This window comes from Empidonax traillii, unplaced genomic scaffold (genome assembly GCF_003031625.1).
Source record: "Empidonax traillii isolate 1590-97213 ecotype Southwest subspecies unplaced genomic scaffold, ASM303162v1 scaffold65:size4453928, whole genome shotgun sequence".
NCBI classification, from domain to species: domain Eukaryota; kingdom Metazoa; phylum Chordata; class Aves; order Passeriformes; family Tyrannidae; genus Empidonax; species Empidonax traillii.
In genome coordinates, this window is record NW_020955258.1 from 2,734,622 (window position 1) to 2,984,756 (window position 250,135).

At 39.4% G+C, this 250,135-nt stretch overlaps 8 protein-coding genes across 17 annotated transcripts in view; 3 read left to right on the forward strand and 5 right to left on the reverse strand.

Annotated features, from left to right (window-relative positions):
• Positions 1-740, forward strand: part of LOC114055768 (alpha-aspartyl dipeptidase-like) — a 6,982-nt gene extending 6,242 nt beyond the window's left edge. Inside the window, exon 8 of the mRNA XM_027880214.1 lies at positions 242-740. Coding sequence (XP_027736015.1) covers positions 242-320 — 79 coding nt within the window. The 3' untranslated portion in view covers positions 321-740. The remainder of the gene's footprint in view (positions 1-241) is intronic.
• A 2,497-nt stretch (positions 741-3,237) lies between these two features.
• Positions 3,238-83,586, reverse strand: NBEAL1 (neurobeachin like 1). 2 transcript variants are annotated; one of them, XM_027880209.1, is made up of 56 exons: positions 83,545-83,586; positions 82,789-83,089; positions 65,527-65,618; positions 61,441-61,602; positions 60,075-60,156; positions 59,709-59,836; positions 58,798-58,880; positions 56,409-56,494; positions 55,091-55,397; positions 54,006-54,112; positions 50,456-50,542; positions 48,918-49,001; positions 47,315-47,413; positions 46,630-47,210; positions 45,887-46,019; positions 45,168-45,287; positions 43,661-43,964; positions 42,727-42,812; positions 42,226-42,315; positions 39,979-40,147; positions 38,803-38,936; positions 38,263-38,422; positions 38,064-38,166; positions 37,181-37,337; positions 36,544-36,702; positions 36,036-36,195; positions 35,691-35,779; positions 34,192-34,767; positions 33,451-33,626; positions 32,947-33,100; positions 31,384-31,512; positions 30,758-31,063; positions 30,501-30,650; positions 29,389-29,546; positions 27,812-27,936; positions 26,837-26,963; positions 25,626-25,774; positions 24,596-24,729; positions 23,791-23,892; positions 22,532-22,627; positions 22,300-22,424; positions 21,032-21,172; positions 20,805-20,935; positions 19,495-19,604; positions 18,824-18,941; positions 18,105-18,202; positions 17,701-17,817; positions 17,112-17,201; positions 15,848-15,957; positions 15,108-15,280; positions 14,562-14,656; positions 12,616-12,732; positions 11,830-11,991; positions 10,621-10,769; positions 9,864-9,999; positions 3,238-7,281 (listed from the first exon to the last, which is right to left on the reverse strand). In XM_027880209.1, exons 2-56 carry the CDS (start codon positions 82,837-82,839, stop codon positions 7,180-7,182), a joined length of 8,169 nt encoding a protein of 2,722 aa, XP_027736010.1. In that variant the 5' UTR covers positions 82,840-83,089; positions 83,545-83,586; the 3' UTR covers positions 3,238-7,179. The 2 variants fall into 2 exon arrangements, with proteins under 2 accessions (XP_027736010.1, XP_027736011.1); XM_027880210.1 differs by lacking the exon at positions 50,456-50,542.
• A 5,931-nt stretch (positions 83,587-89,517) lies between these two features.
• LOC114055690 (gamma-crystallin B-like) lies at positions 89,518-98,471 on the reverse strand. Its single transcript, XM_027880085.1, has 4 exons — positions 98,468-98,471; positions 95,402-95,518; positions 94,788-94,903; positions 89,518-89,772 (listed from the first exon to the last, which is right to left on the reverse strand). Exons 1-4 carry the CDS (start codon positions 98,469-98,471, stop codon positions 89,518-89,520), a joined length of 492 nt encoding a protein of 163 aa, XP_027735886.1.
• CUNH2orf80 (chromosome unknown C2orf80 homolog) lies at positions 95,439-107,769 on the reverse strand. Of its 7 annotated transcripts, none has more exons than XM_027880235.1 (10): positions 107,463-107,769; positions 106,794-106,870; positions 105,886-105,967; positions 105,323-105,405; positions 105,093-105,180; positions 104,577-104,654; positions 102,553-102,640; positions 101,883-102,001; positions 101,098-101,221; positions 95,439-95,704 (listed from the first exon to the last, which is right to left on the reverse strand). In XM_027880235.1, exons 2-9 carry the CDS (start codon positions 106,832-106,834, stop codon positions 101,135-101,137), a joined length of 666 nt encoding a protein of 221 aa, XP_027736036.1. In that variant the 5' UTR covers positions 106,835-106,870; positions 107,463-107,769; the 3' UTR covers positions 95,439-95,704; positions 101,098-101,134. The 7 variants fall into 7 exon arrangements, with proteins under 7 accessions (XP_027736036.1, XP_027736035.1, XP_027736034.1 ...); XM_027880234.1 differs by lacking the exon at positions 95,439-95,704 and adding an exon at positions 99,872-100,551; XM_027880233.1 differs by lacking the exon at positions 95,439-95,704 and having other exon boundaries at positions 99,872-101,221.
• Positions 107,770-110,894: 3,125 nt separating this feature from the next.
• Positions 110,895-120,287, forward strand: LOC114055770. The gene is made up of 10 exons (XM_027880218.1): positions 110,895-110,941; positions 111,089-111,232; positions 112,156-112,331; positions 112,612-112,674; positions 113,279-113,373; positions 114,154-114,419; positions 115,023-116,972; positions 117,496-117,622; positions 118,389-118,539; positions 120,125-120,287. The coding sequence occupies exons 2-10, from the start codon at positions 111,091-111,093 to the stop codon at positions 120,209-120,211; spliced, it is 3,057 nt and encodes a 1,018-aa protein (XP_027736019.1). The 5' UTR covers positions 110,895-110,941; positions 111,089-111,090; the 3' UTR covers positions 120,212-120,287.
• Positions 120,288-121,077: 790 nt separating this feature from the next.
• IDH1 (isocitrate dehydrogenase (NADP(+)) 1, cytosolic) lies at positions 121,078-136,155 on the reverse strand. The gene is made up of 9 exons (XM_027880230.1): positions 136,116-136,155; positions 133,356-133,483; positions 131,605-131,896; positions 129,734-129,839; positions 126,967-127,144; positions 126,428-126,579; positions 125,235-125,375; positions 123,648-123,810; positions 121,078-123,125 (listed from the first exon to the last, which is right to left on the reverse strand). Exons 2-9 carry the CDS (start codon positions 133,475-133,477, stop codon positions 123,032-123,034), a joined length of 1,248 nt encoding a protein of 415 aa, XP_027736031.1. The 5' UTR covers positions 133,478-133,483; positions 136,116-136,155; the 3' UTR covers positions 121,078-123,031.
• Positions 136,156-136,741: 586 nt separating this feature from the next.
• On the forward strand, positions 136,742-201,744 carry PIKFYVE (phosphoinositide kinase, FYVE-type zinc finger containing). Of its 3 annotated transcripts, XM_027880215.1 has the most exons (43): positions 136,742-136,870; positions 139,507-139,688; positions 141,188-141,367; positions 147,159-147,277; positions 149,893-150,064; positions 150,794-151,001; positions 153,394-153,483; positions 156,530-156,668; positions 158,665-158,822; positions 159,612-159,723; positions 162,190-162,337; positions 162,826-162,993; positions 168,173-168,235; positions 169,891-170,020; positions 170,373-170,553; positions 171,909-171,983; positions 172,629-172,736; positions 174,158-174,298; positions 174,875-175,001; positions 176,272-177,458; positions 178,800-178,900; positions 180,047-180,118; positions 180,902-181,073; positions 182,398-182,576; positions 183,053-183,166; positions 184,461-184,569; positions 184,682-184,836; positions 185,418-185,508; positions 186,548-186,608; positions 187,172-187,315; positions 187,473-187,593; positions 188,000-188,044; positions 188,716-188,811; positions 189,569-189,652; positions 190,133-190,224; positions 190,839-191,003; positions 191,570-191,629; positions 192,051-192,227; positions 192,952-193,055; positions 193,317-193,445; positions 194,774-195,035; positions 197,151-197,225; positions 198,256-201,744. In XM_027880215.1, exons 2-43 carry the CDS (start codon positions 139,517-139,519, stop codon positions 198,369-198,371), a joined length of 6,402 nt encoding a protein of 2,133 aa, XP_027736016.1. In that variant the 5' UTR covers positions 136,742-136,870; positions 139,507-139,516; the 3' UTR covers positions 198,372-201,744. The 3 variants fall into 3 exon arrangements, with proteins under 3 accessions (XP_027736016.1, XP_027736017.1, XP_027736018.1); XM_027880216.1 differs by lacking the exon at positions 188,000-188,044 and having other exon boundaries at positions 136,743-136,870; XM_027880217.1 differs by lacking the exons at positions 162,826-162,993; positions 188,000-188,044 and having other exon boundaries at positions 136,743-136,870.
• A 4,184-nt stretch (positions 201,745-205,928) lies between these two features.
• DNAJC10 (DnaJ heat shock protein family (Hsp40) member C10) lies at positions 205,929-229,592 on the reverse strand. The gene is made up of 22 exons (XM_027880220.1): positions 229,235-229,592; positions 227,621-227,786; positions 225,821-225,871; positions 224,411-224,493; positions 224,086-224,217; positions 223,119-223,212; positions 222,850-222,927; positions 221,570-221,613; positions 221,061-221,198; positions 219,596-219,685; positions 218,694-218,807; positions 217,790-217,904; positions 215,922-216,049; positions 215,545-215,661; positions 214,684-214,785; positions 213,642-213,797; positions 212,134-212,267; positions 210,581-210,634; positions 210,053-210,200; positions 209,497-209,616; positions 208,325-208,441; positions 205,929-207,815 (listed from the first exon to the last, which is right to left on the reverse strand). Exons 1-22 carry the CDS (start codon positions 229,433-229,435, stop codon positions 207,804-207,806), a joined length of 2,394 nt encoding a protein of 797 aa, XP_027736021.1. The 5' UTR covers positions 229,436-229,592; the 3' UTR covers positions 205,929-207,803.
• Between the last annotated feature and the right edge of the window lie 20,543 nt (positions 229,593-250,135).

Below are 250,135 nucleotides of genomic sequence, written 5' to 3' on the forward strand. Positions count from 1 at the left end.
GGGGAATGCCAGTTTGGTTCCTAATGCATGGAACTCCAGAAGAAGGAAACCCATGTCTTTATTCATATGAACATTAGTAATGTTCAAATCTAATATGTATGTGCCATGATGCGGGCAAGGAAGGGAGTCAAAACTCTGCTTGTTAAGAATAAGGGTGCCTGGTTCTATCCCCAGTAACAGATGGAAGCACAGTAGTCCCAGCTCCTGTTAAAGCTCACAGCATGGTCTGTCTTGTTTACAGGGGTAAGAAACCAACTGAACACGAGCCTGGAACAGATTTCAGTTTCCTCCTGACTGACAGTAATCCCCTGAAGCTGTAAGCCTTCCATTTCCTGCAGCAAAAGTAACTGTATGGAGAACACAATGAGGAAGAAGGAAAGAGATGCTTCCAAGTTCCTGGGTGGGTGGGAAACCTTATTTTCATTTTTAAATAAGTTTAGTGGGCTTTTATCCTCACCCCGATTCATGTCCCGGACATCTCCTTCCCAGCAAAAAGACATTTTTTATTGCAATACTTGAGTAATCAGAGCTATCTGAAGTCTGAAAGGGCCTGTACGTTCATGTATCCAGTTTGATTCCTTCCCCACAGAAAAAAAAGTTAAACAATTAAGACAGGACACCGAGTCAGCTGTTCCTGCTGCGTAGCTTTACCTGCTAAATGAAAGAATTGTTCCTTCAGTGTACTTCCACACTTCATTTCATTTTTGTGCTATTAATAAATGGAGAAGTTATGCATTCAATTACTTTTATTTACTTCAGACTCATGTTAAATATATACAATGCCAATTATGTACAAAAGTGTGCATGTTAAAAATTGTCAGGTTACAAACTTGCAAATCCTAGAAAAGTGCAAAATTTTAAAACATCTTCCACCATGCTGTACAGGAAAAAATCCATCATTAGCCAATATACACACTCTTAAAACAAACTGATCAAAACAAAGTAAGACATACAGGATACGCTTAAAGCACCCAGAGGGAAAAAGATATTGCACAGAAGACTGACAGCAAGTTCATTACAGTGCCTGAAGGCTCAATTTTGAAAGTGGCTGTTTCCAACACTCCTCAGACCTAACATTAACTCTTTAGAAAGGCATTTTTTGGCATTTAAAAATCCATTTGTAATCACATAATTGCACAATCCGTAAGAATTATCAGAAGATATGGTTAACTGTTGCTGTAAGGCCTTTGCTTCCACTCCCTCATTAGCTTTAGTAAAAATTCATCAGGCAAACTGAGTAGCATCACAGTTTCCATCAAAACACTAACCAAAGGGAGGTAAGTCTTACATGTAGCATTTCTCTAATCTTACATTAAGATGCTCGTGCATAGTAAAGGTTTGAATCAGAATACTTATTGCAAGTTTTTCTTGAATTCTTTTTTCCCCTCATGGCTTTCTTTAGGCAACAGCTCACAGCTGTGCATGAGTAAAGCAGTACTGTCAGGTGCAAGACAAATTTATTTTAAAACATTATTTCAAGGCAAAAAATATGGCTCCCTTGAGAGGAAAATACTGACTCGATAGGAAGCTAAATAAACAAGTGGCCTCTTGGTTCAGTTAGATCTATGATGTATATGGCTGGAAGATTTATATTCCAATCTCAAAACATCTTAGCAGCTTTAAACCATAACCTACACTGATAATCTTGCTTCTGAGACAGAAGACATGTTATGAAGTTGTTTCTGTGCTAACGACAGACAAAGTCTGAAAATACCTGCCAAATTTTCCAAGTCTACTGGACAAAACTAGGAATAACCGACAACTGAAGGAATTCTACTGAAAAGAAGTGAAACGTAACTGGGCCATTTAGGTAAACGGTTACTAAAAGAAAGACATACCATTCTTCTTCCACAGATGCACAGCAAAAAGGTGAATTAAAACCAAACAAAGGGCAGTTCCTCCCATGTGGGGTGTTCAAGACTGCAGTAAGGTCAATGGCGCTCAACTGAAACTGTAGAGCATGTTATGGTGCCACTCAGAGGCATTTCTGCATTCAGGCATCTGATGACTAGAATAGTGAAGAAGGGGACAATAGCATTTTATCATTTTTTAATATTTTTTTTTTAATTGCAGTAGCTTTTTAGAAAACCCTTGCTTCAAAAGTATGTGTTAACAAGGGCAACTAGTAATAAGATTGGCTCCTTGGGATAGAGGCAAAGACATATCCCAAACACTTCAGTTGACTCTAACATTGGCATACACTGAGCCCACATGTATGTGATTCCACAAAAACTTACTCTCCCCAAAAGGAGACTACTAACGAGTGTCATTTTTACAACTGAAACCAACATAGCTTTTAAGCCAAAAAGCATAAAAAGATGTAGAAGCACATGCTTGAATTTCCACCCAATTAAATATAACCCTATGTAATGCTTTATTATTACAGTATTAGATCAGGCCTTAGGTTCACATTAGGAGATGCATTTATATGTGTGTACTTCTTTTTTTTTTTAAATTCTTTGAAAGGAAAAAAAGGAAAATAGTCACAGCACTTAGGCTCGGCATTTAACCTAGCCAGCAAGGTGCCTTTAGCAGTGGAAGACAGGAATGCTTTCAGGTGACAATACAGAGCATGTGTCTACACACACTCTCAATGTAGGAGCAGAAGGACGTTGACATTTCTACACCCCTTCTAGCTCTAAAGCTCTCTACCACCCAATAATCTGTATATAGATACACGTTTTCAGCTAAATACATGTACACACTAAAAGCTTTGTGCAACATTTGACTTACATTTGCTAATTGTTTTGTTAATTAAGATTGGGAGAGACTTGCAGAGGAAACAGGGAAGAGGGAGACATGATTTAGGGAAGTGAGGTATACAGCTCCCATTGACTAAGGCAAGAGTTAAAAGACCTACCTAATATTGTACATTAAAGATAAAAATAAATTTACCATTCCTGCAGGACTACCTTAAACAAGACCAATGTTACTAGTCCCATATAGAATTTTTCCAGTGGAGAAACTTAGTTCTTTGCATTCATTTAAAGGACAAAAAGAAATACAACTTTCAAGAGGATCCTTATAAAACAGCCAGTTGACTAGGCTATTTAAAGCCTGTGAAGACTTTGATAAATCTGTTTTGTGATAATATTCATGATCTAAAATATACCAGAGGGGCAAAAAAGCTTCTTTATATCAGTGTTGCAGATTAGCAAAATAATTGTAATGTGGGTATAAGTTGATTTGGGGTTTGGGGGGAGAAGTCGTGGGTGTCTTGTTGCTTTGGGTTATTTTTTTTTTTTTAAATCAAACAGGCTTCCTAAGCCCTAATTTCCACAATGTGTATTAACTATCAGGAGAAATAAGGTTAGTTTAAGATTGGGATTATTATTTTGTGCTGGTAAGGTACATGGATGATAGAAGATGTGGTTTCTAGATATCCTGTGAGCAATTAATAGATAACAATTACATTGATACAGAAAAACTTGCATAAGTCAAATGCTAACTTGAAGAGCAAGAATTTCACTTTCTGTATGCTTGTACAGTACAAAATCAGCAAAGATTAGATGAGATTCTTCGCTATATATAAAAAGACAACTAAAAATACTATCAAGAATTCTAAGTAAATTGGTAAAGTTTAGCAAACATTTTATTTGAAATAAAGGAGACATGTCTTCTAAATACCCTTTGGTATCCAAGCTCAAAACTGCTATGGAGAAGTTACTCAATCCTGCTAACTACTTGATCTCATCTATGTACAGGTGTGAAAACTGTGCCAGTTTTCAGTTGCTTTTAGATATATATATATTTACACTCCTACTTACTCATCTTCAAAGGTAAGCACATCTTAACCACTGATAAATAATTTGAGTTTCTCCAAAAATTAAAAATAACATCACCAAGATGGTGACAAATGTAGTGCTATGAAATAAATGTCACTTAAGACTTTTTTACTTAAATTCTTAATTGGAATTCTCTCATCTCACAGCTTTACTTTTTACAGTTAAATAAATCTTTGTTCAAAACCAAAGAATAATCCTATTTTACCAATGCTACATGAAAAACAAAATGGGATCCTAAACTTTATTGACTTGAAGAAATTGAAGAACTATGGAAGTCAGTTCACTAATTCACAGTGCACTGCAGAATAGACTGCAAATCAACCGGTCTAAACAACTGATCAGAAAAATTACATTCTATTTTTAAAAAATTATTTTCTACTTTTTACACGAATAAGTTAAAACCAAAAGAAACAACATGCCAGCTAATGCTCCCACTTACAACTTTTATCATTTATTTAAAGCTGGTTTTAGATAAAGGCAAAGTGCAGACCTTCAGACCTTCTCTCCAGAAGGCCCCTGGCACCGACACCAAGCGTGTGATGGTGTGTACCTCCCATCCCTCAGGGACCAGAGAAGAGATCAAAAGGCAGTGGATGTTGCAATTCTTCCTGGAGCATAAAGCAGCTCAGCTCACGCTTCCCCCTCCTCATTCTGCAGCTGCTGCTTTGTGCTGAGCACAAACCAGCCTCAAGTTTGAGAGCCCAAGAACTGTCCACATTTAAACCTGTCCCAGGTATTTGTGAAGATCACCCAGTGCTTGTGATGCACTGAAATGATAGTATTGAAATGTCAAAGGTCTTCATCGTAAACTATTTCTTCCCCAATTACTGCAACATATTTTACTTAAACTGACACACTGTATTCAGTATTCTTTAATATTAAACTACTAAAAATGTTCATTAAACTATTGTATAAACATACCTAACCCACAGCAGGATGTTTTCCAACCATTATGCAAACCTCTCTATGCCAGTGCCAAAAAGAAAACTATGCTCTCACCAAACGCTAGGAAAGACCCATCTCCACCATTTTTCCACTTTATTCTGCTAGCCCAAAACATCACAATTTCCTGACCCCTTCCCCTGCAAATGAACACTTAGCCTCATATATGCATTTAAACACAACATATATGCATACTTATAAAAACCATCATCTCAGTGCCTCAACTGAGTTTTTTCAATTTCCCATAACACAGAAAAATCTCACATTCTGAGCTGAAAGTCCTCTAAACTACTCTCCAAAGAGCTCCCCTGAAATCCCTTCTTCATGAAATTATAATGGACAAACATACTTCACATTCTCATGTACAAACTTAATACTTCCAGAGTATCCTCAGTATTCTTACTGGATAGGTAACTGATTAAACATAGTATTTTTCACTTCTCTTATATGGGATGTGGTTTTAATTTTTTTTTTAACCTACAGGGAGTATGAAAAGAAACCACATCACTCTACTTTTGGAAATGTAATCCTCTCTTGGCAAGTGACTCGGGAACACAATTCTTACTTCCTCCTAACTTTCCAGACAATCCAGTCTGTCACAGTGATAGCTGGAATATCGCAACTATGCATAGACCCACTTGTTCACTAGTCTGATTTATTATTTCATTTACAAAAGTTAAGAAAAAGCAACACAACTTTCTTTACACAGTACACTAATCAGTCATTAAGAGGGATTTTTTTTTTTCCAGTAAGGAAATTGAGGAGGAGAAACCAGTTTTAATGGGACTAATAGAAATTGTGAAGATTATCCTTTAGCAGGGTAAGGAGGTATTACTATTTCTACAAAGTTAATAAATATTGTGCTTAAAGTTAATGAAATGAGATTATACATTATGCAGTTCCTCAGGTAGTTCAACAACTCCCCAGCCACAGGGAATATCTGATAACATTTATAAGAAATACAACACACATCCATTTCAATAAATAAATAAAAAATAACAAGAAAAGTGATGGTAGAGGGAAGAAAGGGGTAGCCAAAAGGGAACATACTATCTAACAATCACTTATAGTTCAGCCTTGTATCTATACTCCCCTTATCCCATGGCATTTTCTCTTTTAATAGACATACATACATGAATATACACATATATACACACATACACACATATATACACATACACACACCTTCACACTGATCCAAAAATTTGTATTTTTCCCTCAGCACCAGGCTTTTCTAACAGTATGGGGTTATCATTTAAATCAGTAACATTATAAAAATGTCAGAATGATAGGAAAAGGCACACCCTTCTATCATCATGTATTGGTAAACCAAGAAAAAAAAATTAAAAAAAAAAATCAGTAATGCTTTCTCCAAAACATAGCATCCAATTGGATACAGCACACATAAGGATCTAGTATTTTCTTTTACCAGGTCTTAAATGCATTTTCGAAGTGTTCATGTGTTTTTCCCTGCTTGTTTTTACAGGAAAAAAATATGGCTAACAACTGGTTTGGCGAACACCAAGCCACGAAACAAACAGTTGCTATTTTAAATTAAATTGTGCTGCAACGTTGCATAATGATTCTGCAGTGGAAATTTATCTTCTGTTTGCAGGAGTTGCCTTACTAATGAAGCAGATTGATCTCGGACCACTATAAGATAATGATTCTTCCTCTGTATTTCTACAAGATATTAAATATAGCATGGGATTTCTTGGTGTATATCTTAGTCTACTTGACAATATAAATAATTTTCAGCAGCAAGTATTTCCTACCTCCTTCAGCTCCTTCACCAGCTTCAACTTCTTTTAAATTATTCATGTCTGTACTTTAAACAATTTCTGATAATCAAGTAGTGCAACACAGATGTTCCTTGCAGAACAGCCTAAAACTGGAACTACACAAAAGAAGACAGCAACAGCCATTTATATGAACAAATTGCAATGAAATGTTCACTGGGCTAAAAAACATATTGAGAAGGTCATAACTGTCAGTTATCCCAATTCTGAATCCAACCATTGCAACTGCCAGAATTTTAATTTACTGGGGAATAACAATGCCGTCAAAGCAAAGCCAAATACCTTCTTTGTGATCAAGGAGCATCTGGCTCTACTCAGCTTTAAATCAAATGCTACTTATCTTACATTCAATTAGTAAGCTTGGGTTTGGAGACTTCAGGGTTTTTTGGTTTGGGTTTTTTTTTTCCCCTCCCAAAACACAGTTTTAGCAGCTGTTGAGAGAGGGATTCTGCTGTGACCAAGTCAACACAGTTAGGGAAAAATATGCAAGCAAGCTAACTTGCATGAGTACATGTGCTTACCACTATACCTCTAACATAGGTTCTTCGTCAATAGACTTAAGGATCAAGCCCCTGATTACATTATTTATACATTTAAAGTGACAAAAAGCTTAAATTGTTTCTGGAATCCGTGAGAGAAGGTAGAAGCAGCAATCACTTGGAATCTTGAGTGTTATATTCAGTCTCTCCTGATGAAATCTGGCTGAGCCGTTTGCTTGATCCCCACAACTTTCGGGAAAGCTGACCTGAGCGCATCTGTTTAAAAGTAATGCAGAGAAACAAAAGGAGGGGGAAGGGATAAGGTGGATAAATTAAAAAGGAATTCAGACACTGATTCTGGTGAAATGCAGACACTACAATGTACCGCATAAACAAAACTATACCAACAAAAATTGTTTGAAAACAAACCAAAAGTAACACTTAGGGATGATTCTTGGGACTGACAAAAAACAACACACAAAACACTAACCACAGTCTTCTCTGATTTTGAATAGCTAAAGGGATATTTCCAAGTAATGTGTACTTCTATGCTTAACCTACTTCAAATGGCCTAGAAACTGTGTTTAGATTGCTATTTTGATAGGAAGGGAAAAAAGAAGTGGATGTCAAGCAAGAATGAATCAAATGAGAAGAAAGGACATTTTATTTTAGAGATTTCAAATAGAAATTGCTAGAAGTGAAAAAGAAAAGATAACCAAGATGCAAGACAGTGATGACAAAATGAAGGAAGAAGAGAAAGGTTATCTCCTGGTGTCAAATTTATAGTCTTCCAAAGATCCTGGGTGAAGTGTTCAGAGTAAAATTTAAACCAGAAGTAAGTCACATTGAGTACTCCATAAGTTAAGACAGATAACAAGCAACTAGAAGCCATACTAAATCCAGCATCTGGTAGGTCTGCAATCCAACAACGATTTGTAAGAAACTATTTTACTCCTAAAGTACAAGGTCGATGACTGGCCAGTAGTGTTCAGCCTGGCAGCTGACTAGGTTATGAAATTCCTTGCAGTTCAGGAAACGAGATGCATGCCTTAACAACACAGGTCAGGGAACAGTTCCCCCCAGTTCCTACTACAAATTTAACAAGCTTAAGAACTGTACCATTACAGCAGCAGTGTTCTAGAAAAGGCACAGTGCTGACCAGGATTAACACTAACAGGTGATAATTGCCCAGACTTTGGAACATCCAAACCAGCTAAGTAATTGTTAAAAATACAAAAATGTTTAATTTACTTCATACTAAATACTGCCAATGCAGAAACACTAAAGGCCAATCTTAATATCAAGCAGCATTTCCCTTTATGCACATTAGAGAAGGTCAGTCCTAAGGATCCAATTCTCTGTCCTAAGGATCAGTATCACCACTGAAACCAGAACTACAACACTGTCTTCTGTATACAGATAAAAGTCTAGTAATTAATTCCTTCCAAATGAAAAATAAATCACTCAACAAATAAACACCCCACATACATACACTTTTCAAATATACTGATTGATGCCATTATAGAAAACTAGAAAATCTGGGACATAATGTTGTTCCTTATATTTTTGTGTTTAAAAAAAACCACATCTATTTACATGGATATTAAACCTGAAGATCATCTTAATTATAAACAGAAAATCTTGAAAAAGAATCATCGGAAAGCCTCTACAGTCATAAAAGGAATTCTGTCTTTGAAACAACAATTTCTGCATAGTTAGAAAAATAGATATGATTAAGAACTGAAAATAAGAAAACAAAAAGCCTTCAGTCTAATGATAGACACAAATTTCAGCCTAGAAAAGATCTTTCTATGGAATACGAAGCTTAGAAATGACAGTGACTTTAAAACTGCTGTTACAAACATATGTTTAACCACATCATAATCAGCTCTTTGTCAATTTTACAATAGAATAAAAGCTGTTCAACTGCAAGTCAGTGAAAATCAACCCCACTGCATCTGCTGCAAGCAAAATCAGACTACCATTGTGTGAAGCCTATTTCCAGTATTAAACTATGTATCTCCTGGTTAAACATATTGAAATGCTGACAAATAAGTTCTATTTTTTCATATTTAAAATATAAAATTAAATTAAGACACTTTTCTGGCATGTACTAAAGGTCATGCAAAAGTGATAATCACATTTTCAAATAAATACATTGCAGAACAACAGAGATCGAGTTATAAAGAGAAGCAGGTTTAAGCTAACTCAAGTACTTTGAAAGTCATGACAAGAAGTACTTAAAGCAAAACCTATGTTTTGCACAAGAAAAACTGGGCATATCTTTCTGACAGATGGATGCTCTGTATTTCATATTGCATACGTAGTACCAACAAGTTTATATTCACCATATGGAGCACTGAGCATACTGGGAACCTACAGAAGTGATTCTCTGTGCATTGCAATTAGAGACTTTTAACAGAAAGAAGTAATATTTTTTTTCCCCAATGTCAGTCAATGCATATTAAAAGATATCTGACAGAAACCATAAAAATAAACAAAGTAGCTTGTTCTCTTTTTTTCCAACTTTCTTCTGGAAAATTATTTCATCAAGAAGTGGCTGACAATACTATCCCGTTCAGAAAAGATTAGCTATTATGACTTTGCTTATTTAGATGTGAGTGATAAAGTCTGGAAGTTAGTCCAGCTGAGCCTCCCATCTGCGATCCCTATATACCTCTGATTCTTAATGAGAACTTTCAGTAGAGCAGTCTCAACAGTTATTTGTTTCCCACTGAAAACTGAAACTTGCTCTTAAATTTACCCTGCCATAGAGGAGACCTCTTGCTCAACTGGAAAGCAGAAATAAGTGAACTTCCCACTGTTCGGTAGAAAAAGTTCTTGATGGTAGGTTTTACCTCTGCTGGCTTGCCAACACCAACGATAATCAACTTGCCGTCCTCCAAGCCAACAAGGATGTGGCTGTACTCTTTGGTGACAGAAATGCAATGAATTGGAAGTCGCATGGCTAAGGGGGAGATGCTCAGACTCAGGCTGAAATGAACCAAAAAACCACAGAGAGAAAGTACATCATGTATTTGTTTGCACATACTGCAAAGAATCACACTGCAGTTAAAATGGCTGTCCGCGGGATGCACTGGAAAACAGTTTCTCGAGGATCCAGTTTGCAATTTCCATTATTGTAAACTCCTACGGAACAATGTAATCATATCCCAGAACAGAGCTACAATAACAAGTAGAGGCATTGATGGGTAAGTCAGTAAGCTAAGACTATTTCACTGAAATACAGTAACATTAGTACCACAGCTGCCCAAGTGACAAAGATCACTCCCATTCTGAGAAACAATGGAGCTCTACAGAGAGTAGCAGTAAGTGGAGCTTAGAACTCAGTGCAGAACTACATGAGACTTGATCCTGCAGTAGCTGAGCTCTCTGTCCCCAAGCAGGGGAAAATGTCAGACACAGCTCCTCCTGAATTCTGTCACTTCTAGGTGTCTAATTGGGATAAATGTCTGGGAAGAAAGAGGTCCGTTAAAACCTCTCATTTTCACAGGAATTGCCCATAGCACCAAGCAAAGTCCATATCATACAGCCATTTTTCAATAAGCCCTATATTTGTACCTCAATAATAAACTACTGACGATGGTACATTACCTGTAGAGATCCCGTATAGAGAGAAATCCCTGTAAGCTTCCCATCACGATATACTCGCCAGTCACACACATATCTGACACTTCCTCCTTCAGAGTCTCAGAACCCAGATATTTTCCATTGACAGAGTAGAGATGTAATGCATTCTTATCCTGAATAGATCAAAAATAAGTATGTCACAGAGGACTGACAGGATAAAGAGTGTAGTATTTGTATCTTCAGCTCACTAACAGGAGCAAACTTGGGCAATAACCCCCAGACAATGCTGAAAACAGTCTCCTTGTGGAATGATACAAGAGTAACGATTCAACACTCAATGAGTATGGATGCAAGGTCCTGTAGGGAAATTTTTGAAGTCACCTCTTGATGTAACATCTTAACTATCCATTTAATCAATTCCAAACCCAGAAATGGATTTAATAGATTTAATAATCCTATTTTATAAGGATTTTTCTTAAGGAAGAAGAAAGGAAGACAACACTCATCTTCAGCCTTGCTACCACCCTCCTCCCCCCCTTCCCTTCCCAAAATGAAAAGCAGAAGGAAACAAGTATACTTCTAGAGCGCTAGATCTAAAAGCATTTTCTGGACAAGGCAACAAATTCTTGATTCAAAAACTAACAAAAGTGTCTTAAGTTCTTCCAGCCTGACAATACCTTGGGTCTCTTCTCTCCCTATCTTCCCAATGTAGCTATGTAAAAAAAATTTGTCTTCCGAGAAATTTCCTATGCTCCTAGAAATCACAACAGCTTTACCCCTTACTAAAGCAACTACACAGCTCCTCCACAGGCAGAATAAGCTACACAGTGAACCTTATAGCTATGTCTCCAATCTGAAACTAAGAAACTGTAGTCACTGAGCATCTTGCACACAGGACTTACTGCTCCCCTTATAAGCCTCTGTTTCTGTGCACAGTGGAACTTGTTTCCCCCAGTTTTCCAGTTCAAAGCACCTTTCCCACGCAGATTTGTTAGCCTATGCTTGAGCATCTTCTCTGCATGTGTTCAGAGACGTTCATGAAACTCACAGGAGCACAATATGCCTATGATTTATCTTTTAATCAAATTTCATTGAAACTGGCTAGAAAAATTTTTAAAATATGGAAACAGACACTCTGTGCTCAAAAGGCCTTTCCTTAGGAAAATAAGTTAGGTATATTTACAATTAAAGTCTTCAGTGATGGAAACAAAGGCATTCCATGAACCTGAGTACCTTAAGAGTAGTCTTTCCTTCTACGCTGGTGTGGACAACTATATGTCCTTCCCAGGACACAGCCAGATTGGGAACAGTCAGCAGGAGAGAACTCTCACAAGGTGGTCGCAAAGTCCTCACGTACTGACCTTTCCGAATGGTGCGGACAATGACAGTGCCATCCTGCAGCAACCACACCGAGGCAAACTGTTACTCAGCAGGTAAGTTACCACAACACTCACAGAGAGGATACAGGGAATATTTTGAAACCACTTAAATCCTTAATGGGAGAAAAGGACGAAGAAGCCTTCCCCTCAAGACCATGCACTACAGGCAAATGAAAAAAACAAATGCAAGCAGGGCAAGAGTGGAAGGGCAGGCAGCAAATCAGCCATTTCATGCGTCACATTTATGAGTAGGCATCGTGTGCAGTACAAAGTCAGAGTTCAGCAGCCTGCCAATGTAATAGAGTAAGGCAGACCATGAGCAAGCTGCACAGGGTTAACAGAGCAGGGCAGAAACTGTCCCAGAATTATTGCTATGAGAAGCTTAAAATCTCCAAGGAAGTCCACACATGTTCAAGTTCACCACATAATAGGTGAGGTCTGTGCTGTGTACAGCAGTTTGAAACAGCCCAATGTAAGCAGGCAACAAAGAAGATGGCACAAATCTTCTTAATGTGCAAGGCTGAAGAAAAAAATTATGCAATAGTGACATTCTTTTGTATTTTTTGTTAATCAACTTCAAGTGTGCTCTATGGTTTAAGTAGGGAAGAGGCAAAAAAGGGAAAAGAAGGAAGATGCTTACCCTGGATCCTGACACTGCCATGTCGAGTTCAGTGCTGATGCCAACACTCGAAACTTCATCAGTATGCCCATAAAGGATCTGTAATGGCTTAGGTGCCAGGCCTACAGGCACTCCTCCCTGAGAGTAACAAAAAGTGCAATGACACATTCTCTTGCAGCTGAGGACAAACAAAAAATGAATTTCTGGTATCTTCAGTTGTGAGAGGTGTGTATTTGGCATAGGCCAAAACCAAAGGCATAAGTCACCCGTTCCAATTTCAATTTACTGTCTTTCATGCCAGCAGCCCTATTTACTGAAATAACTGGAATGAACAAACAAGCAGTTACTGTGTGGGTGTGAGAGAAAGAGTGTTACTTAGCTGTCTTGTTTCTATCCCTTCAGGTGTCCAGGAGTGCAAGGACCACAGTGAGCAGTCCTGACAGGAGCTGTTCACCCATCCATCCGCACATTTATTCCTTGCCTGTGTAGCTGGGCTTGTCCAGTTGTTACACTTTACTCCGGAATCAAGCACTATCTTCACAGCTAAGCTTAAAGAAGCTGAAGGCTATTTTGCTTAAAATAACAGCAACCCTTTAATTTTTTAAGGCAAAGTAAGGAAATAATCCTTCTCAGTGACCACCAGTAGTGTGATATGCAAAGGAAATCTTGCAATAATGCTCATTAAGAATAGTAATTTCCCCACAGAACTGCAGGGTATCACAACTTTTCTTCCAGTGAGTGTACTGTCAGCACTCACAGACATTCTCAACTAATTCTAAGGCAAGACCTGTACTTAGACAGAAATTACAGTAAATAGTTCTGCAGAGAACTACTTGCTCTCATTTCTGTGATAAAAATTTGACTGCCAACCAAGCCCTGAAAGCCTTCTGAAGCATGCAGGAATACAGAACAAGTGTCAAAATACAGGGCTGGGAAAGGTGACAGTGCAGAGAAGACAGGTAGAATGGAGCTGCCAGTATGCAGTCCATTGCTGCTACTTTGTAAAGATAAAACTCTCACAAGAAGAATTTATAACAGATAAACCATCATTCATATACCTATTAAATAAAAAAAAACCCATTAAAATCTTAAGAAAAAGTAATTCTAAACAAAGACAATCTCCAAAAGATGACTGTTTAACTTACACTGCAAAGACAAACTAAAAAATTTCCAACATTTATCCTCTCTTGAGACAAAAAAATACTGGTATGAGCACTAGGGTCTCACTTTTTTTTGACCATGCACCATTACTAAAAGTACTCTTGAAAGAATTGTAAATACTCCCACCGTAAAGACATCTTCCACCAAAACACATGCAGTTATGCACCACTCTGCTGCTTTAATGAGCTGACTTCATTTCAGTGATAAGAACAAGGTGACCTGCCCAAAACCTACTGTCCAAAACATGACAGCTCCCCTCTGGCAGTTAATTCTACTTGTCTATCTGGAATGCAGCAATCAGAAATGAATATTTTAAATGCATAACATTGGAAATGGTTTCACATTTTTAGTCTAAGCACACATCTGGATCACACAACCACCTTCACTGTGTGAAAGCACAAGACCAATACTAAAGAATTCTCAAATGCCAGTGTAAATGCAGGTAAACAGACTAGCTCCTATTGTAGTCATCAATACTCTCTACAGAGAAAAGGCAGTGCTAAAATGCAACCAGTGGAGTGAACAACTGCCTAGAAATGTAAAATCCCTATTTTCCTACCATGAAAAAAAAATCTAAGAAATCTTTAAAAGAGCCTCTAAAATAGTGTTCTTCAGCTATATAGCAACTAACGTGGATAGTTTTTCAAACAGAAAAGACAATGAGAGTAATATTAGTAAGCTAATCAATTTTAGTGGACTATATTCCCTCCAAACCTGAAAGGAAATGAAAAAGACATCATAGAAAAATAGAGAAGGACAAAAATACACTCAGAAACTGCTTCTCAGAGTACACCTAAGTAACATACCTGCTGAACTATTTGCCATATCATACAGGTAGTATCTCTGGAGCCTGACATTAAATGAATTCCACAGTAGTCTATTGCCAAGCAGGTCACAATATCTAGATAAACGAAAGAAAACAGAAAGTTATCACATGGGTATTTAAGACTAATTTCCCCACAGACTGATGATGTGGATACAGTTTGTCAGCAACATATCCTGATTTGCAGCAGCATGAAATCCTCCGCTGTGATAGGGGCTGATGAGACTCTTTTAAACAATGGAGTCATGGTACAGCCAAGTGTACCAACCCAACCTATCCAGCTTTGCTATCTAAAAAATCGCAGGCAAGCCTTATTTTGAAACTACATGAAACCACCACTCCAGGGGCTAAAAAGCCATGCTCAAGTATTTATGTATAATCACGGTTCAAGCATTCTTTCACTCTTATGCTGCCATTCTTTTATAACTGCTATCCTTGTTTGCCCAAGCCTGTAATTCTTTCCAAGACCACCAAATAACAAGCTACACACATAAACCCTTTTTATTTCACAATACAAAGAGTTACTAACCCATGTGCCTGATGTGCTGTCCCATCAGCTTGCCCTTCGTAAGAGATGTCACCCTGATGCTGTTGTCCCAGTGTCCTCCACTGAAGAGCAGCTTTGCATCATGGGACACAGCAAACAGCTTTGAGGTGATCTCCAGCCCTGGTGCAAAAGGACCACTCATGCTGCGTTGGGTTCTGCAGGCAAATGATGGGCAGTTAAGAGTAACCTTAGTTCAAATCCATGTATTTTGCACTTCCTCTGTCCTTAAAAATCCATTACAAATTCCATCTATAGAAGAAGCTATACCTATGGCAAAACTCTCACTGCCACCAGCAGAGTGGAAGCAAGTTACATTAGATATTTTCAGTCTTTTATGTAATTTGATAACTCATGTCCTTACCAAGTATTGTAACATCAAAAAGAAAAAGGAATATTCTAAAACCAAAAAACCCAAACCACCAGATATACTTGCACTGTTGTGTAAGAAGGTATGAAGACTGCCCATCTTGGATTCCAAGATGAGTTTCTATAACTGATAATTAAAAAAAAACTGGAAGTAGCTCTAAGAACAAAGAAGCTTGAAATGACACATAACTCTTTACTAGAATGCTGTTACAGATTAGGTGTAGTATTAATGAACATCAGAAGATGAACTCAGCTGAAATCTCAGACAATGGAAACAATCCACTGATTGTTGAACAATTGCTGTATTCCATTAGTTTAGATGTATTCATCTGCACCCCTCCTCATAATTTGCTTACTTGGGATTCGTCACTGTGGTGTCTCTGATGAACGTAAAATAGTTGGAGATATTTTTATCATAAGGTAGCCAACCATGAGTTCCAATAATGCAGTTCAGACTTGCTGTTACCTATAAAAGGTTGATTAAAAAAAAAAAAAAAACAGTGAAAGCAAGAGGTATATTTTCTAGTTGCTTTCATGTAATAGAGCTTGCACAAAATCCAGTAGAGGATTCTTGAAAATTTACCACAAAGGAAAAATCACATGTGACTCTCCCCCAACAAACAAACAAGTAAAAACGCCAGCTCAGACGAGTTAATCCACATGTGGCACATAGTACTAAGTTCGAATAGTGTATGTTCCAGATAGGTCAGAGAAGCTGGGGTAGAGGGACAGGAAGGAGACAAAAAGAAAAACCTCAGCTGGCCAGCCCCTCAAACATTTCATTACAATCCAGTCATTTACTTTAAGGTGTTGTTTCTTCTCTTCTTCGAATAGTAATTATCAGCAGTTAATACATTAACAAAGCAAGTTTTAAAAACATTATACTACAGTTCCATTTCTGAGGAAGTAACAAAAGAATCTCAACATGCAAGGTATTTGCATCAGATATTTATAAAAACCACAATGATAATTTTAGATGTTTCCTAATTCCAAATAACATATGCATGTATCACATTAAGCCAGGACAATAGTTTTGACCTACAAAATAGGAATACTGGAAAAGAATATTCCTTCCTGCAAAACATAACATTATTGCACTGGAGCCAATATCTAGGCCATATATACACACGGATGTAATTACAAAAACACTGTCCTCATTATTTGCTCATCTGCCATAGTACCAGAACCTGTATTAGTGCAAAGTTTTAGCAACAGCGCAGGTCTTTGGAGTGTGTATGCAACACATATGGTATATTATATATAGGGGTTGGAAAGCAATGATAATGACACCATTAATCACTCAATCCTGTAGTTTTGAATCTGAGCCACATAGCACTAGGAAATTGGTGGCTACAGGGAAGTGAATCAAATGGGCAATTTACAATATGCCTTGCTACAACTTACAGTCTTGTCTCATCAGCTCTTAAATGCCATTCAAGAAATCAGCCTCACTTCTCCTTGGGAAAAAAAATGTAGCTGACATTCATTATAGATTAAAGGAACATATTTTAACAGGAACAGTTAGGAAGTGTTTCTCTACATGTTGTAAGGAAAAAACCAAAAAAAACCATCCATTTGACTATCTGCAGTATAATAACAGTACTGACACATGCAACTCACCAAGATCTCTGGGCTTCCCTGAGAAATAAAGGAACGTGACTGATTCCTGGGAACAACAGCTTTGACAATAGGCACACCATCACTAATTCCCTAAAAGAAAAGACATGGTTTTGATCTGATTACATCCAAGAGCAAAAGGACAAACCTAAAAACTCTAAAGAGTCAGATTCAAAGCCTCTGGATTCTGTGTCAGACCTGTCCAGTACTCTAAGGCACTGCTACACACACACTCAGTTCATGTAGGTATGCTTTGTGCCAAACACTGGAAACGAAACTCTGGCTCTGCCCCAAATCAGTGAGTTCAGCTACCAAGTCCAGTGAGTCCTCTGACACCACCAATGACATCCTGAGCTTTCTTGGTGTGGTGATTAATTTAATATTTAAACAACACCCACACAAGCATCCAGCAGATAAACATTTAGGGCACTGAACCTGTATGAAGCTAACCAAAAAGACAGAGTCATTTTATACACATTGCATTGTAAAATATTTTCTTTAAGTAGGAAGCAAGTTTATTTTCATCTAGGTTGTGACCTTCTGTTTTGAGTACATCAACTAGACTTTAAACAATTTCAAGTATCACATCTACCTCTATGAAGAATGACTTCAGTTCAGTGAGGTGTTGGAAGAGATTCAGAGTAGAGGTATCACTTTTAGTTAGTTTTTGCACTACCTCTTCTGCTGACAGCCTTTGTGGATGGGGCTCCTAGGAAGCAATATTTAAAGGAGTAACAAATTAGACTAATTTATTAATTTGTTCAATACACAAGATATTCAAAATCTTAATGGGAAAACAGTCTTTTATGTACCTAATTTCCTTTCTTTAAGTAAATTTATTTTGACAGTGGGTTCTTTACAAATGTTAATGTGACTTAATATTCCTAAAATTACAAGCAATTATCTTACAACCCATTATATTTTCACAAGTCCTTTGTAACTCAGTTGTATTTTAACCACAAAGGTCTGGCTGAGTGGGAACAAGAAAAGCATTACCTTCAACAGCTGACAGGGAGTTTGCCCAAAATTGTTTATCATCCCTTCTAAAGCTTTCCTTTCTTTTTCATCTGTCAAAGCATCCAAATCCACAGCCCCTGTATCACAACCAGAATGAAAAAGAGTAGAAAGATGGAAAAAAGAACACATTTCAGACAACTCATTGATAACCAATATGGCCAACTGATGTTGCAAAACTTAAATTTATTTGCAGCATTATCACCCTTTACCCCAGAAAAGCTGTCCAAAATATATCTGTAAGTACAAGAATTCCAGGCTTTTTTCTTATCAAATGAATTTAATATGCTTCAGGCAAGCAACAAATAGCTCAGAAAAGCCACCCAAAATTTAGCTTTGAAATTAACAGATTAACATTTGTCTTCAATATTAGTTCTTTATAAGGAACTTGCCTTAACTCCTAAACCACAAAAAACCTCTTCCCATCAATGCTTTTAAGCAAGCAAATAAGAAAGTAACAAAAAAACCCAATAACTCTTAAAAAAAAAAAAAAGATAAGCAACTGTAACAGCCCTCCTTTAAAAAAAACTGCACTCGTTATTTGATGGCAAATTACAAATTATGCTGCCATATTTCACCTCTAAATCTGTTGCCTTACTGTATGCTACTGCATGGTATGCTCACAAATCTAATACTTCGCTGTCTAATACTGAAAACTCCCAAGTCTGATGACAATGACAAGAGAGCAAACTGCTTTGTACCTTCATAAGTACAATAATAGAACACATTAAGCGCCTCAACTGCAGCTGGTCCCCTCTGCTTGTAGCCAAAAATCAAATCTATCCATTCATGAAGATGAGCAGAAACATACTCAGATTCCTAGAAGGAAAAGATGCTCTTGTAAGAATTGGAAAAGTACTGCTCCTGTTTTGAAGTATTTACTGTTTCCTGTGGAGGAGATTTAATTACTAAACTAAGAGTATTCACACATTAGGTATTTATCAGTATAGGGCAGAAATATATGAATGTTCATGTGTTATGGGCAGTAGGTGCCAGGTAAGAGGGAAAATTAATACAGTCATGCAGCAGATCTGCACTACTGAGATGCAGCTTTGCAAGGGGAGGTAACCTGTTAGCTTCCCAATACCATACCCAATAACCTTTAAATAGCAAGGGAAGCCTAATCACCTAAAATCACATCTTTCTGCATTTTATCTCCTAGGGCAGCAAATGCCCAAAAGATTAAATGCTCTTTTGAGGATTTTCCCAACATACACAGTGCTTTTAACAGGATGTTGCAATGACACTTTTAATGTCGAATGCAACCACAAGACTAGTTTGAATGTTTTCCCAGTCATTTTACATTTAAGCCACAGTAACAATGTGCAGATGTACTTTCTTTACAATTACAGCACACAAAACATCATCTTACCAAAGCCTTCCTGTGTTTATAAATGAAGTCTTCTGGAGAGTGGGCCCATTTGGGCAGAACAACATCATTTACCATCTCTTTTGATATTTGAAGCTGGCCTAAGTTAAAACCTAGTGAATAATTCAGAAAATTTTAAGAGTTACTATAAAATATTTCAAATATCTTGATTTCTCAAAGATTAAAAATTGTTCTTTTCTCAATGTAAGGGAAAAATATTGAAAAATTCTTAATGTAAATCTCCAATAACACTATCACTGACATAGGAGGTTAAGTTCTGTTCTGAATTTAAAATTTTAAATGACAAAGGATAACAAAAAACTAAAGCATCTAAGTGATTCTGAAACTGAAGTCCTACCCATAAAAGTAGCATTCATCTTTTACACACTCATCTGTAAATGTATCTGCATTTGCTTTACTAGGATTAAGAGTCCAAAACGTTTCAATGAGGTTATTCATGAGAAGGAATTTACTTATAGGTTTAAGTGATTATAAATTCAAGGTTTTCAAGAAGTCTTAAATCCTATCAGCTATCATTGAAATAACTCTAAATACTTAAATGACTTAAAAGCAGGACTTGGGTGTTTCCAATTTTTCTAATTTAGAACTCTAGTAGATTGTACTTAGCAGACCAAATTAGCAGCAGCACAGACAAATCTATTTTTATATGTAAATAGAGAAACAATTCTTTATCCAATAAGTGTGAATTAAAAATGGCTAGGAGTCTCATGTCAGAATGCAGAATGTTGTCTTTTCAATCAGCATTCTGTATGAGGGAAACAGCCTTTCCCCCTACTTCTTCTCATGGGTGCTGAAACCTTACATGGCTCTGGAATCAGCTGACATAATATTGCACTGGAATATAAAGTGACAAGCAGAAAAAATGCTGGTTGCCTAGAACAAGTAAAAGACCTCAAATGTTTGAAGATGTCCCTACTCTATCACCCAACGAACCTAGTAAAAAGAATACTAATTAATCTCTATTAACTTTTGCTGACTACTTAATCAGTATTAGCTATTACTAAATTTTTCAAACACCCAAATAAGAATCCCTGATACTTCACATCAGGTAAACAACACTATTCTTAAGCATTCTGAAGCCCCTAGTTTGAATTTTAAACATTTATGCTACTGCTTAACACAACTGGTGTCTTCATTAAACAGTTTGGACCCGGAATGATGATTAATATCTACAATCAACTATAAAGTTTAAGTAGGAAGTGTTCCACAGCATTCACAAGTGGGTTTAACAATTCTTTTCTGAAGAATACAAGAACAGCTTTCTGTGAGAATATTCTGAGCAGTCAGTTTACCATTTTGATTCTCCAGGAACTCTGGAAAGTAGAAGAACTCTGGAATAAGTTCCTTGACATCATTGGGGTTGTCCATGAGTGCCTGCCAGGTGGCAGGAATAGAGTGGAATTGCCTGTCAGCACAGTCAAATCTGTGGATCAGGAAACTCAGGTTAGACTTGGGTCATTCCCTCAGTAAAATGACAAGGAAGAGACAGAAAGGTGCTGCTTATTTGCCCACAGCATACCTGCCACTTTGCAGCTGGATATGCAGTGTTGTGAAAGGTTCTACCCGAATGAGGTAATGCATGACACCAGCAGCATTGGAGTAATGTGTCCCATAGTGAAATTTGTCAATCATCCCAAGAGGATCCTCAAAATTGTCATATCTAAAAAAAAAAAAAACAAAAAAACTAAAAACAACTTTATAAATACAACGGAGCACTACAGTTGATTTACACATGAATTATACTTATTATAGGCAAAGATTCAAAAGAAACGATCACAGCAATCTATAACAGAAAAATACATTGGGCTCTATCAAACATGAGGATCCCAAATCTGACTTACAAAGTCCCTAATCAAAATGCTGCTGAATTATAAAAACATAGACCAGATGAAGCCTTTGCATACCTATTACATTCTTCCCTAGGCATTTGCTATCAGCTGTCAGAAACTAGAGAAAGGGCAGACAGGACTGATTCAGCATAACTTACAACAGACCACAAAACCCCATATCACTAAGCTGAATATTTACTATTGAATATACTTGTGACCATTTCCTGAAAGATTTTAGAAATGTGTGTGTCACTGTGTCAGGACACAGAAGAGAGATTTATTTAATACTCATGCCCATTTCCAAACTCACTCTACCATGCCACCATCTGGCTGATATATTCCTCAGCATCACAAGGCTAGTAAGAGAAATTATAGGTAAACATACTGCTAGAGAACCAATTTCATTACAGTCAGGATAGAGCCTAATAATTCAAAGGAAATTCTCCCTGTCCCAAGTTTTCAGAAGATTTTGGAAGATACTTGACTGCAATCTGGTATGATACCACACTCAGGACCCACCCCAGTAAAAAGAGAAACATCACAACACTGATGTGAGAGTATAAGTACCTGTTATTCCTACCCATACAGGACTTAGCAAAGGTCATCAAGACACATTTTATTTTTAAAGACAATTATCTATGTTGGAAAAAAAAAAAGAGCAGTTTTCAACCTGCTGGGCCATTAAATTTATTCTACAGCCTTTTGGTTTTTTATCTTGACATCTGAGAAAAAACTGAAGATTTATAACAGTAAGTTTTGTCCTTTCACTGCCATATAACTGAGTGCCATATAAGATAATTTGAATGCAGCAGGAAAAACCAATCAACCACCTTTGCAAATGCATCTGTGGCGTTATAAAACTGGCTCTAAAAATTTTCCTGTCATAACAATAACTGTGTTAATTAGCTTGCAGGTTCAGTAAAGACAGAGAAATATAACCAAGTCTTCAAATACGTACTTGTCTTTCACAGTCTTGGCATTCTTTTCATTTACCACACCTATGGGTTTGGACAGGTCCCTAAAGACTGCAGGATTATTCAGGTCCAGTTCTTCTGAAGTGTAATCTCGTAAAATCCAGGGAAACTAACAAAAAAAATCAAGATCAAATCGAGATTAAAACTACAACTTTTGAACCAGAAAAAAAAAAACATAGCTTTGGCAAAAATTTAAGAATTAACTTTTTAAATTACCACAGGATATTGAGCAAGGTCATTGTAAGTTCGTCCCGCCATCGTGTTCAACTGAATAAGGTAGTCAAAGTTGGATATTTCTCTATTCACCCATTTCTGAAAGATAAAGAAAGATAAAATGGAATTCACTCTATCAAAGAAACCACTAATGCAAATTACATGTCCTGTCACTATCTATCTGTCAGAGGACAGCACTGGCAAGTGAAAGGCACAAGACTACAGAAATGGTATGGAAGACCAGATTCAATTTCTCATATAACATTTACTTTCTCTGTGATTCAGTGATTGTGCTACCTATATTTCATTGAAATCAGGTCTCTGATTGATGACAATACTGTTTTCAATACAGGGCAGCAGACAACTAGGAGCCTCAGAATAAAAAAGGAAATAAAAACTAGAAATGAAAGAAACAAAAAAGAAGGCAGGTAAATGAGTTTTTCTCTGAGAAAAAGAAGAACAGAACTTTGAAATCCATTAGAATTCTAAGGTAAAAATTTATTTATAAATTGTTCTCCCATTGGTTAATGGTACAGGAATTTGTAATCTAAATTGCCCTTGCACCTTTGCTCCACTATTATATTTTAAACCAAGGAACAAATATAGTTGTATTCAGAAGGGCTCAATATTTGTCTGTAGTGGAGATGGAGACATTTCATTTGACATGATAATTTTTCTACCTAAATATATAACATGATAGCTTTTATCATTAGGAAAACAAATAAAACCCAAAGTACTTCCAATATTTTAATGCTATTTGTAAAGCTTCCTCCCTCAGAGAAAACAATAATTGTGCCATAAAGACATGGAAAATAAAAATACATTTACTACATTGAAAAATGTATCCATGTTTATGGTAATACAGACATTTTGACATTTTCCTTTTTTACTAATACTACTAATTCCTGTTTAATCTTCTTGTGGGTTTTGTTGAAAGCTCCAGCATGAAAAGGTAGCAGGGAATTTGCACATCTAGTGAAGGAAGTTCCAAAATGTGCACTCAAGATCACAGACTAAAAACAGAAGCAAGGCTGCTATATGTTCTCCATTCATGTTGGAGTGCCCGTCAATCACATCAACAGAGCCTGACTCTGTAGATTTACCTGACTGTAAACACAAAACACAACAATTCTAAGAATATGCATGTGGAAGTTCAGGGGCCAGACTGAGGGTACAGAAGTTGGCAGTTGCCATCTAAACGCTGGGGGACTCCTTCAAAAAGCAGAGAAATGCTCTAGACAATTTATGCTAAAGTCTTGTACCTGCATCAGTCCAGAAGCTTTAAAAAGTTCCTGTGGAGATCTGGTCCCAGAAATATTTGGAGAACGCAGTGACAATATTCGACTGTAAACTTTGTTTCGTACCTGTTAGAAAACAGCATTAATAAAAAGAATATTCTGGAGATTGAAGCTGAAAATTAAGTAACTTATCTGCTAATTAAAATGTGAAATAACCAGACACAATTACACTTTCAAACACTTTGACCTCTTGTTGCTTACAATGTCTGGACATGCATGGATGTGACATGCTTCACACCAAAACCAAAACACACAACATTTTATAAGAGCTGCTCAAAGTGACCTACTAGAATGTAACTGACCCTAAATTCTGATATTTGTCTAAGTCACACACACAAAGGATCACTGACACTGCCCAAAGGGGAAAAACCCCTTCAGTAATCCTAAACCATGGAATATAGAAACAGCAGTAATTTAAAATATTGTGTATAACAGGTGGTCTCCTATGTTTTGTAATTAACTTGCTCAATATTAATAAAAGGTGGGCTTTAAGACGTTTAGATTACCACTGATGTAATTTTAGTTCAATAATTGTTCTGTATGATAACAAGAGAGGGAGGGAAAAGAACAATCTTGTTTTATCCATCTTTTCACAGTTAATCAGTTTCTAGATTGCAGAGTGAGGTTTTCCATAATGGCTTTATCCAGCAAACCTTTTGCTACTAGTCTTACAGTGTTATGAAAGACACCAGGCTCAAATACAATCAGTGAACTTAAACTTGATCCTCGTGTTAATTACATAAATCCAGAACACTGAGGAAGCCCATACCTCCTTATTGAAGTTGAGGAAGTAGTTGGTTTGATCTGTAAGGAAAATCTCCAAAGCTGACCTCCTCAGGTTGTACCGACGCAAATGTATCTCTCGAATTTGAGAAAGGTGCCATTTGAAATCAAAACCTACCCCTAGGAAGAACACTTCTATTATTAACTTGGAATATACATAAAAACCTTTTCGTGTAGACATAGGGCAGTACTACTTCCAATAATCCCAGAGCTATTCCTGGAAAAGGCAAATTTTATACCTGGCTCAATTAACCATTTTTCTAAGAAAATACTAACTTCAGCTATTGCTGTGCTGAAAGAAAGGAAGCAAGAAATATCTGATGGAGTGTAGAATTTGTTTCTGCTTTCTGATTAAAAACACATTATAAATATATTCTGTTGACAAATATATTTTGTTGACAAAAAGTATGAACCAAATGTCTTGGCTTTTTTAAACAGGCTCAAATAAAAGCTCTTCTGTTTAAGTTTGCCCAGAGGCGGACATTTTAGTTTGGAAAATTTTACTTTTATCAGTCAAACATTTCAGTTCACTGTTTTCATGCTCAACTGTGTCTAACATATATAAATATATATATGTTCTATATTCAATGTGTATATTCTATTAAAGTTCACTAGATGATTAATGCTTACATACCACTACTTTTTAATCAATGCATGAGTGAAACGTTATTTGTCAGGGAGAACAGAGAGGTGTCCTTTATGGAGAAAATGAGAGGTAATAACTACTTCTTAGTCAGCAATTTTTTAAGATAAAATTAAAAATAAATTAAAAAATTTACAGAAACAATTTTTTTTAAGAAATACTAAGAATAGTAAATCAGTTTAAGAGTTTTTTAGCAAGTACTGTTCCAGATTCTTGATTCTGAAGGGATGAGCCAGCTCCTGATCATCAAGTGCAATAATACAGAAAAACTTGTCTCTACAATTAGTTTGACATTCATTCTCTAAAGATCAAACTCAGCCTACTAAAAGCAGAATCTGAACTGCACTGAAGAGGATATACTGATCATGCTCACCTTCCTCTTTTTCAGTGCTACCATCAAAGAAATAGATGTGCTGTGTAGTGATCTCCAGCCTGCCAGGTATCACATCAATTACTGTAATGAGTTCACAGTCTTCAGACAATATTAGTTTTTCTTTCTGACTTTCCTCATCCTTGTCATCCCTGCAAAAATACCACAAAGTGTTACAGGGTTGTATAGATTATACAGCTGTTTAGGTACTTGGTAAGACTACAGTGCAGAAAAGAATCAAATTTGAATGGCATTAAAAGTACAACATAAATGATTAGATAAAGCTACTTTCATCAGCAGTCTTGGTTGTTTCAGACCCAATCACGAACATTTCATAGATCACTCTTCAGGCTCAGTATTTCAGCCTCAGGTACAATGGACTTCAATGTCTTTGAAGTATGAAAATGTCAGGTCGCATTTTCCTTACTTAGTTGTTAGAGGCTTCAATTCTCTGGCCCAGAGCACAGCTGAGTTCCAGTTCACATGTCCAAAGTTACCTTCCGAGTTATTTTGCTACAGTCTATAGCAAGCATTTAGTAAACTCTGAAGTACAAGAAGATCAATGTCACTGAAAGAGGCACATCTCTACTGGACTTCAACAGCACAGACCCACAGAGATGCATGCACATCACCACATGTTCAGGTATGGAAAAAAAGCATTTGCTATCCTCCCTCAATCCCCCCTTTCCTCCACATTGCTTTTTTGTTACAGTCACAGAAATTACATGAAGGAAGCACAGCAGGCCTTCTCTCTGGAATGCTCAAATTCAAGGTATTCCCAAGCAGATTACTGTCAACCAAGCAAATGTTCATACTCTGCAGCTGATGGTAGAGTGAATGGTCACAGCAACTACGGACAAGAGCCAGTTCAAGTCTGGCCTATGTCCTTATAGGGCAGACTGCCTCTTGAGAATTACAGCCAACGCACACAGAAAAGCCTCAGCAATTCTGCAGCTTCAGCCTCAGGTCAACCATGAGTAAATCACTGATAGATCCTCACAAACCTCTGCTCTGCCTTCTTTTCCCTGAGGCTTTTCATTGTTGACAAAGATAAATCTAACAGCGACTTTTCTGCTGATCAAAACTGCCCTGGATTGGATTGTTAAGGTCAGACAGAGGGAAGCTCTGTATACTAATTAATTCCCAAATTTGTTTCTTGCTACTTATTCCTACCACAGAAACAAATTTCAACTGTTCCAGTCTGCTCTACTTACAAATTGGAGCTGGCTGCTGTGTCTTCATCTGGTAGTTCAAGAACATCATCTTCCAAGTCACTCACTTTGACCTGCTTCACCACTTCCAGAAGCAGAGACTCACTAGAGGGCTGTGTCTGGTGCACACCTATCATAAACAGACATTACAGCTCAGAACATTTTTTGCTCCAATACTTCTGGAAATCTAAATTACTAAGTAACTTGTATGGTTGAATGTTGGTTTTAACCAAGTAAGACGCAAATAGACTTCTTAAATATTTTTGGGGTTAGGCAGAAAACTGAAAACAGTCCTTGAACTACACTGAAATACATATTGAATTGTAACAGTAGAAAGGGATGTCTAAACACCTAAGAAAAATTTAAATTGAATTCTGATGGGGACATTTCCAAGAAAATATGTTGCAATGTTCTTTCAGACACGGTTAAAGCATGCAGATTTAATGGAAATACACTGCATTTATTTTTTGCTTATGTGGGCTTACAAGAAAGAGTGCTATTTATTTTTGTTTTGTTTGAGCTTTGATATCCAGTGCACCCAACTTCAGAGTTACAGCACTGACTCAGCTGTTTGGCATACTTCTGAATAAAAGAGCTTCATATCCACACATTCTAGTCATAAACACTAAAACGTTTTGAACAAATGCTGCCTGCTTACTCTGGTCTGATTGCTTCTTTTTCTTAAAAAATAATCTTACGTAAGAAAGCTTTTTGTTTTAAAATAAGTAGTCACGAGTTATTTTCTTTTGTTATTGCACAATAAAACCACACTTCCATGAAAAAGGGGAAATTATTTCTAATCAATAGGAAGATACTGTTTCAGGTCAAAACAGTACTATTATTTTATAGTTATTACTAAGTACGAAATAAAGAAAAATCAAGACTTAAGTATCTACCATTAACTTCTTCTTAAATACAAAGAGGAAAGTATGTATCTTTCTTTGGTAAAGACAAATGAAATAGCAAATACAACTTCACCTAAATTATCTCTCAGGTCACTAGCATCTTGATGAGAGTTGAAGTTGTAATTCTGTACTAGTTTTAGTCTCATACGTGAAAAGTTTTCCACGTTTGAAAGTTTCCAGTGAATAGGACGCTGTTTCCTAGGAAAACAAGAAGATTCATAAAAACAGTTAAAAGAAATCAAAGACTTAAATGCAGTAACTGATTAAAAAGAATATATATTTAGAAAAATACTGGTCATCCACTTGAACACTGTAAAACATATAAAATTAAAATGCAGTTTATTGTTTTTATTTTGTATTGCAGCTCCAATCATCAATCTTTACTTTGCAAACAAAGATCATGTAGTCCAACCATCAATCTGACACCACCATAATCACCCCTAAACTATAATCAGAAGTGCCACATCCAGATGCCTCTTCAACACTTTCAGAGTGAAGTGTGACACTGATGATGCACCATGGTGACTTCACCGCTTCCCTGGCCAATGCCTAACCACTCTTTCAGTGAAAATTTTTTGTTCTAATATCTAATCTGACCCTTCCCTGATGCAACTTGAGGTCATGACACCTGAGACACAGCAGAAAAAGCCAATCTGCACCTCAGCGACAACCTCAACAGGAAGTTCCAGAGAGGATTGAGGTCCCCCCTGAGCCTCCTCTTCTCCAGGTTAAACACCCTCAGCTCACCCAGCTGTTCCTCAAGCCATATTTTCTAGACCCCTCCCAACATTGTTGCTTTTCTTTGGACCACACTCCAGCACCTCAATGTCCTTTCTGAAGTAAGGGGCCCAGAACTGGACACAGTACTGAAGGTGTCACCTCACCAGTGCCGAGTACAGGGGGGCAATCACTTCCCTGGCCCTGCTGGCCACTCTGTTGCTGATACAGGCAGGATGCCGTAGGCCCTGGCCACCTGGGTCATGTTCTGCCAAGCAGCTCTCAAGCCACTCTTCCCTCAGTGGTGGTGCTTCTGTGATCTGGGGTTGTTGTGACCCAAGGGCAGGATCTGGCACTTCACGATGTTGAACCTTGTGCAGTTGTCCTCAGCTCACTGATCCAGCCTACTCAGAGCCCTTCACAGAACCTTCCTGCCCTCCAGCAGATCGACACTCCCACTCAACTTGGCGTCATCTGTGAACTTACTGAGGGAGCAGTCAATCCCTCTGTCCAAATCACTGATAGAGATGTTAAACTGACCAGTCTTGTTTAACAGTATTTTCTACTGAAATACATCAAATTGTTTACACTTTGAGCTAATGACTTTAAAAAAAAATCTTTATCCAGAACTTGCCCAAAATCTAAAACATGCAAAATGTACTCTTCAATTGAAATTCCTTTCATGCATAAAAACTCAAAAGTTTTCATTTGTCACTTGGCAAGAAAATCTAGTATCCAGGTAACCAGCTCAGCACAACACTTCAGGCTTTGCATTATGATAATTAAATGCAGAAAACTTATAAAAGATCCACTCAGTATTCACTTCACATCTCAAGATGGGTTATCACAGTCAGTTTGACCTGGTTCTAACTATGTGAAACAGTCATGTGAGCAAATTCCTTGTAAGCATCATATCCAGAACTTCACTCCTACCTTTCAGACCAAGGACCACGTTCAGAGAACAAGTAAAGCTGGGCTGCTCTCCACTGCCTCAGAGTAGCTGTGTGCTGGCTACTAAGCTGCTTTAGCATACTGTTGTACCGCAGATTTTCCTGTCGAGCCTTTCTGCTGAATGGTTCCACAAAGTGTTCCTGAAAGACCATTAAAAATAATCTAGCACTGAAGTAACTCTGATCTTTGAACACACAGTTTTGTGTCTTCCAAGAATTCCCATAAAATAAGAAGAAATAAAAAAAGTTTAGCAGTAAAAAATTCTTAAATTTTAAGTTAATGCTTAGGAGAGAAATTTTAAAAAGCTAAGTACTGGAAGAAATAGTGGTAGACTTTGATTTAAAGATGTGAAGAAAGCTTTATCAATGCTGAAACCATATGAAAGCAATTTTCATTGTCAGAAAAGTGGTCAGTATCTGAAATCCTACTGTAATAGATAGGATTTTTCTTTAAATTCTAATATTCTAGTATGTGACTCATACTGTATTTTTCCATTATCTACTTAAATAAAACAGACTTATTACAAGCTCCTTTATCAAGAAAACGAAGAAAACAAGAGAGACGTAACTTTACTATAATATTTCCTGTAATTACCAGTTAATTCTTACATTGAAACTGAGTCTGGACCTTATATGAGAAGGTCAGATTAGTAAGCAATTTCTCCACACAGTAAATAGGAACTGTTCACTGTTTAAAATGTTTTAATTGCATTGAAATAGGGTTAAGAAAAAAAAAAAAATCAATCAACTGACTCAGCTCATAATGGAGAACAGGTTTTAGCAATTCAATACACAAATCAGAGTAAAAGAAGATGCAGCTTATAGCTGAGCATAATTCTAGGTTGCTGTATTACAAGAAAAGTCTAAGGCACTGAAATAACCTTGCTCAAGAGATAAGACTCTTAAATACAGAGCAGAATTAAAAAGAATATCCTAGAAGTGTATATAGTCACACTTCCAGTAAAATCTTGAAACAATTAACCTGTCCACAATCACTTGAATTGGACCATCCTAGAATTCATTTCATCCATCTTTTAGAAGGCAACTCTCGAGACAGTTCTTCTAAGAGAACCTTGCACTCACTCAAAACCTTACCTGAAATTTAAGCTTACTTTCTCCTCTTTCGCGGTCTCGCTTGTGCATGTTCACCATAAATGCTTCATAACAAACTTTCCAATAAAGTGCCATCTGCTCATTATCATGTCTGAATGAGTTCTCTTCATATTGCTTCATATTTGGAATAATCTGGTTCCACCAAAGCAAAACAAAAAGTACACCATGATTTCTGAGTTAGTTCTTCTGCTTTCACAGTTAAAAAGAGGGAAGAAATGATAAAAGAATCTACTACTTACATATTTGTCAATATAAACTTGCCACTCATCAGAGCTGCAGTATTCTTGAAAGTCCTCAAAGAAAGAAGGGCTGCCATTGGTAGGAGGCAATGAAGGAAGATGCAGGTTCATGAAAAGAAGCTCATAAATCTTGGATACCAATGTCCGAACAAGAGGAATCAGAAATGAGTAAATTTCTGTCTTCTCTTCAATTGACCTACTCAGAATGCCTTCCAGCTTCCCCAGGAGGTAGCATGCCTCAGGCTGGCTCTCAATTACTTTGGTCTGAAGGAGGGTGTTTAGTTTGGCTGCTGCCATAGCACAGACCTACAGAAAAAACCAACAAAAAATGAATGCAATCCTCAAAATAGTAATTTTGAATACTTGTCTTTTTACTGCCACTAGTGCCTACAGAGTTCCAACTGCAGGCAGCTTGCCCTCTACTTCTTTGTCATGCGCCAGAGGTGTACACACTGACAGGACTGTAGAGTAAACTTTCAAAGAGTAAGAGACAGTAAAATATCTTCCCTATAGAAGGATAAAGGACTGCTGCCAGTCTCCTCACCGGTACGAGCAGCTCTCCCCACAACAGTTACATCAAACACGCCCTTAAAACTCAGTACCTCTTGCAGGAACATAGAACAAACCTGTAAGTTATCTTGTGCAATGAATCCAAGGAGCAACTGGACTTGCACCTGTGAAAGCCTAATTGCTTCTAGGCCAGCAGAGTACCAGACTGACAGGCTATCCATGAGAGTTACTAGTTCTTCCAAGAGCTATTGCAAAAACAGAAGATATGTATAAAATTAAAATAAATACATTGTAATAAAATAAACAATAACTACTCCAGCTGGAGACAGTAATTTCAAAGACCTGAAGAAAAGCCCATGTTCACACTTCTAACTTAACCAAACGCAGAAAATTATCCCAGAACACTGCAGTTAAACCAGGAATTTCAAGAAATTCCTGACCTCAAAAATCCATCTAGCCCAGTATGTTAACTCAAGTATCTTCCCTGAATAATGCCCAAATCAGCATATAGTATGCATGCTTATTGTTTTTCCTTTAATTTAATTCCAGTAAATGCCAATTTCCAAGAAAAGTTATAGACTCCACTCTAGGAGGCACTCCTTTCTGTCAGAATTTAGACACCAGAAGTGATACAAATCTTGTGAAAGGAAGTTATTCACAAGGCAAATGGCAGGTTTCACTATCCAGGCATGTTTGCTTAAAACTAATGCATCTTGATACATTCTCTAATAAATTACTCAAAAGTAAAATCATTCTGACTGAAAGCTATCCTGCTTAGGATATTATGGGCTTTAAATTCTCCCTAAGCACAGTGGAAGATAGTTTATGAAAGTATTGTAATTTTCAGTTTGTAGTTGGCAAGAAACACAACTCTGATTGCTCCAAAGTTCAAATCTCATTTCAAAGGAGGTTTCATAACAGAAGGCAAAGCTTTTACCAAGAAGAGGCTTTTTTAAAATGAGCAATTTAAAGCTTTAAGATTAGGCTATGCTTACTCATAATCAGGCATTTTGGAGAACATCTTAGGAATTACTGTGTTGATGAGTATCATTACACCTTTTCTTTTTCTCCACATAAAAGTAGCCTTAAAAAGCATTTTTGTGCGGATTTATCATGATATAACAGTGCTTTGCATATAGCATCTCTCCCCTTTCGCATAGAAAAATGGAAAAGCAATGACAACTCAGACTGGGGAGGAAGCAAGACAAGTGCCAGAGATTACATAAATGCTGAGGCAAATTATGGGTGTTGAAACTTCAATACAGGTCAAACCCCAAAAGTGACATTTCTCAGTCTGCAGCTGAGAGCAGAGTCTTGGCTGGTCTTTTATTCAGGACACATGATGAGTGTGGTGCAAATCTGCTTAGGCTACAACTGATATTGTTTTATTAGCTTCTACATTTTCCAAGTATTTCTCCAGTCTGTGAGACCTGAATTTTCAGTAAGGAGTATCACTCACAGGCCTATTTAATTCGAAAAGTTAAGCACATTCCCTGTGGTAAGTATTTACACTCTTTTATTCAATAAGGGGTACTCTAATCATTCCACAATAAATCTTTACTCTGTAATATCTATGATTTAAAAACGTATGACTAGAAGGGATGACAGTATCCAAGCTGACAACTTTTTCCTTGCTATTTCAGCCTATATGTGGTACACTCATTATTCAGTTACTGTACCTTTTCTGTCCATACACTTGAATTAACTACTCCTTCTGCCTGCAGGAAATCTTGTACAATTAGCAAGAGCTTGAAGGCATTTTCAGCATGTGTAGGGAGAGCTTTTGAATCTCTGTTATCAGTGACTGACCATTCTAACATCTTCTCCAGCAAGCTGCACAGAAAACAAAATCCCAAAGTAAGTATTATATGTTCTAAGTGTAAGTGGCTTTTAAAAATCCAATTAAGTATTTAATTGAATCTCTTAGGCTGCAGTGACATAACTGCCACCTTCTTGATAAGCCAATGAGGTAAAAGAGATTGAGAGGCTCATGAAAACAGCGATACAGTTTTAAAACCTTAAAGCCACACAACACTACTAAAGAGGTAGTGGAATATACTTCTGATAGTATGTGAAGAGAGAACAAAGAAAAGTACATCTTGTTAGGAAACACCCACCCCTTTCCAGCTTCACATGTGTCCCTCACTTTGTTTTTCCTTAAAAGGGATGGACTGTACACTCACCTGAGTTTTATTTCATCAGAAGGTCGCAGCAACTCATTAGACATCCCCAGTTTGGTCAGTGCAGAGAACACCTGTCCTCTCTCAATCCAAGCATCATCATCAGATTTTTCAACACCTTTCCACATTATACACAGTAAGACGTCTGTAAGTAACTGTATGAGTTCATTATCACTCCCCTACAAAAGAAGAGAAAGATTTAAAGCCCTTTCAGCATAGAAAACTTTTGAAATGTTTCTTGCTCATCACAGCCCCTGTGTTTGCATGTTTCAACATTTTTGAGAACTCCACAGTCTAAAGTCTAATTGCCAAATTTGTGAAAACACAAATATAATAGACTGTGGTTTGCTTGTATGTTGTAATACTGCCTTTAGCCACCCTTGATTTTCTTCCAGCAGGTCTGCTCCATGCATCCTCTGGAAGATAAAGGATGCTTAAATATAAAAGGCAGGGAGGCAGTTTGCAGTTTTTTGTTTGTAATTTCTTGTATTTGAGGTAGAGCGCATTGGGTTTATTTTTTGTTTAACATCAAAGCTATCCCAACCAGACAATCAAAAAAGACATCACAAAAGGAAGTACCCCTACTCACTATAAAAGAGCCACATTGTTTGCTTTGCTGTTGGAAGATGGGAGGGACAAAAAAAAAAAAAAAAAGGACAATAATTATTCATTAGAGAGATTAAAAGAATAAAAAGAAATTGCCAACAGTTGGAGAAATTAGGCACACAGGGAGGAATTACTTACTCCTTGGTTTTCAAATAAAGAAAGATCAGCTGTGAAGCCCCCATCGTTTATGACACCCAGCTCTTTGTCAGGCTGCCCAGAGAATGGTTTTGTGCTCTCTGTAGGTGATGGTGTGCTGGGCTGACTGTCTGTCATCTGGTTCCCAGCGTCACCCAGTTCATAAGAGTCGACACTGGAGAGATCTAAACTCAAATGTGAAGGATTACTGTGCCACAATTCTTCTCGATCCTCCGAACTAAAAGACATTTCTGCTGTGGATGCATCTTCCAGTGGCATAACAGAGAAATGAGCAGGGACATCCAGTGATTTGTTGTCTTCTAAACTCCACTGATCAAACAGACCATTAACAAAACTGCCAGCTTTTTCTCCCTCTGACTTATAGGGCTGATGTTTCTGAAGCTCCTCAGCAGAAGGCTTTTTTTCCTCTTCCCTGAAGAAATCAGTCCTGTTCTCTTTAAAGCCAACCCGGACCTCTGAGTTTTCTTTTTGGAATAGTCTGACCAAAGTGTCCTGCCAGCCCAGCTGCTGAGAAATCTGTTGTGCTGCATCCATTTGGGAATGCAAAAGGTGCAAAATCTAAGGATAGAGGATATCACATATCTACACATTAATTTTATCTTGTAAGTGCATTCATCTAGCTTTTTAAGTACATATTTTATAAACTTACAGCTTTTTGGCTTTTTCTAAAACCTTGTAACAATTAGTTAATAATAATCAAACAAGCCACAAAATAATTTTTCTCATTTTTTAGGAAAAACATTCTCAGTAGTAAGGGAGAAAAGAATCTATCAAAGCATATTGGTAAGTCCTCACACTTGTCCTGCAACAATTCTTGCAAAAGGCAGTTATCACAATAAATAATCCTATTCAGCCACTAGTCTATGAAAAGATATAACTTGGGAATAGTATATATGCTTGATTATTAAGTAGATATAATTAAGAAAAACACAGTATTAATAGCTTACTGATAGTGCACATTATAGTTTCACTTTTTTTCACTTTGCAAAACCTTAAGAGACAATACAATGCCTCACAGCTACATTCAGTAATACTAATTCCAGTGATACAAGCCAGAGAGCTCAGTTTAGGAAAAAGTCACTGCTTCTTCTCCATCTCTTCCCTGTATCCACAACTACTTTTTTTGATCCATAATATGCTCCATCAAAACAACATATTAAGAGTATAAACAAAACTTTGATCATGGTTTTAAGCATCCTCTGACAAAACTCAGTAATTCAAGGAGCCTACTACCTCAAGCCTGGAGCAAATACAAGCTATTTGCAAATCATGGTAGAGGCTTTGCTTTTGGTTTTGGTCTTTAAAAGGACTTGAATACAACAGACAGTGACAGACAGGTTTAGCTTTTAACAGGAATCAATGCTAAAGAAAACAGTAGCAACAAATAACATTACTGTGTTGTAAAGAAATAATTTAGCTATCACACTGTGCAGTTTATGGGCTTCCAGGAAAATATTCCAGTTCTAAAGAAGACAACTAACCTTTCTACAGATAACCACTCTCACATTTATATCTGATCTATGAGCCAGATGCACTACAGCTATAAGGTCTTTATAATTCACAACAGGATCTGTAGGAGAAAAAGAAAAAAGTACCATAAGCAATATCACACAAGAGAATGTAACAGCTAAATATTAAACGGTCTTGGCAAGTCATCTAGATCAACAGACAGTAAAAGGAACAAACTTCAAGAAAACAAGGAAACATTATCTGGGACTAATGGGAACTTTGAGTAGAACAGCTCTGGTTTTCCTGAACAAAACCAGGTATGTTTGCCTCTGAGCAGCAAGAGCACACTGATGTTACACACCACACTTGCCAATTACCTGCATAAAGAACTTGGTTAAGAAGGTTTTTAATAAGAGAAACAGGAACTGGTGATTCATTCAGAAGGAGCCCCAGGCCAGAGTATCCCACTTCTCTGAGTCTCATCCGGTGCTTACTGCGTTCATAAACTTTGGTACATTTCAGCATCTCTTCCACAATCTGCGAGGAAAAATAGGCACAAATGCAAAATAAACACAAAGAAACGTGTATGATCGAACTTGTGTATGATATAACTTGCTGGTCTACAGCTTTTAAAGTTTATTTTGTAGGCTAACTCAAACAACATGGACTCTTTTTTTTTTTTAATTGATCCCGATATTTTACTTCAAGAGAACACTAATTCCTTTGTGGCAATACCAGCTAGGTAATGTAAGAGATAAGAAAAAAGCTTAAAACTTGGATGATTAGCATCTTTGTAATTACATCCATTTCTGCAGTCAGACCATTGAAAAATTACAAATGTATGTTCAATTGATTAATTTAGGAACATATCATTCAATTCATTACCTTGAACACAAGCTCTCTAAGCCTGTCAGAGTATCTTTGATGCAATAACAGAGCATAAAGAATATCAGCATTCCCTGGTTCAAAAAGCAATAAGAAAAGCTGGTCTGGAGTTGGACTGGAATGAAGTAGGTTGAAGAGAACATCCAAAATTCCACAGAGCTACAAAATTAAGACAACTAAATTAATCCACAGTTCATTCAGACTTCATGTTTTGTTTTAGGAAAATGTTCTTGGCTTTTAAGCTTTACTCTTTGCTGGTTAATAGACATTTTGTTGCTCAATATTACTGCATTTGTACAATTTTTAATACATTTTTTCTCTATATGGAACACCTTATAAAATACTAAGTAGAGCTATAAAGCAAGTTCAAAATCTATTGATGTCTACAAAATAGAAACTACATCATTACAACTGATCAGGTAAAGTTCAATTCATTTGGTAAACTAAGATAACTTTTCTAATGGCATATCCTACCTCAGCTATATCTAAACAGAACCATACATCAATTAACACCTTGCTTGTGGTCTTTTTCTTTGTTCCCCATTCTTTTAAACACACAAGACAACATTTCTAAACACCAAGAAGCAAAACCAAAATGCGTACAATTTAAACTATTAATTTATGCCATGTTGGGTACCTGCTCCTCGTCACTGGTGGCAGCAATGTATCCTACAATGCTCTGTATTTCTTCATGTGTTCCACCTTTGCTCAGGAAATATTTGATCAGTCCATACAGGGATGTCCTTATTGTTCTCAGGTCATCGGGAGCCAAATCACTGTCTTTACAACCACTCCTGTGCACCAACAGATCGGAAAGGCAACCTCAGCAAGTTCTTCGTGACTCATTAATAGCAATTTTCATGATCTAGTTTTGTAATTTTTCATCTACCCTGGCATCATGCATGAGTTTTTAAATTTTACTTAAGTCAAGCAACTGAATAAGCAGATCAGACTTAGCAAGTCCATAAAAGCCCTGAAATGGAGACTTGTATTGATCTGCACACAGGTCAGGATTTCAGGTTCCCCCCTTCTCCCCTCTAAAGGAAAAAGCAGAGTCTCTAGCCAATCTTCCTCATGGACATAACTATATTCACAAGCAGAAATACATCATCAATACTGAAAGCTAAAATTTTAAATTCCTAAAGAAGTCCTACTTCAAATTCTACAAGTATATAATAGAACTTAAAGTGATAAACACCCTCACCTTTTTATAATGGCAACAATCTATGACTTAATTTGCATTGTTGAAAACAAGTTCTACAACTTTGTAATTTTAATGACTCCTACAAGCGCTTTTAGTGTCATTGACATAAATTTTCTATAATCTTAACACAAAAATTCAAGTCAAGGAAAAGTAGCAAGTCAAATGGGAAAAAAAATTTAATGTAACTTTGTGAATTAAATCAACCACTAAAAGCCAACCGGCAGTTTTATGTAATCATTCTCACTAGGATGATGGAGAATAAAAACCCAACCACATACAATAAATGAGGAGGAGTCAGAAGTAGTAAACCACATACCCATAATAAATCCTGAGTGTGTCTAGAAGAAACTGCACACCATACTTCTTTCTGAAGAGTCTCCTACTGTCTTTGATGATTGTAGAAAGATATTGTATATGTCCTACAATATAAAGTTTTCTTTTAGAACCTAGGTAAACATTTGTGTCAAGTGAAGACTACCGTGCCTTTGCACAGTTGCCCTAGTCCAACAACTCACCAATTCTGAAGGGGAAGTCACCGCTGTTCCAGATACTGAAGTCAAAAAGTAAGTGTTGATACATCTGTTGCAAAAGCTGCATATTCTTTTCTACTGAGACTTGTTCTATCAACAGCTGTACAGCCATCAGTACATTCACATCCATTAAGATGCTTGGCACCTTGCAAAATAACAACAGGTGTTAGCACTCAAAATACTGAATGTCTTAATAAGATTCTGCTTAAAAAAATCTGAAGTTTACCTCCTACAGCAATGCCTGCTTCCATTAAAGCAATACAAGAAACAAAATTAGTCTAGCTTGAATAGCCACAAAATGCAGTATCTACATCAAGAAAACCAGAAGATGAAAAAAAGACGAAACTGGATTTCATTTTGCAGATCCAAGACCAACTTCTCACACCTTTTTTCTTTCAGAAACACAAGAAAGAAAAGCATTTGCTAAGGAAACCTTTGAAGACCCTCACATCCTGGCTATGTTTCAAAGTAATCAGGATCTCATCCATAACATTCATTACTGAAGAATGTTTCAAGTTTTCTCACCTTCTGTAACAAGGCTCCTAGGGTGGCAACTCCATGGGAGTGAATGAGATTTTCTTGATTAACATGATGTCTCTGAATAAAGTGTTTTATCATCAAGATGAAAGTTGCAACTATGTTCTTCTCCAGACGTGCTTCTGCAAAAGAGAACAACGGTAGCAGAAATCTTAAGGATTATCACTGGATCACTGCATAAAAGTAGAGGGGGAAAAAGTAAAATCAAGTGTTTATATTCCTCAGTATTTCCTGAACTTCTCAAGTGCTTCTCTGTTTGTTCCTTAGCTGTGGACTGTCTTTAGATTGTTCTGGAGAGGCATTGAATGACAGTGATTCTTCACAGGAAAAAACTCATCCCAGTACTGATTTCAGTCACTTCATCCATGGCTGCACGCTACAAACTTGTTTGTTACAATCTTTTACATATGCTGAAGTTATTTTTCCTCTCTAGTTGCAAACTGACACTTTCTAGCCATGGTATGCAAAAAAATTAGACAGAGAGAAAAAGATCTATTTTTTTTACTCTACTCCACCATATCATATTTGAAACAACAACAACAACAAGTTATTTTCCCTTGCCAAGTCTGATTGCACCCTGGTTTCTGTTAAGGTCAAAGTTAAGTCTCAATATTAGCAAAGTTTAAAAAGAATCTATTCTTAAGGCTTCCTTTCAATTTCTTTTAATTTTAATACTAAAATTTGACTGTGTCAAATGGAAGAGGTAGGAACCTGAACATTTTACTAAGAAATAAGTTTGGCTAAAGGCTAAATAGTACTGTTCTGATGCTGCTATCTTCATGTGCCTGTGTGACCCAGCACTTAAGTTGTAGGAAAGCTTCTCCTACTGATTTTAGTATGTTTTACATCACACATAATTTCTCAAAATAATCAGAACAGAAATTAAAAAGCTGCATAGTTTTACAGCAATGTAATAGTAAATCATGACAAGAAAAATAATGCTATTAAATATAGCTATACTTGAAATATATTACATTAGTTTTACATAGTGCTGAATTCTTGGTTTTCAGTATCCATGTCAGATATCCAGGAACAGAAAGAGCCTTTCAGCTTTACACAGATACTGTGGGAAATCCAGCACATAATAAACAGCTTTCTGTTGTTCACAAAAAGACTTTTAAAATCAAGCTTAAGAATTATTTCAGCTCAACTGCACTTTCCTACCTGATGCCTTTGTGGATGACAACACCACCCAGTCTCCCTCCACAGGAGTTACTAGTTCTGGAGGTAAAGTTTCCCCTTCAGATTTCTCAGGCACCTGTTCACCAAGAAAGCTGATCTGCTCCAGCAATGGAAACAGCACATTTATTCCACCAATACAGTTGATCATATCCTTAATCAAGAAAAAAGGGAGAAAAAACATCACCAAAAATGAAATCTCCTAAGCTACATAGTAAAAATTTACTCCAAATACAGGAAACCTTACACAGTCGCAAATCAATCAGAATGTCTCACAGGTTAGCAACAGCGTTGCCCAGGTTTTAGCCATCACAATTACACATGGGCCTTCCTGTCAGTTCTTGTTTCGAAAGTGCATTTTCACATTTCCTTCCTCCTCCCTCCATATAAACATGGGAAACTGAAGGATACAAGTCTTAGAAAGAATCTTCTGCTAAATATATTTGAAAACCAGAAAAAACATATTTTCTGATTTCTACGTTACTTGCACTAAGAAAACCCTGTAAGATTATACACATCTGCTTTAATCATATTCCTGCAAGATTTCAACTTCAAGCAGTTAAAAAATAATAAAATTTAATTTTGTTTTTTTAAAATAAGTTTACATATATGTCAATTCTAAGCCTCTCCTTAAAATTCAAGTCTCCTAGGCCCCCCTTTTCTCCCTCCTCCTCACAAGCAGGGATAGCACAAAATTGTCCCTGGAGGTGTTCGAGCAAAGACTGGACCACTTTGTGCCACGGTCTAGTTGGCGTGGTGGTGTTTGGTCACAGGGTGGAGTTGGTCTCATATGTTTTTTCCAATCTAATTGATTCTCTGGATCAAACAATGCTTCTTGTGGTAAGGTGTAATACACTCAAATCACAACATTTCTAGAAGTGATTCATCACCAGTTCAAATCAATTCAAAATGCGGGTCTCAGCAAGCTAGTCAGACACACCTACTCCTTCAGTCCCAGCTTAGTCCAATGAAAACCACTGCAGAGTAAAGTTTTACCAGCCAAAAAACCCCAACATCCTGTTAGCCAGTTTAGTAACATGGGAGGGATTTCAGTCTCCCTTCCCAGTCAGAAATGTTGGAGACAAGTGGAGAAAATCACCCCTTTCTTCCTCATTGTTATCCACTTTTTCAGTTGTAACTCTGCTCCATGTGTCTTTATTATGTCCCTTCTCCAGTCCATATTTATTAACGTGAGGTTAAACAAATTAAACAGTGAAATTGGGATGATGTTTTTGAATCTGCAAAATTTCTCATGGATGCAAATTTCTGTGTTTGTTGTGCAAAACCAAAGGCACCACAGACCTGCGGATTTTGGAAAAAGAAATCAAAGTTGAAAAACAGAAATCTGCCTGAACCACAGGACAGCAGTAGCTGTAGCTCCTTCTAGGCTGTACCTATCTCCTCACGAGCTCATGATCAGCTCTTGTGGTTTTTCCTCTCTTGTCCTCAAGACGGTGCAAAACCCCACCATGTTTGTTAACGAATGATTCCTCTAAGACTTGTTCTCGTAATATACTTTTCCATAAAGCCAGAGATATAAACACTTCTCATCCCTCATTCCTCTCTCTACTGTGTGAAGAGGACAAATTGCAGTATTTTCAAACTATTCATATCATAGCAAAATTAATGACCAAGTGTCAGAATTTTCTTAACATTAGTCTCCACAAGTGATTGTGGAGACATTCATAGTGCATATGCATAGTGTAGCTCTAAGAGTATTTCCTTATTACTCAGTTTTCTTGTACAATTGATTGTTCAATGTCAAAAAAAAACCCCAGCTCATATTTATTTGTTTGTAATTTATTCCTCAAGATAAAAAAAATGTAGTATTCTACTGACAAGTCACAAGTGTTAACTTAACCCTACTAATCTTAATCTAATTCTGAGTTTAAGACTACAAGAAAATGATCACTGAATTCCCTAGAGATGACAAAATGCTTTCACTACACTACATGCATTCATCATGGTTATGAAGACTAAGCTATCACAAAACATCTTCATACACTATGACAGTAAAAGCAGTAACCCTTGTAAGTTCTCAATAAATGCAATTTAAATGCAATACTACTCCAGCTATAGCATTAGCTCATTAATTCTCATTACAAAAACATGCTGTATCTGCTAAATAGAATTTGCATTATGCTAATGACTTCCAGCATTTCAAAACTTTGGTGTATGCACACAACCACGGTCTTGTTTACATCAGGTTCTGCTTCTTCAGAATGCATTTACCTTGATGTCCCAGTTCACTACTTTGTTTCCAGTCAGTCTTCCATGTAAAAGATTTGCAGACAGATCAAGACAAATTGGGCTTCTGCAGGCCTGTTAAACAAACAAAGCACTATGGTATCTTTTAGGAAAGAAGTTACAGATCCTTGAACACATGACATTTAAGAATGATGCTTAATGTGCTTCAGGAAGTTAGTGCCAATGTGCTGATATTAAAGTATTTAAATAATGTGAAATCCTTAGAACATCACATACGTCATCTTAGACTTGACATTCACTGCTGTACAATTCTGTCCTTTTGCCCAACATGGACAAAATCTACTATGTCTGCACAACATTACAGTTTAAGAAAGCTCTCACTGCTCCTTATCTTTCCATAATAACCACAGAGTAAAAACTCCCCTGTTCTGTGAAACAGCAATAGCAAAACAAAGACCATCTAGAACACATTCCAAAAGTAATCCACACTGTGACATCAGGGAGAAGTTATGTACTATTTCATACCTTTGGTGTGTAATGAAGCAGCACCTTACTGGGGAGATCTGCTACTTCAGCATCTTGAGACTTCCATGGAGTTAAACAGTTTGGACCTATGAAAAATTATACATACAATTATATATTTATAACATATATATTCAAGAGTCCACTGGATATTAATGTTGCTCTTTACAAATCTTATACTGCTACAATTTGTTGCAACAACAAGTAGGACAGTCTGAACCACACTTATTTGAGACATGTTTTGAAGAAGTCCCTATGACTTAAATCATTCATTTCATAGGGTCTACTTAAAAAGAAATACATTCTTAATGAAAAGCTAAACTATACAATGAAAAAGAGGGGGGGTTATACCCTCAAACAGCTCTAATGTTTGTTTTTACAATTATCGCATATTTGTCACTAATCTCTGTCATCAAGCCCAGATGCCCAAAAATGAGTAACCCTCAAGACAGTTTTGTTTAGCACTACAAAATATTTCCTTGATATGACAGAAACATTTTAGTGCTAATCTCTAACAATCTCAAGTCATTATGGAACTTATTATGAAAAAATCCTCAAGCATAAATCATTTTTAAGTGGCCTATCATAGCAAGGGGAATACTTTAAAAAAGAGTCTGTACTGTAAATTTACATGTAGGCAAACAGCAGCAAAAATTAAGAACTTACAAGTAAAAATACTACCTAACATTCTCATTCTGGCAGGTCTGTACATATGATAAAGAGATGAGCTTATGCAAATATAACATTTTTAAATCAAACTTCATACAAAACTTATCATTAAATTAGTTGAATTTTTGTAAGGCCTCTTACTTAGGTCAGCTCTGCAGTTCTTCTGGACTGTAAATTCTTCATTATGTGTCTGGTAAAGCAAAGCTCAATGGGGTCTTGTTCATAACTCATTCCTCTTATTCCACTAAACAGTTCAATCACCACTCACCTGCTAAATATAATGCTTTCACCTGAGAAGGTTGCAGTGCTTCGTGAAAGATGATAACTGACCCAAGTTGGCCCTCGAGAGATGTTGGACACCCCCATTCACTGTCCTGAGTGCCTGCTGAGATCATCTTGGTGATGAGCTCTGGTTTTCCAAGCACCCCACCCCAACCTCCTGTCGAGAGAATGCCCCCGAGTGATGTGCGATGGGGCATAACTGGGGAGGAAAAGGGCGGATCTGGGATCTGAGACGGAGGAGGAGTTGTTGTTCTTTGCCCAGCTGAACCAATGCAGCAAGAAGTAAAAGACTGCAGAGTAACATAGGGAAGAAAGAAAATGAAGCACATACTGTAAATCTACACTTTAAATCTGAAGACTGCATCTAGCAATTCTGAACTAAATAAATCCAACCAAGAGCAACAAGTTATGGCAAGCCCTGAAAAACATTAGGAAAAAAAAAAATCCACTTTTCACAACAGCAGAGAATGCCCTTTCTCCAAGTAAGAGTAATTTGATGACTCCAGCTGTTGTGTGACCTCTGGCAGGAGCACAGACAGGAAGGACGGTGTTCCAGATATCCTGGTAAACACTCCTTTTCTGGATTATATCCAAAACACTAGCCCAGTATATCTGATACTCTACATTTCTCCTATCAGTTATTCTACTCAAATAGATGTTCTCATGGTAAGCTTAATTGTCCCACTTTTAGTTACCTTGATGTTTACAGTGATTATTCTATAGATGGGCCAAAATCCAGAGTTTTATCTTCCAATGAAAACTACATTTGCTCTCACTTTTAAGTTTTATACTGATTTTACTATTATGGCATCCAATTAACCTGGTTGCTCAACATATTTAACAAATATCAAATTAGAACTTACAATAGAGGGAAGAATGTTCATTGTTATAGCCCAGTTTAAAATAAAGTTGTTCCACAAAAAGAATGAACAATGCTTACAAAGGAAACTAAACATGACATACACTCCTTCTGATGGTTAGTGTATTTTTTAGGCTAAATGTGTGCACATTCAAAATGGTTAGATTGACTCCAAATAAACTGCTTAAGCAGTTAGCAAAGCAGGTATAAGACTAATATATAGTTAAGGAAACATTAAAAAATGCAAGTAAAAAAAGTTACCACTGAAAACAACACGGAATATTCCTCACTGAGTGCTGTTACATCAATCTTATTGGCAGAGTTCTGATTTTTTATGACTTAACCATAATGTCAATATGGTCAGGTAGTTATTTTGAGGAAAACCTCACAATTTAATCAATGTCATCTAGTGGGCCTTTTTGTTTTTAAACTGAAATAACTAAACAAGCGTTACTTACATTAGTTACACTCTGAAATGACAGACTGGACAGTGTCCCAAGTTGAACAGAAGCTTATTAGCAATAGGTTAACCCAGTAAACTCTTACACTGTTTCCACATTAAAAATGGCAGCTATATTTTCATTGATCTGTGAGAGCTCCTCAAAAAAGGGGTATGACTCAGAAGGGAACTTACTTCATTCATAGCAGGGAATCGAAGCGGGGCAGAGACCTTCTGCTGTCCATTGACGTAGATGTACACAAGGCTCTGACCAAAAGGCCTCTTTCCAGGCACATGAACAATAGTTATGTTGTGCTGGTTAAGCAATATAAAATAATTAAGTCATTATAAAAACAGTGAAACGACTATATGGAACTATTTAACTTCATCTCTACTAGGTAGGGAGGTAGGTGAGGAAACCATTTAAGAAAATAAATCAAAAGCATCAACTAGAAGATAGAACCTCTATTGGCTGCTTCCATTTAAAAGTAGCAAACATGTAAGGGAAGAGTGAGTTTTTGAAGGGAAAAGAGATACGGTTCTTCCATATTCATGTACATCAGTCTTTAAGTATGGGAATAGAAAAGGGTAAGGCGGAAACACACCAGGACAGTTTATTTATTCACATAGCATCACAGTCACCTATGTTTGTTATAATTTAATATAAAAAACTCTCTAATGCTGTAACAGCTTAATAATAAAAAAATGCCTAATAACAGGCAAAAGTTAGCTCTGTCAACAACTCACCTACATGAAAATTACTTGCATTATTTGAGATTAAATCTGTTCTTATGCAATGAATTACTGAGATATTATTAAATAGAATATTTGTAAAAGAGAAAAAAAAATCGAACTTGGACTTCTGAGCTAACAGTACTGTACTAAACACAGTGTTTGTCAGTATCAAATCTTACCCAGAGAGAGTCAAAAAAACAATGGTCAGGCAGCATCACTGTTGCATATTCCCTCTTTGTGCAAACTGCAACCACTAACACCCCAGAGCATGTAATAAAGGCTTCAAACCCCATACCACCTCCTGTAAAAAAGCTGTAGAAAGAGAAAACAACACACAATCAAGGACTTGCTTCATTAAAACTACTAGTACGTTTAAGGAGAGAACCAATTTAAGTCATTTGTTGCTGGCCCAATATTTACTATGTGACTGGCTATTACTCTTGTTACAAAAAGAAAAAAAAAAAAAAACAAACACCAGAAGACATTCCATCTGCTGCTGAATGTTAGTACCCAGAAAGTTAAATTATATCAAGAACCATTCATGTCAACAGTCACTACTTAGCACTATGAAGCTGTCCCTTTCATTGTGCTCTTATACAAAAAATAGTTCACTGGAGTGGGGTTTTTGGGGGGGTCAGTTTTTGGTTTTTAATGTTGCTTTGTTTAAGCAACAAACCTTAACACAATTTGGAGTTAGAGATATTGAACTGTAGGCAATAAAACATTATAACAGAACTACATGCTTATTTCTGTAACATAACCTGGCTCTGGCGACAGATGAAACCACTCCCTTTCACAGACTAAGCATTATGTATTGCACTCTATGCAGATAAGCAGAAGCACCACATGTCACAGGGTACCATATGCCACGGGGAACAGATGACCTAGATTTGTGCTGCTGAAGTAATTATAGTAACTGTACCTATAGAGCTGCTTCCTCTTGCCACTTTTGCCGGTCGTGCTGGGGTCCACCCGGTCCTGGTCAAGGCAGAGCCACGCGTTGAAGGAAAATGCAGAGCCCGGCCACCTATGGATTGCTGGCACAGCGATCCCGGCCATGCTGTGGTGCAAGTTGAAGTACTGCAAGGCACTGGCCATGCCCTGCTTCCGGGCCATGGCCAGCATGGCTCGCATCACTGGAACCACGTATGGGTGAGCTCCTTTGGGTTCCTCAGTCCTCAGGAGCCGTATCAGCTGGAGCAGTTCTTCTGAGCTCATGGACTGGCTCCCCAAAGAGCCCAGAAGGGCAATCAGGTTCTCTGCACAAGTACAGTGGAGCGCGGAATGGGAGCCGAGCGTCTCAATGATCCGGATGACCATGTTTGCATTGACACACGTGGCACGACTCTGTCTGTTAATACAGCAGATTCGCCTCAACCAATTCGAGATGAAAATCTGCAGCTCGTGTGATTCGAGTTCTGGAAGCCACTGGATAAGCAGCAATAAGGGCTGGACATTACTAATGCCTAGCATCCCCACAGCCATGTGGTCACCTTCAACAGCCTGCAAAACAGTAGATAACTCAGCCATGAAATAACTATAAGATAGGGCTAGAAGTAATGTTGTAAGATGTAAATGTTTTTGCATTCAAAGCAAGGACATCTCACCATATTCATGAGTTCTTCCAGCAATTCCCGTGAGGGTTGACCCAGTGATTTTAGTACCTCATATATGTGTGCATAGCCAATCCTCTCCTTGAAGACCTCCTGAGGATAAAAATCCCAGTCTCACTAACAAATAAAATGGACAAAAATTGCTCGTCTACTGCAGCAGGTTCTAATTTAACAAAATATTAGACACATAAAAATTAGAATGCTATAAAAATGTTTTACAGATTAGAAACCTCTTTTTGATAACATATCCATTGTACTGTCTCTAGAATGCTGCAGATGAGAAGAATCTCACTGTAGCACACAGATCAACAAAAGGTCAAAGTAATATTTTAATAATTAGCTATACAAGAATTTAATTGCTTTGGTATAGTCCAAATGTTAATACTATCACAAAGAACTAATAGCTTCATTTCTTAGTGCAAACTATAGCATGAAATGTTTATGTTAAAAATTAGAAGAATTCAACTATTAATCTTTCAGTGAAAGATCTTCCTAGACCAGTTGATTAAAAACCACCCACCCTAAACACTTAAAAAAATTAGAAAAGTGTTTCAAGGAAGTTCTTCTGAAAACTAATTGATTTTACATCAAGAAAAAAAAGTTAAATAATCAACCAGTGAAGTTCAAGCATCCATTTATGGTTTAATTAATAAAGAGCCAACACATCACATGGAATGGATACTCTTCTCCTGGTTGTATTCAACACTGAAATTATTTTTATTTTTTTAAAAAGAATAAATCTGTCAGCAGAAGTGAGGTGATTGCTTAGGTAACTACGGAAAGAAAAAAAATACGTACATTGCAACAGAAGTACAAGTGAAAACTCTACTGACCCTCTGTGAATCCCAGCCAGTTCTCACCTCCAACATACAACTCTTCCCAGGCTTTCCAGAGTCAGTGGAGAAATAAGCACCCTGAGTAAAGCTCTGGAGGAGCATAACTGCCCCTGCTGTTTTTCCCCCAGGCTATACTGCAAGTAGCAATGAAATCAGATGACTCTTCCTTTAGAAGACTCTTGTGTGCAGCCACATCCCTTTGCTGTGCCAAGACCAGGGAATCATTTAACCAAGGCTAGAATCTAGTGAACTCAGCAATCCAGGAATAAATACACTCTTTTTCCATGGGCTTAGCTTCCAGTCAGAATCACAAGCTAACCACAACCTATCCATTTATCAAACCACAAGAGTAACTACCAAGGAAGGGCAGGGGAATGGCAAGACTGGACAGCAATACCGTCCTGAGTTAGTTTAAAGCCATAAAACTACAACACAAACTCCTGCCTGAAAATTCCTGCAAATACCCACTAAGTCTACTCCACACAGTCATGGGACAAGTAACAATGTACTTCCTTTACAAAGTTCCAACTGCTATTACACTCTGATCTTCCAGTTTTGAAAGGAAGATGACTCAGTGTCAAACCATTAGACACATATAAAGAGATAAGAAATTCTAATCAGCTATCTGTCATGGAAGTGTGATCACAATCTGCTCATCTTCATTAGGAAGATCCATCAAGATACTGTGATAAAAACACTAACCGGAAAAAAAAAAAATCAAGAAACCAATTGCAAACAGACCTCTGCATATATACTGTTACCTTTGCAGCTGGAGACTTGTGCATTACTGCTGTGAGGGCTTGAATGGTTGATACTGCCAAGGAGTCCAAGTGTCCCTGAAACACCTGAAAGTAGCAGGCACAGAAATCATAAACAAAGGTCCAAAGACGGTTGAGTTCCAAAATGTGTACTGTGCCCTCCTGCCAGGAGGGAAACCAGAGTTTGGCAACATGCTTCAAAAATCATCTCCCCACCAGTCAAGAATTTCACAACCCCACAGCCTACAAGGAATTACACCACAGTAGACAACTAGCCACACACTTCAAGAGGAGAGAAGCATTCACAACACACGCTGCACTTCAAATATTCTGATGGACAAACAAGTTTTCCTCATGCGCCTAATGGACAACCTCAACAGGGAGGGAGGAAAACAACTGGGAAATCTCTTGCAGTATGTGTGTGTGTGCTGCTGGACAATCAGGCACCTGCAGTTCATATAAAGTGTCTTCTTTTCCATCCAAGGCCCTACACACCAATGCAGCACACAAACACACAGATTATAAGAGATAAGTCACACGAGCATAGTAAGGTGGTTGCCTCACCCAGAGTCTCATTGCATTGATCAACACCTCTCTCTCTCTCCAATTTATGCAATCCTTTGAGTTTTTTTCTGTAATTCTGGTCTATAATGATATTTCTACAGTGGTTTTAAGAACAAAAATGTTGGAGCACTATTTTGCATCCATCTGTAAACCTAATTAGCAACACTACTGTGCAAACAAATGTACTGTTTTCATCATCTCTGAAATATTATATACATCTCAGATATATTTTGAAAATGAAATGTCAAGAATTAGAAGACCATGTTAGGTGTGAAGAAACATTTAGATGCAGTTAGAGCATTGTGCTGTGTCCAAAAAAGCCAAAGTTATTAGTTAAAAAAAAAAAAAAAATCACAATTTGTAGATTACCATCCCCTGTATTTAGCATTTCTTTACATTTTTAATCAGAACAAATAATTCTAAAAAATTAGTACAACAATTTGCATTTGAATATTTCCATAATATTTGGGAAAAGTAAAACAACAGGCCATTCCTACCTCCCTAATTCAGCCTGTCCACTGTTTTGTGAACATTTGTTCTTAATGACAAGCAAAGAATCAGGACACCAAACACAATCACTGAGATTCACAAACAAAGCCCCAGAATCCAAAACACCACAGTGCTGAGACAAAGAAGCAAAAAAGAGGAAAATGAGGGGGGAAAAAAATCACCAGACTGAGAGAATTTATTTGGATTCCATTCATGTACTTCACCTTTTCCTTAAAAGAAGCATAACTGAGGCTCAGTCTATTGCAAATATCTGCAGTTTGAAGTAGATGAATAAAACATAGATTGAATTCAATCTGTTATTCCGAAAAATCATTTTCCAGAGACAGGAAATACTGATGTGTGCAGCAACACAAGTGCATCTTGCTGCAGAAGGCTTAAAGATGATGGTTAAGGTGAAGCACAGGAATCAGTTTTCCTGTGATTGTGTCTTGACTTTGATTGAAGTAAAATACAGTTTAGGTAGGTACCTGGTCCTCATTCATTTCTGTCAGTAATTTGTTGGTAAGGTCTTTCTCACTCTTGTCTGCGACTTTATTGTTAGCATTTAAAAATAGCTGTTAGAAACAGAGACAAGAATAATGGAAATAATCGCACATTAAACAGTTACCTGCAGCCAAGCCTGTGGAGGCTGCCTTGGATTTGTATTTCACATAGCAAAAGAAAAAAAGAAAAAAAAAAGAAAAAAGAAAAAAAAAAGAAAACAAAAAGTGTTCTCACACTGGTGAGACACAATCCTCCATTATTATTAGCCTTCTCTTAATTCTTAATACTGAAGATTACATTGTATTTTTGCTAAAGAGTAATTATTTTTTTTTCCCCCAAAATAAAAGAAAATATGTAATTGCTGAGACAAGAAAAAATATCTCTCTAGAATTTATATTGGTCTCTGGCTTAGCATCTCTAATTTCATTTACAACATGCAACACTGACAAGAGATTGTCAAAAATTTGCTTGTAAGAAATAAAGACAAGAGTGGGGCATTAGCAAAGAAATAGATACAGATATTTCCCCATTTTCTACTCATGTTTCATCCTAGGTGAAGGCTGAAGATACCTAGACAGAGTATTTTAATCTTCCAACAGCACAGTAGCACAATTTCTGGGACACACAGTCTTAAGGTCAGGAAGAAGGGCAAAATATCTGACATCATCCTAAGAATCAGGTAGGTTGTAAATAGCTTTAAATCCAACATACACCTATACTACATCTTCAGCTAAGGAATGCTCCGTTTTTAGTACTTAGATTTAGTACTTAGATTCCTAGCCAGTTCTTGAATTTGTAAAGTTAACACTCACCCACATTCATAATTGATTGCAGTCAACTTGTGTGCAAAGTTTAGCTGTAACCTAATCAGGACTTAAATTTACCTCCTGTTTTAAGATTCTACTGAGGTGATAAAAAAATTCCTAATCAAAATATTTTAAAAGTCCCTTAAGAAAAAAGGGAAACACCACTTTCTTTTAGTGTTTCTTAGTGGTAAAAACTAAGCATTTGTCTTTCCCTCCCCCCCCACCCCCATATTTTTTGCCATTATCTGCTATGCAGTCTCTCTGAAGAACAACAACCTGAGAAATCAACTTCCATAAATTAGGGCAAAACAAAGGACAACACTTAAGATATTGCTTTGACTTACAAAGGTGTGAAAGCACATAGTTAGAAACACAAGTCACTTTGAAAAGTACATCACAGTCAAGAGCACTTAACAATGCAGAATAACTGTAAATGCCTCAGAGAGCTCTAACATCACAAGTAAGAATAAAAACATTAAACAGAAGCAAATGTGGACGTATAAAAATACACCAAATTTTTCATGAGTTACTTAATTTCTCATATTTTATATTGTGAAAAGGAAAAAGATTATTACAATGTCTATATGGTTTTAATCCTTCCACTTAAAAGTTGTTCAAAATTTTTTTTTTAACCAGGCATACTGCTAGAGGTTGTTGTCCTTTACTCAAAGTCTGACCTCAGAGAGTTTATTAGATAAGAGAACACTGAGCATTGACAAACCAGTTTGTTAAATGACTCTCTGAACAGAATAAGCACCTTATGATACCTTTAAGTTACAGATTATCAAAACTTAACCAAGCAGTTCTGAAAGCTTTTGTGCATATGTCCAACCCTAGAGCATAGTTAAGGAAAGACAGCTGGCACAAAAGCCTTAAAACCAGCAAATATGAAAAGAAGAGATTTAAATTTTAGAAGACTGTTCTACTGCAAATGGTAGCCTTGAACACCCCAAGTTCTTTGGAACATCTATAGCAGAAATAGTGGTATGGATTTTGTTTACCCCTCCTTTCCATAGAATTTTCTTGCACTTCCAATTTGGTGAAGATTCAATATATTCCCAAGTTTCAGATGTGCGTGGACTCACACTATCTGCCAAGATGCAGAACGTGCTTTTCACACACAGCTTGCTACAGAACCCATAGCAATTTTCACAAATTAAGAAAACAAAAATCCAGAAAAAAGGATTTCCACCCCCAGTAATCAAGAGAAATCTTAATTCCACAGCTAAATTAATCTTTGCTATTTGGCTTTGAAAAAGAACTAAGATATAGTACCTCTGTATTTCCAAATATACTGTAACACTTGCCTTACCTCTGTCCTTTCCCTGCTTCTCATCCTTGGGGGTATTTTGATTGTGAAAGGTTAAAAAAAAAGTGCACTAGGCAGCAAACTGGCAGCACTGATAGCCAATCACTCCCAGTGATATGTGAGACAGGAAAAAACTAAAAGAGCGTATCTTCTGACACACCTACAGGTAGAATAAAAATAAAACCAGCAAGCTGCAAAAATAAAGTAGTTGTTCCTGCTTTCTTAAATTTCACCACTTATTTAGGAGAGCAGGAACAGAGCGGGACTCTCCATGAACGGATAAACTGTTGATGACTTTAGAAAAAACTAAAAAAGAAGTTTCTTGAAGTTTCTTGTAGAGTACAAGGTTAGCACAAAAATAGGCAGAGATTCCCAAACAGAGGAGGAAAATGGAAAGGTCAAACAATGTATTTTCAGAAGGAGAAGATAATGAAACTACAAACACTATTCAAAACACTGCAAGTCAATTGGCATTCTGCCACTGAATGTCATTACACTTAAGGCATAATCCAAACACGTTTATTTTTAATATATCACTGCACTATGTTCTAATCCAAAATCTAAATGGATTAAGAAACAAATTGCATACTGCAGCGAGCATTAAATTATCTAGCATCAAAAGAGCTCAAAACAGCTCTGTCACCAACATATCACAAAAAGAGAAACAAAATATTCCAGAGAGTTACATCATATCTATGTTCTTTTACAGGCTGAAAAAAGAAATCTACAGAGCAATCAGTGAAAGACATTAGTTTGCCAATTATGACCATCTGGGATTGACACAAAAACACTAAATCCTATGTAGGAAAAGAACAATGAAAGAATATTTTTAACAGCTTGATCTCATGTTTTATGTCAGCTACACACAAGACTCATATTTTGAAACACAATGGCACACCAGTAAGATTTTTTTTTAATGGAAAAATATGCCTCTGAAATTAGAGTTCAGACCTCCATCTGGCAGCAGCTGTGACTTCCTAGCAATCCATTGACAGAATATAAAAGAAACAAATAAATGGAAAAAAAATGGAAAAATGGAAAAAAAAACCTTCACAACATAAACCAAAACAAAAAAGCAAAGGGATTGTTTCCAATAACTACCATAATAGATTCCAGAGACTGAATAGGGTCTGTAAAGGTATTTTGCTCAGGACTCAAAATAAGGATTCACTGCTTTAACCACAAGACAGACAAGAAACACCTCTACTTCATTAGCAATGAAACACAGATTTGAGAGCAACTTGGGTCTTTGAGATCTTTCATGGCATTAGTGGCTCTAACTGATCTAAAGCTTTACTTTCAGTGTGCAGACACTTCAAAATTGCTTCTATTTCAGAAAGAAGATGAAAAGCTAATTAATATACTTGTAATATTACAAGATAGGTTTTGTTAAACATACTCTGATAAGGGAAAACTTACCTTGCAGTTCTGCAACAGGCGAATGAGATGCTCAAAGCAGTTACTGTTAAGGAAAATTGCCTGCAGAACAGGCCTATCCGTGCAGTCTAACATGGCTGTGATGGTATCTACAAAATGAAAATAGAATGGCATCAAATACAAAACCCTTGCCCAATCCATCAAGTATTTTTTTTCTGCACATTACATAATAAATATGGGCGGAAAAAAATTATACAGCAACCTGTACACTCTGCATTCTTTGATCAAGGATGACTTGTTTTAAGCGCAGATCACTAGGCCAGGAGCTGAACATTTTGATGCTGTAAAAATTACCACATAACCTACTGCATCTGGAGAAAAATTCAGCTAATGAATATCTTGGATTGCTTTGGGGGTCTGTTTGAAGCCATTGCCAGTTTTGAGTACATATGCAGCATTACTTTTTTTTTAAAGCACATGAAGACTTGCTTTACTCTGCCTTCTACAGCAGCCTTCTACTGTAGCATTCGTCACAGCCTCAGTGCTATTCTTCAGTATTTGAGGAAGTATGGGAAAAGAAGTACTTTTATTTCCCATTCTCAACATCAAAGTGGAAAAAATAAACTCCTGAATTCTTATCCAAAAATTTAAACCCAATTGTTTCAGACCATTACTTTTGGCCAATGTTTAAAACAATGCCATTTGAAAAACAAACTACTACAAAACAGCCACCACATGGGTATTTCATTACAGAACAGTCTTATTCTGCCATTACTAAGGTGCTGATGAGTGTCAGTTGTTGCCTGTCAACACTGTTCTTTTTTCATGGAGACTGGCAGTCTAGAAACCTTGACAACGGTAGCAATATGATATAATTTCTTCTGGGTTTTTTCTGGGGTGTTTTTTGTTTGTTTTGGTTTGGTTTTTGGTAGTAAATTAAACTAGATTAAACTAGAATATATGGAAAGTAACATCAAAGAAGAAATGTTAGAAAATTTTCAATTGCTTAGCCAAGTAAACATTTTTTGGTAGAACATTCAGTTATATTATTATCATGGCTCAATCATTACTTGCTACAGAGTTATTGTCAAGGAATATTTCAAGGAACTGGACAATTGGGTACTCACTCAGCATTTGGATCTGTAGGGCTATGAATCTGCTCTCCCACTGCCTGCACCGCCTCACATTTGGTAAAGCTGAATGGTCTGAATTAAGCAACTTGAAATAGTTCTCCAATATTGTACTGGTCTCCACTTGACGCTGGTCAGAACTGCTGCTTAGAAGGATATGGACAACTTCTGTCAGGCACTTCAGAGTCAGCTCTGCCTTCCTGCTCACTTCCTCGGGGTTTCTGTCATCCCAGTTGTCACAGTCTGCTAAAACACGCATCAAGACTTCCATGGTGGCAGGAGATACTGCTTGAAGAGCATTCCTCTGAAACCCATCAGACAAAAAATGTATTAAAGAAAAAATAATGAATGAATTTTAAAAAAAATTAAACCTCTTCAAACCAGCAGTGTCTACCCAAGTTATCTGAATCATGAAACATTCATTATTATGTCTATTAATGTCCTGTAGTTGTTAAATAAACATGAAACATTCTAATTGGATTATGCTGATGGCTACAGATGAAATGCATCCCATCTTGTTCACTTAAAGAGGTTTTCTTTTTTCAAAGAGAATGCTAATATGGAAAAGGAAAATAATTTAAATATATGTTACAAAATTCATAGAGAGTAGCCTTGATAAACTGCTAATTCTAGGTAAACTTTAAATTGAATTTTTATTTCAGATCATGAGATTCATGATATTTTAGAATTAGCAATAAGAACATTATAAGAACATAATAATTAGCAAACATTAGTCTGGGCCCTGAGTGCACTCCTCTCACATTTCTTGCTGGGGGCCTGACTGCATAGCTTCAGGGGCATCTTAAATCTAGGACAGGAGCCCAGGTTTGTAGAGGCTTTTGAGAAGCCCTGTTAGTGCCTCCTTGTCCTCTTTTTGATGATGATGGTCAATACCCTCTTTTCTTCATATTCTTTCGAAGATTTTAAACAGTTTCCAAGCTATAAGGGCCCCAAACCTCTTACTGAAACAGTTTACTTGTAAGTAAGCTCGATGAATTTCATGTGTTAATACAAAACTTTCATCTTCACAGGTGGAAATTTCTAATCCAGTTACCACTCTAAAATCCTACAGTAAGTTCACATGAATGTGTAGTTATTGTAAAAGGCAAACTTCTACTGTTATTTGAAAGCAGGACTCAGTTTTTAGCATTTAGATTTTATTGCACAGAATGATCCCAAAATTCGTAAGATAGAAACAATTCATAGTCAATAATAAATTCTTCTTATTTATGGGTCATGGGGTATTTAAAAGCCTTAAGCAAGGAACAGACATTTGGAGGCTTCAGCAGCTGAAAAGACTTTAGAACATCCTTACCTGACCACCAGCCACAATAGCTCCAAAGAGATGCAGTAAGCAACATTTCAGGCTTTCCTTGAGATGTTCACTTTCTTGAAAGCATTCTGATTGGAGTAAATAAAAAGGAGAAGAATTTCGTAATCTGGTTGCATAAATTTTACCAAAATTTTCTTCGCAAAAAACCCCACCAACAAATGAAATAATAAAAAACCCCTCCTATATTCCCTCTCATCACACAAATTTAAAAAAAAAAATTCTACTATATAATCTCCACTTTCTTTTACATAACTTGGACACAAACACATCAATTCCAGTATTATCAAAGTAACACAATGTGACCACATTTACCAGGAATTCACAGGGCCAGACCTTCACCTTGCATAAAACTTTCTATGCAGGCTGACAGAACTATAGACACAACCACTGTTGGTCTTGATTCATAATGGAAAATGAGCCCATCTTGTCCCTACTAATGAGAAACAGAAAGATGTGCTAACGCACAACCACTTATTGAGCATGACAAAGGTGAGAGCAATTTTGGCATGGAAAGTCTGATGCCATATACAGTGCAGATAGTTCAAAAAATAATCCCTGAGTTTGCTCCCTTTAAGCCAAACTTCCCAGCAAATCCTATGCAGGTCTGTAACCTTTCTAGCAGTAATGTCTTGAAAGACAGTTATCCTGCATCTCTTCTCCTGCCATATCTGATATAAATTAGTTACAATCAGCCTCAGGAACTCTTCTTAGCAGTACATATAACCTGGATAGTGTTGTTAAAGCAATAAAATTACACTCAAAGTAGTTGCAACAAACTACAATGGATTATTTTTTGGAATTATTGTATTTGGAATTATTGTTTTGGAACTATTGTAAAACTTCCAATAACTTTGTAAAATAAAACTGATAATTACTTGGGTTTGGAAAAACTGAGATTTTAAAGAAACCTCAGAAACTGAAAATGAAAGATTTTTATATGCATTAAAATAATAATATAACCTTTAAGACAAGTACCAGTTATTGGCAAGTAAGATTTCTGACTATATACTGAATGTATAAGCCTGTTTTAAAAGAAAATTGCAGCTAGTTTTTAAATCTGTTCTTCAAAGTAAACAAAGTTTAGATGATCACAATGTTAGGGTGTTAGTACCATCACTCCCTTAACTTATAGCCTCTGAATCTTTTGGAACATGTCAGACAAACAGCAGTACCTAGCAGATTGTGAGTAAATCATTAGGCTGGGTAGACCAAAAACCTTCAAATTAGTCCTGTCATAGCAGAATGTTTAAAGCATGGGCTCAGCAAATTCTGTCTTATCTGTCAGTTGGCCAACAAGCAGATGAGCATTTGCCTGCTAATCAGCACAACTGTGGCTCAGTCACATTCTATAATATTAAAGAGATTTAGGAGGAACCATAGTGCACTGCACTGAAGGGAGAGACCCCGCAGGTGACATTCCTCAGTAGCAGTTTTTAGAGTGGGTTTCCAGTGCTCTGGCACAAGGTAATGGCATTTTACTGGCATCAGCAACTTGGTCTTTTTGGCAGCTATCCTATTTTACGTACATAGTGATGGAATCTCAAGGAACAGGAGCCGTGACTCAAACCTAGAAAAATCAAATTCATAAATGCTACCACTTTAGGTATAGAATCTTCCTTTTTTATTTTCAATTAAAAACAGATAGCTGCAAAAAGGGCTGATTTCACTCCTTCACTCTCCATCTCTCCACCTTGTTCCTGCTGCTTCAATTCTGTTGGCACTATCACCTCAGTATGCTGAACCAGCAAACTAGCCGGGCATCCCACTGTGCTGAGATTCAAGTACAGAGTATGGACATGTAAGTCCTTCTTTTCCACACAAACAATCTATAATGGTAAGAACACATGAATCCCAAAGCAGTCATCACGATATTTAATGACTTAACCAGAGAGAAAACAGAGGAGTTTCCCAAACTGAAGCCCAAGGAGCATTTGCTAGTTGGATGGCACAGAGTTCCATTCTTTCTGGCTGTTAAATCATATTAAAGAGACAAAAATGCAGGAACACTTTCCTAAGATTATTTTTCCATGAGAGTTATCAGCACAGTTGCTACAGGGATCTTATGTGCACTATTATTTTCACTAATAAATGGAAAAGTTGGCAATTCACAGAACCAACCTTATTAAACCATGTTAGGCTCTGAAATAAAGTCTGGTAAAAAAAGAAAAAGGCTTTCAAGGATGAGAGGGGGAATGGCAAGATAATGATGCTCCAAGCAAAAAACAAGCAAACAAAGTAACCCACTTCACTCAACCTCAGAAAGCGAGGGGCTTTTACATTATCAGGCATTCTTAGGAGAAAGTTACTTAGGATGGCTAAGTTCACTCCTCTGAAGATGACTATTTTTAAAAAGGCTGGTAGAGATACTTACGGTAAAAGAAAGGGACAAACTCAACCGTGAGGGAAGCTGGTTTATACTTCTGTCTGCTCCTTTCAACTGTACTGAGGAAATGTCTGCAATTACATTAAAAAACATACATCAAAGAAATTAGATATGATACTTTGTTTATGACATACTTTTTAATTTACGACTCATATTATTAAATTATAATATGACTTAGAGTAGAAAACTGCCAAAAATCAGGAGTTATCTTTTGCCCACGGGATAACAAAGAATAGTGAAGTAGTATTTCACCCTGAAAACATGAATCACAGCTAATTCTGTATTCACTCTTGTGTACCTAGAAATAGCTTAACATTTTACAAAATTATTTTGTTTTTTATAAAAAATAAAGAAGCCAGCAATCTCTTATTTATTCCACACTTATTGTAACTAAGCCACCAGCTACACTACAAAATGTTCTAACAATGCAATTTGAAATGGGCACAAAACACTATTATGGGTTCACTGGGTGGGAGGGAACCATCAAATTAAAGGGTTTTAATTCTATTGATACATTTATAAACTTATTTTCAAAGATGCAATATATCTATATTTTGAGCTTCAATAACTTCTTTTGCCCTAATTCAACCAGGTCTGCATACTCCTTTCCTCTTAGCTTCCTTGTTCCACCCCTTTAGAAAAATGGGCCAAATTCCGAAAGGAGAAAGCAACAGAAGGACTTTCCTGATGGTCAGTTACAACCAAACACCACTTAGTATACCCTCAAATTTAATTTTAACTTCTAGACTGCCAGTGAATAGATTATAATTTTTAAAAGTTATTTAAACTCTATCCGATTTCAGAAAGCGTAACACTTCTCTGTGGTGTGATTCTATTGATTCATGGTTTAAGTTATCATAAACCACAGTATGTACAATCCTGTCCCAGTCCATGCATACCCTGCAATTCGCTGCCTCCAGTTTCGATACGGATCGTAGAGACTTTCACAAAAAGCCAAGGCATGTCTCACAAATTCTTCTATGGGGGTCTGATCTGCCACTTCTTTTTCTTTTGTTTTGCTTTTTAACTGGAAAAAAAAAAAAAAAAAAAAAAAAAAAAAAAAAAAAAAAAAAAAAAAAAAAAAAAAAAAAAAAAAAAAAAAAAAAAAAAGATCTGTGGTCAGAAAATTTCTAGACTCAATCACCTCCAGAACAGTTCAGACCCACAAACTGTTCTCCAGAGAACATTATGATTGAAAAAGCAGATCAGATAAGCAGGAAGTATCAGATGGCAAAAATAACTGATGGGAATCGTTAACCACCTACCTGTTGAATGTATAACGTCGTCATGGTGATAACATGGTTAATGTATGAACACATCCCAATCTCCTCCACATTAGCCAAATTCCTAGGAAGACAACATAAAAACCACAGAATTGTACACAGTGTACCATTTGAAGCTAGTTCAAACAATGTTTGATTATAGACAGAATGCTAAAACACACAGCATTTAAAACATACTCTCCAAAAGACTGCACGTACTTTAAGTGTTTATTTCTGTCACAGTAACAAAGCTCACAAGTTTTCATCTAACAGGAAGAAAGGCTCAAGTCACTCTGCTGTAGGCCAATTCTATCTGGAATTTGGGGTTTCAGAGGTTAAGCAGATTCCCAGGACACTCTAAATAGAAAGTTCAGAAATTGCATCTGATAAAAGACAATTACTTCCACTTCTCCCACACTACTAGTGCATACACTTTCTAAAACTTTACCAAACATATACCTAGAAACATTTATTCACTTTAAATTCTCCCGAGGAAAGCAAACACCTAATAAATTATTTTAGGACATAAATAAAGCAACAACAAAGAATTTCTCAGATGACAAGTCACAAAGATCAGATACCAAAGTAAGGAGAACTATTCTGCAAGTAAGGTCGACAACAGTTTTTAATCCAGAAACACATTACCAGCAGGTACTCAGCTTATACTTAACATCCCAGGATATTTAAACACTACCATACACAGCTCTTTGTTCTGTTTCAGAAGTAAGGAGAGCCAAAGGATTCAAAAATGCTGCTTCAAATACTCCTGAGAAAAGGGAGTTCCCTATTATATTTCATTCCCTTTTTCCCTCAATGCACTTTACAATGGAAGACTGAAGAAATAGTGAGGAATAGATCCCTAAAAGCAGTTTATTCATTGCTTCAATGCAGAAGTTTCAGAAGGAAATCAGCTGCATTAATAGTGTAATAGAAAGTTTCATAAGCTGTTTATGGAATGCTAAGCATGTTAAAAATGTGAAACAGTTCTTCCTGTACAATTCTCTCAAGTTATTTCATATCTAACACTTGTTAGAGTGTACTTTTTCTTTTAAGAGTATTTATTACACCAGTACCTTATATCTTGAATTCCCATAGATTTATCTTCTGTGATTACAGAGAATCTAGCACCTAATGCCCTTCTATTCACTTTCTCATAGTAAATATTATTGCTAAGACTATTGCATTGCTCCCCTTCTCATTTAGTCCTTATTCCTTTATTTTGAAGATTGTGAGAAGTGATATTTCTCTGTTTCTACTGGAAAACACCAAATCACTTTGTATGTGTCATTAGAATCTATATTTATAGGCTGTGTCAAGATTTCTTAAAACAAAACAACAGCATTGCTGAGGTAACAATCAGAACAAATACCTGCAAAGGATGATAAAGAATTTCACAAGTAGAAGTGACAGAGCCTGCTGCTGCTCTTCTAGGCCATCTGACATTTTCTGGACACACTGTAACAGCTGGAGCCTGAGGACCTGAAGAATGTTATCAGGAAGCAGCGATATTCCTGGAGGAATGTCATCCACTCTAATGAGAAAACACAGGCACAAAATTGTTAATACAAATGACACCGCAGGAATCAATTTTCATGTACTCATGTAGTGTTCCAATGAAGTTCCACAGGAAAGGCCACCAAACTGACAGCTCATGAACACTTTCTAATGAACCACAAGAAAATGTCTGGTGGCAATACAACAGCTTGAGCTTTCTTTTCCCCGGCAATGGACCGCATTTTAAAAAGTGGAACTACAACCTCTGGAACTACAACGAGGGTAACTCAGGTTTTGTATTTCAGATTCTGAAGGCCACAGTTTTTGACAGCTGAAATCATATATCCGAAAGTTATTTCCCTAAAATGGCCAACAAGTCTTTTTCAGTAGGATCATAAAATGCTTTACAAGATAGCAAACAGCATACCCTTCATGCCTCACATCCCAAAGAATGTTTTCTCTGCAGTAGCTGCCTGTCTGTGCTATTGCACAACCCATGAGAATTTAGTGCCTCATGCAAGGACCAGCATGAGAAATCCTAATGGAGATTACTCAAACTGAATATACTATAGAGTATATAAAACAAATAGTAGTAATCAAACTTTTTTTTCACCCCAGAGCAAATTACTGCTATACCTCCAGGAAAATCTAAAAGTTAAATTTGTTGACATGTAGTACCAATTCTCCTCAAAAAGACTGGCTGTTTAAGTATTCAAAAAAAAAGGAAGAAAAAAAAAAAGTAAAAAATCATGCCTTAAGTGACACTGTTATTTGACTGTTGGTATCCTACCTCAAAAATAGGAGAATGAAGAAAAGCAGCAATACAAACTGCTCTCTCAGGTGCCTGAAAGGAAGTTGAATTATCCCTAAATTGTATGTACCTATTACACCTCTAACTCGCACACTGAGACCGCTCCCTCACCAGTGGTAAGCACTTGGGAACAAAGTGCTGCAGAAAACCAGGCTTTACTTTTCAACAAAAAATGAAATCATGTAATCAGCATTCCTATCGGGTTTCTTGCATCATTTTTATGTGGGTTTGAAGTCAATAAGTTAACAAAATATGGTTTCTACGGTACTTGGCATGAGCTTCCTTTAAGCTCCTTTGCTGAAGATCATGTAAACCAAAAGCAGAAAAAGAACACGACAACACTCTGGAGGCCTTTGCTATTTCTCAAAGTATTAATCTGAGTGACAATTCCTCCCTTTCAATGAGGAGAAAAAATCCTCCCACCAGGTGATAAGGGTTTTATCCTTTACATGGTAAGTAGGTATGACATGAGTACATGTTTTTAGGGAAAGAACAGACAGGTGCACCGGTCTTTTGTGCTCAATGCCATCAGCATAGCTATATTCACCTTCTCAGTAAAATCATTAATAATACCATCAAGGAGCCATTTCACTGAAAAATACAGAGTAGCTGCACAAAGATACAGGTAGACTTGTAGCTGTATAAGCCTATGGGCTGCATAATTGTATAAGCTCTACTTACACAGTCAAATCATACCACTGGATACACTCATCCACTATATTTAGAGGTTTCCTAATTCTGCACTGCCATAGCATCTTTCAGATTTCCAAAGCAGATCTTGGGATATTATATATTCTAATTTATAGAAGAAATACTCTTTCGAGTTAAATCAGCAAGTGACTATGCCAATTAAGGGTCCTTCTTTCAACAACAAAAAAAAAATCCTAAACCCAAATCTCTAATAGAATCTTTACGTTTTTGAAAGTGGTATTTTCTTGGATGCTAAAAAATGCCTCATGTTTCAAACTGACACAAAGCTTCATGCCTGTCTTCCAAAAGGTTAGTTTTGTCCAGCAATCTGTACAAGCTTTCTACTCTCTGCACAGTTTCTCATTATTTGCTGGCATTAGCCCTTTGGTGCACAAGGTCTTGCAGGCATGGAGCTGTAAAATATACCAAGATTTATAGAAAGAAAAGAAAAAAAAAAAGAAAGAAAGGATAGAAAGTATTGGTTCAGTCACTTTCTCATTTTAGCTAGCATCATGTATTTTTTCAAGACCAAAAGACAGAATTAGTTGTCTAATAAGCATTTCAGTAAAAAACAACAACAACAACAACCCACACATACACACAAACAAAAAAATACAAAACAAAAAAACAAACAAAACACAACCCTGAGTCCACAGAGTCTGATGGCCCCACAAGTCACTGGAAATCAGCATTTGGTGATTCCTCACTGACCTACTTTTCTTTTTAATAGGCCTAGCATCAGTTTCACAGTGTAAATGCCTGCAATACAAACTCACAAACCCTAGAAAGATACCACTTTTCACATGCCTAATTATATCAGAAATGTAAATAAGGGCAGAAACTGAAATTCTTTGTTAATTCTAGTATCTGCTCTCAGTGTATTTTTTTTTAATCCAGCCATAAAAGCACAGGAATTATTTGCCTTCACCCCTATGTTGTTGTGATGCTTTTCCATTACATCTGTTACACAAATGAATCTAAATCCACATGGTTCTATTCTTTCAGACTAGATCACTAATCCTGTCATTAACCTCAGAAAAATCCATTATTTTTACACTCACTAAGTCATCATTTATCACAATGAAGATGCTGCTATTGTTCTGAACAAGTAAGCTTCATGTTTGTTACGTTGCTGAAAAGAAACCCAACCCAAGACCCATGAACACATAAACTGAAACACCCTTAAAACTACAAATAAACTGAAAAGCACCTATAGTTAAAGTACCAAGACATTCCTCTCTTCCTCTCTTCATATTTAATATTATATAGCATAAAGATAACCTGCGTTAAAGGATAAACTCTTTTCCTCAACTAAACACTGTAAGACGCATTTTTGACATTGCAAAGAAAACATCTTCTGAAAGAGCACACAATTTTAAGGTCTTGCTTATTGGTAATTGCATTACCTATTTTGCATTCATACAGGCACAATGAGGAAAATTTTAATACAGAGAGCTGAGAAGCCCACGTTTTATCCCCCAAGATCCAATTGCAGCATTCTTCATTTCCTTGTAACAGTAGAAGCTATCACTTACACTTCAAACAGGATCTGATCCAAAGCCCATTAAAGAATTTCCATTGATTTCAACAGGGCTTGGACTGCAGCCATCATGCAGGGAGCACCATTCTTTGCTTTCAAACATCATTGGTGGTATCAGCTATAATACTGACACCAGTTCTCATGAGCTCTGAATTCTATAACCTTTGTTTTTTCCTAAAACCCCTAGTTCATCCAAGCATCTCAAAAGCGAGAGAAAACATCCAGTGCTTAAGTTTCTGTTCCTCATTTGTAAAGTTACACATGAAAACACAGTCATGATAACACAGAACATAAATTTAAAATATTAAATATAAAACTCTGAAATAAGACTTCAGTAGCATCTCATGATGTGAGATGAGAACATTTGGTCAGCAACATGAGTGAAGTCAGCAACACTCTAACCCTGAACTGAAGGCTTCATGGATGCAAAGAAATCACTTTAAAGTCTATAATTGGCACATATTTTAAAAGGTTTCCAGCTAAGATAAGCAAATCTTTCATTAAGCATTTAATCTCATCCTTAATCTTAAAGCAAACTCTGAAATAAAATTACAAAACTCTTTACTTACAGCTTGATTCTGTTCAGCCATTGATGATACAGATAACAAGCACTAATACTATTTCACATGCAACATTTAATGAATATTTATTCAAAAAAATGCACCAGGAATAACAATTATATTTCTACGAACAAGAAAAAGGCATATTCATGCCACCTCCCAACATAATGCAAATCCCAGTATTTGCCTAGTTTCATCATTCCCAACCCAACTTGACCTTCAGATGAACGGGAGTGCCACTTGACAACTAAAAATCTTTCCTTTCTTTAAAGGCAGCTCTGCCCTTGAACAAGACTGGGCTCTCAGCCAGGTCTGTTTCAGATATCAAGGACAGATGAACAGGTCTGTAATTCTACATACCTAGTTGGCAGCTTCTCAAAGTCCACATCCAGAAACTGTTCATAGCTAGAAACAAAACTATCCAACCAGAGCTTCAGGTAGTCTGGATCTTTCTGTAAAAAAAGAAGAGAACAAACATTAGGCAATACTGCCCTCAAGGTCATCCATCAACAACTCCGTAGTACTACCTCAAATGAAGAGCTTGTATTTAATGCATTTCAATGGGAAAAGGGAAGGAATACACTTTTAGAACTAAAATAAAAAATGACCACCTGTGTCCTTTGAAATTTTCAGCCGCATTGTGCTGATCTGACATTCTTGCTCTATTGATTAGTTTGTGTCTCCTCTTCCTGATATCATTGTCAACCAAAGCATTTTAGCTTCTCCCCTCAGCAACAATCTTCACTTGCTCTCCAAAGTAATCAATACCAGCTTTACAACCTTACTACTACGTGTTCTAGTCTTGATACCATAGATACTAGTACACAATGCTCCTTATGGCTCACAAAATTAAATAAAGAACTTGAACAGCAATACTAATCAAGAAATAAATTGGTTTTGCTTCATTCATAGGTCAATATGGCAGCTAGCAGCACATTAGAGACAGATGATGTTTGAAAAGACAGTGCAGAACCGGTGACTTGTATACCAGATATCTATAAAACAGATTGCTTAAATTTAAATTCCTTTCTAGTTGAGCACACAGACTCTGTGACCAGCACTCCCTGGCACTGTATTCAGCCCTGAGGAGGGAGGACAGAGAGATCATCATAAACCTCACATGAAAATTCTGTCAATATGCATTTGATGTAGACTCCCCTTAAAAGTCAAGCTGCTTAATTTTCAAAAACAAGCTGCCAGACCATAGCTAACATATTCCTTCACAAGGACTGTACCTGCATGCAGGCCTACAATCTATATTACAAATCATTTTCAAAAAAGCTTTAAAATATTTGCCAAAAGTATTGAAGATTATAATTTATTTCTGTCTACTTCATAATTTGTAAAATTTTGCAAAAAGTTGAAAACTCTTTCGTTAATCCTTCTTTTTTCCCTTTTCTGTATCATCTCCCTTTTGCTTATTACCTTTATATTATGCCAGATGTTCCCAAATAACAGATTCTTTCCCTGTAGAGTTAAGACCAAAGAGTGAATGACTCTAAGACACACAATATTCTGGGGCAATGTCAATGCAAAAGAAAGACCCACCAAGAAAGAGTGACACCGAGTCCTGTCAGTGTAAAATAGCTGGAAGAACCCTCCAGTGGAAACAAAACAAATAATAATAATAATAAATAAAAAACCCAAAGCAAAACACAAAACAAAGCAAACAATCTCCGAACAAAATAAACGTGCAAATCCAGAATCTGAAGTGGTGCAAAGCTCTTCTCACAGCACCTTTCCACAGCAAGTACAGGAGTTACAAAGCATGAGAAGCCCCTTCCCACTCTAGACTTTACCCTTCTCTGTGCCCCCAAAGACCACTCTTAACTCAAACAAGAAGTGGCAGATACACCCAGATACAATTTACTTCAGAATGGTTATCGATTGTTTATGAAATATGTTCAGATATTGTAACAACAGGTGCCAAATAAAACCCTCAGCTAGATACAGCTCTTGTCTGATTATTTGCTTCCACTGCCTTTACTGCATTTTCTTGTTCATTTTTCTTCATTGTCTTATTTCCCCTTCTTCCCCTTAATTCTTAATCTCTCCTTCCTTCATAATCTTTCTTCACATTTTATTCACATTTAAATGATTAAAGTAATCACTCCCTTTCTTTTTCTGCTAAAAACTTGTCCAAAAAGCATTATATCCTGGAAGTGTAATGTAGCCTCGCTCTCATGTTTGATATGCACTGAACCACTGAACAGTTCGGTTATCTTAAACACACCTATTAATTGTCCTTAACGTGAAATTGCAAAACACAGAATGAAGGAAGTCGCTGAGGTAAAAAATAATTTCAAGGTTTCCAAGATACTGGCTTAAGATACAGAGGATGTCCGATTATCACAAGCAGGTGAGCACAGAACACTTATTTCTCAGGTTCAGAGATCAAATACGTTGAAAATCAAACCAAAAGTTAGGCAAGAAGTAAAACTTTCCTAAAAGAATGATTTAAAAGTAGTAGAAGATGCTGTCTTCAGACTTCATAGCTTTTCAAAAATGTTCACATATTTAAGGCTTGAACTTCCTTGTATTTCACAGCAAGTTATTTCAGCCACAAGAAAGCTATTTCACAGGGCCATAAAGACAAGGAAAACAATTTTAGTAATTACAATACAGCTCAGGCTATAAAGGACAAAGCAATAGCAACCATGGGGCAGTAACAAACAAACACTACCATGTGTTTGTAGCTGTGCCTCTAATGATAATGCCCACGCATGTACAAAAACTCAATTTATTTGACTTTTTTTCCTGTGGGATGAGTATCTTTGTTTTTGCTTGGTATGAGGAACTTATCCTTGAAATACAACTTGAAATACTAAATTGATTCTATTGATATTCACAAATTAAAATTGTTTGTTGACACAGCTGAGGCTCATTGCTAATTGCTGACAGTAAACTTGTGTAACAGAACTTTGTTTTTCTTGATCAGGTACCATGAAGGATAATGTGCAAATAACATCATTATCTGACTTGAAATTACTTTTAAAAAAAAGTTAAGGATTGAGAAAAGGGAAAGGGTAGGGCAAAACACAAAATCAGATTCAATGCCTGCTTGCTCCTTTTTACTAGTACAGCCTAAATCACAGAACATGCCAAGTTGGAAGGGACCCACAAGGGTCATGAATCCAAACCAGTTTTGAGCTTCCTTATCTCTAAACTACAATTTCCTAGCCTTTGCAAGGCTATCAGTGCAGACTAGGAACAGGAGAACATTGGCAGAAAAAAACATACAAGAGAAAGCAATTACATAGATGACAAAAGTAAGTGTCACACGTTATTAAAAGGTCAGAAGTTTTTGCCTACCTGTAGTGGACACATTGCTCAATTCACTTGGCCACTAGAAGTCCTCCCAGTTCTGGTAAAAACCAAGAACTGCAGCACTCTCTGATCATTCCCTGCAGGCACTATTTAAGCCAACTCCCATCTACTTCAATCCCCTGCCAGCCAATTAATTATGCAATATTCCAAGTTATTAAAATAATCAGTTTTGATATCAAAATACCAGGTAACACTAATGGTCTATGCCAGTAGAAAACAGCTTAGGCAATAGTTGGCTCTCAGAGTCAAATCTAGAGATTTCCATCCAAGCAATAGCACTAACCCAACACCACTTGGAGAGAAAATTTTTTAAAAATCATGAAGGCAATAAAGTAAACAGTATCACTTAGCAACATAAGAAACACCAAGAAAAAAAAATGTCCATTATAAGCCAGCTAATAGAAGTATGCCACCTTGCCAGAAATGAACAAAAATGAAGACTTGTGATCGAGGAGTACATCATTCCAGGAAAAAGTGACCCAATATTTAAGAGTTTGGCTACAATTTAAGATAAGCAAGTGATTTCAAAAATGTTAGAAAACAGCTTTCAAACTTTTAATCTGGCCCAACTTTTCCTTTTTCTTTATTAGCAGCAATCAGCCCAGATCCCACACACCAGTCACCTGTTGAAAGCTGCAAGAAATGTAAATTTCACTAAAGCAGTTCTAAGAAAGAAAATGGCAAATGTTATCCTGGGCAAAGCACACAAAAATGTCCAATCCTAAAACACTGCTAAATACATACAACCTGTCTTCAGACCTGCTTATGTGCGTCATATGCATCTTATATTTTCCCAAACCAAAAGAATGGGGGCTTAGGAGAAAACCAACCTTTTTACCGTGGTTTAAAATTCTACTTTCATAATAAAAACAAACAGTAATAACGTGCATCAGCTGTTTTCTTGCACCGGGATTCTATGTACAGTGCAATTAGCCTATATCCAGCGTGTTTATCTTGAACTGAATTAGTGTTTGAGGTCAGCTGCTGCCACTTAATCCGGAGTTTAAATGGAGTGGATTTTAGACTGTTTCTTGTTAAGTTCTCTTCCCACCCATCTTTTCAACTATTCTCTATTTTCTCATGACAGAAGTGGTAAACCACACGAACAGCAAAACACGAAGTGACTTAACTCTGGCATGAATAGCACAGTGTTCTTCAATGCCAGAACAACTTTCCAAGCCAGTAAATGTTGCAATACAACAAATATCTGTGTTACCACGTGGCAGAAGACTGCATCCCATGGGTATGGCAATACTTATATCTGTGCTGCTACTGAGGGCAACAAGTCACTGAACTGCAACCCTGGCTCCAACTGAGCCACTCTAAATTGTTGGCTACTCCATTGTATCTCAGTCCTCTTAAGTAGTGTATCCTAGCCACACCAGAGTAAAGCATCTTAAATACTCAGAATCCTTACTACCAGTAGAAGAGCAAAAACTGTGGAGCCTATTTCTAATTCTCCACGTTGATAATTACCCTTTTGTTATCATTCTGCAGACAGGTAGCTGGAGGCTGTGTGTCAGACAACAGCTCCACGTTGTTTTCTGTGGTGCTGGTTGAAGATGCACCACACTTTGAAAGCACAGCTTACAAAGCAATGCATGTTGTGATGGTACACCACAAGGCTAAAATGTGATAAACCCATTTGAGATTGGTATTCTCTCCCAACCCCACCACATACACTCTGCAGACATGCCTTATGAGATCAGCAAGAAATCAAGAAGGAAATTTTTGATTTGTACAACAGCAGTAAAAGCAGAAAGAAGCTGTGTGGGGTAATAAAACCTTTCACCCATTACAACTTTCTAATAGAAGATGTTGATCTCTGAAACTTTGAAGCTTTTTAAGTCACAAGCCTAAGCTTTTCATTTATTTACCTGAAACTAGCCTAGCTTTTGTGCAAGACAAATTTCTGTAACTTATCTATGCCTTAAAACTTCTGGAAAGTAATTTCTCCATGGTTTGAAATCCAAGAAGATAAAACTCACATCAGCCATTTCTCTTCATAGTGATAAATGGAAACAACTAGAGTTTTAACAAGGCTATCTTAAGGGTGTCATTGTGAGAGAAGTGTAAATCAAAAAAAATACTTCCTTGTTCCTTCCCTTCCTTAAATACCTCCACTTTTCTTTAAAAAGAAAAACAAATAAATAAAAAAATATAAAAAAAAACAATCCAGCGAAATGACACATCACTCTTCAGGCCTCTTTATTTTAAGATACGTTTGGCATAGTAATAATTGTTACAGTTCTTGATATTTAAAAAAAAAAGTCTGCCAGGCCTGAGCAGCATAGTGTTTCTAACAGGTACCAAAAATAACCTCAAAACACACTCAAAACCGTAACACACTAAACCTGTCTCCCGCAAAACATCCAGAAGAGTGTTGTTCCCTTTCTTATTCCTTTCCCAACAGAGTGCAATGCTAGAAAGAACAAAACACTTGCTAAGTAAACACAGTGTACAGGTCTACAGAAATGCACAGCAATACTGTGACTAAACAGTGCCAAACAATCAGTTCCCGATGGAGTAAAAGATTTTAACACTTGCAGTATAGATGTATGAACTCTAGCAAGGCCTTCCTTAGACTCGGCAAGCTGGAAAACAAGCTCTCAATGCTAACACAACACAAACAAAGCCAATAGCAGAGATGGATCTACTCTGAAACCCTTCTGACAGACAGGACATTCTCTAAAGCAATGACGTGAAAAGAAATGATAACCGAAATCTACACTAACTTGGGACAGGTTCTTGTCTTTCATAACTAAATTACCTAGAAATTACAATAGCTTTCTCTAGTCTTTATGAAGACTCATTAAATGGACAGTAAAAACCCAATCCTATTTTTTGTCAGTAATTAATTTGCCTATCAAGAAGGTCACAAGAAATGTTTGAACGGCTATAACATTTTTTAAATTCTTTAACGAGCTAAGTAGTATTGAAGTCTTAGATCCTACTCTAAATTAAATGAGAACATTTAACACGAAACTGAAAGTCTTCAACCCTCTGCCTATGGAATATTGGCACACTTATTCAGGGTTTCAAATCAACACTATTTATGTACTTATATAAAGTGTTGCTTTTAGATTTAGCAGTAACTTCCATTTCTACTAAGGCTTCAGGCAAAGAGACACAACTGGAAGGGCAAAGCTCAGTCCAATTTTATAGCTATGTTCAGGAAGTGTTAGTTGCTAAAAACAAAAGCTGGATCCACCCGAGGCTATTTGCAGTGTCACATTCCATGCTCTAAAGGCAAAAATTCCCTGCAGGGCAGTTCAGAGTCCGACCGTCAAACAAGCCCGACTTGTTTGACAAGACAGTTGTTTGAAGTCGTTAAATTTAACATGCAGGCATCAAACAGCCAGCCCGGTCTGACTCCTGTGCGGAGCAGCCCATCAACCTTCAAAGTGGATTTCAGCTTAGAAGCGCAACCATAAAATCTCACTGGCACTGGTATTATCGTAACTAATCCCTCGTCCCCAAGCATTTTATTTAAAAGAAGAACAATCCCTTGGTGTCAAGGCTGAACTAGACCTACAAAATGTAATGTTAGAAAATGAAACACTGCCTTTGGATCGCTGGTGAGTTTACCACTCTTAAAATTAATTGAAGTAGTCTGCATAAATGCAGAATTGAAGAACATTTCTTAACAGTGTTCGAAATAAACTACCCATTGGGGACTTAGAAGCTTTGGTTTAAGGGTGGTTTTTCTCTTCATGTTTTCAGGCATAAAAGGCTACACTTGCAGCATGAGCACTCCTAACAGCCTTTACTTTGAAAGTGCTTATACTTATTTTGACCCTTTCATATCTGTAAAATGTCAAAATAAAATATGAAAAGCTTTGTAAAAGCAGCAACACTACAGTTAGAATTAGTAAAAGACTTCACGATAAACCATTTTAAACTGGCTAAATTGTCTTGATAAATGCAATCTATCAACTCTAATTATCAAGGGAATCACCTTCAGGCACAACTTTTCATTTTAATCAAAACACTGATTTTCGAACCAGCTGATCCAAAGCTAGAAAAGCTCCTGACAAGTTATTATAAACCTCCTTTTTCAAAATTCACACAAGCATTCTGTTCCATTTCCAGAATTAAAAGAAAAAAAAGGATGGGGTGGTTTTATAATTGGAAATTGCAGTGAATCACGATAGAAACAATTAATTGGGGACAAGTTAAAAAATCTGTTTAGCATAGAGATTTATACCAAAATAAAACCTATGGCTGCCAATCATGATAAAATTTAGCTCACAAACATTAAAGTTAAATTTATTTCTTCTCTTCAAAACAAACAAAAAATATTTGTAATCTTCCACTATCGCCTTAAGTTAAAGAGAATCATCTGAGCACTGTTACTCATTTTCCTTTTTACGTCAAATCTCCAACAAAACTAGAAAGACAAAATGAAAGAATTTTCTTATTAAAATGGAAGTAAAGCTTCTATTTTTTTCTTTCTCTTGCCCTTTTTTTGTTGTTGTTGTTGTTTTTGTTATCGTTTTTGAATGACAATACAATTACAGCCTTCTAGCTTGGAACTGGCATGTGACTGATGCCATCCATGGGATGAATCTACTTAATCTGAACTCAGACTTTAATGTCTTTACATTGCACTGGACAGAAAGTACCACTGGGCAAGTTCCATGAACAAGCTGGCATATGCTATTTCAGCCTTCTGGAGTCTACTACACAGGGCACTTATCAGGAATTTACCATACTATAACATATTACATTCAATTAACATTTAATTTTCTCATCAAAGTTGACACAGGGAACTAACTGGAAGCTGTATTTTAAGCCTAAGGAAACAAGAAGCATTGTAAACAATTCGAAGGTAACTGAAATAACATGATGTCAAAAACCTATAGTGTCACGATTAGCCTAAATTTAATGAAAATTCAAAGTATAGCTTAGGAAAGGTTTAGACTTTTAATAGCTTTGAAACTCCAAGTTATGCCATTGTTTTACATGAGAAAAAGTCTGAGTTTTAGCCACAACACACACAAAGGCAGCTTTTGTCTCAAGTTTTTACTTTAAGTGAGACAGACAACACAAGTTTAACTCTGACAGAAAGGAAGCAGGATGGTGCTCCAACAGTAAAACACCAGCCTGCTATTTCACTACATCAACAGCTAAACATTGCTATTTCTTTAAAGGCTGAGAACTTGTGTACAGCTTATCAAAACAAAAACAAAGGTCTGTATTTGGTTCAAAGTGTCATGTGATTACTTCACTCCCAATTTAACTAAAACAAGTTTTCTGTATCTTTAGCTATGGATTTAAATGTTTAGTTTTGTCTTCTCAGTCTCATCAGCCTTACATTAACATTGTACTGCAGCTGAACTACACACTGAAGGTACATAATTTAGAACCCCCAAATCTACTTTTCAGAAGTACACTTAAAAAAACCCTCAAAAACTATGGCATAGCAGAATATGCATTACTTGTGCAACTGCTGTTTGGCATCTATTGCATTTCTGCTGCTTCAGTTTTCGAATTATTAGCACGAGTAAATAATAAGGTCAGATTGCTGCAAATAGGACCCTTGTCCTCTATACCCTGCTTTATTCCTAAGAGCTTTCCCCATCCACTGCTGTGAATGCTGCATGGTCCTGTGGAAAAAAAATTGTATGTAGTCATACCTGAGCCACTGGACTCCTTGCCATTTTTGAGACTTCTTTTTGTAATTTGGGTTATTAGACACAGTAAATACTAAAAGAGCATCCTTATCATAATTTTCTTTCCCAAATTTCAAGTTTGTCCTTTAAAAAATATGAACGCTACAGATCTAACCAAAATTGCCACTTAAAAGAAAGAAACGGGAACATCAAATAAAACCTTTTTCCTCCTTGTTTTTCGGTACATGATAACCGTTTAGCCTACAGTTCCCATGAAGCTCCAGTCATTTATCAGGAAAGCTGTTCATTCCAGCTAATCCTAAATTCAGTCACAGCTCAGGTAAACAAATACCAGGTTTTATATAATTGAATGCATTAGCCAAACATTTGACAGTCAGTAGGGCAACTCACAAGCAGCCTGCAACTACCACAGCCACTTTGTACAAAACTTGTGAGGATTACATCACTGGAAACTCTGGGCTGACACCCAACATACACTGTCGGTGAACATTTCCATCACTTCCACAGAAATCAAGCATTTTCTCATTTTGCACGATGCTTTATGAATAAGTTTCAGTAACTTTTAAAACTCTGTTCAGCTCCTAATTTCTATTTCCACATTGTAAGTGAAATTTGGCAGTAAACCAGATGAAGGTATATTTTCCTAAAATTATTATTAATGTTAAAGAATAATCTTGCTATCTTATTCAACAAGTCAAACTCAAACTGCTTCATTTTCATTTGGCTTTTTATACACTTTTCTGGCATTTGCCAAATTCTACTTTCCAGTGCGAGTGCTACTTTTTCAACCTCAGGCTTCACTTCCTTAACAGTTTTTAAATGTCTTATGGGATACTCCTGGAGGCTCTTAGACAGATTCTGGTGAACGGTAATCGGCAATAAAAAGAGTACAATTCTCCCTACATTAACAAATGAAAGCAAACTCATTCACCGTTTTCATCTGGACTTAGGAAATATGTCCTCAAAGGTCCTCAAAGATTTGTCGTTATCCCTATGTGCTCCTCCCTGCCCCCACCCCTTTCAGTCTAAAAGCTGGAATTACTAGAACTGGTTATTTAAATAAAAGTGTATTTTCTATGTTAAACTGCTATCTTTATATAATTAAAGGTTTGCCATTTGATTTGATTTTATGCTTTCTTTGTGTCGTGCATGAGTAGTATTTAACCATTAATTTTTTTTTGAGGTTTTGTTTGTGCCTCCCTAAGATATCCTTCAAATAAATCATTCGAAAGCCTTTAAAGCCTTTGGAATTTAGCATCTTAAATACCTTCTCTGTTTTAAAATATGCTCTGCATTTACAATTAGTATAATCAGCCATTCTTAAATTTAATTCCTAGTTTTACATAGCCATAATTAGCAGTGTTACTCAATGGTCAAACAACTACTTAATGCCAATTATTTCCATTGCTTACTATAGGCAAATGCAATCCTCAATCATAAATTAGACAAACAGGTTATCGTAAATGCTTTGAACACCAGAGAATGCATCAACACACAAATATTTCACTAGCACAGAAATCTAACAGCTAATGTTTAGATTTGCAGGTGCCTGGAGAAGCCTTAGTGCGATGTCAAACTTAACACAGTGTTTATGAGGAGAATAATCAAGTATAGTTTTCATTTCTCAGTGTTTCCTGTTGCATCACCCATAATCCTTCACAGCAGCCTCCCCGTTTAGAAGAAGATAAATAGGAAAAGCTAGGCCTGAACAAATTGCTTTTAAGGAAAAAAAGATGCCTATCTGTACTGCTGAGATGTGCATATTTTGGTGGTTTTTTCCCTATTTACATATATATCTTTCAGCAAGAAAAGTTTAGTAATTAGGGAAGCTTTTCTCTCTTCTATGACAGCTGTTTAACCTTTCTGAAGCCTGTAAATATTTTAACAGTATCTATTGACAGCATTTGGACTCAGGCATTAAGCTACAATGCTGTTCCATGGGCAGCTGGCAAGCCTCTCTGCCATTTCCTTGATCAGCACAAACATGCTGCACCCTTGAGTCAATTCTGCAATATTCCTTTATCAGAACACAGGCCACCCCAGATCTGCCAAACTGACCAAGGTCAAAGTGCCATAACTCAGATACCACACAACAGCCCAGAGCTGGTTAAATTCACTCTTATACTGGAACATCAACACACAGACCCACAAGGCTGTGTTTCTAGTATTGTGATAAATCATTTTATTTAAGAGACACTTGATCTGAAATACATTTATTGGCATGTTCAGAAATAAATATTACTCATTGATTCCATAAAGCACTAATCCACAAACCCACTGCCATGAGGGAATTCTAATCTCATGCTGCACACCAGTAAAGCCCTAAATCTGACAAGAAAAGCACAGAAAAACCACACTCTTCTTCATCTAGAAGTAGCAGCTACATATATGTATTGCCAAATATATTACAGAATGATAAACAAAAATTATTTCTTCATAGCTTGTAAAATGTTATGATTTTCTTACTTCTTTGTCTGCTTAGGTTTATCTGCTGCCTCATTTCAGCCCGAAGTCTGCATCCTCTGTGTCAGAGTACCTCTTCTGTGTCTGAACAACTACCAGCACAAGGTCACCCAGACCCATAATTAAGGAAGGAAACAGCTACTCAAGAGACTAGTGTCTCATATAATCATGTCAATTATTTGTATGAAAAGTTCTATATTTGTAAATGTCAGAATTATGTTAGTTCTTGGACTAGGAGACATCTCTTTAAATAGCAGACTAAATTCAGAATTGAAGACCAACTGTTCTTGTTTATCTATATCCACCCTCAGTTCAGCCTCTCATACATTAACACAGAACAATGATAATTTCACCAAGACAGGGCCACAAGTGACTTGTGACATTATCTACAAGTAACACTCCCTAAGAATGCAGAGGTTTATTTAAAACTTATCTACAGAAAAGGTATCTTACATAGCAACTGTTTAATAAAACTTCACTTGCCGGTTTTAGCAGAGGCATGAATTTACATGACAGTGACTTACAAAAAACTTTTACTGACCATTTGGTTTGCTCAAGCATTCATCACACTGTAAACTGAATACTCCTTTATATACTATAACAAAGGCGATATATAGCAGTGAGATATGCAACAATGCCAAATCAGCAATTGCACAAGGAAGTCCAGATGAGATCATATTTGGGATGCAAAGGTCAGTGTTTCACACAGGGCTTACAGTTTAACGTCAACGATTGTATTCTTCTTGAATTACATGCATCTCACCACAACTAAGCATAACTTTGCTAAACCCACAGTTCTTTGAGAAACAACTACACCACCACTTGGGTGAACATATTCAGTTCAATCATACTACTTCATGCAGCCCTACAACAGTCGTATCTAAAGGCTGATCTGATAATAAACCTTTTTAGTTTATTTACAAATACTCTCCAAATTTCTACAGGGACAAAGTTTAAAAACTCTTAGAACACATTACTTAAAATAAACTGATGAACCATCCCTTGTAATTTCATTATAGTCTTCCCAAAGTTATACATTTGCTGTCACTTGCTGAACATGACATTAAACGCCCCAAACTCTTGATGCTAAGTGAGAGATGCAGTTGAACTGTAAAATATTGTCTGGTAGGCAATACCTTGTAAGACAGGAGTGAATGGACAATGATAATACAGCAGGATGCTTTTTGTCAGTAACAGCCAGCTAGTGGGTCAGCTTAGCACCATCATAACACCACAGAGAACACTAGTCCATTCCTGCTCCCAGACAACCCTTTTCACTAGCAAGATTGCCCTATTTTTATGTTAGTTTTGGCCCAGCACAAGGTGGCTGATGGTAATGAAAGTTCTCCAAAGGAGCACACCCTTGAAAGGCACATAAATTTATAATTCAAGGGCAAATTTATCTCAGTTCTATGCAGTATGTTAGGATTAGGACACATGAAAAGGAAAGCAATTGAAATGATTCTCTTTCAGAGACTCTTCACTTAGGGCATAGAGTAAACGTTAATTTAAATGACCTGTTTACTTCTCAGAAGGCAAATGCAAGTTTAACTCAAGCCAATTATATACTTATATGATACTTCATATAAGTAGTTACTTCAAATAGTTACTTCAGCTTTTAAGTATTAATATTACAGTGGTATTCCTGATGGTAGAGACAGCCCTGTGATGACAGCAAAGCACTGCTGACACCCCACAGTGGGCAGCAATTCACTCACCACAGCGGCTTGCACCTAACAGAAATCATGGTTTCTCCAAGACCACTTAATTTATCATTCAAGTCTTCTTATTCCTGTACAGCAGTCTACAAGGACCCCAGATGGGAAAAAAACAATAACTCAAAGTAACAGATTAACTATTTCAGGACATTTTTAGGCTGATGCATAGAGTCATTTAATGTTTGTTTGGGTTTTTTGCTATCCAGCTTTTGATCTAGTACTGACAAAAATGCTCTCCTACAAAAAAAGTATCACATTTCTTTCTATGCTACAATATTAAATTAGAATTAATACATAGATATCCTCACTATGCCAGAGAGAAAACTGTAACATTTATCTCAATACAATAAATTCTGTAAAAAAACAAATAAGAGATACATCATAAGGTAAGAAAGCACATTTAAGATGACAGCTTCTGCACAAGTCAGCTGCTCTTTGCACAGCAAGGGATGTGACTGTCTCAGCTCTCTGCACTAGTGAAGACCAGAACATTAGGATTAGCTTTATGACTCTAACACACAGAGTCCTGACTGTATCAGTGACACTACAGTTGAATGTTCCTTCTTTGCAATGGGAAGCACAGGCTGCAGACTGGCTGGAGAACAGACTCAGGGGTTTCCTTTCAAAACATTATATCACCTACACGAAAAGACAGTGTTTAAATGAAATCAGGGCTGTACTGAAGACCAGAGTGTAAGAGAAAGCTCAGAACCATTGTAATACAACAAAAACTGAAGACTTTCTGATGTGCATATGGCAGCTAAGTACCTGCATTTATGCCTTTGAAACCCCTTCTGAAGGCAACTGGGATTTCTTTTGATAGATGAGAAAATCTCTTTCAACATGAAAGGGTATCTGCCTACTTTCTGAATAAAATGAAAAATATCAGAAATCCTGACATGCTTTGTCTGAAATACCTACCAGGTATTTTGGTTTGTTTTGGTTTTTTGTTTGTTTGTTCTTTGTTTTGTTTGTTTTTGTTTTGTTTGTTTTGGTTGGTTTTTTTAAACATAGTTAAATTCTTACAGATAAGACAGAGATGAATCTCTTTAAATTGTATCTGCAGTAATAGTTATTTCAGAGGATTATAAAACAGAAATACATTTTCTATACTGATATATAATTCATATCTATTAAAAGACTAATCAACCAATATTATAAGAGTAATATTACAATAGTAATATTATTACAGCCATAATGGTCTAAGGCAAAACTGGTGGATTACCTCAGTCACATCAGCATGAAAAAGTCAGATGTGTGAAAGCAAGTCCTTTCCTGAGACTGCTTCAATTCACCTAACAGAGCTCTTCTCCTGCTGTACACTTACATCAGCAAAGCATTTTCAGATATCTGCTCTGCATGCACCGAAATAAGAAGTGTTCCATGCTCCTCTGGAGTTATTGAAGGCTTTGAATTGACAAATCGACTGGAAAAATTTTTTCTAGTGACTTCTATGGAAATGACTAAAATTAACTAAATTTAATGAAGTTTTAAACTCCTTCCATGAAACATCAGAAGCATCATACATCAAGTGCGGCTACTACTTCCATCTTACACAGTAGACTGTAGTCTGTAGCTTTTAGGGGAACAGAACCAGGAAAAAAAATCCAAAACCAAATCCCAGCCTTAGATTAGAAACTGCCAGATGAAAAACAACTCAATACCAACTGAAAACAAATTCTTGCAGCCACTCAAACATTTATCTTGAAAAGAAAGAAAACAACAGAAAAATTAAACCTCCTTGTACGCAGTGCTTTCCAAAGATGCTTCTGCAGAGATCCCTGTTACATGCTGCTGTCTGCCCAAATATCCAATTGCTCAACTGCATAAGAGGCAACGAAAATGGAGAAATGCCTTCCTAATGTTACTTTGCACAAAAGTAAGTGTTGCAACTGACACCTTAGGCTGCCAGAGATGTCAAATGATCACAAAGAACAAGAGTCATGACCCAGGATAGATGGCAAGATGGTAACACAGCATTATCAAGCACTTTAAAGCTGTTAAAAGCCTTGTGCTCTACCACAGGGTGCTATATTTAACAGACTATCATGAGGGACCCGATTATCAAAAGACACATAGGGCTATTTATTAGCAACAATTTGAAGCATCACAAAGGAGGAGCTTGGATTTCACTGTTTCTTTAGTTAACAAGGCTGCAAAAGCTAAAGTCACAGATTTGGGATTTGTGGCAGAATAAATTCCCACTTTACTCAAGTGTAACTCTCCAGTCGGTTCTCTAGTTTGAAGAAATGGCCTAGCTTGCTTTCCCAGGATGGCACCGACAACAAAATCACCACAGTGCAACATACAAGGCATGGTAATACACTTCACTGGGCCATCCCACGTATCAAGAGACTTTTCCCTAAACCACTGTATCCTGTCACTGGTAGTTATTTATTGCTGCATCTTCTCATGCAAGATGCTCTGAGGAGAACAAAGCATAATACACAGATGTTACCAAAACATGACTAAATAAACTAATTTACGTTAAGGTTTCACATCATTTTGCATCCCAAGACCCAGCTTTATCAGCTACTCTTAACTTCACAAGCTCAATGTAATACTCATGCTGGATGCTTGCCTCAAGCAGAATAAGATATAATTTTAACCTGAAAGAGTTGAGAGAGAAAGAGAAAGAGAGCACAAAAGCGGGGAAAAACCAGTTTTGTGCCTGGCACTTTTTGAAAAAGTGAAGGCTCCGTTCTTGGAATCACTCCAGTTGCCTTAATATTTTGAAGACAAGCTCTTTTATTTTTAAAATATGTTTTGCTACTTAGGAATGCATCCTTATCAACATACAAATCCACCTAATTGTGCCCACATTGTATGGGTTTGGAAGAAAAAAAGGCCAAAAAAAGTCACTGACAGCTAATGAGGAGACTGCACATATGAAAAGATTTTTTTTTTTTTAACAGGCCATCTTCCATCACCTGAGATCGGACTAGACTAGAGGAACCATTCCCATAAAGAAACTGAACATCCTCCAAGTGATTTTAACCAGCAAACTTGCTGCTAGCATGCAAGCAACATGGAGATGGAAAGCATACAATGAATGAAAGGTTCCAGCCAAGGGGGAGAAGGTCCAAGACAGACAAAAGAACTGTATAAAGAATAAGGGAGGAAAGAGCCAAAGAAAGGTTGAGCAAAGAAATTCAGAGCTTGGCTCATCTCAGCAGCCTTAGTATCTCCCAAAGCTGAGTAAAGCCTGGATTCTTGGGAGTCTGTTCCAAGTGTCTTTGTTCCTCTCACATTGATGAACTCACTGGCAAAACATCCATCTCCTCCAGTGCTATTCCACTTCTTAATGCCAGTATCGTTATTACATTGGTTTAAAAGGCAAAGGTCTACACAAATATGTTTCAGTCCAACAGATCACCCACACGAGGAGCAGTAAGAACTGATACCATGCTGTTCTGTTAGCACTAGTTTTATTTTAACTATATATGGAGCATGAAGGTTGCAAACTCTCACAAAAATTCGGAAAAGCTACAATTAAGACTGTTTCGTGCACTTGTGTGAACATGGTCTATACTTAACATCTCACATTTTAAGCTCTTGAGATGGGCATTCTCTAGAAATGAACTGGGAAGAATAAGAGAAGGATTGTTATACCCTTAATCTCCTACTGGCTTGGAGACTTAAAGAAACTGAGGTACAAATGAGAGTGCAAAAAGGCAAAACAAAACTAGAAAATAAGGCCACCAAAAGCTACTCTTGCCACTGACACTGAGCTCCTATATGACAGTAGACTAGCCCTTTCCTCTGCCTTTACAGCTATTTTTTGTATGTTTCTTATTTTACAGTTATCTGTTTAGATAATCTGCAATCCAATTTGTGTATATACTCAGCACACCCGGTGACAATTAGGACATGTGCTTTAAATACATGAATTGCATTAAATACAAAATGCAAATGGAGACAGGACAGCATTTTAATAACGTTCCTGCCAGGTGAAGGAAATCCATTACTAATGGAATACTTAGATGCTATGGCAATAACCGGCAAAGACAGACTCTGGAGTATTGGGCATGCTTTTGCTAATAAAGTTTAAATGAAACTGGAACTGATCAGAACACAGAAAGTATAAAGCTAAATACTAAATACTAGAGAGCAGTGAATTAAATGAATAAATCTTAAGTGAATACAATACATCTTAATGAGCTACAAAACAAAGAATTATGTGAATGTATGCATTCACATAGTTAAAATATATTGCTACAGTAACTGCTTAAACTGAGCCATGAACACTGCAATTCATACCTCAGACCAAAAAAAGACCAGCCTGAACAACAAATCATGAGATGAGGTTGTAAATAGCTTGCGAAGTGCAGTTAAATCCTTACAGAAGCTAGCCAAGTCCAAGCAACTTCTAAGAAAAAAAAATGTGCTCAAAAGAGGCTACATTTTTAAATACCCAACTTCCAAACGAAAGAGAATGAAAACACACAAACAACCCTCCCACTCCCCCCAATATTTACCTTACTGCAGTAAAGCATCCAAAGCTCATACAGCCTCTCTCGGGATGCCATTCCTTCCTTTCCTCTTTCCGTCGATACCAGCTACTTTAGTTCAAGATCCTACCATGCTCAGTTCCCAAGTGCTCTTTCCACAGTTTTGCTTTATTCTTACAGTTATATCATAACCCGAGAAGAAGTCAAGGAGGAAAACAACCGAGTCTCAGTCTCTCCTTTTCGAGTAAATAATGAAGCACAACATAGGCAACTGCAGATAAATGTCAAGCATGTCCGTTCTTCACCAGCGCCGCTTCGGTTTTAATCTCTGAAAGTGAAAACATACTCTTCAGGCCTTTGGTGGAGGGAGGAAAAAACAAATCCGCACTCCAAGCCCGCAGACAGCGGCGGGAATGGGGCGGTGGCAGGTCACAGCGCTTTCCTCTCCGGCACTTTCACCCCAGGACGGAGAGCTCTGGCTTTCGCTGCTCCTGGCGCTTCCTCGTCTTTGCGGGGAGGCAGAGGGGGAACCGCAGGGCTGCCGAGCGGGGCCGCGGGCAGAGGCAGCGGGTACGGCCGCTCCCGGCCCCGGCAGTGACAGCGCCGCCGCCGCCGCCCTTCTGCCGCCGCCCCCGGGCTCCGCGGCCGCCCTGCACCCCGGCGGGCCCCGCAGAGCAGCGGCGGCCCCGGCACAGCCGCCGGCCCGGCCCTTCCCGGCCCCCGCGCTGCTCTGTCGCCCGCTCCCGGACCGGACCGGACCGGCCGCCCCGAGCCGTCACCTACCGCGCCCCCGTCCTGCCGCAGCTGCCCCCGCAGTACCGCAGCCTCCCCGGGCCGCGGCGAGTGGCGGCCGGGCAGGAGGGGCCGGACCTCGCCACATCGCCCGCCCCGCCCGCGCTCCCGAACACGCCCCAAGCCCCCACTGAGGGGCGGGGAGGCCGCGTGCGCCATCTTGGCTGCGGGCGGGGTAGCGCCCGGCCGGGGCGGGGAGCAGAGCGGAGCTGCGGTGGCGGAGCCGGCCCCGGCCCACGGCGCCTCACCCGAGGAGCGGGCGGGTCCTGCCAGGCGGCTCGTCCCTCTGCCACAGCGCGAGTGTGCCCGTAAAGGAATCGGCATTCGCAGTCTTGGTGGGACTGCTTTGCTTCAGAAGGGGGGGGGACTTCATTATTGTGTATAAATATCTTAAGGGGCGGGGCCAAGAGGACGGAGCTAGCTCTGCTCAGTGGTGCCAAGCACAGGAGGCAATGGGCGCAAACTGATGCGTGGGAAGTTCCACCTGAACATGAGTGCGGGTGACCGAGCACTGGAACAGATTGCCCAGAGAGGCTTTAGTGTCTCCCTCTCTGGAGATAATCAAGAACCGCCTAGGTGCAATCCTGTGCCATGGACAGCCTTGCTTGAGCAGGGAAGTGGGGCCAGATCCCCCACTGTGATCCCTTCCAACCTGACCCATTCTGTGATTCTGAGGAAGGTTACCAAGCTCATACAGGTGTTTTACACGTGCGCCAGAGGGACCCACCAGCATAGCCTCCAGGGCTTGGATATATCCATGCATCCAATCTGCTACCGCTGTAAAGCAGCCCCCTACCTCGTATGCAGAGCTTCCACAGGACTAAGGAAAGATTCTTAAAATAAGTTAGATTTCCAGAGGACAAATGTGAAAAGATATTCATCAGCTTACCGGTGAGGCCCTGCCCGAGCACACTGGCATGCACTGACCCTGCTGAAGCACTGGGCTCCAGAGGACTCTCCTCCTGCTCGTTCAATAACAGCATCATTTTAGAGTGACACGCAGGGGAGTGGGCTTCCCTCCGTGTCCCTCTGTGCCCTTAGAAAGTGTGGCTTGAAATTACCGTTGTGTCAGACTCCAAAGCAGGGAGGAGAAGATTTAACGAGATCTAGGCCATCTCCCTAGTTTGCTGGGAGAATCACAGTTCTGCAACCTCTGGCCACAGCCCTGGTCTTTCTGCCACTGGGTTGTCTCCTCACCTGGATGAGTCTCGTACAGTCTCTGAGACAGTCTGAGATATGGTCCTGCAACAGGCCTTTGCATATTTGTCTTGTTTTTAAAAAATCAGTGAAGTTTCCCTGGAAAGAAATAAGAGCTAATCTGTGCTCAGTGTTATATCACGTGGATCAGCAGTGTGGGAGTGGGAGAAGAATCTTTTACTGCAATATCTAAACATAGTTCCTAGCACAGTTGGAGGGACACTGACAAAAATGAGACTGTAAAATTATTTTTAGTTGTGTGATACATGTGCTCTGGTACTTGCTGCTAGCCACAATATTCTCCTGCCTTAAGGCTGTAACATAATTTTTTCCATCCAGAAAAAAGTAAGAGTTCAGAGTCTAGCTCTGTCCCCAGGGCAGGATCTGCTGTGCTTAAACCACCCGAGACTCCTCTGGTGAAAAGCATCCAGGAGAAAAAGTTAGCCTGCCTCCTCACTGACCGTCTTATCTCGGCTTGAGTTACTTCTGGGAGTTCCTCCCTAGGAGCCAGCCTGCATCAACTTTCAAGCAAATGCAAACCATTATTATTTGCCTCTTCCACAGTAATGCGGCAAAAAGCAGCCCTTTGTAGCGTGTCTTTTGAGTTACACACTTTTATCACATCTTTTTACAGCCTTTTCTAGACTAAACAACAGCCTATTTCAAACTTTCTAAAAACTTGCTCCCTCTGAAGAAGTCAGGCCCAAGCAAACCCACATACAACACCAGTCCTCCCTTCAGATATTGCTCTGCTTTTTGCATTGCTGATTCTTGCAAGTGACAGCAGCTGCTCCTACACATGTAAGTCCTGCAGCAGGCTTCAATGAAGCAACACAGAAACGTCCATTGATAGAAATGGGAGACTCCTCCCTTGTGAAATGCTGCTGCCCCCGTAATTAGGGTGCTCCCGAAATATAAAGCAGCCATTTTCCCCTCCGCCAGAGCTGTAGTGAAGCAGTTAATTCGCTGAGCCTAAGAAATCCCTGCTGCCCGTGTAGGCAGTTATTGCCTTTTATAGGTGCTCTAGATGGAAAGTAAAGCATTTGTGTTTTGCAGCAGGACAGTCTGTTCCATAGGTGTCATACAGAGCGGGTGGTCTCCTAGTCTGACGTTCTAGAGGTTTTCTCAAGCCAGGGTAGATCACTGTAAGGTTGTTAAGGTGGTCTTGGATGTCTGCATTGCTGGGTGTAGGTCAAGTTTATTTTCTCCCTGTCTGTACAGACATTCAGTATTCACTATGAGGTTTATTCTCACATAGAAATATGATCAATAATGAGAGATGTCAATGGAAAAAGGTGGGTTACAGCTTTGTCTCTGCAGGTGTAGTATAATTCTAGATGAATTTATATTTATTATATATATATTTATATATATTATATATATTTATATTTATAATATATATAATTCTGTATACTTACCTTCAAGAAGACTCAGCTAAGGATGTGAAAATCAAAGAATGGAGGAAGATGCAAAAAGAAGCATTGCCAGCTAGGTATGGGTACTTAAGAATGTGACTGTATGTGGATTGGTTAGGCTATGAAAGTTAATTGTTAGACTTTCTATCAACTTCTCTTCCATAATTATGTATCAATTGTTTAATGGACCTTAAACTATCAGGTAGTCAGTGTTCATTTTTATTTAATTTTTCCTTAGCTACTCTCTTGTGGTCTGTTTACAAGAGTGGTTATTTCTCATTCTTTGTTTATTATTAGTAGAGTTTTAATTTCTTTCTTCAGTAGCTGTGTAGTAACTCAGTCATCTTACTAGCAAGTTCAGGTAACAGAATGGGTAGAAAGAAGGGTGTGGATTAGGAGAACACATGAAATTTGGGTTAAGGAAAGGTTTAACAAAGGAATGGACTGCATTGGATTTCAACTTTGAATCCAGGAACCTCTGAAGTGGCAGGAAAAACTATATACCTTTTAGTACTGCTTTTGTTAAGCTATACTTAATTTCTTTAGAGGCAAAAGAAAAAGACCAAAAAAATCTGTATTTGACTTTTAGATATTCTCAAACCTGTTTGGCCCTAATGCTTCTACTGAGGCCATGCCCCAGATCAATATAAATGATCCTGAGATAAGGCAAAGCTTTCAGCTGAGGTTTTTCTTTATGTCTGAGAGCTAGTGCTTTGTCTACCAACAGTGAAGATCCAAAATAGGAATGGACTTGGAAATTAGCTTAGAAATGAACCTACCCCTCAATTTTTCCATCTTTCTTTACAACCAGACCCTTTCACAGAAGGAAGGAGTAATCTTTACAGTCTAAGTAAACAAATGGTCTTGTGGCTGTGTACAAAGCTTCCACTATCAAAATACCTTGTGCTGGATGTAAGGAATTAGGACTTTGTGGATGCTAGTTTCTAGACATTCAAGACAAATTACCTTGAGATTGGATTTGGTGTGGCTATTGAAAAGGGGCAAGCTGGCCCTTGCAAGATGCCAGGACCTCTGTGATGGTATTTTGCTGAGGGTAGCACGGGGTCAGCTGCCTTAAGTTTCTCTGGCTATGATTGCCAGATAAGCATGCAATTATTTTGTTAGCTGAATCACTATAGTGTCTATAATTTTCCTTCTGTCACTATATTCATATTGCACCCCATGTAGTTCAGGGCTTGTTAATTTTTTGTAAAATTTGAAAATGGAAAGGAATTTGTTTGCCCCTTGACATATAAGCTGATATCTAGGGATTGTAGCTGCTTTCATTCAAAGTGTTGGAGACTAGCCACAGCTAAAGCTGGGAGGTGATGGTTTGCCTAATAGCATTAAGTCCCTCTGGCCCCTAGCTGCCCTGCTTTCATATATGCAGGGTTAAACCATTCTCCAGACTTAAATTCATGAAGGAATTAACCCCAGGGTAGCCTGGGACTGTGGTGAGTGTTTTTGTCCTTCTCTGTCCTTTCAGCTTGTTACCACAGGGGGCCTTCAGTATAATGACTCCCTGTTGTAGAAGGCTCAGGCAATGACTTGATCTCTTCTGCTCCCTTTTTTGTAGCGTGGGCTCCCTTAGCACAAGCCTTAAGTTTGCAGCTGTGCTGAGAGTGTTCTTGTGTAGGGTACCTCTTAAAGACTCTTTCATACTAAATCTGTAGTATGTGTTTATATGCTTTGATCAGCCTAGGTTCTTAAAAGCTCTAACAGCCAGCAAAAATTCATGGATAGGAGTTCAGTCTTGGAACTGCCCCCTCCTCTGCTGGCATTTAGGTTAGCTATGCAAGAGCTAGAATGCGTAGACTTACACTACAGCTATCTTTCATTTGAAGATGCCTGAAGACACTAGTTTTTACTGCCCAAGATTGCATCATAAAAGAGTTCGTCTTCCTTCTGAAGGAGAACTTCCTTCTGAAAAAACAGACTTTTCACTCAAAGTAATCCATCCTTTACAGTCTCACTGGCACAACTTCTTAACTGAAGTAGAATGATTTGAAGTGCAAGTATGGTAATTTCAATGAAAAGTTAAGAAGTTGTTTAATGAATTATTTCATTATGTTGTAGTGCTCAGCAATCTGAATCTGCAGCATGATTCCTGAAATCAATCTGTGTGTCGGGGAAAAAAACCAAACCCACAAAACATCATGGCAGCAAACAAGGATGTGTAGGGATTAGTATTCTCTGGTGATCTGCCTGAACTTAATTTCTTCTCAGCTGACAAGGTAGGGTTGTCCCAAGAATGCCTGCTATAGCGACTTGGGGCCTAATTTCTCTTGGTTTGGGGAAGAAGGCAAATGAAGGGAAGTAACTAAGGGGAAATGGTCTTAGGAAAGCTCCAACTGCTGCTAGAGGTGGAATTCTTGTAAAATATTAGCACCACAGCTTCCCAGGAGTTAGGTGTTGGCTGCAGCACACTGCCTGCTTCTGAGTGGGATGTGAAACCCAAGGTATGCCCTTGTGAATACTGCAGGGACTCGGCTAGCTTGAGTGCTGAGCACAGAAAGGGTACAGAGATCTGAATGACGGCTAGTCTTGTAAAACGGAGTTTTAAAGATTCTGCAGGGTTATGTAAACAGTGTGCTAGGGAGTATGTGAGAAACTCGTGGGGGCCCACTTGCACACTGAACTGGCTGTAGAATCTTTAACATAATGGGTCTCTCTTTTGGTTCTTAACCCTGGATGCCCAGAGAAAGCTGCTGCTTCTCTGTGCTGTGGAAGGTCAACATGAGTTCATGTCTACAAATGGTGTGAGGTCCTGGCTAAACAAAAGAGCATAGTGTAGGCCTTGAGCTGGAAATAGGAGCGATTCAATCCTGTGCAGAAATCTGGACTTAATGCCAAATGGCACCAGGAACTCTTGGGCACCAGGACTGCTTTTTTGTTTTGGTTTGGGTTTTTTTTATCATGAAGTGAATTAGAAATTCAAAGATTTATTTTCATACCTGTAGCATTACAAGTAGTCTTTGTCAGAAATAATTCTTATTAATAAACTTGGTAAATACTATAAATGCTTTGCTCTGTCTTAAGTCATCTAGTGTCATAGCTGGAGGCTTGGTATGCAGTATTTCCACAATGATACTGTTGCTGTGAACTTGCCAGTCTACCCACAGCAGAAACACTTCTGTGAAGGTCATTGCTTTTATGGGGCTGTTCAAAATCAAAGGTACATCCTATAATCAATTCAAGTATGGAGTTAGTCCATGGACTCAGTTACAGGTGGAATTCTGGATTTTCATTATCATAAATGAAGAACATACTTAATTTTTTTCTCTAAGGTCTGAAATATTTTTTTTTTTTTACAAAGGTGCTATTTTTAAACATATGCTTAGGAAAGTGCTGGTTAGAAAATATCCACTCTTGGTTGGAAGGATTCAACTTCAACAGTCACGGCACCCCATTTGGTGAATCGCCTGTATTTGCCAGATATCAGGAGATACTTCTGTCTTTGTAAGTGTGGCTGTTCATATAAAACACACCTTCGTTTGAGTATGTTACGAGACTGGATGTCCCTGGAGTGAAAGTCCCGTTGGAGATCTGTGAACTTCATCATCCTGCCTCTGAAGTCATTCCTCAGAGATCTGTAGCTGCTGTGCTTCTGGGCATGCACAGGCAAACCCAAATTTGGATAACAGGTGGTCAAGTGGCACTTCTAGGTGACTGCAGCTTGCTGGATGTGATACTGATTCAACGTAAGAGTGAATAGCCACTAGTATGTGTAGAAAAGTCAGTTTAGCAGGAATAAATCCAACTGGGTCCTAATTTAAAGCAGTGGTGCTGTGAATCCTTTCTGCTCCAGTGAGAGTAGAACTGCACTTGATAGGGCAGGAAGCAGAAGAGGGGTCCAGCCAAGTTCTCCACACTTCAACTCTACATGCATTTAAGACATAAACTCAGTGACGTATCTGGATTGCTACAGCAGTCACGTGCCCTCAGTCTTCCTAGATGTTGATGTAGTAACAGGATAAGGTTCTGGCTGAGACAGGGGAGGTGTTTCTGATCCTAATTTTCTTGCACAGTGGTAAGTGGGCAGAGTTTTGCTTTTCATTTACTAAGATGATAAACTTTTTCGAAACTGTCTCTGACTTATATCTAGCACAGCAAAGATCTGCTACAGAAAAAACCTTTCTGCTTTTGCATCAGTGCCAATACAGTTTTTGCAGGTGCTGAAGTGCAATTGGATAGACACTGCTGTGTGATGTCCAACACCTTAGTTACAAAAAACAAAACAAAAAACCAAAACAAACAAACAAAAAACTCAAAAAACCCCCAACAAACCACAATGAAACCCAACAAAACTTTAGTATCTTCGTTTGTAGCATTGAACTTTCTGAACACTCTTCTTAATCTAGAAAGCATGCAAAAATGTGTCCTAATTTTAGGTTTTTTTTCTACCCCTATATTAATTCTCAGTTTCTTTGCTCCTTCTCAGATACTTCCCATCAGTCTCCCAAGTCAAATTCCCTTCAGTCCATCTTATTCCCATCCTCCTTATCTGTGACTTCTTTCACTTTACAGCTTGTGAGGACACAAGGGTGCATGAGCTTTCAGCACTTGGACACAGAACTAGTCTGAGCTAAGTGAAGCCCAGAACTGCACATCAGTTAAAAATATGCACGCCAGAAAAAATAGCTGCATTATCCTATGCAGATGGAATGTATCTGGAAACTTGCTGTGGTGGCCTATGTGGATCCTACTGGACAGGGAAACTGAATTGTACATAAAGCTTACACTACTCATGAACTTAATTTTTCATGAGCATTGGAGGAACATATTCCACCATCAAGGCTATTCCTGGGCCAAATCTCAAATCCTTAGTCTTTCATTTGATTAATGAAATATTTCACATCTTGGCAATATCTCTCCTCTGAGTAAAATCCTTCCAGAGAATGAGTCTAGAAAGGAAAAGCACAGATCTATTCTGGACTGAAGTATTCAGAAAAAACATCTATCATGAGGCAAATATGCCTTTGTTTTTGGCTCAAACACATGGTGGTGTCTCTACAATGGGATGTGTCAGGTTGCCTCTGCAGATGTCTAGTCACCAGCTTTGCCTGTAAAGAAGTAAGAGCATTCACTGGGGCATAAGAGATGTGGTTTGGTTTTCAGCTCTGTACTAAAAACATCCTTATATAGCCAGAGTGGCTTTAGAAGACTGGTGAAGTGCTTTTATATATATATATATATATGAAATAATAAACATACTATTAAAATAAACGTTAATACAAATAATGCACTATGAGTCTTGTATTTCATGAAGTTATAAATCCTCAGGGACAAATCTTTAGCTATCCTGTTTTTACGCAGCTCTAGTTGTGCTTCTGATGGGTGTTGTAAGTGGTTATCACTCCTGTCAGCCTCTCTCCTGGAGGGGCTTTCTCAGCCAGGAAATTGTAGCCTTTAACACTGAAAACAGACTGAGGGAAGAGCATGAATTGGAGTCTAGCAGTTTCTTCTGAATACCTGTATGCTTTCTTTGGATCAAAATTAACTTCTTCCTGATAGTTAATGCTAAGCAAATTTAATTCATTTACAGGAACAACTTATCATGCAGGCCTGTTCTTGGATTTCTCCAACATCTTTGACGGTCTCAGAAGTGTTACATTTTTTTTGTTCTTTCTGTGATCATGCTTGCTTTGTTCTGTCTTGATCATGCACGTGGAGCCAGCTTGTCTTTTGGATCCCACGTGATCCTCCCTGGTTTAATACAGTGGGCACTGGACTGGTAATGACATTTAAAATTTGAAAGATCAGAGTAGGGGCAGTGATACATGAATTCCTTATTGTAGCTATGAATGTAGGGCAGCCACCATGGGGCAGACAGGCAGTCAAGAAACTTGGCAGCAACTGCAACCATGAATTGGCACTGAGGGAATGGTAGATATGAAGCAAATATATATGATATTTCCTTCAAACTTCAAGTCCCCAAGCCCTTTTAGCTCAACAGGTTTTCTGATCAGGAGGTTTCTTCTCTCTGGTTAATAACGCTCAGTGGATTTGTCTTCCAAGAACCCATCCAGCTTCTTCTTGAATCCTGTAGACTTTCACCTCCCAGGACCCTATGCCACAGATGAACTGTGCAATGCAGGAAGGGCTGTGGTTGATCTTAAACTCTGGAGCTAAAATATCTTGTCAGACAAATGGTATCCACGGTTTGAGAAGTCTGGTTATTTACATCTGTTCCAACTGCTCTCAACTAGTATGCTGTTATGACAGCTGCTTTTACGTGGAGGTTGACTGCTTTTGCACCCCAGAAAAACTCAAGCATAGGAGTAGTCTGAAAATAGCCCTGTTTGTGTAGAGAAACATAGCCTGCATGCCAGCAACTGTAGTGCCTGCTACCAACCATAAAGCAAGCTGCAGGAAGCTAGACGACTTGTTAGTGAAAACTTGGATACTATCTGTGAATTCCCCATGTTCCTCTCCTTTGGCACTGCTGTTCTTAATGTCTGCATGAGATTCTCTGAGCATTTGCAAACAAAAGCAAGAGCAGTCCCTCAGCAGTCCTTGAAAACTAGGAATTGCCATCATTCTTGTCTTAGGTGGAGAAATTTTGAGAGGTTTAGCCGCCCCCAAACCCTAGAATGCAGCAAAGTCTAGAATCCAGACATCCTACCTATTGCCCTGATCTCTGAATAGTTATTTTTGTTCATTCTTGCCTTTGACCACAGGAATGCCAGCATGTAATCTGTACATCGTTGCATAGCCATAGTTCTCAATTGCACTAATTGGTATTTTGTTGCAATATGTAGGCATGTGTTAATTGCTGTCTGGGGAACTGGTCTTTCTCTCTTTTATTCCTGCTGAAGATAAATGAAATATTTTGGTTCCCTGTTGTAAGCAAACAAGTAGATGCTGCACCTGAATTGCTGTGTTCTTTTGCAAACCTGGGTTAGCACACTAACCTAAGGATGCTAACACACATACTGCTTACACTCTGCAGTTCCCATAAATGCATAATATTAGGAATTTGGGAGCAAGAGGAAACGTGCTTTTTGACACCTCTGTCCTGAGAGCTGAGTTGTTCATGCTCCATTGCCCTCTGGCTAAAGCTTGGTGTTCTTACGTACACCAAACCTCTGCAGCAGCTGGACAGCCGACTTCATGCATGAAGGGCAGGCCGGAGGGCAGAGATAGTGTCCCACGTACAAAAGAAAGGATGAGAAGGTCAAAGAATAGTTCTATTTTCCTCTCCAATGTTGTCAGGGAAAGGCTGGAGAGGATCACTAACTGGCTATAACTGAGGGGTCATGTGAGCTTGAAATAATGGCTAAATGAGGTCTCTGACATTAGCAAGCAGAGATGTGAGTTTTAAGCAGTCTACCTCACTGCTGTAAAAGTTGCTTGGTTCTATTCAAGGACTCCATTATCAGAATGTTTACTAGGCAAAACAAAATCAAAGCCTACCATTTAAAGCCAAGATGAAATGATTTAAAATAAACATCTACTAGAAAAGGTTGCAGAAAGTCCTAGTAGTTCTGTGCTCTCTGTACTGCTTTTTCTTTCCAAAAGTCTCTGGAACCTTGCTGAAGAACAGTAGTATATTTGCCTAGAGGAGGTATGTTAAGATGTGAGATCCCCTACCTGTGTTTTATTTTATTATGGCTCTTATTCATAACTGCACAGGGTGCCTGCTGGCACAGGATTTGGTGATGAATAGTAGACATATACATAATTGAATGATAATTAAGTCTGCAATAGACGTTTTCCAGCACAAGACGTTGTCCTGTTTCTAATCCACACTGGTATGCTTATTTAATTCCTCTTGCCTGCAGAATAGCCTGGCAATTGAGAGATTTGGCTCAGTCTCCTATTGCAACAGAGCAGTGCAGCTCTGAAGTTAGTAGAAGCAGGGTGATTGACACCAGCTAAATATCTAGTTCATGAAGTCACAGGTTCACTAAAACATGCTCTATGTAAAGGTGGTGTGATTTAAGGGTCTAGAATAATTAACTTCTGAGCAATCAGCTGGAATAAGACTAGAAAGCTTTGCTAGACTGATGGTAGCATTGGTGAAGCAGCTTGTTTGCATGAAGAACTTGATGTCAAATACAGTGTTCACCTTGTTCTGAGTTCCTCTGCACACTTCTGTCCTTTTCTTCCTCAGTCAGTGATTTACTGGATATAACTATTAATGGGATTTATTTTCTGTTCCAGAGTACATGATAATTTAAATAAGTGTTAAAGGTCCAATTCCATATTGTTATCTCTGGTAAGTATAGAGCTGGAATCTACTGCTAGATCAAAATTTGTAAAACTAGAGAAAAGTTAGATGAAAGAATCAGACCTTTTCCAACACCTCCCCCAGGGTTAGCAAGATACAGTTAGACCTTTAACAGTTATTTAACTTATCATGTACCATGGAACAGCTGGCTAACTGTGAATATTTTTTAAAAGTATTCCCCCTCTCCCCTTAAAATGTGAAAGAAATAGTATTTCCCTTGGGACTGTAAAACTTGAATTTGTTTGTAGTACTGAAGAAAGATTTGTTTGAACCAGGATTTTGGAATGCATTCACTGTTTACTTAGTATGTGAGCAATAACTCAGTGCAAGTCAGCCAGCCTCTGCAAAGAGACAGTTTTTGGCATTTACTGCACTGCAATCAAGGGTACCTCTGTATTCCCTAGGTTTCGGTAAATACCGTCTGCCCTGAAGTTATGCATTTCATAAAACACCCAAGAGCCACCTAAGACATTGAAGGAGGAGATCTCAGGGAGATGGACATAGCCTGGGACAAATATCAGTGAGCTGATTTAACATGTTCTGGTGTCACTGAATCATAACATAGTATGGACATAAGCAAGGTTGCATACATCAGCCCACAGCAAAAGTTTATGTCAGCTGGTCCTGCTGGCCCTTCCCTAGGTGATGTGAAGATATTCTCTACCTAGGAATAGAGACACAACCTTTTTTTGCATATTCAAGTTATAAAAGGCTCTGGAAATAGCATTGATCTTAAACAGATTATTTCCTTCATCTCCAGTGAAACTTTGCATTGCGTTACTGAACTTTTCCTGACTCTTGAGTTGCTTGAAGAGACTGTAACTGTTTTCTTACAGGATAAACTATACCCAGTTTCTTAAACTGTGATTCTCTGCAAATAGGTGTAATGTAGGATTACATGGCAAGACCCAGTGGGGTTGCAGAACCACTTCTGGAAGTCTTGCCTCCCTTTTCAAAAAGTACTGATGTCCTGAGTTACTGGGGCTCTTGTAAATAATCTAGCTGCCTTTTTTCCCCTGGATGAAATTGCTTTCTTTCACAGAGGGCTGCAGGTTAAGGTGGTCACTGCTACATTCATAGCAGTGTCCCCAGAAGCTCTTGTCTTCATAAAGAAAATGATCTGCAATGTAAACATTTGCAAAGACTTACAGTCTATCCCAGTGTCTGTGTCAGAGCAGGGCACTGACATACTGGGCTTTCCACTTATCTTTCCCATTTCTGATGGTTCGCTGAGATGAAAGTTGAGAGCTGTGAGCAGACATAGACACTGTGGTTGCTTTTATACACCATAGTCCTAATGCTGCATCTGCAAAAAGTAACATAGAAGAGACTATTCTAAGCTGTGAAGAGATCTCATGTTTTGGGGTTTTTTGTAGTTATGGCATTTACTATGGGAGACTTATTTTTTTGCTGATCCTATGTGCAAGTGAATTATCGTGTAACTGTGAGGTAGACTACACTTTCAGCTATCAGCTGTTGCATGTGGTGCACCTGACCCAATGTGGGATAGGTACCAGAATATATGTAAATGTGTAAGAATAGTTCTTTACAGAACCTGTTTTGCCTGAAAGCCACTGAGCTCTTAAGACCTGAGCAGTTTCGGGTGTGGGTCTCTTCCTCTCCTTCTCCACCCCCTGTTGATTACCTCTTGCCTAAGTTTGTCCCAGTCTTTCTTTTTTTGAGAGCAATGAATTTTGCTTCAGTTTCAATACCTTGTCACATGTTTTATCCTGGAGATAGGAAAAGTTTCCATCTCACGTGGTGTTGTTACCCTTTGCCTACTAATCCCTTCTACTGTGTACAGATTTTAACACAGCCATGTTAGGAGGAAATAGCAATTAAAACTTTTAACCTCTTTCTAGTGTGTGATTAACTGCTGCATCCCTGAACATTATAAAGATTGGAATCAAATGGTTCTTACTAGATGTTTGTCACTTATCTGAATTACTGGCTTACACTGTAAATCAGTTTGGGTCAGTTGGTTCAGTTTTTCTCTTCGAAAGCCTGTTTAAAAATTCAAAGGGAGGAAATGGCATTAAACTCAAGTTGCTCCCTATCTGGAACCCAGAAGGATTGTTGTTTAATGTTGAAGCACAGTGCTTTAATGCTAAAGCACAGCTAGTAGGTTACAGAAAACTGTATTTCTCTGTTTTGGAACTTTTCATCTGTTTTCTTCTTGTTTGGTGAGAGCTGGAACAAATCTTGACTTGTTCTTTTCTGATTATCGTTTTCTTGCACCTAAATCTTAGACTCTTAAAAAACAAACTCCTTCATGGAATATGCAAAGCTGGTTATACAAATGTCTTATATCACCAGTAGGTGAGGCTTCAGATCAAAACTACTGCACTGCAAAACCAGATTTATAATCTTATGTATTTGGGGGAACTCATTCAAGCATATGAAGATCTTGTCAACATGATTCATCAGGAACTTGGCATGCAGCTAAACACCTTTGTAGATCTAATTTATTTAAAGAGCTCTATTTTCAACTACATAGTCTCCACCTCCAGTGGAACAAATGAGTGTTTGTGGCTGTAAGGAGGGAAGGCAGGGTAAAGTTTGGGAGACTTAGTGGAGCGCAGCTCTGTTTACAAGATTTCAGGCCAAAGAAACGAGCTTTCAGTGCTGAGCAAGAAATGAGACAGAGGAGGGTGTATTCTGGGGAAATGGAGGGGGGGGGGATATCAAACCTCTAACTTCACAGCCTTCCATCACAAACCACTTCACTGATATCGTTTTTAACTGTATCCATATTAAATGACAGGAGCTAATGTGCACTCACCATTTCCAAACAGGTTAGATGCCCTGTCCTGCTTAGTATATTCAGCCCTATTCTCACAGACTTTCTGTGTTACCTCAGACCATGGGCCCTCATTCTGCTGGATTTCCTTGTCATGATATTTGATTGTCTGTTGTAATTGACTTTACATGTTGCTGATACTACAGTAAATACACTGTTCAGGGCTTGATATTTGTCTGCTGGCAAGTCCCCATGAAAGGCCATGAAGTCTAGCCCTAGATACCTTTGGGAACCACACCATACACTTTTTTCACTTAAATGAACTATGTGTTTAGCACTGGCAGTGGAAATACCCGTGTGCAAGTACCTGGCAGATCACTTCCATAACAGCAGTTGACCTGGTGACAGTGCAGAATTTGGCAGTTGGTGTTCCCTCTGACTCTGCTTTGCTGCAAACAAACTCTTTTTTGGAGGCAGCCTGAGCTGGTTTCTGGTTTAAGCACCTCTAACCGTTCTTAGATCTTTCAACGATGGCTCCCCTTGTGAGGCCAGCATCTTTTACAGTGTGTTTTACAGGGATGGAGTATATCTGATTTTCTCACAGATTTCACTCAGGTATTTGCTGTTGCTCCTGGCTGCCTCTTGAAGAGAAACAGTCCTGTGCACTTGACTTTCCAACCTGACAAGCTAATGCTTTTAAGAAGAGATTGGTTATATTTTTGTCCTACAGCTAAACCAATCTTTTGGAAAAAAGAGATATTTTACCGTTCCACAATGGATGTTTCCACATGATATTTGGCTAGGAAAAAGCTCTTCATCATAATGAGTGAGAATTTTCAGGACTAGCTAGAGAAAAGTAGTGATGTGTCTGAAGTAAGGATTACTGTAGCAGAAATGAGGGGGAAATTTGGGCTTGCTTGCATTGGCAGTGCTCTACTAACTCTGGCTATGGTCATAGACTCTGACTCACTAATTTGTGTTGAGCAGTTTAAGAAGTTACCATCTCTGGTCCAGCAGACAGTATGTCTGTGCCTCTGCTGCTGTGCTGTTCACAGTCAAGAGTGTTAGAGTGAAACCATCTGATTTCAGTGTCATAAACTGGGTTCTGGATTGCAATACCAAGCTGCCATCATGAGTTCTGTTATGGAAGTCGGCCTCTGGGCAGCTCTTAAATTGCCATAGGAAAAGTGGATAATGCCCTGCCCTGTTCAGCTCTCCACTTGCCTCAGTACTGTGATTTCAGGTATTTCAAAAGAGCAGTTCAAGAACGGCCTCTTACCTTTCTCTCTGCGGATAGTATTGCAGTGCAATGATAGGCACTAAATGTACGCATGCGACAACTGGTACTAACTGTGCACATATGATCAGAAGTCTCTTCTGGTCCTGTAGAACAAATTCATGACTCTGCATTGCATCTGAGCTCTGAACTATGTCCATTGCTTTCTGCATAGCTGAGAAAAGAATTCAAAGTTGTCCTGACTAATTGGTCTGGTTGCAGCAAGGCCTTGTTTGTTCAGGAGACAATATAGCTCAGGAAAAGAGGAATTTTCAGTCAAGGTGGCAGAAGGCTATCATTTGTCAATCCCACAGTGCCCACACCTACAAGCACCTTTCAGCTCTCTAATTCTGGCTGTCTGAACATGTGAGCAGCAAACCATCTGATCTTCTGAGCTGGAGTTCTGTATGCAGACAATCAGCAGCCAGCCAACAGAAGAGGGAGTAGCAAAGAGGCATGGACTTGCACTCTGAAAATGAAAGTGTTTTTCTGCTTATTAGCATAGTAAGATTTCTGTTGCTTATTCCTCTTAACTCCACCAGTCTCACCTATAAAACCAGGAAGTATTACTCAAAGAAAAATGAAGGCCATGGCAGTAGTCTATAGCAAAGACAGCACTGGAATAATAAGGCTAATCACCTATTTGTTAAAGTCTTACTGTTTATTTTATTACAGGTCAGTGAACAAAAAACAGTCATGAGATGTTAATCTCTCTGTCTAGCTGTTTAATCTGAACCACCCCATTACCATTGTTCTCTCATGTGCTCAGCAGCAATATCCCCTCCTCCCCTCTTGTAGTGACCTCATTTCAAAGGACAATTTCTCTCTGTGTTGGCTTTCCAGGGGTCAGACTGGTGCTGTTTGAATTGGGAGGAAGTTTGCTCAGGGTCCTATTACTGACCTACTGTTCTACTGAATTTGTTAGCAAGTTTGTTTGCAAGAACAGAAGCCTCTGCTCAGAAGTTGATGGATGCTCTGAACTTCAGGAAAAAGCAAGTGCTGAATATGACAGGGTAGACCTATCCCAGCGGTGAACATAGACAATAGAGGAGAGGTAGGAACTACTAAATAGGATTGGATAGTGTGTTCCAGCAGTCTCCCTTCCTGCAGAGTGAACTAACCAGGCCAAAACAGCTGATGCTGCAGAGATTCTTAGAGTTCCTGTATAATAGAAGGTGATGCTGTTTACCTCAGGTCCCCCCCAACCCTCTCACCTGACTCCTTAAGGCCTAGAATTTGGGCTCACGCAGCTTGAAAGGAAAGTGAGAGGGTGCATGGTATGGCTGAGAACCCACATCTATATCAGCACAAAGACTCACTCCTTAATCTGTAATTTCTAAATGTATCCAGCTGTAGTCAGGGCTTTCCCCAGGGACAAACCAGAATTGCAAGGATAGGTGTTTACAGAGGAACTACATTTTATTTTAGACTGATTTTAATAGGAAATTTGTGATATATTAAAAAAACCAAACACTGTGAACCTGGTAAGATAAAAGTAAGCTTTGAGTCCATGAGGACTTCTAAAAGACCCTTTATTCCCTGATTAAGTTTAACCATTCCCAGGCTTTCCTGTGTAGTGCTCTCTTTTGGCATCTCCACAAATAGGCTCAGTGACTGAGAACTAGCAGAAAGGAGAATAGGAGAAAAATGTTTTTGCTTCACAAATGTTTATTTTTTTTCCTTTAGTAGATGTTTTGTGTTAGAGTACAGGACCATCTCCAAGAGAGATGGGTTAATGCAGCTGTACAATATGTGACCATACTTTGGATAACTGTCTATCCCCTGGCTACAAGTAGCCGGAAATCTTCATGTTTACCATTTTTATATGTAAAGAGCCCTAATGAAGTCTCTCTACCCTGCAGTTAGTGTTAAACACACCTCTCAGCAGTGAATACTTCAACCCCATTGAGCCCTGAAATTTCTACGGAATTAGGTAGAAAGAGTCTAATGCAAACACCCCATATTGTGTGCTTAAGCTTCCTGACAGAGGAAGAGGGGAACGTGGAAGGAGAACCGCATCCAACTCATATTCCAAGGTAGAGTCAGTACAAGGATTAAAGTTGACAGCCCATCTAGGAAATGGGGAGTGTTCTTTGGCAACACAGCATGGACATAACAGAGGCAAACTATCAGAGACCTACAAATGGAGATTGGAAGACAGACTTCAGTGCTACACTGGCACTGCAGGGAGAGGCTTTTTATTTAGCTGAGCCCTTTGCTGAAATAAGAAAGCAGGATGGTTAGAGGGGAGAGCTGAAGAAAGTGTGATCATCCTGAGAGACACAACTCACATGTAACGTGTAGGGAAGCTCATTCCTGCCCAACAATGGATCATATGTGGGAGTTGCAAAGCACTGTGGAAAAGGGGAAGTGTGTATTCCCTGCCTCTGAAATACTGCATCCTCTCTTTGCTTCTGTAAAAGTAACATGGTACATTGAGAATCAGTAGGGATGCACTGGGAAAATGTAAGCTCCCAACACACTGGCAGGGCAGCAGGAGAGAACTGGCTAAGGGAAGAGAAATGAATGTCTTGGATGTAAGATATGATGGTTGGGAAGGAAGGAAGGAATGACTGCTAAGATTTAAAAACAAACAAAAATCCACCCCAAAATCAACCAAAACAAAAGTTGCAAACAAAACGCAAATTCCCAAAGCTAAGGTAGAAGACATCAGTTAGCTCACCTACAACTAAGTGAGGTATGTGAAGTCTAGTTTTTTGTTATGTCTTTGCTTCCTTTGCATTCCTCACTTTTGAATCTGATCCAGGATTCCTTGGAGAGATTCCTTGTTTTGCTTCTGTAGCTCCCTGCAGGATGCAAATGTTAATAAGCGCAAGCACAGCAGGCAGGGCTGAATCCATCGGGAGAGGCAGGGACTGCATGGCAGATCAACTTCCCTCCTGCTGTGTGACATGTGATGCATGTTGAACCCAGGGCTGTGGGGGAGCACCCTTACTCTGGTTCATCAAATCCAGCCCTGCTGCTGGAATGTTTTCTTATCTCTGCTGCTCAGTGGAGCTGCGGCAAACAATAGGCTTTAGCAAATCAAGGTCAAAGAGAAAGGCAGAACCTAATTCATGAGCATGCTAGGCTAATCTGACATTACTGGATTCTTTATGGAGTTGTTTTTGTTAATTTTTGTAACAATAGGTTTGTTTTTTTTAAACCTAAAAGTGATAGTAGCGAATATGTTTTTCAGGGATATTAGCCAGGAGAGTGCTTTCCATGTGTATGTTGAATATTACTGCAACTGACTTTCCAGCTCACGACTGACATCTCCTGTTAATAGCTTGAAGTCCAGTTTAGAATTGACACTTATAAACTAGTGCTGCTATGCTAAGGAGAACTGAGAAGGGCAGACTGCAAAGGCTAAGTGGGCTCCAAGTGGCCTGAAGTGCCACTCTGTGACATCCAGTGATAGTGTTGCAAACACTGTTTTAATGGCTTGTGTGAACTCTTCAGACCTACTTTGTCAACGTGTTGCTTTCCTCTGGTCAGTGGGTCCAGTTGCTTGTGGTCCTTTTTATCTCTCCTTGCTGAACAAGGAAGTTGCTTTCCACGTGCTGTTCCTGTCTGGTACTTGACGCCTTGGGAGAGAGAAAGAGCCTCATATCATCTCGGGCTTACAGTGTGCCCTCAGGCTGGTTTACAGACCTATTGCATGGGCTCACTTGCAGTTGGCCCATGGTTGGAGGTAAGGGGTACTAGCTTTAAATTCTCTAATGCTCCTGAAGTTATCCTCATTTTTGCTGCACTTGGAGAAGAAACAGGCAAGTTGTAGGTGGCTCTCACTGGCCAGTAGCCTAATTGACCTTTGCAAAAGTTCTAGTATTAGTCCAAGCTTAAGAACAAACAAGTGATGGACAGACATGAAGGCTGATTCTACTAGAAACGTGTAATCTTATTTTTTACCTCAACTTGAGCAAAATGCACCTTTTGCAATTGTCATGAACTTCAAGAGCCTGAGCAAGATGCCATTTCTAGGTAAGAAAAGACACACAGACCAAGGTTTTAACCATCCCTTCCATGTGCAGCTGTTGGAGCTCAGCAGGCTGTAACTCGGTGGCTCTGCTGGGCCTGGTGCTGCTCTGTGTTCCCCTGCCCTGGCCCTGTAGGAGATGGGGTGAAATGTGCTCACTTTGCTTCCAGGCATACTCTGCAGCTTCAGGGGCAGTCAGCATGGCAAATGGGTGCAGGGAGAACCTGAAAGGTTGAATCCAGCGGTCCTGAAAGGACAACAATTCATAGATTAGTATATCTGCAGAAACTATGTGCCAAGACAATGGGCATACTCTTCTGGTCAGCAGAAACTAAGATAACTGCTTCAGCAGTCCTGATGGATAAATGAGCACCATTTATAATTTCCATCCTAAATGTCACTAGAATGTGACTTAGGCTCCTTAAGTACCTATATATCTTGGTAAAGCTAGTGCTTGATTTTCAAGGAGATTCAAGCCAAAGCTTCAAAAGTGATGAGGGATAACAGGAATCTCCGCCATTTTACTTCAGTGGGAAAAATACACAGAAACTGAATTTTCAGATGGGCTTCATTCCATCTCTTTGAGTCTAGGACTGTTAAGGAAGCATAAGCTGAGCTTCAAGAGTTACTGTTAATTTAAAACAGTGGATTTAATCTCTTAAATGAATCAGGGCTTTGCAAAATAAAGTACCCTTAGTTTCCCAGCTCAGCAAAGCTTTTCCATTCCTTTCTCGTAGGGTGGGAATGATCTTAAGGCCATAAATAAAATGAAGCAATGTTGTTGGCCGAAACAGAAAGTGGACATCCTGATAACAATGGCTTATCTTCCTCTTTAGAAAATTTTGTAACTTTGCTACCTTGTGACCATTAAGGAAGTGTCTCTGAGTCCACAAGGGACAGGATCTAGGCAAGTGCAAAGTAACATGAGATGAAGAGAAATACTATTTCTGTTCTTTCTTTGTCTCCGATTACACAACATCAGAATCTAAATCAAAGCTAAAAATACTACTAATAACCTCTCCTCCTCCCAAAGAAAAAAAAAAACACCAAAACCCCCCAAAAACTCACACACTCCACCATGGGAAACAGCATGAGTAGCTGGAAACCTTTCAAGAAAACATCACTCCTCTGCAGTGTATGGTGAGCACTCAAAATAGAGATTTCTAAAAATATCCTGAGTTGGAAGTTACTAAAGAAAAGTATTCCTGTCCGTAAGAAGCAAGACAGTAAAAATATACAGTGAAATATTCACAGCAAAAGGAGGGACAGCTGATCCACCCACTTGTCCCGGGAGCAGAGAGGAAGATCCCTCCTTCTAAATAACGTATTTTGAAATGCCCTTACATGGCATCTAGTGACATCTCTAGTGCTTGACATGGAAAAATTCAACTAAGAGAGGTTACAGCCAAGGCTGTTCTGATGCACATAACTGTGAGCTGGTGTAGTTCTGCCCTTTCTGGACATCGGGTGGCAGTCTGTCATTATATTACAGCTAAGCATGACAGGGAAAAAAATAAAGGGTACTAGAAACACTGTGAATTACATATGAATCATTTGTTATAGTCTGACTACAATTCCACATCAACTTTTAATGGTTGCTTGGGAAACATCAATGAAGTCTGTGTTACTGAAAATAGAATCTATATATTCCAATACAAATGCTTTTTCATTATGGAGCTTGGTCATATGGAATACTTTCCTGTGACTTGAGTCATGAATTAAAGATTATAATACATTTCCTGTTTTTTAAAGGGCAATTATATGACTAAAGATATATAGCTAGAGAAAGTTGCTCTGAACACATGCCAGGCTGTATCTCCTCAGACCTTCATAGCCTCTTTCCCTACTCCACATGAGTGGTAATTAGAGCACACTGGTGGGAATGCTCCTCTGTAAAGCATTAGGACAAAGGTGCAGGAGCTGTCTTACACCTTAGTGTGGATGTGAGTAACTGGGCTGCCCTTTTCTTGCCTCTCCCTGGCATATTGTAAGATAGAGGAGGAGGAAGTGGTGAATAGTTCAGCTTTTTGCTCTGTCCTAGAGGGCTGGAGCTTATTTGCTGATACTAATGGGGCAAAAGGGGCAAATGACTTCAGTTTAAAATGTAGCGCTTTTTTTTGAAAGGCACAAATATTATAGGATCACTTCCTTTACAGATGCTGAAAAATCCCCAAATCACTCACATTTGCAGACCTCTGCCAGTGTGTTGCTGAGGGCCTCGTGCTGTAAATCTCAAAGATCTCTTCTACAGGAATGCTGTTCTGTGAACAGTAAAAGGTAAAAAAACAGATAAAAGAGAGATTCAGCTCTCAGCAGTAGTATTCTTTCAAGTGAATGAATGAAATCCAGCTCATATCCCCTTCCTTTGATCTCTGAAACAGCTTTCACATGAACTCCTGTTATTGTTTCATACTGCTGGTGCAAATCTATTGAGATCTGGTCCTGAAACTTGCTTGCCATTTTGCACTTGGGTGAAACAAGTTAAGTAACATATACACACCTACTGAAACTGCCTACTTTGTTTTCTAAGACTGAGCAAAACGTAATGGCTGCTTGATAAAAATGAGATGGATTTGTAACATTTGCACTGTCTGTATACTGTGCTGAACAAAGACATCTGGGATACAGGGAGTATTCTATTCTATTCTGTTCTACATGCCATAGAATAAAAGATACTGCCATCTTTCTTGTCCTCTTACCATTAATATCCCAGCGTATGAAGATAATATCATAGCCTCTCTCTCAGTTCGGTTGGGATATGTGTATTGGTTGTGAGCTGCAGAGTTCCTGTATGGTGTTTTGAATAAGAAGATTATTATCCTGGTGTTATAAATGCAAAAAGTAGTCCTGGGGTTGATTCAATGCTGCTTTTACCTCATTTTCACACTGGTGTAGCCCAACAGCAGGACCTTAGCTTTGCAATACTCACATTTTCTCTCCTGTCAGTGCAATCGGAGCATCCAAGTCACTAAGCCACAGCAAAGCAACACTGAGGGCTAAGTTGTAATGGACCTGGAAAGACAGAAGAATCTTATCTGTTTTGTAATTGTTTGACTGAGGGAAGACAGAAAGACCAGGGTAATGCAGGGAAACCTGAGCTGTGCCCAATATTGCCTCATCTAACTGAGTACCTCACTTTTGTAAGACACTTGATAAGGTTTGAGAGGTTTAAAATACATCCAGGAAGACTTTCTATTTTGTTATGCCCCAACAGCCTTGGCTTGTGAAGAATAATCTTTGATTAGTTGACTTGTCAAATGCCTTCTGTGAATGACCTTTTTCTTACTAAAAAAATCAACAGAACCTTGAATTATCTTGGATACATTAAACCTGGATGCTATTCACAGCCAATTTAGGTACTCATTTCAGTAATGGACTGCGATTTATCATTGCAGGGATATAGGTTATTTAGCTGTACCAAACAGCTATCCTTCAGAATGCTCAGGAGCCCTGCAATTAAAGAGGATAGGAAGTAGGAATTTTGGTGATTACCATGTCATCTAGAAAGGTGGGTGGCCTTTGTCCTCTTGGATCAAATTCTTTTTCTCGTAGTCTGATGCCAACATAATCTCCCCTTAAACAAGGAAATAACTCTAAATTACAGCTGGTTCTAAGCAAACCAGTGCATAGGAAATGTAATAGATGACTTTAAAGATGGTGCAAGACCAAAGCTAAATTCACTACGATTCAGGGCTAGGAATCTGCTGCAGGATTTCTCCCAGATAGTACCCAAGTAAGAAAGCTGTTAGTTTTTTGCATCTCTGCTAATCTTAGCTTCCTTCAAACCACACTGCTGTCTTCTCCAAAGGCTCCAAAATATAGGAAAAAGAAAGATGAAACTATTATTTAAAGTCTGGGGACTCACAGAAGAATTTCACTGTACAGAGAATGATAGAGATGCTTCACTGGTGCTTGTTCTTCTCATCCAGGAGAGGCCTGACTCTTTAATCTTTCCTCAGATTAAGTACTACAGATCCATGCAAATATTCCTAGAGAAGATGGGCACAGGACTTGTGTGGAATAGAGGGGACACTGCTTACATCCCCTAGGAGTTGTCTGCTGGGCAGTCCTGCATTGCAGAGCATGAGACACTGCGGCATGAACTAGGAGACCCCTTACAGACAGCAGCTGCCCCAGACGCATTGCAAGGGGGAATCTGCACCTCTCTGCTTGCTCCACTGAGCAAGTTCTGGGCTGTGATGACTCCACTGTCACACGTGCAGTCAGGGCTCACACTGCAGACTGCATGCAAGAAATTGTCAAAAGAAGTCTGTTCATACTTATCAGCAAGAGAAGACTAGGGTTTGAGGGTTGTCATCCACCGAGTCATATCACCCTTCACAATGAAAACAAGCCAATCTCAAGTGCAGTGAAAGCAGTTGTGGGCAGTTACTACTTACAGGAGTTTTTCTATCTTTTTCTTCAGGCGTTTTCTTTCCATATTATAGTTCTTACTGTAACATAAGCTCAGTGGGATCTAGGAGAGAACCAAGTGTCTCTGCTAGTGAACAAATCTCAAAAACAGATAAAGAGAATGTGACACTTGGAGACCCCCTACAAAAATCTAGCCAAAATAATTTCCAAGGTAGGATTAAAATAGAAAATAATAAAAATTTAGTCAAGAAAGAAGAAAACATGAACAATACTGAGGGTGATGGTAAGGAATTCAGTAATGGGAAATGGGCAGAATGAGCCCATTTAGGATAAGCATCAATCTTGAGCATCAGCTTGCAGGTTGCTTGCATCCCCAACATAATGATGTATATCTCTCATATAATGCAAGCTGTTGACCTGCTACTGCTTACAGGTTTCTCAGCACAAGGCTTGCTCTCTCCACTGTGTGTCTATTAACCAGATCTATGTGACAGAAAGAGGGAACAGACTGGGAAGAGGACAGGTTGCAGGATGAAGTAATAGCAAAGAGAGAAGCCAGCACCTGGGCCACCAATTATTGTAACATCAAAGCGCGCGCTCCACTCCTTTGCTCCATAATACACAAAGCTCTCTGTTACTGAATATTGTTCCCCTATTCTACCTCTCATACATGTACATAAGAAATCATGCACTACCTGTATCAACTTTGCAATAGGCCTCAGGATCTGGGTTTGGAGCCTCTCTGACTTCAGGTATTTATGAGGAAGATTTCCCTCTTGGTGTTGCTGTTCCTTTCTTGCCTCTGTCCTCCTTTGTGTGCCAGGGAAATGAGGCTATGGCTTCATGCAGGACTGCTGCTTTCTTGTGTTGCTTAGAAACAATGCTGCTGAGAGAAACTAATAGAAAAAAAACACAAACAATAAACAAAAACTACCACAAAGAAGAGGTTAAACCTGCACCTTCAGCTTGGGTTATCAGTTTCAAGCTAGATGATCCTAATACACTTCTAGGCATTGAGTTTCACTGCTGAGTGGCTAGTTGGAAACATAAAAGACTCACTAACAAGGGGGGCAGAGACTATTCACTGGGTTTTCTGACAGATCTAATTGCTTGTAAAAGATGCTACCAGCTTCTACTGTTTCAGCATTTCACTAAATGGAATGGTGAAAGATTAGACTTGATACCTCCCAAGAGCCCATCTACAGTTCAATTTCCAGTGTTTATGGCATATAGCAAGGATGCTGCTACTTGTTCTTTCATCTATGTTATGTTTTTGCTTACAGTATTGAGAGAAATTCTAACAGTCAAGAAATCCCAATATGATGTTCTGAACGCCACTGTTGTCCTTCCAATGGAGGCAGGGCACATCTTGCATGGGATTGCTGATGGTAGCCAATGTATCATGATGACTAGCAAAGTCAGTGAGAAGCTATTGGATTTTTTAGATTAGGAAAGTTTGCAGGCTGTAGCTCTGAATGGAATGAGCCATTGCTCTCCTTGGAAATGTAATTATTCTGTTATTAACTGACTTCCTAGTAAAAAACAGGAATGATTTTATGAGAATGATCATAATGTGATGATCTTTGTGATGGCCTAAGAAAACATAAAAGAAAATGTATTATCATGAGACATAGATGTTTTCCAGGAAGATGTCTGGAATTTGTGTTGTGCTTTCTATTTGTTATTTATTCTCATTTATTCTATGGCAGAAGGAGCACCAAGCTTAGCACTTCCCACCTTTCATTCCAAGCTAGATTAGATTTCTGAGGGCATTCGCCTGGCAGGCATCATGGCAATAGTGTCTCCAGTAGAGCTGCTGCTTGTTTGCTCCGAGAAACACAGATCTACTGCTTGCCAGGTATAACTTTCCACCAGTTACACTTACACAGGGCCTATCTGCTGATATGGCTGGGTAAGAGGGAAAAACAACCTTCACAAAATAAATATAGTCATGCCAGGGCTGACCCCAAGTCCTACTAACCCAATCCCTCTCCTTTTATGTGGCAAGGGTGATGATACCCTGATGAAGAAAGGGACTTTCCTGAAATGAGTCTGATCCTTAGCCCTCAGGTGAACTGACTCCTGCCATTTCCCCCAAAGCAAGAAATGCTTCTATATCATTGCAAGGTGGGGGAGGCCGCTGTGTTTGTCCTCTTCCCAAGTAAAGATACAATAGCAGCCACTGATGCCTGGGGAAGAGATGGAGGAACTGTGTCGGCAGGCATCAAACCTTCTCAGTGTATTTCTCTGTTCTCCAGTTCAGGACCTTCTTCAGCAAAAAGTGTTGCATTAGTTGTTAATAGCCCTTGCTTGTTTTTAACTTTCACAAACTTGTCCAATCACTTTTTGAGTAAGTGAAATTGAAATTCTGAGTAATTGAAATCTGCAATATCTCCTGGCAAAGATTTCCACTATTTAACTAGAGACTCTCTGGTTTTAAAATGCCAACTGTTAATTTAATTTGCTGATCAGTGTGCTTAATAAACTTAGTAAAGTAACTTAGTAAATTTAATCAAGCAAGTTTAGACCCCTCAACTGTAGAATTTGTCACACAGGGAGCATAGAATATGTCTTACAGGATACTTACGTCTTTTTCCCACACCATGGCATATTTAACACCAGTCTGTTTTCCCAGAGCAAGAGATAAAACGACAGGCAGAATTGTAACCCATTGCAGGTCTCATTTTAGGGCAGGTATAGAGGGTGCTTTGTCAATCTCTTACTTAATTGAGTGAATAATTTTTTTCAATACTTGGCATTATTTAATGCTTATCAGCTAATGTATTAACAAATATGACATAAAAGAGGAGCAGGATTCAGGACTTTTGCAAAGGGCTACCATTCACATGCCTATGGCAGCAGGTGTGATGTCCAGCTGTTAGAAAGATAAATTACTTGTTGGTAGAATTGCTTTGCTAAGGTTTAGGCCTTGACATGCTTCAGTGATCTCAGCTCCAGTGGGACATTAAAAAAGTTTGGAGAGAAGGATGTACTACTGATAGTGGACACAAAGAATGCAGAATTTACAAGCCACAAGGACATATGGCAGAACTCCCAGGATAAGGAAGAGCCTAACAAAGCCAACTCAGCAACTGTGCTGAAATCAGTCCCAACTAGGTAAAAGATAATTCCGTTAGGGGCACATTGTTACCACTGACTCATGAAACCCACCAATTCAAAACAAGAGCATATGGACTAATTAGCATAAGAAGTGAGGGAATACTTTAATTAATAGAAGATAGAATACTAATTATAAGAGAAGTATGTAACTTGTAGCCAATGAACATGAATGCCTTTGCTTACTAAAATGTATAAATAGTGAAAAGTTTTGATAGTTGTGCTGGCTTTGTGGATTTGACCCCCAGCATCCCTTTCTGTGCAGAGCTGTAAATAAATAAAAAAAATCTCGACTCTGTGTGGGGATCAGCCACCAGCACACCGGGTAAAGGAACCCGTTTGGGGACAACAGGTAGAAATGTTTTTACCAGCCTTATTCCCTTGGCACCTCTGCTATAAATTGCACCTCCATTCTCAATTGTTGTTTTTCAAATTATTTGGCTGCTTCTTCCTTATTTGTAATTTCCTGAAAGTATTTAACGTCATCACACCAGTCCATATAATGTCAACTTCTTGAGGGCAAATTCAAGGGTGTAAATGCATTAACTTGGGCTGAAGTGAAAATTATATAAGAAAAAAAAGAACATTTTAATAGACAGTAAAACATGACTTTCAGGTGAAAGCTGCAAGCCAAATACTAACCTCTGTGCACGAACCAACCCAAATTTTTGGGTGAGATTCGCCTTTCAGAACGACCCTGGGGCTTTTCGGAGTCATTCCAGGAGCGGGGTAGCTCCGTGGGGCCGGGGAGGTGTCGGCAGCAGAGCCTCACAGTTCGGCGCTTGCAGCCCGGCGAGCAGCGGGGCGGCGGCGGCCGGGAAGGTGCACCGCGGGGTCCGCCTTGGCCGTGAGGGCGGGCGGAGCTGCCCCGGCCGGCCCAGCCCGGGAGGAGCGCGGAGAGGAGGCCGCTCCCACCGCCATCCCGCGGGGCGGAGCGAGGGGCGAGCTGCTCGCCGGCCCACTCGCATTCAAAAGTCGCTTGGCGGGTAGGACTTTCTCTTCCGTGCGCCCTTCCCTCTGTCCCGTCCGCGGCCTGAGGCGGCCGCCCCGTCCGCAGGTGAGCCGGCGATCCGTGTGTGGGGCAGCGGGGCCGTGCCGGGGCTGTGCCCCGAGCTGTTGGGGCCGCGAGGGGCCGCGAGGCCGCTGCTCGGACTTGCTGGCGAGGAATGCGGGTGCTAAGCCTGCTCCGTGTCGCTCTCTACAGCGATGGCATCCCGGGAGGCCACCGACACGTCCTTCTTCAGCCTGAGCGACGTAAGAGAGAGGATGCGGGAGAAGAAAAAGGGTGCCTTGAGGACTGCGAAGTTGAATGCCTCGCTTGTATCCAAAATCAAAACGAAAATCATTAGTGAGTGTATTTTGCGTTGCAGTGCGTGCAGGGGCTGCAGCTACATCAGCTTGGAATTGTGCTTTTGGGCGTGGCGGTGGGCGGCAGTCCCTTACCCAGAGTCTAGGCAGCTTCTCTGCCCGGGGGGTTCTAGTGAATTCAGTGCCCTGCAAATGAGTGTTAAGTGCCACTCAAGGTGCCCGAGGGTTTCTGAAGTATCTGTTACTGACAGGTTTAACATAGAACCTTTGGTGCATTAGCTTGGGGCGTCAAAGGCTGCTCAGCAGCATCTCAGATGACATCAGACATCTGTGTTTGGGAAACTGAGTCCTCGCAGTCCCAATAGCAAAAAAAGTGTGGAAAGTATTTTAGTGTGTATGTAATCCTGTGCAGAAGCTAGCCCAGCTGTGACTTGTTTTTATGGGGGAAATAATGCAAAGATAGCACATGAGAAAATTTGGGCTACCTTGAAAAAATTAGGTATTTCTATTACTCTTATTTAATTGTTTTGAAATTGGAAAACATGGCTCTAAATCTGCTCAAGGACAACTAGAGGAAAATAGGTTTTTCTCCCACTTTTTGGATGGAGATGAGGACTCAGGTGACTTGTTCAAAGGCAGAAGCGTATTTTTTCAAACTCAGCACCTGAACCATGCTGTCATTCATGAACACTTGAAGCAGTAGCTTGCTACCTGAGCATGACCCACTGAGAATGAAGAGAGTGTCTGAAGTGTTGTGGATTATTGAGGAAATTTTGTTCCTACCATTCTCTGGAGACTTCTATTGCTGGAAGGAATTATCCTGCTGGCTTTGTGTGGGGGCTACTGAGTTGCAGAAATCTAAATCCAAGGAAACCTATTCTGGGAAGAGGGAGAAGTATGATGAGAGAAGAGGCATGGATTAAACCTTGGATGCTGATTTTGGGTGATATCTGTCTCTTACAGACAACTCTTCTACTATTAAAGTCTCCCTGAAAAACAACAATAAAGCGTTGGCTCTGGCCCTCAATGCAGAAAAAGCCAATGCCCAGCGGCTCACCCAGGAGAAGACCATCCTACAGAAGGAGGTGGAGCAGTGCCACTTCCAGAACGCTGTGCTGCGGCATAGGCTCTCCTTCCTGGTATGGCACTAGCAGTGGGCCTGGCATGGGGATGTGTGGTAGGCAAGGCATGCAGCACTAGCATCTCAGCCTTGGGAGGACTGATCTGCTGCTGATTGTCCAAATTCTTGTCATATGAAAACAGTCACCATTCATTTGCTTATTCTTTTTTTTTTTTTTTTTTTTTGCAAGCTGTGTTCTCCCCAGAACATTCCTTGTTCTGGCTACCAATATCTGTGTTGGAATAGATGCTTTAATTTAATGTCTTTATGGCTTCTCTCTCTTTATTACCTCAACATAGAATCATATCTTGAAAGAATTTGAAAATCTTATGGCTGCAGTTAAGATGGCCCGACTGTCTGAGGTAAACTATGGGAAACACAAGCACACTGCTCTGGGAAGGGGTCTTTGTTTGTCTCTGTCTTTTGTGCTACCTGCTCACTGCAGTGTTGGATGCTTCAGCTGTTTTTCCTTGCTTACTTGAATTATGCTGGCAGCATCCTTATTTTTAGCTTGATGTTAAGGATTTCTGCAGTAATGTGTTCTGTAGGAAGGGCTACAGTTTTAAACTGCTTTCCTCTGGATCATTGGCTTTATTGGCCAGTAGGCTCTTCTGTTCTGACACATCGTGATTTCTTTTCAATTTATTTTTTCAAATATTGCCATGGCAACTTGGGATGGGGAATAGAATATTTTCTGTCCTGTCTAATGGGTGGATAGGGAAAGTATTCCTGCTTCCTAGTCTCATATTATCTGAACTAGTTTAACTTCATCCTTAAGCTTGTGGAGACAGAATCTAGTTCTGCTGCAATTTATTTTATATTTATGCAATTTTAAATGGGAGTGGGTCACTGGCAGCATGTTACATACTTTCCAAAGTGAAACTGAGCTTCTGCTGTTTCTGTGCATGAGACTGCACTAAGGATTATAACAACTTTAACCCATTCTTCTATTTTTCTTCTTTCCAGTTCCATACAAATTCTACATCCTTGTCCAGTGACCAGAAGAGCAGCATGACTGAAGATTGCTGGGCTGATGATATTGCAGATGGTCAGCTTCTGAGGTGGGCCTTAAAATGATATCAGCAAGCTTGTCCTGAATTTCTATATGCTAAACTTCTTGTGTTTTACATGTATGCCAATTGCCAGTTTTATGTGAGATATCTTCTCTGAACCTCCACTGCTTGATATTTTCCTTTACTCTGTGTCTTTCTGCTGCCACTCCTTGTCTTGTTTGTCCTTCTGCCTTCTTTATTTGAGGCTGCATTAGTTTTGGGTAGTTTTCCCTCTGTAGCTGGTGAGCACTGCAAGATTTCCTTGAATGAGTGAATGCCATAGCTGGTCACTTTGATGTTTGTTACATATAAATGCTTAATAGTCACCTGCTTGTATTATGTAAACTTGTATTCTGGAAAAAAGATCAGAGCAGGATCTCTTAAAATGTATCTGAAGTTCTGTTTCTCCTCTGTTTAGTCTCCCCGTAGAACACAGGGGAGTCCTTGGAGTCGCCCACATGCATAACATCGGTCAGCTGTGTTGGTGTTCCACAGCACGGTGAATGTGTGGTCACAACCTGTGTGCTGAAAGGCCTTCACTTCCTTGTTCCCTCAGTGTATTTTACTCCTACTTCTGTGTCCACAGCAGTGTGATCTCCTTAAGTGTTGTGCTTGCCCAAAAGTGGGAAATCTGTCCTGACTGGGCAGTGTGTGTTCTTCAGCACTTCAAGACTTCAGAAATGTATTTCGTCAAGTCCTGATGGAGGTGGAAGCTGTAGTTACCCTGCTGGATTTTGGGGCTGTCATGTATATGGAACGTGTTCCATTGCTGTTATTCCTTCTTACCAGGGTTACAGGGATACCAATGAGGGTGCCCATATCCAAGCTGTGTGATGCAGGGCAGCAAGGCGGCAGCTCCACAGCAGTACAAACATGCTCGGGAGAACTTCAGAAACCTTCTTCTAATGAGCCCCTGAAAATCGTGCCTGTTGCCTCTAAAGACAGTTTGCCACCACAGCATGCTGAGGAACCTCAGTCCCACCAGGAAGAGAATGGGAAGTTCACTGAAACAAAAGAAATGCAGGAGACTTTCCATGACTCTTGCATCTTTGGAGGTAAATTTGCATCTTTTGCTGTTCTTCTGGGATGACTGTGTGTGTCTCTGGTCAGAAACGCATGAGTGCAGTGCCAGAGCTCCAGTTAGCTCCTAACCATCACTCCAGGAGCTGTTAGGAACTGCATACTTCCCTAGTGCTGTTATTGCTGTAGTTACTCATATCCCAGAATGGGATGTGTTGCTGTGGATATTTGGCATGTTTGCAGTAGTTCAAGATTGCAAATCAGGCTTTTTGAGCAATAGGCACTGAGCTTACATATGATTTTCAGAAACATCTGAAGGTGCAGAATCTGACTAGATGCACAACTTTTCCTTGTGGATTGCCTTATAAATAATAACTCTTACACGGATCATGAGTGTTCCTAAATATTATGGCATGTTAAGGGCTTTTGCTTTGGAATGTCTTTTTGTTCAGAGAGGGAGCCAGATAAGCAATTCTGTTACACAGAAAGTTTGGGGAGTCTCTTAGAGACAAAATCATGTTTTTCTATCCTTTGGATTTGTGGCAGTGTGTGGGGCAAGGCTTTTCGTGGTATGGGGAAAGCTGGCATTTGCCTGCTGCGTTTCTCCATCTTAGGAATGAATTTTGTCTTTCCAACAGAGGTCTTGTGCACCACCGAACAAAATCCCAACAGTTTCCCAGCACTTGCCTGGGAAAGTCATCCTCTTTCATATGAGACTGATGAGATGGCAAAACATTTCCTTGATCGCCTCTCACAAGGGCATGTTACTCAAAGGAGAAAGCGTTCCACCCTATTTACTACAAGCACTCCATCTTCTGGTGTGGATGTCTTCCCACGTGTCAGTTCCACTCAGGCTGCTTTGTGCAGTATCACAAAGGACTGCGGCAGCTCCAGCAACAACAACACACAGCAACAGCTGAAATCTCCCAGTTCCCTGGCTTCACCTACCCAAACCACTGTTGTTTCTGATAAAAAATCTGTGGGTAAAGAGACTTTCTGTGATCAGCCACAGGCTAAAGAAACCGAGTGTGGTGTTGAAACGGATGCCAGCTGTAGCCAAGTCCCTGAGTTTGTTCCTATAAAGGTTAAAAGCAAAGGTAATTGTAAAACTGGCCAGAAAACAACTGTTAAAAAAGCAAGCACAGGAAAAAAGAAAACAAACGCAGTTAAAAACAATGCAGAAGGTAGTCCTGATGTATCTCAAGGTGAAGAGTGTGCTCAAAATGCAAAGAAACTTCTTCAGCCAAAAGTTGCAATGTGCTCTACTGACTCTGAAGTTTGTGAGGTGGGGCAAAAGGCTTGTGTGGGGGCTTTTGACAGCGAGAATAGAGACTGTAGTGTGGAGCACCATTCCTCCTCTCCTGATAGAATCCAAGATCTTGAAAGTACTTATGTGGTGAATCCAGCACAACTGCCCAGTCTTGAATGTGGTGACTCAATGCAACAGGTTAAGAAGGGACCTATCTTTGAGATCCAAAATATGGAGAGTTTATTAAAAAGCCCAGTTCATACCTTCTCAAGTCATGAAGTTCCCTCAGGTGGTTCCAGTCCCCAAAATTCACTTTTCTTCAGGAAAGAGACCTCAAATGCCTGTGCTTTGCAAGGGGACTCAAGTGTGAGCAGAAAGAGCATCAGACAGAAAACCAATAGAAAAACTAGAGTGATTAGGCAAAGAGTTGATTCTGATGAGGAGTATCTGCCAAAGAGTGTGAAGATACCAGAGGCCAAAGATGAAGAACATCCTAAAAGAAGCCAGACGAGGAGGAAGACTGTCAGGTTAAGCAATTGTGATCAGAGAAATGAAGTTGATGTTTTTGGGCCCTGTATAGATGTTCAAGGAGTACCTAAGGATAGCACAAAGGATTTGCCTGGTAATCTTAAGCGTAACAGGAAAACTTACATTGTCCATCCTTTGGATCTTGCAGGAAACTTAGGTTGTGTCCAGACAGAATTTGAAGGGGGTGAAAATGTACCTCCCAGATCAGTTCCAGGGATCAAAGCTAGCAAAATCCCCATAGCTGCTAACAACTATCAGAAGAGCAATAAAAAACAGACAGGTGGCCTTCAAGAAAAAAGGCAAGCTAATGCTGACAACAACATGAGTGATTTGAAAAAAAAAGGCTATTGCAATCCCAAGCCTCAGAGGAACAACTCTAGACCTTCGGAGACTGATTCCCTGGCCAGACAAAGTGATGGTGCCAAGGTTCTCACTGGAAGTTCAATGGAACTTGTACCCAAGCAAGCTGTCCCAAAGGGGAAGTTTTCCTGCATTACAGATCTGCTGTCTGAGCCAGATGGCCTCCTGGAGGAGCAGATACCTGAGATATCACTTACAAATAGTCTTATGTACCTTCCTAACAATCTTGAATCCTCCTCTGTGACCAGTTGTGCAGCTTTGCCTGTCAGCTCCAGGCTTACAGAAGTACCAGTTTCCAAGAGCTCGAGTGCTGAGGGCAACAGAATGCCAGAAAAATCACCTGCTTGGCGGAAAAGCTCCCTGATGTTTAAAGAAAAGACTGCAGAGGAAATACCTGGGGAAACAAACCAAGTGCAGTCAAGTTCTCAGAGCTCACCTTCACAGAAACCTGGTAGGTAGGGGGCTGGGGAGGGTACCTGTGTTTAGAGATGAAGGGGAAAAAAAATCCATGTAGTAAATGCTTGTATTTTATTGTCACAGTTTTGAAAAAGGGAAAGGAGCAGACCAGCATCAGGGGTTCTTGTGGCTAGCTTGTAGATGTTAGAAGAAGCTAGTGGGGAGGCTGTGAGGTTAGGTTCAAGCTGTGACGCAGCCCAAGAAGAGACACACGACACACATCTGAACACCTTCACAGCCAAGGGTTGATCCAACTTTATTAACACAAAATGGTGGGTTTTATGGGCCTAGGTAGAGAATTTGATTTATGAGCTGACTTTTGAGGACCAGGTTTGGTATTTTTGGATTAAAATAGTCTCCTGAGTTTAGAGGGAATGTGATTTGGATTCAGGTTTGTGCAGTATTCAGAGAAATGTGGTAATGCAGCCCTTTCTGTTTGGCAGCTTGTTATTTCTTAGGATATCTGGAAATAATTTGGAATCACTTTGATCGACTCGTGTGAATGTCTCCCTTTGCAGAGGTCAAACCACTACAGGACTTGAACAATACCAGAATTCTGCCTTGCTCCATCTCGGAAGAAGTATCAGGGCACTCATCCAGGCGGAGACGGAATCCCATCTGCTATAAAGAACCAAGCCTCAACAGGTTGGGCTTTAAACTATTCCTTCCAATGACTGCTGCCATGCTGCAACACCTGCTCTGCTCCCATGTGTTCACCCTCCAGGGCTGGATCCTCTATTGCTTTGTTTAAGTTCCTCTTACTCTTTGTGTTCTGTGGTTCTCCTACCACAATGTGGTTATGCCAAAATTCTACATCATCACAGATGGACGTGTAGGCTTCTGGTAACAAGCTACCAAAGATGTTATTTCCCTTGTTGAAATGGGCATCTGTGGTACTCCAGTGCTAATGAGGCAGGAGTGTGAGGATAAAATACAGACTAGATAGAGATGGCTTAGCAAAAGCCTTGATTTCATTTACATTCTGGGAGGGATAAGGTTTTACACACCTGAGTAGTACTTTCCTCCTGATAGCAGGCTGTATCTATATTCACTTCTTCTAGCAGATATGAGTATCTTAACAAATAGCTGCATCTTTTCCCTAAGAAACTGTAGATTCAGTACATCCAATGGCTATTGCACAGAATCACTTAACTCCTAAAATAATGACTTTGTTGTTATGCTACAGGGTAATACTATGCTTTTTCCCTGAAAAGTGTCATAGTTTGAACTTTCTGTGAATAGCTGGTTATACTGAGTCAGAAGGTACTCTGTAATGGACAAGGAACAAACTGTACTACTCAGTCATCTTATAGGAGAAGCACTGCAGTAAAATCAGAAACTTTAGGGACTAAAATCATACAGGTTTTCAAAGAATACTTGATGACTCAATGTAACCCTTTTGGTTTTGCAGTAAACTGAGACAGGGCGACCCATTTACAGACACTAAGTTCCTCCACTCTCCTCTCTACAAAAGAAAAAAGAATCCTGTTAAAGCCAAGGAAATGACTCAGAAGATGAAAGAGAAAGAAGAATGGCTTCCTGTAGGATGTCCCAGTGCCAAGGTAGGCAAGTTTATAACAACAGAAACAAGTCAGGATGAAAATAACAGTTGAATAGGCAGCCTCCAAGTTTCTAGAAGCTTGTGTCAAGCCACAGCTGAAGAGCAAAGATGGAGGTTGCTGACCAGACAGCTGAACTTTTCCAATCAGTGCAGCCAAAGTACTGATGCGATGAATTGAGCATTGGATTGTGGATTTCTTCTGTTTTGAAATCTTTGGGACTCATAGGGTGGGGAAAGTGTTGGGTGGATGTCAGTTGTAAGATGGACAAGGCCCTTACGTTCTGTATGGTTAGCTGCTCACTATCTTCTGCTTCCTTCCTGTGCTCTCCCCTTGTCTGCTGTGTAAAGCTTGCCTCAGTGGAATATGAGCCCTGTACCCAACTGTCCTGGCTTTAGCTAGGGTAGGGTTAATTTCTTAGTTGCTCTTATAGTTTTGTGTTTGGGTTCAGAATGTGAATGCTGTTAACACATGGATATTTTGGTTTTTTGCTAAGTTGTATTTATTCTAAGTATATATGTAGAAGCGTGGCCAATCTGGGTTCAGGAAGGGAGACCTGACATTGGTCAGCAGGTGGTGAGCAACTGCATTATGTAATACTTGTCTGTTTCCTTTTTATTATTGTTAGTTATTATTATTAATTACCATTATTATTGTATTCTTATTTGCAATTATTAAACTTTCTTACCTCAACATGCAAGTTTTACCTCAATTCTCTTTCCTGTTCCACTGGGGACAGGGGAAGAAACAGGGGGTTGAGCAAGTGGCTACTTGGTGCCTGATTTCCATCTGGGCTTAAACTGTGACACCAACCAACACTGAGGAATGTTTAAACAGTGGGGTGATGGAGAGGACCAGACCTAAGCATGTTTTGTCTCATTTTGAGTATTGCTACAGGGAAGGTGACTGGAGAGAGGGTCCTGCAGAGGTGAGGCAGCGCTGTCCTGAGCCAACTCCCTGCTCTGCCTTGAGACTTGTGCTCAGTCCCTTCCCCCCAGCTCACTTCCTGAAGGGCTGGTTTTGCATGAACAAAAAAGCACAGAAAATCTAGTTTACATAAGAGATGTGTACCAAGTTAACTATAAAAGGAAGTGGATTGGGCACCCATCTCTCTTCCGCCCCCCACTCCCCTCTTTTCTTTCTCCTCTTTCTTCTCTTTGTCTGAACAGCCCCAGCTCTCTCAGCCTGTCTTTATAGGAGAGGTACTCCAGCCCTCTGATCATCCTTGTGTCCCTCCTCTGGACTTGCTCCAATGGGGTCCATGGCCCTCTTAAGCTGGGAACCCCAGAGCTGGACACAGGACTCTAGATGGGGTCAACTGGGTTTCAGGAAATCCTGTACTCTTCCATTGCAGACTGAGCACCCATTGGCCTCCAGCACTTGCTTTTTTAGGGTCCACTGCTATCTAACTTTGAAGGTTATTGATAATAAATATTTGAGGGAGTGGTGGGGGAAAGAGAAGGAACATATTGGTTGTTAAAGGGAAGGAAATGTGCCTCCCTGAAAGCAGGAAAATCATCTCTTCTTTGTGCCAGAGCAGGGAGAGGGATGCTCTGTTCTTCTGACCACACTTACTGCTTCTCTTTAGCACTTCACCAACATTCATCAGTTCATGAGGATAGCCTGGGTCTTGCTGTACTCTGCAGAGTCCTCCAGAACATGGAAACTTTGTTAGTACAGAGGGAAAAAAGTGTCATCTGCAGTTGGGTAAATGCTATCACATTGCCTACACATAAGCAATACTAGTAAGTCATTAAAATTAGCAAACAAAAAGCATAAGATCTGAAAACGCCCTCTTACTTATTTGTTCAGCTTCCTTGAAGGTACCAAGCTTTCTCTGGTACTTTGTAACTCTGGAAGACAGGTAGGAACAATAAATTACAGGGAATTTGTTAGAGGTGCTGTTGTAGTAGACCTACCTGCCTGTGTTGAACTACTGATGTCAGAAGCCAGGCAGGAACATGGATCTTCACCTATACCCAGTAATCGTTTTCATTGCCTCTAGGGATCAGAAATAGGGCTTTTTCCAGCTAAACATCTTATGTGCTTATACTAATAGCAGAATAGTAGACTGTGTTCATTCCTATTGAAGGTATAGTGACAGTTGCTAGATAGAGCTGTGCTTCAAACACATGCCTGACGTGTTTTGCTCATTTAGTCTAACAGTGGCATTTCTATCCTAATCACTGCCTTTAGCTAGTCAGCTGCAGGGGCAGAGTTAGTTCATGTCTAACCAGCTTCTCTTTTGCTGAGTGGTGATATATGAGTTTCTATTAGTCCCAGAATAAAATTTCAATGGAAGTGGTACCTTTTAAATTCTTGTACACTACCTGATGCTTACCACACCACAGGTCACAGCTTTACCCGGGCCTGAACAAATTAAAACTCTATTCTAAGATGGGAGATATTATTTTGTGTTTATACTACATTCCAACAGTCTGTCCCAGCCCATACTGGATTGTGCCGAAAGCTACTGGACTGTCTCTCTGAGGCAGAATTTCCCCATATCTGCTAATCACACAAAGGAAGGAGAGACACAAAGAATGTTAGTTGGTTTTTATTTTAGTCTGAACTAAAAATATTCCTTAAAAAAACCCCAACACAAAACCGTGGATGGAATAGTTTTTCACAGTCATGATCTGATGCTGTATCACAACAGAAAGGGTAAGTAATAGCCCAGACAATTAGAGGGAAGTTTTGCACCTTCATGAATGGTGGGATGGGAGAAGAGGTAACAGTTCCTATGCTTCACATCCAGTCAGAAGGAGCATAACTAAATGCATGGCCTGCATTTAGACACTGCAGCATGACTTTAATAGGCTCTTAGCCTGTAAGGCTTGTTTCCAGCATTTACTAAGTGCTTCTTGAATGCTACAGTCCTGACCACAGCAATGGAACCAAATCCCTTAGTGTCAGGATACTCTGTTCCTGTTGGCACAGAAAGATAAATTGAGAGGGCTGCAGCAGAGCTGGCATAGCCCTGTGAACCCACTTATACTCATGGACAGTACTGGAGAGAGGACGGTTCTGATTTCTAAGGTCAGTTGGACAGTAGGTCACCACTGGTTTGACCAGAGCTGTGACACAGACTGGCTTTCACACTGAGACAAAGAGATAAAAGAAGCACAGATCAAATTCACAGAGAGAAACCTCTGGTGTGCTGTGAACAAAATTAGGAATCCAGACCCACATTCAGCTTGAACAGCATCACATTCATCTGCTTAGCAAAAGTAGGGCCTAGCACAGCAGCTCAAGGGGTTTAAGAAAACATGATCTTTTAAAAAGTTAAGAAGTGTTATGTTCATTTTTGTCTAGTGTTTGAAATGTTACACAACAAAGCATGATAAAATGCCACATATGCAAGCAATGATGGAAAATTCAGGTATATGTTTTCCCCAATATCCTAAAGTTCCCATTAACTGTTGTAATTCTTTCTCTGATGGGGGCATCTGTATTAGTTCTATTTCCTTTAAAGTGTCTGGAGGAACTGCTGCACTGACTGCTATCCACCAAGTACTCAAAAATTTTACTTCTTTACTTGGTCCTTGACATTTTTCAGGTGGAATTTCAATTTCTGCTTCATGTAATGCTTCCCACACTGCTGCTGCTTCTCCCACCTTTTCATGGGAATCTCCTCCAACTGGAATATCATCTGTATATTGGCATAGTTTCATAACTGGGGGGAGGGAGACTTCCTGTAAAAATTCAGCAAGTACATCATGAGCAATTGTGGGTGAATGTTTTTATACCCCTGAGGAAGCCTGTTAAGAAAACCTAGAACTGGTGAGAAAATGACTGTTAAAAAAGCAAGCACAGGAAAAAAGAAAACAAACGCAGTTAAAACCAGTGCAGAAAGTAGTCCTGATATATCTCAAGGTGAAGAGTGTGCTCAAAATGCAAAGAAGCTTCTTCAGCCAAAAGTTGCACTGTGTTGTTCTACTGAGTCTGAAGTTTGTGAGGTGGAGCAAAAGGCTTGTGTGGGGGCTTTTGACAGCGAGAATAGAGACCGTAGAGTGGAGCACCATTCCCACTCCCCTGACAGAATCCAAGATCTTGAAAGTACAGATGTGGTGAATCCAGCACAGCTGCCCAGTCTTGAACATGGTGACTCAATGCAACAGGTTAAGAGATCCAAAGTATGGAGAGTTTATTAAAAAATCCAGTTCATACCTTCTCAAGTCATGAAGTTCCCTCAGGTGGTTCCAGTCCCCAAAATTCACTTTTCTTCAGGAAAGAGACCTCAAATACCTGTGCTTTGCAAGGGGACTCAAGTGTGAGCAGAAAGAGCATCAGACCGAAAACCAATAGAAAAACTAGAGTGATTAGGCAAAGAGTTGATTCTGATGAGGAGTATCTGCCAAAGAGTGTGAAGATACCAGAGGCCAAAGATGAAGAACATCCTAAAAGGAGCACAACAAAGCATGATATGGTGCCACTTACACTCTGATGTAAGTGGGAGACACCTTGCTAGGGGAACTTGAGTAGAACCCCTGCCTTAAGGTTTGGGCAGAGAGGCCAGCTTCCGCTTCAAGTTTTCAGCGAGCTTGTCCATGAACTCAAAGGTGTTCAGGTAGTCAGAGCGTGTGACACTGGAAGGGAGCGAAACAAAACAAAAGAGGCATTAGTTGTACAGACTTTCAGATGATCAAAGCAGGGAAGACTGTTCAAAGAACTATAAGTCTTGCCTCTAAACCCAAAAGAATTATCTCCTACTCATTGGATTGTGTTCTTTTTCTTCTGCCTAAAGGCTCCAGAGAGAGGGTAGACTGGTGATATTTGGCAGTTATGTAGGTTTTCTTCATTTATTAGGATGAAGGCAGGATCTGACCAATGCAGCTAGACTGTCATAAAACAAAAAACACTTTGCAGTTCCTTCCTTACTTTTTTGCGCATTCATTTGGTACAATAACCGGGACCGAGCAATCTGGACTAAGCTACTTCGGTCAGGGAGTGTCTCGTGTTCTATTTGTACAGCACTGGATACAGAGAATCCTGTTCTGAGACAGACTCCAGTTCTTCACTATACTAAAATAACATTCCAGCAAATGCTGTTCAGAACCACCACACAAAACAGCCTCCTCCGAGCACAGCTGGTTATTTCATACACTTACTTAGGAAGGCCTTTAATGCAGGCAGCAAGGTCCTTTGTCATGAAGCCAGACTCGATGGTCTCGATGCACACTTCTTCCAGGGCAACTGCAAAGTTCTTGAGGCTAGGGTTGTTGTCCAGCTTAGCTCTGTGAGCAAGTCCTCTTGTCCAGGCGAAGATGGAGGCTGAGAGAGAACACTAGGTTATTCTATCCTTCTAGAACTCCCTGGAAATTGTTCTAAATCATCATGTGGAGCAATAATTGGATTTTTTATATCAATAAAACTGAAAATGAGAGGAAAAAGATAGGAAATCTGCTATGGGAAAGAGAACACTTATCTTCACCTAGGTATTTTTTGCCTTTTGTGCAGGTCTAAAAAAGAAGAGACCCCAGAAAGTACTCACTGCCTTCAGTAATCTCTTTGTGCATGTCATGTTATCTTTCAGACTTGGGCGGGAATAAAGTATGACATGTGGTAGGACTCCATAGTTACACAGAACATTGTGACAGAAGGGTGTAGTCTTCTTCCTCCTACTATATTATGCTCTGGTCTCCATGCAATTTTAAAGGATTCTTTCCCTCATGTCCCATTTGAAGTGCATTTACACTTCAAGTGTGTAGTTAACGTCTGGAGTGTGGCTGGGTCTTTTGGAGCATCAGAAAGATGAGTAAAATAAAAACCAACCAATCTGAACCTTAAGGCCCTTATGGCTATAAATCACTTGCTGAAGAGTGAGTGTGTGTCTCAAAGTCTAGGTTAGGTCTAGCTTATTCCTCACACTCACTCCATGCCAGCCTGTTTTTGCTCCAGTCTCTGTAGAGGCCCAGAGAAGTTCACTACAGCCCAGTGATGGATTGTGGTAGTGCATTCCCCTGCCCACCCCCTCAGGCCACACTATGATCCGAGAAATGCTCCTTAGTCCTTGGCCTTGATGACCCATGCCTGGACTAAGCCCCTCTCAAGCTTATCAGAAACACTGTCTGTGCTGCATGTCTCAAACACCAATAACCAACATCCATGGGGCCAACCAAGGACCGCTGGTATTACTATGCTGTGAGAAAGAACAAGATTTGATTGGAGAAGGGGGGCCAGAGGCAGCACTTTTCTGTGAGAGAAACCACCGCACAAGTACAGCACAAGTGCAAGATGAGTGACAGGAAGTGGGCATGGACTATAGGGTGGGATTGAGACCAAAGACCCCCCTCTCTTTTCTCCTCTTTTTCTTTAATTTTCTTCCTTTCTTTCTTTCATTCATCTTTTCCTCTTTCTCCCTTCCCTTTCATCCAACCCCTTTATCCAAAACCCACTGCTGTGTGTTATATAGTATGTCAGGGACTAACATACATTTCCATGTCAAGTGTGTAATTCACTAATAAAACTGTCTGATTCTTGGTGGACACTGACTTTTGTTCCTTTCCACCAATGAGCACTTATGAATGTTAGATGCTTCCTTCCCGTTAAGGGGGAGTCGTCACAGTTAGCACTGATGAAAAATGCATTATGAACTGCCAGTTTCAGTGGTGCAATTCTCTGCAGAAAGGATGCAGATGTTCTTACTCTAAGCTTGTTCTTTCATGTTCACTGAAGGTTAGTGAAAGGCAGCTCACCAATGGGGTTAGTGGAGGTTTCCTGGCCTTTCTGGTGCATGCGGTAGTGACGAGTAACTGTGCCGTGAGCAGCTTCTGCTTCAACAGTCTTGCCATCGGGGCAGATCAGCACACTGGTCATCATTCCCAGAGAACCATAGCCTACAAAATAATACAAGTTTAAAAAGTTCAGTGTCTCTTTTGGACAGCTCCATTAAATTCCCCTCAACCCCCGCATTGTACAATCCCCCTACATCCTCCCAGCCTTGACGTGAGCATCCCTGAACAGTGAGTGCAGCTGCAACTACCTGGCTAATCATAACACATCAAAATAACAGCTCATCTGATCAGGAAGTGCTGCTGAACCTTGAGATAGAGATATACAGACATTCTGCACCATTTCAAGAAAATCAGTGTTCTTACCTAACTTGCTGCACAGATTTTTATTGAAAAGTAGAGTAAGAGAAAAAGAATCGTAAATAAGCAATGTTGGGCTGCTTGTCTTCCCCACAGGGAAATAGGAAACAAAACTCCTTATCAAGAGCATTTGCTTTAGTGAAAGAAACACGACCTGGTGAAGCTGGACATTCACATCACTTCTAACCCTGTAGATTTCAGAGACCTGCATCTTTGAAAGCTTCTTTGTTTAGTAGTCCAACGCTCGTCCTTGTTCTATGGGAGGCAGTTTAGTGGCATGACTTTAGGAAGAGCATATTACATTAAGCCACACATCTTGTCCTGCGGGATTCTGCATTTGTTTTGGCATCAGGCAGCTTGCTTATGTAGGGTGTTGATCAAGCACTACAAGTCTATAAAGTTAAATGGATCAATATCTCTCTTTACATCTGACAGGTAGCTTTAGGTTCTGAAGATTTTCTTAGTTATCAGTAGGGCACCTGCCATACACTCATCACTGGTCAGCAACAGTGTCCCAGCTGTCTGGATACCGTCCGTTAGAATAGGAAGCCTATCATTTACTATGTCGGCAGGAACTTCCCTCCTGTAAATAGATACACAGTCTACATTCAGTAGGTTTTCTTGTAAAAGTGAAATCACAAAAATGACTGCCTGACATCTCCATGACTAGCCACAGGTTTGAAATGTAACTTCTGAGACTCAAGACCACCTCCTGGGCCATAGCAGATGATGTGACAGAAGGTCCCAAGAGACTGCCACTGAGCCTACTTCAGTGTAGCACAGGAAGCATCTTGTACCTTGTGCAACAGAGTCAGACTGCACATCCCCATCGTAGTTCTTGCAGGCCCAGACAAAGCCTCCTTCGGATTTCAGGGCCTGAGCAACCATGTCATCAATGAGCCTATGCTCATACCAGATCTTTTTGGCTTCAAACTTGGACTTATATTCCCTGGAAAACAAGAAACAGAACACCTTGTCATATAAACAGGGATTGCACAATTTTTGCATAGAGAGCTGCACAGAGATGAGTAAAAAACAAAAACTAAAGTAAATTTGCATTCTCCTTACTCTTTTTTTCCCTTGTCTGCTTTGCTAGACTACTGCAAGGCTGCTTTGGAACCACAGAGAATCTGACTCTAATGGAAGGGATGAACACCACAGCCACAGTTAGCAGAGCTTTAAATACTGAGTCCTGTGCCTTGCAGGACAAGGGAGATTCTGACAGAGAAGGCATCCCCTTTCCCCTAAAGTGCTGCTGAGTGTCTGAAAACAAGGCTGGAGGGGATGTTCCTGCTGCAGACTTATGCTCTGCAGTAGAGGGTATACAGCTAATTACCTGTCATAGATATCTTGGAAGATGTCTTTAAAGCGGCCATCATATCTCTTCAGAATGGTGTTCTTGGTGCTCATGTAGAGGGGCCAGCCTTTAGACAGTGCCATTTGGAAGGAACTGTGGGCAAAATCCTTGATAGACTGGTCAAGATTGTACATTCCCATGGCTACACCACCACAGCCTGTTAGTGGAGGAAGAACAGATAGGAATCGACTATATTTAGTTTTGGTTAAGGACTTGACATTCTCCCCTAGAATACTCTGGCAGGCAGGCAGGCTGGTGGTATCCCCAGATGTCTTGATCTAGTTCTCAATTTAAAGGCTGATTCTTCCAGGAGAAGATTCTCTTTGCACTATCAACTCAAAGCTCCATCAGTCCTGTGACACATGGATAGGAAGGTGGTTTTGTTTTACAGCTAAGTACATCTTAATACTGTAATCTAATCCCCCTAAGAAGTTTCTTCCTAGTCCAGCCTAAGCAGCAAAACTGACAGAAGTGAGTGTGCTTGAACTCCTACTAGCCGTTTAAGTAAGACAGTATGTTTCTATCAAAGCAGCAGTTTGGAGCAGGGGATCTCAGTCAAAGCCAGAAATGGATTTGCTCCCATCTTAAATGCTTTGACCGCAGAACTAACTGCAGCAGACAAAGACTGCTTTGCCTAGCTCAGGTAAACAAGTTGCCACATGCATTCCTGCATCTTTTCAGCACGTGGGTCTGGTCTACCCTGCAGCTTTGTTTCTCCTGCTCAGGCTCACTTCCAGCAAGTTGTGGGAAGAATGTATCAGTCATGTGGGTGCTTGGGCAAGGCCTGAGAAGGCTCTGAACAACTATCAACACTGACATGACTTGGATTGTTAATGCAGATGTGTTAGAAGCATGAATGGAAGTGCCTTGAACTTGCAGCCCAGCTCACCTGGGAGAAAGCAGCATTCAGATCATGGAAGAGGCTGATAGTGGTTGAAATAAGGTTCTAGATCCTCACGAAAGCTTTGTCATCTTTAGAGCATGTGTTTCTACTGAAAAGCAGATACTGTGCACTTTAGTTTGAGCACCTCACAACCACCATCCCTGTAGTTTTTGTACAATGCCTGTATCAGGGACCTTTGCTCTGGAAACACACGATTTTTTTTTTCTTTTTAATACCCTCTCCTAATATTCACTTGTCCTTCCCTCCAGATGTTTATTGCTATATGAACATACATGCAGAATGAAGAGGGGAAGCCAGATGAGGTTTATCTGCTTGCCAAGATAAAGGAAGGTGATTTAAAGTTGATATTGGCAGCGAATGAAATTCCTGTTGTTACCAGTGAAAATACATGTTATCCCCATGCCTCTTCTAGTGAGTCAAAGACAGAATAGGGTCTGATCAGCTACAGAGACTGTGTCCTCTGGAGCCATGTTTTCATAGTTGCTGGATGACAGCTATTAAGTTTTATTCAAATAGTTATTTCCATATAGGTTAAAAACACTCCTCATTGCAACCATACAGTCCTACTGCCTACTAAAATCTCTTTATTCAGTGTCAATATTGCACATATTAGCATAGCAATAAGACAAGCTTCCCTTATGCACTGTGGAGATATGGTGGCACAACAGTTATCTATGGGGAGGGCAGTTCCCCAGACCAACAGCAGTAATCTGCCATCTTCACACTTCCTTGCTTTCTGCTTGCTGGTGCAAAGCAGAGCAGCAATTCAGACTGGCAGCTGGATGGCCAGACATCCCCAGTACAAGCTCACCAGTTACGAAGCAAATGAAGACAACTTAGGACTGGCAGTTAAGCAGGTGAACTCCAGATAAAAGGCTGTGCAACAAGAGATAGTAGAGATTTAGGCTCTTATGAGGAAGAATGCCAGAAAAATCAAATATTACAAAAGAAGGTCATATGTCAGTCTCGGTATCTGTTTGCCAAGTAAATTACACGCAAACCAGGATTCTGTGCACCTAAGTTTTTGTAGCTAAAACCAAAATATTGTACACTCACACATAAGTCACCGCAAGGCTACAAATACTGAACCCTTTGATCACTGATAGACAAGAGAGATAACTTGTGTGATGTTTTCCTGAACCCTGCCCCTGGGGAAAACACCCAGAGTTCCGGCAACATGTGTGTAATTGTTTCCATGCAACAAAGCCCAGCCACGTCAGGACTCCTCCTGAGCCTAGCAACCTGTCTGCAACCAGCACAGCAATACGGATAGGAGGGACACTGAAACCTTTGGGACTGTATCTTTTAAAACACTTAGAACCTACTTGGTCAGGAGCATCTTTGTCAAATCTCCTTCCCACCTTGCAGGCTAAGTGTTAATTCTCATTTTTATTGAGGGGGGGGGGGAAAAAAAAAGAAAAAAGACTGCTTCATAAAGAAGGGCAAAAACTGTGAAGGTAGATAGAGACCAGTAAGACAAATTAAACTCAGAAAGAATTATACATGAATTGTCTTAAATATATCTCCCCTTTGGTCAAGCCATGTTTACACAGCAAATTTCCCTCTGATCAGAGAGAAAAACATACATGCTGCTACCAGCATTATCATACAAAAAGCATGACAGGTGGCCAGTCTAGTATGATTGTGTGTCTTAGATACCTCTTTGGTCCCAGGAAAATTTCAAGTAACTTTCAGTACTTGAGAGATAAATAAAGGCGGCCTAAACTTTCTCCCCTACTCTACCTCAAAGTCGTATTTTACCATCAAACAGATCTGACTGACAATTCAAGGTTGAATTCAACTCAAAATCAGTTTTAATCACTACTTGGAGAAAATACCTACTTTCAAAGTTATGGACCAGATATGTGACTGGTTTGCCTCCATCTGTGGGAGTGTAGGTCATCTCTACTTTTCCAGGCCCAGGTACCACAAAATCAGTTGCTCTGTACTGTTAAAAAAAAACCAACAAAAAAATGCCATGATGATTTTATCTATCAGAAAGACAGAAACATAAAAGACAACCCTCATTTGGGAGAGCAGGGTGCAGAAAAACAGTTGTATTAAAAAAAAAAAGTAGACTCTTTATTCAGCCATGTGGTCATAGGATTATTATATTAGGGATTAGAAAGACAGCAGAGTCACAGAATTATTTAGGTTGGAAAAGATGAAGTCCAACAGTTAACCCACCACTGTGAAGTGCACCACTAAACCATGCCCCTAAGTAGTCAAGAGTCTGCCAGTGTCAGGAGGCATCGTCCCCTTCAAGGGAAAAAGCTGACAAGTTCTTGGGTCCCATCAATTGGCAGAGGATGTACTTTTGCAGATGCACTGAGGTTTTAAAGTGCAAAGACTGCTGTATGTGGTTGGTGGGTAGAACGGCTCCTTCCTCTCCCTGCCTCAAAAACAGCCATTCATATGACAACTACTGATCTCTTAAAAAGGGGGAATCATATATCATACGAGATGACATTTGAAATCTGTAGTAAAAGTTCTTTGAATTCTATACATGGATACACGTTTTGCTCCTCTGAGATATACAGAATCAGAAGTGCAAACACATATTTCAAGTTTTTAAATGATGTCTCCTTTTCCCAATTGTCCTGAACAGTACTACTTGAAATTTGTTATCCTTTTTTCCATGTTCTTTCCCTCCTATAAAGAGAACCTGTTCCCTGAGGTGGTCTGAAGTTATGGAAGTGTCTCACTCATATGTCCTTTATATGTTCTTATATCATCCCTTTCACTTTAATCTCATCCTTTGGCAGGGTTTCAATCCTTCCCATTTAATCCACTGTTTCCTATTATTATTTTGACCTTCTCAATTATTCAGTACTGTTAAGGATGTTGAATCCCATTCTTTTCTAGTGTCAGGGTTCTTCAATTGTTTTCCTCTTAAAAAATTATTACTTTACCTTCCCATCCCAGGTAATGTTGTGACTTATGGGTTTACTTATCTATTTAAGCACTTGGCTCTTTTAGAAGATTTTTCTTTTGTTATGTTGAGCTGCTTTACAGCATACTACCTATGGAGAACAGTACGATTGATTCTTGTCCTCTAGCCTACCCAAAAGGCACAACACTGAATGCCATGCTAGGGCATTCCATGGCCTTGTACTACCTCTGGCAGGAGAGCTCTCATAAAGGATGTTTCCCTACTTCTGTACCACATCCCTATGTACTCACTATGGATACCAACTCTGCAGGAGTGCTGTGCAAGTTAAGCAGCAGATCCCAGTTAAAAAACATAAAACCCCCCAAACCACACCCCTATACAGAAGGCAATTTTGCCCACTTCTAAAAATCACTCTCTTGGATCCATTTTTGCTGTGAGCAACATCTGACACCAGAAAGTCCTGAGAAGTAAGAAGATGGGCAGTACAAAGGATATTTCCTAACAGTATTGTTATGTAGGGAAGAGGGTTCTGCAGAGGTGAAGAACAATAATTCAGAGGAGTTATACCCTGTGTCTAAGTACAGACCTGTCTAATCCAAGCATAGGCCTCTGAACACTGTTTATACAGTGACACTGTTTAAGGAAGAGAGGCTCAAACCAGGCTCTCCCACACTGTGCCAGGTGCAGTACTAACAAAGTGCTCCCAGGTAGAGTGCAAGGGACAGAGCAGGAGCATAGGGATGTCTAAGTCTTTAGCTCCATACCAGTCAAGACTAAGGCTGGCAAGATAAAGAGAGGGGTAAGCACTAAAGTGACTCACTTGATCCCCATAGGCGTGACGGCCAATGACAATGGGTTTCACCCATCCAGACACCAGCCGGGGAATGTTCTTGCAGATAATGGCCTCCCTGAAGACCGTGCCTCCCAGGATGTTTCTGATTGTCCCATTGGGAGACTTCCACATCTGCTTCAACTTGAACTCCTCCACTCTCTTCTCATCAGGAGTGATGGTTGCACACTTTATGCCAACATTGTATTTCTTTATGGCTTCAGCAGCTTCCACGGTTACTTTATCATTTGTAGCATCACGATGCTCAATGCCCAAGTCATAGCTGTAAGGAACCCACAAAGATGGTCAGAGCTGCCCAGGACATTTTTTTATGTCCAACAGGAAAGAAACTAGATCTCATATGTGCTTGTGAGTGTAGTTCCAGCATTCTGTCATAACTGAAGTTGTCCTTCTTCCAGTGCAAATGCTGCTGGACTGGAAGAAAATATGGACTTATACAGTGACTTCTGCTGCTGGTAGGAGGTTGGAGAAAGGAGAATTTCAGTTTACAGCTGAGGTTCTCTGTCAGCATGGGACAGTGTCTCCTCCGCCTTCCCTTTCGAGCTTTCTGCAATGGCAGCTTTCAGTCTAGGAATCTGATAGTATGGAGCACCATAATCCCCAGATGAGTATGGGCCTTTGTCTCAAACCTCTTGTGCTGAGGGTTCTGGGTTATTTCACGTCCTGAGCTCATGAAGCTCCAACTGGCTTAAAAGCTGCTTTGACAATGGACCCACAATCCTACTCTGGCAGGAAAACAGCCAATATTCCCCTCAAGCAGCCAGAGGAAGCACATCTCCCTTACTCACTGTTTTAACAGCTTTGGGAAAACAATGGGTGCCCAGCATGGGACAGCCCTGAAGCATGGCCAGCTGTACATAAATGTAACCCTTGTGCTGCCTCAGCCAGGAGTTTGCTTTCCCTCCTCCCACCTCTCTTTAAAAAGGGATGCTGTCCAGACTGTATGCATGCATTATGCTGCTGGGTTCGTGTTTGCTTGCTTCTCAACACCAGCAAGCAGAAAGCCTGACGTAGATGGCATACAAATGACTCCAGTAGCAGGGGAAGAGGTTAGACTTGTGGGTTTAATTATGGCAGATACCACTGAAGGCCTCTGTACACATGGCTAGGAGAAATGTAGCTGGATGCCTCTCTAATAGTTATAGCTGGGTGGCAAGAAAGGGAAGAGAATATTTGATCTTCTTGGCCAGATGCTGGAGATAGCATGCCCTTTTTGCAGTACCAGCTGCTAGTATTTGTTTTTTCCAGAAGGGAGTGGAGAAGCACAGACTCAGGGAATAATTGCAACAATTAGCTCAGTGTCAATAGCAGAGCTCAAGCTTACAGGCAACAGGGCAGAGTCTATGCCCTAGAACCGCCCTTTTGTCCTCTGGGCAGATCTTCAAACAGGTATGGCAAGCAGCCATAAGCCTGCTCAGGGTCCACAGGCTAGGCTGCAAGTCAAGGAGTGGCTGAAACATCCCGTTTGTAACTGTTTAGGCTGCAGGGAGTGACACAAACTGCCCAGGTGCTGGGAAGCCAAGATACAGGAGATAAAAATACAAGCCACGTCTGTGAGAGACCTTCTTGGAGGTACAGTACAGGAAAAAAACTAACTCACAATTACGCACTCACTGCTCACTGCTGTGAGGAACCCCAGAGGGGCCAATCTCAGCATGATCAGCCTAATGACACATGCAAATTGCAGTACTAAGTAGCCATGTGTCACAAAGAGCCATTACCTGTGCAAATCCAGATCCACATAAGGAAAAATCAGCTTTTCTTTAATCAGTTCCCAGATGACCCGTGTCATTTCATCTCCTTGCATCTCCACGACCGAGCCTCCATGGATTTTTTTAGACATCTTGAGCTGCAATACATAAAAAAAGCCCAACCTAAGTTAAAAATTCCTGTATCCTGCACTTTAACAACACAGCCAAGAGAGGCACCAACATAGCATACAGGTTCTCTCCCAAAAGTCTTGAAGATAACCACAGTTTGTCCCTAGTTTCATGCTAACTGGTATTTTTCTTAGAGCTCCAGATCCTAGGAAGACCTATGTGAGGATAAAAAGGTTAATATCTGAGAATTAAGGGCATGTGCTTTAATTATGGTTGTACAAAAGAATTCGAAAGCATGACCAAATTTTCCCCCAATTTCCACATAAATAAATAAGCTTTGTTTATTTTAGATTTCACAAGTTCTAGTCCAGTTGCCTGTTTCTCCACCTTCTTCTGAAAAACGGGTTAACGGACATGATTACAATGACACCTCATATTGCTGGCACTATGAGGATTAATATATTGTCAGCTTCTTTATTAGCTTCCTCCTCCCAGGAAGGAAGTAAACAGGTAGAAAAATCCCAGGGCTAAACATCAAGAGTACTTTCTCGTAGCAAGCTTTATTTCTACTGTTAAAATAAATACTGGACAGATTTGTTTGCTGTAGGGAACAGAGGTTTCCTGAGATATTTGTGAACAGAGCCTCAAACAAATCAACTTGAACTCTGCCCTTCTATTTGCACTTTGTTCTTCGTCAAAAAACCAGCCACTAAACTGCTTTAACACAGTTCTGTGCTTTCCAACACAGTTTCAATGCTCTCAGCTCCGATTATGCAAGAGCAATGACTTGGCAAGTTCCCCCTTCCAAGACAGTCCCGTTCTTGTGTGCAGCTGTTGGGATACTACAGTAAGATACCAAGACCTCTTGCCTCAGGTTGCAGTCTCACAGGTACCGAGGCCATGAATGATCCAGAATGAATGGTCCTACTGTCCACAGAATCTGTTCGTCTAGACAGAGTTATTCAGAGGTGTGAGGTTTGCAGTGCAATAGCTCCAGGTTACAAGCATGTGGGGAGGTTACTTCTAGGTTCAAATTTTTCTCTCTTTTTTTTTTTTTTTTTTTTTTTTAAGTTTGGCAAGAGAATAAACTTTCTAAGCTATGTTCACAGAATCAAGCTTTTCCAAATCTCTTAAAGAGCCAAAATTAAAAAAAAAAGAAAAACAAAACAAAACAAAACCCAAAAAAACACTAAATGAGGTTGTGGTACTGAGACTCAGTTTACTATAAGCACATAAATTTGAAAGATAAACTACTTCAGACACTTCTATCCCAAACAAAGTCAGTATCTTGGCTTATATTAGGCCTCTCTAGTCCTCAGGGAAAACTTGAGTTTCATATGACAACACTCTGTCTGAACGCAATTTATTTATGCAAATATTCTGGGCCCTATTTTAAATTGTGTCTATCTAAATAAGGACTGTATCGCACTCCATGGCCTAGGCACAGAATTGCTACTCAGGAGACTTCAATTTTACTTTTGGCATGTAGCCTGAGAAACAGTATGATTCATTTAAGTAAAAATGTAGACAGGCACCAACCCACCATCACTTTTTTTGTGGTTTGGTTCTATCTAACTGAGGCAAATCAGAGTATTTCAGTCATAGCAATAGTTTTTGCAAAGCTGGCTACAGAAGCATGCAATGCTGCTGTCACACGGAGAGCACAAAGGCAGGTGACACGCCTCTACTGAGATACATCTGCACTAATAGGTGGAAACAACAGCTTCTTTAACGACTCTGACAGCATCCAGCACTTTTATTTGATTATGACCCTGGTACTCTTCCCCTCCTCAGACAGCAATGTCCCCACTTTCTCCATGAACAGGGGCACTACTGCAGTAGCATCCCCCTCCTGCACACCAGAGCCAACATGCCAAGAGGCTACTCTAGAGAGCACACATTCCCTGGAGTTAGCTCTGTCACTCTTCCCCTTTGATTTTATACTAAACTGCCGAAAGCCAGCAAGTTCTTTCTCCTACAGCAACCCTCCTTTAAATACACTTAACTCCGGCAAGTAGCCAAAGCAGCTTTAGGGAAACTGTGCATTTCCAAATACTCCTTGGTCCTAAAGAAGGGCTCGGGGCCTACAGTCAATAATTAACTATTGCAACAAGTCCTTGACTCTGGTTTACAGACGCTCCCCTCGGAGGAGGTGCACTAGCTGTCACCAACCCACAGCTCGCCTGTTTTTCGGCCGCTCCGCCCCTTCCCCGCCCGCAGCCCGGCCCGGCCCTGCCAAGGCGATCTCCTGGCATAGCGGGATGTGCCCCCCGGGCCGAGCCTGCAATCCCGGCCCCGGGGAGGGAGTTCAGCTCTGGCAGAGGGGAGGGGGCACGGGGGGAACACGCGAGGGGCTCCGCGCCCGGCCCGCGCTGGGGACACACGGACTGCCCAGAGAGCCCGACACAGCGGGAAGAGACACCCAGCCCAGCCCAGCCCGGGCCGGGCGTCGACTCCGGGGTGCAGCACCCGCAGCTCCCGGGGCACCTGCAGCGACACCCGCGGCGGGCGGGGCGCGGCCTCAGGAGTCCCGCCCGGACCGCCTGCGAGAAGCCCTTAAACACACACAATCCCGTCCCTCGGGGCCCCGCTGCGGGGCGGGGGAAGGACAAAGGGTGTGGTGCGGCCGCGGGGCCCTGCGTTGGTGCGGATCCCCGTTACCTGCGGCGGAGCCGGTGCGGTGCCGTTCCGAGCGCTGGGCGGTGCCGCTGCGGGTCAGCACGGCAATAATACGGGGTCGGGTCGTGCGCGGGGCCTTTTATGCGGCCCCGCCCCGCCCCGCGGCGCCCCCTGGCGGCCACACCGGCCCGGCCCCGCCCCCCGCCGGGACGCTAGCCCGCCAGGGGACGCTGTGCCACCTCAGGCCCGCCCGAGCCCCGCGCGCAGGTGCCCCCGCTCCAGGCCCCGCGGCAGCACGGGCCCCGCCGCCGCCGTTCCGGACCGCGCCCGTTCCGCGCCCGCCCGCCGCGGGGGCGGTCCCACAGCGCGGGGTGCGCGTGCCCACAGCCGTGTGGGCCCTGCAGCAGCCGCGCCGCCCGCCCTGAGGGGCTGGGCGGGAGCCCCGAGGAGAGGGTGGAATAGAACGGAATATTAAAGATACATATGATATATTGTGGTTTCCCGGGGGGCACGCCAAACTCCCATCCTTCCAGCGGCTCCCGAGGCGGGGCGGGGCGGGGGGCGGAGCGCGGGGCCGGGCGGCGGGCGGAGCGCGCGGAGTGTCGATTGGCGATGCCTGTGCCGGCGCGGCGCGGTCGGCGGGCGGTTGGTCGGGCCTGGCGGCGCCGCCGGGGCCGGGCCGGGCGGGGCCGGGCGGTGAGGGAAGAGCGGCGGTGCCGCCCCAGCCCGCGCCCCGCTCCGCACCGGCACTGACACCGACACCGCACCCACACCGACACCGGACCCACGGGCAGCAGGTGAGTGCAGCCCGCCCAGGGCCGCGCGGTGCCGCCCAGGCCCGCAGCGGTGGTCCCCCTGCTGTATGAGCCCTTTGCGGGCGCCTGGCCCGGCCCCGGTAGCGGCTGCCCTCGGCGCTCCAGGGATCGCTCCCCGCCGCTCCCTGCCCGTGCCGTGGCAGGTGACCCCGCGTGTGCCATCCCGAGTGGGGGGCACGGGTGTGCCCCTCGCAGGGGGAGCCGGGCGGAGGTTGGGAGGGAATTGCGGGAGTTTGGCCGGTGCACCCGGGGTGTGTTATCCGGATGCCCGGGAGTGGCGTCCGTGTCACAAGGAGGGGCCGGACCCTTCCGGCCCCGGGTGGTTGTGGTCAGTTTGGTGTGTCCCGGGGTTTCGCGGAGCTGCTGTGGATGGAGCAGCTGGACGCGTGTGGAGGCTCACAGCCGTGCTTGCTCTGTGCTGTGCCGGTGATGACCCGGTGATTGCCGAAGCTGCAGCCTCGGGCCAGTTTAGATGCTTTCCCCATAGCTGTTGGTGAGGTGATGTTCTCTGGTTTTCTGTCTGTTGACCAAGATGTGCACCTTGCTTTCTGATTTCCCTTAATACACAAATAAGTGACCATTTCTTCAGTTTCTTGCAGTGGAGTGGGGTGAAGTGTTTTCCCTTTAGTGGAGAACTAAAGCACTTTAAGAAACGCTGATGCACTCTACAGCTAATTTCTTGTGCAGCACAGAAAATCCAACTGTTTATGGACCTAGTGCCGAGTGCGGTGCTCTTCTTTTCAGTGTGCTTTAATTAGGCTAGTACTGCTGTCACAGAAGTGATTTCTATGTGGTTTTTTTTCCCCTTGAAACTAGAGTTTATTTTTCTGTAATCACATATATATATGTATATATATATTGTATGCAAGTTCAGAGACTTCCTTATTATTTTTGTCTTGCCAGGCTATAGTCTGTTGCTGAAATATGAACATAGTTTCCTATAAAACTTCTGTTTGGCTTCATAATGGCATTTCTAATGTAGTAGTGTGTTTGAGAGCAAAACCCTGTTGTGTGTTCAACATTTAAAAAGCCAACTATTAGTTACCTTTAAGACTGAAGAAACAATTCCAAATTTACCTGAAGATGTGCTCTTGAAGGAAAATTTTCCATCAGCTCTGGTGTTTAAACACTTTCAAATCACCTGTTTGAATAATATTGCTGGAACGAACAACAAAACATACCCTGTCTTACAGGGGACAGGGATGCAAAGGCATTCCAGACTAAGCTTTACATGAAGAACCTGACCAGAGTTTCTCTTGAAACTTAGTGAATGATGCCTCTCCATTTTCTTTCCTAAGGATATGTGAAAAGCAGGAGAAACTCTGAGCTAAAGGTACTTGCTATAAAGAGTAACAAGCAGAAGTCCACTGAGATATCACGTGAATGACTTGCAGATACCATTGTGCATTCTTTGTAGGAGTGGTCAAACCTTGCCACATGAGCTGCATGCAACTTGTTAGCACTTCCAGTGTCACTTGGTAACCACGTGGATTTTCTCTGCACTGCATAGATTCTTTTTTTTTTTTAGTGTGGCTTCTTAGAACTTGGAAGAAACTATTCTAGTCAGTAAAATATGCCTGTTGGTTCCAGGGAACAGTTGTGAAACCTCGAAATCGGTCTTTCGTGAAGGAGTGTGTATCAGCTGCTAAGTAGGAGGTTGTCTCATACAGCATTTTGGTCCTTGACAAAAGTCAGGCAGTCAATCACAGATTCCATCAGCTCCTGTGTTCCTGTTCTGTCAAACATTTATTCAGTCTTGCTTAAACAGATGAAGGTGGTTAGCACCTTGGCCTAGCAGGCTGAGTGAGGCATTGTGAAAGAAACTGTCTGTTGAGGTTAAAGAATATGGACTGTGGGAAAGTATGGCTCTTGGCTGTGACAAAGCTTTGGTACACAGAAAATAGGCTTTACAAGTATGGCTTTCCCTAATACAGAAAATGGTTTGGATTTTCTGTTTGTTTTTCCTTTAATGGAACTCCTGAAAACAAGGAAGTTTGGAGGTGGTAGATTCGACAACAAATAAACTACAGTCTGGGTTGCTTCCCCGGTAACTTGCACAACAGCCTGTATTGTAATGTGGAGGGGAAAGAAGCAGTTTACCCCTGAGCTTAATCTTACAGTCCTGCTTTTGTTTGTAGTTCATTCTGTTTCTCATTCTGAAGTTAAGCTGGCCAAACAACAAGTCTGTCTTGTGCTTGTTCAGGCATGCCTCTCTTCATTTTTACTGTTACAAGGGCTGTAGAAGTCACAACATTAAGAGAAAAGCTGTCAAAGTAAAAACTTTGTTGCGATATGCACGCAGAGTCTCCATTTGGAAACTTCAAGTTCCCATAAAACCACAACTGGAGTGTGTCACCAGTGTAGAGGCTGTTTAGTGCTCTGGATGTTTAACTGGATGCTTTAAATTGCTCTCTGCAGAGATGTTGATCTCTTGTCAGTGACTGGGCAGGGGACATGGGCTCCTAACTCTGGCACTCTTGACCTGTGCTAATAGCAGATATCTGTGGTCCATTGGGTGAATGTCTGCCCCCTAGGATCTAGAAAGAGATCTCTTCAGCTGACTAAAGAGGTTCTATTCTACCACCCCTGTATAATGCATGTTGCTGAACTCTTTCCAGGGCACGTGAAATGGCTGCAGATGACAAACGATCTCCGACACTGGACTCTACCGGTGATCTACCTCATTCTCCCAGCAGTCCGTCTCATCTCACTCACTTCAAACCCCTGACTCCTGACCAGGATGAACCTCCTTTTAAATCAGCCTACAGTTCTTTTGTAAATCTCTTCCGTTTCAGCAAAGGTGAGGGCTGGGGGATTTCGTGTGTGTGAGCTGTGTGTGCCCTCTGCTGCCACATAAACTTGTAAAAACACCTCTAAATATAAGAGCATAGTGTCAGATGGCTGATGGTGAGTCAAGTCTTTTTTGAGGGATGTTGAACTTGCTTTTGGGTGACACAGTAGAGCTTTACTATGGGAGAAGATAGCTGGCATCTTGCAGCTAGAAATTTGTGTCTGCCCATGAAAGTCAAAGACAAGCCCGTTAGCAGATAGCATTCTATAGATTCTTAGCTTGACGTCAGAATTTGCTTTGCCTATGTGAAGTTTTTTTGGGCTGAAAGTAGGAGTAACCCTCTGCCAGCTTGTATGAACAAAATGTGTTCAACCTTCCAATGCAAGTTCTTGTCTCACTTGCTCCGTCCCTCACCTTCCTGTGCATCTTCTACCTTCAGTTGGGTGACATCTGAGCTGCAATAAAGAATTGTATTTATAGGAAGTCCACACTTAATTTGCATAGCTTAGGTGTTCCCCATTAAGAGATCTGAAATCTTGTGAAAGTTTTGTATAACAAAAGGTACTACTTAATTTTGACCTTTGTGCTGTATCATGAAATATGTTCTCAGTAGGCAAGCTCTGAAAGAATTTCATGAGTTTCTTATTTGTTTCAAAGAAACATCCTGCAAAGAGTGGTTGAATGCACCTTGATTTTGTAGAAAGTTTGCATACCTTACTGGAGATGGCAGACTGGTCAGCTGCTTTTGTTTAGTCTGTTCATTATCCAGCTCTGCTAAGCTGCAATGTTTGGGCTGGGGGAAAAGGGCCAAGATAGCTTTTTGCATAAGCAGACTGATCTGTTTAGACTCTTCTTATGCAGAATGAAAAATAACTCCCTGCTATGTAGTTGCGTAGTAGAATAACACCTGTAGTTTGCATAGTAGAATAACACCTGTCATTACTAATTTATTGAAAGGAACATAAGATGTAGTCAATATTGGCTTCACTTGTTTGTTTCTGACAAATGTAGCTGGAGTCAGCAAAGTCTTGTGTTGACAGAATGGGAAAACAACCTTAAAACAACACATGAAATGGGCATGTTACTAGAATCAATGAGAACCTGTCTATACTTGATCTGCTGATGGAAATTAAAGGCTGTGGTAACTTTAGTGTGACCTGAGTACTGACTTCTAACATAACTGAAAAACTCTTTTCACGGCAGAAGCTGATGACCAAGTGTAGCTATTCCATAAAGCAAGAATAATTAATGTTTGCTGGTTTTGTTTTTTAGACACTTTTCACATTAGGGATATTTCTGAAATAGCCTGACAGACAAGTTCTACATACTTTCCTGTTTCCACGATTTCTATGGTACTTTTAAAATGGAAAATTTTATTTGTTTTGTGATGCTTAATCATGATCCAGAAGAGCTATTTGTGAGAGTTTTTTTACCTTTAGTTTTGCATGCACTACTGTTTTTCTTTATTGTGTCTGAACAGTTGGTTTCTTGCTTTTTGTCATCTCCAGATGACAGCAGGCTTTCATCCCCGGCAGAGAGAGCAGAGGCAGGACAGAGTGATCCACAAGCATTGAGTGGTGGCTGGTCCAGTCCTCAGCATCCCACCAGGGCTCAATCTCTGCGATCACCGATTCCTTACAAAAAACAACTGACTGGTGAACTGCAAAGAAGATCATCTGCGACTCTGGGTAATTTCAGCTCTTTGTGCTATAAGGCAGTGTTGTAGTAGCCAGGCTGGGATGCTTCAGGGTGAGGTGAAAGGAGGTGAGCAAAGGTTCATTGACTCCCTAGATTTATAGCAGAATTTAATAAAAGGGTATGCTGCTTCTGTTAGTGAGGTTGCATTTTAACCTCAGAAACATGTTCCCTCCACCCTTCTTGGTATTCCAGCAAGTCAACCTGTTGTTGGGGCTCTGCTCTTTCAATTGGAAAACAATCTGGGACAGAAGAGGCTACCAAAACATATCCAACATTTTAAAGTCACTGAACCTTGATCCTGAAAATTTCTGCTTTGTCTTGAGAGATTATAGTTTCTTAACATGCACATGCTACCTCTAACTTGAGTGCTCAGTCTGAATGGATTTGATGTTTGTATCCTCAAGGGAGTTAAAAATGCAGTTTTTTGCTCGTGGCTGTTTTGAGGAGAATTGAATAGGAAGTTGTGTTTAAATAATTTTTTTTAATCCTACCTAACCTTTGAACTATTGCCAGATGCCATATTGAGTGGGAATTGAATGTAATTTTAAAGGTGCAACTGTGTAGTGGCTTTATGAAGATCAGGAAGAGCTAGGAAGGAGATTTCAGGGGTCCCTTTTGAGATCTGCCTGGTTCCTGTCGGCTCTTTGTGACGGCCTGGAGGAAACTGCTAAGCTGGGTAGCAGTCCTGTGCCAGACAGTATTTCCAAGAGTATGGTGCCTAGTGCAAACAAATCAGATCTTCAATGTTGTTAATGTGGATGGGATTTTTAGAAAAACATCTAGTCTTGGTAACCAGGCAAAAGTCCAGTACAGACAGCTAACATTTTCATCTAAGTCATTTGCATGCTTAGTTGACCACATTTATCATCTTCCTTTTTGCCTTCTAGTACTGTTTGTTCTATTTAGTCGTGCATGTCCCAGTAAACCAATTAAGATTTGGGCTTTTTTTAAAGATCTTTCTGGAATGTGCCAAGTACAGCCATGTGCTCTTGGCTGATACGCCAATCTACTTTATTCTTAATTACCTCGTGTAAATCACTTGGAAACTGCCTGGGGATTAGAGGTTAGAAACCTTCAGGTGAGGGAAGTTGTTCGATATTCAGAAGGCAGAAATAATTTTGCTGTTTGATTTCTGCTGGGATTAGGCAGCCAGGGAAATAAGACCTGGTTTAATGTGTAGAGGAGGAACTGTCGCTGTATTATTCCAAGTCCTTTTCAGGACCTTCATTCATGTCCCTGGAATTGGATTGCAAGTATGCTTAGAAAAATGTGATGATGAATCAGCCTGGAAAGAAGTAAGGTTAGACCAAGCAGTAATTGCTGGATTTTTGAAGAGATTTCTGTGAAATTGTGTGCTGAGTGGCCTGACTCCCTGTTGAGTATTTTCCCCCAAATAACCTTGGTAACAAACATGAACTCTGTGTAATGCAAGTAGAAATATACTGGATTGGTGAGGAGGTTTGGGGGGAGTTTTTAGGCCATCTCACTTTATTTGAAGAGGGAAAGAATTCTTGCCTTGCCTCTCTCCAAAAATCAGGCTTTGTTTTCTTTTTTGAAGTAAACAAGATAATTTTTTCCCTTCATTTGCCTTAAAAGGTGTTGAATAATCAGTTCTTTGAGGATTTCTGAACACTGAGCAGAGGAGAATTTTACTTTTGATGCTGCAGCTGATGCTGGGCTGCACAGATAATCTTAGAAATTATTCTTATATTTAAATAATGAAAAGTAGGAAAATAAGTGATGTGATTTACATAAGCACCTAGACTGGTAGGTTTGTTCACCCAGTGAGTTCAGTGACAGTGAAGTGTCTAATCTAGTTGAGTTTTCTTGTGGTCCTATATCTGCAGGCCTATACATGTCTCTCAAGGCTTCGCCATCCATCACTCAGATACTTTGTAACAGCAGGTGTAGGCAGAAAAATGTGTAAGTACTTCACAAAGGTCACTAACCTACTTGATCTTAAATAATATGTCGAGCAAACTGAAAGGAATAAATAAATAAAAGGGTGCTGCTGGTGCCTCTAAACAGTGATGGAATGAAATCGCTCCTGAGGATGCTGACTGTCACCCTTTATCTGTCCATTAGCTTGCCCTGTCTGTGCAGCAGATACTCTCATTGCTCAGGGGCCTTGCTGGCTCACAACTGCAAGTGCAGAACAACATGGAGGGATGGTGGCTTTTGTAGGAAATTGCCTAGCATCAAATATGTAGGGTTCCAATTGTGTGCTTCCCTTCAGGACTGCTTGCACAAAAACATTATAATAGCACCTTGCTGGCTTTTGTGAAAATAGGAGAAGCTGTGGGTGCCTGCCTTGTGTCAGAGATGGTCTGAGGATTGTGTGGCTGAAGAACCAGTGCTGAGTGTCTGCAGTGCCTTCTGTGGCCTCTCTCTTGCATCCTTGTGTGCTGGAGTAGGGTGCTGCAGAGCAGATGTCACTTCTGCAGTGCCAGAGGACTCAACTGGTTGTGTTGGACTGCATGTGTGTGTGCTGTCAGATGAGGGCTTTCAGGGTGCTGGATTGAACCAAAATAGTCTGAGAATGAGACTGTTGTCACTGAGATAATGTCACAGTAGTAGGGAACTGTAAAGGAGCTTAGTAGGAGTAAGGGATGGCCAGTGATCACATGGAAGGGAAGAACCCCTGAGGAAAGCGTATGGCGGTTACTGGGAATCATGTAGAGCATTAATTATTGCCAGAGCATCTTTTTTAATGAAGAAGATTTTGGAACATGAAAATGCATGTTGTAAAATGAAGTTAAGGACAGCTTCCATTCTTTTCATATCAGGACTTTGTATGGCAGTGACTTGAGGAAGATGTGATATTTGAACTGTGGTAGTGAACTTGAATAGGAAATTATATGCTTTGGCAGCAAATAACTAGAAAGCAATTCACGTTGATTTGTATTAGTGAAACTGTGGCATCCCTGGTGGGATATTTTTTTACTGTTGAAACTGCAAAGCTCTCTGTACCTCCTGGGTTAGTGTATTGTCATACAGTTAAGTTGCAACAAAGGAGTTCTTGCGGTGTTTTTGCCTTGTCATTCACTGTAAAAATGAATGTTAAAATACTATATAAAGTCATGAAAGAAACTCTGTAAAAGCATATTTCCATGATTCAGAAGATGTATAGATTTTGCCAAGATCAGCAGCCATGAATACATAGAGGAAAAATAAGGGCTGCTGTTGACATAGGAGAATTTTTTTTTTTTAATTGCTGTAGGAGTTAACTTTTAGCATAAGAACGATAAATAGGTTAGAAACAAGTCAATTTGGAAATCTCTATGGAATCCCTTTGGTAAACTGAGGTTACGTTCAGTGAATATGTAGATGAGAAGGGAATGGATAGAAGAAACAGTTGCTGCATAAACGGGTATTCCTGAAAAGATGTGTCATGTTGATGTGTTATACTTACGGGCTGAGATGCAGCAATGACAAGTGAAAGTTTGTGGGACCGATCTGATTGTCATAACAGATTAAATAACACTTAATTCAAGTTTATTTTTATTTTAAAACCTAAGTTGTTGTGTGTGACTTGAATTGTGGGTGATGGGGTGTGGGGTTTTTAGGGATTTTTTTGGGTGGTGTGGATTTTTGTGAGTGGGTTTGTTTTTTTATTTCTTTTAGTGGCATATGCTGTGTTTGCTGTCTCAGAAGCATCAAAAATGCTTACCACTGCTTAGATATGTAAGTGTAGGCAACTCTCTTGGACCACATCAAAAGAAGATATGAAATCTCTTCAGAAGTGCAATTGATGGCAGTTGGGATGATGATGCGGGCAAAGCAAGAAAAATGCTCTTACAGCTTGTGTTTGTGGAAGGGAACATGGGTTTTGCAGATTTAATGGTGAAATGAGGAAATCCATTTGCAATGCTGAGAATGTATACATCTGTAAATCACGTGTGCACTAGCTGAGAAAGTGGCTGTGGTATTTCTAATAGTGGTGAGGAGTAAGAGTTACTCTAAGAATGATACGTCTGCATTTTTTTGTAAGGGTGTTGTTTTAGACACAGCGCATCCTATGTCGCAGGAATGATAACTTACATTCTTGCTATACAATACGTTTTTTTCCCAGAAAGGAAGAAATCCCATGATTGAGAAGGAAAAGAGCCAACTGAATTTTAATCTGAGAATCAGTCAGCCTCTCTCGTATAAACAGGTTAGCCATGTGCTGCTACTGCTGATGGCATGTTTTTTTCTCATGTAGATGATAAATCCCTCTTGACGTTGTTTTATATAACAGAGAAAAGGGCATTTAACTAACTAGAACCAGTGTGGAGTTACCTGTGGCATTTCCTCAGGGCTGTGTGTGTTTGTATTTTGGGACTCATCTGCTTGACAAGATTTTGTAGCTAGTTAGGCAGGAGATCTCATAATAATTCTTAAAATTGGAAGCAGCATTCCTGGAAAGGAGATACTCTTGAATTCAGAGGAAGATCCAGGAAGTAAATGCGACATAGATCTTGTGATAGAAGTAAGGAGGAACCAGAGGTTTCTATGGTATTATCAATGTTTTTTTTAAATATGAAAGACCCTTTAATCACTCTAAATACTCACCATAGTATTGCCTGAAAGTCTATTTGTTTGATTTTTTTAAAAATAAATTCCGGCTGTCTGACCACAGAAATGTGTTTAAGCGTCCTAGAATTGCTTAAAACAAATCTCTTATTGTACATAGTAACTGTACGTGGGCTGATTAGCTAAAAATATGTACTAAAAACCTGAAGAGGAGGCATGGACTCCCACGGTTTTAGTCACATTGCAGTGAGGGTTTTGGTCTCCTGCACACAAAGCAGTAGCCTGGTTGTCACTGCACGGCAACAGTTAACAGGCTTGTGCCAGAGCTGTCAGCATTCCCGCTGACATCAGTGCTATCGGAGGCAGTAAACAGAAAGCAGCCATGACTGTTCTTCCTGTACTGGGGCAAGCTAAATAAAACACTAGTCAGATGGAGAGCAACGAGGCTGGTAAGAAACTTTAAACTCTTCAGAAAGTTGTTGATGTAGAAAGGGGACTCTGAAAATGTTTAAATATGTAAATGGAGAACTGTATTTTCAAATCTTTCTGGAGGGAGGGATCCTGTCTGTAACTCATACAGCAATGCTTCAAAGTAGTCAAGTGTTTTATAGGAAAGAAATTAATTGCATTACCTTTTTATTTTATTCTCAACAACTTGGCTTTTTTTCTTAGGAAAAAAAACAAACCAGAACAAACACAAAAACCTTAAATATGTGAACTTCTGGATGCATTTTATTGAGAGCTACTGTTTTTAATAGACACCGAGCAATTGAGTCCTAGCCTTCCCTGTAGTGATTTATAAATAAGTTTAGGTTAAGGCATTGACTTATATCACTCCTAGAATGAATGTGAATATTGTTGCAATTATTTTTTAAGTACTAATATCCTAGAGGGCATTTTTTTATATGAGACTTCAATGCTTTGTAAAAGACTGCTGCAAACTTGCTGTTGTAGGTTGAAAATCACTTCTTTAAAAGATGTTTTCGTTCTCAGAGAACTTGGGTGGCTTTTTGTAAACACAGAGGATGGTATTTAAAATGTCAGTCAAAGCAAACTATCTGGAATCAGAGGCTTCTTTTGGGGGAAAAGAGTGCAAAGGCAAGAAGGGATACACACTGTAACTTTAGAAAATGTAAGATATATGTTGTAATACATGTAATGTAATATATATGTGTGAACATTTTTCCCTCTAATGGGATTTTGCATTGTTATGTGGATGTTGGTGTACCATGAAAGAAATAAGTACCACTCTCTCTTCCCTTTCAGACAATCGAAGGAAAGTAGAACCACCTCTTGGAGGTCATGATCCTCGAACAGCAGTTCAGTTAAGAAGTCTCAGCACTGTTTTAAAACGCCTCAAAGAAATCATGGAGGGGAAGAGCCAGGTAATTCTTTTGAACAATTTGTAGGCCAAATTATCTAGAAAATTATCTGTTTTCTGGGCTTCTCTGACCTTTGTTTTTAGATACATCATGGTGGTTTTGGTTTGGTTTTTTTGATGTTTGAAGGATGAGTGAATAAACTCAAAAAGCATTGTGTGAATGCAGGGGAAACAATTTCAGTTGATGCTGACTTTTGACTTTTCAAACATCTGTCATATTGTGGGGGTTAATCACTGCAGTTACTGGGCTCCTTGTGCATGGACCGGATGCTTTCACTTTAGCCTCCTTCCAGCTTAGGTATTACCTAATCTAGTATTACCTGATGGTTTTCTCCCTAGAAGGCTAACCATGGGCAGGTGAAACTCATTGACTGTCACAAGTAATGAGAATTCTGGTAATTAATTAAATCTGCTGCTTACAGTGGTAATGTTCGGTCAGCAGTATTTGCTTGAAAGGCTTGTCCTGTTAATCAGTTTTGATTTAGCTGGAGAAGGGTCTGGTGGTGGCTACTGACTTGCTGATTTTAACTCCATCTGCTGAGTTGGACCATACCTTTAAGAGGAGGACATAGTTGAGAAAAGAAGCCACAACTATTTATAAGTGATGGTATAAATAGCTGTGTCTGTGGGCAAGACATGAGCAGGCAAAAGTACATTTAATTAAACTGATTGAGGAAGAAAAAGGCTTTTAATCTGCTTTTACAGGTAGACTTTGAGTAAACTCACTTAGCTTCCAGTGCTATTCTGCTTGTAAGAATAAGTTTTCTTTGGTAGAAAGGGCAATATTTTTGAGGGTGAAACAGAAGCCTTTCCTTGCAATAAGCAGGGCATTGAGTGTGACATCTGGTAATAATTCAGTTTGAAGGCCCTAGAGGTTTTCAGACATCTTTGAATGTATTGGAGAAGTGCTGAAAAAGACAGGATGCAACACTAAATGAATATGACCGGGTGTTTATCTGCAAGTGGTATGTTAGTTGTCAGCAGGCTGACTTCTGTACTAAAGGTACATCACTGCCTTTGACTGCAGCCATGTCTTGCTTGAGTCACTCTATGCAAAAGTTTCTTTCTATTGTGGACTTGGCCTGTCTCTACTGTGACCACTGTACTGTTGTAGAAAGCTTTCTCAGATTCTGGAAGATGCTGTTCTAATGAGCATCTACTGCTAATGGGGTCCAGACTCCTGAACCCTTCCTTGTAGGCTCTTAGAAGGCAGAGGGCTGGAAGGTGTCACCAGCAGCGGCTGAGGTTTTAGACACAGTCATGTGCAGATGGGGCAGAGGCACTGCTGCTTGGAACAGTCACTCTTTCTGTGGTAGAGTCAGAGACCTGGCTTATCATGCAGAGCTGCAGCAAAACCTGTTATTGGCATCCCCTGCAGCTTTGCAGCAAGTCCTTGGCAAAGCTCTTCACTGCAAATTTCCCTGTTCATCTTAAAAATTTCTAGATTATCCAAAACACTAGACCGCCTTGAGCAGTCTCCCACCTCTTTCTGTATGAGTTTTCTTTGATGAGGACAGCATGAAAGTGTTGTCTTGTTGATCATAACTGTTCTGGTCTCAAAATTGGTCTAGCAGCTATGTCAAACTTTACTTGGGGAACATCCAAAAATAAACCCCAATTCAGGTATGGGGTTTTTTGATTATGTGAAAATCAGAGCATGGATCACTTTTCCTCTGTGTGGTTACTCTCTTTTTTTGAGAAAATACTTGCAGCAGTTTCTCTTCCTGAGAAAAAACCTGGAGTATTCAGTCCCTCTGAAAAGGCTTATTGCCAGAACTGAACTCTTGCAAAGAGTGTTTCACATTCAGGGCTGTCATGTGACCATTAGCAGTTGTTTCCATCCATGGTAGTTGCAGCTGGTGTGCTCAGAATCATAATTGAGAGATTTGTCTTGCTCTATAGCTTCAACACCAAATGGAAGTTTTTTGAAATAAAAATGAGACAAAAATTCCTGTGACTGCACCAATATATGTTGTTGTCTGCTGAATGTGAATTCTACAGTTGTCTTCTCATGGGAGTTAACCTGGAGTTCTGAAATAACATCAGTTTGGGACACAGGCTTTTACAACTGTTTACTGAGATGTTGAAGAATTTTTTACATGTATCTATAATCCTTTCAAAATATTAGCTGTTGAAATTATCCCCCTGCACTGATAGTTCCTGATAACTTGATTTACCTCTATGTAACAGCTTCAGGTAATGTATGGTGGGGTTTTTACTTTTTCAATGATTATTTTTTTAAAATTTTTTAACTATGCTAGTTGAGGGTCTTTCATGTGCTGGGGGCAAATGAGAGGGAAGAGCAATCAGTACTTGATGTGTTTGTTTCTTTTTGACCTTTACTGCTCATGAAGTTTTTATCTGCTTTGCTTCCATCTTGGATCAAGGAGGCCAAGTCTTACTAGATTTACTCTCAGAGTTCAGATCTTTCAACCTTCTGGCTCCCTATAAAACCACATGAGAAATCCTTTCTGTGCATGTGTGTACCTATATGCAAGAGTGTGTACACGCACACACATACATATGAATATATGAGCACAGTCTACACAGCAGTCATGAAACTAAACATGCTTCTTTTGTTTACAAAAAAAGGCTTTTATCTGCTGTCTTCTTTTGTAGGACAGTGACTTGAAGCAGTACTGGATGCCTGACAGCCAGTGCAAAGAATGTTATGACTGCAGTGAGAAATTTACCACCTTTCGGCGAAGGCACCACTGTCGACTTTGCGGGCAGATCTTCTGTAGTCGATGCTGCAATCAGGAAATCCCTGGAAAATTCATGGGCTACACAGGTAGGGTTTATCTACTGAGGAGCAGAACAGTCTGTCTGTGCTCAGTTCTGTTTGGGCTACTGCATTTGAGATCCTGGCACCTGCTAGAAAATGCTGTTCAGGTCTGTAGTGGGCTTAAAAATGAGGAAAAAGAACCATAGGACCTAATTCTACCAATTGCTTTATGGACAGTGGTGGATTATGCCATACCTGCTTATTTTTATCACACTACATCCATCATGACAAAACAAATATGGTCACTATTTAACAAGGGTATGCACTACAAAAAGTGTGCTCAGGGAAAAGCTGTTCTTAGTAACAGTAGTTTTAAAATTTAATGAGCCCCGTGTTCTAATTGAGTGTGAGGGAGACTCTTTTAGATACCAGTTACCAAATTCTAGACGTTCTAATGGAGGTAGTGTTTTCCAGACATCAGCTGGTATGTTATGTCTGACTGGCTATAGTGGTACCAGCATTTCAGTATGCACATGTGCTCTCTCTCTCCCTGCCCCCACAACCTGTCTCTCTCTTACTGATCTTGTGTTACACGTCAATGGCCTTGGAAAAATTCCCTGAGTGCGTAATTGTCTGAGGTTTTGCCCTTTAAGGGAATATGAGAATTAAACTTGCAAAGAGGTTTTGAAACAGAAAATCCTTCTGTTTTCAGCACTATACACCTCTGATCCTGTAGGAGGAACAGAGTACCATTTGTTCCTGTTCACTTACACTGTCTGGTTCCCCTTTCCACAGGGGATCTCCGAGCCTGCACTTACTGCCGTAAAATAGCCTTAAGCTATGCACACTCCACAGACAGTAACTCCATTGGAGAAGACTTAAATGCTTTGTCCGATTCCGCATGTTCTGTGTCAGTGCTGGATCCCAGTGAGCCGCGCACACCCGTTGGGAGCCGTAAAGCCAGCCGCAACATCTTTCTGGAGGAGGACCTAACCTGGCAAAGGTAAAGTGAATGGCCATATGTTGAGCTCCAGAGTCTTAACTCTGTTTTCAGGCTGACAGCTACCCAGATAAAACCTGGTGGTTTCCACTTAGGAAATTTAGAAGTGTATCTCCTGTAAAAAGAACCTAAACCTGTGCTTGCTTCCAGTATTCTTTTCAAGTTGAAATGTGGAAAATTTTGTAGTGGAGTTTTAAGTTACTTGCAGTTCTTTCTTCTACCTACTGAATCAGTGATTCTATGCCAGTGACAGAGCAGACCTTTATCTTCAGAGTTAAAAAAGATGGAACCAGAATCATTCCTTCTAATCACCAATGTGTTGAGAGGCAAGTTGATGTAACATTGGTGCTTTCCCTGTTCAGGTTTTGAATTGGGCAGGAGAATATAAGGAATGCTGTCTGTGTAAATAAGAGAAAAACGGTGGAAGTAACCACCTGTTTCAAATGAAGTACGATGAAAAAGACAGCTATAAAGGTTCTCTAATCTCCTTTCGAAGTATATTTATTCCTATTGTTCTCAAATGAGGGGATCTTTATATTTGGAACGTGAGTAAAAGAACACTGTACTTCTCTAATAATATGCAAGTTTCTGAGGACCTTGATTTAATTTAATGTATGGGAAGGAAGAAATAATCGGATGTGGTATTTGTGCTCATTTCTCTAAAAACAGAAGAAAAGGAAGATGTGAAACTACTGAGGAGGTCTCAAGTCAGAACCTTTCTTTAACTGAGAGGTAGCGTTAGTGACATGTGCCTCTGAGCAGATCTCTTCTGACAGTATTAAAAGAAAAAAACTCAAACCCAACTGCCTTCAGAAAGTGCCCTGACTCTGGCTTTGCATATTGCTTTTCAGAGTATTGTGCTCCTGTGTGGAAGCACTTGAATAATCAGCTTTAGATCTACATACAGGAAAGTACTTCTGATTTAATGTTATGGTCATTTAAAGCAGTAATGTAAGAACACTTGGGATAAATACTACCAGATATTGAATTGGGGAATAATTATGTGTTCTCTTCAGGTGTACAAAATAAGTAAGGTACTGTTAGTTTTGTCTTCTGATATATTATTAATATCTTTATTATGGCAATTCAGCCGCTCATAGACATGAACATATAAAAAAAGTATTTATATCTTTATTTTAGCAGTCAGAAAATACTGCCTATTATTGAAAGGCTGATAACTTTCTATAATAGAGCACTTGGTCTTGTTGGGAGATGCTGAGTGAACATGGGCTGCTTTTGTGTGTGAGAAGAAAAGAGACTGAGATTCCGTGGTTAATTGTTGCTTAGGAGGATTAACATTTTCTTCAGTGCTTGATGCTCTTAAAATGTAAAACTTTGCAGCAGGCTACAGGGCTTTTCTCAAATACTCTGTCTGGTAGTTCTTGACTGACCTTAAGTGGTTTAAACTCAAAATATTGAATTTAAATGGTACCACAGTTGAAAATGGTGACTCACAACTTCATAATAGAGCAGTGGTTTTTTGTTCTAATACGGGGCTTCTGTGTGAGAAGTAGTTTGTTTCAGAAGAAAATCTAGGAGTTGAGTCTCTTTCCAAAATAATGAATCTGAGATAAGGCTCTTGCTTCTCCTGCTTTCTCACTGCTTTGCAACATGACAAGTGTTTAGGTGGGGTGAGCCTGCGTTTACTTGTCAGACGTTGCTCTACTCTTTGAGCAATTGGAGCACAGAGTTCCTGCTTTGACAAACTTGAAGGGCCATGTCCTTTAAAAGTGAAGGAGTGGTGTACTCTGGGTAAGTACAGCTACTCAGGCAAAGTTGTGTTGCTTACAGTTTCTCATGAAGAGCATTTATCACACCGGAGCACAGCCAGGATGGCCGTATCAGTTGGTGTGCAGTGGCTTACGTCTGATATGGGTTTGCCAACAGGATGGATGGTGTACGAATATCTGCTGTCCTTCCTCTTGGTGTGGAAGTAAAAGGAGGGCAAAGGTGCTAGTGATCAGGTTAAACAGTTGCAAAAGGTTGTCAGGCTATCTTGGTAAAAGCTGTCTATCAGTAGCCGTAGATAGCATTGCTTGGATTGCAAAGGTGATGTGCTGCGGAGGGGGGGCAATGTCTCTACCTCCAAAGCATGAATAGCAGCCTGTAAGGAAGGGATATAGGAGAAGCAAGTAGGAAGGCAGGATAATACAGGAAATGGGAAGGGGCTGTACTGTCTAAGACTTGAATATGAAGAGAGAAGACTTGAGCACTGTCTTCTAGATATCATTGACCTACAGATGGGAAAGATTTCCCTATTGCCTTATTGATTTAATAGTCATGAGTGTGAGTGAGAGGTAACATGACAATTAATTGTACTTTAATTACAGTTGTTCTGATGCTTCTGTGTGTCACAAATCTCTCAAACATCTCTATCCTGCTCCTTTTCATGCAGTTTGATTCACCCAGACTCTGCAACTACCACATTGTCTGCACGCCTTGGCTCTGTCCAGGAGGATGCAGGGAAGTCACCAGCTAGAAACAGGTAAATTGATCATTTCTGTTCTGGATAAACTCCTAGCACATTCTTCACTGTAAGGCCTGTAGTTTTGGGCTTGTTTTTACTGAGCGTGCTGTTACATGTCTAAAATGGGACATGCCACTACCCTTATGTAATGGTGAGGAAAGACCATTTCTGTACATATTCATATTAATAAATGTACTGCTTTTGAAGAATCTGTCATTTGCTGCTGAGTTGGTCAAACAGAAGTGGTGATGAAGAGGACAAATGGAAAGAAGTGGCTAAGAAAGGTGCAATTCTGAGAAAGCTGAAGAAAGGGGAGTAATGAATACTTGGTAAAGGCAGGCAAAGACTGAGGTCATGGAGGAGCAGAGGTGTAGGTATTTTTTATTTGTTTGAATTGTGTGCGTCCTCATTTGCTCTTCCATTAAGGATAATCTTATTTAAGTTACCAGGCTTCCTTGGGCTAAAATCCCTTCATAGATCTTTATGCAAGAGTGCTGGAATGAACTTTAAATTGTTCATGAGAGCTTTAGTATAAGTTGTGAGTGCTTGAGCTTAATCCTACTAAATAGGCCGGTATTAGAAGCACAAGCTCCCACTTCACAGTGCTTCTGCTATGGTACTGATTACATACTTCTCTTATGGTTAAAGTGAGGAAATAAAGGTAAGGCAAGGATGCCTTACAGAGCAAAGATAATCCAGATTTCAAAATTGAAATCGGGAGATGTTCAGAGATTTCTTTGCATTGATGTTACAGGAATGCAGAATGTTTAGCAATTTGAGTGATCTGGCAGGACTAGCAAAGACTAGGGAACTCAGCTGAGAAGGATACCGACTGTGACTTTTGGAAAAAGGCACAAAAGGATCAAAGCTTGGAGCTTTTATCTTCTGTGGGATGAGAATGGTTAGGAGGAGATGCATGCACACTGACTGTACAGCTGAGACCCAGCGAACTTGCCTGGGGGAGTAAAATACTGGTGAATAAGCTAGTATCAAAAATCAATTCTGGGCAAACATGCAAGAGTTAAAAGTTAATAGTCCAGAGTTAAAAGGTCAATGCTAAATATCTGCAGTGACGTCAAGAAATGTCTGAAACCTTGAGGATGGTCTTCTACTTCCTCTTTGAATTGATGTTGTCTACTTTAAAAGGCCTTTGCGGTTTGTTCACATTTGTAATAGCAGGAGGGTTCTGAGCTTCAGATGGCAAGCCAAAATTGCTCATTTGAGTTACAATTTAACTTTCTGGCTATTCGTGGCCTCACCATAGTACTTACCTAGCTGGATACATGTAACAATGAGGTATCTGCCAAAATTCTGTGTGGAAACAGCGCTATTGGCTTTGGGCTAAGCAGTGTTAGCCTTTAGATCTTCTCAAAGCAGCTGTAGCCGTTTCTTTGAGAAAAGCTTGACTGTGCCTCTTTCTAGATGAGGTGAAGCAAAAAAGATGCAAGTTGCAAGCAGAGGGATTCAAACTGTTCCTTTGCAGATCCTTCTAAAGGGTAGGCATTTTCATTGCAAAATCTCACTCTGTTTTAAAAAAAAGGTACATGTGGGACTTTATTGTATGTAATTGTTGGTGATAAAGACACAGATATGAAATCTGGATGTTCTAGCTCTTGCTTAATGCCCAAATAAAAAATCCCTGCTGCTTTTACAGGTAGGTGGCACAGTTAAACAAGCTCTTGCAAAACAACTGGGAGGAGTGCTTAACGATGGACTTCCATGTCAGTCTCATTTTCCACATAAGATTACTTTCTGTTAAGCCGCATAACTCCACATAACTCTGCCAGTTCTAACTTTGAGATCATTTGAACAGTACAGAGTCTTAGCCTTCCATGAATGCCTGACGATGACACAAAGCTTTTGCTTATCACCCCTAGATGTATATGGATGTAGGACCAACATAGTTTCCTTTGATTCTGCATATGACTTATAAAAGGACCTGACTAAACCCCTTTATCCTCAAGAAACAGAGGAAAAAAAACCAGTAATTTTAGACTATTGTACCTTCAGTGCTAGTTCCTTGAAGTACAAAAGCTGAAATAGGGTGGCATTACCATTTCATGTCTGGGGTCAGCCACATCATACATTGAGAATTCTTGGGAATAGCAAGCTCCATGAAATTATCTGGGTTTCGTTCCAAAGGCTAGAAGCTGACAACAGCTCTCATCACTGAGACTGCTGCAAGCCTTGTAAGTTAGTTCAGCATTGGCCTTTTGAGCTTCCCTGTTGCTCTATGCAGAGGTGTTTTCCATCCTCACTCCTTAGAGTAGTGTTAGCACTAATAGCCTACACTGCATGCTTTTTGCTGCTGTGTGATGAGGAGTTGCACTCTGGTTTTCCAGTCTCAGTCTAGTTGTGTGTTAATGGAGCAGAGGGTATCTGGAACTTGTATTTGCATTTATAACTTTGCAATGATTATTGCAAAATGGTGTGTTTGTTTGTACTGGAGTGCATAGCCAAGATTTCCTGACAGCTGGGCTGAGATAAGGGTGTACCATATCGCAGTGCAAGGAAGGTTGCCAGTGACCTCCAGCTTCAGAAGGTGGTTTAGCCCCTCTGGGGAACAAGTGCTCAAACTTTCAGACTCTACAAGATTTTAGCAATATGTTTGAGAGTTGAGGACAAGGAATTTTAAAAGGGGCAAGGAGAGGGGAAAATCTCAGTGCTCTGTTACAGAGATCCTGATATTGACTGCCTATGCTGACATCTGTCTTGCCTCCAAACTGCTGGAGCTTCTGATTATGCAGCATTCCATTCCTTCCCCAGTCTATTCAAATGCAGACATATATGAATTGGTGTGTCTAAACTTAGTTCTAACTGCTTCGTACAAAGAACTTTACAGAAGTTTATGTTTAACTTAGAAGTTCCAAAGCAATACACTTGCTTCCTAGGGATCCTTTCTTCTGCTTTGACAAGGAAGAAAGCATTAAACAATGAGTCTCTACTGACCAGGGTAAATGATGTTACAGGCTTGAGTTTGTTTTTAGCATGCTATAAGCCAAAGGCCTGCTCTGGTGAAGCCCCACACAGTAACCCACTTCAGTTCTTCTCTGTCCCACTACAGGTCAGCCAGCATCACTAACCTGTCCTTGGATCGGTCGGGCTCACCCATGGTGCCTGCTTACGAGACGTCGGTCAGCCCCCAGGCCAGTCGCACTCATATGAAGGCAGAGACCAGCGAGGATGAGCGGAAAATCCTTCTGGTATCTTTCAGTCTTCTGTTTGCCTTCCTTGTGTCATGCAGTAGGAGTGTTTTGCTGCCTTTAAGGCCTCTTCTATAAGCACTCTTACCTGAACCTCTCCTTCAGGTGGAACAGGGATAGAGCATGTTGATGTTGCTTTGGACGTGACTTTCTTCCTGAAACGAATCATAGTTTCATGTGGTGTTTGCATGAAGATCACAGCTTTGGTCTTGATAAGTGTGTTATGCAGTGTGGAGTTGGTGTATGATGGCTCCTTGTGGAACCTGTCATGGTTGCAGCTCTAATGCAATGATCTGATTTTGTATTTCTCCAAGTTGAGATAATTCTTTTCATAGGCCAGGTAATCAGAAACTTCAAATGGCTGCTTTGACATAGTTGCACTGTGATGAATGAATTAAAGCTGTTACAGCTTATTGGGCCAAAACATAACTTGGCCCCTGCCTTTGTTTTCAGAATAAGTAAAACATTTTGTAGAAGGTTGTAATGACCTACTTTTTCAAAGAAAAATCAATGTGCAATAGTATTCTGTGTAATCCTATTATTCCTTCCCCACAGAGGCAGTGTTGTAGGTTGCAGTTACTGTACAAATTTCAGTAAAACATAGTGTTTCTTTTCTTTGAGGGAAGGGAAGTGTTTTCAACCATGGAGGCAAAGAAGTTGCAGAGAAGGGAAGGCAGTGTTTTTCACATATTAAAAGATTAAAGATTGTTCCCCACTGCCTGTTTAAAATCAGGAAGGCTAGTTGTGTTGTTGGGTTCTTCCTGCTGTCAGCAGAATGCATACAAGTGTTCCTGAGGGTGCAGAAACACTAACTTATATTTAGTTGCAAAACTCCTTTCCAGGTTGCTCTGTAAATGGATAACCACAAGAGGTAGGGACATGTTTAAGGCACATCTTTATATCACCCTGCTTCATGCATATATGTTAATGCAGAAACAAGGAAATTTAAACTGCTGTGAATGCAACTTGAACCAAGACTTTCAAGTCCCAGTGCACTTTAGCTTCACTTTGTTTATTTTTTGGTCCATTTTCTCCCTTGGGGAAGAAGAGGACTGGTAGTATCACTTCTGTTTATGTAAGAGCAGAAGACACAGTGTCAGTAAATGTAGGATTTTCTATGCATTCCCTCTGTTTGTTTAGTGCCTTTAGCATGTGGAGTTATCCCTATATCAGCAGTTAATTTAAAGCTTGACCTAGTCCATTCAGAAGACTAATGACCTTTGTTCATAAAATAAAGGTGAGAGAGGTTGTAGATACACTGGTGTAAGCACATACTTCTGTGAACTAGAGGTCAAAATCCTTGAGTTAAAAGGATTTGCTGTGTTCTGCCAGGTTGTCCAGTTTACTATATTCTCAAGTACAAGGCAGCTGAACTGTGGAATCTCCAGTTGCATCAAATCATGTGATCCTATCATGTGCTCTGTTACTGATCCATTTGACTCTGTACTTGGTACAGAAGGGGAGCTACTGACATTGGTTTTAGGATAACACCCATGACACTGCTGGAACTAAGAGCAGAAAGCCAATCCAGTTACAAAAGTGGAGCAAAACTCTTGGATCTCAGGGCACCCTTGGGGAAGTGCAATAATGTGGGTCTGGCAGTTAACTGTCAAGCTGCAACTAGTTAAAATTTAATTAAAACTTGTTTTTCTGTTACACAAAAATAGAACAAATGAGGCATTTGAGAAAGTGAGCTGCAGTGTCTCTTCTCCACCCCTTGAGGTGCTGTGCTGCTTTCTCAAAATAATCCTAGATCCTGATTTTTCCCTCTGCAACAACAGATTGTGCTGTGCCAAGCCACAGCACGTATGGGAAGGCAAAAGGGGCCAGGTGCAGAGAGACAGCTCCGTCACGAAAGTCAGTGCTCATGTTTAACAGGCCCAAAAATAAGTCTGAGTGCTTTTGATCTAGAAGCTGATGTGAAGGCCCAGGTTGATGCCTTTGAAACCAGTGCTCAGATTAGACTGGTAAGTAACTTGCACATCTCCCTTTCCAGGACTCAGTCCAGCTGAAAGATCTGTGGAAGAAAATCTGCCATCATAACAGTGGGATGGAGTTTCAGGACCATCGCTACTGGTTGCGGACACATCCCAACTGCATTGTGGGAAAAGAGCTGGTCAACTGGCTCATCAGAAATGGGCACATAAGCACAAGGTAAACTTGATGCTTTAGTGCAGCAGGTGTGTTCTGTCTGTGAGAGGAGGTTGTGAGTTTGAGCTGGTAGAGAGTAGTACCTTAGACTGCAGAGGCAGACTCCTTTTTAGGGAGATGAGAAAGAAAATTCAAATCTCTCCTTTACTGCCTACTGGAGTAGGCACCATTTTGATTCCATATGGCCCCAAACAACAGGAGACAGGGGTTGTCTTGTTTGGAAACCAGTATGGGAGACAGTTTATGGGACAGGTATCGCTCACACGGAGCGTATTACAAAGATTGTCCAAAATGTTCACTGATACTCCAAAGGGCAAGTCTACCCTTGGGATCAGAGATCATTAATAGTGTTTGATAGCTAAATTCTTGGTGGAACTGGGAGACTCTTAACTGTGTAAGTGAATATAAAGAATCTGATGTATTTAACTATGTGAGAACAGCATAAAAGTGAGATGGTTCTTAAGTGTAGAGCAACAGTTCTACCTCAGAGATGTTCAGTACATAACTCAGGTTAACAATACTGGAGGATCACAATGTGTCTTAATCATCTGTTGGACACCTCAGCTGAATTCAGAGTACTGTCGGTCTCTATCTAGCTCCATGCTTGAACTAGTACATTGTGCTGTCACAGCATAATATTTTAAATAGTGTCTGTTTAAACATGGCAATGGGATACTGAAGAGTCAAATACTGGGTAGCAAATGTCTCTTTCTTTTTGTAGTTTGCTTGTACCATAAACCATATGTGTTTAGAACTAGACTTAGAAAACCATTTCTATTCTTATACTTCCAGGGTCCAAGCCATTGCAATAGGACAGGCATTGGTTGATGGCCGCTGGCTGGAATGTGTCAGTCATCATGATCAGCTCTTCAGAGATGAATATGCTCTCTACAGACCGTTACAGGTAAAAGGAGGAGGAAAGCTGAAAGCTGTGCTTCTTGCTGGGTTTGGCTGCGACTAGAATCTTTTCCAATCCTGTTCTCAAAAGCTGTGGTATGTTTTCTAAATCAGCTGTCCTTACAGAAAAGGTTCAGGCCTTTTTCCTTAGTGGGTTAAAGCCTGCAGAAGTTTCATTTGCCCAGAAAGCTTTGGGGCTGTCCTCTGTGGAGGATGATTTGTTACATGTAGTGCTCCCTAAAGTGGAGGAAAGGGCCTTCAGTCTAGGCCAGTGCCTCTCATGGTGGACATCTTGCACAGAGGCCTTGAGATGGTACAGTTTGTGCTTGTGGCAGTTGTGCTGTCATGTGCAGAATCTGGAATCTTTGGATCTTCTTATATAATGTATTAGTAACCTTCGTCTGAACTCCGGTGGTGGAAGTAACAAGGAATTCAGTATCTTAGCCACATGGTGCAAGTTTGGGATGAGGTGTTTGTTCATACCTCCCAAATAGGACCAGTTACCTGAGGAGAAGGCAGGGAACTAGTGACCAGGGATGCTATCCTACTGTGTTTCATTGCAACCAAACTTACCGGGGGGTAAGAACAATCGCTGGCTGAGTGATTGTACTGGGCTTTTTAGCTTGAACAAGATATCTCTGAAAGCATTCAGTTGTTTCATGTTCTGCAGCTTCTTGCAATGAAGAATCTCTCAGCTCTTGGATGCAGTTGTAGGATCTTCCATTGGGTTTGCTCTGGCCTTCATCTGGCATCCCAGCTAGTCAACTGCAGTGTCTCAGTTGGCTCGTAAAAGCTTACCCCTAACTAGCAAGTGTTTATGGATCCCTGTTTGGAACTATTTGTAATTATATGTTTAAAGCCAGTTCTTGTTCTTGTCAGCTGAAAGCACTGTCTGATTTAATTTCTTCTGGACAAGAGTTAGGAGAAATGGTGTTGTTGACTAAGTTGTTGCTGCACTCACTGTAGCCAAAGTAATGGCCAGTCTTCGCGAACGAAGAACTGGGGAAGGTCTTTACACCTTCCAGCCTGCGCATTGGATTTTTTAGGTGAGACACAGTGTGCGCGGAACTGAGCCCACCCTTTAATCCTGAGGTTCATCTGCCAGGACCAAGCAAGCTTGGACGGTGGCAGCGAGGTCCTCAGGACGTTGATGCCCAAAAAAAAGCAGATTAAAAAAACTGTTTAGACAGGGTTTTATGTCTAAAGCAGCAAGGTATTTATTGATTAACGGCCGGGCAGCCTGCCAGCTAGTGCTGGGAAAACAGGCTCCGAGTTGGTTAGGTTACAGTGAGTATTTTATACAGGTTTGGCAATGATTACAACATAAATTACAATATTCATAACAGGTGGAGTTAGGGGCAGAGATTGAGGCGTGGTTTCCATTTTGAGGAATATTATGGTGGGAGATCCTGTTTGCCTTCATCCTGGGGGCTGCTTTTTAATCCTCATCCTCACCTGACCTCGGGGACCTTTCGTTCTTTCTATTGTTTTTATGTTCTGTTCACTGAGGCTTCAAGAAAGTCTTGGCTTGGGGCCTATAACACCTATTGAGATGTCACCTTGGCTCCTCTGGATGAGATTTATGGGCGCTGGGTTCTTTGTTCTATGTATCTGTAAATATTTTAGGTCTGCAGAACTGGTACAGAACAAGATCTCCTTTGAGCAAGGTAGAGAAATGGGGGGGGAGAACAGTGGGCCCCTGCAGCAAGATGCTTCAGTTAACCCTTCTTCCTTCAACGTAGATGGATTGCCTTACAGGGCTAACGAGCTCCATCTGCCCGGGGAGTGTCCTGACCGGGAATCGAACCCGGGTCTTGGCGTTGACAGCGCCGCGCCTTAACCACTTGACCACCAGGGGCTCCCAACTGTAGCCAAAGGAATGATAGTGAAGGACTTCCTCTTGAGGTGCAAGGAGGCATCAGGAAGGCTGATGGAAATTACTTAGATACTCCCAGGTTCTCTAGCACTCTGGCCAGGCTTGGCTTTGACAGTAGCCCCAGCTAGAGCCTAACTTGTGATTGAAACTCTTGGGGCTACTTTGGTCAGTCAAAGAATTGTTCCAGTAACTTAGAATTTGGCTCCCCGAAAAGCTGCATATGTTGGTTTCTGGGCAAAGTGTGTGCTGTCACCCACCATGGCTTGGGAGAGCAAGCATTCAAAACTGCTTAGTGGTGACAGAATATGTGCAGTAGAATGAACTTGTTCTTTAGTGCCACTTAGTCACAACTTGTGTAGAAGCAGGTACTAGGCAGAAACTAGGTATGTGGGAAGTGTAAAGAAATACTTGTTTCCTGTCACAAAGAGTTCCTGCTTCATACCAAGGGGGATGACTCTATGACTAACTTGGCTCAGCCCACTGAGATTTTTAAATTATCTGAAATTTTTAAAATGTCTGACCTGCATTTGTAGCAGGCTGCTTAATATTTCAGCAGAGCTACACTTTAACAGCTTTTTTCCCTTCCTTGTATTCTAGAGCACGGAGTTCTCGGAAACCCCGTCTCCAGACAGTGACTCTGTGAACTCTGTAGAGGGGCACTCGGAGCCATCCTGGTTCAAAGACATCAAGTTTGATGACAGTGACACAGAGCAGATTGCCGATGAAGGAGAAGATAACTTAGCCAGTGAGTTTCACCTGAATCTTGTTCTCCCTCTGCCTTTTCCTCTGTTGTCCCCAGTACCTCAGGACTTAGTAGTTTAACTGTCTTGCTTTCTGTGTTTGTGTTTCTGTGTGTGCGCATGGGGCTGTAAGGATCTGTGCTAACTACAACCTGGCTAGTCTTCCTGATTCTTACAATGGATACAGTATTTTGTATTTAGTGGAACTGGTAAAGCTTCATACTTCTAATGAAGGAGAAGCATGTAAATTGCTGCCTTCTGTTTCTCAGGCAGACTTCTTGATTTGGGCCCTACAGCAGTGCAATAGAGAATGTCCAAAATGCCAGCATGCCCACATGAAGATAAGATTAGAACGATGAAAATACTGTATTCCTGTAGTATTGCACACTGGTCTTTATGTAATAAAGACAATTTCTCTCCTCTCCTGTACCCTCGTAACACCCATTTGAACCCTTCTCCTCCCTGTATCTTCCCCTTACCCCAACACTAAAAGACTCCGCCAGCCCTAGCAAGCGCACTTCAGTCAGCAGCTTCCAGTCCACAATGGACAGTGATTCGGCCGCCTCCATCAGCCTGAACGTGGAGCTGGACAACGTGAACTTCCATATCAAGAAGCACTCCAAGTACCCACATGTGCCCCCTCACCCTGCCGACCAAAAAGGTACGAGGTAGTCACCAGCTGGAGTTGCACATGATGGAGAGCTGGGCCCCAGTATTACTGACCTATTTGGACACTACTTACATAGCTGTCATACAGAGGGAAAAGTACGATATTTAACTGGCACTTGCTTGCAGTTTTGATATGTTCACCTCTGAGGACGCTCATCAGACCTGTTGAAACACCTCTAAAGAGTGTGTAACTTCCCTGTGACTTTCTCTTTGCAGTTGAAATAAAGTCTCTTGCCCATACATAATAGGGCAGATCACATACACATTCTGGCTAACTGGGGAGGAAAAATAATCTACACATAAACCAGTTTGATAGGTGTCTCTACAGTTTGAGATGGAACTGAAAAAAAGCAAGCAAAGAATAAAACTCCAAACAACAAAGGAACAAAATTAACTTGGAAGAGTTCTGTGCTGACTTAAAATTGTACCTTAATAAGCTTACATTTTACAGAATTGTCTTACTGATGAGCAGTAAGACCTAACTTAATCCATATACATAATATTTCTTTAGAAGAGATCATCCACTTAAATGAAGTAGGAAGAAATCAATTACTTGGCCTTGAAGACTTCTTTTCAAAGGCTTTTTCCCTAAATAAGTGCTAAATTGAAAGACTCTGTAAGCAAAATCCTTAATGAAGAAATAATGTACCTGTTGATAATTGCATTCTTTAAGTAGCATAAGGGCTGTCTGAAACCAGGACTTGCCACTGGCTTGGGTCTAGTATATTCTAGTTGCTTTATGTGCTGGGTAGCAATTGATGTCTTTGTGCTGCTTCCTTACCTAAGGTTACATCAGCTTTGTAGACTTTGGTCTTTGGCTGCTTCTAAGGAGTTTCTTATGTTTAATAATTGTCTCACCCCACCCCTTCAGTATTTCCAACTTTAAAAGATAAGCCATCATTAAATAATTTGTACTCCTAATTAATTCATTCTTATATAAAGTCTTAACAGGTCTTTTGTGTTGTTCTGGATTGGAATGGAAGACATGCCTTTTGCTTGCATACAGATTACATATTCTGAAACTGAATTGGTCACTGAAGAGAGTGAGGGAGGAGAAGTGGTCACAGCTTACTTTCAAAGTATGTTAGACATGGGGGACACAATTAGGCAAGTTGGAGGGGGCATTTATTGGTGCCCATTGTAGTCACCTTATGTTATTTGCTAAAAATGTGTCTAGAAGGAAGAAAATCTAACTGCTTCTCTTCTCCCCCCAAAGAGAGAAGCAGAACAGTTTCAAAAGTTTGAGCTGATGTCAGATGACTCAGTGGGGATGGATTGTCAGCACTACTGATGGGAACTTGTTATTGGTTCCTTTCAACCTGTTTCCAGCTCATACCCTAATCAAATGAAAAGCTAATGCATCTACAGGGAGGGAAACTGTAGAGAGGGTTAATATATCAATGAATTCCTTTTAGGAAGGAGGGATGCTGGATTAAGAGAGCTTGAAAAAGGCCCAGATGTGCTGCAGTATCCTAAGAATTTACAGCTGTAGCAGGTTTATCGTTATCAGTGTGTGATGGCAGTAAAGTAGGCAGTAGTCAGTTTGGCTCTGGCCAGTGTTAGAGGACTTGTAGGGTGTTAATCCTGGTGTCAGACATATTTCAGTCTTTATCTCCGTATACAAAAAGCAGTACATGATGAAGGGGAAATATAAGAGAACCTTTTCCTCTTGGAAACTGTTGACCAAATCAAGGCTGCTCATAGCCAGAACTGAAGCTCTTGTGAGAAAGATTTTGATGATGGAGAGCTCAGAGAAGATCAGCAGCAAAGGCAAGTGCTGAGGCAACTAAAAGTAGAAAGACTTCTGCTTTTGAATTATGTTGGCAGCACTCTGCTAGATTTGGCCAATCTCTGCTAGTGTTTGTTGTCTGTTCCTGAAGCATGTGATCTCTTAACCAAGTTATTCTGTAGGAGTGTAATTTGTTAATAGGAAACTGGTAACGATTGCTTCCGAGAGAATGGATTTCCCTGGAGGGGATAATATCAGTAATATTCCCAGAAATGGGATAGGGGGGAGTTGTCATGGAAATGCACCGTGGAGAAGTAGATATTATCCTGCAATTTTTTTAAAAATCTATATCCTCTGCAAATACAGAGGACTTAGTGTACTTTTTTTTTTTTTTTTGGTAATAATTTCTGGCATGGTAATCTCTAGAGAAAAGACTTAACCAGGGAGCGACAAGTTTAAATGAATGGCAATATACTGAACAGCTAGAAATACTTCCTGGCAATAGGCAGACTGAAACTTTGTAGATACTTAAGTGGGACAAAACCTTACAGTGCATGCTGTAGTGCATAGAGTAGTGAAATACATGACTTCTAAAACTTTGTTCTGGAATTACTAAAGTGAGAGACTTTATATAATAAAATTAATATTAAGACTTTCACCTTGTTTTTCTGATTATCCTGGCTATATTCAACAAAAGATGCCATCTAGGATATTAAAGTATCACAATGATTAGACAGCCAAAACTGGATAGTTAAGCATCTGTGTAAATGGCCCATGGTTATTTTAAGAACAGAGTGCTGTAGTTACTCAGTGACATCGTGTGTTTGCTGCTGTCAGGGCCAGTAACTTCCTTATGACTGTCGTGGACACGTATATTTAACTTGATTGTGTTGACATTATCTCTTGTCCTTAGACTGGGTGACAGTGACTTGATTTTCTTTGAAATAATGAAGTGAAACTGAAGATCATGCTGTCATTTTGAGACTCATAATTTCCTCGCAACTGTGTAAGTTACAGTCATTGGGGTGAGGATGGACAATAGAAAACATCAAGTGCTAGAAGTGCGGGTTAGCTTTGATCTAAGAGGTTAGTGGGTTTCTTCGAATGATTAAGGGATATGCAATGTCCAGCAGTCACAGAGGTCAGCTGCTTTGAAGCAAGGGCGGGTGATGTATCCACCAGCTGTGTTTTAAAACACAGTGGTTTGTATATAGTCTAATGGCAGAACTTACTGTGATGTTATAGGCTGACTAATGTCTGGTGTGTTTCCATGAAATTTGAGTGACTCCAAGTTAGCTGAGTATAGTGACTCATTTATAATATCATCTTCCTAAAGACAAAAGTACTTTATAGTATGTATCAGAATGGAAAACAAAGTAAGATTGTTTTCTGCATTTAAATTATTAAGTGAAAAATTTTAAAGGTGGGGTTTAGTTGCTGTGATTAGAGAGATACAGTTGATATGAGGAACTTCATGTTCTAAATGTTTTTGCAGCCAAATATCCTTGACCCTGGTATTTTTGAGTTGTTTTTGATTCCTGCATCTAGTTGGGAGGGGGAAAGAAAAGAGGACCTGAGTCCATATACAGTTCCTTATCACCACTGCTTGCCAAGTCTTAGCATGCTGTTGCCAGGAGCCCCTTTAGTTCTTTTGAGAACGTACCTCAGTTTTCAGGCTAAAAAATTTGCTACAGGAATATCCGCCATCCCCCTTTCCCATTTTATGGAGCATGATGCAAGTAGGGATGATGTGAGGTAAGAAATGTGCATGTTAGCCCCTCTAACCATCTCAAACTCACACCTACAAGTGTGTTATCTGTCCAGTCTAAGACGAGGTGTGATAGCTCACCTTATCAGAACTTCCCTGGGGCCTAGTCAGAAGTAGCTGTAGGAGCTGAAGCTGTATTGGAGAGAGTAGTAGAATGGCTTGAGTTGGATGGGACCTTAAAGATCACCTAGTAATCTAGAATCTAAATTATTAGAAATCTAGAAATGTTCCTGGTTTGGAGGTGCAACCTCTCTTTTTGTCCAGAGCATAACTAAGGTTAGTTTTCAGCTGAGGATAACTCCTGCTTTGGCTATGCCAGCCAGGGATGTGTGCCAGGCCTAATTGGAGAGTGTTTACAGTAAGAGCTGCTGCCCTGAGGCTGTTGCAGGAGGAGAGGGATGGAGGTACTATTATACATGCTCTTGTGTAGGTAGAGTGTGACATGACTTTCTCTAGGTAGTCAAGTGGGGCTGTGGGTGAATGAATGCTGAGGGTGATCCAGCTTTTGTTAAGTAGTTTATTGTAGTGCTGAACTCCTAAACTAAGCAGGAGATTAAAGGAATCTGCAAATAACCAGTAAGCTGCAAGGGAAGCTTATAACTTCTCTTTGGTACATTGATCCTCTATCAAGTAACTATTTGTAAACGAGTTAGACTTTTAAAATGATGGAGTGTAGGGGGCTTCCTGAGTGCTGCTCCTCAGAGCCTTGTGATTGCTTATGTCCTGTCAGCTTTCTGTTGCTTTCTGTTGGTGGTTGAAAGCAGCCTGGCTTTGCATTCTGTTTGTGGCAGTAGGTCTGGACCATTGAGGGAAGGGTGATAAAGGGTTAACTTTGAACTCCAGGTGATCTTGCTATACAAGCAATCGGGCTACTGCTCTTTTTTTCCCCCATTGTAGAATCCCTTTTTGTGTAACTAAGGAACCAACTAAAGGCACAACAAGCTAACAACCTCTGGAGAAAACAAGTGTTTTGTAACCAGTTATCATGAAAAATCAAGATCTAACAAGCTAAACAAGATTAATAGATGGAGCTTCATCCTATACATACATCCTTCACATACATAAAGTGATATATGTCTTGCTCTGCTTTGTTGCACGGAGTCCACCTCTGTCAGCACAGTTTCCTCAAAACACTTTGAACTGTTCTAGAGCTTAGACTTTTAGCTCTTGAAAGGCAGCCTGTCTTTTGTTTCCATTACTGTGTAAGATGAATCTTGTGTCTGGTCTCTCCTTCAGTCTGAGATGGTTCAGTGGAGTGGGAGCCCAAAATGGTTTCTATATTTTTAGACCAGAGTGAGGAGGCTGTTCCCATGGTATCTGCTTGCATTTTAACACATTTGTGTTCAGGTCTAGAAAAGGGCGGTCTGGGAAAAGCAGACTCAACTCTTAGTTCAGCCTTTGCTCATGTCTACTTTGTTTGTTTTGTTTCTTCACATTAATAAGTACTATTTTCTTGCCATTGTGGAACTTTTTGATAAAACGAGAATGAGAGGAAATTCTTGTCTTAACCACTCCTCAAGCTGTTGCTAAGTTGGTGACTAAAGACTTAGATGAGTAATGCTGCTTCTTCTGGTGTGGGCGTGTACATTGCAATTATATGGACACACCAGTGTAACCTGTCTCTCCTTTTTTTCTCTTTGTCTCCGCCTATCTCCTTCTTCTCTCTTCTTTCAGAGTACTTGAATCCTGAAAACGGAGGGCAGCAGATGTTCTCTATAAGTGATGCTTTTATAAAAGGTAAGGAAAAACTTCAAATCTTGCAATTGTGCATTTTTTAATATAATGATGGAAATACTCCTTTAATAGTGCATTCACCCTTACAAAATATTTACTTGACAGTAAATCTGAACTTATCTCTGGCAAAACTCATGTATAAATTGTATTCTGACTTTTTGAATGCACTTTAAAGCTTACATTTCTTTTGTTTCTCTGATGTCTTAATTTAAATGGAATCAAAGAAAAGCTTTTACTTTTTTTAGAAATAAGTGTAAGTGGCAAGTCTGTTCAAAATTTTCTACCAAGAAACTTATATAACCAATTTTTAATTTTCTGTGCAAGAAACTTATATAACCAATTTTTAATTTTCTGTGCAAGCAAATGAAGATGTGATATGATTAATTGCACTGCTTCTACAGAGTAGCTTAAAGCTTCATCTCTTAAATCTTTCTGGGTTTCCTGTCGTCACCACTATTACTTCTGAAATGAAAGGCCATTATGTGCAGTTGTGAGTTTTAAAACCCTTGTGCCTTCCAATATCATGGCCAGATGCACCTGTGGGCTTTTTTTTCTCCCAAGTAATGCTATTGATTTTGGTGAGCTTGTAAGAGGAGGAAGTAAGGGGAAAGTAAGGAGAAAACCCCATTTCAGTCTGTGCAGCCTGAAAAATGGAGCCTTGGATTAAACTGATGCTTAGTTTTTAACTGAGCTTTTGCAGGAGAAAGGGGGAATTCAATGTAACTTCTGTTAATCTTCTACACAGCTAATTTTGTGTATGGAGCATCTGGAATAAGTTAATCATTTTTAAGAGTCTTTTTTTTCTTTTTTTTTTCCAATAACCCTGCTTAGATTACTGTTGTCTAAGGATTTTGCTTAATATTCTGAGGAGTTTTAAGCTTGAACTCTGAAGGCTTACATACTTGCTTGATGAAAATGTATACACTACTTGCGTAAAAGACTTAAAATATAGTCAGGTATTATAAGAATGTGGAAGTTTATAACTTCCCTCTATAATATCATAATGCCTGTGTGGGAAATAACCTAGTAACTCTTTCAAAGCACAGAAAACTGCTGAAATAAGCTCTAATTTTGGTAATGCAAAACAGAGAACAACTCCAAGGAGTTACTACACAACATAGTGATTCAAAGTGGCAGGCCCCGTCAAACTGAGGACTGTCTTATACTGTTGAAACATACTTTCTGTTTCCAAGATCAGAAATGGCTATAGTTTGTGTTGACATTTAGGATTTTAAAAGTTGTATTCTGTGGATACAGACTTCATTTGCATACTATGAATTGTAGCGGATCATATACCTGTGTATGTGGTTGTTAGGTGGATGGAGATGAGATGATGGACTGAGATGTTTCAAAAAGCTTGTGCCACTTTTGACCGAAGATCCTTGAGAATTCGGTAGAACAGTGCAGTTGCAGAAGAGAAAACTGTCTGCTGTGTGCTGGCAGTACAAGAATTCTGATAGCTCACTTTTCCACTGTACACTTACCACTCTTATACTGTTTGCAGCATCATGTTGCTATGACATCTACCTTAAACTTAGTGTTTCAAGAGGCTTAGACTTATGTCTTAGTAAATTCTTTCCTTTTCAACATAGCCTTTTAGAAAGACACAGGCATTCAGCTGTGACCTTCTATTAACAGGATTTCTTTGTCTCTTGCAGAGTCATTATTCAACAGAAGGGTGGAGGAGAAGTCCAAAGAACTCTTTTTCACGCCCCTAGGCTGGCACCACAGCAATCTGGATCTGCTGAGAGAAGAGAATGGGGAGAAACAAGCCATGGAAAGACTGCTGTAAGAAACGTGCAGAAAAAGGAGTTTGCATATCTTGAGTAAAAATTCCTGAAGCCCCTCTATTCCATCAGCTTTCAGTGGTACTTAATCTACAGTGGACAATACAAGGAACTAATTTGGATTAAGAAAGCAGCTTTTTTACAGTATATTTTGAATGGGGTTTTTCTCTTCTGATTTTTATATATTGAAGTACCGGACCAGAGCTGACTACAGAACATTCTAGGCAGCTGTTCCTTCAGAGGACTTCCTGTATTGTAAATGTTAAGAAATTTACTTCTGAAATATGACTTCAGCTGATCACTGCACAGTATTCTTCTTCAGGAGAAATCATTTTATTTTGCCTTTTTTGCAGGTCTGCTAATCACAACCACATGATGGCACTGCTTCAGCAGCTGCTATACAATGAATCCCTGTCACTGTCCTGGAGGGATATCATTGTACCTGTGGTCTGCCAGGTGGTTCAAACAGTACGGCCTGATGTCAAGAACAGAGATGATGACATGGATATCCGCCAGTTTGTCCACATCAAAAAAGTAAGTTTCAAGCAGTGGATGTAGGTAATAAAAGGGTGCAGCTGTTGGCAGCATCCCTTGTTTGAAGGGAATAGTCCCCTTCCCCTGCTCCCAGCATATTCAATGGTTTGTAATTGGCCAACATGGCCTTTGGATAAGGTGAGGTTCCAGAAAAAACTGCACAGAGGGAACTTTGCATGCTATGAAAGGGACTTTAACGCCCTGGAGCTGACCTCTTCTTTCAGGCTGTAGGCTCCAGAAGGTAGCAAAGAGTAGCACTTTTGTAGTGACTTGCTTCTTTTTTTGGTTTCTGCTTGTTTTGTGCTTGAATTTGGAGATGTACCAAATGCTGGATAAGTAGTTTGCAGAACTCAGTGTAGCAGTCTGTTGCCCTATAACTATTCATTATGGAGGATTCAACTCCTCCCATGCCAAGTACAATGACTTTCTTCAAGAGGAAACTTAATTGTTATGGAATGGTGCATCCAGTTCTGCCAGATGGCCCAGTGTTGACATTGCTGAACTGTAAGACTGGAGTTCTGGCATGCAAAGTGTATTCTGAGAGTCTGATGTGAAACTAGCATTGAAGGAGCTAGTGTGACTGATGATTAAAGATGCAGGCTTATTTTAATTTGGCCAAATTCAGCTCAGCAAGACTCTTTTGCTTGAAAGCTATGTAAGATATGAGGAGAACCTTATAATTCTGGTGGTGGCTTTGTGGCATCTCTTCAGGCAGCATCACTTGTTCCTGCTTCTCCTGAAACTCCAGTTCAAAGAGCAGTTGTTCAGAGCTGAAAGCTCTTCACAGCTGTCTGCTACTTTCATATGCTTGTATTACAATGTCACATGTCCTCTGAAACTTATTATTCAGAAACCTGTTTCATGTTATTACTCCTGTGATTGCCTGTGACTGTAGGTACACCAGTCAACTGTTTTGTGTTCGAATAGTAGGTAGAGGTTTGTTTGGTTTTTTCTCTTTTGTTTGTTTTTTGTTTTTTTTTTTCCTCCCTTTCCTTACAGTTTATTTGTTGTTAATAGAAACAGCATGTACAAAGATATGTGCTCCCCATGACCTATCTAAGTTAGGTTCCCTTACTATGCTCTGGCGTATACCTGGTTTAACAAACAAACATCTCTTGGGAGGCGCGTAAAAATCCTAGAACTTAGTACTTGTTTTCATGTTGTCCTTAGTTTGTTTGGCTTTAAAGGAAAAGAGTTGTATGTCCAGCATGACTGTATCTGATCTTTCATCTGATAACTGAGGGTGTAGCTGAAGGCTGCACATAATTTACAGTACATGCTTTCTGTATTAGGTTTACTGCACTAGAAGATGTGGGAGTGTATGACAGTTCTGAAAATGTTCTTTGTTTTGTTAGATCCCTGGTGGAAAGAAATTTGACTCCATGGTGGTGAATGGATTTGTTTGCACTAAGAATGTTGCACACAAAAAGGTAATGCAGCTTGATTAATTAAATGCTTACAGGAATGCATGCTGTGGAAACAAGTGTGCTGAGACTTGCTTTTTGTGTTGTGCAGCTTCTCTCATTACTCGGGAGGTTTGCGAGCTTTCTCTGGTTTGAGACCCCAGACAATGCTGGTTCTTAGAGCATTTCTTTTCCAAGCTGTTTTTTTTTCTGCCTAGCCCAGAGATTCTAGGGGAGAAACTTGCCTCATAGATGTATAGGAAAACATCCTATCCATCCCTACCACCACATAAGGCATCTAGTAACTACCAGAACTCTTTACCAGGCATTTGTAGTTCTGACTTACAATAGCATAGTAAAATGAGCCTTTAAGGCAAGAGGGCAAGATAGAAATGAACTGAATGGATCCAAGTGTATCAGGCCTTCAGCATTCTTAGTGGTGACTGAAAACGTCTAGCACTGCTTGCTTACTGGACAGTGGCTGTGAAATTCCAACAACTGGATGTAACAACTTCATAAGGAGGAAGAATATATAGTTGAGTCTGCAGGGGGAGACACTTTTAAGGGAGGGTGGGAACAGCAGGGACCGATCATGGGAAGTCTGTCTGTTGTGTATTTCTTTCTCTCTTCTCCATGTGTTTGTATTTGTAACTATTTTTGTGTCTTTCTTAGATGAACTCTTGCTTAAAAAATCCCAAAATTCTTCTGCTGAAGTGCTCAATTGAGTATCTCTATCGAGAAGAAACAAAGTTTACCTGTATTGAGCCAATAGTACTTCAGGTGAGAATATGCTTTTGTTTTTGGTTAAAAAGCAAAAAAAAATCATGATCAGTGCATTCTCTTTCAGTGTGTAAGGTGGAGTAGAGTCAGTGAGATTGCATAGAAAATAGAAAACTTTCCTCTTTGTGTAAGCTAGCTAACTGCTGCAGTAAATGCAGTACAAACTTGTAGTCTTGTGCTGAGGGTTTTTATCTTCAAATTATATGTGCTGTGAGCTCTTGATCCTCACAATTCAGCATTTTACAAGACATGTTTTTAATACCTTCTGAACCTCCTTATACAGTGATAGAGCTAGATAAGATTTAGGTGTGTGAAGAAGTATTTGAAAAGTTAGTGTAGGTTAGGGTTAGGTTACACCCATGTTATTTCTTGTCAGGCTTGAAAAAAAAAATGGAACAAACCCCAACCTAATGAAGTGATGAACTAGAAAATGTCGCTTGGAACAGGTGCCCTGCCCCTGTGAGCAGGGACGTGCCTCAAATATGCAAACACTGAAATATATAGACCTTTTGTTTAACACACTCCATGCTTGTCTGAAAATTGGTCCTTAGGTGTTTGCCAGGATACCCATAACAAGGAATTTGATGCCCTGCTGAGCTTGTATTCTGAGGAGCTGGCAAACTGCTTTTGTGACATCTTTATATTGCACAGAACTTTTAACCCCTGACTGATGTGAGCTGCCGTAATACCTGGCTTGGGAAGCTGTGTCCTCCCTCTAGCAGTGTAGACCTTTAGTTCTGATGCATTGCAGCCTGATTTCTTTTTCTGTGTAGAGTAATACAAGTTTGTGTGGGAGTAGTGAGATGAAGCCAAAAGATTGGCATGGGTAGAAGAGCAATTTTGCAGTGCAAAGCCTTTGGGATGGGACTCCAGGAGCACTGTCCCTAAATACAGATTTAGGGACCAAGGGTGTATGTACAGACTAGTAGAGGCATAGACCATTGTCGTACTCTTCCTGAATGTAAGTATCTCTGAGTGCCAGCACTCAATATTAGCATGTATCAGAAGGTGGAGAACACAGTACTGCAAACTGCTTCGGTTTATGATGCTATGACTCTAGCATCGTTTGAACATGAAGCTTTTTTTAGGTTTGAGGATCTAAGGTGCATATATATATATGTTTGGATTCTGTTGCAAGTCCCTTACTTCACACTGTCATTGGACTATATTATTATGTGCAATTAGGGCTTATAGCAAATTAGTGGTAAACTGGGTGTTCTACCGTGGGAGCGTGAAAATGTGCACGACAGGCACCTGATGGTGCTTTCTGGATAGCCTTTTTCCCTGTTTGATAGGAAAGACCAGTATGTAAATGAAGGGGAAGGTAATAATAATCATTGAAGTGTTGTTTGTTTATTTGTTTGTTTGTTTTTCTGGTGGGTTTGCAGTAGTTAACTGCCATACTTTGTTCCTGTCTGCAGGAAAGGGAGTTCTTGAAGAACTATGTGCAGCGGATAGTTGATGTCAGGCCTAATTTGGTCCTTGTCGAGAAGACTGTGTCCCGAATTGCCCAGGACATGCTCTTGGAGCATGGGATCACTCTGGTCATCAATGTCAAGCCGGTGAGCAATTCCAGTCAGTTAGACTGTGCTAGATCTCTAATGTCACTTTGTAGCAAACACTCTGTGGAAAGCAAAGAGTTGTATTATTTTCTCCTCTAACCAAATCTGGGTACTTTTTTAGTAGTGCTTCTCTTCCAAGATGGCAGTTCAGTTCTAGTTAACTTTGACACCCGTTTGTAGCAAATCATGCCTGGGTCCTTAGAGACTGCAAGAGAGCCTCTATCCCTGTGAGGAGGGTACAGACAGCCAGACAGAGAGCAACTGTGGGAGTTGACCGAGCTCCTGGCATAGCCAGCATTATGCTGACTGCACTGCACTTCCTGGAGGTACCTGGATCTGTTCAAATGAGAAAGTTCAGTGAAGGGCATAATCTTACCCCTCTCCAGAAATATTTACCCAACTGTCTTTCTAAGATTCTTCTATGTTGTGGATGTGTGTTTGTGGGATTGGATTTAACCCAGAATTTGCATCTCTGTGAGAGATTTCCTGGATCACACTGGTGGTTTTTGGTTTATTTTTCAAGATTGAGTGTCCTCTTTGAGTTGTAGATTCTTAAAGTTCTTTCTGTTTTTACAGCAAGTACTGGACCGCGTAAGTCGAATGACCCAGGGAGACTTAGTGATGTCAATGGATCAGCTGTTGACCAAACCACGTTTGGGAACCTGTCATAAATTTTATATGCAAGTTTTTCAGTTGCCCAATGGTGAGTAAAGCTTGGTGTGTCTTAGCTGAAGTGTATGAAAGGATAAATGCTTTGCTCCTTTTAAATAGCTCTAAACTATTGGGTTCTTTGTGTGATCGAGTATTATCCTACTCATTTTTTGTCTGTTACCTCTTGGAATGACAGCAAACTGGCTCTGTACAGAATAGAATGATCTTACTAAAATGAAACAAGATTTTGTATAGATTATGTACATTATTACATATAGAAACAGATTTTAATCAGACTAATTTCTTTCTCTCAAACTGTTTTTTCTCTTCCCACGACTCTGTAGTTTGTCTGTTCCAAACTCCTGTTCAAAATAGGAAGGTTTAATTTCAATGCAGCATCAGATTTCTAAGGCTTTTGTCAGGCAAATGTTGAAAATATTGCAGAATGGAGATTTCATAGTCTGTCTAGGCACTATCCTCACTGTAAAGAATTTTTCTGTATTGAAGTAGAGAATCACAGAACAGCCTGTGTTGGGAGGGACTTCAAAATATATCTGGTCCAACCTTAACGTATCCAATCAAAACTTGCCTTCATGCAGTTTGTGCACATTGCCTCTTGTCCAGTCATTGTGCATCTTTGAGAAATGAAGTTCCTTCTTCTCTGTAACCACCCCAAGGCAGTGGCAATCTGCCAAGGAAGAAGGAAGAAATGCTGCTTGACAGGTTACCAGTGGTGCTGGCACACATAAATGCTGTAGATGCATATCTTTGTGGAGGTGCACTCTTTGCATCTTTTCATAGAATCATAGAAAGGTTTGGGTTGGAAGGGACCTTAAAAATAATTTCATTTTAAGCCCTCTGCTATGGGCAGGTACACCTTCCGTTAGACCAAGTTGCTCCAAGCTTCATCCAGTCTGTCCTTGAACACTTCCCCTTCCAATTCCCTTGCCCCTTCCAGTCTTTAAATTGCCCTCAAAATGTCATAGGCTTTTTGTCTTGTAAGGATGAGCAAATGTGCCTGGGAGGATAATGGTTCTTTTGCTTCCCTGCTGCAGAGTCTCCAGGGGTCTTAGAATATGCTGTTTAGGCCAGCATGTTCCATAGGACCTTCACTTAGATTTTATGGTAACTTTTTTACAAAACAGAGAAGTTTTTATAGCAAATACTTGTTTGCTTGCAAAAATAAGTTAGTACAGTAACGTGAATTTCTACAGCTACTGATGTTACTTGCTCTTAGTCTCTATTACAATCTCTTCAAGTGTGTGAGATACCTAAGAGTGGGTAAACTGTATCCTAACTCCTATGTCTTACTTTTGTTCTAGATCAGACAAAACCCCTGATGTTCTTTGAAGGGTGTCCTCAGCACCTGGGTTGCACTATCAAGTTGTGTGGTGCAGCAGAGTACGAGCTGGCTCGTGTGAAGGAGATCCTCATCTTCATGGTCTGTGTGGCTTATCATTCCCAGCTAGAAATCTCATTCCTTATGGATGAGTTTGCCATGCCCCCTACTCTCACCAAAAACACCTCCTTTCACTCCCTTATTGAGGAGCCAGGAGATGAAAATGAAGAACAGAACCTCTTCAATGGTGAGGATTTCAGCACAGCAGTCAAAGACATTGAACTATCCTCTGAAAAGTTGCCTGTAATCTCTGAGCCAGTGTCCTCTGATGAGGTCAGCTTGCTTGAACCAAGAGGTTTATTTGAGAGAGGTGATCAAGAGAACAATCAGCTGGAAACAGTGTCGTCAAAACAGCAAGAGCATCACAAAGTGGAGTCACCCTTTGCAGTCTTCAACTCTGTACCTCTTGCAATACCTGAAACATCCCTGCTGCCCCTCCATGGCATGGACCAGCACTTGGTCGCTCTGGATAGCCAGGCATTAGAGCCTCTTCAACAGACAGATGATTTGCAGGGGTCCAAGAGTCAGATGAGAGTCTTCAGAGACCCTCTCCAGGATGATACTGGTTTATATGTCGCAGAAGAGGTAACTTCATCTGAGGATCGTCTCAAGACTTACTCTGCAGCATTTAAACAGGAGTTGAAAGATGTCATTCTCTGTATTTCTCCAGTACTGACATTCCGTGAACCTTTTCTTTTGACTGAAAAAGGCATGAGATGTCCTGCCCGGGAATACTTTCCTGAGCAAGTTTATTGGTCTCCCCTCCTCAATAAGGAATACAAAGAGTTGGAAAGCAGAAGGAAGAGGCAATTATTGAGGGATCTCTCTGGACTGCAAGGAAGGAATGGGAGTATCCAAGCCAAGGCTATCCAAATCTTACCTTCTCACGAGTTGGTTAATACTAGAATAGCAGAACATCTACGTGACAGCCAGAGCTTAGCCAGAATGCTGGCTGATTATCGGGCCAGAGGAGGGAGGATACTGCAGAAAAGCACAGATCCCTTTGCCCAAACTAAGGATGTGTCTAGTGTCCCTACTGGAAAAACTGGGTGCAGAATTGAAGAGGAGGAGAAGGGACTGGCCCAGAGTGAATCTTCATGGTCTCATAAGGTAAGACTGAGATATGCTGCTGAAAACCCAAGCTACATAAGTTTCTCATGGTATATAGAATGTGTAGTGCCTCAACCAGAGGGTTGTGGTTTTTTTGGTCTGTTTGTTTTTGTTTGGTTGTGGGGGTTTTTTGTTTTGTTTTCTTGACTGGGACATAACTGGATTTTAGATTGAAGTGCTTTGCAATCATTCAGAACAAGAGATTGCAAAATTTCTGAGAAATACACAAAAGTCAGCCCATTACCAGTTTGATTTGGCTGTACCTAAATGATTTCTGAAAATGAGTCCATGAAGAGGGAGCAATGTTAAGAAGTTTCTTAAACTGAGCTTTTTTGCTCCTTGTATTTGCTGATTTGTACCAGTGTAAGATTTTCAGAGGGCTTAATTTCATGGAAACATCAGTAGGTTGTAATTACATTAAAGTATTTTGATGGATTATAAAAGTTTGGGTGATCTGAAGAAAAGTGAGAATCTCATAATAGAGGGGGAGGAATGTTCTTTGAAATTTCAAAGCATGGGAGTATATGCTTGTAATCCATATTTAAAGTTTTGGTAAACTAGAAAGTAACTAACTTGTATCTGAGGAAAATGATTTTGGGGTTTTATTGAATTATAGACTGTTCAGGAAAAAATGTGTAAATAAGAGTAGCAAAACTGATATGTTGTACCAGCCAAACATTTTGGTCCCTGGGCCAATTGACCCCCATATTCATGAACAGAAGTCACTTTTTAATTGGTGCTCAAATGTAGATCTGTGTGGCTTTGCAGGCCATAAACTGTAAGACTGGCCCTTGCTCTGCATCAGACTGGTTGATGCTGTTTTAAATGTATTCAATGATCAAAGAAAAAGTATTTGGTAACTTCATAGTTCTGTGGGGTGTGGAAGAGAAAACAGCTCCGTTCCAGCAGCAGCACTGTAAATCTCTTCACAGAGAACAGAAAATTGGAAATCGTTCTATAGCCTGAATGAGTAATTGAGGTATAATGTATTGGCAGTGTTTTGAATCCAAGGTGTCATAAACTGTACAGTGATTTGGAGACTTTGGATGTTTGTCATGGGGCTTTTGTTGTTTTCTGTTCCTCTTGGCTTCCTTTCCACAGAAACACATGCATGCGCTCTGGTTTCATTATGCATATTAGTTATGTTGTTCTAAAAGTGGCAGTTAGCAATTATACATAGTACAAGTTTACCTGAAGCTTGGAGACAATGCCAAGTTAATCTGTACAAAAGGAACAAGCAGAGTCTTTAGATAAAACTACTAGAATAGAATTTTGTCAACAGAAGTTGTGTGTGAATAGAGGTGTCTGTAACCAGTGAATGAGTCGATTTCTCTCTACTAGGTGGATTGCCTGAGTCCAGTCAACCATCAGAGGCTCTGTGTTCTCTTCAGTAGCTCTTCTGCTCAGTCCAGCAATGCTCCAAGTGCCTGTGTTAGCCCCTGGTATGAAAACTACTCCTCTACAGCTTATACTGTTGCTATCCCTTTTTTTTCTGAAGTCAAAGTCAGTGCCTACGTCAGAGCAGTATTTCTTTGAGGATTCCTTGGCAGGCTGTAACCATCCTGTAACAGGAACTTTTGCCGAAAGGATTTTGCCTTGTCTGGTCAGGTGACTCCCCAGAGTATTGCATGGCCTCTGTAATCCCCAGGCAGGAGTGAGAAAGCCCAGCCTGAATCCAAATGCTTTAGCTGGTCTTTCACTGCAGGGTGATGTCTGTGTGTGTAGGGCAGCATTGCATGCAGTCTTGTGGGGAAGAGTCTTAGTGTAAACGAACACACAACAATGTCCAGGCCCAAAAATGAGCTTTGTGAGAATCTCAGGATACTTACAGATTGTATTATCCAAGACTGGCATTAGAATATATTGCTATCTTTCTCATATTATAGTTAGCAGTATTGAGAGCTTTATTTCCATCTTAGGGAGCTGTAATTTGTTAATTGTGTGCAACTTACGACACATTTCTATCTCTACCAAACAGGACAGGTCTTGGTGTTTAATCATTTAGATCAAGAGAAAGTAAAGAGAAGACCTTCTTATAGGGAAAGGTCTAGAGTTCCTTAAAAGCTTAGAAATGAGCTAGAGAAGGTGATGATAAGTTCACTAAACAGCAACAATGTGAGGATGTAAATTAGTGATGTTAGAGATATCCGAATTGTGACAATTTATGCTGTTATACATTTTAAATGGCTCGATCACCAAGCAACAAAAGTTTCTATTAAATATTCTAGAAGAATAAGGATTTCTTAATTTTTTTTCATATTCTAGATGTACTATTTTTGCAGCTATTTAAATGTTAGTGTTTGAAGCTTCAAGCTGTCTAGACTTCTGTGCCTAGATATTTTTGAACATGATCTTCAAAAGTGGAGTTGACTTGTATTAGACTTTTAAAGGTCAAGTGTAAAGTTGTTCTAGTAGGACTCTGATCTCATGATTAGCAAACCTCACAGCAGGCATCTAGGAAGGGCAGTCAAGAGGAGAAAAAAAAAATCTCATATACAGGGCTTTAAACAAGCCAGCAGCTAAAGGCCATTGCATGCCTAACAGTGGCAATACTGAGTCTCTAAAGCTGTTTTTTTCCTGTGCTGTAGGATTGTGACCATGGAGTTCTATGGGAAAAATGACCTAACTCTTGGGATTTTTCTGGAGCGCTACTGTTTCAGGTGAGGAGCAACTTATTCTAAATGTTATTCTAAACAAAACAAAAGCTTTTGATAGCTCTGTGAAGTTGACCTGCCACCCTCTATCACTTAGGAGAATAGCATGCGAGTCTGCAGAGCTGGTTGTGTCCTAGTAAAGGACACACCTAAATCTCTTGCTCCCTTTGCTTTACCATGCTCCACTATGCTATAGTGAAACAGGAACTGGATTTAAGAATTCATTTAGTCGTGCTCACTCCTTACAAGCAAATACATCCATTGGTTTGCTACTTTGGCCCTGTCCTTCTTATTTCCTTTATGAGCAAGTGAAACAGATTATGAAACAAGATTTTTAAGTTCATGAAGACAAATGTGTTCACTTAGCACTTTTTTGTAGCAATTAGGGCTCTAAGGGCCTAGTTAAGAGTCTGAACATGCCACCTTTGTCCTCAATAGCATGTGCTTTGGTACAGTGCCAAAGTGGTCTTTTAATTAAGTGCCAAGCACTTCCACAGGTGCTTTGATCTTTATTTTTTTGATTATATATAATATTCTTTTAGAAAGTGATTCACTGCTTTTGGGACCTATACAGCCATTGCTGGCAATGGAACTTCCTTACATGCTATTTCTAAATTATTACAATTCACTCAACAGAATTAGCTAGCCTTCACTAAAGATTTAGGAAACTTATTTTACGGTGAAGGTAAATAATAGCATCATATTAAAAGGCTTGTTAGAGCTGTTGAATCAGTTCTTCAGCAGTGCCTAATATATGATCATTCACAAATGTTTTTATTTCTCCGTAAGGCCTTCCTACCAGTGCCCCAGCATGTTCTGTGAAACACCAATGGTGCACCACATCCGTCGCTTTGTTCACGGGCAAGGCTGTGTGCAAATTGTGTTAAAGGAGCTGGACTCCCCAGTCCCTGGGTACCAGCACACCATTCTTACTTACTCCTGGTGCAGGCTGTGCAAACAGGTAAGGATGTGGATTTAAGAATCATTGCTGTTCCGATTTTGTATTCTTCTTGTGACTGGCTTCGTATGGAAAGGTAGTATTTGTGAGAAGGTGCTCATCCCTGGAGCTATGGCTAAACTAACAGAAAACCTGTTAATGGTACAGATATTCTCATGTTACCTACAAATTCCTCTAGTAGAGCTGGGAGTCTTGAGGGTGAAACATCTTGTGTGAGGGAGTCTTGTTTAGAAAGTGTCAAAACTGGCTCTGAGAGTTTTAATGGAAAAAATTTAAGTTTTAAATGGAAAAATTTAAGATTTAAATGGAAAAAATAGAGTTGCCCCTGAGAGGTGAAGAGTATGGTCCCTTCCTTGCAGTGAATCAGTACAAGCATCAAAAAATGTATGTGTGGGGAAGGGCAGAATCCAAGACCTACCGTGTTAGTAATTGGCTAAAGCCACCTGGCATTCTTTGATCTGCTATGGACTGAACACCCTGCACTGCGTCACCATGACGTCTAGAATTCCTTTAGCAGTCATTAGAAAGTAACATCTTCGTTAGAGAAATGCTAAATTGCTTTAAAGAAAACCCACAAGATAGTAAGATTGTGTATTGTCTGAAACTTGATCTGTAATTTAGCTAAGAAAACATTGCATCGCTGGCTGAACATTAAGAGCCTTCAAAGAGACAAGACTAAAACTTAATGAAAAAGATTCATGCAGTGCCTGAAATGTAAAACATCTCAATTACCCATGTGGATGATTCAGTTCACCTACTAATGCTGACTTAAACATGGGTGTTGGATTTAAAGATACCTGGAGGAAGTTAACGCAGGTGCTGACAGCAAGCCCTGCACTGCTGTGTATACACCTGCTCTATAACCTTTTATTTCTGTGTGCTCATGTAAACACTAATGTGTTTGTGGCTGTGTGTCTGCTCTAAGCTCGCAGGCACTGCTGAAGATGAAATGCACTGCAAAGCAATACCAGTGCATTTGTAGCTGAAGAATCATCAGGGAAAAGTATATGATGTAACCATTGCTTCTGCCTGGGTTGCTGGAAACTGTCTCTGTGCAGAGAAATGGCATCCCAGATATAAATTTCTATCAGGGATATGTTTGGGCTCCCCCAGCTTAGCACCTGTCATCATCAACTAGCCGTTGTTGTTTTTCAGATTTATTTTAAGTAGGTATTGGCCTTAGCTTTGCGTAAGTGTTTTGTTGTTTGGCATGTTTCAGGGTCATGGGTGTTTCTGGTACTAGAAATACTAGGTTCCTGTATAAATTAACTTGTCCTTAATCTTGTTTGAAGGATGAAATCAAGACGCTTGGCTTTCAATTTTTCAGGTGACACCAGTTGTTCCTCTTTCCAATGACTCTTGGTCCATGTCTTTTGCAAAATACCTTGAGCTGAGGTTCTATGGGTACCAATACACTCGAAGGGCCAATGCAGAGCCTTGTGGTCATTCCATTCATCATGACTATCACCAGTATTTTTCCTATAATCAGATGGTGGCATCTTTCAGGTGAGTTCCACTGCTAAAAACTTCCTTCCCTCTCTAGTACTATATGAAGCATGTAGCCCTAGTAAGGATTCATCAGTTCTGTTCTTCATTGTGAGTACATCATGGGATAGCATAACTGCACTATAACCACAAGTGCAGGATTGTTTGCTGGCTTGCAGAGGGGTTTGTGGTGCCATCACTGTCCTAGATGTGGTGAGCAGTGTTCTAAGAATGGATGGTTCCAGTTCATGACACAGAAGAGAAACATTTTTCTCTATCTAATTCCAAAAGCTTTCAGAATTCTGTTTTTGCAGTCTATGGTTTTACCTTCTGCCTAGGAGATACATGAACAGGGTGTTATTGCTATTAGAAGTAACAAAAGCCCTGGACACACTGACAATGGCCCTTTTCATATAAAGCCCTCAAACCTCAATATGGTGCAGAACTGTTACTATGTGATGTGATTCTTATTAATAGCTGTTGTATTGCCTTGCCAGCTACTCTCCAATCCGGCTGCTTGAAGTATGTGTCCCACTCCCCAAGATATACATCAAACGGCAGGCTCCATTAAAAGTTAATATTTTGCAGGATCTCAAGGATTTCTCACAAAAGTAAGCATTTTTTTTGATGACTTCCTCATCTTATTTATATTTCGTACTTTTATTAGCAGAACACATAACTGTTTTTCCTAGTATGATGAAGTTTGCTAAATATTCATTATTTGATAGGAAAGTAATGGTTTAAAACACATGTGTATATACTTCTAAGAGAGAGTAGTACTGAAATTTTTTTACTTTTACCTGCTCTGTCTGTACTAATTTCTCACATTTTTGTCTGGCGGCAATTCAACTTAAACGTAGCCAGTAGAAATTAAGATTCTTTTGTTCTCCATCCCTGAATGTTGCACTGATAGCTGAGTGATATAGCACGTTTCTGAATGATGCTGCCCGGTAGCCACTGAAAGGTTGACCATCAGCCAATGTCTGAAATGTCACCTTTTTTTAATGAAATGCCTTCTCAAGCACAGCTAAAGTGTTTTTAATTCCTCCCTCGAATGCTAACAACGAAACAGAGGAGGAGGTGGTCCTAGGAGACCTAATTTGAAAACTGCAGATAATACTTTTTATCCTTACCCTAACATTGCTATATGGAGAATCTGACTGAGTTTAAATTATGTCTTCATCCCCAAAACCTGCAAATACGTTGCTCAAATCTATTGTCCAAACAGAACTGTTTTCATTATATTGGTCATGGAGCAACTGAACTCTCTGGTGTATGAAAGTAATTGTCTTTGTTAACTATTGAATATGGTAACAGCAGACAGACTGGTACCGTCTCATAGTCTAAGGTAAACTACCATAAGCCTAGACATCTCTTATATATAGGAACAAAAAGGTGGAAGACAGGCCTGATAAAAACTGTATTAAATCTGGCCTGACTACTGTTCTGCCTGGTCACAGCATTCCTGTATGGCTGATGTCTCTGTGACCACCTGACTTCAGAACCTGTGGAGCTTTGTTTAGAGCTCAAACAGAGGTACTCATTATTTCTGCTGGTGGAGGTATAGCTTGCAGACCCAGATTCTTCTTAGTCACAGATGACACAACAGTTCCCCTTTGTTAGTAATGCATTTGTGACATTTGTATTCCTCTCTGACAACTTCCACTGTTAAGAATAAATTATGAAGACAAATAGCAGTGTGTGTAACTTTTAGGTTTCTGCTGTTACTAATGAAGTTCTTCCAAATTCCTCTGTAAATTCAGTGGGACAGCCTACTGTGTGGGAAGGCTCTCATGTGTTGTTTCTTGTATTCTCAAGTGCTAACCTTAAACACGTTCAGACTTTAATAATAAAGAATACTGAAAATGCTGCAAGTAGCTTAACTGTTTGCATGCCTGTTGACAGAGTGTCACAAGTGTATCTCGCTGTCGATGATCGCCTTGCTTCTCTGAAAACGGATACTTTCAGCAAAACGAGGGAAGAGAAGATGGAAGACCTCTTTGCCCAAAAGGAGGTAAGAGACTATTTTTACATCAGCAGACCGTAGGCTGAAAGGTGTAGGGGAGACCCATTCACATTTTGTGTCATCTCAGGTTACAGAACACTGACAGTTTTTCTTCTGGCAGATGGAAGAAGGGGAGTTTCGAAACTGGACTGAGAAAATCCAAGCAAGGCTGCTTTCATCATCATTAGACACGCCTCAACAACTGCAATCTGTTTTTGAGTCTCTGATAGCTAAAAAGCAAGGACTTTGTGAGATGCTACAAGCCTGGAATAATAGGTAAGAGGGCACACGTTGGAATCATGAGCAACACTGATACTGTGTTGGTTATAGGAGTGAAGAGGTTTTGCTGTACTGTCTTTCGCTATAGCACAGTTTCTCTTTATAGCTTGTACTGAATGTCCTCTGCTGATTAAGACCACAGAGCTGGTTGATTGGAAAAGAAATAATTTGAGGCTATATAATGAAAGTATTGTGTTGTAGAGCACAACTTGCATGTGGAGGAAAAAGTGTCATTTAAATAAAGGGGGGAAAGATATGAAGAGGGGAGCATGGGAGACCAGCTGATGGGGGGTGAAATTATCTCAGAGGTGAAGACAATGTGCTGCCTTTGGCCATTTGAAACATTGTTGCTAACGTGTGCCAAAGCAATCTGAGCTTGCAGTAAAGACTTGTGAAATCATGCTGGCTGTATTCTAGTGTAGAGAAACTTCATAATTTGTGCCAATTAGAAATAGTACCAGTAAATTGTCTTTCGATTAATTTTCCTTTGGTGGAATGTTTTCTGTGGGTGTTTTGTTGTTGTTGTTGTTGTTGTTTGTTCGTTTTTAATTTTTTTCCTTTTTTTTTTTTTAATTAAGATTACAGGATCTCTTCCAGCAAGAAAAAGGGAGAAAACGTCCATCAGTACCTCCCAGCCCTGGGAGACTAAGGCAAGGTGAAGAAAGCAAGGTATGAGTAGCAGGCTAGAAGCCTCTTAAACATTTTTTTTTCTGTGGCAACACAATAGTCTTAAGGCTGGCTTTGGTTCACTGTAATAATTAGTAAACTGGTTTTCCTGCATCCTGTAGTTTTCAACTGTAAAAGCCTAAATTGCATATTAGTTATATGTATCTCTTCCTAAAGATGTGAACAAATAGCCATACTGTACAGAAGAAGACTTAAGTCTGAATAGGAGTTGATGATTCTTCTGTGATGATTACGTCGTGTTGATATGAACACTACCAGCAGAGCGCTGCAGTTGTTGTCAAGTGTATGCCTAGATAGGAATTGGGTCATCTCAATAGACCCTATGTTGCTGTCCATCAGGTGTTTCCCTTGTGAAAAAGAAAAAGCAAAAAATATTGGGAGAGGCAGAGCAAATGATACAGGAAGGACTGATCAAAGTAGGATCACCCCTGCTTTGTGATGTGTTATGTGGGAATGGACTGAGATCCAAATGATTTTGGACTGCTGCCTCAAGAGCTCTGTCCAAGGGTACACTTGCCAGCATGCTGAACATTTACCCTTTGGGGAGCTGGTGCTCCGAGGAAAATGTCTGGGCTGCAAGGCATTCCAATATAAGCATCATGCAGAGAGGCTGAACTCCCAATAGTCCTGATCTGTCATTAACAAGGTGCACTAAAAAACCCCATGAGACCCTGGATTTGCTCTGCTGCATGGATACACATCCTTTCCCCTTAATACATATTTGTGTTAAGGTGCTAAAATAAACTAACCCTTGATCTAGCAGCAGTATGTTCATATAGGGGGACAGCGTAGTGTTTAAAGCAGCATACACAAAGGATAGCCATCGAAAGTATCTTGTGAACCTGGGTTGCTGTTGCCTTGTTTTTCTCCTGTGGTAACAGGTACAGCGACAATTCAGAGGTTGAGAAGTGGGTGGGAGTGCTCTCTTGTGGTTCATCTGCTTTTGCAAGTGTTCCACAGAGGAGGGGATACAGCTGCAAAGAGCTTGGCATCAACATTGGTGTTTTGTTATTCTGCCTAGATCAGCAGCATGGATGCTTCCCCACGCAATGCTTCTCCAGCACTGCAAAATGGAGAGAAAGGTCTGTTACTTATTTTTCGTAAACTACCAAAAGGAGCTTGCTGTAACCCTTTCCCTGACATAACACAGGAGCTTTTGTCAAATTTGATAATTCAGAGAAACAGCGAATCCTCATTGTGTCAGATTTGCTCTCTCTAATAGTAAAATAGAAATTGGTTATCTGCTGATACTATGAAGCTGAATTACTAATGATACTAAACTGACCAGCAAAGGTTTTCTTTTGAACTTCAGCTGAAAAATTTTCAGAGGCTTTCTAAATAAGGGAATTTGGGAAATACCTCTCACCTTTTCTATGTTATGGATGCTGAGACCTCTTCCCTATGAGGCATACTGAGAGTTTGTGGGAACTGAAGGGAGTAGTTCTAAGAGTATGTATTTTTTGGAGGTTATGTGCTGCATGGATTGGCTTGCCCAGTCCTTTGCTCTGTGTGGCTGTAGCTGCTTTTTAAGTAAAAACTTTCTGAAAGTAAATACTGGTAGTAGAATGGGCTGGGAGCGAGCAATATCACTTCTGACAGCCACCTAAATGCTTTCTTCTGTCCTTAACTGTCCTTGTACTCTCAGAGGATCGTTTCTTGACTACTTTGTCAAGTCAGAGCTCCACAGGCTCCTCGCATCTGCAGCTACCCACATCTCCAGAGGTTGTATCGGAGCATACAGCTGGTGCCAGCACACTCTCTGAACAGGATACAACAAGCAGCTCAGAAGGTAGAGTTCAGTTGTAGTCTTGTATTCTTTCTCTTGCTTCTCTGTGGCAAGTGTACAAGATCTGTTTAGGAAACAGCAAATCTGATACCTCTCTGTTCTGTTGCCATCCTTCTCAAATTTGATACTGTGATACAGATTTAACTTACGTTTGTTGCAGATGTGTTTGATGGACACTCATTGGGATCTACAGACAGCCAAGTGAAGGAGAAGTCTACTATGAAAGCTATTTTGGCTAACTTTTTGCCTGGAAACAACTATAACCCCATTCCATTTCCCTTGTAAGTACTGCATAATACGTATAATGTACAAAATTAGCAGCCTGGTCAAATTGCAGACAGAGCTGTGCATGCCATCTTTGCTCAGTATATAATTTAAGTAATTACTTGCATTTGCCTCTGAATAAGCTATAGAACTTCATCAAACTAGGAAGTTTTCTGTGTCCCTTCTAGGTCTTTGTAGGTTACTCACCTTTCTTATTAATGATCTGCCCTCGTGTAAATACATTATCAGTTTCTCCTTAACCTAGCAGGGATATCTCCTCAGAACTCTTGTGGGAGACAAAGGGGTGGGGGAAAAGGGGAGAAAGGTGCCTTCAAACTTCATTGCTGCGGGGAGGGAGTGGAAATATCCTTCCTTAGCAAAGACGTATTAAGATACATGCCTACCTCTTGTTTTTGCTTCCAGACCTCTTCCAAGGGTTGGACTCAAATTGGCATTTTCTGGGTGTAGGTCAGGTTCAATGGCTACTGCATGTGCCCTCAAGTCCCCCTCTCACATGAAGATGGGCAGGCTGGAAAGTCTTTCAGCTACTTGGTCTGCGTGCTTTGTAGTGTTTCTCGTTTGACATGAGCCTAACGTTTGGCAGCCTGGGTTTAACTTCTGAATCCTACCCCCAGGGTAGAAGCGGAGGCCTTGGGCTAATGAGGTAAAAGCTAAAGGACTGGACCCTACAGATAAGTAAAGAAAATCTTACAGGAACCCAGGAGGTCTTGGGCAATTTTCTGTGCTAAACCGCTTGTTCAGAAAAGAGTCCAGGTTCGTCCCCCTCTTTCACTCTGCAGGCTATGCTGCAGGACAGTCAAACCAAACTGAGGCAGATTTTGGTGCCATTAGAAACAGTGGCTGCTAAGCAGACATAGACTCTTATTCTAACTTGGAGCTGGTCTTCTGATATAAGCAGCTTGCTTGAAATGCTGACTGCTCTAACACTCTACCATTTAGAATTAACCGCATAGTTATGAATGTGTCTCTTGGGAGAAGCTGATCTGGGAAGCTTTGGTTCCATGCTGAGATTTGCAGCTTTTGCCTGGGAGTGCAGTGATGAGATGTGGTTTTTGACCAAACTTCTTTTCTTTCCACAAACTTCTATGATCCGCTAACAGTCTGTCATTTTCATTTAGTGACCCGGATAAGCACTACCTGATGTATGAGCATGAACGTGTACCTATTGCTGTCTGTGAGAAAGAACCAAGCTCCATCATAGCTTTTGCTCTCAGGTACTGGTGTGGTTTTGCAGTTCATCTGACACACTTTGTACTTTCGCAGCTTTTGTGTTCAAGGACTATTTAAATTGTAATGGTAGGGGACAAGCATGACAATCTCTTCATTAAGCTGTTTTGAGAGTTTCTGCCACAGCTGAAGTTCCCTCTTTTTACTACTAAGAGATGGAAAGTAGACTTTCCAACTTGCAACTAGATTTTGGACAGTTTTAGTTGAACTCTAGTACACAAAAAATAATTAGCTGTGTAGTGTTCCTTGTAATGAGATATTATTAGAGAAAGAAGTGCAACTGAAGTTGGCTCAGCCTCTCCAACCTGGAGTAAGTACATCTGAGTTAGGGAACAAAAGTTGGTATTGATACTGCAGTCTGTTCCTTGCTACCTTTGGGAGTAACAGCTCTTGCTACTACTCAGCTCTCCAAACCAGCTGCTTCAGGAAACCTTGGGGATTGTGTGTCACAAGGGAGTACATTCTTGAAGAAGCACATTCTTAAATTGTGGGTGGAGGAGAAACAAGGGAAGATTTTTCTTGCAGTATTGTTTAGAGCAGCTTATGGTCTAAGGAAATTAAGTTCTAATTATAAGAAAAAGTGAAGCAGGGATTTTTCCACTGTGTTATATTGTTTCCTGTGGTTGTCTCTGAAATTAATTTTTGGGTTGGTGTTATAGTCTTGCAGAGAACACTTAACTCTTTTAATTTTTGTTGGGTTTTTTTTCCCTTTCTTTTTTAAATTTATTTTCCTTTCCCCTTCAGTTGCAAGGAGTACAGAAATGCCCTGGATGAGTTGTCCAAAGCATCTCTGAAGAACAGCTCTGAAGAAGTACTACAACCGAACAGGTTACATGCAGTAACTGCACTACATAGAGTGAAGAGATAGTGATTGTAGTGAATAAGCCAAAACTAGATAGGGAAGAACCTTCAAAATATGCCCCTGTTAGGATCTTTGCTTTCTGATGGAATCTGACACATTCCATGTAACTAACACCTACTTCTAGTACGTGAGTTTCCATTTCATGTTAGGGGCTGTACTGGCTTTAATCCCTGGACTGTGTGCATGGTAGGATTACTGGGCCTCCTTACCTTTCCTGTGGTGATGGATGGAACTGTTGCTATGGACCCCGGGTGGTTTTTTTTAGGAAAGTGGAGGAGGACAACTTTGCAGAGTCCTACAACGTTACAACTTTAAACTGTGTCTTCTTCCCTTAGCAGTACATAGTGTTAGGCATGGGGGAGAAATAAATGCCCAGGCATAAAGCAGTAGCATCTCAGGTGGCAGTATTTTTTGGGTTCATGACTTATTTTTCTTTCTCCTTTCAGCATGTCGGACAGCAAACCGAAGAGCAGTAGCCCTGTCCGCCTGCCCGAGGCCAACACGGGCCCTTCAAATCGCAGTGCAGAACCAGAGCAGCGTAAGACCAAAATTTTGCCAAAATCGTATCCATACTGCTAATCTCAACTCAGACTTGAGTCCACTTAACCTGGATTCTAGATATGGTGCAAGTTAAATTTGAAAAAATAAAAAGCATTTTGAGTTGAAATCATAACTAGTCTTAGAGTTGACTTCATGTAAAACATGAAAGGTGTGAGAGTGTGTGTGTGTTTGTTTGTTGAAGTCTGTAGTTTTCTCTGATTCTTATAAGATCAGACTCATTTTCTGGATTTAGTATTTGGACCTAGGGTTGTTCTAGAATCTAACCTGTTTGGTACGATGCCTTCTTTTGGCATTACCTTCTTTGAAAAGATGGCAATTAAGATATTTTGAAATGGAGAATATGAAGTTCTTACTGTGTAAAGACGCTTATGCTTGGTCTGTTTTCAAATGACTGCATTCTGGGGTGCTACTCAGAACACTATGTCAGCTAACCACATGGACCTTGGTTGCCTGTAGAATAGCAAATGAGTTACAGTTGAATGACATCATTCCTCCAATTAGAACAATGAATGGGGAATGCTTATACAAGTTACGCTTTTATTAAACTACCCATGGAAATGACAACACCGTCTTTATTTCTTTTCACTGTAGCAAAGAAAACATCTGGTGTTCTGTCTTTCTTCCGTGGCACGGGAGGGAAGAGCCCAGACCTGTCTTCCCAGAAGAAAGAGACCTTACGTGGTGCTGACAGTGCTTATTACCAAGTTGGACAGATGGGCAAGGAGGGAGCAGAAAACCAAGGAGCAGAGACTCAAGGTACAAAACTGCTGAGTCTGTCTTCTCTCTTGGACTATTGGTTCTCCCAAACCTCATTCATATGTGTAAGGCCAAGAATACACTCCTCCTCATACTTTTTCAGCAGTCCAAGGTTACTCAAGTTGCATTGAAAATGAGTTATTTGAATATCAAATGTGGGTTTCTCCTAAAGACAATGCTTTGCTTTGTGATAAGGGAAATAGGATCTTTCAAATCCAAACTATAGGTCCATTGACTCTGGGCTTAAATGTCTTTGGATTGAGTTGACTGCAATTAAGCAGCCCAGTTGCTCTTTCTTACTTGCTGTTTAATTTTCATTGTTTCAGTTCATGGAAAATGAGTGAAGAGAAAAAAAGGTTGGACTTATGTGTCCATGAATACCAGTACCTTTCTAGCATATGTATTAATCATGCAATTGTAGCTATATTTCTAATTCTCTCTGTATTCTTGAAAAAAAAAAAAAAAAAAAGATTTTTCTTGTAATGTCAGTTTACAACTAGTATGTGATGTGGCTTTCTCAGTAACATGATGAACAGCCCTGACAGAATGTCCCTTTATGCCTTCAGATGATGGAGATGGAGGAGATGGCCAGAAGAAACAGCTGGTGAATCCCCATGTGGAGCTCCGTGAGTAGTTGTAAATAATAACTTAGCTGACAAACTCCTTTCTTCATGCAAATATAATGGAAATCTTGAAGTTAATAATTATTTTTTGTTTGTATTTGGCACAAAGAAAAAAGCAGTGCAGTTTTTACTTATTGTAATCAATCTCTATAGCAAAAGTACCCTATAAACTTTTCTTTTTCAGTTGATCTTTTGTCTGATTGCTATCTTATGGCATACACTGTAAGCTTACCTAAAGGGAGTTGACTTTCCTGTCAATTTTCCATTTAAATCCCATTTGTTGAAACTTCCGAATTCCAATAAGCGTGAGAGGGGTGTTTAGCACAACAATGTTCTTCTAGACATCAGTTAAATTTCAAAGTGTCATCTCAGTTAGTCAGTGAGCATTGCATATTGCTATTGAGGAAAACGTGGTTTTTTGCAGAGTTTTCAGATGCGAATGCCAAGTTCTACTGCCGGATTTATTATGCTGGCGAGTTCCACAAGATGCGTGAGGTGATATTGGGAAGCAGTGAAGAGGATTTCATCCGGTCCCTCTCTCACTCTATGCCCTGGCAGGCACGAGGTGGCAAGTCTGGAGCTGCGTTCTATGTGACTGAGGGTAAATGCAGCTTCTTCCCCCTTTGTAATTGGACAGCATTATTTGGGGATGGTGGTGGTTAGTGTGTCATTTAAAGCCTGATTGCCTCTATCCGGAGGGTTGCTGACTCAAGTGGCCACTTAAAAAGGGAAAGTTAGGTGAATTGTTCTGAGGTCTTCAACATCAAATTATTTGTCTTTTGTGTGTGCAGAAGAACAAAATGTAGTTGTGTTTTTCAGCAGTAGCAACTAGGAAGGCCTGTTGAGCAGAAGGGTTATGCTCTCTAAGGCAGGCTTTAGAAAAGAAAAGCTTTGGTATAATTCAAGAAAAACTGGTTACTAAAAACACAGTGTTTCTTCTGATAACATGTGCTATACTTAATTTAATTTTTTTGTTAACTGTGACTGTTTCTAGGCCCCTACTTGAAACAAGTATTGAATGGAAAGGTCTGTAGGCTGTTTCTGTTGTCTGTATAGGAAGCCCATATAGATGAGGTAGATGGAATGTAGGCAGTCTCTTCTCCCTCATTTACTAGAAGGCTGAAATCCAGAGAGGCTAAAATTCTGAAATTCAGAATATATGAAGCAAAAAGGATCTAGAAATGAGCTTCTTTAGGTAAGGATTTAAGAGAATGTAGTACTTTATTTTTCAAACCATTTCAGCTATGTGACAGTCCTAAAGAAATTGCAAATAATACATCACTTATTGTGTGTAACCCAGTTGCCTCTGTCTGATGTTAAAACAGATGATAGATTCATCTTGAAGCAAATGCCTCGTCTGGAAGTCCAGTCATTCCTTGATTTTGCTCCACACTACTTCACTTACATCACTAATGCAGTTCAGCAGAAGGTATTAAAAAAAATTCCTTTTTTTTAGGCAATGTTCTGTATTTTACAGACTAGTAACAGTTTCTATTAACCCTTTTCATTTTAAATAAAAGAAAATGTCAGCGGGTATGAGATACACAAATAATTTGTTTTTGAAATATTAAGTGGAAATTTTTCTAGGGCTTCTAAGCTGAAACACGCAGTCAGACTGAACAGTGCCTCTAATATTTGATTGCTGATTGCCTCTACATAGAGATCTTAACCCATGGCTTCTCTTCACCAGAAGCCCACAGCACTCGCCAAAATCCTTGGGGTATATCGAATTGGTTACAAGAACTCTCAAAACAACACTGAAAAGAAGCTGGATCTGCTTGTTATGGAAAACCTTTTCTATGGCAGGAAAATGGCTCAGGTAAGAACATAGCGTTCTGTTCCCTTGCAGTGCCAGTTGTGACTGGGAGCAAGAGCAGGGTCACCAGTAGCCATCTAGGTAACTTTTAACTTTGCATGTGCTGTCTGTATCTGGCACTGCTCAAAGGTGACAGTTCATGCCTGTTTCTTTCTTATGTGATCCTCATTAACTTGGTGCCTGTATTGACTAGTTGAGATAGGTATCGTGCAGGGTTCAGTTTTGAGAAGTCTTGCTTGTTCCTATATCTCTGGTGTTTGAAAGCATTACCAACCTAATTAGGAAATTACAAAACCTTTTTACAAAGCTTTCAGAAAAACTGACTGTGATTACAGACTGATTTAGAATTAGAGCCTCACTCACAGAGATAGTGAGTTACTGTAGTGGGGGGAACTATTAATGTTTTCAACCCACTGTTCTTTCTTGCAACCACTTAAGGTGTGGGACAAGATTTTGAATTTTCAGTCTTGCTCTTAGTCAAGGAAAAACAATCTTTGTCAGGCTGTAGAATGAAGACCTTAAAATGATTAGGGGGAAATTCTTTTTAAATAGAGATTTAGTGCTGAAAAAGAACTTCAAAAAAGCATCACTACTTAAGTAAAGTGTATCAGTTCTTTCCACCTTACTTCCCAGTGCCTCACCTCAAACAGGGGATGTTTGTGGGAGGAAGTGAAATGAGGGAATTCTAGATAGATGTAAAGGATATTGTTGTGGGTTTTCTTTTTACTTGTTTAAATCCTGAGGAGGGGTTAGGCACTAGAAAATAGAAACCCAGACAGACTCTATTCCTGAAGTGAGTTAAATCTTGACTGAACAGAGGTTGAACAACCTTCTCTAACAGGGCCTGCTTCAAGCAGGTCTTTGGACTGGAGATCTCCAGAGATCATTTCCAACCTAATGATGGTCTGTCTCTTGCTTTGCCAGTGTTAAGAGATGTTAAACAGTGCTTTGTGCGTGACCCACCTCCCTCTTCATTGGCTTTATTTTTGTCAGTATTGACTCTGTAGAAGTTGGGTGGAAAACTGAGTTTACCAAACCAATATAAAAAAAAATTGGGACACCTTTTTTCCCCTATTAGACTAAATAATAATGAAGTTTCTTACCTAAAACTTGTGAATTGAGGTGGCAGAGCTTTCACCTAGGCTTACATACTACTCTCCACTCAGGAAACTAATTCTTGTAGTACAAAAATACTGTTTGTTAACTGTCTTCTTCCTGCAGAGAAGGAAACAGTTGCTCTGCTGTGTGCTGCCTTCTCAAACAGTTAGGTGTGTTGAAGTCTTTAACGCTACAGACAAATGGAACAAAGTAGTGCTGTTCTCCATTTGCAGGTGTTTGACCTGAAGGGTTCCCTCCGGAATAGAAATGTTAAAACTGAAACGGGCAAGGAAACTTGTGATGTGGTCCTGCTGGATGAGAACCTTCTGAAGATGGTTCGAGACAATCCTTTGTACATCCGTTCCCATTGCAAAGCTGTGCTGAGAGCTTCCATACACAGTGATTCCCAGTTCCTCTCCAGCCATCTCATCATCGACTATTCCCTGCTGGTGGGTCGTGATGATACCAACAATGAGCTGGTTGTTGGGATCATTGGTAGGTTGTCTTTTGTATTTTCTTGCTTTCAGATGGTGAAACAGATTTCTTCTGGCTTAGGTGTTTATAGTACTCTTAGAACTGTACCACCACCAGAGAGATTTGTGTCAGGAAATCTTGTCTTCTCCCTGGTGGAATACCCTCTTATGGGTGTTGAAAATGGGGACAGGAAATCTTTCTGAGTCTTGTATAGACTTACTGTTAGCATTTGCTTTGCTAAGAGGATATACAGGAGGCCTCACAGGTAGTGAAAAAGCACTCAAGTTGGTGGTTAACCTACACTTTGACTCCAGTTGAAGCAGGGAAGGTTATTTGTATGCTTTTAATTAACTTTTAAATTTAAGTCATATTTACGGAGTCTTTTAAATTTTAACTCATGTGGAGGGAATCTAAGGAGAAACAGTATTGGTAGGATTGGAAGGGGGAAGTTAAACATCATGGGATCAACTGGTGATCATATAGTCGGACAGGGATAAATGGGTGGCAATGCAGTAATTACCTTGCTGTGTCCCCTGACTTCTGATGGAAAAGTAGAGCTTTATCTTTAGACTAACTTGTGTTGTATAAAGGACTTGGAGATGAGGACAAGTTTCAGGATGTGGAAATGAATTGGTCTTGAAACTTAGCTCATGAATTCTTCCAGATGAGATCTCAAGCCAGGAGGCCTGGATTACTCTTATAAGTAATTTTCAAGCTTGAAAGCCATTTCCATAACATTTCTAATTGAGAATTAAAGTCCCAGCTACAAAGAACTGCAAGTTGTTACTACTTTTGGGCTTTCTAGATTCTTGAATATTTGGGTAAATAGGATGAAACTGTGCTCCTTCTTGTGTGGCTTTTTGTTGTCCTGTGTCAAGTCTTACCTGATTAAAGAGTATATTTTGTATGATGTTTAAAGCTAACAGTCCCTTCACTGTTTAACAACAAATATCTGAAGGAGTTTGTTGAAAACAAATATCTTCAAGAAGAGAGAGCATTTCTGCTGTATCAGGCTATCACAATGTTCTCTAAATGATACCCCAAGAACTTACAAAGTCCTCAAGCTAAATTTGCATTGGACTGAAACTGAAAACCATTAGCTTGGTCTGCATTTGAATTTAAGGTTAGTATCTCTACCTAGCTTAGATCCTAATGTGATACAGGAAAAAGGTTTGTAAAAAGCTTTGAAGACTTTTTTTGTAGCCCTGTTGTGAGGTACTCCAGGTCTTGGGGTGTGAAATGACAGTATTTAGTGCACAAACTGATGATATCAATCCCAAAACACTAAGGAGTGTTTTCAAAGAGTATTCAGATAAAAGAATAAGTCTTATGATTGCTAGGTCTGGCTGAGTTCGTGTTAAGCACAGCTGAGATGAAGTGTAGATACTAATAGTGGCCTTCTGTAAATCTAGAAACAGTAGATTCAAAATCATATAATTACGGTTGGAGTCAAATGTTAGGAGGTAATGATATCCAGTAATGAAAAACTGATTTTATTGCAGCTTCAGCTTTGCAGACTGTAGTGTTCATGTGCTTGTAATGACTGAGCGTGCTTTTTCTGAAAGGGGCTTGGAAACAATTCTGAAGTCATTTTGCAGCCCCCTCTTCCAGTCAGGGTCACTGGTGATGTTTCTGCTCTTCCCTAACATGAAGTGGAAAGCATTTACTTTCTGTTACCAAACCTGTAGGTGGCTGCAATGATGAGAAATACTGGCTTAAAGGGAGAGTTGTCCAAGCCTTGATGCTGCTGGCTGTTGCAGTAAGGCAGTGGGAGCTGTTATGGCAAAGTGGGTTTTCTGGGATAAGGGGGAGCTAAGTGACTCTTGTAAATGAGCCCCTTGATAATCTAACATGGATCAAGACAGACATACCTGGGCAGTCTGTTTTTGTAGAGATGGGAAAAGTTGATTGTGCTCTTGCTGGGCTTTGGAAACAGTGTATTCACCCTATCCACATATAATCAATGCTACAGATAGTAAAGCAACTGGTAGGAAAAACACTGAAGCTCTGACTATGAAAGGCTACTTCTTTCTTGCCCTTTTTGGGGGAAAATAGATACAGTTTAGAACAATGTTACTTGAGTTATAGCAGATAAAACATGTTTGTATGTGATTTTTTTTTTTTTAATTGAAACAGACTATATTCGCACTTTTACCTGGGACAAAAAGCTTGAAATGGTAGTAAAGTCAACTGGCATCTTGGGAGGACAAGGTAAGTCCAGAAGGAAAGCGAAACTTTTGATTGTGTTTTCTTGTTAACTGGAAGCTTTCTTTAACTATGCTAATGAATGCATAGCTTCCCCACTGTGAACATTTGCGACAGTAGATTAAGTTGTCCAGAACAGGGGAAGGAACTGTAGAATACCAAGTTGGAAGGGACCTCAAGGATCACCTGGTCCAACCTTTCTTGGTAAAAGCACGGTGTAGACAAGATGGCTCAGCACCTTATGCAGCTGAATCTTAGAAATGTGCAGTGTTAGGGAATCCATCACTTCCCTGGGGATATTATTCCAATGGCTGATGGTTCTCATTGTGAAAAAGTTAACTCCTGCGTCTAATTGGAATCTGCCCAGGAATAACTTATACCGGTTATGCTGCATCTGCTCCATGTGACTCCTTGTAAAAAGGAAGTCTCCCATCTTCTTTGTAGCCACTCTATAAGTACTGGAACATGGTGATAAGGTGTTCTCTAAGCCTTCTTTTTCCAAAGCTGAACAAACACAGCCCTTCAGCATTTCCCCATATGGTGGGCTTCCCAGTCATTGTATGTCTGTGGCCCTTGTCTGGACCCTCTCCAACCTGTCCACATATTTTTTTTGTGTATTGGGGACCAAAACTCACCACAGTATTCCAAGTGTGGCCTGGAAGTAGTACATTCCAGGTGAAAGATAATGCTTTGATTATGTGATATTATGACTTCTTTACCTCTGCTGCTGCTGCCCTTGTTGGTACAGCCCAGCTGGCTTTCCCTGCAGCAGTAGCAGCACTGTTCACTCATTCTGAGCTGCAGGTCCACCAGGAACCCCAGGTACCTTTCACAGAGCTGCTCTCCAGACAGGTAGATCTCAGCCTGTGCTGTGCTTCTGCATTATGTGTTCCCAGGTGCAAGACTTTACACTTCTCCTTCTGTCTTGTTGCCTTCATGTTTACGCTGTCTGATGATGTAACGTCATGTGACATCTGTCTGTACTGGAGTATACTCTCTAGCCCGTTTCTAACTGCTCTTGACTCTTACACCTTAGGTAAGATGCCCACTGTGGTCTCTCCAGAACTGTACCGGACCAGGTTTTGTGAAGCTATGGACAAGTATTTCCTGATGGTGCCAGACCATTGGACAGGACTGGGCCTGAATTGCTAAGTTAAAGCCCATATTGGGAAACAACAAGAGGGCAGTGACATTATAGGCCACTCTCGTCCAGCGGTCTGTCCAGAGGATTGCAGTTCCATGTTTACTCGGACCACGTGTGTCATGTTGGGAAGTGTGAAATCTGCTTGTTGCACTTTAATCCTCTCTTGGAGGATGATAAGCAAACCTGCCTCGGTAAGGATGTAAGATGTAAGGTACCACAGAACAGCATTGATGAGACATCCCTTCTGTCAGTAGGGAAGGTGATACTCCTTGAAGGAGTACAGGAATGAGATACTGTGCGGATCCTGATGGTGTAGAAGTACATGATCTCTGTAAGTCTTGCACTGCCAAAATGGTGTTGAATGTGTGCAGCTCATGTTTCTGTAGCAGATGCGTGGTACTGCAAATGTGAAATAAACCTCCTGTGTGTGGATGAGTGAGAGAAGAATGAAGTTAATTCATGAGTTCTACTATTGTTGCAGTGGTCTGTAGTTGACCTGTTTAGGATCCATTAATACCTTGTCCTGCTTATGCTCCACAGTTTGAATTTTTCCTGGGTTCTGTGAACAGTATTTTTTTAAGGCAGCTCCACATCTGTAAAGCCCTATGACTCCATCTTTAAGCTGTATTACTGCAGTACAACTCTGTCTCTATCTGTCATAATTTCATTTTAGCTGAGTCCCATAAAATGGGTTATCAGTCATCAGCATACTGCAAACTCCAAAGCATATCCTGTCAGTCCTAAACAGAACTTTGATCTGAACATTGCCCAAATCCCTGGAAACAGGTAACTAAAAAATATAGCCTTTAATTTAACAAGACTTGATTAATTATAGCTATGAAGCAGATTAACCCTTTCCGTAGTAGAAGGCACTAAGTTGCTAGACAAAGTGAAGCATACTGCTTTAGAGTGACAACTTTCTCCTTAATGCAACCATCATTCCTGGCAGATCACTTCAAAGCCATTTCAGCTCCTCTGGACTTTCAAGCAATGCATTTACCTCATTGTGAAGCTTTGCCAGGAGAATGTTTTTCTTGCATTTGTGACATGAATATTTTTTTTGTCACTGAGATGAATGTAGTTGTTGTTTTCTGTAAAAAGGAAAACCTGTACTAACAGGTATCTTGTATAATGGATAAGATGTACAGAGATCTGTGAATCTCTATATTATGACAATAAGCACTTCTTTCCATTTTTACTAATTTTTACCTGGTTTTGTAGGTGATGAGTTTACTTTTTAGTGTCATTATAATATAGGCCAGTAAACAAGACTTTTTTTATGAGTTTGAAAGGCAAGAATACTGTCCTTTGATTTCTAGTTTCTAGTGGAAGGACTTGAAATGAATATGGAATCTGGGGCAGGATAGCTCTTTGTGATCACTTGCTTGTTCTAACCAGTTGCCTGATAATGCCTTGTTCACTGTACTACAGATTGAAATGTGCATTTTCATCACTCCTCCCGTGTTCAGTATTGTCTTCTGCAGCAGATGTTGGTGGCTGTTCAGCAATGACAGCTGGGCAACACTGAGAAGGAAAAAAGCCAGCCGTGAGAATTGAGCTGTTGGCTCCAAAACCAAGCAGTGTGTAGCTCACGTCTGAGCTGCCAGAGGCAACAGTCATTTGTGTTGGAAGAATTCTTCTCCACCCTATTGCAAAACCATACTACAGGATGAGCAAAAATGCTTGAAGCAGCAGAAATTAAAGTATTCTCACTTCCTCAGTACAATGTAATAGTTGTTTCTGGGGGTGCAGTGATGTGTGCTGTGGGAAGATGACACAGTACTCCTTGCTTACTCTACCCAGAATTCCTTAAGTCCAACATAGTACATCAGGTACAGCTGATCACCTCTGGGATACATCTCACCTCCTTTGTTGACATGTACTCCCAGGATGCCTAGCTGTGTGTGGGGCCTTGTTTAATCAGGTCAAGCAGTTCATCAGCTCAGTGCTACTCTCACTTCTGTGGCCTCTACCTTCTGTCTTGGTTCATCAATGTGAAAGAACATGCCATGCAGCCTGAATCTGTTCCGGTCTCAGTTGAAGTTTACATATTTCATCCTCCTTCCCTTCCTAAAGTTTACAGAGAAAAAACTTGACTTTCAGTTAAGGTGACCCAACAGCAGCTAATTATGTTGTCTTCCAGCTTTGTCAGTATGTGGATTGGTTGATGGAAGCACATCAAGGCATCTGCACTGGGCTAATGTAGAGCTGTGACATGCTAGCCCGATCCTGTCATTAGTAGTCCTCACTGCTATGATGTGTGGCTCCTCTGTACTGCTTGTCTTCCAGAGTCTCAAGCAGCTGGCTCTAAAGCAACTTGATCGTCTAATGGTAGCTAATACTCCCCTGTACATGACAGCACGAGGCCCTCAGCACTGCAGAAGTGAGAGAACCTTCCATTGTTTTTCCATATATGTTCAGAGGTGGGAATTGTGACCTTCTTGGGCTGAAGTTGCAGAAGTTGGAGAGATTTGCAGGAGTTACCTTGAAGTGGCATTTATAGCTGATGTTGGGCCAGGATGTGGCTGATAGACTAATCCTGACTAGGCTGGAGTAAGTAGCAAACTACTGATCCTGAGGAAACACAGTAGCTGCAGTATCAACTGGAATTGGGACACCTTTGGGCACCATGTCACATAAAGCTGTAAGCGTTTCTAGTTCAAATCCCAGCAGCTGAATGGGTCTCCTCCAATGTTCCCTTTTCAGAATAAGAGTTGTCCTGGCATTTCAATTGCTACAAGGTTGACTTTCTCAGGAGAGCAGTGCTTCATGCAGAAGAGATCTTGGAGAGAGCTCCTTGGGAGGCTGTGTTAGGTGTGTGTCCCTGTAGAACGCCTAAGGATGAATCCTTTGGTCAGAGTTTTCTTTACAACACAGGTTTAGTATATATGTGCGTAAGAAAATCTCAGTTTCAAACATGAAGACTGCATTTCTTCAGAGCTACACTGGCTGTTTTTCTTCTGTTGTTTTGATCTGAGGCCTTGTGACAAATGTCTAAATCTTGTCCCAGTCAGAAGCAATGACTTAGAGGCATCATGTAGACAGTAGAATGCCTTGTAGTGGCCCAGGGGTCCGTTCTGTCCCTAAAAAGCACAGGGGACTCTTGCTGATAAGGAGTTAAGCTGGGCTCAGAGAATTAAGTTACCTGTGGACTCTCCTCTGGGAGAATGACCAAAACCAAATGAATTGCTCACTAGCTGGTGGCCAGACTAGTCATTATTCAAAGCACTTAATGTACCATAATGTATGTATTTTTATTCTACCTTGGTTCAGCTGTATTTTATAAAATTGATGTACTAAACTATTTGAGAATAACCACCTTGACTACCTGGAGAATCAAAATGTAATGTATATAGATACAAATAAAGTGACTAAAGTACATACACTTGAGTCTATTCCATGTGTGGAGCAGTTAGGTCTCCTAGCAGCCAATTTGCTTGACCAGGCTGCTGCTTGCTGTGCAGAAATGCTGTGCTGCAGAGTGCCAGCCTCGCATGCAGTGCAGGCGTGCCTGTCTCTGTGCCTCGCAGCTCCTCCTCTAATGCAGCAGCACCTCTGGGCAGCTCCCTAGGGCAGTGGCAGTAGAATGTGCAAATAACCTTTCATGCAAACCTGTCTTCTCCCCAGCTGCTTTTCACCACAGTGCTGATCCGGTTTTGTCCAGCAGATGGTGGTGTGCCTTTGCCCAATTTTTCCAAGATGTAGAACGCGTTCGAGGTTTTTCCGTAATCTTAAATGGACTAGAGAAACAAAAAATCCAAGGAAGTCTGAAAATAAATGTCGTATCTTGATTGCTTCATATTAACCTGGTATATAGTAACCTCCTTGCTAAGGCTAGTTCTGGGAAGGGGATTTGTTGGTTCCTACAATATAAAACTCAGTCTAAAATGTAAGGATTTTACCTGTCTTAATGTAAGGATTTTACCTGTCTTATGTGCCATCACTGCTTTTTGCCAGATGACTTTGAGTTCTTTTATCAGCTGCAGTATGAAATGGCATCAGAAGCTGTCCCACTACGGAGGTGTGAGCAAGGACAAGGTGGGATACTCAATTCAGGGGCAGTGTTGCCTTATGCTGTGTAAGTTCGAGTGGTGGGACTTGAGAGACTGTGTTGAAAAGCACAATTGCAGGGTTATCAGAACAGCATTCCTGTGACTTCCACCGCTTATGAAGGACTGCTGCTGCCAATCCAGGTTTTCAGCTCTTCTAATGCGAGGGCTGGCTATGTGTTTGCTTAAATTGTCTCACAGGACATAAAAAGTGTAAGAGAAAATATGATCTTAGTGACAGTTCCGTATTGTTTTCCCAATCTCTAAATGTGCTGTGAATCTACCTCTGAATAGCTGAATATGTACTTCATAAAAAATGTTGACTCCTGATTTCAGAATCAAATCTGCATCTTTCACTTGTCCAAAAATTTAAAGGCATTTTGTTTAATACTTACATGTACATTGCAATGCTTATTTATTTTTAGCCTGTTAGATCCCTGTGCTCTCCTAATGGTTCTGCAACAGAGTAACACAAAGATGTACACTGCTACAGCTCTAATTCTCCACATGAGCCTTTTCTCGCAGCAGTGACTGGAACGGGGGTACCCTGCACTGCAGCTGCACGAGAGTGTGCTCATGGTAAAGAGGAATAAAGTGTAATAGGAGGTACTGCAAGAACATCCACTGGCACTTCTTTGCTCTGTGGCTTCCAAGGTACAGGCACTTCCTGCGTGCTGTTCCAGCCTCGAGCCTGAACAGAAAAACTGAGCACTGCAACCAAAGCTCCCTCGCTGTAGCATATAATTGAAATATAAATGTTGCTCAAGACATAATGGTCCAGCGATCAAAGGTATGATAATAAAGTAAGTGAACATAATTACTGAAAAGAGCATTGAATTATGGTTGAAGAGACAGGATGAGAATATAGTAACTTTTCTCCATTGTTTATGTAGGATATTTTTCTAATATAGCCTCAGCAAAAATGAAACACAGAGTATCCTAGGTATGGGCTCCTGTTACTGAATCAGCTGGGATCTTCTGACATAACAAAAGTAAACTAGCTACTTGATGAAAAAGTTATATGTACGCATATGCGCATAACAACAGAAAGAAAATGTTTTCTTTTTCCAGTAGGATTATAAAGCCTATTTAAAACACATGCTATAGGGAGGAAAGTATTTTCTGGAAACAGGGCCAGGTCAGCCATATGAATTTCTAATGGCTGATCTGTAATCAATTCTGATTAAAGTATTCTTGCTCATGTGTCTGGTACTTGACAAGGTAGAAAAAAAAAGAGAATAAGGTAACTTTGTGACTTCACAGTAGCCTATAATATGCAGAAATTATATTTCCTTCATATTAGTTTGAGGTGCCTTATAGAAAAATAATATTCTACTTTCTGTCAATTAAGCCCTAGAAAGCAGAACCTCTTTAAGGCCCTATTTTCCATTCCAGCTCAGTTGTATAGTAAGAATTCACCAGAACTAATGTGTTTTTACAATAATACAACCCAGTCCCTACTCAATTCAGCTCTTGAAAGTTTTTTTAAACTCTGACATTTAAGTAAGGTAGCCATTTTCTTAGAGGATATGTCGGCTCATGAACCAACATGGCTCTTGTAGTCTTAATAAAGAATAGTCTGTAGAATACAGAGGTCATATACATTGATTTAGGAAACATTCTTCTTTATGCCCAGCTAATTGTAATTAATATCTGTTGGCAGCTAGAGAAGTTTATTAGAGCCTAGAAAGATAGCAGTACAAGGAGCAGTCTGTTCAGTGTTGGGGATAAGTAATTCAGCTGTTAATTTTTGAAAGTGTGGTGGCTTACAGGTAGGTGGATTTAAAAATTAGTAACGAATTCTAGCATAGAGAGAAGACCAAGGTTGAAAGCATTTGAGCTTGGAACATCACTGTTTTCAGATGCCGAGTTTCAGTAAATGAAGTAAGTTCTTTTTGTGCGTTCCTGGTGAAAACTTTAAATATTAAAACCTTTTTTAAGTCTCTCTATAAACTGAAAAAATACTTTGGAATTCCACAACTACTTAAATGTGAAGCATGCCCATGAATGGAAAAAAATCAAACTTGCCAAGTTTGATCAAAACATGATCTTTCTAACTGCAGACCATATAAAACCAATATGTTGCTTGAAACTTTTGCTACATTCTCTCTATTTTTATACATCTTAGCAGCAATAGAAACGAAATGAGCTAAATGTCTTTTAGGATCTTTGTTTTTAGGATAGAGCACGATAACTAATCAATTCAATGACACTTAAACGGCCATGAAAGTCCTTCTTTTAACTAAAATAGGATGCTAGAGATAAATCTAAAAGTCATTAGACTTCTGTGTCTACTATTCCCCCTCTTGTACAGCATACACGTATTTTGTGTTGCCCTTTTTTTATGAGTGTGTAGTAACATTAGAAGGAAAAGGCAATGATGAGCCTCATGGTCTGCTGTTTGTCATCTGAGAATATGCCAAGGCTGCCAGTTTACTTCACACCCCAGCAAGTCCTAAGCAACAGGGGCCCTTGGGGGTGTTCTTGCCCTGCTTTGACTCGACTGAGCCACTTTGTGTCATCCAGTCAAAACCCACAGGTCCTCACACTTGTCTACTCAGTTGAACAAGTTACACTAGAGTGAAGGAAGGAGTGAAGAATAAGGGATGATAAACACTTATCTACAGGTAGCTACAGGGGGAAGTGGAACAATCTTGGTTATACAGTGAGAGTAAAATTGCTATTCAGCCTTGGGATTTGAGAGGAGGATTAAGGAATGGTGGAGCATTATTTAAAATTGGAGCATTCACTCATGTACTGTTTCATTTTCCACTTGGTTTATTGCTTGGAAAAATGAAGTTGAAGGTTTTTCTTTTGAAATATGAAATTAAATTTAAGTATCAAAGCAGTTACTAACATGACTATAATTTGTTTTGAACTTTTTGGTTTTGGGGGTAGGGGAGTATATGTCAAAATATTTGTTGACCAATACAGGTTGTCATTGCATTTTGAAAAAATTTGGATTATTCTGTGTGGTTTGGTGGGTTTTTGTATTTGTTTGTTAGTGTTTTTTTAGTTGGTTGGCTTTTTCTTTATTGTAATTTGATTTCTGAAGAATCAGGCTATGCTGGCACCTCCATGATTCTACAGGAGAAAACTGAGGGACCTGGTTAATTCAAGATGTTCTTATTCTAAAATAGTGCTGCTCCACTGGTCTTGAATAACCAATTTAAACTCTTGAGTAGTAAAAATCAGATCATGCAAATATGTGAATTTGCCCTTAGAGAAGGCTAGAGATACAGCTATGTGTAAAAGCTTTTATCTATTTATTTGTATGGCTAGGAATTAAGGCAAGATTTTATTACCCACTCCATCTTCCCCCCAGGCTGCTTACTGAAAACCCAGAAAGGGCAGCTGGCAAAAAAAACCCCATGAAAACTTGGAAAATCTTAGAAACTTACATCAACCTCCAGCTTTCATTCTGTTCTGAAGATTATTTTCCTCCATACACATCCTTTTGGTCTCAAGCTTAGAAATTTAAAACTCTGGATGCAAAGAGGGTATCATGATGCAGAATTAAATCTTAAAAATGAACTTTACTGATATTTAAACTAAATCCTTTCCCCCACAGTCTAAATTAATGTTGAAACCAGTTGCCCAAAGTAAGTCAGGGTAGAGAATATTTTGATGTGGGTAGTAGTGTTGTCTTCTCATAGTATTTACCTATATTGCTTCAGATGACTGGCCCAGAAGGAAGTGATGCAGTAACTTTTTATGAGGAACTGAAGTATGACTAAAGCCATAGCAAAACCAGAAAGCTCTGAAGTTACAGGCATCTTATGGAGGAGACTGTTCCAGTAAGCAGTAATAAGAAAGAAACTGAGTATAACTAGGCATAAAGAAGAAACTGTACAAATGCCAGCACTAGGTTATTTTTAGTAGATTTTTAACAATAGAATCCTAGAGGATGTAACCATGACCTCATTCTCCAGCAAGAGAGTACAGGGTGGGAATTGCAGTTACAGTGACATGCAAAAACTGACCAAAACAGAATTTGTATTAAAATTCTAATTTTTGACTGTGATTAAATTTGAAGTTTGATTTGGATGGGGGAAGGGCTACTTTATTAAAAATAGATGCAATATGTTCTTTCTCAGAGTAATGTGCCGCAAAACCACAAATCAGTAGAGGCAACTCTGACCATTTCAGTGTGCCAAAGTTACTTGAATCTCCGTTCTTGCTGCCTTCTTTATGAAAAAAAATTACTTGTAGATAACAATGTATTTACAAATCTGTAATACTCATACTACACTGACTAGTCGTGCCAGATCTAAATATATCGAGAGCAGGAGAGAAGTCCATCTGACAAGTTCTCAGCAGCATTTTATTGAACACATGAAACAGTTGTTTGCAGACATTTCATCATCTTCTGTAATATTTCCTGTCTATTGAGAAGCTGTGAAAATATTACTTCTCTAGAGTGGGAATTCTATTAAGAACTAGGAGGAGATATTGCAATGTACATTGTTCATTATTAAAGAAGGCACTTGCTATCCTGCTTGCCTAAAAATTATATAAAAAACAAACAAAACACCTAAAACATGTCTGCAGAGAAAGGGAAAGTGGTAATTTCAAGAGGTTAAGTAGGTCCACAGAATACATTCATATTTAAATATTTAAAAAGACAATAATAAAAGTTATGACCTAATGACTTAACTAGATGCTTCTATGGCATAACTTAATCTTTGAAAGTCAATGAAACACAGTTTGAATTACTTTATTTTTTTCCTTACGTAGAAAAAAACACAACCCCAAAAACAAAACAAACAACTAAAGAAGCTCTTCGAAGTTCTGTTCATCCAGGCAGCACCACCAGTGCTGCAGAGTAATCCACTCAAGGGTAAGAGCAATTTAATTCAATAAACATCCTGCTACCACTTCTTGATTTTATTTCTTAACAACTGACTAGACAATACTGCAACCCCAAAGCAGAATAATCATCAGATACAATTGTTTGTCTTTCAAATAGACAATCCCTCGTTATGTTTCTGCATTGCAGAGTGGTTTGAGTGCATATTCAGCCACAGGCTGAGTGCCACATTCAAAAAGCATTTGAAAAGAGACAGAAAAAAATATAAGGAACTAGTAAATGGGTAGGCAAAAGTAATAGAGTTCACATTGCTGGTCAACTCTGATGTTTGGCCAGGAAGAAGGTAGCTGGTATATCAGAAGAGGGACATGCAGAAACATCGAATGCCTCCACCAAAACCAAAATGCTTTAATCTCCCCACAGTTTAACAGAATTCATACAGTCACATATGCCTGTGAACTCAAACTTGTTTTCATCTCTCTTGTCCTGCCAGGAAAGTAACCATCCTTATATTTTCCTTGTGGTGTCTTCTATATCCACAGCTTCAGAATATCTTGAATCATATCTAACTTCAGTACCACTTAGAGTTCATCCTAGTGACAAGAAAATAAACAGTAGAGTTTCTCTCAGTGTGCAAATAAAAATAATTTTCTCCTGTGATTTTAAACTTTTCTGCAGTACAAATTTTGCAACTGGACAAGTGTTTCTTAAATAGAATTCAGGGTAAAATGTCAATCCCAATCTTGCACTGATCAGCCTCTGTAATGTGGTGTCTGCTTACTAAATCTAGTCCAAGGACTACACTTAAGGATACAGTGCAGCTCAACCATCTGTCTCTAATGCAGCTGTGCCACAGGTATGTCCATGTCCCATAAAATCCTGTCACAACTGATGTTGCGACTGCAGCGTTCTCTGTTACATCTGTCGACATCAAGAACTGAGGTTGAATGAATAACAGTAATCAAAACCAAGACTGGAAGTAAAATGTACCCGGTACTATTTGAAGATACAGCATTTAATACTACAGATAAAGAACCAGTACTAATATCATTTTAAACAGCTATTCTTTTTTTGCAAGAGGTCTCACAGTAAGTGTTCTTACCTTATTTCTAGATTTTTTTCTTTTTCCTTTATTTTGCATTGCTTCTAATTTTTCATTCAAAATGTCAGCAATACCTTTTGCATCTCTGCTGTCTATATATTCCCCAAGAACATTTTTCTTAAAAAAAAAAAAAAATAGAGCATGGGTAATATATACCACAATTTTACACTGAATAGAAATCTCTCTACTTTCAGACAAAATTCAAGAGCAATGCAGGACAGAATACAATGGTTTTGGTAGGCTGATTTATGATTCATGGATATATTTTTGTCTCTGTTTAAACAATGCTAATTGTCTTTACAGTAAGAACCACTCTTAGCTCCTGGTTTTCAAAACTACACAGATTTTGTCTTGATCCTTAAAGAAACCTGAAATAGTTACGATTTGCTCCCATTTATTCAGCTAAGTACTTAAAGTGGACAGCTGTTACCAAGTCTGCCACTTTGTAATCTATGTTTGTGAAATCTGTCATTGTGGGTCGCTGCTTTTGAGACCTAAAAAGCCTGTACCTTTATCACAGAAAATCTTATTGAATATGGTGGGATTGTGTGAGGAGGGGTTTCTAGAATTTCCCATAAAAGATTCGGTGAAAAAAACCCAGTGAGGTATAATTAAGAGAATTGCATTAACTATCAGGAATCACTGAATACTGAAATCATTGAATACTTTCTCTTCAGCATTAATAAGTTTAAAAAGATAGCTATAATATTATCGAAATTTAGTTGGTTTTTTTTTTTTTTTAGCTTAAAATACATTATTTAAGGCAAAACTACACATTTAATATAATCAGATTTCTCCTTAGCCAAAATTATATTTCTCCTTAGGCAAAATAAAGTTGTCCACATTTAATTTAGAGAGAGGCTGTCTGCTTCTGGGTAGCTGGCGATAGAACTGGTAACGGTTGAAGAACATTTTGTCACCTAAGACCTCTGCAAAATTAAACCCTCACCTGGGTAAGCCCATATTTTAGTTACTGTTTTATTAATTTGCCATTTACTATTACTGTATCACTGTCCTACTAGTTTAAATATTACAAAAGTGATTATTACTGTATCTCCAAAATACATATAAATAATGCACTGTAATATGTTACAGAAATATTCTCCTCAGTTTTAATGTGAAATGAAATACATCTACTAACACTACCTGCTCAGCAGCAGGTGACACTTTACCTTTGTTCCTTGGTAGGGGTAAAACTTAACAGTAGGATAAGCTCTGATATCAGCAGTTTGACAGGTCTGACCATACGCCTGACAGTCCACTTTCCCAGCTTTTACTTTTCCTTTAACGGCCTAAAAAGAAATGCTTATAAGAAACAAACTTCAAGTTTCCCCTGGTGATTGTAAGCAAATAACTGGAATAAGCCAGCAATAAAAGTAAACTAGACTGCAGCTAAAAGCAAACAAAAAACCTCTCAATCTCAATCTTACTCAAATCTCTTAACGGAGTAGTTGCTTGCTTGCTTCCCAGCCTGTTAACCTTGTAGCAGGAGTCTCTACGTGTTCAGCAGAGGACCCCAGTTCAGGGCAAAGCACAAAAGCACATCACAGCTCCAAAGGTCACCCCATCATAAGTTGAAATCTGTCTCAAAAGAGGGGTCTGTGTGTCTGAGAAGGAGGCTCATTGGAGTACTGCAGTTTTTGGATGACTGCTAAGAAATAAAATGCTGATAAATAGCATTTTAACCATTACAAGTATAACAATCTGCTAATACAGTTAAAAACCTACCCGTGCAAGGATCTCAAATTCAGGAGCAAAATTTTGGCAAGGTCCACACCAAGGAGCATAAAAATCAATGACCCAGTGATCTTTCCCATTCAGAACTTTTTCTGTGAAACTCTGAGGAGTGAGGTCTACAGACACTTGTGGTAAATATCTGTGGAAAGGAAGAATAACAGTCATAGTACATTCAAAACTTCAAGCAATATCCAAATTTCATTAAAGAAAATATTCTGAAATGAAGAATATTAGTAGTCTGGAAACCCCTACTTCACCCTTTGTACTGTAAGAGAATCACTTTTTAAAAGTGGTAGACAAAATAATAATATGGTCTTCAGGAAATGCATGGACAGCAAGGAGTATGTTATTTCTGCACATTTAAAAAAAGATAAAAGATACTTTACCATCTTAAATTAAGCAATACATATGCCCAACTGTTTCTAAATCTTGATTTACATAGTATTTAAATATTTATTTCTCCTAGCAAGCAAAATATATATAAGCAGCTCATAAGCAAAGTTTAATGCAGTAACTTACCCCAGTGCCCAGCCTCTCAGTGAATAGGAATCTCTGTGCCATCCATTGTAGCTACTATATTAAAGAGAAAACAAATCCAGTTGCACAGTAATTTGAATTATAATGGGAAAAAAACCCAATCTCGCTGTGAAGAGTGAAGATAAACAACTAAAGAATGTAAATGCATGTTTTAGGATATATTTCTACCTTGCTTTCAAATCTGAATGGATGAAAGTCTTGTAAATACAATTCAAAGCTACAGAATTTAAGGACTAGATGATCAAAAGAAAGAGAAGAAAATTCTATGTCAAGAAGCATGTAACCTCTGATAACTAGAAGTATTTTGGATTGAGGATCCGTGGTAGTACTCCAGATTAAATTGCAGGCTCTAAGAAATATGAGAACTAAATCAGAATATTGTAATATATTTTCTAGTTATGTTCATTCATTACAATAAAACAATTATTATGTATATACATTTCCCTTAATTTAACAGCAGAAAAGCCAGACAAACTAGTTACTTGGACAAGGATTTAATATTTGGACTTTCAGGGCATTGCTTAGTTTTGAAATTTCCGTGTCAGGTTAGAAAAAAAAGATTAATTCAGGATTCATATCCACTGATGTCAGCTCTATCAGTGAATGATATCATATCCACTGCTATGATCCACTACTTCATAGCAAAGTATTTGTCAACAGGGTTACCTGGTCAAAATTTTATTTGATAGTTTTTGGTGATCTCTGTTTCAAGACACAAATTTCCATATCTTTGCAGGAAAGGGCTGACTCATGATTAGAAATTTGGCACTTAATAGTCATCTTCACCAATTTAGTTGTTTTAAACAAGAAAAAAATAATTCTTTTAAGAGAAATTTTTTCTAGAAGAACTAAATAAAAGCAAGCATTGCAATGCTGAAAGACTGCAGTCTGCTATGGCATACTACGATGAAGAGGCATTACAATTTACTATCTGCCAGCTTTTAATACAACTCTCGAATTTGTGAAATAATGAAGCAACACATCTGCTCTTTCAGATGGTTATCTGTCTTTAAAATATGTATGTGCTTCCTGAAATCCCTGGATTTCAAACTGTACTGTGAAATGGAGGGACAGGCTGTTTGTTTGTGGAGAGATTTTATTTCCATTAGAATTTCTTTTTGTTAATTAATAATATTTCCACACCAATGACACAGATGAATAGATGACTACATGCAATGGGCAATTTTTGCAGTGCTGCTAACAGATTGTTGACAGGCAGGAGGATCAGACAGCTACATCACTCTGTTCTCTAAAGATAAAGCTGCAATCCATTACACCTAGTAGTATTTTTATATTATATGATTTAAATCATCTACCAGGCAAATTAGGCAATTAATAAAGAACATGAAATATAAATTAAGAACTACTGAAATGGCAAAATAAAATGACAGTAGTTTGAAGTAACAAAACCAATGGCATCGAGTACAGTAATATCATAACAGCCTATTTTAATAGCTGTGATAATTTTAATATACAGCAGTATTTGTCTTGTTCCACATTATCTAATGTTTCCCAAACTGAAGCAATGTACTTACTAATATTGATGAGCTGTGTTTGATTTTTGAGGAAAGAGTCTTATCTCAGGATATCCCCGAACACTTTCTTGGTGACAGAAAGAATAATATTTTTGACAATCCACACTGCCTACACTGATTAATCCATTTAACATCTGAAAAAGAAAAAAGAAAACCTATAATGAAATATGTTAATCAATACTATACAATTTCAGTAGTACTTCAGAATTTGAGTATTAATCACTTAATTAGGAGAAAAAAAATCTCAACAAAACAGACCAAGATTATGACAAGGCTTTCTATTCCTTGTAAATGGATCACTGGTATCAGAGCCAGCCACCCACGTGCACTGCCATCATGCACATATATTTCATATAAGCTGCACGCACATGGCTCATGAGGCACCTACCTGACCTCAAAGGTACCTATGAGTGGGATTACTTAGTAAAAGAAACACCATGTCACTGTGTATCCTGTCAATAGGATCAGTAACTCTGACAGCTCCCGGTACAGTGCAGATGTGCTATCACTTGCACAGCTGGCCTGTGTCCTGAACACACTGTATTTGTTGCAAAGGCCCAAAGTACCTGGCATGGGCAGGGAAGCTGATGGTTACTGAATGTGTACTATAGAGCTACGCATGCTTTACAGACATTTCACCAGAAATAAAATCCTGGCTAGAACTCCGAGTCTGAGTTCTAAATATCTCACAGTCATTGGCTTGTTTCCAAAGCTCTATTTATTTTCCAAAAAATTTCTAGTTCAAATTCCTGGAAACACCTCCGGGAATGATTGTTAGAGATATTACTTTTTCAAATAAGAGAACACTGTAATGACTTTGCAAAAGAAAAACACCCTCCCCAATCCCAAAATTCCATATTTGAAGTACATGTAATTCAGCAAACTGATAATCAGCTTTGAAGTGTGTGGGATTTAACATTTATTTATTTTCAGGGAAGAAAACAAGATCTCAGAAAAAAACATCTTCCTAATAGAGGAAGTAATTAAATTGGGCACAATTGAATTCCTTTAATCTGAAATTCAAGTCAGAGTTTCACCAAGGTCTCAGTGCTTCCTTCAACAAGCACTTCCTCTGTGCTTCCTTCCTCATGATCATAAGGATCACTGAGAACAAAGTGGCAAATTATTTCCACCAATTCTTATCTAATTTATTATAAATCTTTCTGTCATATTTTGTTTTTAACAAATGCAAATCTGTTGCCTAAATAAAGCACTAAACATTAAGAAAAGCTAGTTACTCTATAAAGTTTCTTAGATATTGGAAAATACACTTGTAACCAACAGGAAAAACTGGATTATAGTATCTATGTATTGAATCTTTTAAAAAGCAATTTAAAAACTTTGTATTTGAAACAATATAAAACTGTCAGGTAGGAATTGTCTGTTTTGTCTGCAATATAAACTTCTAGATTTTCTCACCTGACAGTTCTATTAAGAAAGCAGTTGCATCATCTCAGTAATTCCCCAAAGAGGAAACAAAAGCAGAAAAATGTTTGAATGTCACTTACCCTGGCCATTTTTTTCCATTCTGGCATTAAAGCCTGACAAGGTCCACACCACGGAGCGTAGAAGTCCACCATCCAGATTTCCTCTCGTTTTCTTCTCTGAACTAATTCCACAAATGTCTCTGGTGTTAGGGAGACCACCGATGGATTCCTAAGATCCTAAATAAAGACAGCTTACAGACATATGCTGTGCAGCAGTAAGTTACCCTGTATCTAGTGCCACCAATGTACAGACTGCCCCAAATTCTGAGAATGTTCTCTGAAATTTGCTTGCTGCTGTGGTAGGGAAGTCTCCACACCACTGAAAAGCATGGAAGCAACTTACAAATGACATGCCTGATTTGTTGAGAAAAGCTATCAAAAATTACATCTAGGCTCCAAAAGGGAGGTTTTCTGCCTTTTCTCAATAAAAGGAAGTAAAAGGGAAGAAATTCAGTTTACATGAACCTGCTTTTTCTGAGCTACCTGGAGAGAACAGTCTCTTCAGAGAGTGGAAAATAGCCTGTGGATATAGCAGTGAAGAGGACCTGAGTGCTGGAGCAAAGCTGGGTGCCACAACTCCAACAGCAACAATGACCAGTAACAGTGATTTGCCATTCTGTGGGCTAAGAAAGTTCAAGGACAGCTAAGAAATGTGGAGAGCAGCAAGCAAACTGACAAAAATGTGAATCTCATCCTATGTCGAGCTGTGTATGTGAGGAATTTTCATCTTAAAAGTATGAACTGCTGTAATATTAATTCCTCCACCCTGCCTGTGAGACAGAAGTCATTACTCTTACTTTGCAGATTGGAAGAGATCTTAATTTATTTGCTAATAATCTCAAAGAAATTGCTTGACAGATTAGGGAAATGAGTCCATTAGGTGTTAAGTCCCTGACTGACAGTTGCTGGATCACTTTTCTTGCCTAAAGTTTTTTTAACCCTTTATCCTCCTAGTCTAATGAATTAAAAAAACACAAATCTTAGAATCTTCCAACTAAAGAATGTATTTTTTGGATGAGCTGCTTACAGAGCAAGACTGCAACAAGCATTATAATTCACATACCTCTATAAACTCCAATATCTGCTCAGCAGAGTGATGTCCTTCATATTCATGAACATCAGACTGGTTGAACACAACTGTTGTTGGATAAGCTCGAATATTATGCTAAAAAACCACACAATAAGAAATTGCACAAATTGATTAGCTTTCTGGTACTCACCTCTGACATTGCTATTGGTGGCTCATCTATTCAACTCATCTATTCTGTTTGTACAGTACAACTGCTCAGATTTACACGCAGGTGGGAATCTGACACCATTAAAATCAGTACAAAGAAGGTGCCAGTTGTATTCGGAGATGGTATAGTGTGTTCTCAATTTAAGAACCAGCCAGTAATTCTTTTGCTGTGCTCCAGAAATACATGAATTAATCCATGGGCCCTCTAAGCCTTAAGTTTAAAGCTATTTCCAGTCCTCAGGTGGAAATGTTTGTACTGTGTGAATAACTATTGTTTACTATTGAACACAGACACCTTCATGATCTGAATTCTTCACTGTGTGAACACGTCTAAATAAAACTTGAAAAAGCTTGTCCTTTTTTGCTTATTTTCCATGTGTCTTAAGACATAAAAAAAAACTCCACAGGAATTACTAAATTCTAACACTTCTAGAATCTTCCAGTAACGCTATGAAATCAGAACAAAATGGGACTTGTATTTTGTGTTAATATATTTTCTGCAGTAGTTACATAGTTTGCTCCTTTGAAAAATATTATGATGTGAATGCCTGTTCTGTTTACTACCCCTTAAGAAAGTAACATTGAAGGACAAGCATTATCTGCCCTTATCCCTTTACCCCCCAGCTAGAAGAAAATAATATTCTTTAAAAGGATTATATTTCTTTACTTTTAGTTCCTGCAGCTTACCATGTTGCAAAGCCCTTCGTGGACAGTACAGTCTAGAGTTCCAAATTTAAGCTGACCATAAAGATGTTTTGATGCTTTTCTCAGCTCTGGTAACAAAGCTCGACAAGGAGGACACCACTAGAAAACAAAATGCAAGTAAGTGCAATTGCTTTCCCTGCAGCTGGCTCTCAGGAGAATGTTTGAGATTAGTAATATGCTGCTTTGACAACAGACTCCACTAAATACACAGCCCAGACTAGGAGCTAATGCTGCCAAGGAATGAGGAATTAGAATACTGTCTCATGATCCTGAAGGGTGCTAAAATACTCCTTAGTACCTTGTTACATAGTTACAGAACAGATTCTAGAAGAAGAAAAATGTAGATATTAAATATTTACCGGTGCAAAGAAATCCACAAGCCATGGTTCCTTATCTTTTTCAGGAAAATTCTGAGGTCCCAGTGTGATGACATGGGAGTTCACACTTTCTTTGGCAAATGCAACAATGTCATATAATATCTTCTTTCCTTCAAAGAACAATGTAGAAAGGAAATTTTATTTTTCCCTATGAGAAATATCATTAGAAAAGTCCGTGAAAGCAACAGTTCCCTTGTCTGATCTTTAAACATGGCTTGCTTAAATAAATGTAACAGGTACTGACTTGCTTTTTCTCAGGAAGACAATGTTAAACTGTCTAAACCTACACAGGCAAGACATACTGTAGGTGATAGTTGATATTTGGCTAAATATTAAACTGGACAGTTACCCAATATTAGCCAAATAAATGTTTTATCCAAGACAAAACATGTTTTTGTCAAACAAAATGACTGAAATTTGTGGCTGTGTTACTGTCTTACTATTGCTGGAATTAAAAGTTACTATTCTAGATACACTTGACTTGGCAAAGGGATTGACACAGTAAAAACTTCAAGCAAAATAACTAATATTGATATATCACAGCTATTCAGGTGTAACAGGTTCCTGGTCTCACAGTTTCAATGGGCAAAGACCAAGTATCTTCATACCCTTTGTATACATATTTGTCAGCAGAAATGAGAGTTTGTCTTGAAATGAACTGAGAATAAGAACTTCTGGGTGATCAAATCTTAAGTCACTGCACAATGACTTCATAAGACTTATTACTGTTCTTAGATTTTAAACTGTTGAAGCCCTTCAACATAGCTTATAAAAAAGATCCTTTTGAGTATTATTTTGTCACAAATACTGGAGTGAGATGAATATTAGTAAATGTTCTCCACGCCATCTATTTTGTAAATAGTAAACCAAACCATTCAGAAAATTGTATGTACTATAGTCCAATGCACTTCTCTTACACTGTAATCCATACCATTATAGCAACGCTGTATGGATATGACCCTTTCTTGGCTTCTCTGCAGGAGGGGAAATTGCAAGAAGTATATAAGGCTTTTCCTGGCAGCAGTCATTAGAGGTACAGAATCATCTCTTGCCCTTAGGTGCATCTAATATTTTCTAAGTAGTAAAAGACTTTTTTTCTTTCTTATTACAGTATTGAGGTTCTGATTTAATTCAGAGATTGAATTAAATTGCTGCTGATATTTCAGAGGCTGAAAAATGAGAACTTCATCTTGTGTAACTGCCTTGTGCTGCATTCTGGATAAAGCTACACCTATTACCGCAAACTACAGTTTTGCTTCTGGCTCCCTTCTTCTTCAGCCAGCATTTTTGAATCCTTTCAGCATTAAATAGTGACATAGTCCCAACTTTTCCTGAAAGGAAACTGCTGTGTTGAAAATGAAAGTAAGTGGTAAAAGTCTCAATTTAGTTTTCTTTTGGACAGAAGTTAACAAAGCACTGAATTAGATTTCCTGCAGTCATACATGAAAACAAGTTTCTCAAGTTGGCTGTACTGTGGAACTAGCATGTTAAGCCTCTATGAAGGGTGTGTCTTACAGCATTTGTTGGTTATCCTATCCAAAGCAGGAGCTGTCCTGATCAGCTTCTAAGATTTCATTTGTATGTCATTATGTAAATGATGTTGAAACAGACATCATAGTAAAGACAAAATACATCTCTTGGCATCTGATGACTGCTTATCCAGGAAAAAAAAGAAAAAAGAAAACCAAAGGAAATGTAAGTTTGTGCAAGGCTACATTACAGTCAGAGGAAAAAACAGCAAATATTAAAGCTACAAAACTGTTCTTTGGGAAAACAAATGCAGTTTGCCAAAGATACTGTAATCTCAAAGGGATTATGTAATGATTTAAAATTGCCAAAGTTTCCCCTACCATGATGAATTTCATAATCTCCAGTTCCTTTTCCTTTGAAGACTGCCAAAGAAGGCTGATAGACATACAGTTTGTTGCAGATGGTTGGTGAAGAAAGGCAGTCAAACTTGCCAACCTGTTTAACAGACAGTGCCATTGTAATTAAAGTAGCCTAATTTCTATAAATTAATGTATCTTGAAAGGCAGTAAAAGTTAGGAAAAAATGCAAAATTATGGAAAAGTAGTAGCCTTTTTGTAAACAACAGAGGTCTTAAGACAAACTGGGATGTTCAAGGAAAACTACTAGCACAACTACATTAGGTTGCTTGCTAATGTTTAACTTAAAGGCCAAAATGGGGGAATAAAAACTTCAAGTTAGCTCCCTTTACCCCCCCCCCCCCAAAAATATAGCAAGGAAACAGAAAGACAATAATGTCACATAAATGTGACATTAAAATTCTTCTATTCAAAGCAACAATTTTTTTAAAAATACATAATCTTATAAAATACTACAAGCCATAGTCCTTTAGTACGAAGTTTTAATTTGGTTTCTTTTTAAGAAAATGTTCAACATGATCACAGGGCTTCCTGAATAATTAAAAAATATAGTTCCACATACATAAATTTGATGTTGAAGTGTTAACTTGGAATTGTAAATTGAATGGGATCTGCAGCAACATTTCCCATTAGAGAGCAGATTTAAAAGACAATCTTTCCTCATTGCTTTTAAATTATTCAAGCTGCATGGGAAACTTAATTGCTTGCTTTAAATAAAAAACTTTACTACAGAGCTACCATATTACACTATATCTCTTTCAGTACCAGAGGTGGCAGGTGGTAGCAACAGCTAATAACAATAAAAATCATACCATCTTGTTCTCAGGACATAAATGGAATTTACCACTAAATAAGTGAGCAGTCTCACCTGAATATGTTCATCTTTAAGTAAAAATTTAAGTTTCTTAAATTCCTGTACATTTGATTTATCACCCTCCCCAAACTGGAAGAAAATCAGCCACCGGTGATGAGCCAGACGGTCCTTTAAACCACGGGGAAAAAAACAAACGAGAAAAACACAAGACAAAACAAATTAATCCCAATGATACCAACCTGTAAAATTCTTCTGTGTTTTATAAAGGCAAATGCCCAGTTATTCATCTAATCTCCATGTGACCTCCTCAATAAATTCTTTTGTGTAGTGCTTCCACTAAACTCCCTTTTACTGCATCATATTCAGGAAAGAGGAAAACTAAGAACAAGCTGGCTACAAGCTACCCTCTATACTTTCTGTTTTCATGTGCATTTCCTATTGTAAATTATGCTGCTGTGTTCAAGTACAAGTGTGAAAAGAGGTTTCCTTTTTCTTTCCTCCAAGACATGAGTTACTTCTATGATTCTAATTTCAGTTCATACATAACTTCCCATAGATTAACAAGGATTTTTTTCTTTCGTACATTAGTGAACAAAATACATTTAAAACAAAATTCTCTACAATCTAGTTAATTTTGAAAATAACCTCAAAGTTACAGTTGCAGAGTAAGTTGCAACAGCAATTTCTGTGGGTTTTATTTTCCTATGAAATATTCCCCCTTACTTTCATTGTCTTGCTAAACATCAAAAATAAATATGGACAAACAATGTTAAATAATTTTGGGTACAGAGAAAAAGAAGTAATTTTCAGTTAAATACTAGGTTGTTGTGTCAACAGGTTTTGAAAACTGTAACAAATAATAATAAAATATATAAGCAATATATATGATATATTTTTATAGTATATTATCTATACTATTTATACTAAGAAATCTTGACATATTTTAAAGAAATTACCTCTAATGATGCTGCAGAAATAATTTCAAAGTCTGGTAGATGCTGCATTACCTCCTGATATATTTCTCTGGCATCCAAGGAGTTAAGAAACTAGGACAGAAAGTTAACTGTCTTTATTACAAGGAATTACAAACATCAACCTGATTGTTGATGATTAGTACTAAAAGTGCCAGGGAAATTATTCTGATTTGTTTCTTTCCATTAATTGGAGCATGCAGTTAATAATATGCTATTTGACCAAATTCTTTTCCATACAAATAATTTCACAAACATCGCTCTCAGAATACTGCTTTTTAGCTCATCTGCCTACAATATTAAACTTAAAAAAATTTGTATTTTGTCAAGACAGGGACTAAAAGTCTGAAATTCAAATTTCATACCAAACCCAACAGTAAAGTTTATAAGTTTTCCAATCTAGTTTTACAGCCTTCCTTAACAGCACTGTACAGATATTTCAGTTTCTGTGATTTCTAAAATTTTGGAAGTATGAATCAGTAAGTCAGAGTTGGTAAGTTAGAAGGTTCAAAGTAGGTAGGTTACAATTTCCTCCTTTGAAAGAAATAGCTAACAGTAGTGAAAACAAAGGAACAACCGTGCCTCAAACAGAAATGTCTCCCATCAATTAAGAACACTGAAACTACCATACAAATGTAGGAGGAGGTTGCAATATTAAAATAGAGCTGAGCAGTAAAATCTGTACTGACAGACACCGTAGGAGTACTTTTATCACACATGTCAGAGTGGCATTTCTCAAACTTGTGATACCTGGGGCATATTCTTTCTGGAATAAAAAATGAGGGGTACGCGGCAAATCACAGAATCATTTAGGTTGGAAAGGATCTTTAGGATCATCAAGTCCAAGCCTTAAGCCAGCACTGCCAAGTCCATCGCTCTAATCCATGGCCGAAGTGCCACAATTACCTGTTTTTTAAATACCTCATGGGATACTGACTCAACCACTTCCCCTGGGCAGCCTGTTCCAATGCTTGACAACCCTTTTGGTGAACAAAATTTTTGCTAATATTCAATCTAAACCTCCCCTGGCAGAACTTGAAGCCATTTCCTCTTGTCCTAGACTTTTTACTTGGGAAAAGCTATCCTTTCTACCAGGATAGCTGGGGAACAGCTTTAGAAATAGCTCTTGGGCCTGTCACACAGCACATCCGACCCCTGGATTCCCACAGCTGCTCAGGGAGGCTCCTGAGGAGGTGGCTTGGCAGAGCTACAGGCTGCTGCTACTGCAGTGTACTCCTGTGCACTGCCCCAGCATACCACACTGGGGACCACTCCAGATCCCTGCCTGAGAAGATGGGAGAGATATAAACTCATAGCAGAGCATACCAGCTTAGAAGAAATAAGAAAAACACATCTTTTCAGTGGTATATAATCAGTCTGAAAATGATTTAGATGTTTCTTTAGCATGGTTATCACTTTATCTAAATACAGAATGAAAAACAACTCATACCAAAACACCTCCTTTCTCTTTGTTATTTATGGTGGCTCCAGGTGGAAAGTATGCAGTAGTACTAGATGAGACATCTAAATTATCACAAAGCTCACCCTGGGTGCCACAGTCCATCCAGCCTACATTAACAAGACCTTCCTGTAATTAAGAAAAAAACAACACAAACCTAAACCAAATGCAAAACCAAAGCAAAGTATTTTTTAATTTCAAATTCAGAAATGCTTTTGAAAATCCCAACACAGGCAATTATATACAACATTCAGAAAATGGAAGGAAACCACACTGTAATTAGTTAATACTCATTCATATTTTATGAAATTCTTAAAAAAACCCCAATGTTATTTCAATAGCTACTAAGTCAAAGTATTTTACTTTTCTAAAAGTTAATGGTTGAAATCTTGGTTCCACTATACACTAAGTGAGAGTTTTAGCTACAATTTGACACTTTCACTTCTGTTATTTTGTTTTAAATATAACAAGTAATGCTTTCAAAGGGAAACACTGCTTACCAACATGCCAGCTAGCTTAAGGCGTGTTTGGTAACTCAAGCAATCTGCAAAACAAAAACGATTTATTTACAAATATAAAACTTTTCCTTATTAATGTAATAAACCTACTCCTGCTTAGAATTACCCCTTTCCTCTCTACAAATATGACCATTTGTAAAAGCATGCTTCCTAGCCGTTCATCCAGTATTTCAGTGACTTGGAGCTGTAACACCTACTAATGAGCACTTAATGATTGTCTACACTAAGTTAAAATAACCCCCATGAGTAACGTTTCTTTGCTTCAACATAGAATCTCATTTTAAAAATGTTACTATTTTATTTGCTATCTTGAGAATGACCTTTAAAATTTGTTAATCAGTGTTTAAAAAAAAAAAAATCCAAGAGGTATCTACATACTGTCTTGGAATGATATTTCAATGGAAACATCCGTTTTCTGTGATACAAATAATCGCCCACTATAATAAATACATCACGTGCTTTAATTACCCATCCAGACTTTGAACAGTTCCCTTTGGATGCAGATTTTTTTTTAAAATAAGAAGATGCATCTTCTTAACTGAACCACAGTTGAAAAATTAATAACAAAAGGGCTGCAACTTGAAATCAAGCTATTACAAATGTAAAACCAAGACTGCAGCTCTGGTTATTCAGTTCACAGAACAAAGGTCTCTTCATAAGGCTGAGAAAACTTTGTTTGTCAAAGGTGTAGTGCATTTACTTAGCTCTACCAGCTAACCAAGGTAATGTTCTCATATACTTTATCCAGTACTGATCCCAGGAAAGCCAGTGACAAACAGCTACAAAAAATAATGATCTAAACTCTGACATGAAACTAGTGATAAGAGCCAATTACTATGTCCAAACCTAACTTTAGAGAAATAATTTAGCTAAATTTTGCATACTGGTGGTTTAAGGGGTAGATACATCCTTACTTCTACTTAGCTATCATGACAAGCATGTACCTATGCAATGTACCTGTCACTTGAGCTTCAGCTGGAAACTGAAGGTAGAAGCGTTTACTGACACTTCCCTTCCTGATGGGTTACACTTGAGTGCCACTTTAATGACTCATGGGACATTACAGAAACACAGTAGCATAATTTTTCTATTAATGTCCCTTTTTTGCCTCTGAAATGAAGCTTAAATGACCTACAGTCCAAACACTATGATCACCTAAGATGTTTTACCTTTTTTTTTTGGATGCAAAAGGTATCATGCCACTCTCAACAAAAGTACTTCTTTTTCCATCACCTTATTTGAGAAATATTTAATATACCTACCCCCACGCTCAGCACAGAAGGTGATCAGCCAACCAACACCAGAAGCAAATGAAGTTTCGATGGCATTAACAAAATTTCCTAAGAGTGAAACAATTTGCATCAGTTTGTGACTAGTTAAATGTGACTAGGAAACAAGGTTTACATTAGCAAATTACATAAACTATTTTTAAACTCAAAAATAAGACTTAGCAACAGTTAAAAGATTCAGTCGCATATATAAATTCTGCCATATTTGGTAAAAGAACAGCCCCCCAAGCAAAATCAATTACCTGCCCATAATTCAGTGACTGTGCTTGTAACATACTGCATGGCAAAGTTCTTTAAGCTCTCTTTTGACCTGTCTCCATAATATTTCACTGGTTGCTATAGAAGACAAAGAATACAGCTTATAAAATTAAGAAAAAAAGAAAATAGAACAAAACTCCATCCCAAAACCCACTATGTTTTTGTAACAGTACTTATGCAACTGCAGGACCAACCCTCCCACCATCCCCTCTAACTGTTCTCTCCCTCCCACATTGGAATGTTTGGAATTTAACCTTAATTTAAATTTTGTAATGTGATTTCTTTCCAAATGCAGCCCCATAAGGATAATTTAGCCTTAGAAACAGCAACTCCCAATGACTGTACTTCTATTTAAATAAAACTTGCTTGCATCTCTCCACTTAGCGTTTAATCTCTCAAAACTTCTCATTGTCAAAACGTACCCACCTATTCAAGTGCAACTTGTACACCACCCCAGCACCAACCCCTAACAAGCAGCTGTAAAGAGCCATGTACATAATGCAGGTTGCATGGAGGAAATCTTAGGGAAGGAATTTCCAAGTTTCTTTAGGCACATGGTCATATTCTTTAGACTCAAACCCACAGACTATGCTTTGTATTTGAAAAGTCCACTGCAACGCTCTAAGAGAAACTGTTCAAGGAGACTTGTTGCTTTGCTATAGCACTGCTGCTGACACTATCTTCCTGAATCAGAAGTGATTTGTTGCACAAAAAAAATTATTCAGAAAAGCCATTGTAAAAATATATAATTTATTTTATTATATATACATTATATAAATTATATATATTAATATATATATTTTTTTTAAAGTTAACTTTAAAAGTTAAATTTATTAGAGGAAGTAATGTATTAAAAGGAAGATCTTTTTGTAAATCTCTATGACTGAATAAGTACTAAAGGAATAATGTCCCAGATTTCATTCTAAAAATGCTTGAAATTTTATCACTCACCATTCCAGTTTTGAAAACATACAGACTGGGGTAACTGTTAATCCCTTTAATTCGACAAAGCATTCTGTTATCTCCACAGTTGACAGCTCCAATGCGTATTACTCCATCCATCTCCTTAGCAAATTCTCTCCACTAAAAAAAAAAAAGAAAAAAAAAAAAAAAGAGGCAATTTTCCTATAAAGCTATAATGAAAAATGAGCACAAGTTTTACTTCTGGCATTCTGAATTGTTGTCTTTGGTTTCAGATTCAGTATAAATATCCACTTCATTAAGTTTTATGTTATTAATAACAATGAATTTTCAGAGTTAATTTACTTATACATACCGTAGGTGCTAAATCATGGCAGTGGGAGCATCGAGGAGAATAAAAATTCACAAACCACAGTTCTCCTGAGTTAACAGCAGCATCTAGATGGAAAGAAGAAAATTACATGCACATCCACAATATAGTTATATCTGGAATATACATTTTTACTATATTGTATTCCCCAGAAGCTGAACTAAGTATTTAAATGTCAGGCACAGTAACTCAGATGAGATAAAGATTGTATCTCACTTGCACATACTTACTCTTCTAGGCAGGTGCACAAAAGTCACATTTCGGAAGCTATCAGCATCCTGACTTTCAGCATCTGTTCTATTAATTTAGAAAAAAAGTACTCTCTGCAGATTAATCTAGATGAAATGTGTGATAGTTCAAGTCTGGTTACAAAATACACGTACTAGAAGATTTTTACCCACTAGAATTTTCCATTTCCTTATATCACTTTGTATGTAGTGGGTTCCACCTGGCAATCTTTTTATGCAGAATTAGTGTCTAAAATCCAAGTTAATATGATTACTAGAGAAGTCAAGGGAAACATAATTAAATACTCTTTCTTATGAAAGAAAACTACAGCAACAAAATATATTCCCAGAGCGGTTATCAGCTGGAATGACATTGCTTTCAGCCTTTCCAATTTTGGACATTATTTTTATAGTGGATTTTCTAATTTATATTTGCCTATATTAAAATAACCTCACAAAGAAGACAACTAAGCAGTGTGTAGGCTCTCCAAATAACCCAAAGCAAAACCAGGTTCCCAGGGAGAGCATCATGAGGGTCTGCTAATAGAACAATTTACAAAACTAGTTCAACATGTAGATCCAGTCTGTACAAAGGAAACTGTATCCAAAATGCAGATGAAAAATCACACAAAATCCAGTATCTTTTCTCTCTAGTCTCTCTTATTTATAAACAACTTCGCTGTAATTTTAAAAGAAAAAAAAATAGACGATACCCTCACTGAAAGTGTTATCTTTCCACACTTTGTTTTACTTAGCTGTGTTTTTCGTATCTGGTATTCCCTTCTGGTTTTGAACCTCTTGTGCAAGGCACAGGTGACAGAAAAAAATGACAGAAAAGTTCTATCAAGTGCATTTTTATACAAGAGAAATAGCAATGGTAAATTAGGAGAACAAAAATTTTAATTAAAATGATTTCCTTTTACAGATCACACAAAATATCTTTCCAACTTAATCTAAACTGTTTAACAGTACTGATCTATTTGCTAACTAGCATTTATGAGGAAGCACTGAGGGAGCTTTTTTGTTTGTTTTCTCATGTGAAGATGATTTTCTGACAGGTTTTTGTATAGATATGTAATAGAAACCTACAGATACACAGCTCAACATGCAAAAATTGTTACTATGGGTGCCATGCTGTCAAGCAGACAGCCATTTATTTAAAACTTACCGAATTCTCCTCTATCCAGTGTTATAATTTCAGGATCATCATCATAAATACCTGTTAAAAAAACCCAACAATTGCTTTTTATTTTTCTGTCTCTAAAATGAGGAAACAAATTGTCATCTTATTCACAAGACAGAAAACAGTAGCTTTAAGTTGAAATACTAAGCTGGCAAAGATAGTTTTTACAAAAATGCTATATTTGCTTAGTAATATGTAACCTTAGTTTAACCTCTTGCTAACTCCTGCACTCTCATGCTACAAGAGCCACTATCAGAACAGAATGTTGGTATTTTAGTAGCCCAACTGCTGAGCGAGCAGAGAATTATAACTACCGCTGTTATGGCAAGAGTATTAGAAATAACATCAACCAGCTGTCAGATTAAAATTCAAGAAGCTTCAGCTCTCATTGGGAGCTTTATGCAATGTCCAGAAGCCTTCAGTTTTCCTCTCAGCCTCTGGTTATTTGAACATTTAGATCACAAAGGCGTTTCAGCCACAAGCTTTTCCACTAACAGAATGTGTGAATGCCGTGGAATGAAGTGGACAGAACAAAGGCAAGGAAGGCAAAGCTAACCAGTCCTACCTAGAGCATCACTACAAAACACTACTACTTCAACTACACAAGAAAGGCAGCACAGAGTTACCAAAAATACTATTACACCATATTATATTATGCTACTATGGTGACAGATTTTTTACAGTACCTAACATGGTGAGATGTCATTTCACCTGAGGTATACAAGGATTAAATAGAAATAAATAACGAGAGAAATTAATTTCTAAAAGTGACAAGGTACTTTTTACTATCCATTTATATCTCCTGTAATATACATATACTCACCCATATATATATATATATAAAAAGTATATATATAAATCTACTTTTCAATATATACACAAACATATAAAATATAAAAATAGATGCTCTCCAAAAGACTGGTTAATAGACATTTAAGTATATTGTTTTTTAATCAAGCAGTGCAACTTCAAGCAGATAAAATTTCTTAAATCTGTTTATCTGAAGAACTTGCAGGATAATTTCCATATTTTTTTGTGATAGTTGCAACTCTAGTTTATTCAATTGCAACTTTCATAGACATGAATTTCTTAGATATTGGGACATATTAAATCAAACTACACCAAAAAAAATTTCATTGCCATGGTAGAGTTTCCTTTCAGCTTTTTCTTTGATCTCAAACAAACCATGTTTCTCAGCTCCCTATTTTATCTTACTTGTGTTACAGGAGCTCTGAGAACTGTTTATTGTAGCCTTTCCCCATGACTACCAAAAATTTATTGAGACAAACATTAAATAACTTGTCTCAAGATCATCATATGATTCTGGTTTGTTTTTTTTTTCATTTCCTACTACCTCTTTATTGATCTCTAATTGCATAACTGCATATAAGACAGGCTGGACAATGCAAAAATCTCCTCTCAAAATCCACTTGAAGAATACTTTATCTAAACAAAAACGGTCCTCCTGCATTAAAAAGTTAAAAAGATGAAACACCCTGAAATATAAGTGAAAAAAAAGCTTTGCATTTCAAAAAAAACCACAAACAAACAAGAAGTTAAGATGACCTGTAAAAAGGTAAGCAGCAGGAACAAAAGGCTAGGTAAATAGCTTTTTACATTTTTGAGTACCCAGGGTAAATAAAATATTGGGTCAGCAGAGAGAAAGTGACAGCTACAGAGCAGACAGAAATCTGGAGAAGATACATCAGAAACACATAACAAGATCTGATATTGCATTTACTTGTGACTGTTTTAAGCAAATCACAAACATACATCATAACTTACCAAAATCATAGCGATAAAAGTGCCAGCTTTCATAACGCCCTCCTTGCTGCTGGTCCTCAAGACCCTTCTCTCCGTATTTATCATACTTCTTCCGTAGATCTTCATCTTTAAGGACTTCATATGCTCTATTTATTTTCAAAAAATTTTCATGTGCATTTGGATCATTCTATGTAAGGAAAACTATAATTAGTAATTAATAAATAAACAAACGATATTGTGCATGTAATGCTGAGAAAATAAACTTTGGGAATCCAACTTATATCCCTAATGATGTCAGTTGTGATAGAAGCAGACATTGCACAGTGATCTCCAAAAAACTACGGTAAAGTTATCCTTTCCTGAAGCCAGATGTATTCTTGCCTTACTTCTTCATCCTCATAAACTACCAAGTGAAATAAAAAGTGAACTGTAAGGAGGCTTTAACATTCTCCAGTGATCCCTCTTCTTTCAACTCTCTCTCTTCAATGGAAGAAAAAAGTACTCAAGAATAAAGACTTACCATTTGCTCTATAATCTTTTCCACTCCCCCAGAATCCCCACTCGTCCCTTTCAAAATCTCTGCTATAAACACAGATTCATCCCTTCTGGTCTTACAGTGTAGACAGATGCCCCCTTTTTTTATTTAAAAAGCATTCTAGCTCTAGGTAACTTTGGAATTAGAATGGTGAAAAATCTGCAGACATATTCTGAACCCCAGTTTGGGTTCTGGGCTGGTGCAGTGCAACAGTCGTGCGCAAAATCTGCCACACTCTCCCACTCTTGCAACTTCTGCTTACACATTTTATTCAAAAGACACTTTTTCTTAAAAGATTCTTTAAGACACATGGGAAATTACCATTATGGAATTTGTCTAATGGCTTCATCTTCTATATGTCATCTTTCATGTTGAAAATAACCTGTTTAAAAATCTTTAGTAGTATCTGCATACTTGTAAACTACAGAACCTGACCCAAAATGTCATTATTTTGAAGGTACCAAGGTAAGGAAAACAAAACTTGAAGTTATATAGGTCCAAGTTGGCATTTCTAACTTTGTTGACATTTGTCTTTCTCTTTGAGCTCTGTTAGAGGCTCCAGTGCAGTCTGTGAAGGCAGGCCCTGAGCTCATATGGAATACTGCTGTCTTTTGGGATTCCATGCAGGTCCAGTTTTACATATTAAGATCTAAACCCTCATATTCCTGTGAATTTCTGCTTATTTCAAGTCATTTTGAGGAAAAACTGATGTTTAAGTTTAAAAGTGATTTCTTTGTATTTCAGACTGAGCCACTGAAGTCCATTCTCTCTAGTCTAGAGCTCTTTATAACTTCCATCATTATGCCTTGTCAGTCCCAAAATTTCGGTTTTGTCCTATACGATACTTGGAGACTGATGTCTCAGAACAGGCTGTTATTATTTGCTATTTAGATGAAACTTGATGTTAGGGGAAGAGTAAGTTCCTCTAAGCTAAATGGAAAGAGAAACTCGTCATTACCAACAAGGATCACTGAGTCCAACTCTTAAGTGAATGGCCCATAAGAGGGAGCGAACCCACAACCTTGGCGTTATTAGCACTAGACTCTAACCAACTAAGCTCCATTAACTCAACAACTTTGCTTGATAAAGATGTAACTTACCTGATTTTTATCAGGGTGCAACTTTAATGCCAGCTTTTTGAATGCTTGTCGTATTTCTCTACTACTTGCTTCTTTGGACACTCCAAGTAAACTATAGTAGTCCTGATCAGTGCACACAAGAACTATTACACATAATAAAACCAGAAATAAAGATCTTTTGAAATATCTAATATAATCTCCTTTGGATGCTAAGAACCCCATTATGAAGCCTTTGGAAATTTTACACGTTCTGGTCCAAGCAGGCTTTGGGAAGAGCTTCCGGTAAATCTGCCAATGTTCAGAGATACAGGTGAATTTACGGCAGAGCTCTTCAAAATGCTGGTTGCTTTACTTCATGTCATGAGTCTTGCAAAAGTTACAACCTATAAGAAGAGGAAGGAAAAAATAATCAAATAATACTTATTCAATAAATACAGGTCAGTAACGAGCCCCACTACCAGCTTATGCAGACTGCACGTGAACATTAAGTTTGTTGACGGCTAATTACCTTCTTTCTGAGGACCACACGAGTGACAAACCATCTCTTCATTGTGAATGAGGTAATCACGCAAAGCTTCACTGAATTACAGTAATTGCCTCTCACCTGTACCACATTAAAAAGGGGGGTTAAGGAGGGCTCACTTTTCCTTCCAACTTACCTTCAGCAGTGCGCGGAGGCATTTCTTTCGCAGGGGCCGGGTGGCTCTGAGCCCGCCGCGGGGCGGGGGCTGCTCGCCAAGGAGACGGCGGACGCCCCTCCAAGAGAAAGCCGGGCGCGCGCCGAGGGTCGGACCAGTCGCGACGGGACCCGCCGCCGCCGGAGGTACCGGGGCCGTGCGGGACGGAGGGAGGCACCGGGGCCGGGGAGGGATGGAAGTACAGGGGCCGTGCGGGAGGCACCGGGGCCGCGCGGGAGGGAGGGAAGCACCGGGGCCGTGCGGGAGGCACCGGGGCCGGGGCGGAGCTGCCGCCGCGCTCTGCCCTCCCCGCGGGCGCGGTGCGGTGCCGGGCCAGCCCCGGGGAGCGGCGCCGACGGGGCTGCGGGAGCCGGCGGTGGGAGCGGGCCGGGCGCGGAGCAGGATGGGATGGCAACGCTGTCCCCCCGGCGCCGGCGGAAGGGCGGCGGGATCCGGCTCCGGGCCGGAGGCGGGCGGGGCGGCTCCGGGGGTGACGTGGCCGCCGCGCCCGCCTGAGGCCGGGGGCCCGGCCGCTCCCTGCGGGGCGCCCCGGCCCCGAGCCCGCCCCCGGCCCGCCCCTGCCACGGCCGGGCACGCCCTCGGCTGCCGTGCCTGCGGTCTGCTCAGCGTCCCCGGGGAACAGCCGGCCGGCCGGTGCATGTGGCCGGGAACAGAGAGGTGCCGGTGATGGAGCTGAGGAGAGCCCGCCCCAGGCTCTCGTCCAGTCCGTGCCCTGAGCCCAAACCGCACCCGAAGGTGCCTACGAGTCCCTAGAGACAGAAGCCAGCGAAGGGGGCCGTGTCCGCACGGGATTCCCCGCAGCTCAGGGAGCTGCCTTTGACCCGGCAGGGCCGGGGTGGGGAGAGGTTCCCTCGGGTGGGCTGGTGGCTGGTGGTCTCCCCCCAGGCCCTCTTGCCTTCCCCGGCACAGGTCCGCAGGGGCGCAAATGTGCGCAAACAAACAGGTCTAAGGCACTGCCAGCGGCTTCCCGGTGAGGGCGGAGAGCGGCAGAGCCAAGGACACGCAAAGAGTAATTGGGATGCTGCATCCTTGCTGGAAGGCACTGTGTGCTTGACCTTTCTGATGTCAGGCTGACAGCCCGGTCCAGAGGAGCGTTATGAAGGGACTGAGCAGTGATTGGGGGTTGAAGAGCACTTTTAGAAGTTTAGATAGGGTTAAGAGCTGTTAAGCTCTTAATAACCAGTTGTTGCTGTTTGTGGAGAGAAAACATTCATGGATTTATAACCAGGGCCTGAAAAGCAGGTTCTCAAATACATATGCATTGCAAGAAGTCTTTGCAAGAATTTTCTGTTTCAAAGATAATTCTGGATTATATTGCATTGCCTATAATCCAGAATTTCTCGCAGTTTGCCCCTCAGTGCACTTACTTTGTTTGAAATTGTGTCCAAAAGTCTTATGGTTCACTCTCTGAACTTGCTCTCATTTATGTAGGTGAAACCTATCATGAGTTCTAGCTGCTTCTGCTTCAGACGGTGTTAAACTGACATAGAAGTACCTAAGGCTCATCGTTCAGAGGAAATTGATTCTTTTTGTGTTTGCTTCTTGGTCTTGGCTACTAAAATAAACGTTTCTATTGTGAAATATTTGGGATAAAAAATCTATTTAGTCAACAAATACAAAACTGTACTGAAGTATAGTATATCAGAGAAATTAGTTTATAATTTTCATGTTATTACAAACTTCCAGAAACAAAACATCTGTTGAGCTAATGGTGAAAAACATATTTGCTGAAACAGGTTTCCTTCCTAATGATTATGTGACAAAGTAGGTTCGTGGATGGTAGCTTCGTTTCTAATTTTCAGTTTTCAGAATTTAAATGAGACTACATATAGAAGGACTGGCTTTTTGTTGCAACATTTGTTTCTCTGTGCTTATTCAGTGACTTGGAGTCTTTCACATGGGGTGGGGATACTGTCTTGCAAGTGTTAAAGGTTCATTTAGCACACGATGATACATAAAGTCTCTCAGGGGTATTAAGAAAAGAATTCATATTAACATATGGAATGTGTCAGTCTGAAGTTAGTTTAGTGTAACTAACTGCCAAGGGTATCTTCCCTTTTTTCTGTGTTTCACTCAGAGGAATATACATAACTGGTAGGTAAGTGAAATCAGTTCTCTGAACTCGCAGCAGTGAACCATATGTTGTGTAATGGGTAAAAGCTCTCCTGTTTAGCTAGAGGAGTACAAGAATAGGTATTTTACTCACGATTAAAACTTTAATAGTAACTTTAACTTAGTTTAAATTAGTGTCATATTTTTGAAAACAGTGCATGCCTGAATATATTTACTCAGATATTTGCTTTAATTCCTAGTGGTAGTGAGTTCCATGAGTCATTCTGCTGTTCTTTTTGTCAGTGGCTTTGAATGCCTAATTTGAGCGTTAAAAGAGATGGTGAGCAGATACTTATGTATAGTCTTAAGGATTCTGATCATTTTAACAGCTACCTATCCTAGTTTTATCCTATTACTGCATATTTTTGTTCAAGTTGATATTCAGATAATAATCAATAAAATGTTCAATAAAATGCTTCAGTTTTTTGTTGTTCGTTTGTTGTTGTGGGGTTTTTTTGGCAACTACTATTTTTTCTCAAATTACATGTGTGCGTGTCTAGATGGGAAAAAAAGGGTTACCTGCCTTTGTACACTGTACTGGTCGTATATGAAGAATTGTGCTGTGACAGAACTGCATTTCACCAATTAAGGAATATCTATGAGTGTTTTGGTTTTCTTCCCTGCTCATTGGTGTGGGCTTGTGTCAGGTAAGGAGGAGCAGGTGAGAGGCTTCAAAGGTTTGTGGAATTCTGAGCTGCAAAGTGCTGAACAAGAGCCTAGAAAGAACCAGCAAAGGCTGCTATAGTTTAAAATGTCAACGTGCCCTAAAGCTGGAGCCTTTAGTTTACGTGGAGGATGAAATGACTCGTGTCCCTAATGACTTCAAAGGACTCACAAGTCACTTAATTCGCACCTCACTCTGCGATAGCCATTTGTCATCTGCTTACGTAAGGATTGTATTGAAGTGCCACTGAGCAGGGCCATTTGTGCACACAATACATTACCTTTTGTCGCCAATTTGAACTATTAGCCCCGAGAACTGAATGAAGTTCTTTCTAATCTAAGGTTGTCTTTAGTAGTCACACAGTTAAACAAGGCCCTGGCTCAGTGATTATATTGTTGTTTTGTCTGTTTCTTCCTTCTACTGTATTTGTTTTGAATCAGCTTTAGAATAGTTATGCCAGGAGTTTAAAGTAATTGTGAAACCCTTCCTTTTGCTGGAATTACCGCATGAAATTTGTACTTGATAAAGATTTTATGAAAACTTTCTGTGCTATGCTCAGTCTCTTCTTTTAATCCCTTTTTTACTTCCAACTGTGTGATTGTAGCTCTGTAGAACTACATAACTTGATTTTATTTTCCCCTCGGGAACTTGGGGTCGGCATATCTTTTCCTAGTCATCTTTCTTTTATGAAGTGCTTTCTAAGCAACTTTGTTAAACCTTCATCATTATCTCAAATCTTTCACACTCATCAGTAGTTGTCTTATGACTACATGTCTTACTATCATAGTAGCATCCATACCTGTATCTTGTTTGGAGTTGGTTTTAAGATTTTCATAAAATAATTTCATCTTTTTTTTTCCTGTTTTTGTTGTTATTGTTGTGGTTTTTGTTTTGGTTTTTTTTGGTGTTTGTTTTTCGGTTTTGGATTTTTGGCTTTTTTTTTTTTTTTTGTGAAGGGAATGAAAAGGGAAAATCTAAAACACTGGCTTTTAAATTAGGACTATTAAAAAAAAAAGAAGGAACCCAGTAGAATTATGAAAAAACATTAGTATTATCATGAAGAAGAAATAGGGAAGAAGTGGACAATTAGATTTTTCACATGTATTAGAAGCTAGGTTAGTAAGTTAGTATTGGATATGAATATATTAATTATCTAGTTAATACAAAGCATACATAAAATTAGTTTGTAATTTAAATTTAGAAAGCCAATAGGAAAGAATGTCATCAAATACCATTTTACAGAATATATAAAATGTTTAATTAAGCAGTAAAGCTATGTAAACCATCTGCTTCTGTTTAAATAGTCAAGATGTTAGAGAGCCATTTCTTGTAATTTAAAATATCTATGCATTTTTGATTGCTTTAAAATTAGCATTCAGCTTTCCTAAGGACTTGCTTATTTTTTTCCTGCAGTGAAATATGCAATGATTGTTAATGAAGAGGTCTTTGAATGGAAGTTCTGTTCATTTTAGCACATTTTGAACTTGAACTTATCGATTTTTGTCCTTTAAGTTTTTTATTCTTGCTAGCAGTTTAAAGAAGATCAAAAGCTTAAGTAGACTGCTGCAGTTTGAAGCTTTCTGTATGATGGTGGGTAATTTAGGAGGAATTGGGTCTTACTTTATTCCATGTGTCAGTGGGGCCTTTTTCTGCAAACTATTTCATCGATGCTTAGTAGCTGAAAGTGTCATGGGACACAGCTTTTTCAGGCCATGGTGTCTGCAAACTAGTTGCTGTTGCAGGCTGCTGGGGAATCCACGTGAACTCGTGAGAATCACATAACTCATGTTATGTGGAGCTGGCAGGAGAAGGTGTGTGAGCAGAAGGAATATGTCTCTTCAGTCATTCCCAGTGGCAGAATTCCTGGGGAACCCTTGTACAAATGAAAGCCACCTACCAAATCCAAATTAAACTCTAAGCATTCAAAGGAGCTCACCAGGAATTCCATAGCCTTATTAGCGGATTTTCAAAATCTCCTGTAAGTGGAGTGGAGTGTGTTGAACAGGCAGACCTGTATTTGTCTGGAACTTCCAGGTTTATTTGGAGATTATCTGATGCAATTGAGGAGCTGTTTGCAAGGTGCTTGTCGCACGGGCAGTTTCTGACGGTTTCAAAAAGATGAGGAGATATAAAATGAGGTACGACTCTGGGGGCAGAAGTTTCCTGTAATGTATACTTCCCAGGCTAGGGGTTTCTTTACAGATCTTGAACACAAAAATGTGCTTTCTATCTGACTTGGTCTGCTACTGCGTAATCTTTTGAATTTCCTGATTTTGGTGTTATAAAGTGTTTTCTCTCTTGTACATTGCAGGGACTTGTGCCTCTCAGAAATCTTTAGAACTGTTTTGAGGTACAGTTTAATATATGCAGACATTGTAATAAGAACTGTAATGTGTTAACACCGATGTGTTTGTAAGTCTAAATAGGATAAATTGTTTTGTACAAATAAGCTTTGAGATCCAATATTTTATAGGATTTTCAGACATCTTACGTGAAGAGAAGTTCAGAGATGGCTTTACTGTACTTCACTAAAAGGTTAAAAATGTGGGCAGATTTGATTCCAAAACTCTTGTCTTCCTTTACTCTGTCATGGTTTAACAGTTTTTCCCAATTCAGTAATAATTTAAGGACGGGTGTGACTAATTTGTATACAAGGCATCTGTAAACTTGACTGGGTCTTAAAAAGCTCCATATCTCCTGCAGTGAGACTTCACATAGAGGGACATGCGAACCACAGCAGGGTAGCAGCTGATGGAGGTGTCTGAGTATCCTTGAAGGAGTTTTTATTAAAGAAAACAGAAAAATAACAAAACTGCAGCTCTTCAGAAAGTCTAAAACCAAAGTACAAATTTTGAAAAATGATGATAAATGTGTCACTTTGGAGAGAATAGCAGTGGAAATCTTCTATCAATGTACCAAAAAAGAAAAGCAAATAAATGGAGGCTGTTCTTAATATTCACCATATTTAGTCAATGTGATGTAAGATGAGCTTGCTTCTCACTTATCATTTAAAATTTCTTTTGGGGGTTTCAGATTTTTAGCAGCCTGCTCTAGTTCTGCTGACTTCCTGCCACTTTGCTTGCTGCACTGTTCCCTTCTCAGGAATTCTGAGCTGTCTAGCCCTGTTTGCAAGCAAAACAAAGCATTCTTAGTGCACTTCTGAGATTTCCTATATTCGCAAATGACATGCTATGGCCTGTAAACAGCAAATTCAACTAATTTCTTCAATGAATGTCTACATATTCTGATGCACAGTAGGAGCAAACTGTGTGGCAGCTGGTTTGGAAGCTAGAAACATAACTGTTCTGTTGTCACTGAGAATTATGATCATCCTCCCTTTGGACACATAGGTCATTTGTTTGGTTTTATTTAGTATTTTGCTATCGAAGAATAATGAAATAGATGTTTGACTGCTGTTTGTGGTGATGATACTGCCCCTTCCACTTGGCGAGTAAATATTTATTCATTACGGACATGTTCTAGAACAAATGAACATAAAATTCCATTCACTTGTATTTTGTATTAACATGACTTCTACCTATATTGTAGCTATATTAAAGTACAGTGGGGTTTTTTTGTTAGGAATCATGTGCAATTTGGTTTCTGAAGGCAGTCTTGTGAGAAAAAACATTAATTTCCACTGATATGTCATATATCACTGTTTATATATCTGACTGTACAGGATGCTGCAGTTTAAGCCTATGAGATAGTACAGAGAATTTAAAACTTATTTGCATTGTTCATTTATTTACATTGCGTTTATAACTTCTGCTGAAAGGGAAATGTTTAAAACCCCCGATGGATAAACCAAATATATTATTTTAAATTTGTGATTCACATTTAGATATATTTAATGAGCCTGAGGAATGATCGCCAACTAAACTGAGCTCATTAATTTAAAACTGATGTTAATGACATTATTTTTATCTGTATTCCTTTTTTCCTTTTAAAATTGTTCCCTGTGCTCCTGTTAAATTCATGATCCATAAATAGATTCCTAATTTATGCTCTGAATCATCATACAGTTATAACTTCAATGGTGAAATTGTAATGAAGATTTCTAATAAACACCGGCTTTTTAAAGCATCTATCAATTCAGTCAGCACTTGAGACTCTTGCATAAATGTATATGCTAAAGTCAAAAAAACAGAGTGTTCTAAATGTCCAGTTTGGTTGCTTTCCTTGTGGTGTGAACTGGTGTAATTTTATTGAACTCCTGGGAACTGTCATAACTTCTTTACTAGTGTTACTCGAATTAAGGGGGGAAAAAATGCTTGCATTTGATTTTTAACTCTGTCCTCAATTTATGTTTAATGTGAAAGGTTGTAATAAAATATGTGGTTTCATATAAGCAAATTATAAGGATATTAGTGGTACTATTATGGAAGAAATGCTATTCAAAGTAAGAGGAAACTGCTCAACATAGATGGTCTCAGTTCTGTAGGCACTTTGCATTTGTGTGCATTTATTTTAAAAAACCCCAAACCTATGATTGCACTGAAGGGCTTTATACTTTAAAAAAAAAAAAAAAGTTTGTGTGTGTGAATGTTTGCAGAACTTAAGTCTGTACAATCAAGGTCATAGATTTAACAGCTACAGAAATGCCATAAAGCATTTGCTCGATCCAAGAATTTATCAGAATATTGTGGAAGCCAGTTACTGTGATTCATTTTTGTTATGTAAACTATCATTCATGCGTTGCAAATCAACATGCTTCAATCCTGACTGCCTTTGATATTTATTGTAAATATGTAAGCAATTTTTAGCTGCTTGGCATTTGTTCAAAAGTGCCATATTTACTAAGAGCTTTGTAGTTGCCTTTAGAGTAAATAACATTACAATCAGTGTTCAACCACTGCTGTAGTTTAAGCTGGCTATGCTGGGGCATAGCAGGTGTGGGCTTGCACTCAGCAGCAATGGCCTGCCCTGAAACAAGGGCAGAGGTGAGATGTGTGCAGATCCTAGTTTTGTTGGAGAAGGGCATTGCCAGTGTATGTGGCCTTCCAGTGAAGGCCCCACTGGTGTGTGGCCTGGGTCTCACCATAGGCTCAGGTCCCACCTGGATCTGCTTCCCTACTCCAGCTGGGGCTGCCACTGTGCCAGGGATGTGAGATTGGAGACCTTGTCTGAGATGGATTGCAGCACAGAGAAGCTGCAATTCACTACTCAGTGATGGAAGGGGGAAGTGGTAGTAGAGTTATGAGGAGTGATTTATCAGGTTCAGTTGAAAGGGATGTTGCTTCATAAGGAGGGAGGAAATGTGGTGCTCATCTCAGACAGGATGCAGCAATTTAATGCCCAGATCCCTCTGCTTTGACTCTATCTCATCTACCTTATGAATCAGAGCTCCTGGAAGTGTGTTGCCTTGGTTTGGATTAGGAATATAAGCTGTGGCTCAGCCCCAGGCCAAACAGCTGGACTAGCTGCAATAAGAACTTGGAGCTGCAAAGTTACCTGCTGGAAGTAGGGTAGTGAGATGGCTGCTGATTTCCTAAGGAACTCAGTAGACAAGTGGTTTAGAATCATAGAATTGGTTAGTTTGGAAAAGACTGCTAAGATCATCAAGTCCAACTGCAAATTTTTCCTAATATCCAATTATAAATCTCCCATAGTGCAACTTGAGGCCATTTCCTCTTGTCCTCTCACTTGTTACTTGGGGGAAGAGACCAACCCCTGCCTCTCTACCACCTCCTTTCAGGTAATCGTTTAGAGTGATGAGGTAGGTGTCCCCTGAGTGTCCTTTTCACCGGGCTGAACTATTCCAGTTCCATCGGTCACTCCTCAGAAGACTCATGCTTTAGACCCTTTGCCAGCTTCATTGCCTTTCTCTGCACACGTGCTTTAGAGTAACTACTTAATTTATTCATGTTTGAACTTATTTTTTAAAGGATGTTTTTATAAAATTATTTTTGTCACAAAACTAAATTTTACTGTGCTTTCTGCTGGTGTCTTGTGGGGTACAGTGTTTTCAGATTTGGTGATGAACATTGACTGAACACCTTTTACATAAGATACAGAGCTACCAAAAAGGGTTCACCCTGAATAAACTTGAATTGATAGTGATTCATTCCTTTGATTATTTTTCAAAACTTTACCTTCCAAGCATTCCAAAACAAACAAACAAACAACCCAAATCCCATCTTTTACTCAGCTTGTGGGAGGCTGTAGGACCTGTGAAAGACATAAGGAAGGAAATATGAATTCGAAGCAAAGTGAGTTTTGTAGAATGTCCTGAATTAATTTTGTGTTTGAAAACTTAGGTGATGTTGTGTGTTGTACTTGACAATGCTTTCCAACCCATAATAATGGATACTAGCTTGTTTTACTAATAGCTAAAACTAAAAGGAAGTCTTAACTGCATTAGTAACGGAAATCTGTGTGATGTAATTACACATGTAACTTTGTGCTGAAGAACCAAGAAAGGAAAATATGAGGAAATGCATTTATTTCCATTTGTCTTGGTTCTTACTCACTAATATTAGGTAATCTAAAAAAATGAGAAACTTCATTAGAATATGGTTGCTGTCTAAGCCAGGAGTCCTGTTAGCTGACTGAGCTCTGGAATATACGTACCAAAAACCCAAGGTGACTGCATGATACCATTCAACATACTCTTCTTTTAAGCAGTGTTACTGTTTAAGAGATTGTACAGATAGTTTTCTGTGCTCAGCCAGTGAATTTAAGGAAGACTGAGATAGTTAAGGCATCAGACTCTACTCGTTGTACCTTTCCCCTGTATGGGCCATTCTTTTAAGAGCTGGACTTGCTGATCCTTGTGGGTCCCTTCCAACACAAAATACTCTGTAATTGTGTGTGATTCTGTGATGATGGATGAACTATGGTATCAGCCCAAGAGATGCAATGCACTTAGCACGTTGCAAAGGAAAAACATAAGTTAACTGATAATCTGCAGTGGGGGAAAAAAAATTAAAAAAAATTCTTAACTGTTCTGAAGAAAACTGAATAGGCCTCTTAATCAAGAGGTGTGCTAGATGGTTTGTTTTAAATCGAGAACTGTAGAGCAAAACAAGGGTGTGAATCCTAGCATTAGGAAGTGAGGGAAGCTTTTATGATTTTTTTCTATCTTTGTCAATGGGAGATTCTAATCTGTGTGTTTATTTTGGTTAGAACATATCTGCAACTCTGTTAGTTGTGTACATGTAATGGTCAGGTTTATGAAGAGGTAATGTTCTCTTTGTTCTAGAAAGAGGCAGTCACATTTACAATGTAATATATTTTTCTGCAGGCAAAGTCTTGTTTTCTTTCCCAATGAGTGAGAAACCAAAGAATATAAAAACACAAGGCTGGGAAGGTGCTAGATTTACAAATTTAAATAATTAATTTTTATAAATTTAAAATTTTTGGTGTTTGTTTGTTTTTCCCCCAGTTTGTTTCTTTTGTTTTAGCAGTTTATAGAAAGCGTGATGAAGCAGTTAGCTTATTGTTGTAAAATTCTTGTGTGCCTTGTCTCTAGGATTTAACACTGTTACTTGAATGAGGTGGAAGAAGAGGTACTAAATATTTGCACGGAGCTGCTCATGACACTCTGTCAGGGACTGTATCCTGAGGTTCACAATATGATTTCCTTTTGCTTAGGGAAGAAAAACAAACAATGTCATTCTTTTTCTTCCTTCAGCCTACTCCCTCATCTCTGCTGCTTTGGCTCTGCTTCTCTGCTGTATTTGGCAGGAGAAAGAAGACAGCTCAGTATTCTGGGTGGAAGACGAGAATGTGTCTTCCATTAGTATGGGTTATAATACAATTTTCATTAATTGATGGCAAAAGTTGTCCATCCACAATTTTGATGCCCTGCTTTAGTTACCATGGAGTTAATAATCTGCTTGCATGTTCTCTTACTTGTATCAGTGGGAAAGCATCCACTGACCTGAATCAAACAATGTCAAACTCCAGGTTGCTGTGAGTTCTACTTGAATTACTGAAGCAATTTAAATTATGTATACATAAGGCATTTATTTAAAGATTTTGGTGTTTTTTTTTTAATGCAGATAAGCTTAGCTTATCTGCAGATAAGCATTATCTTAAGATAATGCTTCTAAGCTTAGCTTCAGGGTTTTGAAACATCTCAAAATGAATGTGACGTCTTTTTTTTTTCTTTACTTTTCAGTGCAAAATTACACATGTAATTACGTATTTGGAACTTGTGATAGTTATATGGAACAGAAAAATTTACTACACTTGTTAAGATTTTAATTGACTTGTACAAATACATAAACCTATTTAACTGGCAATGTGAACTTTTTTTTTTGCACTAACTGGACTTTTTTTTGAAAGTAACTAAGAAGCTGACTCATGTAAATGACCTATGTAATCTTACAATTCCAGGTTTGTGTCAGTGGTAAGACTCTAGAGGGAGCCTATATCACAGTTTTCTGTGTTGAGAGAAATAGCTTTACGAAGATAATAGAACTATTTCTACTAATGAGTAATTTAAAGTCAAATTTCTTCTGGCTTTGCTACAAAAGAAAAATATCACAGGATGTAGGACACTTATTTGCAAACATTTTTAGAAATTTCTCAATTCATATAGTCAGTTTTACCTTACGTTATCTGCCTTTTTTGAATACTACAAATGGAGTACAGTAGAGGAATCTTTGTTCTGGTGCTTACATAATAGAAAAAAATTTATGACAGTTGTCTTTTAAAGAACTTTTAAGACCCTGTGAGTGCAGTAACGCAGAGGAAAGGTTTAAGTACATGTGTGTTGTGGCATTCTACTTGTTCAGGAAATATGGAGATGTGGTTTTTGAGAATCTGTTAGAATTTTACATTTGTTTGTGGATGTCTGTATATTGCATATAACTTCCTGCCACGTGTCAGTGAGCACATAAAATATGGTTCATGCAGAAATAACTTTTTTAGTCATGGTTTCTAAGCAGCTGGCTGTGTGTCAGTAGACACTGGGCAAAAGACCTTGGGTAAAGTTATAGCAGCTTATGGGCTGTAGTAACTACATAATTGTTATTCTTAACCTGTTACCTTTTTTCCTCACTAAAGAATTTTTCCTCACTTTAGAATTTAGCCAGGTTTTTGTCCAAGACAGATTGCTTAAGGCCGCACCTGCACTGCATGACGTTGTTTCCATCCTGTGTGACTATTCTTCCAAGTGACAGTGCCCACCCAGTCTCCTCCTCCTCTTATATAGTCAAAATGAACACTCAAGTCCACAGGATGGGAAGCATTCCCAGTTTCACTCTGGATGCAGTTGAGCTTACCTAAGGTGAGAAAGTCTGAATGAGAGTTAAAAACAGTCTTTAATTTCAACTACCCAACCTTATATTCACTGTGCCGAATATCTTCATTTCAAGAAACTGGCCGATGTAATGTTTCCAAAATTTGTATTAATGGAGAATAGTGGAGAAAAACCTGTTGTTTTTACAAAATACTAAAATACAGTATTTATTAATTTTGAGGACAGCTTCCGTATTTCATGTAGCAATTTGCAAGGAATTCAGTATTGAAGATATTCAGTATCCTAATTGCACTTTATGTTTAGTCTCTTGGTTGATAAACGTTGGAGCAAAATCCATCAAAATCTGTTTACAAAGACAGTATTCAGTATTACCTGCTCTTTCCTTGCATTCAGATCCCTTTGTCATGCTTCTAGCTAACAGCAAGCATTTTTTTCAACACTTCACATTAGCAGAAGATTATGTAAGTGTGTACTGCAACTTATTCACAGGGTAACTAGTATCAACATGGTATTTACAATTCAAATAGGAGCAGAGGTGTATGCAATTTATCAGGACACACTCTCTCTATCCATCTGTTACACTGTGCTCCTAAAAATGCTCTGTAACAGGAAATACTAACCCAAACATGTTTCCTCAGTGTATATACCATTTGTCACTATGCACTATACTTGTGCCTTGCTCCAGACTGTTTTTCCCAGACTATTGTGGTTTTGTCCGTATAATCACAAAGAACTTGACTGAAGTAGCTGTGCAAAGATTAGGAAGAAACTAATCCTAATAATTAAAAATCTCAGTCTCTTGTACAGTCTTTTAAAATTAACAGCTGTTATGGATGTTTATGTTTTAATATATCAAAATATATTAATTGAAAGATTGTATACATGTAGTGCAACACTGTTTTTAATATTGTTTTCGTGGTTTGAAGTGTATTCAGTTTTTTTCCTAAGGCTCTCTGTCTGTAGGACAGAGTGAACACAGAACTGGTTGATTTTATAGTTCTTTGTGGTACTTGTTGTTTTGGGAGATTTGGCTCTAAAAGGCACCTGGTATGACTGTTCACATGGCTGTTTCTGTTAGATGTGCAGCATAACAAGTTTCAATGGGAGAAAGTCTCTCCCTAAAGGACTGGCTGGAGGCAACCTTCTTTTTTTCAGACGACAGTTGACCTGGCTGGGATTGATGTATGAGATAGTCTTCAGGTGTTGGTGGAAGGCTGTACTTGGCAGATTTCAGAAATTCAAGTTCAGATGTGTCTGGAGAAGTACACAGATCTCTAATAAGTTTCCCTGTAGCTGGAGATGAAGGTTTCTGGACGAGAATGAGAGAAAGGACCTTTAACAGACGTAACAACTCACAAATAATGAGGGACTGTGGTTAAGTAGCTGTGAAAATCTTCTCAAAGCATAATTTGAAGGAAAAAAACTATTTACTTGTTTGAACGATTGACAAGTCAATCAGTAGCAATTTCATTTCAATTAGACTAAGGGAAGTTTATGTGCTAGTAATGCATCATAACGATGCATTTAGAAAATAACTAGTTTTCTATAATTTCTTACATGAATAACAAGTGTGAAAGAAAATAACGGAATAATTGCTGACTTTGCTACCAGTCATGTATAAAATTATATTTCAAGATAAAAATTTTGATGTGCTGTTCAAACAAAATTGTCTTATATCTTTGAATTAAAGGTGATTGCGAACCTGCAGAAGTAAACCTAGCAGGGTTTTTCCACTTGCTATAAAGGGGTGGTGGTGTGTGTCAAGTCCCAAGCACTTGCCAACTTGTTCCATGTACTTTCCAGTCTATTCTTATGTAAAGAAGAAAACTCATAATATGGCATTTTTTTTGTATTTACAATAACTCTGAGGAATATTTTGTTTGCGTTCCCTCTCTTTGCTTTGAGAAATAGGTGGAAGTGTGGAGCTGCAGCAGAAGTAAGAGATCTCTTGGTAGAGTCTTGTGTTATTTGGACTAGTTACCTTGACCTGAAGGTGTGGAAAGAGAAATAATACACTAGTTGAAATCTGTATTTAACCATTGCTATGGGAACATGTGAGTTGGAAATAGCATGTCCTGTGCTCTGTACTGCCTGATATAATAACTGGAAACTTTTGGGGGGCTTGAATTTGTTTGGATGGACTCTGATGAAGGATTTTGAGTGGATTCTTTTTTTTTTTTTTACTGCTGTGAGTAAACACATCTTCTCAAGAACTGTGTTTAAAGAAGAGCAGCATGCTGGCCAGCATGGCTGAGGTATTGGATACACGGATGATGAGCTTTGGTCCAGTGTCTGTCTTATTTTAGATGATTCATAAACTTAGATACAAGATTTGATAAAGGATTTTGTTTAATTCAAGTGATGGGGACACATGTTTCTACAATAAAATGTCCAGGGCCTGCATTTCAGAGGCTGAGTGACTATAGACTGATGTTTTCACTGTATGTCTATAATAAAAGATTAATTCCATAAAAATATACCTGTTTTAACTAATTATTTACACTACAGCAATTGTTTATTATTCTTTTGGGGCCAGTATTTTTGAGAGGCTCAACTGTTTTTGTTACTGATGTCCATGTAATCGTGAAGATGTTTGACAAAGTAAATATTATATTTGAGAGGTATGCAAAATAAATTTCAATGAAATATGGCTCTATGAGGATTAATTCATATTTTGTTGAGAAAAAAGAAAGCAAATAGACCTGAGTTACACATTTGAGCCATCTTAAGGAATTTACAAGGTAATTGTGCTTTCCTTTTCTCTTGATTCCTTAACCTGATGTGGTCTCTTTTACCTTTTTGTACACTGTTACGCTTCACTGAACAGTACTTAATTTCTTACTGTACAAAGACAAAATTCTATGGTCTAAGCTGAATGAAAAGGAGTACTATCATCAAAACTGAAGTTATTTTAAGCTAGAGGATGATGGATCTGTGGAAGAGGTATAAGACAAGGTAGAGGTGCTTGTGAATTTAGAAACTTGCAAAAATAACATTTTTGTGACTGTCTTGAAAATTAGATTATGTCTTGGTAACTTAAAATATTTGCTTTCCTATTTAAGAAACAGAGGCCCAATCCTGCTAAACAATGATCAGCTTCTGGGTTTTTTTAAATAACTTTTCATGTCTCATGTTGTGAGGAATATTTGGGTGAACTCTTTTGAAAGGCAACTTCAGCTTTCTGTAAGCATGAGCTACTGTTTACTGCAAAACAGTAACAGCAAGCTGAGGTAATATTATTAACAAATACTCTGAATCTCTGGCTACATCAATATGACTCATGAGGTCAAAAAGATTGTTAATTTTATTACCTCATGTGGAATCTTGATTCCACTAAAGCAAGTCTCCTATTTACACAAAATTACCCAAAAATTTCAACCTTAACATTCTGTAATGAGTTGTGTTTTATATACTACATCACACTAGTCCCCAGTGCTAGTGCTGACAGATGGATTCTTTGTTGTCACATGAAGGAAATATCCTATCATTACTTAGGAAATCAAAATTTATAATTTTTTTTCCAAATCTTTGTTCGCCATGTGCATTTTATGTAGTCATTTATTTTCTAGCATGTGCTTGTGGAGCACTGCAGAAATTCTGATTGTCTTAGAGTCTTAGAAAAATAGATCTCTTTGCCTAGGTTGAGCATTAATTGATTAACTGTTCACTTTAGGAAAGGTCATGTTATGTGTGTCTGATTTTTTTAAAATTCTTTCAGAATCTGTGTATCCAAAGATGAGTAAGACCTATGCTTAGCATTACTTTTGACATAGTTTTTCCTTTATATAATTGTAATTCCATAAACTAATTAATTAATTATTTCTGCAAATTAAGCAGGAAACGGGTACCAATAAATTATATTCCAGTGCTGATTAACAGTGTGGTCTAAGGTTACTTGATTAAATGTGTTATGTGTTTGTTTAGAAAAGGTAGATAGATTGTGTCACTTGCAGCATGAGCTATTGCTATTCACCTCATCACAGCGAAATTGCTATTCACATCATTGTTCTATTTTTCAAAAAGCAACCATTAAAGATGCAACATATTTGAAAGGTCAGGTTTTGAGTGAGATTAATGCACATACAGAAGTGGAGAAAGTACTTTCTTTAGAGACTGCAGCATTGTCTAGCAAGTATACATTAACGTGATGTACATAAGTTCAACCTCAAATTACAGATAACTTGATCTCTTTGCATTGTTGTTGTCACTCTAAAAATAGAATCAATCCATTAAAAATGCTGAATGCAAGGAATCTATATCCTTTTGTTCGTTTGTGGAATATGTTAGAGAATCCCAGCTGAACTGGATATAAAAAATTGGAACACGTAGCAATACATATACATACACATATACGTGTGAATATCTATATATGCCTATATAGCTGTATGTATGATGGACAGCAGAATTTTTGTGTCCTCTACTTTTTGTAGAATCATTGATACTTTTTTTCCAAACGGGTTCCTATTTTTTAGCTATAGTTTAAATTTTCATATAATTTCAAACAGATATTTCTTCCTAAATATGCTTGATGGTAATAGGCACTGCAACACCATTTACAGACCTGTGACTTGGTGGTGTGCATCAGGGTTTGTTTAACAAGAGTAACCACAGTAACATGAGTGCATGTCTCTGTAGATACAGAAATCACATGGAAGTTAATGTTAACAGTGGTGCAGCAGAGAACAGTAAGAGTGCTTAAATAAAGAGAGGATTGTTGCATTAGATGTTACAGGTGAAAGGAATTAGTGTCGAATTTGCTTCTTTTAGTTAAGTGCTGCAATGATAAAGGCTATTTTACAATTTTAGAATTTTATAATTTTTTTTTTTTTTTTTTTTACCTGTGGAAAGCAACTGTGTTTCTGTCATGGATTTGTGGGCATTAACATTTCACCTTTCATTCATAACAGAATTATATCAGTCTGTTTGATTTTCTTCTAGAAGCTTAATTTTGTATACCATACATAGTTCTGTAACTCAGAAGACAAAAAGAGAATAAGTATCAAAAAAACATTCCACAAAAAGTGACCTTTTGGTTAATACACAGGTTATAAATAGTTTTGCAAAGCATTTTTAGGTGTACCTTTTTGCCCCTGGAGCCTGAGTTGAGTGAATATACTTACCTTTAGTATCTTGTGTGTTGTATAGTGAGACTACTAGAAACTCGCGTTTTTTGAAGTGGGAATTTTCTACAGTTAAAAACACCTTTGGACTGGGCTGGTGAGATTAAAATTATGGGAGAAACTAAGGCCACTTTTATTATGGGGAGAAAACCAGTGTATAGACTCGTAGGAGAAGACAGAAAACCGTGCTCTTTTTGCATTAAAGAACAAAATGCTGATAGTGTTTTATAATCTGGAAATAATATGTAAATATAGTGCTTTAGTTGCCAGTTCTTTTGTCTATTGAGTGCTGGGTGGATGCTGTAATGTTGGAGATACCGCTTTATAGAAGGAGAAACTTCCAGTTGCACGTAGATGTCATTGTCAGAGAATGGGAGGAAATAGGCATATAGCTATCCAATAGTTTCAAACAGGTGCATTTCCTTCAAGGTGTTCCCTTTCACTGTACAGGCAGTGGCATTGCACAGTCCTGCACGAGTCAAGGTTGTGGAGCTCAGTAATGCCTGTATATACCTTCTATATTATTTTCAAAGGCAGGATGTTCTATAGCCAGGCATTTAGAATAGCGGTTCTTCAGGTTTTCTTTCATGTCTCATGCTGAATATGGAACTGAACTTCCATTCAAGGCACAGAGAGCTGAAATGTAAGAAATTCTGGGATCAAAATTCAGTGTTATGAATATCTATAATGTCAAGTATTGGAAGGATTTAATTAAATCCTTATGCATAACTGAATACCTCCTGAATTTCATTTCAATTGCAATCAAGCATCTACAAATGGAGTTGGTGTAATCGCAGGTTTTGTGACATTTGATGAAGGATTTTTTAGCAGTCTAAATCAGCTGCAAGATTTGAGAATACTTCTTCATTGCAGCTTTGCAAGTTCAGTAGAACAAGATGGGTTCTATTTAATGAGAAGTCTATTTGATAGGATGCTTTAGGAAAGGAAGTTGTTTAGGGAAAGAAGTCATTCAAGGAATAAAGACCCTAAAGTTGTCATTCAGATATAATCATAAAGTTAAGATATAATGCTTGAGGATTTTGTGCTTTTATGCAACTGCAAGGAATCAGACTCCCATTTCCTCGGGGAACTGTGGGCTCCGAAGTGCTTGTATCTTTTAAACAAGCCACACATCTCCAAAAAAGGCAAAAATGTCATAGGAATGACATTTTAACATAAACTGTGTTTTTCTGCATTAAAGTTTCGTGTTGGAAGGCACAAGTTCCCTCACCCGCACCCCCTTACGGTAGAAATAGTCACAGTTTTGCATAACTACTTCTGCATGATAAATTATCGTGTTGGTCTTGAATACACATAAAAATGTGACTACGTAAGAAATAGAATTGATGAAATTAGATTGTGTTTTTTGGTCAGTAATGAAATTGAAAAGCTTTGCTTGCAGATATATCCAAATGATGTGAAACTAATGCAGTTCAGATGTGGTTAGTTTCCCTGAGGAGCCCTGAGCAATTGTGATGCCTCAGAGAGGTAATATGAACGAGTGGCTGTACCACGGAAATATATTGAAGAGACAATGAAATTAGAGGATCTGCAATTTGAATTGTTACTTTCTCTTTTTTATGCACTGAGGTTTTTACACTGATTAATTCACTCCCCACCTATGATTCATTTAATAGCATACCCAGCCATTGCTTTCGTGTTTTGGAGCACTGACTGCAGAGCTACTATTTTAGTCTCCAAACAGGCTCTTCGTTTTGTGAAGTGTGCACCATTTATACAGAGTTTCACCTCTAGAAAAATAAGAACAGTGTTACTTCAGTAGATTGATGTACTTAAAGAAGAGCATAAGTGCTTCTCTATAGTCAAAGATGTGTTACTGAACCAAATATCTCTGGTTTTAATTACTAAGAAAATGGTGATCTATTTTACAGTACATCTTAGTTGAGGATAGAAGATGTACAGTCCATGGCTACAATTTCCATTCAGATTGTTTAATTTATACCATGTCTCTGAAGTCAGTGTTTTTAAGCCAGGATTGTATTAAAAAAAGAGATCCTGCCCTCTGTTTCATTCTCTGCCAGGTGTTTTGCCCTGTCCTTTGGGTTGTTGCCTAGGGAGCACACAGTATACAGGAGCAAGGAGCTGTACTATTTGAAAGCAAACCAGATTTTATGGTTTTCTTTTTGCTTCTTAGTTCCATCCAAATCAGTTTTCCGATAAGCTCACCATGCAGCTTCACGAATGCTGATGCTAACACAAGGGAAGCTGCAGTACAAAAGCTCCTACTTAAGCAAAGGAGCTTGCCCCTTTAGGTATCCATGTGGTATTAGATCAGATTCATGTGGTCCACTGAAGGACATTCTTTGTTGTCTGGCATTAAAGAACTAGACTTGAGTGGTTACACTCATGTGACTGTTATCACTTATGTCTAGGGTCCTCCAGAGTGTTGGAAGTGTCTCTCACCTTTTCTAGTCTCACTGCCCTGCTTCTCTCTGCAGGTCCCTTATGCCAGGACTGTATGGCTGATGCACAGTTAAGCATAGCAGTTTGAAAACTTCTTCCTCTCCTAAAAATAAAAATCTGCTGCTGTTGCTGTGTGAGGGAAAGAGTGGTCTTGTGTGCACGAGCACATTTTACCTTATGCCTGCAGCAATAGTTAGTCACTAGCATAGTGATACTGAGGAGCTTTAAATGGGAGAAAGAAAGCAAACTGGCTTTCAGGAGAGAGGAGCTCTTATATTAATAGTGTTAGTGCTGTTGTAGATACTATTTTTTTGTTTATATCAGTAGTTCAGTCATTGACTGTGTTTAGATTTCCTGTGTTAGACATTTTTCCTGCCTATATAGTTATTACTTCTTGCCATCTTCAGAAAGATTTTCTTCTAAAAGTATCTAGATCTTAAAGAAAGCAATTTAATACCTGTGTTCAAGATGTGCAAATTATCTTCTGTGGTCTAAGATGCACTTCAAGTCAGGGCTCTCAGTCCAACTGCCAGTAGAGATTGTTGCTGCTGCTGCTCCTGCTTCAGAAGCATTTTATCCCAGTTCCATGATTTTCTTAGTGGGATTTTAATTTTGTGTTGACATAGCACTAGCTTTTAGGAGCGACAAAGATAGATCCAAGAAAGATGTAGAGCTGGAGCCTCCTTATTTTTA

Coding starts and splice junctions, on each gene's coding strand:
- NBEAL1 (XM_027880209.1), bottom strand. CDS start 82,839: ATGGCATCCCGAGAGAGGCTGTATGAGCTTTGGATGCTTTACTGCAGT. Junction 31,064..31,383: donor TTGCACAAGATAACTTACAG/GTTTGTTCTATG, acceptor TTTTTTCTGTAG/GTCTGTGCTATGGCAGCAGC. Junction 23,893..24,595: donor TCCTCAACTTCAATAAGGAG/GTATGGGCTTCC, acceptor GTTTTCTAACAG/GTACGAAACAAAGTTTACAG.
- LOC114055770 (XM_027880218.1), top strand. CDS start 111,091: ATGGCATCCCGGGAGGCCACCGACACGTCCTTCTTCAGCCTGAGCGAC. Junction 116,973..117,495: donor CTCACCTTCACAGAAACCTG/GTAGGTAGGGGG, acceptor CTCCCTTTGCAG/AGGTCAAACCACTACAGGAC. Junction 117,623..118,388: donor AAAGAACCAAGCCTCAACAG/GTTGGGCTTTAA, acceptor TTGGTTTTGCAG/TAAACTGAGACAGGGCGACC.
- CUNH2orf80 (XM_027880231.1), bottom strand. CDS start 106,834: ATGGAAAGAAAACGCCTGAAGAAAAAGATAGAAAAACTCCT. Junction 105,406..105,885: donor CCACCTTTCTAGATGACATG/GTAATCACCAAA, acceptor CTGTCTTTCCAG/GTCCATTACAACTTAGCCCT. Junction 102,641..104,576: donor ACTGGCAGAGGTCTGCAAAT/GTGAGTGATTTG, acceptor TTGTCCTTTCAG/GACCGCTGGATTCAACCTTT.
- DNAJC10 (XM_027880220.1), bottom strand. CDS start 229,435: ATGGGGTTCTTAGCATCCAAAGGAGATTATATTAGATATTTCAAAAGA. Junction 227,787..229,234: donor TGCACCCTGATAAAAATCAG/GTAAGTTACATC, acceptor TTCCTTACATAG/AATGATCCAAATGCACATGA. Junction 212,268..213,641: donor AATGGAAAAAAATGGCCAGG/GTAAGTGACATT, acceptor TTTCTTTTTCAG/ATGTTAAATGGATTAATCAG.
- PIKFYVE (XM_027880215.1), top strand. CDS start 139,517: ATGGCTGCAGATGACAAACGATCTCCGACACTGGACTCTACCGGTGAT. Junction 168,236..169,890: donor AAGTGATGCTTTTATAAAAG/GTAAGGAAAAAC, acceptor TGTCTCTTGCAG/AGTCATTATTCAACAGAAGG. Junction 193,056..193,316: donor CTAATGCAGTTCAGCAGAAG/GTATTAAAAAAA, acceptor TCTCTTCACCAG/AAGCCCACAGCACTCGCCAA.
- IDH1 (XM_027880230.1), bottom strand. CDS start 133,477: ATGTCTAAAAAAATCCATGGAGGCTCGGTCGTGGAGATGCAAGGAGAT. Junction 131,897..133,355: donor GTGGATCTGGATTTGCACAG/GTAATGGCTCTT, acceptor GGTTCCTTACAG/CTATGACTTGGGCATTGAGC. Junction 123,811..125,234: donor AACCTCCACTAACCCCATTG/GTGAGCTGCCTT, acceptor GTTCTCTCTCAG/CCTCCATCTTCGCCTGGACA.
- LOC114055690 (XM_027880085.1), bottom strand. Junction 94,904..95,401: donor CATCCAGGGGAAAAAAGGCA/GCTAGATTATTT, acceptor TATTTGTCCCAG/GCTATGTCCATCTCCCTGAG. Junction 89,773..94,787: donor GAAACCTAGGGAATACAGAG/GTACCCTTGATT, acceptor GTGCATGCCCAG/AAGCACAGCAGCTACAGATC.